At 40.0% G+C, this 243,793-nt stretch overlaps 4 protein-coding genes across 12 annotated transcripts; 3 read left to right on the top strand and 1 right to left on the bottom strand.

The window, feature by feature from the left end:
- The first annotated feature begins 9,132 nt into the window (after nt 1-9,132).
- Nucleotides 9,133-21,887, top strand: DSCC1 (DNA replication and sister chromatid cohesion 1). The gene is made up of 9 exons (XM_033066185.1): nt 9,133-9,373; nt 10,334-10,502; nt 12,874-13,008; nt 15,342-15,432; nt 16,423-16,561; nt 17,497-17,549; nt 18,604-18,758; nt 19,348-19,496; nt 20,185-21,887. The coding sequence occupies exons 1-9, from the start codon at nt 9,156-9,158 to the stop codon at nt 20,291-20,293; spliced, it is 1,218 nt and encodes a 405-aa protein (XP_032922076.1). The 5' UTR covers nt 9,133-9,155; the 3' UTR covers nt 20,294-21,887.
- Nucleotides 21,888-22,607: 720 nt separating this feature from the next.
- Nucleotides 22,608-83,805, top strand: TAF2 (TATA-box binding protein associated factor 2). Of its 3 annotated transcripts, none has more exons than XM_033063079.2 (26): nt 22,608-22,997; nt 24,442-24,496; nt 25,218-25,378; nt 33,947-34,062; nt 35,329-35,470; nt 36,877-37,108; nt 37,428-37,612; nt 38,167-38,280; nt 39,570-39,669; nt 41,251-41,336; nt 44,838-44,973; nt 46,005-46,159; nt 48,319-48,433; nt 48,529-48,638; nt 49,295-49,360; nt 51,293-51,545; nt 54,898-55,038; nt 56,380-56,490; nt 57,829-58,022; nt 58,569-58,708; nt 65,053-65,122; nt 66,495-66,604; nt 68,824-69,053; nt 71,640-71,792; nt 72,206-72,311; nt 82,171-83,805. In XM_033063079.2, exons 1-26 carry the CDS (start codon nt 22,945-22,947, stop codon nt 82,434-82,436), a joined length of 3,600 nt encoding a protein of 1,199 aa, XP_032918970.1. In that variant the 5' UTR covers nt 22,608-22,944; the 3' UTR covers nt 82,437-83,805. The 3 variants fall into 3 exon arrangements, with proteins under 3 accessions (XP_032918970.1, XP_032918961.1, XP_032918978.1); XM_033063070.2 differs by having other exon boundaries at nt 22,609-22,997; nt 33,944-34,062; XM_033063087.2 differs by lacking the exon at nt 71,640-71,792 and having other exon boundaries at nt 22,609-22,997; nt 33,944-34,062.
- Nucleotides 83,806-108,159: 24,354 nt separating this feature from the next.
- Nucleotides 108,160-179,566, top strand: ENPP2 (ectonucleotide pyrophosphatase/phosphodiesterase 2). 7 transcript variants are annotated; one of them, XM_033082226.2, is made up of 27 exons: nt 123,241-123,486; nt 123,784-123,886; nt 129,627-129,782; nt 131,803-131,928; nt 133,931-133,991; nt 135,242-135,339; nt 136,354-136,433; nt 137,644-137,763; nt 146,107-146,162; nt 148,337-148,402; nt 149,166-149,238; nt 152,171-152,180; nt 153,919-154,076; nt 157,238-157,349; nt 158,683-158,808; nt 162,265-162,296; nt 163,106-163,233; nt 165,179-165,266; nt 165,371-165,458; nt 166,394-166,566; nt 166,846-166,897; nt 169,269-169,405; nt 169,845-169,980; nt 170,762-170,839; nt 173,407-173,539; nt 174,100-174,256; nt 178,955-179,566. In XM_033082226.2, exons 1-27 carry the CDS (start codon nt 123,295-123,297, stop codon nt 179,123-179,125), a joined length of 2,910 nt encoding a protein of 969 aa, XP_032938117.1. In that variant the 5' UTR covers nt 123,241-123,294; the 3' UTR covers nt 179,126-179,566. The 7 variants fall into 7 exon arrangements, with proteins under 7 accessions (XP_032938107.1, XP_032938089.1, XP_032938117.1 ...); XM_033082236.2 differs by lacking the exon at nt 152,171-152,180 and having other exon boundaries at nt 123,242-123,486; nt 153,924-154,076; nt 166,849-166,897; XM_033082216.2 differs by lacking the exons at nt 123,241-123,486; nt 152,171-152,180; nt 153,919-154,076 and adding an exon at nt 108,160-108,278.
- A 36,303-nt stretch (nt 179,567-215,869) lies between these two features.
- On the bottom strand, nt 215,870-221,900 carry CCN3 (cellular communication network factor 3). The gene is made up of 5 exons (XM_033081755.1): nt 221,826-221,900; nt 221,501-221,729; nt 221,007-221,258; nt 218,972-219,180; nt 215,870-217,037 (listed from the first exon to the last, which is right to left on the bottom strand). Exons 1-5 carry the CDS (start codon nt 221,898-221,900, stop codon nt 216,741-216,743), a joined length of 1,062 nt encoding a protein of 353 aa, XP_032937646.1. The 3' UTR covers nt 215,870-216,740.
- Nucleotides 221,901-243,793: the final 21,893 nt, after the last annotated feature.

Here is a 243,793-nt window from a genome sequence, read left to right as displayed (position 1 = left end):
CACACCGTGCCTTAGGACACCTGTTTGCTTCCCAGGGCGAGCACCACAGCCAGGGCTCGGGCAGTGGTGGGTGCGAGCGGGCAGTGTGCCTTTCTCTGGGGATTCTCTGTGCTCCTGGTGGCAGGAACGGAGGCAAACAGTTTGGCAGAGTGCAAACAGCCGTGTCTATGAGGCACAGAGTCACAGACCCCCCGGCAGGCTGATGAGGCTGCAGCATTGTCTCTGTCCTCCACCACATCCCACCCGGTAATTCCTTAGCTGAGGCTGTGAGGCACCCAGAGACATCCCGAGCCTTTGGAAGCCGCTCCTCTGGCTCACAGAGCTCGCTGGGGCACAGGCAGCAGCACGGGACAATGACAATGACACGGGCAGCGCTACAGACCCACGGCACCGCTCATCCCCTGGGACAATCCCTCACCACGGCACTGCGCTGGCTCGCCCACTCGCGTCCATGGCCGCAGAAAGAGCTGCTGCCAGTGTTACATCACTCTGCCACCCCGTGGCCCTTGCAAGAAATTAAATATGAGAACGCCAATTAGAAAATTGTAGTGAATCGATGCTCCACAAAAGAAAAAGACTGTTAAATTAAGCTAATTTTATAAAGGAATAATCTTTAGACAATACAATCTTTGCACACAATTTAAAACACAAACATATTTGACTCCATCATTAATTTCCCTCCTCAATGAACACCAAAAATAACTGCCCAATCTAGTAAAAATGAAAAGGTCAGTAAAACATTGGATAATTCAATATTCTCTTTCAGGAATGCACTTTGCAAGCATTTGTCTGGGACTTCCTGGGTTCTCAAAGTATTTCTGTATGTCCTACATTGCTGAAGCAATGAGATTAACTCAGTAGAACATGATTCTAAAATAAATCAGAATCTACACTGTGATGAGATATGGCAAAATGACTGGCTATGACCAGTCCCTCTATTGAACAAAAGAGAAGGTATCTTCGGTGCTATTGAGAATCAGAATTCTTTATGGAGAAAGAGTTCTTCTTGCAGCTCTGCATCAGGGTAACTGGATGCCAAAAAAGTGTTGGAAGGAGCTACCAAAGACAGAACTAGGATGAAACAGACTATATCAAGGTTCTCCCATAAGACCAAATTCAGGTTTCTTGAAAATAGGTGAACAATACTGCCAAGGACTGAACTTTTGTGGGAATTCTGGTCTGCTCTCAAGAGCTCAGCAGAAAAAAAAAAAAGTAAAAATCAGTCTGTAGTTGTTGAGTCCAAGAAGAAAATTTCAGCGAAGTGCACTCCCACAGGGAAGAGGGGTAAAATGTGGATAAGAAGGTTCAGGAAGCATCAGCGAAGAAAAAAGGATTGGTGAAAAAAGCATCACAATAAGAACACAAGTAAGACTTGAGCTGGAGAAAACAGAGGGAAAGAATCTGGAACAGCAGCAATGTAGCCATCGGGAGGAAGGAGATGGAAGGAATAAATTTTATTTGTGAAGTCCCTCAGAGTTTTCTCCCTGTATTACACTGGCTTCACAGCAACTGACAGAGAGACAAGACCTTCCCTCCCTATCTGCACTGACTTCTCTCTCTGGAGAGGAGCCCTCAAATTGCCACTCTTAACGATGTCAATATAGAAAACTCACCCAGAAGCATCTCAGAAAACCCACTTACTGAACAGGATCAGCTGAACCTGTATTTTTTCTGTAACACAATTTGGAAGACCCCATTGTGCACTCCCTCAGGAATGGAACCTGCATAGAATTTTTAATTAAAGCTTTTGAAGTTTTTTAATTGCCTTTGATGTTTCTCTCATTCAAATCATTACATTACATACATTTTGGAGGAAAAATCATTTAGCTCTCTGAAGATGGGCTTAAAGGGTAGTATTTTGCCTCATGCCTCACACAGGATCTCTTCTGAAGCAGTTCATGATGAGAGCAGCCTCTTCATCCACTTACCGAGCAATTTCCCAGAGAGAGGCAATTATGTTAGGTAAGGTCTGTGTCAAAACTGATAACTCAGTCTCCAACACTAAGACAGGAACAGGTGAGAGGACAAGAATTTCTCCTAAGAGTACAGGCAGTGAACTTTTCTGAGTCAACAGTGATTGGGGATCTGAGAGGCCAAAAACACCCAGTGAATGGAAAATTACTTGTGTTATCCTGGTTATAGCCTACTACATTATGTCAAATTGTTCAACATCTCAAGACACTGATAGCTCTTTTGATATACTCACTACTATTTACTACTCACAGAGTTGTAAGAAAAAATTGAGCTACTCATTTACACAGTGATTGCAATGGAAAAATTTTTGTCCTCATGACAAACTCCAGTATTCAGCAATAGGAGAAAAAATAAAGATGGTCAGTATCTTCACAGAAAAATATAAAAAATATAATAGATATGAGATGATTTAGGCATAGGCCATAATACCTGATAAGGGGGATAGATGGAAATCTTCAGAACGAAATGTTTCCTGCAGAGATTTTCCATTTTCATGTCAGGTGGATAATTGGGGTGAAAAAGGGCATGGGACTAGAAGGGCTTCTAGGTATATTGGGGAGCAGAATGGGAAAGGTATAGCCTGCTCATTTAACATTTTAGTATGGGGAAGAAAGTTGAGAATGACAAAATCAAGTGAACTGGTAATTGTTGGACAGTCACAGCCTGAGATTGCATTATTCATCACGACTGAGAGTGAAACTAGAAGGACCTACAAGCAGAAACATGAGAATGTAACAGAATCAGATATTTGTTCTGCAGCTCATTGCAGCATTAGGTTTGTTGGACAGAATTTTTATGATGTGTTCATTTGTATTGCATTTTATTCTTTCCCATGTAAGGCTTTTTGCTCCTTTTGTCACATAAGCTTTTCCTATATTGGCTTCTTCTCATTTAAGTTTTCATCCTGTCATTTTTCACTGTCATTTTCCTGTGCCACTCTACTCCTCCATTGTATTCTCTTTACAATTAAAATACTTGATGCATTTTCCTGTTTGGGTTTTAAAAATATTTTGCATAAAATGGCTAAGGTTTTCACATTAATTTGATTAATCTATTAATTTATTTTAGATTCATACAGAAAGCGTAAGTATGTATTTTGCTGGAATATATTTATGGTGAATATCCCCAGCAATGCCTTAAAAATTAATTACAAACTAAAACCCACACTCTCTGAGGTTACTGCTATGCAAATAGCATCTAGTCAAGAAGTGAGATGATGGGAGAACTTGCCAGATGACATATACTGATATTTAGGTTGTCAGTATTAATAAGGTCTGCAGACTGAGCCTTGAAATTAGCCACAAAATTCTCTACACAGAATCAAAAAAACTACATCTATTTGCATTTATCTCATGTAACTCCTAGATATCAATGATAACAACATTTTAAATATCTCTAGCAGCAGGTGTTTTATGTGATTAAATTTTAGGGCCTGCAGTAAAGTATTGCTGTTAATTTTCCCAACTAGCAAAATCATCTGGGTCTGAACTACAGGCTTTGCTGTGTGAAGCACTCTGGAGATCTAGTCAGAAAATTATGTACGGGGAGCAAAAGATTTTAATGATGTACTCATGCATGAACTAACATGGTAGGCTGACATATATTCTAAATTTAAAAGGGTCCTGTAATTATTACGTTCTTGAAAAAAAACAGATAGCTCTTTCCTGCAAATGTGAACAGACATCACAGCACCTTCTCCCACCCACTGTCCCACCAGTGTTTACACTGGGAGGACATGCTGTGCAGCAATTAATGTCCTGGCTGACTGGTGGAAACTGGGAGAAGCTCTAACATAGACTGGATATCAGCTTGCTCAGGTTTACCCCACCTTATCCTGAAATCAGTGTTGCATGACTGATCCTCTGCCTTTGTTTGCAATTACACATGCAGTCCCTGCAGAGAAATAACATAGCAATGAAACATGGCTCTAATTGCCAGTTGTCTCATAAGCTTTGGGTATCTGGGTTCTTGCTTGTCACAACAATGTGTGGTGAAATTCTCAAAATCATTTCCAAATTGTCTAAATCATGTTTGCGCTCCAGCTTTTTGGTGCATGTTTTTCAGCTTTGTGGTTAAGTGTCCTTCTCCAGTATTTACAGGCCAGAACTAATTTTACATCACCAAGATACTGCAAGCTATTGTATGGTTTACACGAATATTTAGGTTTGGTTACAGCTGTTTATTTTGTCCTAATTTAAATGTATGTGTTTTTCATCTCCGTGGCTGCCTGTTAAGACTGACAAGACAGCTCATTGCTACCTCAGACAAGGCTATCTGGTTATTCTACTAATTGGCTGAAATTTTCCCTCTTTGAGTCTTGGACTCATTATCTCCTGCTTTGTGGTGCTTTTCTGGCTGACATCATCAGTTATAATGGTTTTACTGGGGTGCAGTAATATAAATGAATCAAGGTCTGCAACACAGAATATGCAAGTCACCATTTTGCTATTTTACCTTCCACTACAAAAAAAAAATTAAAAAATTAAAGTATGTCTCAATAACCAACTCCAATGGAGAACAGTAGAGTGCGTGCTCTAGTGATTTAGAGGGTCTGAATTTATTTTGGATCGTGAGTTACGACTAAAACCTGAATATTGTGATTAACAGAGACAAGCACATCTCTATGAACTTGTTTTACTCTTTTGTGGATCACAGTCATTTTGACTTTCACCACATCTCCCAAGTTTCTCAATGCAAAGAAATTTATTCTCTTATCCATTACTTTCTGTTCTTTCCATCAGCAATCTGTAATTCTTACATTTAAGAGAGACTAGACAATCATTATTCAGGATAGGTGTGCACCATGGATTTATACAATGGCATAATGATATTTTCTCTTTGGTCTCTCTTTTCTCTTTCTTGTTTTCCTAGAAAGGAAAAGTTGTATTACACTGTGTACATTCATTGTAGAAAGTCATTCTCACAGTGTCTCACAGGAGCCTACTGAAACAGCAATCAGAGCTCTAACCCCAGTCACACCCAGAGTTCCATGGTCACCTTCTGTACTGAAACACAGTGAACACACCCTATGGCAGGTATTTCTAGACAAAAAGAAATTGTCATTTAATGAGTAAAAATGTAATACACATGCTAATTTTAAATATTGCAGATGGCATTCCAGCTGAAAAAAGAAATCCTTGAAGTAGGGTTTATGAGGCTTTAATCAAAAGGAGTCTCTCTTGTGGAATAATTTCCAAGAACTGTAACTGTGAATTGTGTAATTATCACCAAGCTGATAATGTGTTGCTATATTCAGCTTTGGCACTGTGCCAGTTTTTCCAGAGCTGGCATTATCTCTTTTTATTCTATTTTATTTTCTCAGCTATTTCTTTTGTACTTTGAAGGACATCTGTAAATTTCTAGTGTGTACATCTTTGTCATTTGAACTCCTCATGTCATGTAGCCCTATTTTCTCACTATATTTTACTGTGGAGCTCCCAAGCACTTGAACTGCACTCCCCCTAACATGCTAACTAATGACTAGAGCCTGATAGTGCTAGTGTGCACTGTTATCTCCTGCTTCACCATTCTGGGTTTCAGCTGTGGAGCGTTGGAGCTATTTCTTTTATTTGATTTGTCCCAGATGTCCTTCATTTATTTAACAGTTCACATCCCTGATGTTTGAGTCCTGGGAAAGATATTACAGGGCCAAAGACTTCAAAGGCAAGACTATATGTAATAATCTTCAATAATCCTTTTTTTGTTTGCTAACTTCACTCAACGATCATCAACCACATTCCATTAATACTAATTTCTATTTACAGTAATTTCACGATTATAAGCCGCACCATTTTGACTAAAATTTTTGTCTGAACCCAGAAGTGCGGCTTATAATCAGGTGCGGCTTATATATGGACGAAGAACAAAAAGTTGCTGTTTTAGTTTGGAGGACAGGTGTCTGCTGAGAAAGGCAGGGATTTCTCTTTGAAATGGAGAATGTAAACCCTCATCCCTCCACATCATTATAATTTTGAAATCAAGGGGCTCTCAGGTAAAGATATGGGAATTAGGAATAACAGTTCTTTTCTAGGGAAATTAAAGTAGAAATACAGTACTACAAAGAAACAAACTCCAAACCCTGACAAAGTCAGGGTACAACCTGACACCCCGTTGTTTCCTGAGAAATGAGACATCTCTATAGATTTATGTCCATGTTTTTGGTGATAGGCCCATTGGCTTCTGCCCCTTAGAATGGATCAGAGCAGCATTCCCCCAAGTAGGGGCTTCAATATATCATCCAGCCACTGATTTCTACCAAAATTCCAGGAAATTTACCTGCCAAATTTGCTTGACCTTGAACAGCAACTTCCAGAGGAGTAAAAAAGGGACATGCAGAGAAAGATGGCAGGCAGCACAAGCATATACATTCCAGTTTCAAAATACATATGTAAAATATATAAAAAGCATCTTCAACCAGAACAACCAGGATAAACAAAACTGATTAGAAAAATTAATAACTACCACAAATGTTCCTGACCACAGATCAATGCCAACTCCTGAATAACATCCAGTGATTTAATTCCTATTGAGTTTCTGTTACATAGCAGATCCCTTAAGATAGAAACTCCATGAACCCATGCCTTGGATTCAGTTTCTTGGCTATACCAGAGCCTTTTTTAATTTCACAGGATGAAAAGTAGAAAGAAGAAAAAGCAGCTATGCAAGGTCATTGGAAAATTGCACAAATTAAGATATAAATAAAAGCCAGCACAAATAAGCTGCTATTCAGTTAGAAAATATTTCAGCATTTACGTGGTAAAAAGTGATTTTTTGGTTTACCTGAGAGGTGTGCATGAAGAGATTTACATTAAAGCAAAATGTGAGTCTCAAATAAGGCTATACACATATCAGTTTGCACCTAGGCATTAGTAGAAACTAGCCAAAGTTGGAGTGTCTCTGGTTTCCTGTGTACAAATGATGGTATTTCCACCTTCCAATAACTGAAATAAAACATGAAAACATGTCTGAGTGTTTGAACAAGCCACTGTACATGTGTTGTGACAGAGGTAACAGCCTGATAACTTCAGCCAAAGCTTTCTCCAAGGCCAACTGCATCACTGGCACTACTCAGGCACCACCTTCTGCAGGCAGAATATGCCTGACTCAGTCACATACAACAAGCTGGTCTCTGAACCAAGCCAGCTCCATCCCACCAGCTCCTGCTTCTGGTTCTCACATAAAAGGGGTTATGACCTCATTATCTGGGTCATTTGATGCAGATTTTACCAAGCACAGAGGTACTCTGCAAGTGGATAGACATAGTTTAAGAGCACTGAATAACTATTTGCTAGCTGATGCACACAGCAGGCAGCTAGGGCGAGCACACTGCCAGGCTGAGTGTTACCATGCCCTGCAGCAAAAATCAGTGAGTGTCTGAGGAGCCAGTTGTCCTGGACAAGGCAGGGAAGAGGCATCCTGTGCTGCTCCTTGCAGAAGTCTTGATTCCCACTGCTGTTTAGCTGCTATGTTCTGAGCCTCCACTTCTGTTTTCTTCTTATGGTTTAAGGAAGTCAATAGACTTCCCCTTGAATCTCTGAGCTGCAGACTATTTCCACTGCAATAATCATGCATGCCTGTGGTTTCCACTCATTTGTGTCATGGCTTTAGCTCAAGCACTTCTTCACAGCTTCTTCTGTCAGACATAGCCCCATCAGGCCACAGCAAGAGCCTGAGGTGAGCCCTGAGTCACGGGGAGATGAACCTCCCTGCAGAGGCTGTGCAAGCTTTTCCTAAGGGGTCATGCATGGATGAGGACCTGCAGGTAGCTGACCTCAGTCACACTGTCCCCAGAAGGACCTGGGGTGAGTGATGCCAGTGGGTGCCAGCTGCCTCAGCAGTGCTTTCCCACCCAGAGTCATGCCCTGCTGTGGTAGATGGGACACTCAATCTCCCTCTCTCCACACTTGCTGTCATGCTCTGGTATCGAGTAAAAACTTTGAGAGTGGCACAGCAATGCTCCAGGCTTGGGGCAGCATGGCTGGAAAGCTGTCAGGTGGAAAAGGGGTGCTGGTCAACAGTGACTGAACATGAGCCAGCTGTGCCCAGGTGGCCAAGAAGGCCAATGGCATCCTGGCCTGGATCAGAGTGTGGCCAGCAGGACCAGGCCAGGGATTGTCCCCTGTACTCAGCACTGGTGAGGCCACACCTGGAGTGCTGTGTCCAGGTCTGGGCCCTCAGTACCAGAAGGACATTGAGGGGCTGGAGCACATCCAGAGAAGGGCAACAGAGCTGGGGAAGGGTCTGGAGCACAGCTCAGTTGAGGAACAGCTGAAGGAGCTGGGGCTGTTTAGCCTGAGAAAAAGGAGGTTCAGGGGAGGCCTTGTTGCTCACCACCACTCCTGAAAGGAGGCTGGAGCCAGGCAGCAATTCTGAAGTAACAGGATGAGAGGAAGGGGGCTCAGGTTGCATCAGCAGAGGTTCAAATTTCATAGTGGGAACAATGTCTTCACAGATAGGGTTGTCAGACACTGAACAGGCTGCCCAGGTAAGTAGTGGAGTCACCATCCCTGGAGGTGTTTAAAAGACTCGTACGTGTGGCACTTGGGGACGTGAATTAGTGCTGGATTTGCCAGTACTGGAGAAAGGGTTGGACTTGATGATCTTGGAAGCCTTTTCCGTCCTAAACACGTCTATAATTTTATGTTGCCTCAAAGCTGGGCAGTGACTTCCATATTGGGCCTGTTTTGCAACGTTTTGTTATTTTATTTAGTTTTGCGCGTTTTGTCTCTCTTTATTGCATTTTGGCATAACGAGAGATTTTACTGCAGCACAGCGCGGCTCCTGTGCAGCCGGCCAAAAATAGGGAGGTTTGTCCCAATTAGACCCGGCGGAGGAACAGAGGGAAGCGATTCCCCTCGGTACCACCCTGAGCCGTTCCCGCCTGGCTCCCTGATCCTGTCTGTCTGTCCGTCCGTCCGTCAGTCCGCCACCCGCGGAACCCAGGCAGGGCTGCAAGAGCCGCCGCCTCCCCCTGGCCCGGGCCCCGCCGGGCCGGGGCGGGGATGGAGATGGAGGGCGTGGCGCGGAGCTCGGGGCGGAACGGGGCGGGGATGGAGGCTGTGGAGCGGAGCTCAGGGCGGAACGGGGCGGGGATGGAGGCCGTGGCGCGGAGTTCGGAGCGGAACGGGGCGGGGACGGAGATGGAGGCCGTGGCGCGGAGTTCGGAGCAGAACGGGGCGGGGATGGAGATGGAGGCCGAGACGCGGAGTTCGGAGCGGGCCGGGGCCGCCCTGCGGAGCCGCGCCGAGGTGGACGCCACGCTGCAGACGGCCAAGCTGAGCCCGGCGGAGCTGCTGCCGGCCGTGCACTGCCTCAGCTTCGGGCCGCAGGCCGGCGGCGGCGAGTGCTGCCTGCTGCAGCTGGAGCCGGGGCTGTGCGCCGAGCTGGAGGCGGGCCGCAGGTACGGCGGGCCCGGGGGAGGCCGCGGGGGAACGGGGCTGAGTCCGCGCTTGGGTTCGTGTGATGCTGTCTTATAATTGCCCCTTAAATCCCTTACACCTGTCTCAGCTACACTGGAAACAAAAAACGATTTACACTTACAAGATGCGTGGTTTGTGGGTTTTTTAAATTATTATTATTTTGTCGTGGTTTTGTTTTTGTCTTTTTTTTTGGTTAATGGAAAACTTGCTGTGGGGACTTCTAAACAAAACTCGGAAGGTGCTGGAATAGGCTCCCCAAAAAGTGGTCAGAGCAATTGGGCAGCGCTGTCGGGCACAGGGTGTGATTATTTGGGCAGTGTGCCGGGCCAGGAGCTGGACTCAGTGATCCTTGTGGGTCCTAACCAACTCGGGATATTCTATGGTCAGAAACAGAGGTTTAGAAAGAGATTACGTGTCTAAAAGAGTCCTGTTGACTTTGAGATTTTCCTGTTAGAACTCTTGCGGTCTGATGGATGGCAGAGTGCCTACAAGATCGACAAATTGGCAGGGAAGGATGTGTAGTATTAGCATGGACATAGGGTAGGGTGGTGATGTGACACCAGACTCTGGACCCAAGAGCAAGTTCTAGATAAAGTTTTGATACTTTTTAAAATTTCTTCCTTTACTGCAATGCCAGTGACATAAGGAACATCTTCAAAGTGATACGAAATGAGAAGTCCCTCTAAAGAAGATAGTTCTGTGAGATCTATGTCAGTAAGCCCATTCCTATTTAGTGCAATACTGATAAAGTATTATGTGTTAGAGGCTTGAATCGTGTTGATCCCCTGGGGCACAGCTGAGCTTTGTTCATGCATGCAGGCTTTGGGAAACAGTTTAATTCAATTGAATATGAGCACCTAGGTTAGTGTATGTAGCCTGGGAGGAACTAAATGTTCCCCTGTCATCATCATTATTTATGTGCTGTTTGTTTTTTTTTCCAGCCTAGTAATCCGTGGTGAAAAGGATGAACACGCAGTGTTGTGCAGCAAAGATAAAACCTATGACATGAAAATAGCAGATACCTCAAATATGCTGCTGTTTGTTCCTGGTTGCAAAATGCCAGAGGAACTGAATGCAGATCCAGCATCTTGTAATATTATTCATTCCCAGGTATGTCTTTCAGGGGTTTTGTTTGCTTTCTTATTCTCTGTAGTTTCTTGTACTTTGTCCAAGGTGCATATGTGAAACCCAGCTGGGATTCAGTTGCCTAAACACAGGCTTCTAATGCCATTTTAGATGCCCTGTAGTATTGCTTAGCCACTATTGCAGGCTGCCACTGGAGAAGGGACAAGTCTCCTGTAGCTTCTTTGTGTATTGACCAGTTCCAGGAAGATGTTTTTATAAATGTGCTTTTTACACAGGGCCATGCTATGCCTTAGGGTGGCCAAAATGGCCTTAGAGCCCTTCTTCAGGCAGCTGAACTTTCTCCATAATGTATGATTATTATTGTTTCCAAGAAGTTAAAACTGTGGTTTCTTTTCAGTGCATAGTAATTACTTGTGGTAGGTATTTAAAGCTTGCAAAGAGAATATAATTGCTTAGTATTAGGAACTATTTTTAAAGTAAGGTTGATTTTTGGGAATGCTTTCCCCAAAAAGGGAGATTTTACCATGTTGTGTCTGAACACTATTTTTTAAATATAGAAATGTGTTCAAAGGTGGCTCTTTCAATTAGCATATCAAAACATTTATCAAAGTGAATGATTTTAGTGTTCTTGGTTTAAGAATTCATTGTTCTCTGCCCTCCTGAAGCATAGTTAATAAAATCCTATTAAAAAATAGCTAGGCAAACATTATTAGTTAATTATTTGCTGTAATAGACATAATGGCGTCATTGAGGAATAATCCTGCTTCAGCATCAGTTTTTCCATGAAGTCTAATGAGCTAATGTAAAAAGTTAATTCAAGCTGAAGTAGATTAATGAGAAAGTAATATTCTTCCATGTACTTTTTTTCCCAATATTTACTAATTTCAATATTCCTGTGAAGTTACACACTACAGAAATGTAATTTGCTTAGGAGCTATTAAAGAAGTTTTATATCTAAGAGCTCTCAAAATTATTTCAAAAATGTTGGATGGTTCAGTGACACTGCAAATTGTGAAACATAGCAAAAGATACTATGTGTACTCAGTACTTTGGGGCTTCACCCTTCACTTGCAGTTTTGGTGCTGATGTTTTTATGAATTGCACAGCTGATACTCACAGCCAAAGCATCTGCCATTTTATTCACCTCACACAGCTCAGCTCAGGTTATGAGCTCTGGAATATTAATTAGATTTTTTTTTCTTTTCTATGAAGAGTATCTACTTATTACCAAATTCATCAGGAGGCAGCTTGGCTAGAAAAAAGCCTAGGACTTAAGTAAACGTTAACTGACATGAAACCTGGAAGTTTATCAGGAAATTGGTGTTTAGCTGAATTTTTTTGCCAAGCCAGTTATGTAATAGATTAACATTGAGAGATTTCTGTGTATTAGAATTTGTATATGATTTATTCTATGTATAGGTGGTTTTGCTTATAGTTGATTTAAACGGAATAGTCTTCTAAAGTTTTAGTTTTGTTTTTTTATGGAGGACTTCTAAAATACACCAAGTACTCTAGTAAAGCACTTAGGGTATTTTAAAGTACTGTCTAGAGGCTTTTTTGTGGAAGCTGTTTCAACATGGGACTAGTGATTGGGTCAGGAGCTGAAGCCTGTTCTGCCTCTGCAGTTCTGTTCCCATTTCTGTCAGTTTGGTAAGCAGCAGAAATGATGCTGAAAGGCCTCCAGTAGTCCATCCTCTTCAAAGACTCTTGTAGGAAGTCAAAGCTGTACCCCATGAAACATTTCATGATTACTCTTGAAAGTAAAGCTTTGGTAAGTCAGTGTTGTTGAATCAAGAACAGCTGACCTTCCTGTTGCACACTCCTCATTTGTGTGTTGACTCACAGCAAGGAAGAGAGATGTCATGTCACTTGTGTGCAAGTGTAGCTTTCTGTCCTTGTTCATGTCTGCTTGAGCTTGGACTCAAACTTGAGCTTAGGGCTATGTTGATTCATTAAGGTATAAAAAGACCATGAATTAGATCCCAAGCATGGGAAGAAGTGGGTAAGATAGACACAGGTTGATACAGGAGGGCCCTTATGGCAGTAATATAATTTACTGTTAGGACAAAAAGCAGTTTTGGGGGGAATTGTGCAGAAATATATCCCATGGTGATTTCCTGTCACTTGCAGGCAGAATTGAGTTGTTACCTTTATTTTATGCACTACAAACAGGTTTTTTTTAGCAATCAACAGTGGATTTTTATTCTTCTGTCTGTAGTAATTTTTTTAAATTGAAAATATTAAAATGATTGTTTTGTCTTTAAAGTAATTACCCTATTAATAGTTTCTTGTTTTCAGTGACTACATTAGCACTGCTTCTGATAATTTTTGGTAAGCAGCTTTGAATCCAGATGCTACATTAAAATGTTTAAAGAGTCACTGTTTTCTTTGGTAGATTGCTGGTTTCTCCAAGAACTATTGGGAATTAAGGAGATGTCGACCAAAACTGAAGAAACTGAGGAAGCTTTTAATGGAAGATCCATATGAAGGGCCTGACAGTCAGAAAGATCAGACTTCAACATCGTCAAAGGTAAATCAGCTGTGTAAATTGCTTCCTTGTAATTGGAGACGGGCAAATTAAAGTGAAGATACATCCTTAAGTAGAAAAATCCCTTTCCTCACATGGTTCACAGTTCTTCTTTGAGTTAATTCTTAGACCTTCTATTCTAAACAAGTTGGTTGTTGTTAGCACTTCCAGTGGGTACAGATAAGCAACCTTTTTATTAGTTAAAAGAGGAAAACTAAGGACATAGAAGCAAGCTGGGCATTTCCTTTTTCCTATGGGAAGTTTCGTGGAGGACAACCTTCAGAATCTTTTCTAAATTCCCTGAGAGTTACGTGACTGCTAAGGTATAACGCAGCCTTTCCTTCTTCTTTGGGTCTGTCGTGTATGAGGTCAGAGCACACCCACGTACAAGTTACTTTCTAGTCAGTAATGGGTGATGACAAGGAGAAGAAGGGAGTTGAAGAGAGTAACAGGGATTATATAAGGTATGGAATAAGGTGCATTAAAAGAAGGGAAAGCATAAATGAAATCCTGTCCTGCTCTCTTATCATGTTTCCAGGAAATTCAATTTGGGATCTAAAGATTAATGGGGAGACCTGGAATGTGCAGCATATGATCTCAGATAAAAGGCTGATAAAAATTCTGGGATTTTGTTGGTTTGGTTGGTTTTCCTTTTGAGTTTAAAACCAAAAAGTAGTTGCTCCCAAGTGTTTTATGCTGAGGCTTGATTGAAGCTGACACCAACAAACTATCTGCATGTGCTTGGATGAGCAAACACAGATGTTACTTTTCTCTGGAGAGACATGATGCCTCTCTCTTCTTGATTAACAGGCTGATTTCTGGTTAGTTACAGAATCTTGCCCCCAGAATCGCCTACCTGTGCTGATCTAGAAGAGCATACAGGAAAATAAGGGACGGCAAAGGTTAAAGGGCTTAAATGGTCTGAAAATTATGAGCATTGTCAAAGGCTAGCAACATGAAAAAAGACATATGAAATAATATTTATTCATAATATTGAGTATTATTAAAAAGATGTCAGTGTCTCCCAAATGTTAATGCCCAGTTTGAGGATTGATCACCATTTATTTTTGAAGGAGAATATATTTCCTCTATGAGCTTACTGGATAACAACTAGATATGTCTGATACACGTAGACAAGTCTTAACCTTGCCTCTGGTGGAACTCCTAAATGAATCTGAAAGCTGTCCAGGGGAAAACTCTTTCCTATGGGACTAATTCTCACTGAAATCCCGAACAATGTATGCTTAGGAAACAATGATTCCACTGTTTTGTTTGCTTACACTTAACATTTATTGTGTGCTAATAAGCCACCTTTAATCTGTTTGAAAACAAATGGCTTTCTTTTGGTTGCTTACTGTAAGCTAAGTCTCATGATTTTCAGGACTGATGGGAACTTGGCCTGATGATATTCATATCAGAGTATATTGAAATAGCATAGCAGGAAATGCATGCCTTTCTGCATTTATTAAATGGTCTTTTAACATGTGGATGTTCCAAACTTAGAGTTGGTATGTTCCATTTGTGTTCCCATAGTCTGGTAGATCTCAACCCAATACTTAATCTAATGTTTTTCTTTCTGATAGGAAATATTCTTGAGCTATAATCAACAGAACAGAATATTAGAGTTGATTAAAAAGGCTCTAATGTGAATAAAGGAATTGATGTTCTATTTCCTGTGCATTGAATTCTGATATTTCTTCCATTTACTTCATTTCTCATGATAACTTCTGTTCCAGCCACGTCTTCACCACAGTATCCCACAGCACCCTCCCATCACACCACATAACTGCTCTGCAGGGAGGTGTTTGTGTTATGGCTGGGTCTGTGCTGTGTATGTGCCAATTGATTAGCAGACACCAAAACACAACATGTAACTGCTGAGGTCATGGTGGAGGAGGTTTTCCCCTCAGTGGAGGTACTAAGTGCAGGTTTCAACTTCTATCCAAAAGTGATAAGTGATTTTTGCTTTGCTTTTTTTTGGATCTCACAGATTAGAATATGTGATTTCAAGAAAGCCAGAACACATTCACTTTTCATTCTTGCTGGGATACTTCAATTACAAGGTCTACTTGTGCTCGTTTGATGTTCTGAGAATACAAATACATTATTACTTATGCCTGGTACAAAGACTTTCCTGTACTTAGACTGCCTTTTATATTGAATAACCCTTTGAGAATACATTTTAAATTACAGGAAAAGTTTCAGAGAGTGTGGCAAACCTTAGAAAATTCAGTGTTTCCTTCATTATGGCTTATAATGCATTTAGTGTGGTCACTGAAGCAAAGGAGGAGTAAGAATAACCTCTTTTATTTCCTTCTTTTTTTTGCTTTTTGCAGTATACAACAGAAGATTTGTTAAATGTGATTCAAGCAAGTGAAGAAGAAATACTCCACCAATTGGAGGTTATAGATGCCTGCAAAATTGAAGGTATTCATATCTAAATATTATTACCTATGAGGAAATAACCCTGCTATGTGTCTCCTTTTCCTAAGGCCCATTCCATATCCTCATCTTTCAAGGTGCAAGTTACTTCAAAGTTCTAAGACTTGTTTCCATAGATCATGTCCTCTGCTGCTGTGAATCTGATCAGAAGGATAAAGCTGAGCGGGCACTGCAGTCTCTCTCTTTCCAGCATAACTCCTTCCTTGCTGCTACAAACACTGGCATCCGACTATCCCACCCACAGCATGAATATTTTTTGGCTGGTCATCCTCTTTATGAAGGAGTGGGTACTGCTTTCTGTAGTTCTAGAGGCAAAAATAGCTAATTCTTAGGTAACCCCATCCTTTTCATAGTCCTTTCTTCCTCCCAGACCAGGTTTATCTCAGTGTCTTCCTACAATGTGAGGAAAAGCTTGAGCAAGTACCTCACCTTGGAACAGGTCCTATTCTTCCTTTCCTTGGCTATGCCCAAACCCTCACTGGGACACAAGGTGATGGCAGTCCTAGAGTTATTGGATTTCTGGATTTTTGTGAACTTCTCTGGACCTGAGCTGTTGCTTTACAGGGCCAATGTATCTGGATTTCTGGATTTTTGTGAACTTCTCTGGACTTGAGCTGTTGCTTTACAGGGCCAATGCAGACAGTTCTGTTCATGCAGTTCTGTTCGTGAACTACTTATTAGTTTTCCACATCTGATTTATCTTGGAATAATACTTGTAGTGTCTTCATAGCAGTTAAAGAATTACTAAAGAATTACAAACTATTGAAATAATTAAGTTTCATTCTCCTTTACATTTGCTCTTATTATTTAGTTCCTTTTCTCAGCTTTTAATCCTGAAAAAGACACAATGCTGCTTCTGTATGTTGTGAAGGTGTGACCTGAATATCCAGACTCCAGTAATGTATCTTAATGGCAATAGAATTAAGGTGTCAATGTTTTCCTTCTAATAGTGCTTTGTGGTGCTCTGTTTGGCAGGATATTGGAGAATTCTTGACTTTGACTATGAGATGAAACTCTTGAGTCATGTGACTCAGCTAATAGACTCAGAGTCCTGGCCTTTGAGTAAGGTTCCTCTATGTGCCTGCCTTGAAGAACTTGGATCTCTAGAACCCAGGTAAACAATTATTTTTAGTACTTAAAATTGCCCACATTCATTATTAACTACTAGTAATTACAGTACTTGTGAGCTGTCTATTAGAATTATTGTCTTGCAAATCTAGATTCTGGTTATGGTGATGTAAATGATACGTTTTCTTTGTTTCTAAAAATACTCAAGGGAATTTTTAGTCAGAGAGGTTAGTAAATTGATTTTAGTGTTTATTGGTAGTATTTCCATTGATTCACAGTAGAAGCATTGCTCCTGACTTGTAAATGATGGAAGTACCATGTGCTTAAGTTATAAATTACTGAGCATCTTAAAATATGTGTTCTGAAGCTACAGCTAACCAAAAATGTTTGGTTTACTTATTGCATACTAGCTGAGAGGGGGGTATGTTTTCTGGTGTAATTCAGAATTACCATTCAAAGAAAGACTTAAGTTTACAATATGTAGCATTTTCCATTTAATTGGCTTTTGGCTCAAGAAAATATCTGCAGTTAGGATATAATTTTATGACACAGCTTCAGGAAAGTGCCTCTTATTCAAATAGGGAAAATTAATTGCCAAATTTTTGACTTGCATCGTAGGATCATTCAGACTGGTAAAAAACATTAAGATCATTGAGTCCAACCATTAACCCACCACTGTTAAGTCCAGTACTGAACTATGTCTCTAAGTTATAGGGACATATTATTTGCTAGTTATAACTAGAAAGTGGAAGAGACCTTTGGAGTTGACAGGCTAAATCAGCTCCTGTCTGTTATTTGTCCCCTTTTGTTCTCTTTTACTTCTATTTTTTACCAGTTTCTTCATGCTCCCACAAAAATCTCATCATCTATTCTCTTCTTTTTTTTCCTTCATATCTGTTTCTTAATATTTGTGGTAATGGTTTTGGTAGTGTACTATTAAATAGTATTATAACTTGTTTTCTGATTTTTTTTTTTTCCCAGAGAGATGATAGAACACATTCTCTTAAGCTATGGCAGGAAATATGTTGATGGTGGTAAGTCTGGGAAAGCTTACATGGTTTAACTAGTTATTAGGAAATACAGCTTTTGCAAAGAATGGCCCAAATGAGTTTGCTACAGTGCCAGTGCAAGGAGGGAGCAAACTGGGCTTAAAATCAATACAATTTTTAAAGGAAGTTTCATAGGAAAAAAAGACTATTAAACTGTACAAGACAATTGTGACCAGAGGTACTGGAAGTGATTTATTAGGTGTCTACAGGCCATAAAGAGAGGTCACTAGTAAAATTTAGATGACATCTCTTTAGATACCCTAGAAAATCTCAGTTATTTAAGCAATTAACTGTACTATCAGGAGTAGTCAATGGCAAATTCAGCTTGCCAGAAGTAGCTACCTACCTTTGATCTCTTGAACTGCACCCCAAGATCCGTTGGTTGTATTAATTAAATTTCCATTGTCCATCTCACACACAGATATAATACTGCACTGTTCTAATCTCAAGCTGAGTTCTTCCCCACAGTGGCTTTCATCTTACCTTCTGCTGAAATGGAGTTGCACTCAACCTTCTAGAACATAGGAAAGTCATTGGAGTGACAACTGACTCTTGTCTTAATATATTTAGGGAGTTTGCACAAGGAACAAGTCTGAATTACAGACAGATGGCTGAAACAATAGAAGGAAGTGTTTATATGTGATTTGATTCAGAGAATTTTAGCCAAGTCAATGTGAGAGAAAATGAAGTCTCATCCCTTCATAATCTCATAGGGGTGATTAAAGAAGTGAAAATTTTGTTAATTGTTTAAGCAAATGCTGTGATACAAGCCATTCAGGAATAGGAATGAGAGTTGGAGAAACTGTACACTGTGAAAGGGGAAAACATGGAGGGCAAATACATTTATGGTTACAAATTAATACTGTAGTTTGGACACTTGCTGCTGTGCTACAAGTCACATTACTTGCCAAGGAAAAGAAAAAAGAGGATGCCTGGTGTGTAGAAGACTGTAGAATAGAATGGAAATACAAGGCTGCTCTTTTATCAACAGGCGAGAGCCCAAGATAACCTAGTTTTTGCTTTTTTTGCTTCTCGGCAGGGGAGGTTTTCTTTGAAATGCGTGAAGATAAAATATGCAGAGCTATAGCACAAATGCTTTTACAAAATGCAATAAAATTCAATCTATCAGAGTTTGAAGAAGTCTGGCAACAGAGTGTCCCTGAGGGGATGACAACAAGGCTTGATCAGCTTCAGGTAAACACATAAAGAAGCATGGATTTTTTTGTGAGTAGGCTGACTGTGTCATATAGTAGTAGTAACTGACTTGTGTCATATATAGATTTTATCCATTATTGGGTATTGTGTTGTTTATGTCAGCTTTTGAGTTCAAGGACACTTTATGATGTCTTCTGTGAGCACCAGTAGTCTGTAATTGTAATAATTCAGGTTTCTGTAACTCAGGCCCATTGCAATGTTTGAAGAAAAGGTTGCAGCTGTACTGTTACTACTTGTAAATGTGACTGGAACAGAAGCTGAAGCTGTTGTTGAACAGATGGTAGTGACAGCCAGTAGAGTAGCAAACACTGTGGGAGTCCTTTCTCTCAGAGCAGGCAGAGAGATATTGAAACCCAATGGATTCTCCCTTCCTTCTTGTCATAAAGGAAATTATAAATACTGCCTGTAAAACAGTGCCTTTATGATATTTCTTCACTTTGCCTCTGGTAGTGCACTTCTGGAAGGCTTTGGATCTGCAAAGAGCAACTTGTATGGAATATTGTCAGAAAGAAGGAAGTTTAATTGTTTTATTGGTACTTAATATTTCCTTTCTGATGCTGATCTACAGGGCTTGGCTCTTGTGGATAAAAGTTCAAGACCAGAGACCATTTTTCTGCTAAAAGTAGAAGATTTACCTGAAGACAATCAGGAAAGATTCAACAGCTTATTTGGCATACGGGAAAAGTGGACAGAAGTGGATATTACCCCTTACATACAGTAAGGATGTATTTCTTTTTATTAAAATAGGATAATATATATATATTTTTTTTTGCCTAGCTGGCTTCTGATGAGCTATCACTGCCTCAGTGATACTACTATACTTTGCATTTTTAATTAATATGGATTCTATATGAATAGAATACCCACCTCTGGGATCTGTAACTCTCTTTTTTTGGATTTAAATATGTGTAAAAAGCTGATCCTACTGGGTTTAAATGAGTGATAACACTCATTTGATTAAGGCAGACAACTCAAAGGCTAAGCTTCCTAACATTTACAAGTGTCTATATTTACCACACTAGAACTATAGAGCAATTGTGCTTCCTGTACTGCATCCTTTGTTCCTTTGGTATAAGATTTACACTATTGCACTATCTGGAACGTCCAGCTGTGATATATGTGAGCAGATATTGATGCTAACCCAGAAGAACAGTAATAATAAAAACTCTGCCTAAATCCAAAAATTCTTTTTTCTGAAGTATGTAATATAATTTTGCCTAGTGCTTAAATGTCTAGGTAAGTTCTGAACTTTAGGTAATTAAAGCATTATGTGACAGTTACAGTAGTTCAGGGTTTTTTCCCCTAATAACTCAATCCAGTTTATTGCTGTAGTTATAAATATTTTACAGATTCATTTTGTGTGTATCTCTTAATGCCAATGTCATGTGCTTTATTTCCTCTTCAGAGATTTGTGTGCAAAGAAGCAGACCGTTGGTGCTCTTCTGACAAAATATGCTCGCTCCTCAATGCTGAATGGTGTTAAAGTTTTTAATTCTAGAAGACCCATCTCGTAACAAGTATTGTTTGAAGAACTGAGGATACTGATTGTAGTAACAGTGAATGTTACTTGCTGCTGCCTTCTGGGGAAGAGAGTTGCCAACCATCATTATACAATTGAGTTTAAGCAGCTAGGCTACTTGAACAAATTGTGTTTTCTGCTCAGCTAAGGAGTGTGAGGGCACTTGTGGCCTCTCAGGAAGGATATTCAGCTCACCTTCCTTTGCCAGCCTTCTTTGCCAGCCTTCCTTTGCCCAACTTCTTTTTCCTTTGTGTCTAGTTAAGCCAGGAGCTAAGCTACTTCTTGAATATGCCTTATTTATCTGTAAGCCTGAAATGAAAATTTAAAACCTCTTTGATAATAGTTCAATCAATTAAATTGATTTGAATAGCAAAATGGAAATTTTAGTCTTCTGCCCATTAGTGGCCATTCTTAATGACTAAAGTTTCAATGCAGTGTTCACATTTTGAATAGCACAGAGCTCATCAAGCTCATGAACAAATCATTCCCCACTGAGATGACACCAGTCTTGATTTTGAAAAGTGGTTCTTCTTAAGGTCATGTCTATGAACACCATCAGCACAAGCACCTGACACTTTAATACTTGGAATGGCCTTATATATATGTTACATAAAAACCTAATTGCAGTGAAGTGTGGATATAAGAGAGTAGTTGGACATTGTGTTACGAATTTCCTATAAAACTGTCATTAAAATGTAGCTGAGGTAAAACGAAAGATTTACAGAAGACTACTTGAGCTTTTTTAAAAAGAACCAACAAAACTTCATACTACACAATTATTTTTTTAAAAACTTTTTTATGGCAAATAACTACACATAGAAATTGTGCCTTGAAACCTTACAGTATAATATTGTTCTGTGTAGAGCAATGAAACAGGATGTTTTTATGATACTGCCATGAAGTGGTGTGCCTGAGATGGTGATTTTGTAATTATTAAAAAGGATTGTTTGCTTGTTAGTAAACCAGAGTTTAATATTAGATAGCTTTATAGTTTTCAGACTTATATTTTAAACTTAACAATTGTAGGTTATTGATACAAAAAGCATTTTTTCTATCAGACTAAGATGTGAGGTATAAATTCCTTGGAACTGCCAGCATTCCAGCTGTAGAGTGAATGAGGAGAGGAGAGAAAATCCTTCAAAATGAAATGTAACTCTTAAGACAACATGGTGTGTGTACTTGGGGTTTACAGATAAAAAGCTGAATAAAAGCTGTTTCCTGAGCTGTGTTTATTGCTGCAAGGTCAGTGCCTTGTGCTCTGCATTGCTGGTGTGGGGGCTGTGGTGTTTGACCAGGTGTGTGGACATGTGGAATGAATGGCTCTCTGCTGGGAAGAGCTGCCTTGTTTGCTGTCTGGTTCCCACAGCTGCGGTCCCCCAGTAGCACCAGCAGATTCACTGCCAGAGATCAGTGGGAATATGAATGGAAAAGCCTTGGAAATTCCTTCCATTGATTCATAGAAGACTCAGTTAAAATACACAATTGATACTTTCGTATTTGTGGTCCAAGTTTGTATTTACATAGGGATTTATTTGTAAAACAAATAAGAAATAAAGTGTTTCATTAATAAAACGTTATCACAGCCGTGAGTACAGTTTGTTTAAATTAATTTTGTGTGTGTTGTCATCCATGTGTTCAGTCCTCCTGATTAGCTTTGTTAGGCATTCAAGACGAAATTACGCTTTCAGACTCACAGAATAAAATAAATGCAGGCATTTATTTTAACCTAAACTAGATGACTGAAGCTACTCAGAACAGTCTCGGTTCTGCAGGAACTCCAGGTCGTGTCCCCGGGGGTGGCAGCCGGGGGTCGCTGCGGTCCCGGTTCGCCTTCGGTTCCGGGCGCGCGCTGCTCCCGCCGCCCGTTCCCGCCTTCCCCAGCCCGCGCCTGCGCGAGCCGCCGCGCCTGCGCACGGGAACACGGCGCGGCCCGTCTCCTTTTGGATTATCTTCTTCCTTTTGGTTTTTTTCTTTATTTTTTCCTCCGGCTGCTGCCGCCGCTGAGCCGCCCTTGTGTAAAAACCAAAACTCCAAAAGCCTTTCCCGCTGCAGTGTGACAGAGCTCAGTGAATCGGCCGTGACCTCTCACCCGCGGGGTCGGAGGTGACCGGCAAGATGGCGGCGGCTGCGGAAGAGCCGCGGCGGGCGCGCTGCTGAGGGAGACCCGCGGGGCCGACCCTGCCCCGGGCTCGGCCACCGCCGGCCCGCTCGACCCTCCGCACCTTTCCCGGCTCTCAGCGGACTGCGCTGCCCCGGCCGGCGCTCCCAGGAGCGCGGAGCCCGGTGCCCGCCCGGCCGTCCTGGCCGCGGCCCTGCTGATTCCGTCGCTGCCGCTGCCCGCTGAGCCGCTTGTTTGCCGTCGTTCCCGCGGAGAGGAAGCGCCTCTGGACCGGTTCCGTAACCCCAGCGGACAGGGAGGCTGCGTGGGCACCCACAGAAGGTTATGAACAAACACTCCTTGGTGCTGCTGTAACGATGGTGCTCACTCGGGCTGAGGATTCCTGACTGCTGGGGTCACGCATCCGCTGAGGAGATGAGAGCTCAAATACGGCGTGGCCCGGGGAAAATTCGAAGGACCCGCTGAGCGAGGATGGTGCTGATGCCAGTCTGACGGTCAGCAGTGTGTGTTTAGTGCTGCGGTTCAGGATGAATAGGAAGAAAGGAGACAAAGGATTTGAAAGCCCAAGACCCTATAAATTATAAGTATCCATTTTTTAAAAATTGCTATGCTTGAAAGCTCACTGAATCAGACCACAGGCTGATTAATAATAATTTGCTTGAGAAGGTTGGAGCTGTTGCTTGTGTAGCTTGCATTCAGAAAATATGTGTTGCAGATGTATGTTTTAATGTGTAAATGGACTTACTCGTGGGCAGCAAGTCTGTCAACCATGCAGTCTCACGAAGATCTTTACATTATGCTCTTCAAACCTTGGACATTTCTTCACACAGTATCAGCACTAAAGCCCGTACTATGATGTTCCATATGTACTGTCAAGAAGCCCTTTTGACTTAAGGGCTCTTTTATGTATAAAAAAATGCTTGCCTTTGCAGCAAACCTCTTTGTTAAGCAAATTGTCGTTTTCACGCATTCACTATTTGGGTTGTAACCAAGCTACAAAGCAGTTGGTGATGAATTTTAGTGCATTTAAATAGATTTCTTGTTATACCTCCTTGATTCCTTTATAAATCTGTGACACAAATGTATTTCTAAGTAGTATCGGTCTTCTCATGTAAGTAACGTCTGAATCCATTTTTGGATGTAGTTCTCTTGTAGGGATTTTTTTCCAACTTTATCTCATCTGAAGCAATGTCACTTCTTAATGCACAGGATATGTGCAGATAAGGTATGATGTGCCATGGAGGTTTAATTATTTCAAGGTGTTATCTTGAGGCATGAAATGCACTGCTGTGAAGATGACACCTACTACAGGAAAATACATAGAAATAACTTACAGGATATTTAGAAAGTTGGACTTATTTTTTTCTCCCACCTTTTCAGTCAGAGTTTTATTTACCAGGAATTCTAATACATCACTCAAAAATTAAACAAATGCATTTGGCTATGGTAAAATGCTTGTGTTGATTAGTGTATTTGCATTATTTTAAGTTATAAATTCTTACAGCATACTAATTGTAAAAGCACATACTGTATATTTTAATATGTAATACCTGCTTATATAAATTATGTACGAGTGTGAACTCCCCAGGGAAACTTTCCACAGTTCTCTGATTGCAAGAGTTATGGCTTCTGCCATTACTGATACTGCTCATCATTACAGTGTTAGACCTTGACATTGCTATTTGTAATTATTCTTACATAGAGATAAGTGTTCAAAAATTATGTTATCTTTCTGGGTTTTTTTTTATTACTGGTAATATTCATACTGGTATGATACTATGTTTGATTTTCTGTGGGACTTTCCTGACATTGTGGGTAGCTTCTATTCATTATTTGATTTAGACCCCATAAAAGATTGAGACAATCATTAATGATTTTTATAGAAGTATATTCTATTGGCAGTATTTATCTATATGTACATGTATCGTGTATGGCTCTCTGTTAAACTGGTTTAAAGTATGATTTTAAATGCTGGCATTTGTGCAAAACTTTACTTTCTTTTTTTTTTTTCTTTCTTTCAGCACAACTCATCAGGTAGTTTGTATCAACAACATAAATTTTCAGAGAAAGTCTGTTGTAGTAAGTATTTCTTAATAAAGTGTGAAGTAGAAATTAAGTGTCTGGGTTTTCTTCATGCTCTTAGAGGAAAAAACTGCACTCATAAGCTAATGCTGTTCGGCTACTTCATATGTTATACGTTATAATCTGATGCTTCTCATAAGTATATCATTGCTTGAGATGTATCAAATAAAATGCCTTCTAATTGTGAGCATTTTTAGAAAGAGATTTCTGATGAAGACTGCTGCATTGTAAATATTACAGAGCAATTTACAGCTCAAAATTCTTGCTCTCACAGTGTTAGCTGATGTTAGGGATAGGCTTACTGAGTATTCTACCTTGTATGTGAGTTCACTTGGGCTTTGAAGAGGCTTTCATCATTTAAGACCTAAAGTCTTCAAGGGTCTTTGTCAATTCACATATATGTTTAAAAGGATTCTGCTTAGCTCATAACTTGAAATCTAGTCAATAGAGGCAGATTTTTTACAGTAAAACAGGCATGGTTGTCAGTCACGTTGAATTTTTTGTTTTGTTGTGTTTCATTTACAGCTTCGAAAATCCACCTGTTAAATGGCATTAAAAATGTAGAAAATCTAAAGGGCAAATAAGTTTCCTTTTTAAATGTGAAAAGAGCATGTTTATACCAGTAATTTTTAAAAATTGTATTAGTAATAATGGTTTATATCTCTAGGTTTTGAGTTGATAAAGATTTAACAGAAGATTTTGATTTGTGTTTTCATAGGGTTATGTGGAACTGACAATATTTCCCACAGTTGCAAACCTGAACAGAATCAAGCTGAACAGTAAACAGTGCAGGATCTACAGAGTGAGAGTCAATGATTTAGAAGCAGCTTTCATCTACAACGATCCAACGCTGGAGGTCTGTCACCATGAGTCAAAACAGTAAGTGGTGTATTTAAGATTCTGCAGATGTAGTGTTTTCTGTTGCTGTTAAGTATAAACTATTCTATTTTACTGTCAAGTTTTATCTGGTAATTTCCCTAATGGTAACTTTTGGTATGGTGCCTTAATTTTGGAGAAGTATTTTGGTGATAATTTTGACTCTTAATTTGGCTTTATAATTTATTGTGCTAGTATATCTTTTTATTATTTTGTGGAAGTATAAAAAAAATTTCTATAAAGTACTTCTTTACAGGGAAAAAGGGCCTTGGATTTGATCTGTGTGTTCGAGAAACACTGTGTATTTCTTTATTCATGAGTTATGCAAGGGCTTCAATAATTGAGTTTGCAAATACAGTGTTCATTTATATAGGACACAGAATTTATTATCGGAGTTATGCAGTTTTCTTTGGGACTTGATACTGAACCACTTGAGTAGTTTGTAATTCTGTTTGCTTTGTGACTTGATGTTTTTGTTATTGACACTATTGCTCATTATGTCAAAAATTCAGAATCCTTATTGCAGGGATTCTAGATTGTTGAGAACTAGTAAGTAAAGCTTTTGACCTTTCCTAAGGAATCAGATTTTCATTATTTATTGTTGCAGATACAGTGTAAGTCCTAGAACCTGAACTCACTTCAAAATTTTAAAGGAACAGTTTCAGATTTCTTCACCATCTCATATTGAAGAGTATGTTTAAAATCATGTGGCATTCTGCATGTTCTAGGGAACTGATATACAAAGGAGCTTTAGCAAAAAATGTTGTAGCCTTTTCATTTTTGGTAAGAGCATGATGTGCAAATGTTTTCGCTAGGTATTCTCTTTTGATTTGCTGGAGTATTCATATTCTCACTCCTTCTTTTAGCTGGCTTGACTGAATTTACAATTTGCTGAATTGTTAAAAAACTTCTAGGGAAAGTGTTGTTTAACAGCAGCTGATAAAAAAATCACAGAGTCCTTTAGGCTGCAAAAGACTGTCTGAAATCATCTAGTCCAACTCCCCTGCTTATGCGGGGTCAGGTAGGACAGGTTGCACGGGGCTATGTCCATTTGGGTTTTGAGCATCTTCAGGATGGAATCTCTGCAGTCTCTCCAGATAACCTTCTCCACTGTTGATGACCCTCACAGTAAAAAGCATTTTCACGTATTCTGATAGAATTTCATGTAATTTAATTTACATCCACTGACAGGAGTAGACACAGTGGGCACAAACTGAGACACAGGAGGTTCTCTTTGAACATCAATAAATAATTTTTATTGTGAGGGTGACTGAACACTGATACAATTTACTTGAGAGACTGTGGAGTCTCTATCCTTGGAAATATTCCAGTCATCTGGACATGCAGGAGCAAGCCCAGTGTCCTGGGCAAGTGATTGTAGGTGACCCTGTCAGAGCTGAGGGGTTGGACCAGAACACCTTCAGAAATCACTTCCACCATTCTGTGATTCTGTAGTAACTGGAATCCTGTGTAATTCCTGGAAGATGGGAGAAAGAAACAGCATCTAAAGTTATCAGAGTGAGCACTCCATTATGTTAAATAAGGAATTAGGAGAGAGAATTCTATCATTTGTGGTGAAGGTGAGGGGTGTTTTATTCAAACTATTCAAACTTAATAGAAAATCTCTGTATTCCATAACTCCTGTGTTATTCATAGTTATGAAAGACAGAGGTCACCAAATATTCATCACAAAAACTGGTATGCCTCTTTCTGTATCTCAGAAGTTAAAGCAACATGAGTTACAAAATATTAGATGAAGTTAGATGTATTCTTCCATTGAAATATCTGGTCACAATTGGGTAGTTAAATATAGCATCTCTGTTCTTTAGGAAGGATTGCAAGCAGAAATACTAGAAATATAAAATCTCCAGAATTAGTACCTCAAAAAAAAAATCATCAGTGTGTTTTCTCTGCCCTTCTTTACAAAGAACTGTTTCTAGAAACAGTGCTTTGTAGTAGTCTTTATATCTAATCATCTGGTCATCTCTTCCAAGTTCTCATTTGTTATGGCAAGTTTAGTGATGATATCCTTTGTATCCTTGCAGCTGAACTAGCTGCAGCAATTATTTTGAAGGGGACACAGATAAGACATGATAGTTTGTTTCTGATCTTACAGGGATCATTACCTTTTGCACAGTTTTCTTTAGTCTGTGGAACTAGTAAATGGGAAATGAAGATGTTTCTTGGCAACCTGTTTATTTAAAGTATTTTGTTTTCTGTCTTTACTTTCCCCTGTGGTGTGTTACAAGTATAAGTTCAATTAATAAGGTTGTATATAAAAACTTTTTCATAATGCTTTTAGTTTCTTAGATATTTTCTAAAAGAACATGTAAAATCATAGAAGTGTTGAAATTGGAAAAGACTGATAAGATCATGATCATAAGTCCAGCTGTCAACCGAGCACCACTATGACCATTAAATGATGTCTTCAGGTGCCATGTCCACATGGCACATGTTTTTTGAACACTTTCAGGAGTGGTGACTCCACTACTTCCCTGGGCAGTCTGTTCCAATTTTTACAGTCTTCTCTGTGAGGAAATTTTTTCCAAATAGCTTATCTTGGGCATAAGTATTTAGAAAAGTTGTTACTATAATGGACACTTTCCTATCTTTTTATGAAAGTTAAAATAATCTGAAGACTTCTTACTCCCTTAGTTAGCAACAGAATTCTATTTAAAATGGAAAACTCTGGATGAAGTAAAAATTAGGAAACTTGCTACAGCATCTCTGACTTAAAAGGTTATGCTTGCTGATAGGAGATTAAGAGAAATGGTTCATTGTTATGTTGTGCAAATTTTGGCATGCAAGAAAATAGTTAAAAGAGGTTGAGAAATTCGACTTTATGTATGACACAATTCTGTCTGCTTCACTGTGATGTTCTTTGCTATTTCTTGGTGAGAACTGTGAGGTCACCTCTTTGTCTTCTGAATTGAAATATTCAACTTGTTTTCAGTTCAAATAGTACTTTTGGTTTTTAGCATCTTTGAGGAAAAACATTGACACATGATCTCTATCATTTCACATTTTCAGCATTGCAGAAGGTGAAACAATTTTTTCAAGTCATGTATATTTTCAGTTCCTCTGACTATCAGAAAAACCGTTATTGAAAAGGTGATTAAAAATCAGCGAAATTTGTAGGAAAGGTTAGAAACCATTCATTAGCACATTAAATGCATTTTTGGCTTTGATGCCATTGCAAATTTATCCATTAGTCCTGAACCATAACTTCAGGTAACAAGTGAGAGAGTGTTTAAAGGTTTATCTAGAAATAAAGTTGGACTTCTGTCTTGTAATTTCCTCTGGAGGCTTCAGGACAACATGGCTTTTTCATGTAAGAATAGATGGATGAATTTAGATAACACAGTTACTTCCTTCCTGACTGAGCAAACACCTGAACAGTGGTGTAAGGTTTGAAATAATTCACTTTGCTTTCCTGTGTGTACACAAGCTGGCAGAGAATCCCATTTTGCTCATGCTTTTGAGAAGAGTTTCAAATCTTGTGTAGACTGCATATAGTGTTGGGGAATGTCTGTTTTGGTCATGTTGTAGGGCTGTTAAAGTTTTTGAGTGTTACAGCTGTCTGTCCTCTTCATCTTTCTTGTAAATGCTTTCTCAATTCTGTCAGTAAGCTGACAGAATTCTGTCAGAATTCTGAATTCTGTCTCAGTTTTGTCTGTATGCTTTTTCTGGGCTATCCTTCTACATTCTATATAGAAATCCCAGTTCATGTTCTGAATACTGAGGCAACTGCTTGTATTTCAGCTCTATTTAAAATCGGCAAAGGAGATTTTTTTTTCTTAGTTGTGTGGTTGAGATTGTAAACTGTTAAATAGGTGCAGCAGAAGCTTGAAGTTTGGGTGCAGTAGTTTGATCTCTGATAAGTGAAGTTTGTGATGATCCCGTTGTGCCTTTTACATGCTTCATGTTTGTGGGATAATTAGGATGCCAGCTGAGAGGCTGTTGCATTTTACTATTATTTCTGTATAAAGGAAACTGGAGTTTTGTATAGCTAACTAATGTGCACATCATGCTGTCCTGTGCAGTGCTGGTTCATTTGTCCTTTTTTTTAACTTGAAGCCTGTAGCATTTAAGCATTACAAATATGAAGATGTTTTGATATCCTCTGGTTTCACTGTTGCTTTATTTACAAGCAACAGTGAGCTGTGAGAGAGAGCAATGTGGGAGCCTTCAGGGCATGTGTGTCTTGCAGTATTTTTTTCTTCTGAGAAGTCAATGATCAAGCCCTTTGCCTTTGTACAAAATAGAAAAAATTCTGATGGACTGAGCATGTTTTGCCTTGCTGCAATAAATAGCCTTTTTTTTTTTTTTTCCACACTGATATGATGCTTGTCTAATTGAAAATTCATGATAGACTTCATTAGAAATAACCAGAGTGGCCTGGCCAGGGTCGGGTTCATTTTTTTGCAGTAGTCAGGAGTGGAGAAGAGGAGGCTAAGACCTGGAGATTATTCTATACCACCTCACCTCATTTTCCAGAGATGGGCAAAAGGCTCGCTTCCAGGTCCCACAGCATGGCAGAGGGGCCAGGTATTTTCAGGAGTTTACCCAGGATGAGCAATACCAGGTGACTCATTCACCTCCTTTCTCATACATGTTGTTGGTATTGTTGCTGTTACTGTCTATTTCATTGCTGTCTCTGGCAAATTGTTCTTATCTCAATCCATAATTTTTACCTTTTGTGGCTCCAGTTCTCCTCTGCAGCCCACCACAGGGCAGGGTGGAGAGATAGAGTGGCACGTAGTGAAGTAGTTTCAGTGGATACACTGAATGACACAAAGGTGCAGAGCACTTTTGAAAAGAGATGACACAGTCCTTAAACGTAACCAGGAATGAAAATTAGGTTTTTCAGCATGACAAAAATTCAAATCCTTACCCTATTAATAAATTACCTATATGTATTATATATTTTCAATGGTATATCTTGTATGTACTGATATATCAAATATTTATTCTATATGGGAAGCAAAGTAAAATGTAAATGAATTACAGGTAATGAAGAGTAATGAATTACAGGTAGAGCAAAGAACTTACTTTGCCAAGTTGAAGCTAAATACTGTAAGAAAACTGGTTTATAGACTATATGTTTGGAACATACATTTGTAGCACTGGTGTAGCTGCTGATGATAAACGCTATGGAAAGTTTGAAATCAATTAGTAATTTTAAGAAATAAGTCTCTGCAGAATTGCTTTTTTACAGTCACTCAAACTGCATACACTTGGGCTGTAATTAAGTATTTGGAGTGAATTCTGATAACAGAATGTATCTCTACTGGGAAAAAAATAATGAATACACATTTGTTTTTCATTGTCAATCTACACTTAGCATTAGGAAAATTTATCATTGTCCCTTGGGCTGTAACTTTTGGCATGTGCTCTGTTTTTCTTAAAATGGCCATATTGAGTTTATTGAGAATAGTTCAACCTATGAAAAGATTAATCTGTGGTACTACTCCACCTTTAATGGATTCCTTTTACAATGAATCACCCATTTGAACTGGAACACTTCATAAAAATAGAAATACAAGAATAGGCTTATTTTCCATAAAATGTTAAGCGCTGGAGTCTACCTTCTTTGATGTAAAATCATAACCTTTTCCTGTCTGTGAACCCAGTGACGTTTAGAGTGTAGCCACAAGCTCATCACAATCCTCAAAGTTTGAACAAATTCTCACTGATGTGTAGGAAAGGGATCCCTATCAATAATAGCCATTTTTCAAAAACAGTTTGGAGTAAAAATTAAACACTTTGGACTTTACAGTCTAACAATGTTACTGTGGTTTTCTGTTGCTAGCTTTTTTGATTACTAGTAGTTCTTTGTCATGGAGTCTCTTTTTAAGTAGAGATTTTCCACTGGTGCTGGTTTGCCTTTCTAGGTGCTGTTTGAAGGACAGCTTAAAGCAACTTTGTTTGGGAGGTTCTTTTACCCTCAGTATGACAGATCAAGGAAGTAAATCAACTAAAAGCTGTCTGATTAGAAAAAAAGGACTTACTTTCCCATTTGACACTTTCAGCTGCATCCCTACAGGATCAGATGAACAGTAATCTCCTTAGTGAGTGAGGTAGTAGTGGCACGTGAATGAGAGTAGGAGATAGCACATCAGCTGCAGTTTAAGTGGGTTGGAATTGTTCTGGAGCCATACCTGAAGTCATACTGTATTCCAGGGTACAAACTCAACCTTTTCCTTTTAAAACTTGTTGGCATTGTATCCTACCTAACGGTAGACAGTTAACTGTGAAAAAGGAAAAGAACAATATGTTAAAACTTGAGATTTGTGTGTTTCTCTACTGAAATGGTCCCATTTACTGTTCATGTCTGATTTTCAGAAGCTTCCAAGCAAAGTAGACAAGTTTACTGCTCCTGATACTCTCAGTCTTGGTAGTAGTGCCAGGGAATTTGTGCACTATTATTGCCAAAGATGAAGAACTACATGGAAATATGTTCTCAATATATTTCTGTTTTTTAGTGAAGTTTTTTATGTGTGGAAGACTCAGAATGTTAAGCATGGTGTTTGACATACCTAGATTTACAGAATGGTGCTGGTGTCATGGTTAATTACACTTCATTCTTCCAAGTAAGGTGCTATAATTTGGGTTGTTTTCTCTGTGGGTGGTGAATAGAGAATGGTTAGATGAGAGCAAAATCCTGAAATGAGATCATGTCTGCTTTGTGTGGACTTCAGATTCCATGGAGGGTGGAGTCCCCAGCCAAAAATTATTCCACTGTGGTGCAGTAATCATGCACCTGGGTCAGGACAGCCCCTAGTGTCAGTACAGGCTGGGGCATGAAGGGATTGCAGGCAGCCCTGCAGACAAAGATTTCAAGATGCTGATGGATGCAGCCCAAAAAGCCAGCGGTGTCCTGGGCTGCATCACCAGCAGTGTGGGCAGCAGGGTGAGGGAGGGGACTCCACCTTTGTGAGACCCCACCTGCAGCACTGCCTCCAGCTCTGAGGTCCTCAGCACAGAAGGTCTTGGACCTCGTGGGGCAGATCCAGGATGGTGAGAGGGATGGAGCATCTGTCTGTGGGGAAAGGCTGAGAGACTTGGGGTTGTTCAGCCTGGGGAAGATACTGCTCTAGGAAGATCTTATTGCAACCTTTCAATACTTAGGGGGGGCTTTATAAGAAGGATGGGGCAGACTTGTCAGTAGAGCTTGATACAGTAGGACAAAGGGTAATGGTTTTAAACTCTTAGAGGGTAGATTTAGACTAGGTGCAAGGAAGAACTCTTTCACTGTGAGTGAAACGCTGAAACTGGTTTCCCAGGGAGGTAGTAAGTGCCCCATCCCTGGAAACACTGAAGGTCTGGTTGGACAGGGCTCTGAGCCACCTCATCTAGTGCGAGATGTCCCTGTCCTCCCCCAGGAGAGTTGGACTAGAGAACTTTGGAAGGTCCCTTCAAACCCAGAGTGTTCTGTGACTGCTTTATGCGTGATTGTGTCCTGCTTCCACAGTGCTTGGATTCATCAGCAGTACCTAAATTCTGTGGGAAAGGTGATAAATTAGTCAAACAGTTTCTCTTCAGGTATAGAGTTGTGCAAGCTTTCAAAAAACTGCTTGTACTGGAGAATTAGAATTAAGAAAGATTTTGCTCCCATGCTTTAAGCAGTTTAGAAATCCTTTTTGGAAAAGTATAAAAGCTATCACATAAAGCTGTAAAACAGGGTTGTTTTTGAACTTGCCTGGTTGTTCTCCAGTAGCTAAATACAATCACATTAAATAATAAGGTACCATCCTGCTCTTAAGTACTTTAACAGAAGACATATGCTTGTTCCTGCTCATTTCAGTAGAAAACAATTAATCTGATTAAGTCATAACTGAAGTAATGATAGGACTTTGTGATGAAGTGAGCAGTTAATGAGCAACTGATACACAGTTGCTCAAACCTGATTACAAAAAACTGTGTTTGCATCTTAAATAAGTAACAGTACAGTTTAAAAAAGAATTTTTAAAATATAACTATAAACTAAAAAGTATAGCACATATTTCTGTGTTTGTGCATTGACCAAAACTCTTAACTCTTAATATTTTATGTGTTAATTAGAAGTGCATTAAAAAAAACTCCTGTTCCTATCCTTCAAGCTGAAGGGATTAAGCTAAAATGCCATTGCCAAGCTAAAATCTAACAGGAAAGCACGAGCAAAACTGCAATATATGAGGAAGGAGATCTTCAACACAGAGCTTTTAAATAAAGATATAAACTTCTTCCAAAATAAAAAACAGAATTTTAAATTTTTATTCCAATAAATGTAGATATCACTCTTATTGACAAGAAAAGAACACTGAGCATTTCTCAGTTTATTGGGAATTATTACTGCTTAAGTGTTTTTGATCACAGATCACTTCTGCAAGAGCCATATTTTAAGTTCTGGTTGTAGAAATCTAATCTTTACTCCTTTTCTCTTTCATTCCTTTAGAAACAAAACAAATGCTTGATTGTCCATGCGCCTTGAAATTCAGTATAGAAATTGTCTTAACTTCCAAAGTTGTTTTTTTTTTGTGGCTCAGCACAACTGTACTTTAAGAATTAACTGGGCATTTCTGACAGGAGGAATCTCAACTATTTCTCCAATGCCTATGCTGCCGCTGTCAGTGCTGTGGACCCAGATGCTGGAAATGGAGAACTCTGCATTAAGGTTCCCTCGGAGCTGTGGAAACACGTTGATGGTAAAGAGACCTTACTGAAAAATTCATTTAGGATGTCAGAGTTGTCAGCTACAAGTTTGCTTAGGAAGATACTAGTTTTGAAGAAATAAAAGTAGTGTTACATTATTTTATGGATTTATGACTACCGTTTCCTTTTTCCTCTCCACTTGAACTCTGAAAAATAGTTTCACATTTTGGTAATATGAAATGTTGCAAGGTTTCTTGACACTTCATACAAACAAACATACTCTTGGGTGTTCATGACCCCAGGAGAATACTTGAGGAAAAGTGGGAATAATGGAGTGTAATTTTGAAACTGCTTACAATAGATATGATCCAACAAAGAAAGTAATTTACAAGGATGCAGTTATATACTTCTTTTTACAAAACTCTACTAATTTTATGCCATCTGACTTTGAGGAATGGTCATTTTAAAATTGGTTTGGTAGTGAAAGTAGACTCCTTTATAAACTAGCATACTAAATCCTGGAATAAGTAACTGTTTTAGTAAATTACTCTCCAGTGTTGATTATTTTCTTACAGGGATCTTACTAGTTTTTTGTATTACTTTTTTGCATGGTTTTATTGTTTTTTCCCATGGATTTATGAGACCTCTGAGAGAACACAATTGTATCATGAGGCTGATTCATGCAGTATTGTCAGATGCACCTTGAGGGGAAAGACACTTTATTTTAATTTTTGTGTAAGTTCCTGTTGCCTTGCCTGCAAGCCTAGAAGGGAAAATATTCAGACATGTACAGTTTCACTTCAAAGTTTGAGATCCAAAATATGGTGATACTTGTGGGATAAATTTCAGCATATGCTTGAATTTCTTTTCTTGCCTATCTATTCATAGGTGAGATTTCTGTGAAACTAAACCAAAGCAAAGACACTTAAGTTACGGGAAAAGCATTAACTATAATAAGAGGTTTTAAGGAACTGCAAGTTACAATAATATGTCTTTTCAGCAGGGTGCCAAGGAGATCATGGTTAGGGTATAGTCTGTATAAATATGCTTTACTATTGGGGAATTGGAAGATGAAATGTGACTCCAATTGCAGTTTTTATTAATAAAGGTTCTTATAAATAAATATCCTGTAAGTTGTGTTAGGGAGGTCTCAGTTTTGTAAGGTTTGAGCTGTACTGTGTAAGTGGACTGGGAAGTCCATGAAAATGAAGTTATCACATAATCTTCAAAGACCTAGAGTCCAAAACTGAGTTACTATTCTGAAATTACTTTCATGTAAGGTGTTTGTACTTAGTCCAGTTTTGGTCTTTGTGCTGCAGAGCTGAAAGTCCTGAAGGTGCATATAAACTTTTCTCTGGACCAGCCAAAAGGAGGCCTTCATTTTGTGGTACCCAACATGGAGGGCAACATGGCAGAAAGAGGGGCTCATGTCTTTTCATGTGGTTATCAAAATTCTACAAGGTAAGAAAACTGTTTTTGAGTGTCAAGATTTGTATTTCCTGTTTATTCTCAAAGTGTAGGAAATACAAATAATTTATTCAAATTCTTTTATGTTTAAAAAATTCTAGAACATAATTTGTGCTTGAAAGGAGCTTACCAGTGTGAGGGAACATCTGTTGACTAGTACAGTAATTTCACGAATACAAGCCGCACCAATTTGACCAAAATTTTGGTGGAAACCCGGAAGTGCGGCTAATATTCCGGGGCGGCTAATCTATTAACAAAATTCTAAAAGCTGCCAACATGGAAGTGAGAGCCCGCGGCAGCCCCAAGCCAAGCTGGAGCCCGGCCGGCCCCGGCAGAGGTGGGAAAGCCTGGCAGAGGCGGGGCCAGCAGTGTCGGGGGCGGGCGGCAGAGCCTGAGCCAGCAGGGCGGGGGAGCCCGGGAGAACTGGGGCTAGCAGCGCAGGGGAGCATGGCAGAAGCAGGAAGGCCGGCGGGTGGGGCTGCCTGGCAGCGGGGGAAGCCCAGCATAATTGGGGCCAGCAGCGTGGGGGAGCCCAGCGGTGCGGGGGCCTGCAGTGCCGGCCAGGGCGAGGAAACGCGGCGGCGGTGCAGACGGGAGGGGGCAGCCGGCGAGCCTGGTGGCGGCGGCGGCAGCCCTGCCGGCGGGGCGAGCGAAAGCGGCGCTCGCGAAAGCGCCGCCGCGAGCCGCGAAAGCGCCGCCGCGAACCGCGAGCCGCGAACCGCGAACCGCGAGCCGCGAACCGCGAGCCGCGAAAGCGCCGCCGCGAGCCGCGAAAGCGCCGCGGGGCGGGCGCGGCGCTCGCGAGGCGCGGCGCGGGGCGAGCGAAAGCGGCAGCGGGGCGGACGGCGAGCCCGGCGGCGGCAGCCCTGCCAGCCGGGCGAGCGAACGCGGCAGCGGGGCGGTGCTGACGGGAGAGGGGGGCCAGCGAGCCCGGCGGCGGCGGCAGCACCACCCGGCCACCCCGCCGAGCCGTGGCGCTGAGCTGGGCCGCCTGGCCCCGCCCCGAGCCAGTAAAGCCCGCTATGCCGCGATCCTGTTACTAATTGGCCAATTTGTGAAAGCTGCGCACGGATTCTCGCGACGAACGAAAGTGCGGCTAATATTCGGGGTGCGGCTTATCTATTGACAAAGACAGCAACATTGTCGAGGCACCGGGGGTGCGGCTTATAATCCGTGCGGCTTGTATTCGTGAAACTACTGTAATTAGAATGTTTAGTCTTTAGAGCTTGGCAGGAGGTAAAGACAAAAAAACCTTGTAAAGCTTTAAAATGTTAATGTATTCATATATCCTTAAAGTATTTAGGGATATAGTTTGGAACTTGAAAGAAAAATCACCTGTGAAAAAGATAATTGTTAAGTATAATTGTTAACCATTTTCCCCCCAATCCTAACTTTCCTAGATTTTGGTTTCCTTGTGTGGATTCATATTCTGAGTTGTGTACCTGGAAACTTGAGTATACTGTAGATGCTGCAATGGTGGCTGTTTCAAATGGAGATTTGGTGGAAACTGTATACACCCATGATATGAGAAAGAAGACTTTTCATTACATGTTGACTATTCCAACTGCAGCTTCTAATATCTCCTTGGCAATTGGACCTTTTGAAATCCTTGTTGATCCATACATGCATGAGGTAATAATCTTCACCATGGAAGCCTCCTTTTGTTTTTGAAAGAATTACTGAGATTTTATGTGGCAGTCAGTATATATTAGTCCAAGTATTTCTAGATCAGCCTTCATCAGTACAGTTATATGATAAAACTTGTCTGGTAATGCCTGTACTTAAATTTACCTCCAAAAAAACCTTTAAATAAGCAGCAATTCCATTTATTTCTGAATTTATGGGGCAAATTTAGTTCAAATTGGTTTCTTCCCTGATATATAATATACTTGATATTTATGTATTTAAATATCTTTGTAGGTCTTGTAACAAAATTTTGCTTTGTTTGTAGGTGACTCACTTTTGCTTACCACAACTTCTGCCATTGCTCAAACACACCACATCCTACCTTCATGAGGTGTTTGAATTTTATGAGGAGATTCTTACCTGCCGCTATCCTTACTCTTGTTTCAAGACGGTTTTTATAGATGAGGCTTATGTTGAAGTAGCTGCTTATGCATCCATGAGTATTTTCAGGTTAGTATTTGAGAAAATTACACCTAAATCCATGGGTCTAGAAGCTTTAGATCCAAGACTTGGGAAATATGTGAAACTCTGGTTATTTTTGTAGCCTGAGTTTTGGGCTTTCTAGTTTGAAAAGGCTTGTTTTGATTGACATTACAGGCTTTTATCACCCATTTCCATTTTTATCTGTTATAAAGATACTGGATTTACTTTAAGAAAAAACTGGCAGTGATTTTCCTTCTGAATTAGAACTGCCATGCATGAAGTATTTAATCTCAAATTAAGTGCAGAAGTTTGATTGTGTTTTATTTTTCTCCAGCTGGAATAAGGTATCAGGAATCCAAGAGAGTTTCATCAGTTAAACTACTTAGATTTTACACAGAGAGTTACGTATATAGCAAGAGATCTGCCTGCATTAAGATCATTCAAAAATCAAAAGTTTTAAAAGATGTTACTATCTCACTGAAAAAGCAGTGAAGAAATTATTTTATTTGTTTTGGTTTGAAAGCTCTTGTGCTTCATTGGAGCCAGTGCTCATGTTGTATTATTTTTTTATGGGGGTCCAGCACAAATCTCTTGCACAGCGCAATGATTATAGATGAAACTCCACTGACAAGGAGATGCTTGGCACAGGCCCTGGCCCAACAGTTCTTTGGATGTTTCATATCCAGAATGTCCTGGTAAGTATTTTACCATAGTATTCTCCAGAAAATGGGGAGGGTCTGGGAACCTCAAATTTTAATTTGCAAATTGCATTTTATCAGAAAAAGAAGTAAAATAGTAATTGTAGAAGAAAGCAAAAATGGGAAAAAAAAGTAAGAGTAATAAACCCAGCTCAATAAATGAAAATCCATTAGCATTTTTCATTGTTTGAAAGGACAATGTAAGAGATAAAAGTTCCAGAGATTGTATGGATTCTGAATGTTGTAGTGTGCTTTGGCATCTGAAAATTTTACAAAGGTAACTGTTTTGCATTATCAGACAATTTCTGTTAGATATTTTGGATGATGAAGTATAGCCTGCATACAAGGTATTTGTAGAGCACAGAACTAATAAATTAAGAACTAAATAGTTAAGGAGAATGCAGAAATTAGTGTCAAGTAGGAAAATTCCTGCTAAGGTAGCTATAACTCCATGTCTCAGAAAACCTCCCCAAAAGGGTTTTGCAGTTCTGATCAGTATTTATATTAAATCCTTTTCATACACTTTATTTATTGGGGACCCAATAAATAAAGTAACCCATTACTTTTTTTATGGCAAAAGTCTATGTCCCAGAGCAACCTTGTCTTGACAACAAAGGAAATAAACATATTCTTAAATTGATGTTTGTATTGTTGTAATTTCTCTGTCTCTCTTCTTTATTTTGAGCCTATTTGTGTAATGAAGGCAATTTTTTGCATCCTTCGTAATGTCTCCATTTTCGTATGTTCTTGTTCTGTTTACTTCATCATACCCTTTGTACAATGTCATTTTTCTGTTTAAGGTTCTAGTTCATGATCACGTTGTAGTTTTTGTCTATTTTTTCTCTGTTAGAGCATAACTTACAGGATGTGTTTAAAAGGGTTTCCACCAAATTGTGAGATCGTTATTTTGTCTACTTGCTATCAAATCTTCTGCACTGCATTGAGTTGTTTATCAAGAAATTAAGATCATATAGATTAGCAGTTGCTTTCACTTTAGTGTCCATTTCCACCTGTTTATTATTATTGTTTCAGCCAAAATTTTTTGGTTTCATATTTAAATCTGGATTTCTGTGGTAAAAGTTCAGTTTTCACTGACTTTTCAGTTTCATTGGTCCCGTCCAGGTGCCAAGTTCCATAAATTGGTTCACAGCTCATCAGACTTCTGTTGACTTAGAGATGTTATACAACCTCTTGAAATTTGTGGCTATTTTTAAGCTGGTCAAAAATACCATCCCTTACAAAACATCCTCTGAAGTGATACAATTCATGTTTCTTTCTTATAATAGGTCAGATGAATGGGTGCTGAAGGGAATCTCTGGTTACATTTATGGCCTTTGGATGAAAAAAACCTTTGGTGTTAATGAGTATCGTCACTGGATTAAACAGGTAACATCACAGCATTTTCTCTTCCTTTCAGACATTTTGCATCAAAGAAATATAAAACCAGAATATAATATAGCTTTGCATTGCAATCTGAAGATCTTTTTAGTAGTTACAAACTTCAGAGCTAAAATATTTTTACCACTTGCTGCAAGAAAGACTACCAAACATACAAACCTAAATAAATTTTTGTGACTGCCATATGAATAATGAACAATAATTGTTGTTGTCTCTCCGTGCAATTAATTTTGCTCTTTTTTGTTTGGACTTCTGACCCAAAAAAAAGAATCAAAAAAGGATATTACTTTTGGAATACTTAGACTAGAATATAGGATTCATAAGGGTTTGTATTTGGTGAATTTATGCTTTGATGGCTATCCATATGTATCAGAAAGACTCCAATATTAGCTTGATCAGTGATGGTTCAGGTATCTTTTAGTGTTACTGAAGTACTACATGAAATAATTAAACAGTAAAAAAATAAAGGGATTTCTTTTCTTGGAAAGTAAATATCTGTCTATAGCTTATGTTTCCAAATGTAATCTTTGAGTCAGGTACTTTTTAGTGATAGCAGCAGTGACTCCTCATTCTTTGCCAGTAACATTTATTCACAAAAAGATACGTATCTTCTTTCTCTCATCACATTTTCTTACTCTCCCTATTCCAAAAAGTAAATCCTAACCCCACTTGCTCTGTTTACATCCTTTACTCACCTGGGAACCCAGTACCAGGTCCTTCACTGCCTAATACTCATTCACTTCACCAGTCTCATGTTTGTGCTAAAGGTGTGGGTGCTGCAGAGAACAGCAGAACTGGATGGAGGTCTGGTGGAAGAGTTCACTGCTGTCTGCAGCACAAGTTGCTCATGTTGTTCCCCATCTGTCCACACTAAATTAAAGGTGTCCATGTAGAATTGAGAGGTGCTACTGTTACAGCCTCCAGTTCTGCCCTTTTTCTAATGTATTACCAATATATGAAAGTTGATACATATGAATAAACCTCAATACGTAAAAACATTTGGAAGATCTTTAACACTGGGTTGCAGACAGGCATTAGTTTCTATTTCCTGTGCTTAAGCTTACACAATTTGATTCATGTTGACTTTTGGGTGACAGTGAGCCCATACCAACATCCTGTCTTAAAATATGCTTGTTAACCTGAGCATCAGGCAAGTGCAGAGCTTGGGCCTGACATAGGTATTTATTTATTTATATCGATATTTAGTACATTATATTTATTTGTGTGTGTGTCTGTAGCTGTTTTCTGTTGCACGAAATGCTGATCACATTTATTTCTTTTGGTCAAAGACAACTTATTTATTGAATAATGATACTCTGGTTATAATGCAGTTCAGCACTGTTGAGGATTAATCTCCCTGTTCAGCCCTTGAACAAATATGAACTACTAATTTTTACTATTTTATTATTGTTTGTCTTTTGAAGAGCATCTCTGATTTTAAAATGTTTCTTCCTTTGTAAACAAGCTTATTGGGAAGTATGACTTGAGCAATACTCAAAGCTTTCCTGTCTTCTTTAAATAACTTCTCTGCTCTTCAACATTATGCTAACTTCTGTATGTTGTTCTTAGGAGTTAGATCAAATCGTGGCATACGAACTGAAGACTGGAGGAGTTTTACTGCATCCAATATTCGGAGGAGGAAAAGAGAAAGACAAGTATGTTTATTTAAGCTGCAAGTCATTGCAGAGTATGTTTTTATGGGGCCATTAATATATGCCTTGGGTGTGTTGTGTAGCACAAGCCCAAAGGCTGAAGATCTCGAGCTGCCCAAGGCATGTATTACCAGTCTCATAAAGTTCATCTTGAGTATATTGTAATACCTGTTGTTCTATTTTTCTTTCAATTTGGATCTCAAAGGAAATGAAGTATAGTGAATGTTTTTAATGCTGTTTTTAGTAAGAGGGTAAGAGAGAACATGGAGCCAGAATTTTGACATGAGCTATTTTTGGAGCGGTTAGTAATTTTCAGGCTTTTTTATGCTATCATCATCTTTCTGTTTCTTTGCCCTTTTTTCTTTCTACTCTCAGATATCACCTTGTAGTCATAGACTGAGATTTCTTAGTATATTGGGGGTAGAAAAGTATTAGATCAGTAATCTGTGAAGTACTATTAGTTACCAATGTGAACTGGCTGGGTTTTTATTTTGCCTAGCTTCAGTATGTTTAGCTTAGAATGATTCCCCTTCTCTCTCTTGTAATACTCTGATGCTACCCACTGAGTAGTACTAAACACTGGAGGTAGAAAAACATTGCTACATGTCAGATCAGTAAGTTGATATGGGTTTCAGTGACAAGCTTTTGCTGGGTTTTTCTTTTCTTGCATAAATTGATCTCCTTATAACACAGCCTCACAATGAGTTGCTTTCTGCAAACACACAAGCAACATGTGCACAGTTGCAAGGTTGAGCCTGTGTGGTTAGACTACTATGTCAACTTCTGTTCTTTACTGCAGCAGAAGTCCCTGTATTATGAAAATACATCCAAAATTGCCTATAACAGTGGTTCTTTTGCAATTGATTGTGTGCAAATCCACATTTCATTCATTTAAAGTTAAAGCTCTGGATTTAGAACTGAATGGATTATGAAAACCACTGAATTCACAGGAGTAAGATCAGATGAAACTAGACATAAGGGACACATTTTAAAAGAAGGAAATTCACTAAAATCAAAATCTCTAACTGTTAATTTTATTCGTTTCACTATGTTTAGTCTAGATTTGGACACAAATAATTGACAAAATCTTGTCCTAATGGTCTTAAAGTTGTGTTTTGTTGCTGTGATATATTGTTGGAAACTGGTTCTACAGTTATTTTACTACTGAATTGTATAACAGCTTGTTAGTAATAACCACAGCATCACTTAAATATGAATTATAACTTGTTGTTCTTTGTAGATTGCAGAGTTCTCTTGTGTGTAAATTATGGATATGTTCCTGACTCTGGGAGATAATTTGTATTTAAGGAAAGTATTTTCATAATGGGGCCTAGAACATTTCTCTACAGTATATTGTATGCATTTCATTTCTTTCTTCTGCTTGTTATGATACAGTTTCCTGACAAATATATTTGCAGCATAGCAGTTCCAATTAATAATAATATAAAGAAAATTTGTGTTAAGTAATTACCTCATTTTTCAGCTAAACTAGAAGTAAAACACCATAATGAATCAAGGGAAAAAAAGCAAAACCCCAACTTCTTTCAGACACATTAATTAATTTGTGTGCAAAACAAAGGTCTCAGATTCTTCCTGTTTATGTCTGGTGTAGCACAAGCACTGCACTCCAGAGTGCTTGTTCTAAAAGACAAAATCCCAGAGCCTGGGACAATGAAGGGAAGAAACTGCAGATTAACTCCTGTGTAGGTGAAAGCTTCAGAACAAAGCTTTGTGTATAACCTTTTCATTTTGTGTCCACCTCTCTGACTGTGGTTCTCTTCAAGCTTTGATTGTGCTGCTACCATCCTACTGTAAAAATTAAAAACTTCTTGAAATTCAGATAGATATATTTCGTATGGAAGAAGCTTACTGACCAGGTTTCCATTGAATGGCTGGACTGTGTTCAAGAGCATGAGTATTACAAAATTCTGTGGAAAAGCTGTTTCTATTTCAACAAAGGTTCTAAGTCCATATTGGTAGTTTTAACACTGTTTTGGTGCCAATTTAATAAAGGCTGTGGAATTATAATGATTGAAGGAAAATATAATCTGAAGAAATGTATTAATATTGAATGAGCTACAAGATGTAACTGTCAAATGCAAACTTTTCTCAGCCTGTTTTCCAGTTAAATAATGGATCCAGTACCAAAATCAATCAACACATTGTAAATTTAAAAAGGGATCTTGGGATTGTGGGTCCTGGCTCAGTTGTAATTTGCAAGTGAAGAATTTTACAAAAGTCAATCAACTGTATAATTTGAAGTCAGATAAATAATATTTATTCTGAGACCAAATTATTATATAATGTCTGAACCGCAATCTCAGTTTCCTCCTTGAATTTCAATTCTTTCATGGTTACTAATCCTTCCCTACCTCAGAATAGAGAGGTGTCCAGAATAACAGGAGAATTGTGATAAGGGGAACTTCAGCAACTGCTTATCAACTACAAACAAAGAGTTAAACTCTGTACTTCTTTTTCACAAAATTGCTGTACCTAAGAAGGATAATACTTGCTTAAATTCAGAAATACTTCTCTTTTTGTATCTTCTTAAGATGTTTAAACAGATACTCATGAGCAAAGTCAAGGGATTTTCCCAGTAAATAGAAGGATGAAAAAGTTATTAAGGTGCTGCAGTTACCCTGGTTCTTGCCATCTGAAATATTAAGGGCTGCAGATAGGGAACTAAGTGCTGGTACTGTATTGCTGGAACATCTGCTAGTGAACCTCAGCAAACCTGGTTTTTTCAGATGTTTGTTACTCATTCATGGAAAACTCAAATGTCCTGTGAAAAATATTAAAAGAAAGAACATAGTGAAGCAACATGCCCCAGACACGGTTCATCAATAAAATTAAGTCAGACTATTAATAATTTCTACTTCTCTAATATGAGTCTCCTTAAAAGGAGGCAAAAAAGTCTTCTTTTTCTCAAGGATTAAATATTACCTGCCTAGTCTTCTTTGACATGTTACCTAATTTAGAAGATACCAAGTTTGCCAAAATAATGAAAGATAAAATAGCTAACTAAAATAAAAGGAAAAGAATTCCTTAGTCTCATCACATGAAAGCATTCTGTGAGTGGTAAAACTCCTACTTTTCTTGAATTGCAACAAGTATTTATTTATTTAAATGGAAAATATTTACTGTATACTTTCTTAAATGGAAGAGGAGCAGGAAGGTTGCTGATTCCTAAGTAATTTCCAGACTCAGTGGCAGGTTCCTTGCTCAGTTTGTTGGTGCTTCCACTGTCTCTACAGCACTACACAGCAGCTGTCATGTGCCATTGGTCTCTGTACAGTACTTGCAGGATCCCAGGTACATACAGCCTTGTTATCTTTCTGGACAAGTGAGTGGTCTTTTTAAGTGTGGCGTAATTTATAACTACAACAGTACAGGAGATCCTGAGTAATTGTTGGTGCAGCTCTAAGCTTGGTTGCTGGGGAACATTTTAAGTTTCATTCAATAAAACACAACATATATGTTGTTTTTTGTTTGTTTGTTTTCCAGCCCTGCTTCACATTTACATTTTTCAATCAAACACCCTCATACACTGTCCTGGGAATATTACACTATGTTCCAGTGTAAAGCACATCTTGTTATGAGACTGATTGAGAACAGAATTAGCATGGAGTTCATGTTACAGGTAGGTATTTAGATGATTATGTGGAGTATAAAAAACTCTTTTTCTTCAATTTAATTTCATTAAATAGAGTTCAGAGAGGAAGAGAGCAGGTCATCATAGGATTCCATTTGTAGTTTCAGTTTTGGCAGTACTGAGCAAACTTTTTTCATCTGGGTTAGGATAAGGTTAGCTGTTATTCTTATGGCATAGCTTACAGTACATTTTATATGCTGCATGCTCTCTTTAATCTTAAAGGTGTTTCATTGGTTTGGGTTATTTTGATTTGTTGTTAACACTGAGAGCCTGTTTTACTGTCCCTGACTGGTGTTGCTGTCAGCTAATCTGATGAAATTATAAATAATGACAATAATGAGAATCCAGCTTCAGCTCTCTCATTATATAAAGTATTCAGTGCTAGATGAAACTTAGATGCTTATATTAGAAGAAGCATTTGAATAGAAGATTGTAATTTTATTCTGAAATACTGAACTTCTGCAGAACTGTAGTTTCTCTTCTTCACTGATAATCTTTTGTGACATACCTTAGAAAGAATAGGGTGGTACAAATAAACAGTTAAAAATGAGTGATATTTTCATATCAGCTTCAGGTTTTTGGGGGATTGGGGTTTTTTTTCCTTGGTTTGGAGTTATTTTTAAGGAACACATGTATGTTGTTGTGCTAGAGCTATTTGTAGGTATTTTTCAGGTTGAAAATACTGCAGAGAATCTGATGAATGTTTAATTTCTGAAAAAGGAGATATTGTCAGTGATTTCTTTTACTGTAGATAATTCTTCTAAGTTGATGATCTTTTAATGGATCTTGTATATGCATATGTATGTGTAACTTGGAGGAAGATACATTTGGACTGAAAATTGCTGATATGGTCAAGCAAAGAATTATCCATAATGTCTTTATTTTGAAAACCTTTTTTTAAAGGCAGTTATCATAAAGTGAGTTTATAGGCCTTTAGTTGCAATTCAACTGAAACTAAACATAAAAGCTTATTTTATATATAAGTATTTAGGGAAAGTAATAACTTTTTCTCATTTTAGGTTTTCAACAAGTTGTTGAGTCTGGCCAGTACTGCTTCATCTCAGAAATTCCAGTCACACATGTGGAGTCAGATGTTGGTTTCCACATCTGGGTTTTTGAAATCTATCTCAAATGTCTCAGGCAAAGACATCCAACCTTTAATAAAGCAATGGGTGTATCCTTTTTATTCTTGGTCTGGATTGTTAATATGGAGAATGAATTTGGTTTTTTAATTGGCACTATCAAAGGAATGTGAAGAAGGTATGAAATGTCTTTGCATAAAACAGTAAAGTACATTATTCTGTGAATTACATATGTATGTGAGCCACAAGTTCACAATCTTTTCATAGTCCTTTGAACTATGCTGGCTTCTTTGCATGTTCTTTACTAGAAGGGATTTCATTATTTTAAGTTTTCCTTTGAAAGAAGCACAGGAACTCTGCTGGAATTTAAGGCCAAATTATACTAAAAGGATTCCAGAGGACACTGCCCATAGAAATATGCTGAAGTTGGACATGGAAAATGCTATAGTCTGGTGCATTTTAATATGTGATTTCCAGTAAATCACCATGAAATAAGTAACCTAAAGCACAGACTATTAGTTTACAATATACTTTAATAGTGGCTTGGTGGCTTGTGTTAATAGCACAGTTTCAGGTAAAATAAACCTCTGTGTGTTGATTCTTCAAATTTAAGTGATATTAGTTAAGAAGCAGGGTTTCTTATTTTGAATTGCTGTGAGGGGAAATTTGAAGTGGCTCCATTTAACAGGTTTAATTGTTAGTTTTATTTAATGTGACTCCAGGCTAGAATTGTACATGACTGCAACAAAAACATAACTTACTGTTGTAACAGACAACAAAAGTAGGTATTTAATTTGAGCTGATTTAATAACTAAAAATTAGTTATTAGTACAATTAGTATTTATAGAGTAATTTGAGAGGTTAGTATTTTATTTGCATCAGAAGTGTTCATAAAGTATTATTCTAATTTCCTTGCTTTGCTGTGCCAAGCACTTAAGAAAAATAGGAGCTCTGTATTCACACTGCAGCTACAACTAAATGTCAGCATTACTGTCTGAGCTGGGTGAATCTTAACTACATCTGTTCTGAAAGGAAGAAAGAATTGTACCTCACACATTTGGGGATTTTTTTTTTCACCTTCTCCATACTTTGGCCCCAAGGTTGATCCTGTTAACTGTAACTTGTATTTAATCCTATGATTGCCACCTCCCTACCATGCTTCAAACACTGCTATTCCTGTGAAAATGGATTTTCCACCTTGTAAGATCACAGCAGGTCTTTATGTTGTTTGGGAGGAGATCTTACTGCTATTAACTAATGCTGTCTTATGCCATTAGCAAGGGCTATGTTCATGCTGAGTGCAAACCTTGTCCTAAAGAAACCACTAAAAATGTCTTAAACTGTAACTGATGACAAAATGCCAGAGCTTCATGAAGGCAGCCTCCATGTACAGTACCAGTCTGAGGTATTTAGCAAAATGGCCAGGTGTTGGGAGGAAAGTTAATAACCCCTGTACAATAAGAAGTGCCTTTGAATGTGGAAACTCTTCCCTTAAATGCTGGGACCCAGAAGAACAGATTTTCCTCCCTTGCTTTTGTCTCATGTTGTCAGAGACTTGTGAGAGTGTACATTAGATTAAAATGCTTCAGTTTAGTGTTTTTGTTTGCTGTAAGTAAAGTGTAGTAATGGCTGTCATACAGAAATGAATGATGAAATTATTCACAGGAAAAATTGTCTTGAAGAACTCATTGCCTGGGCAAGAATTTAGAGTGAGGTTGTTACTTTTGTCATTCATATTGTATACTCTCATGTATATGTGAACTCATATACACACTCATGTGAATGCTCACATTACCCAGTTTGAAAAACTGCAGTAAAATAATGGAGTTAGATGTAGTGTGAGTGCATTTTCCCCTTAGTTTTATTTAACTAAAATACATAGTAAAACCATATTGAAATTGCTGAAGTCATATACAATTACTTTTTCTGAGAGCATGCCAGGGACATTGGATGTGGTGGAGTCCAGAATAGTTTCTCATAATTAGTTTCTTCATACTAGGTAGTTTTCTTTGCACTTCGGTTTTTCTCCACAAGAGACACAATTAGACATAAAAGAACTGTGTAAAGAAAAAAAATACAATGAACCTAAACCCCCAGAATTTCATGAATGAACACGAGTAATTTCATTTCCAGATTTTCTTGGAATGGGAAATTCTAGGAATAAAGAAGCATAAAGCAAGTGTTAAGAATTGAGATGATGGCTTTTTGTAATTACTGCATTTTGCACTAGAATTCCTATACTGCTTATTAGGGATCAGAGTGGAGTAGTAAAATTCTATGGTAGCTTCGCATTTAATAGAAAACGGAATGTATTGGAATTGGAAATAAAACAAGATTACACATCTCCTGGGACTCAGAAATATGTGGTAAGGTCCATTTTCCATATTTTACCTACATGTACGACTTTGATGTACACATTAATAATGTTTAATGTTAATAACAAAATCTTGTGAACTTGAAGGGTCCTCTTAAAGTGACAGTGCAAGAACTTGATGGCTCATTCAACCACACATTGCAGATTGAAGAAAATAGTCTTAAGCATGATATACCTTGCCATTCTAAAAGCAGAAGGTAAGAGCTAAAATACTAACTGTAGATATTTTTACTGTGGGTTTATGAAAACATGCAGGGTATTTGATGATAAATATATGCTTCTTTTACTAAGGTTTAACTGTGATGTAAGTGGAAAATTTCTTACTGTGTAAGGACAGCAAGAGACCATACAGAGTTCTTAATTAAAAGTTGTTTTAGTGTAAAAGTTTTATGAAGACTTAATTTAGGTAGAATGAGTTGAATGAGGACTCTAATTAATCAAATTATTCAGAATATCTTTGAATGGAAATCACAAATTAAAGAGAAGACAAATATAGGCCAGAGGAGTGCCTGAAGTGAAGAGAGTGCCGGGAAGTGCTGTTAGGTTAAACCTGAGGAACAAGTGTCATACCTCCCTCATAAAGTCTCTTCATCTTCTAATGCATTTTAATAATTACTTTGAATTCTACTTCTCAAACTTCTATGTTTATGTGTAGTTATAAAATGGTAAGAGTAAAAATTGTAGAACTGAATGCATAGCTCAAATTTGTGTATATTTTTTGCTGGAGACAGCATTATGTTTTTGTGTGGTGAAATACACAGAGTACTTTTGCAGTCTTAAACTCCATTTATAAACATATATTCACCAGTCTGGTAAATAATACTTCTTTTTTTTTCTCTCACTTTTTTAATAGAAATAAGAAGAAAAAGATTCCACTGATGAATGGAGAAGAGGTGGACATGGACCTTTCTGCTATGGAGTAAGTTGTCTTGTTGGAGATTCTCAGTGTGAGTCTGAGCCATCTTCCCCTTGTCTAAAGCATGCTGTTTTGAAGGATTGGATGATAAAGTTGTACTTTATTATATGACTGACAACTTTGAAGACTATCCCACATTTCATTGTCTTTACTGACACTTTTTTACTGTAGCTGGGGAAATGCTGGGGAAGTGTAAAATGTATGGTTTAACCAATATAATCAGATTTTTTTAACTATCTTGTGCCTGGTATGGTGATAATGAATTACTTGACTCTAACACATTTCCAGTGATACCTTTCAGCTGACTTTATATGTAAAATGTAAACAAGAATTTGTTTGAAACAAAGAGAGAGCAATTCTTGTTGGATCTTGATGAAAACCATTTAACTGCCACTAATATACACAAGTTCCTGAAATCTGTAATTACAAAAGAATTCCTCTAGATTAAAAATAATGATAAAGTGCTTCACACTGAAATCTACACAGATATGAATTTCAGCTGGAACTGTTAAGCTCTTTGAAAGCAAATTGTTGCTCAATGTAAATACCTGCCTTATCCTCCTTGACTTGGAGCCAGTAATGCCCTCAGAAACTGTGGAGGTGTTGGCACCTTGTTTTCTGGCTGAGGGAAGTAAATAATCTGCTCTTGAAAGTAAAGGATCTCTTTGAAGAAGGATAGATTGCTTGTCACCTTAAAAGTGTTGCAGACTCTCATAAATTTAACCTCATTTAATACATGATGAGAAAAATCTTTGTAAGACATATTTACATTGAGCAAGTCATTGCTATCATTTCCATATGACAGTTGACATATGAATAGTTGAATTGTATTGAAGGATAATTGCCCTAAATATTTGTGAGTTTTTTCAATCAGTTATGCTCAGGTCCCTGCTGCACTACTCTGAGCTGAGACTTCAGTGATCTTAGAATGAACTTTGAACTGGGATAGGAGTTTATACAAGACACTTGCACTTGATATGATAACCTGATCTGTGGTGTAGTCATTCTCTTGTCCAGTTTGGACTCCTCTGCTCCAAGCATGTATGATAATACACATTCTATTTCCTAAATCTTGTGTATACACTCTTTCACTGTTGTTCCTTCTCTAGCTACTAACTTAATGGTAATTCTGGTTTTTCTACAAAAATACACAGAAATACACATCATATTTATAATGACGCTCTTTTCATCAGTCCAAACTCTCCTAATGCCATGTCAGTATTTTGGTTTTGTGATTTTTATGTGGAAAAATGAGTAAGAGAATGTATTGCATCGTTTATGCTTGTTGCTCCCATCAATTACTTCTGCAGTCATGGTATTGGGTGACTACTGAAGTGTAAAATGTTTTTTTGGGTGGAATACAGCTGAGTCATTTTATCTGCAGGATAATTTTAATCCTGATTTTTATCATCCTTTTCATGATTACTTTTATCAGTTTTCAGTATCATAGCATGTGAGTTGTAAAGGAGTAAAGCATGTAAGGTTGTAAAGGAGTTCCACATTTATTGATTTTAAAAAAAGTGATTTTCTTTCTTGGATTTTTTTTTTTGTAGTCTTAACCTTTAAAAAGTGATAAAAAGCTTATCAGGAAAACTGTAGCATCCAAGCAAATAGAATTAAATGTACTGAGATCATACAGTAGTTTACTGTAAAAAAAGATCTGTAGGTTAAAAATGCTGTAACACTGTATTCAGTTTGATATATTAGAGGTTTGGACAGATTGCCCTGAGAGACTGTTGTAGAATTGTCATTCTAGAAGCAGGAGATTGGAGCAGGAGACTTTCAAAAGTCTAGGTTCTCTCTCTGACCTGTATTTTGTTATGGTTCTTTGAATTTAAATACTTTGCAAATAACTCATAACAAGTTAGAAGATCTCTAGAATTTCTATAACCTTTAAATTTTGTAAGTTATTTATGTTTTTTCTGTCTGTCTTAGTGCTGATTCCCCCTTGCTTTGGATAAGAATAGATCCGGATATGTCGGTGCTGAGGAAGGTGGAATTTGAGCAGTCTGATTTCATGTGGCAGTACCAGCTGCGCTATGAGAGAGATGTGGTGGCACAAGAAGAAGCCATTCTGGCACTGGAAAAGTTCCCTACTCCCGCATCCCGGCTCGCCCTGACTGACATCCTGGAGCAGGAACAATGTTTCTACCGGGTCAGAATGCTGGCCTGCTTCTGCCTTGCCAAGGTGAGGCTGTGTGGATGGATGGGAGGAAGGGAGGAAATCCATTAGACTTTGTGAATGGCTGAAAATGGGTCAAAACTCATCACAGTGCCTAAATTGGCTTGATATTTAGCTTCTGAAATGTATTTGCCAAGTATTTTTAACATGACTGATCTGAAAGGAAAGTTGTATTATTTTAGTCTGTAAATGGAGACTGCAGAAGGCTTTCGTAATTGTCAAAATTGAGATGTCAGACATGAAAACCACAAGGGATTTTTCCAGATTTCATTAAGTGGCAGAAATAAAAGACTTTTGTTTAATTTTTTTTTCATAAAAGTATATTTTTTATTATTTTAGAGGGCAGTTCCTTGGCCGGTCTGTTGAGAACTCTGAAGTACTGAAATTCATCTTTTTCTAATTGGGCTTCAGATTGCTACTCTATATCATGTCAGATTGAATAGGGTCACAAAATAAACATCAAATTGGGCTACAATTAAATATTAAAAAGCCAAATAATTGCCTTGAAAAGGAAAGATCTTTTTCTTCTTAGACATAAAATTAGCATTAAGAATGAAAATTAGTAAACCCCTAATTTGTGGGTAGAAACACAGAAGAAGAATTTCTAAAATGGCATAGTGGTGACTTTTATGGACAAGAAGATAATACTGATTGACAATTTGTAGAGTTTAGATTATTGACATGTAACTTGCTTTTTGCTGTGTACCTGTTGGGAACAATTTAGTTCCCATACAGAAATAAAGCCTTCAAACCATATTTTGAAAATCAAATCCCAGTGTTTTTGACAAACTATTTTAATATTACAAAACACTGATGTGAAACTGCCAGTGTATGTTCTAGTATTGGTGCTGCCAGTATCTGACTTAAAATATGTGCTTTTCATATCAAATTCACTTGGAATATCTAATATTATATATTCCACAGGTAGATACTAAAAGAGCAGTTGTTGCAACATTTAAATGCTATAGTTTTTTCTGTCTTAACTTCTCAGGCCATTGGGCTGTAGATAATCATTGCCAGTTTTGTTCAGTTGTAATTATATGGAAAATCTTGGGTCTGTGGAATAGGGTGGTTGACTTGCACAAAAGAATATAATAAGGCAAGCAAAAAGTATGGCTGTGACATTAAATCAAGGTGAAGGAGCATGGCAGGATAAAGTTGTAGATATGTTTATGTAATTTACCTGGGAGGAAAGTGTAATACATTTTATTACTGATTCCACAATCAGGACATTAATAAGAATAATTTCCTATTGTCATTGAATTTAATTTTCTCAGGTTGTAAATATTCAGGATTTGTATTCTTTATTGAAAAAAGTCAGGTCCCTTGTAATTTTTCAGGAGGAGGGTTCTTTTTTGTTGATTTGCAGTTTCTTGCTGGGTTGCAGTTACTGTTGTCAGATATTCTCAGTGTATTCATGTTGATGCAGAGAAATAATATGTGATAATGCAATTATAAAACTGAATTTGCTACAATTTTTTGGTATATTTCATTGTAAAACAGGACTTCAGTGTCTCAGCAGTGAAGTATCCAGGTGACATATTAAATTCTCATTGATAAACTAAGAGGTATGTGTGAACATGTGTGCACACTCACTGTGCTGAGTCTTTCAGGACAAGTAACATGTACAGACAAAGGAGAAAATAATGTCACAGTCTTAATTCCTGGGGGTACACAGGCTGATTTCCCAGTTCAGATCCATTGCAGTGTAGGTGATGTGTTATAAACTTTGCAATAGGAACACTACTATCACCAACTCCTCCCTCCCAAACCTTGAGGAGTTTCTCATAGATGTGCATGATTCACACCTTAGTCTGCCTTTTTATGCTGTACTGAACTGAATGATGCAGAACTGGAGTGTACTTCCTGCCTTTTTAAGTAGGAATAATGCAAGACAGGTTCATTTGTGCTACTGTATGGGGAATGTGCAGTTACATTTAGTTCAGAAGGTGTAATGTCTTGGTAGAATAAGCAGAAAAATGAGATTGTCAGTAAAGAGAAATTCAAATGAGTCACAACACATAAGACCAAAAAACTACTAAAAAGATAGTGGCTTAACTACTGTTGAATTTTGAAAATAGTTGTTTATCTACAGACTTTGTGAATTTAAATGCTTACAATAAGATGTTAATGTTTTAAAATGTACACCCTGATATTAATGGAATAGTTAATATATTGTAAACATAGTACATTGATAAACATTGATATTTTGGGGATTGAGTTTTATTGGACACTGCTACATAAATTTCATATTTGTAGTTTTAAGTCCTTTATCATGGTTTCTAAGCAGTCTTTGGGATTAATCTTCCTCTGCAGGAAGTTACTGTAGCTTTCAGAAAAAACTACCTGCATCTTTAGTTCAAACACTTTAGTTATTGCAAGGGGAAGAGCAATTGCAGTATTTCCCCTGTCTGACTTTCCTTTGAAGCCTGGCTTAGTGGAAAAATGATTTTTAGTTATAAAGCACCACTCTTCCACAAAAGCAGTGGTGGATTGCTATGCTTGTTCAGATAATCTCTTGCTCTTCCTTCACTTACTGTGTATGTTATAGCCTTTGAAAGAAGCGACATAATTTAGAAGGAAATAATCAAATTCAGGTTTTCCTTTGTAAGAACAGATTTTTCCTTAGTTTGTGGTGGGTGTGTAAAGATGGGAATTCCTGGTACATTGTAGGGTGCATTGGTGCAATTTGTTTGTGCACACACACACACACCAGGGAGATGATCCATTAGCAGACACAGGTGATTTTGTCTGCAGGCACAAAAAGCAATTTTGTCTTTGTGGAACCTTATCTGCCTTACACCAAAGCAGACTATAGCAATAAGTTGTTCTCAGTGCACAGTGTTTTAGTAAATGACAATTAAAGGGAGCTGCTGTGTCTTTAACTGTAGGGGTGGTCTTTTATTCTTAGGGTGGCTGAGGTCTGTTTTAAAGTCTAGGCTGAGGTTACTGGCAGGGTGAATTTGGGAAGTCAGTATTGCAAAATCCCCTTCCATCACTGGCTTCCGTAGAGTCAGAGAACTTGGCTTAGTAAACACAGAATTTTCATCTAAAATATATAACAGAGAAAATAATGAGGAACAGAAGTTTATCGTGGAAGGATAGTTAGTTGCAGATGTCTTCCAAATGGAACCATTTCATAAAATTTACCTTTAATGTAGATAAGATATATTGAGAATGACAGTGAAAACTTAGCTAATAGAAGATAATACACTCATGAAAGTAAGTAACTGTTTAAAGGAGAGAATGTTCTTGGCAATTACCCTTTTTGATTATGGGAAATGTGTATTTTTCTACAGCCAAACTAAACTTCCAGTGGTCATGTTAATACGATTTCCCTTCCCCCCTACTTATTCAGATTGCAAATTCCATGGTAAGTACATGGACAGGACCACCAGCCATGAAGTCCCTCTTCACCCGAATGTTTTGTTGTAAGACTTGTCCAAACATTGTGAAGACCAACAACTTCATGAATTTTCAGAGCTACTTTCTTCAGAAGGTAAAATTTATTTTTCTCAATGAATTTTTTGAAAGAATTGTCAAAAATACAAAAAATGTTCCTACAATTGACTTTTACAAGAATGTGGATAGAACAAACCTTATTTACTCTTTAATAAAAATCAAAGAAACTAATTCTTTCTCATATGGCTTCAGTTTGTTCCATCTTATTAAAAAATCAATTAACAATTCTTAGCTACTTTTTCTGAGTAGCTGAAGTTAAATTAGCAGTTTCTTCAGGAGAATGGAGAATTATATATTATTATTATATAATTACTTGCAATTATTTGCAGGCTCATTCTTAAATAGGACTGTAAGGAAAACACTGATTTTATATTTTAGGTGAATTCAGCAACTGCCTTTATTCTTTATTAGCAGTTATGTCATATTGCAAATAAAATCTTATAACTCTTAAATTGGTGGGCTTTTTTATTCAAGACATTATCTTGAACCATAATCCTTCTTGCCCTCTTCTTTCTGTTGTCAACATCACATATTGCCACTGTTTATTTTGGTGTTAGCACAGGGTTTTTTTGCCCTAACCTATAGTTTTTGGTTGTTCATTGGATAACAAAATTAATTACAATCCTTTTCTCTCAAGAATCACTTGACTAGGTGATTGAGTTCTTATTTCATATTGCTGATTTTATAGAAGACTCAAGTTTTGGGTTTTTTTACTCTGTCCAAAATTGTTTCATCCTTCATGTCATTTTTGGACCTTATTGTATTTTTCTGCTTTTTTGTCATTGTTTGTTCTTTAACACTAAATCTTGCATTTTTCTCCCTTTTTAATCCTGTGTGACAAATTTGTAGATCTAGAGTAAAATTCTTTCATCTATGTTGAGTGAAGCCTAGAGATCTGCTTAGCTCATGCTATAATAAATACCTAATCAGAGTAACAACTGTTTGGCTAATAATTCTTCAGGATTCACTGATCCTGTTTGATCTATATTTCTCAGTGAAAGTGGAAGCTTAGACTTTGTGTTCACATGAAAACACTCAAATTCAGTGTCTATCTCAAAATAAATTCCATCATCGTTTTCTATGTCTCACTGGTTTTCATTTGTCACCTTTTTAATAGTGTCTTGATTTGAGAGTCTGTTTTTGGATATACTTTGTTTTGAAAATGTCTGTACTGTGACTAATTACTGAGCCATAACTACATTGTTTATTTGATCTGAAAATTATACAGTACTGATCTGACTTTCAAAAAGTATGTAAATACAGCTTTTCAGACACCTGCTATGGTAAAGTTGTTAATTGCTGATTTTCAGGATGTACCTCTTTTCAGGGTGTAACTATCATTTCAGTAAAGTAAAGAATAATTAATTTTATTACACAGACTATGCCAGTTGCCATGGCCCTTCTGAGAGATGTTCACAACCTTTGTCCTAAGGAGGTTTTAATGTTTATTTTGGATTTGATCAAATATAATGATAACAGGAAGAATAAGGTAAAGACTGTATTTATTTTAATCTCTTACTGATTTTTTTTGTGAAAAAAGTTTTAGTAGATTGCATGATGTTTGATGCCACTGCTGCAAATACCTAGCTCAGAGTGGATGCAAAAGTTATGTGATAAATGTTAAGAGAATGTTGTGTAGCTGACATTTCTATGGCAGCACTTCTTGGATGTTTCAAAGCTCTGCGTGCTCGTTGTTACTAAGGACCTGCTTGTCTTCCTTTGCACACATGCTTTTCTTGCTTTACTCTTTTATTCAAAAGACCCAAGTATTTAGAGAAAATGTAGCATGAAAAGTTCAGCACTGTTTTTTTCAATGTTTATTTCACCTTGAGAGGATTATTTGAATGAGCAAAGAAAGGAAATAATCTTTTTTAACACTATGCAAGACTCTGGAATTCTGTGTTCTGAGTATCAGTTCTAGCTCACAGAACTGGATTGTCTTCATCTGGTTAAGTAACAGGTGAACCACAGGTTTATGTTGTCCATCACTAAACTGAACCATCTAAGTTGGAAAGGTTGTCACCCCAAGTTCCTTCCCACAAAGACCACTTCTGAAGGATGATTAAATGACCTTTAAGATCCTGAGATGATACAGAATTCCATCTCTATAGCTAGAAGCCTAGCATAAGCTTCCCGTTTAGGTATCCAGAGTGAAGTGGAACCAGTCTGATGTGTCTTAACCTTCATTTTTTCTTGTGTGTAGAACACATACTGTAACAAGGCTTGTACTGCTTGTTACTGAAATAGCGATGATGGATGGGGAGAGGTAGAGAGTTGGACAAGAATGTAAGCATCAGTAGTCACAGAAAAGGGTGACATGTGCTGACACCTTATCACTGAGGGAGAGGTTCAACCTCACCTTTCCATGTGTCCCTTCTGCACGTTTGACATCATCTGCTGGATCTGACAGATGTTGGGTTTGTTTACATAAAAAGTAACTAATACTCAAATCCAGGACTTCTTTCTGCTTTTTCTAAATTTTATTTTTATATGTTTTGTTGCCTACTAACACAACCAACAGATGCAAAAGACAGCATAATGGAAGGGGTGAAACTATGAGCCCCAGGTAAGAGGGGTGGATGAAGAAGTAAGATTTTCTTCACTAAGCAGCAGTGAGCTTTTTAGTTTGCTTCAGAAGCTCATGAAGTTGCTGACTGGATTAATGGTATGATTTTCATAACCATTTTTTTCCTGTTTTCCTTTCTCATGCAGTTTCTCCTGTGGTCTTGGTTTTAAAATCTGTTCTGTAACAGGGCTTAAGCATTTCTTAGCTTTGAAAGGATATATCTCGTTATATTTTGTTGCGTTAAATATTGGTTTTATCTAGTTTTCAGACAACTACTATCGTGCTGAGCTGATTGATGCCCTAGCCAACTCTGTGACTCCTGCAGTCAGTGTGAACAATGAAGTTCGAACATTGGATAACTTAAATCCTGATGTACGACTTATTCTGGAGGAAATTACCCGTTTTCTGAATATGGAGAAGCTTCTTCCCAGTTACAGACATACTATCACAGTCAGGTGTGGTTTAATGACACTGCTTTTCTCAGGTTTGATGTACCTTTTTGTAGTTAGCCTTTGATGAGATTTTAGCTTGTATGTCTTGATCTTAAATATCAAATTCCTTTCAAGTTTCAAAAGCTGATAATGCAAGTTTCCTTGATTGCTTTACTTTCCAGCATTAATTTTTGTCAATGTAGACCTTTAATAACAGTAATAATTTGATCATCCCAAGCCTCTTTAAGAAGAGCATTTATGAAAGTTTTGCCTTGTAACAATAACTGTAGAGCATGCAATATCATCTGAGCTATGTTTCTCTAAGTTATCATGTCTCTGTTGAAACCAAGCAGTGGATTTGACAGGGTGGAAAATTTTGTGTTCCTGCCTAATTCAGAGATAATAAAAGCTGTCTGTTAATGCTGTGAAAGTAATTGTAACATATTAATCATGTTAATGTGGATAACATAATTCAGAAAATTTACAGTACTTGATTTGGAATAAAGTCAGTTTATTTTTCTTAGCTGGTATTCCATAGAGCTGATGTAAATTTTCTTCTACCATTTCTAGCTGTTTAAAAGCTATTCGAGTGCTTCAGAAGAATGGTCATGTCCCAAGCGATCCTGCTCTCTTCAAGTCGTACGCAGAATACGGGCACTTCGTCGATGTGCGAATAGCTGCACTGGAAGCTGTTGTGGATTATACAAAAGGTACTTTTTTTCCAAGTATTTTGACATTTTCTAACAATTCTCATACAAATGTAATGCTTACCTCATTAATATTAGGTTAAAATAATATCCACCAGAAAAGCTTGTATGGTGACAGGTGTATTAATAAGAAACTGAGATTTCTATTAGTGTTTTGTCTCAGCAAGTACAAGTGTTATTAAGATGTGTTGAGCATTGTTTCTTAGTGCTTTGCAAGTTGAATCAGATATCAATGTTTTGAAATAATGAGTGGCAGTCATGGGATTTGGTAATTTGTCTGTAGTACTTTAGTGACTTTGATTTAGTTGATTTCAGCCATAATTGTAAGTCAAAGTCATCGATTTTGCTTTACCTTCTTCCTGATATCTTAACTGTGCTTTTGGCATGCATCTTGTGGTTATGAATTTTGGAAACTTAGATTATTATAGAGATATTTTGGCTAATTCTGTTTTGCCATTCCTTATGCATAACTTACGTTTGTGAGATGTTTACATTCTTTTAATACTGCTTTTATCCTACTTGACTATTGCAGGTCCATGAAAAAAAAACCCTGGACAGTTTCTTAAATGCTCTGTAGTTGATACTCAATCCTGAAAGATTTCTAAATTACAGCTTCAGTGATTTGCATTACACAAAGTTAATTTAGCATTATATTATCCTGTTCATTTATTTGGGTTAGTCTTTGTTTTTTCACCAGATTTGTAATACTTTTGTGTTTGGAGGTTTATACCTTTCAAAGTGGCCAAATTCTTCAATTCTTTCTCTGTAGCAGACTGTTTTGTAGCAGTTTTCTAATTATTCTGTCTCAGATTTAGTGGGCTTGTTTTGTTTTCAGGGTAAAGGAGAGTTTCCTTTGCTTGTTACATGAATAATTGTTTTCTCCTTTTTTTAAAGGGCTGTATTACTTTGACATTACTCCTGTTGTTCTATCCAGAGATTTCTCAAACTAGATAAGCAGTCGGAGATTTTAAGGCAATTGGAATCTTTGAGTGAATGCATTTGGTCAAACTCAGGCATCTAGTCACAGACTGAAACCAGGCTGTCACTCTGAACAGCTGATAACTGTTAGAGAGGCTGTACGCTGCTCACAGCCCACTTGGTGATGCTGTGACTGATACACATCTAGAATTCAGAGCTGTGCTAGTGCTATGCATATCTCTCTCCAGTGGGCTAATTGCTTTTTTCCATCCTTTGTAGAATGTCAGTGGAAATATTTGCTAGAGAATAGAAAGCTTACTCATCAGCTCTTTTCCTCTAGAACAGTCTCCTCACTAATTCATCCCACCCTATGGAAAGACAAACTGATAGAAATAATGTTTTCTCATGAAATTCTTGACCTTTTATGGATGGTATTTATAGTTAATAACTGGCTCCAGTAAGGAAGTGCTACAAAGTAATAGAGTACATTTTTAAAAACAGCTGATCTAATGGGGTGTTGTATAAGCAAGATGATAGTGTAAGTTGCTTGAAACCTACAGGAGGCTAAAACTTGAATGGTGAAAAGCAGTAGGTTACTTCAAATCAGTGGTTAAGCTGAACAGAGGTTTTGGGCTCTCTGTGAGATCTGATAATGACAGACTAGAATAGTGCTGTACCCAACTGCCTTGCCCCGTGCCAATAGCTTTTTCTCTGATGCAGAGGTAGCAGATGCAAATATCTGTCTTCTGTAAAGTCACTACAATTCACCACACAGCCTACTATCTGGCTGGTCATCAGCTTCCAAGCACTGAACACAGGATCTTCTGCTGTAAGACTGGTGGTTTTTGGTGGAGGGATGGTCCAGAAACTCAGTGTGCTAGCTGACTTCTTCCTCTACCCATAGAGGAGCTAGCAGTGCTTGTCTTGCAGAGCCCTAAATCTGGCTATGGAAGGAGAAATGACTGGCCATCTATTGCCAAGAGATCTGATTCTCATTGTTCTCAGTTACCTGATTTCCAGTTCACACTGGATGCAAACCAGCAGCTATCAAGTGCCTGTTGCTTGTGCCAAAGCTTTTAACAGTTCTTGCAAAGGAAGCTGACAGATTTTGTAATTTCCATAAAAAGGAAAGTCTGTATTTTCTGGGTGGAACTTTCAGAGTAGGAATAACACTACCTTTTTTTGAGTTACTTGAAAAGAAATAATTTCTCCATGGAACTGAATAAGTTGTTTTCTTTGCCATTAATAGCAAGGGGTTTTTTGAGAAGTAGTAACTTTTTAAAATACTTGAGGCAGCATATGAGGGCTTGGACAGATTATCTAAAGTGGCTTGAAGTCAACTTTTTAAAGTTTGCTTGTGAGAGCTATATAACTATTACTTGTATAGAACAAGGCAGTTACATACTTAGAAGAGATAGCAACAAACTATTCTAAATAAATAAAGATTATCAAATTTGATGAATGTTAAAGTTCAGTGTCAAAGATACTCTACTGCAATTGAGAACTGCTTGTAATTTGAAAAAAAATCGCAAGGGGATTTTTGTTTCAGAAAGGAATCACTTGTGTTTATATCTACCAGAAGTATGAAAATCTACACATGTTGCTTTTCCCACAGCCTTCTCCTAGACATACTGGCAAGCTACAGACAGGATGGGTGGTCAGTGCAGTGGTAAGAATTCAGGTCATGGGCCATGCTCAGAGGGTAGTGATCACTGTTTTTTACTCATGCTATCAGTCTCTCACAAATGGGTCCCCCAGTGTGGAGAACAGCATTGAAAGCAGCCTCACCAGGTTTATTGATGAAAAAGCTGATGGCAAGGGGGACACGTCAGAAGGGAGAGACAGAGAGACCTGGGCAGGCTGGGAGAGCGGGAGAGCAAGAACTGGATGAAGTTTGACAAGTGCAAGGTCTTGCACCTGGGACAACATAGCCAAAGACCCAGAACAGGCCAGGATCAGTGCTTGGGGAGCAGCATCACTGAAAGGGACCTGGGGATGTTGGTGGATGACAAACTGGCCATGAGTCAGCAGTGTGTGGCTGCAGCAGATCAGATCAATGGCTGCATCTACAGCGGTGATACAGAGACCGAGATGTGATCATCCCGCTCTACTTTGTGCTCAGTTTGCATTTCAAGCAGTATGTATAGTTACAGCCCTCACAATTCAAGGAAGTTGTGGGCAGACTGCAGAGGGTCCAAAGAGGGGCCGTGAGCATTATCAGAGGGGTGCAGAACCTGCTCTGTGAGGGAGGAGTGACAGAGTTAGCTCTTTTCTCCCTGGGGAAGAGAAGGCTTAGGGCTCTTCATCACAGTTTTCCAGTACTTAGAGAGCAGCTGCAAAATGGATGAAGTGTCTCTCTCCTCCACATGGAAAGGAGAAGGATACAAGTTGCACCAAGAGACATTTCATCTTGATACAAGAAAATAATTTTTTTTTACAGTGAGAACAATCAATCAGTGGCACAGCCGCCCCAGAGATGTAGCAGAGTCCCCATTGCTGGAGGTTTTCAAGATGCAGTTGGGTAGGGTACTGGATAATCTCACCTAGGCTCCCTTTCCCATTGAAAGTTGGAGCAGATGATTTTGCGAGGTCTCCAACCCAGCACTTGTTCTTCTTGGCCAGTAAGATTTGTTCTGCCTGAGTTCAGGTTTAATTTGTCATTGCTCTCCAAATTGTTTCATAGTTCCTATATAAATTTGAAGAGTACAGTAAATTCACGAATACAAGCCGCACTGAGTATAAGCCGCATCTCTGGGTGTTGGTAAATATTTCGGTTTTTGTCCATAGATAAGCCGCACACGAATATAAGCCGCTCTGTCGTTCGCAGCGAGGACCCGCGTGCAATTAGTAACAGAACCGCGGGAGGGCAGGGTTTACTGGCTGAGCTAAGGCTGTGCAGGCTCGGCCCGCTAGGGGCCGCTGACGGGGCCAGGTGGCCCAGCCCGGTGCTGCTGCTCGGGGCCGGCCGCCGCTGCCCCTGGGCTCGGTCACCCCGGGTCGGCGCTGCCCCGCGGTGGCAGGCAGGGACGGAGCTTCCCCCGCTCCTACGGCAGCGGCGGCGGGCGGGGACGGAGCTTTCCCGCGCCCGTGGCGCCGGCGGCGGGTGCGGACAAAGCACCCCGCCTCCTCCCCGAGCCGCGGCAATGGCGGCGCGCACTTCCCGCCCCCCCCCGGGCCGCGGCAATGGCGGCGCGGGGCTCCCGCCGGCTCCCCGAGACGCGGCAATGGCGGCGCCCCCCCGCGTCCTCCCCGAGCCGCGGCAATGGCGGCGCCCCCCCCCCGTCTCTCCCCTGGGCTGCAGCAGAGGAGGAAAGAGAGCTCTCCCGCCTCTCTCCCCGCCCCCCGTGCTGCCTGCAGGGAGCCAGGGCAACACGGTAACACTGTAACAATTGCGAAATGCCGGCTTTTACTGGCCGGTGCTTGGCTCGGCACTCTGGCTGGCACGTCTGGGGTTGTAAATGTCAGAAAATTATTAATATATTAGCCGCACCCGACTATTAGCCGCACTTCCGGGTTTCCACCAAAATTTTTGTCAAATTGCTGCGGCTTGTATTCGTGAAATTACTGTAGGTTAAATGCATTAGTAGCAAAGCTTTGGAAGCCTGGAAGGCATAATTTGCACTATAACGCAAATAGCAGGGAAGACTGAAGACTTACTTAATTTCTAGGAGAAATAACTTTAAAACTCTTTTTTTTTTTTTAATCACAGAAGTATGGTGTTACCTGGTTTTGTTATTCATTATCATCAGCTTAAAGGATTAATCGTCCAGACTTACAATTTTCTAATTAAAAACCATTTAAAAATCCCTTTTCTTAGTCAAAATAATTACAATTTGCTAAGGATTGTGACTTCATGTTTGCAGTGTTGCAATTCTTTGCTGTGTGGTAATAAAATATTATTTTTGTTACATGCAAAACAACTTTTGTTTGCAGTGTTCTTGCTGCCTTGTATCGCAAGCCAGGAAGAGCAGCTGTGCATTGAGCTGAGCACAGGAAGTCACTAATCCCTTAAAAGTGTTTTCTCTGCATAGTTTTTCAAAGGTTTCTGGGTTTTAAGGCAAATCTGAGATTGTAGTTCTGATCTGTATGGATACAAATTTGCTCTGGCATCATCTAGAACTGTAACCATGCTCTGAACAGTGCATTATGTGAGTTAATACATTCTACCTCTAAACAGGGCTTACTGGAGCCCCACTAGTGTAACCAGTTTTGTTTTGACTGGATTGTGGGAAGAACAGGGCTCACTTGCAAGTAGCCTGCAAAAGACTCTTTAAAATATTATGTAAGCAATATTTTAATGTAGTTGCCTTCTCCAAGCCCATAAAGGGGTCTTATGTTCTAGTTGTCCTAAGCATTTTAAAAGCTTGTAATAGAATGAAGTGCTGGTTCTTATATTATAAAAAAATATGTATTCTGTTAAAAGCAACTTAGTCTAGTGAAATAACAAGAAAATAATAGGTATTAGAATTAGTTGGACTAAAGTTATATTTTAAAATTGTTGACTGAAAACAAATGAAGATAAGGAAGAAAAGTTGAACTGAGGTATTTAGAACTAGAAATAGAATTGTCTAGGTGAAGAAAGAAATACATTGCTAGGACCACAAGATGGAAAGCAATAGAAATGGTTTTGGTCTTGTCTATCCAGTAATGATTAATACAGTCTCTTCATTGTTTCATAGAAATGAGAATACTGCTGTAAAAATCTTACAGTTATGTACCTGACAGAAAGATCACATAAAAATTCTTTCTTTTCTTGTGTAATGAGTGATGATGCTATCCCATATAGTTCCCTATTTTGCAGTATGATTCTGATAATCAAAGGAGTTTTGTGATGTAAGTTACATTTTAAACTAACAAGTTGACTTTGTTTTCAGCAGTGTCAAACAGCAATTTTCTGGAAGCATGTGCTGATAGGTTTCAAAATCCATTTTAGTTGCAAAGTGTAGTGATTTATAAAACTAATGAAGGCTACTGAGGGGAGTATGATTGCAGTTTTATATAAGCCCTGTTGTAGTCCTTGTTCTGACATATGTAAATATAATAGTCTTCCACAGATTCCTGTGTATGAGAATTGTATCTTCTCTACAGAAGATGTTGTGCTTCTGATTCTTGAATGGATATTTGAATGTGTTCATTTTGGGAAGCACACAACATCCAGATGAGCCTTTACTCTGATTTTCCCAATCAGTGCTCATACAAATAGTCAAATTGGTTATTATTGAACAATTGAGGCATGTAAGAGTTTTGTCTATTTCCATGTAAAGTAACACACTTTTTACTTTGAATTTGCTCCATAGTTAGTGGAATTCCTCTTTAGTAGCAATGATTCATGCTCTTCATGTGCTAATTCAGGAACTCATGATTGTCTTCACCAAAATCCTTCCAGTTTGTATCTATTAATAGCCATTTTGTTTAATTTTGCTTTGTAGTTGATAGGAGCTATGAAGAATTACAGTGGCTACTCACTATGGTTCAGAATGATCCTGTACCCTACATAAGGTGAGTTAATAAAAATACAGGTTTTTTACTAATGCTGGGGCTATTAAGTAAATTCTTCACCTGGAATCTAACTGCTTCTTCACAAAACTGTTTTTCCTTCTTGTTATTTTACATTAATTGAAACACATTTAGATGTTTCAACAGTTCATATCTCAAGAACTAATATATTCTGTTCTTATTCTGCATTATGGTATTTTTGTGATACTTAGAAAAGACAGAGGCTGAGACATAGTGCACACAATATTTGGACACTAAGGGGTGTAAAGCAATTGTCAGACTGTAGGTGGGGTGAAAGGATCATGTAAACATGTGGTGAAATTTTAGTGTTGCTTGTTTCAACTTCATTTTCACACAAGTGGTGGGGTATTTTAGCGCATTCATTACAAACCTGTGGGCACCAAGCTTTGTAATAATTAGGTTTTTTCCAACAATTTATTCTTATGACCACCATTAAAATACAGAGTTTCAAAGTTAAATGGTTCTACTTTTACTCTCTCTGTATAGGTGATTTCTTACAAATATCACAGCTGCAAGGTTGTTCTGTTTCATTTCTGTCATTTTTGTTAATGGAAATAAATGCAGGTTTAGCTTCAGTTTAAGAAGGAGATTTAATTTTATTTGTATCCTTTTAAAGAAGAGTTTAAGTTTTGAATTGAGTGCAATACTAAAAGAAAATGCAAAAAAAAAAAGTACCTGCAGGAGTCTTCTTGTTCCAAATGTGTAAGACATCAAGGTGAAAGCTGGCTATACAGGGGAAAATTGTTAAAATAATAAGTAAAGAAACAAAGAATTCATTACATGTTTTCAAGAACAAGTTTGAAGAAACAGAAATGTATCTGCTTTCAGCTCAGTGTATAAATACTGTAAGAAGCATTGTAAGTGCAGGATCTTCAGAAACCAATGTAACTGAAGAGGTGGCAGTATTTGTTTCCAGGAGAATGTGCAAGTCACTGTTTTTGGGCCTGCCATTTTGTATTACTAATAAACATTTACAGTTATTTGGAAACTCTTTGTTATCACTATGTAAGGAGTTTCTTTGCCAGCATTGCTTCTTCTTGCTAAACTTCCAAGTCAGTGTGCAAAAAAAAGATAATCACTACACAAAAGAGCGTAACGTAGCCTACAACTGTCCAAAAACATCCTGCTGTTTTGCACCTTACTTTTTATCTCTAAGTTATATTGCTGACAGTAAATCTGTGTTTAAGCATATTGTGGACAGAAGGGAGAACTAGAGGCATAAAGCATTGTTTAAAAATTTGAAAGTAATCCTGTAAGTTTAATGAGTTTGTGAGAATATTGCAAATTCAACAGACTTTGTATCCTTAGGATTTTTCTTTGGATTTAATAAAGACTGTTTTTCTGTTTCTTTCAGGCACAAGATTTTGGATATGCTGACTAAGAATCCACCTTTCACCAAGAATATGGAGTCCCCCTTATGTAATGAAGCTTTGGTAGATCAGCTTTGGAAACTGATGAATTCAGGTTAAGTTTTTTGATTTTTTTTTTTTGTTTTGTTGTGTTGGAGTTTTATTGTGAGGTTTTTTGAAATAAGTATTAAAATCTTGCTTCAGAATATGCCAAGAGCTGTCTTAGTTTCAGTAGTTAGATATTAAAAATACAGTCTCAGAAGCTGAATATCATCAATGCACTTCCAGAGCACTCTTAGTGACATGGACTACCAAACCTTGTTTTTAATTCTTTTGTCTACTGATGTAGTGTGCTTTGATGTCCTTCTGCACAGAATCGTACTTTTAATGTTCAAAGTTGTTCAAAGGAAGTGTTTCCTCAAATAAGTGTCTGTGTTACACTTAGAGTTTGCTTTACATTAGATGGTCTCTTTTTGTCCTCTTTTTCTAAACTCTCACAGAATATGAGAGGACAGCATTGGTACAGATAATTTAAATGAGATTTTTGCCTTGTGAGATTAGGAAAGATCCTAGTGAGAGAAGGGCTTGCATCTTTATCATTGACCTGTTTTTCATTACTGAAGCAGTTTTATCCAGTCCTGACAAACTGCCCTTTAACATCTGGCACATTACTACACAGATTACATATAAACATTTATATAGCTTTTTTAGGTCATTGCAGGCTTTCTGTTCTCTGTGTGGCATTATATTCAGTGTTTAAAAGTTTACAGCTACACTCCAGGGGTTGAAGTGGGGAGACTACTAGTAGTTCAGTTTCATAGGATTTGCCAAGTGTCAGACACAGAAAATAAACAATTTTGATGTTCCCATCAGAGAATTTGTTTTTGCTTTTTCATGAGAGAAGAGCATATGCAGTGTTACAAGCATTATCTCTTTTTGCAAGTAACAAATAAGGTACACATTCTTATTAAGGTTCATAGGGCTTTAAGCACCTACATTTCTATACCTGAAGCTGATGTTCAGTTCATTTTCTGTAAGGGATAACTGTAGCATTCCAGGATGCCTTGAAAAAAATTGTTGATGTGAGACATGCTAGTAGCTCAGTTTAAAGGTGCATGAATCATGAGTTGCTTTCATTTGACATAAGCAGATGTAATGGAGAGCAGACTCTGATTTATATATGTAATTCTTTTTCTGTGTTTATCTGAATTAAATTTATAATATCATCATAGTTCTAAAATTAATATTTTGGAATGTGTCATTCTCTGGGGAGTATTTTAATGTTAGAAATATCCAGATTAATATTCATATTGCTTTCATTTGTACCTGGTTAAGTGTAACTGGTAATTTGTAACAGGTAAGGGTAAGCTAAGCTTACTCCAAACACTGTTTTGGCCTCATAAAACTACTATTTACAGGGATAGATCTTGTAATTTTATTTTGTGCTAAGTCTTGCACAGTCACATTAACATGGCAGTTGGGCACATCTGTGTCTTGTTTACCAGATATAGTTCAATTCCTGCTGGGGAACAATATGTTCAATAAACTTGAAATCAGTCAAGAGCTGGGCTGAGTTAACACCAGAATCGCTGCATTTGCAGCATTGCACCAGATGTTAAATGTCTTTCTGCTGTGATTGGTGCCAAATGTGCTTAGACCATTTGTGTATGAAGATATTAAAGCAGTACGCAGTTTGCAGTGAAAAATAGCTTTAAAATAAAGCACTGCTTTATGCAGTAAGAATACATATTTTGAGTATGAATACAAATTAAAGTATTGAGTATTCAGTGAAGTACGTGACGTAGTAATGATGTTAAAAAACATGGTTGTGCTTTTCTCTATCAATGCAGTTTCCAGAGAGTGAAGATCTTAGTTGTGCTTAAAGCTCCTACTGTATTTTGTGGAATACATAGGCAAGTGTAACCAAATCTATTAATACAGGAAGCCAGTTTGGTAACAAAGTCTTCTATTTAGTTTTCCAGTATAAAAACTTACTAGTGCAACTTGAAAAATAGAGGCTTATGGGTGTGGTTATTTTTCTTTTTTCATAACGTTATTATAGCACTTATTTTTCCAGTCTTGTTCTACTAAATTTGTCTAACTTACAACACAGGAAACTTAAAGCCTTTCTTTTAAACAGGAAAGTTTAAAAAGAAAAAAAGTTTAAAAAGAAAGCAAGTGAATAGGAGCTAGTAAGTGGCAGGAATAATGAAGTAAGTGTATCTTAAGCACAGAAAATGTCATACTCTGGTGGGCCTAGATTACTTAAGCTGTTATATTTGTGGGAGAGGAGGAGATTTTATCTCTGTATTAACAATCCCTTTTGTATTTTAGGAACTTCACATGACTGGAGATTACGATGTGGTGCTGTGGACCTCTATTTCACACTCTTTGGCCTCAGCAGACCTTCCTGTTTACCATTACCAGAGCTTGGACTTGTTCTTAACCTGAAAGAAAAGAAGGCTGTACTCAATCCAACAATTATCCCTGAATCAGTTGCAAATAATCAGGAGCCTGTGAACAGTACTAACAATCATGGACAGTCAGTAGGATTTCAGAACACTGTAAGCACAAACCATCTGCATCCGTCCTATTCCACTGGCTCCGAGTTCTTGCATGGGTTGCTGATTTAATTTTGTATTGTGTTCAAACCTCTCATGCTTTACCTAAGCTACCTTCTTTCCTCATTGCTCTTGATTCTGTCCACTTGAAAAGCTGGCGTGTACCATGACTTTTTGGACATTTTTTAACTGTTTTACATCGCATATGCAAGCTTTATACTTGGGTTTTTTCCTAGTCTCATCATTTCTGTTCTTTATCAAACTTTATGTATTGCTTATGAGATATGAAGTGATTCACAGAAATGTTTGATGCTGTGGTGAAAACTTTTTTCATGAGACTGTTTCTTATAGGCAAGTTATCCAATTTTCCAAAACAAAACCTTTTATCAGTGAATCTATTGCATCTTAAAACACATAGATACACCTCATTTTAAACAACTTTAAGTGATGTGAAGGTTGGAATTTTTACACATTTGCATTGAACATTTGAATCTGATATTTTAGTACTGTGCTTTGAAGGATTTGTAACAAATTCTGAAGAATGGCCTACATTCAGTCTGGTATCTTTCTGGATTCAGAGGCTTCAGCCCTAACACATATTCCATTACATAGATAGAAAATAAATTTTTATAAACTATTTAGGTCATACTTTCCTCAAGAATAACTGCCACTGCTGCAAAACTAAGTATTTTTGTTGGACAAATTTAATTATGAGGGGGGGAAAAAACATCAACAAATATGGAAATATTAAGTGATTTTTCTTAACAGTTTCAAAACCAGCATGTGATTAGCATGTTTGAAACTCTTTCCACCCTTTTGAATGGGATGGTTTACTGTTACTTTATCAGTCCCATAGTTAATGTCTAAATAGTTTTCATTGAAAAGTATGCTGAGAGTACTAATTAACTCTGTAGGCCCTTTCCAGCAGGGGGAGAAAATGTTGGTAGAGTCAGATATTGTTAGACCTGTCCTGCTTATTTACAGAGCATGTAGTAGGTCCTAATTTGCTGCACCTAATCATTAGAATTGAATAGCAGGAGGCATTTTGTTGGCAGACTTTTCGGCTGCAGTTCAGTGAACACCCAAACTTTTTTTGCAACCTGACTATCAAGAAATTTCCTCTTAACTCTTCTTTTCCTAAACTTTCCTCTCCCTTGTGCTAGCATCGTTGTTGCTGCAGTAGTGAGCTGGATCAGGGAGGATCTGGTGAACAGCACCTTTTTATGAACAGATATTTCAGTTTCCTGAGCCAGTTTGTCATGTAGTTGTAAAAATGCTTGTGGCACCCCAGGACAGAGCCGTGTGTGGATGAGGCTGCTTCATTTAGCAGTGTACTACTTTGCACTGTGTGGAAATACAGCACTGCTGTAAGCCTCAATTTGTACTTCATCCCTTGTATCTTCTCCTGTTCCTCATCTTCATTCTCCTAGTCTTTAACTTAAGGTTACCATTTTCACTGTAACTCCCCAAAATTCAGGGAACTGATTTTCCAGTAGCATAAAACAAAGACTGCCTCTTGTATCAGACAAAGTTGATGCAGAAGTGTTTCACAATAGCAGTGCCCGGGACAAAACAATAAGGATGAAAAAAGGGAAATGAGTATTTGAGGGGAAAAAAGAATAAACAGGTGATAGAATTTATCAGATTAACTAGGGTCTTTAAAGTAGACATACACTGAGAGCATAAACATTAAAATCAGTACTGAGAGTAGAGCCACTGAAGCTGATGAGGGTGGTCATAGTTGCCCACTTCATAAAATGCAACTTGAATTGTTTAGGGCAAGAGTTTGTGGGCTAGAGTCCCCTTTGTAGGATAGAAGAAAAAGAGTTCAGGAGAGCAGTATATTCCCTTGAGGGCTATGGTGTATGACTTTTATAGTTTTTAGTGAGCTTTTAATTATGTTTGCTTCTGTGGATGCTTTATTTTCCCTTCTAAATTTTGTCTATTGGACTTGTTGAAACACCTGTCTCCTGTTTTCATTACTATATGTGTAACTTAGGAGACTCTCTTATTTTTCTTTTTCTTTGTACTTGTTCTTTTTACAATCTAAGCAGTAATTAACAGAATTATTTTATTCTTTTTAATAAATTCTGTTGTAAATTTTGTAAATTAACAAAAAAGAAATTATAAGTACTCATTATGATTTGTACTAAGTAAAGTAAGTGTTAGCTTTTAAAACAAAGTAAAAGAAGATTTAGCTAAATCCCATGTGTAGATCAGAGGCTATCACAGTTTTTCAACTGAGATTTGTCCTGAGGAGTCTGCAAGGCACAGATTTATAGATAGGCTATTCAGAGGCAGCAAATGTTGTTGCACACCAACAGTACCATGATTGTGAGAAGCAACAGAAAAGATGCCAATGCTAGATATGCAGAGGGAGCAGGGATGGAAGTAAAGAGAAACTTATGTTTGTAGGAGTGGTTGGCACAAATCCATACAGGGTTTTAGAAAATACTTCTTGCCAGAACTACAGAGAAAACTTTGTTCAAATCACCCACTTTACTCAGAAGATTTTTCAGGTATCAGGTCGCTTTCTCTGAAACATGGATCTTGCTATCTTCTAATTTTGGTCTTTTAATGCTGCTTCAGGAGGATGATCATCTTATTAAGGAAACAGCATCCAGCATTTCTGGTCATCAGCAGGGGGTGAAGAGGAAGGCTGATATGCCACTCGGGTCTCCATTGGAGCCAGGGCAAATACTAGAGAAGAATGAAGACAGTAAAGTCAAACTCAAAATCAGAGTAAGAAATGGAAATTCAACTTGCACAATGTGTAGGGTGTTCAGAATAACAGCAGTGGCGTCTGCTGGCTTCCCTTGAAGCTGTGTTCAAACAAAAGGCATGCTGTGTATATATGGACAGCAGTTGTTATGCTTACTTTGGCAAAATCATTTCCTATCTGATTCTTAATTGGCTGGCAAGAACTGAAGTTGACAGATAATGCTCTTGTTCGCACAGCTTCACAGTAAATTAGAAAGAAGGAAAGACGCTGACCCTTTTTAATTTTATTGAACTTTTATTCCTTTGCAGTGGTAGATATCACTTCCTTTCCCTCTCACCCCCAGTTTACCTCAAAAATAAAATATTTAAAATTCTGTTCACTAATGTTTTTATGAGTAATTAGCATCTGCTTATTTTTTTTCCTGATATCTTAGTTCTCAAACTCTCAAGAGGAAGAGGAAATTGATATGGACACAGTTCATGACAGCCAAGCCTTCATTTACCATCATTTGAATATGCTGGAGAGACCATCCACACCAGGTACGAGTAACTTTTTAGGAAAAGTAATTGTAATTTTTGGCTACTTCAGTTGTGATGTGTTTTTGCTACTGCTTATTTCCATACATGCAGTGTTAATTAGTGCTTAATGTTACTGGAATTTCAGAAAGTGTGCAAAGGGGGCGTAAAGAACATTTCTTTAGGTTTCAGTAGATGCATAGATAAGTGTATACAATTTCACGCATATCTAAGTAAGACAAATATAAATTATGCTTATGCAGGTGAAAAGCTAAGGAATTAATGAAAGCACAAAGTTTGAGTAGAATCCCATAAGCAATTAGGTAAAACTTACTTTTGCCATAGTATCATTTAGTAAATAGTAATTTTGAAGATTTAAAAAAATAGCAAGACTCCTTAAGTAAAAAAACCACTCAAATATTAATGATTTATAACTTAACATCAGCAGTTAAAAAATATAAAAGCCTCAAAAGTATTTAGAAGGGCTTTCCAAAGTTGAAAAGATTGCATCTGTGAGTAAAATTGTTTCATTTCAAGCACTTCCTTTCCTTTACTACTTCTCTTGGTATCTTTTTTAATACAATACTTGACAAAATTATTCTCTAGGCATAGTGTTTCTTAGAAACCTTAAAACATGTTGAACTTCATTGTTGAACTTCCACTTCTTTGTGTCTCTGTCACTAGCAAAGAAATTCAAGGGTTCATCTCAAAATGTTTTAAAAATGTTTCTAAAGTTCAGTTCCAGAATGTGCCAGTGGAGCAAAGCTGAGTTCATGTGACAATGTACCAAGCATTTTGAGGGATTTTCCATTCAGATTCAGAACAAGATTTTAAGGTTGCAATACTGTATTGTGTCAAAGTGAAGTTTTTAGAAGCTTTAGAATTCAGAGTAATTACCCTCTTGCTTGTTTTTCTGTTTTCATCCAGTGACTGCCTAGTGTAAAAGAGAAATAGACCTTAGCAGCAGGATCTGGAATGTTGGTTGCATCTTGAGTTACCCTAGGTCCTGAGCTGTGCTGCCAGGTGACCTTATCTGCTTTCTCTGTGACCAGGCAGTTTAGTGGCCCCATTTAAGAGAAGAGCTGGTGGATGCTGCTGCCCTGAGAATCCTGCTGAGGCTGGTGCCTTGGTGCCAGTGCTGCAAAAGCTGGAGGCTCATACACCATTATGAGCCTTGGACATAGTATTTTTCCTTCCTTGGCAGATGCTCTAGCCACAAAGGGAGTTTATTTCTTTCTTTTGATTTTTGTTTTGGGTTTTTTTGGCTTTTTTTAATAAAAGGTAACTGTTGTCACTTCTCAGTAAAGAAACTAAGTTAATACAGGGACATTAAAACACAGGGAGGTTTAGTTTCTGGATTCCAGATGGCCTTCATTTAATGATGTGCCTGCAGCCAACTCCAGCAGGACAGCTTTGCTGTTAGTAGCAATACCCACAGCTTGTTGACTTAAATCAATGGGGAAAAGGGAGCAGGCTGCATGTAGGTTACTCTCATGAGCTTAGGAGCCTGTATCTTTAGTTTAAGCTTCTCAGAGCTGCTTTGAATTTTGTTCTCAGTTTTACGGTCAAGCATCACATTTTCTGCTATGGCAAAGAATGACGCACCCAGGGCATGCAAGTGCAAAGCTGATCTGCTGAGGATTAGTATTTATAACTCTTACATGATATTTTGCAACAACTTTTTCACTAGATTTAGACACTCTATGGAATATAAAGTCATAAACAAAACTCTGCCAAATACGTCACAAATAGGACTTAGGGGACCCTCCATGTGCCAGCTCTGTGCTCCGGGACTGTTGCGGATTAAGTTTGTGCTGGAGGTCAGAAAGGGTAAAGTCTGAGCAGGAGTGGAGCAGTGACCACTACTAGACTGGTGCTTTTATAGACCCACAGCAGAGACAAGCTACTTCAAGTCTCACTTGTGTCCTAAATGACCTTCTCACCTCTGTTGTTTAGACATTCAGCACACTAACACATTTTCTTTCCTAGCTAATAAATAAGACAAATGCCACATTTTGCACCAGAATTCATTTTAAATAGTAAGCCTTTGAAAAGCATTATTTTGAAACACTTCAGATTATTTTGTTCTTTTTTTTTTGTTTGTTTGTGCAGTTAGAAACAGTTCAACTTCACATATTTTTTGCTTCTAAAATTTTACCTTTTTCTTAATCATGGTATTAATCTTAGAAGCTGAGATGAATGAATTACAGACTGAGTAAATATAGTTCAATCTTTAGGAAATGGTGTATTGCTGAAAAGAAACAGATGGGGAAAATAAAAGCATACATAAATAAAATTGTTCACACTTAAGAGTGTTCTGTTTTACAAAGGAATCACAGGGCCTGTGAGGTTTTACAGCAATGATGGAGGATGGGTGCATTTCAGGGAGTGATTATTGTGAAATACGTTGACAGCAGGTTCTGAAATGGTCTCAGTGTCTTGTTAGTAAATTTGCCTCAGTTCTGACTCCTGCTTGGAAGGAGTGAGCTCTCAGTCCACCCCCAGTTTTCCTCCCCCAGCTGTGGGCTACATCCCCACATGTCACATGAAGTGTTAGGTCATCAGCCCAACACAGCATGTGAAAAGCAGCTGCCAGGAGGAAGTTCACATTGGGTCCTGTTGTATCTGTGGTTTTTTACTGGATTGTTGGGTTGGGTTTTTTTTCCATTTCCCAGACCACCCCAAAATATTATTTTCCTTTAAAAGTTGAGGGGGATGGGGACAGTGTTTGTGTATGATTCTACCCATGGATATGAAAGGTTAAGAGGTTTCTAGTACGCCTCTTGCTGGGTTACAAGTTTCAGTGTTGTAAGTATAGCACCTGTCCTACTTCATACAGAAAATAAATGGCTTAAATTAATGGTCCTACTAAAGCATCCTGACTATGATAGTAGAACTGTGCACTCTGGCAGTAAGGGAATCTAACATATTTATCAAGAAATTATTAAGACAAACAAAACATTAGTTGAGAACTGTCTAAAGAATGCTGTTGTGATGATTACTCATCTGCCCTTAGGGCTAGAAACTTGGTAGCCTCCTTTGAACCTCCAAGGCTGTGCAAGGTTACATTTCTTATGTGAGAGCAGATTTTATTTGCTAATAATCATCAAGAATATTAGGAACACTCCCTTCACTTAAATCTTAAGATAAAAGACTGTCAAGATGAGATTTTGTGTAAGCAACGGATTTGATCTCTCAGGCTGTAAGGTGGCTTGTCTTGCTTTGTTGACTCCAGTGAAATCAGATAAAGGTACCCTTCTTTAATATTTCACTCATCTGAAAGTACAGTATGTCAGAAGTAACCTTTGTAAGGTTCTGCTGTATCTGTCAGTGGTTATTGATTGGCCTGGTCTTTTCTGCTTCCAAAATAAATGCCTGGCTGTAGGCTGCATGAAGTGCTATTAAAGTTGCATGTCATTATGGCTCATCACTGATAAACACTTAATTGAACTTTTTCCAACTAATTGTGATGGTTTGAAAGTTGATAAAAAGCAGCATCCCATTTTTTCTTTATTTCTGCAAAGGAAGGAAAAATAAAATACAGTGATGGTCTCTTTGTGCACTGGCAGTTCTTTTTCTGATGACATTCAGAGTCACTTTGGGGTGACATCCTGAGCATTCAGACTCAGATCAAACAGATTCCTTGGCCATTCTGCATTTTTCCAGGATAATCAAACTGGAAATGGCCGCTGCTGACTTTGTGGTTGCTCTGTTTACTGTGTAGGTGTGCATGAAACTTTGGAGGTCTAGACCACAGTCATAATGTTGATTGGATTGTGGTCTTGTTTATCACAGTTACTGCACTTTCAGGAAATTATGGTTTATCTGGATTGACATTTTTCTGAAACAGTTTGAAACTGGACATACTGCATATGCTGCAGTAAAGTGTAGAGCTAAACTACTTTAGTTATTATGTTTAAACAGTTGATTTACAGCAGCAGATCCAAGCCTGAGGTGCAAATCACTGCCCCTGGAGTTTGGATGCAGGAGTAAAATAGGAATTCAGTCCTACTGTGAGAAGCTCAGTCCTCTGCAGTTCCCCAAGTTAGCTGTAAGTGCACTAGTTCCTCAACGTCTAGCCATTAGTGGCTCTCTGCCAAAAAGTGCTGTGGAAACCAGCACACAGACAGATATATAAATGAACACTTGTTGGATTTGAGGACAGCACTGACAATGATGACCTTTTGCTTTACTTTCTAAGGAGGTAAAAGTTGTTACAACTGTTCTGTTGGAATGTCTTTTAATAATATATAATATTAATACTGTATCTGTTGCACTTTATTACTCAGGATTTAACTGTTTCCAAAGTGGTAACTCATGGGCTTTGAGGTTTGTAGATGAATTTGCCTCACTGAAATTGGTTAGTAGTACATTTCATTTTCCAGTGCTTTGCTCTAAAGTAAAGAAAGCAGCTTTAATAGAAACACAAGCCCTGTAGATAGTGACAACAGAAATGAGAATTGCATCAGTGTGTGGCTGCAGTGTGTCAACTACTTGATTTAATAAAATCAGCATAATACTGTAGCTATGACTGAAAATACAACTGATCACTCTCAAACCTAGAGGATCAATAAGGATAGCAAGTTTTCAAGTCAACTACCTGAAACTGGTAGAGGCACAAAGTATTCTGAATTGGCTTCCTGATTTAGATGTTCTTTCTTTCAAAAACAGGGATTTCACTAGAATGTTCTAGAATATTAAAATAAATGTAGTAAAAATAACACCACCGTTAAGCTATTATTTTAATATAAGTGTAAGGCAATGTAGTTGTTAAATGAAAGTCAGATGATGAAATCAAAATTTTTACTGGTTAAAACTGTATTTTAGTTAAAACAACAGCTTATCTATACAATACTTACATTTTACCTTTGGTATTGGTATAAGGAATTGTCTGGTTTTAAATGCCACTAAAAAATGGGAGTCAAATGAATCTGTGAATTGAACTAGTTAAAATGTTCATGTTGGTGCCAAATTAACTGATTTGCTTAGCATATCTTCAGAAAACCTTTGGCTGGTTTTAATTTTTTTTAACTAGACCTTTGCTTTTCACTCTCAAACTTTAATTTTTGTCCCACGGACCTTAAAAGAGCACTCTCCTAGAGAGAAAATTGATAACCTTTTTCAGAGATGTATAATTTGAAAATTCTGGTTGTTTAGACTAATTACAGGACATTGCATTCTGGAAACTTGAAATCATTTATGCTTGGTAATTTTTTCTATGTACTTTGTTGGTGGTTCAACAGATGCATAAACACAGCATTAAATTTAAAAAATTGTGTGTCTTAGATGTTTCCAGAGTAACGCTAAAAAGAAAAGAAGCAATAAGGAAAAACGGGATAATTTTGAAAATATTTTTATGGTATTTTCCTTTGTTTGAATGTTTTCTCTGTAGAGAAAATGCTAGCCAGAGATTCAGTTCAACTGCCAGGCATAGAGTGTGCATTGCCTTTCTCATTGGTGAGCTTTCTTTGGTTCTGGGAGAGACACATTAAGTGGTTCTGTGCTTGTATTGATGTCCCCCTCTTCAGAGCCTGTCCATGTCAGGTGCTGCTGCAGCACCAGCCTGTCCTCAGGACCCATGAGCTTCAGCTTTTGCTATGAATTGTGAAATTGTCTTCTCCCGCCCTGATGTTTTCAGTAATTTAGGGTGCAAGTGAGGAAATTTCAAACAAGTGTCAATTTGTAAAAATCTTGTATCAGCCAGCTGTTTTATATTCACTGGCTGTGCAAAGAAACAGAGGTTGTAAGTTTATGGCATCCCACTCTCTTCACACAAGATCAGAAACTTAGGAGGGACCTCATGAAAGCCTGTCAGCATGTTAAAGTCTCAAGTTACAGCTTTTCAAACTGTCAAAGTTCAAAACCAAAATAAGAGAAAAATAGGTGAAACACTCTCTACCCAACAATATAGTTCAATGTTAATGCACCAATGAGTATTAAAACTTAAGTGAACAGTATGTTATCATTATCTGACAGCAATTTATATTATGACAGAAAATGTTAAAGTTTACCAGGATCCAAATCCCTTTAATTTTAAACCTAAGCTACAAGACGTATGTTTTCATATTTTATTCTCTCTCACGACATCTTCAGCATTTGTAGTTGTCCCTGGGGCAAACAGTACACAAATATTCTGATGCTTTCTCCCATGAGATCATAATCCTGTCTCATTTTAAGCACCTACCAAGCTAGCTGGAACACCACAAAGCCAACAATTACACTGGAATCTCCACATCCTAAGCAGGAGGAGATCCATGTGGATAGACACATGTATGTGCATTTTTTCCCAAGGAATGCTACTAACCACTTCAGAAGTGAGCTGCTGGACTCACCCTCCACTTATTGTGTGTTTCTGTGTTTTGTGAAACCTGGGGTTCAGTCCTTCTCTCTGTGCCAGGAAGAAGTAGGTTCCCTGCAGGAAGAAGGGAGTGCTCTATGCCTCTTTGCAGTCCTGCTACCCCTGTTGATAAAAGGATGATTATACTGCCCTGTGAGGCAATCTCTGTTTAGCCTTGCTTTCCTTAACTACACTTGTCATGTTCCTGGCATAGGCTTTAAGTAGGTACTAATTAAAAGGAAGAGAAAAAAAAAAGGTTCTGTATATTCAACACTGAATTTTATGCATGGAGATCTGTAACATTTTTGATGGAGCTTTTATAGGTCTGTTATTTAGGCACATAACTGAGTCCAGTAGTTGTGATCAATCTTTTGGAGCTGTCATCCAGGATCAATATATTTATTTGATTCTTGATTTCAAAGCACTCTTTAACAGTAGGAGGAAATTTTCTAGATAGCTGTTATTTTTGCATTTAAAAACCCAAGAGACTAGAGTCACTATTGAGCTCTATGAAGAAATTGTGTGTGCACTCCTATTGCTGGCTCAGTAGAAGCAGATTTTTGTAATGACATTCTTTCATTTTTTACTGACATCTTTTCCATATTACCATCAATGTTGACTGTTTCCTTAAGTGTCAGTAGCCCTTGAGTTGCAGTTGGATCCCATTTCTCCCTTTCTTGAAGATCTTCCCACCTCTCTAGGTGGTCACCACCATCCCTTTGGCCCTGTTGGCTTAAACTGCTGTTGTATTTGCTCCACTTCAGTCAGTTGTGTTTAACTGCTTTAACAAACAGATGTTTTTTTTTAGTAACACACCTGAAATAAGTTATGAGGTGATAATACAGACTGTTGCCTTGGCAGAGCTGGTGGTTCTGTAAACTGCAGGAAATTAGCACAAGTGGCAGGTCCTGTAACGGAGTCAGGAGAGTCTGGTTGGTGGCATCCTCCATCTTCACTTGACACTACTGCTACATCATCTCTGCAGACTTTAACCAGTGGTTTTATACCATTAGATAATTTTTTTTAAGTTCAGAGGCTTAGCTTTGGCTTGGGGTTGTTACAAATGTAGTGTCTAGACTTACAGGTTTAGTTTTCAAATAAAAATAACTGCACAATTTGGAATTAATGGAGCTGAGGAGTTTTAACAATTTGTGTCGTGTTGTGTGGGGTTTTTTTTCTATTTGAAGTTGACTTGAATTTGCCATGTGTATTTAATGTATCATGTGGCTGTAGCTTGAGAACACATGAGAATGTCTTCTGTATTTCAGATAATCTTTTGTACATTTTCTGTACAACCAACCAGTGGCCTTCAGGCTTTTTGCCAAGACCTTTATTTCTGTGTTTCTAGGAGCTCTGTTTGTGTCACTGCCACAGTTCACCTGTAACTACTGCAGCCTGTTTTAAGAGTATCTAATACTGCCTACTTTGATTTTCTGAGATACAGCCTCCACCCTTTCTTTTTCTGATGGCCTGAGCCAGATATATTCCTTTTTTCACCATTGTGTCATCTGTTTAATGGCTGTTTTTGAATCTTTGCAGCTGCTATATAAAGTTGCCTAAACACTGAATGCTTTAGAGGAAGGAGCTCAGGTTGAGGATAGGTCTAGATACACGAGGAATTCCTTTAAGAGTATTATTGGAAATAGTTACATAGTAAAGCAGTTTTGTACCTTTCTGCACCAATGCAGTATACTTGCACACTGTCTTCATTGTTGAGAATGGCTCCAGACAACAATGTAAAAATATGGTAGTAGGTATGCATTGAAGTCAGCAAGTGGAATTGGTGTGCATCGTCTCTACCTGCTATAAGATACATAAAAAAGTAAAGTTGTGAGTTCTAACAATAAATTTTTGCATTGATAACATGAACTTACTGGTGCTTAGTTCTGATTAAATGAAAACTAAAGATTTTTAAAGTACTTTTATATTAGAGATTCCAAGTTTATAGGAAACTATTGTGCTCCAGACTAGTCTCCTTCATAACCTCAACAGAATTTTATATTGCACCATATTCCTGTCTTGTGGTTAAGACCAAACATATTTCTAGAAAGACATCATTTTGCTGTTTAAGACTCCAAGCAGTAGAGATTCCACCATGTCCTGTAGTAAGTTATGGATTATCCTCACTATAAAAATGTTTTGTGCTTCTGTTCTGATATCTAAACACTTCATATAGATCTAGATTTTGTTTTTTACAGACATATTTATAAACAAACAAAACCCAGAACCATCTAGAAATTTTCCTATATATATACATGATTAAATCAGTTCTCAGTCTTTTGGGTGAGGCTAGAAAGATCACATGGAAATTGTTCTCAATACTTGTTCGTCATAGTACAGGGAGCTGTCTCTTCAGACTTTCAGGAATCATTACCATAGGCAAATCATTCTTATCTTTAGAGTTAAACAACCAACCAGCCAAACAAAAAGATGTACTGGAAAATAAATGTGTTTTCAAACATACAGCAAAAGATCATTGCGTAGTAACATCAAATAACATCATTTCTTTTTATTTAATTGGGATATTTTTACCAAAAACTGGGTGGGAAAAACCCCCATATTTAAAGTAGCAATGAAGAAAATCCATTTTAAGTAATACTTAGAGGATTAGTTGCCTTCAAAAATTTACTGGTGCTTTTCTACATTTATCTAATTGTTAAAGCATTCTTGCAGTGGAAGTGATCTGACTCAATTTCTGCATAAAGGAATCTCAGTATTCCTACCTTCGAAACATTTCTACTCTTTAACAAAGGCATCCTTTGAATAATCTTTACTTATTGGAGCTATTGCAGACTGTATGAAATAATGAAATACTAAATTAGACAAAGAGAGAATGAGAAAGTCATTCTTGCATTGAGATGTCATGGACCATATTTCCTTCCTCAGGTTCAGATGCCAGGCTTGTTCAATATATAACTCGTTCTAGTATACTTGTGAAATACATGCTGGTAAAGATGGTATAGTTGTCTTTACTGGGCTTTGGTTTGTTTAGGAAAAAGAGCTTTGTATAATCTTTCAAACAGGATAAATTGGTTGCAAGAGGCAATTTTTAGAAAAATCAGTTTAACTTTCCACTCTCAGAAGGTCTGTATGTTGTTGCAGGGAGCTTTACCTCCTGACTACAAAGAGTTCACATCCCAAAAATGCACTTTGTTGTGCCAGTCTCGCACTTTATATCAGAATTTTCACAAGCAATTATATTGGCATTATTCAGGGTATAGTGGCCTTCCTACTCTATTTAAAAATGAATTTCAGGAAGCTAGTATGACTGGAAGTGTCCTAGGGTTCTTTACAGTTCCTAATTGTCTGGGATACTTTTATGCTGTTGAGGAAGGTAGGACCATCTCTAAAAATTGTCAGTAGTGTGGGAACTTCAGTGGCATGTTCAGAGCCTTCTCTGAAGCTAAATGGTACAAGCATCATAACAGAATCCATGTTTTTATGTTTAAATGATAATGTAGGTTTTATATAATATTTCAGAATTCCTTATGTTTGGAAACAATGCAAGTTAGAAATTTGCTAACCCCACTGTATCCATTCTTTTAGGTAAGGAGCAATCTTCAGGAGAGATAAACATGCACCCTGTCTCAGCAGCTCCACTCTCTGTGTTTAGTAAAGAATCAAACTCCTCAAAACACAGCGACCACCATCACCATCACCACCATGAGCACAAGAAAAAGAAGAAGAAACACAAGCATAAACATAAACATAAACATAAACATGATACTAAAGAAAAGGAAAAGGATCCCTTTGTTTTCTCTAACAGTCCAGCCAGTGCACGATCGATCCGTTCCCCATCACTTTCAGACTGATACCAATGGCTTCTCTGGAGTTCAACCTGCAATACTCTTGGAGTGCTTAGAAGGATGTACATAACTGTAGCTTCTATCTTTTTTTTATGGAACTAAGAATATGTGAATTGCCTGAGCAATTCAGAAGCTCTGCCACCTTTGAAGCCTTCTTTTTGCATGTGTGGTTGTTGAAATCTGATTCAAAAAATATGGTTTATGATTCTGACTCATTTTGTATTTCACTGTTCTCCACACCTCCCACTCTTTTTTCCATTTTAAACAAAGAAAACAGCTCTTTGTGTAAGGGCCCCATGTCCACTGGCAGCCCCCTGCACATCACGCTTACCATGTGTATTGCCAGAATCAATTATGGTTTAATCCTTTGAAGAATGTTAGAGGCAGAGTATGTTTTAAGCAGAAGCCAATTGCCAGGCCTTTGGTGACAGACTGTTTCCAGAGCAGTATTGTATGACTAAGTGCAGATCTCCTCAGAAGACAGGGACTTTCTTTAGTCTTCAGCTGACCTGTTTCTTGCTTTAACCATTGCAACGTAATGTCAGACTTCTAAAAGAACAGTATGTAGAACATTTTCAGTTTTCAGATACTAAAACTCTTGAAAAATTCCAGGCTGCTTTTAAGCTGGTGGTATTTATTATGGACATGAGCCTTTTAATATGATTAAATTCTGCAGTTGTTTTTGGAATTTTAGCAAAATGCATAATGCATGTTTTGTCCTGTAATCAGGCTTTTAAAAATCCAATAAAGTTTGCGAATTATTTTGACAGAGGCAGATTTTTTTTCTTCAAGCTTACATTGGAATATGCTTTTGAAATATGTTTGCTAAAATTTAAAAAATAATTCTGAACAGTTTAAAAATTAAAATATTGAAATATTGAAAACATGTATTTCTTTCTCCTGAGGGGTGATTTGTTTGAAAGCAGGATCAGCTCATGAATCCACAAGAGAAATATCAGTAGATTAAACTAGGTCTGGGACTTTAAATGATGGATACATTTAAATTTCTTTAGCTGTGTTTTATGCAGTGTACTACACTGGGAAGTGTTTTATTGAAAAACTTAATTTTTTAAAAGTTTTAATAATAGAGATAAATAATCTCTGCCACTTTTTATCTATTTTCTTTGTCTGTGTGTAGAAGGCAGTGTTTTATTTCCATGTACTGGTTAGCTTCTGTTGCCCAGAGTTCACATAGTGTTCTACAAGATGGTTGTATTTGGCTTAAACATTTTTTTTATCAGTTTTCACAAATTTTCATGAGAGACTGATTCTCCATCTTAGAGCAAAGAGAGAAAGTTCAAGAGGGACCCAAGAAGACTTTTTTTAAAGCCATATTCTGTTTCATGAAAGTTAATAAATGCTTTTATATTCTATACCTGCTGGTGAATCCTGTAGTTCTTGGAATAAAAAGTTATTTGTAGACTAGAAAGATGATAGGCTCAGGTATTTTGTTTTTCAAACACCATATCCTTTTAATACTGCATGGATAGTTGTGCTAATCGTTTCACTTGGAACATATTTGGACAGCCCTGCAGCCTCTCCTGATCTGCTTTGCTGTGTCAGGGGAAGCCCCCCTGGGTTTTCTTTTAGTGATAACTGCAAGCTCTTGGAGCTTAGGTGAGCTAAAGGTGCAAGAGGAACACCTAAGCACGGGTTGAATGAGGTACTGAGTGTGTTTTGGGTACTAACCATGTGTGCGGCTCAGCTCAGCACTCCTTGTAGACAGCAAGTAATAGCTCAATGGAAATACTTTGAGGTGTTTTTCCCTTGGCTAAGCAGTGATGTAACAGTGCCAAGGGTGTTTGTGGGAGACCTGGGCTAATAAGCAATGAAAGCTGGCATTGTTTGGGAGATTGAAGGCAGATGCATTTATGTTTTAAAAATGAGGTCATGGATAATTTAGACTGGTGTAGTTTCTACTTTCAGAGATGTGGATTTGCACTCTCTAGGCTGAGGGAAAACTTATTGTTCAGTGATACAGGCACAGAACTGAGGCAGAGCTGTAGCACAGGAATTCTGCCATCAGAGGTTTTGCTGTATGACTTTAAATGAACTACTAAATACATGCTGAGAAAATATGGTGAAGGTACTGCCAATAGAAAATTGGAAGACAGGAGAGGGAGGGGGAGAATCTAAAATTCTTTTTCTAATGCAGTTTCTGAGGTTGCATCATGTTCCTGGTTCAGAAAATCCATCAGTGTATTTGATGGAATACAAAGTTTAAGGTCTGTAGGTGGTGGAACATGGACAAGCAATGTTCACAGACTGCTAAGTGTGCTCAGAAATCAGAATAATTTGGCAGATGGCAGAGGTGATTCAAAAAAAAGAAAACTGAAGTTCAGAAGGAATGAATGTGAAATACTGAACTCCAGGGAAAAAGAAGTGCATGAAAGCAAGTAATTCTCCCTGTCTTGTATGGTGCAGTGAAAAAAAGCATCTGGTTGCACAGAGGTGAGTAGTTTGATACGATAGCAAAAGTAAAATCACTTAAAGATTAGCAGGAATTTTTTAATATAAGATGTGAAAGTAGTTGTTCTATTGAGTGCCAGTGATTTCGGGCACCATATTTTAAGAAGTAAATGGACAGATGGAAACAAGAGGTGACATTGCATATAAGGAAATACATAAACAGAACTGAGTATTCCTGGTCTAGAATAAAAGAAGTCTGAGGGAGGAACTCACCCTTCACATACCTAAAATATTGCTACAACAAAAAATGTTTGTCAGTTCTTGACATTTCCTTTGGGAAGGGAGGGATTAGCTTTATTCACAAGAAAAAATATTTTTGTTGAATATTAAGATGAAAAGCATTCTAACAGGCAACTAATGATGATGTGAAAACTCATTTCTTGTAGGCTTGTAAGCAGCAGATTGGCAAATGTCTGGAGAGGATCTTCATGGGATGCTTCACCCCACCACAGTGCAGGGACCTCACTGCTATGGTTGTTTTTGTGATTTCTTTAATCTTCATTTTAGTCAGTGAAGTTCTTGTGGTGCCTCCCTGGATGTGACCAGCACCTGCAGAAAGTTTAGGAAACTGAGATCTTTGCCTGCCAAAGATGTCACCAACTGAGGTTTAGGTTGAGTCTTTCTTCTGTGGAAAAACTGATGCCTATTTCAAAGTTGTAACCTGACATTGATTCAAGTTAAAATTTGATATTTGGATGGTGGATTAATCTCTGTCTTCTCTCCAGGATGGTGGATTAATCTCTCTCTTCTCTCCACCTTCAAACCTCATAGGTTGCCTGTAACTTATGCACTTGCTTTTGATATGGGTTCTGATTTTTGGTTAAAACTTCTGCTTTATAGCTCTTCTTAAACAAAAGGAAAATATTTTATTTAGGTGGGGTATTATCCAAATGCAAGAATGCACATTACACATATAAATAGAAATTAATCTGTTGTAGAAAATATGCAAAGCAGTCAAAGTCTGGAGTATTTCTTTTGGTGTATCAGCTTTTAGCATTAATTCCTTTATTTTGTTCAATATAAATATTAGAACATACATAAGTCTAGGGCAAATATATAATACTAAAATATATGCATTTCTAATGCACACTTTTCATTGGGTTTTTTCTTTATTTCTCAGTATAATTATAGAATAAAATGTCCACAAAGTAAGTACTGCGTCTCTTAAATTTGTAGGCATGTAATGAGGACATAACTCCTGTCCTTAGGTGTTCAAGTAAGCAGGAATTTCAGCTTTGGTGAGTCACTGCCAGGCCCTGTCAGAGTGTGCCAGTGCTGAGGAAGGAGGGACAGCAGGATGCACTTTCATGGAGTCCTTGGGTGAGCTCGTAACATCTTTGAATCAGCAAGCTCTGCTGTCCATAAAGCACTCAAGCTGACACAAGAGCTCCTATCGATGAAAATTAGTGTCTTACACTGTTTAGCTTTTGGGAATATAAGAGTTTCTTACTTTTATTTGATTTCATATTCATAGAAATAGATCTTTTTTTAAATTTTGATACAAGAAATTTTGAATCATGTCATTATTTTTAGTTCTTCATGGATATTCATTTTCAGAACTTAAGAACCCAGTTTTTAATGGAGCATCTGTATTAATTAATTAATTAATTAAACAGCCCTTAAAATACACATGGTAAGTAAAAATGTTTTAGATTATATTACTTTTGCATGTTTCAATTTTTATATATTAATTAAAATATATATTCTTAATTTTATATATACATAATTAATAATATATATTCTGATTTTATAATTTTAAATGACAGTAATATATGAGTGTTTGCATATGAATATGTCACAGCAGCCAATATCTAAAGTCTGCATTGTTCCATAGTCCTCTGATACCATAAATATATTCTAAACACATTTCTAAGGCTTTCTTTTACTATTATTTTTGTCCTAATAAATCTACAATGTTAACAATTTTTGTTGATGTAGAAGAGTCAGGATTTCATTTGAACAGCTTTGCATTTTATTGAAAAATCCTTCTGTTAATATGGTGCTTAGGTTGTGGTAACCACCATAAAGTGACAGAACAAATGAAAGCATATTTAGCTGGATTTTCTTAATCTCTGAATGAAAGTGGATCTGCACGGTTATGCTTTGTACTGGTTTAACAGCTTGTCCCTCCTGCAGCAAGAAGCTCTTTTTCCCCCACAGCTCCTGACCCCACAGCAGCATGTAGGATTTTTTTTTGCTAATTGGGCTCTTCTGTGGCCTAATACAACTCTCTAACTGTGAATAAAGTCGGGGTTATTCTTGCTCTGTTAGTGAGCTGAAACTTTTGGGCAGAGGCTGAGTAGGCAGCAAGGCTCATGCCTGGCTTGTGGAGTCTAGGGTGGAGTGGGAAGAGGGAGGGAGGGAGGCGTGAGCAGGAACAAAACCCTCTTTGGCAGCAGCGGCCAACTCATTTGGCTCCACTGCTTCGTGTGACTTTGCGCCGAGAAAATCATACAATAGGGAGAATTCAAGTTTTCACATCTGCGCCTCTTTGGGAGTCTTAATTTTGTTGTGAATTGGTTGAGTGATTGTTTTGAATCAGATTCATTTTGGACATTTGGGTAGGTTGGAGTGAGATGAGCTGATGTGACTAGCAGTTATTTTTTCTTTGCTGTGTTAAAAAAAATTACTCTCAATGATAAGAGTGGAAAAGAAACTCACTTCAAAAATTTCTCCGAAAGTAATTTCAGGTCAAATAGAGTTTTATTAATTACTTTTTTCTTCTATTGCTATTGTTATTATTATTCTAATCTGTTATATTGTGGTTTTCTTTTATCCACAGAACTGAATTTCACAAGAGTTAATCTGAAGCAATTCATTTTGAAAATACACTCTTCATTTTCTCAATATTCTTATATTTTGTAAATAAAGCACACTGTGAAGTGTAAGTAACCAGTAAAACTTCTAAATTAAAATATTCCCTTTAAAAAAAGGCAGAGTTTGAAAGCAAGTACAAATGAAAGCATATTGTAAGACCTGATTGATTCTTCCCCTTTTCAAAACCATATTTCTGGGGGGAAAAAACTCTCTTTCAAAACTTACCTATTTTATAGCTCATTTCCCACCCAGGAGCTGAATCAAAGCATAAGGGGGAGGAAGATTTGAAGTTTTGAAACTATTTTACTACAACTTTTCAAGTTGATATGGAGGTCATGGAAATTTTTGACAATGCATTATTGTCCTGCTAATGTTAGTCAATTGCTAGTTTTTCTGTACAGTGAAAATCTTGAGATAGGGAGGAAGAGAAAGGTCTGGGATGGTTTGTTACCTCAGAGAAGAGAGACTTGGAGAGATTAAAGGTCTCCCATCAGCTCTGTCACTCACCCTCCTAAGGCAGCTTCTGCTGCTTTTAGGTAGTACAGAGCTGCTGCTGTCATCACTTACTTTCCTCTACAATTTCTTTACCTTCAAGTCATCTTCCAATTTATAGATATAATAGATGTCAGAGGGATGTCCAAGCTTCAAGAAAGACAAATCACTCAAAGACATCCACTAGAGCAGAGGGTTTAAGCTGCTTAGGAGCAGGTTGATATTCTACATTTGGGGATTTGAGTCTTGTCATGGCTATTCATGTTCTGTTCCCAGCTCTGTGGCCAGCAGGCTGCATTTCTCTCTGAGAACCAAACATAGACATTCCTTGTCCCTTGTGGACTCTACAGTTCCAGAGCCTGTGCAAGCATCTTTCTTGTGTTTGGAGCAGTATGTTTAAAAAATGCTTCTCCATCTCAAATTTCATTTTATAAAGTTGGAATTTTTATGTTTGTTTTTGAGTAACTGACTAATTTCAAAATACTGAACATTTTCTGTTGCTTTTATTTTGAGAGTCAGAATTTTACAAAGAGGCATTTCTTTTTATAGCACTGAAAATCTTCCAGGTGCTCTATGAAACACTCAGCCCTTACTAAGTAGGATAAGACACAAAGGAGGAGAGAGAACAAAAGCTTTTTGTACATCTCTTCATGGAAGAGAAATACAATTACACTGTAGGAGAACTGATAAAGGACTTTAAGGAATTGGTTGTTGACTACTGCTATGATGAAGAGATATGAAAACTTCAGAGTAAAATAGTGTGGAGAGGGCAGCTGAAAACAGTACTCTTTTTGCAAAAAAAGTTTTAAAATTTAATTGGCTATAAAATAATTTGTGAAATGAAAACAAGAATGTGGTAATGTATATAATGTACAGCAACTGCTTAATTTTTGACCATCATCCTTGAGTGCTGTATTCCTTAATTGAGAACCTAGCAAGAGCTCAGTTTCTTTTTCAGAGTCAAGCAGCGTATCGTGGTTGAGTATCTGTCATCCAATAGAAACTAACAGCTTGGTGGTTCACTTTTTATTTTCCTTCAGTGATTTGTGCTATCAGGAATAGAGAAAGCTTCTAAATATGTGATTTACAGCTGTTTTACAACAATACTTTGTACCTGATTTACCTGTTTTGTGATAACATATGTAATGTATACTTGGGCTGCACAGAAACACAGTTGGGAGTTTGCCTTTGAGCTGTATTTTTAGCAGTAGATATTTCTGATTATGGCTGTGAGTTGAGGCAAGGACTTGTACCTTTCCCTAGAGTCTGAGATGATTTTGAGTAATAAGTGCCACCATTTGAAGCAGATGTTATACCACCTTTAAGAACTCCTTCCAGCTTCCTCAGGTTAAGTGCCAGCTTTTCTAATTCATCCACCTTTCTTGTACTTCACTATGACAGAGATTTCACCCAGGATGATGGGAGGATTTGGTCTGGGCAGATTTTCAGGCTGAGGTGATCCTGCTCTACGTGCTGGGCTCCTGAAGCAACTCCTGGCAGTTTCTTGTCTGCTGCAGAAAAGAGGGAGGTTGTAAATCCTGGAGTGTTTTTTGGTAACTGGTATTTAATGTAAAGATGAATTAGTATAAGGCATCCACAATGTTATTACTGTTAAAAGAAGGTGAGTTGTTGCATGTGTAATACTTCGTATTCCTTGGCCTTTGACATTCATTGGAGGGACATGACTATCCAAGATTTTTAGATCCTGGTATAATTCATAAATTTTTGTTTGTTTTTGTATCTGCAGAGTTCGTCTCTGTGAAGGCAGCATCTCCCTTTTCCTTCAGGTCCTCTATTTACATACTAATTACTTCTCTGCCCTTTCCAGAGGGCAGAAAAGCACTTGCAGGCAGCTGAGCTGTAGTCATAAGTGCCAGGAGTTTTCTCCAGCACACCTTTGCATTGTGACTGGTACGTACATCAACCACACAAATGAGCTGTTTTGAACATTTCATGTGCCAGCACATGCTGTACCAGCACCTTGCCAGGCAGAGGAGGGGATGGACTGGAAGGTGAACCCTGTGTACCTCCCAAGAGCTGAACACACTGCACAGACAAGGCCAACTCAAGCTCCTCTTCTCTCTGGCCCCTTCCCCTGCTCTCCCCTCTTCCTCCATTCAATTTTCTTTACCTCTAGTGTTGTTTAACAATTCTCCAGCTCAGACACAATTTCAAACCTCATTAAGATAAAGAGCTGAACCAAAAGATGGAAGTAGATTTATTCACAGGGCATCAGTACATGCCACCAAATAATCTCTCCTGGCCTTGAGACACTTGCAGAGATGGAAAACACTGCATTGCATGTGCGCAGGTGAAGCACTCTGGTCATTTGCCACTGTCTACTCCCAAAACTACTTGTTTTGCTTTTTCAGAGTTTTTGACTGTCTCTAGTGTTTTCTGCAGCCCAGATGGATGCAGTGTTCTGCTCCTGGCACAGCTCTGGGGTGTTGGAGTGACTGGGGCCAGGGAGCAACACCAGTGCCTGGCATGACTCTGCTTTCTGGACAGGGGGCCATGCTGGTTCTCCAGCAGCAATCAGAGATCTGTTTGATCAAAATACAGGCAGCAATTCACCTCTGCACACTGCTCATGTCCAGCACTGTTTACAGGCTGGCCTGAGAACAGGTGACTGAGCAGCATTTTCAGCCTAGAGGAAAATAGGTAGTTTTGTTTAGGATTGGGTGCATTTTCCTTTTTGGAAGGCTACTCTTTTAAACATCTTAAGCATCTGAAATTAACCTAATCATGTACTGTGTCCTTTCCATTCAGAGATTGTAGATTTCCATTTATATGTATATAAATAAATAAAATTTGTTGTTAATGATTGCAGGATTTCTGTATAAATTGACTTTATATGGCACTGATCATGCCCCCCAAGTTAATAATGCTCATATTAAGGTTTGGTTCTGAAATACAGCAAAACTTTAGAAAGGCATAGGGAAATGAGAGGCCCCGTTGTGAGCTAATGACCTCTGTGAAGGAACCAACATGTCAGCACTGTAAAATGAGATGCACTTAATAGCTTTTCACAATGGATGCTTGTGTACGATACACATCAGCATACTGTGAAGTGGCTTGTTATGATAAGACCATAATATAGAACTTTTCTGTTGAAATGGTTCTCTCTCCCTACTTCTTGGGAAATATTTGTTCAAATAAATATGTGGGTTAGTGAGGCAACAGATAGTTATTTGTCTCTCAAGTGTGAGTAATGTAATATGAACAAGCATTAATGACCTAACTCCTTAATTCAACAGGAGATCCTTATTTTTCTTACACGCTAGCTTATTTCTTAATATTTTGGAATCCATTGCTCAGTGTGTGTTGTGTGTTCCCAGGGGAGCTGAGAGCAAGTTACAAGCTTTGGATTAACTCTCAGTTTTGCTCAACTTTATCATCTCTTGGACTCTCTCTGGGGCTTCTTCAACTCAATGGCTGGCAACCATGAGTATCTTCTCCCTGAATCATCTGCTAACATCTGCCTGAAATACTGAAAGACTCACATTTTTCAGTGGATGTGAGAGGTAGAACTGGCCAAACTATTCACGTGATTTAGAAGTCCTTGCCTGATTTCCAGAAGAGACTCCAGCATGGTGAAACCAAAGCCCTGTGAATTTCTGTGAATTAGCACCTTGATACAAGGCTGAAGCAGTTCACAAAATCACTGCCACCAGGGCAGAGGCAGCAGAAGGGAACTTTGAGCCCAGCCATTCCAGAGGGAAGTCTGTTGGCATGGACAGTCCTCTGATCAAAGTGAATCAAACATGAAATAAAAAGCTAAGCTAGCACAGGGAGTGAGGGAGCTAAACAAATGGATCAAGAACTGTGAGAGGGAACCAGTGACAGGCCATAAAGTCACAGGAAGATCTGAGAGGCAGTAGCAACAAGGAAGAAAAGCTGAGCATCAAAGAACAATGGGCAAAGATGGCTAGACAGAATAATTTAGAACCATGATCCACTGGGTTGTAACCAGAGGTTCAAGAGTCTCACTGCTTCTGGACAGCAGGTATCATATCCATTTGCTTAAAATATGTGTTTTATTCCTCTGTAAGTATGAGTTACCAAAGGAATGACAGCCTACAACAGCTGTGATTGCCAATCTCTTACCTCATGTGAGCCAGACAAGGTCCAGTACTGCTGCTGAGCCATGAAGGAGGCAGACATCATCAGCACATTAGGAATTGCTCTTCTTCGAATTCAGTCTTTCAAAATAATTTTAAAATAAAACAAACCACAAAACACTCTCTTTGGAGATTATGAATAAGGTCAATTTGAATGGGCATAAGACCATCTGGGCAACTTCATGCAGTACCTTGGCATTCACGTATGATGAGACAGTCTCAACACAGTGTCTGGAGTGGGGAATGCAGCTGCAGGAGAAATCCAGTCATGCTCAGATTAGCTCCATGTTTTTCTGGAGAGCTGGATCCTGTTTCTCTGTCTCCATAGACAGAATTATTATGAGATGCTGCCAGGTCTTTCCAGCTGTAAGTTTTAGAAAAGGTAATTTTGTTAACCTCTCTGTTCAGCACTCAGCTTTAAATGCCCGGCTCAGATTAGGAGAAGTGCTGAGTCTTGATGGGTTCATCTGAAGGTAGCAGGTCTGTGCTGCACACATCCAGTACAGCCAGTCTCTGGTAGTGCCTGTTACAGACTGTGGTAGCAGTGCTTTATAATGCTGTGTATTCTCGAAACTGGCATTCTTCAAGTCTTTAGGTAGGCTCTTAAATGAAGTAGAAATAGTTTGTAAATGTGCCTGTGTCTCATCTGCAAGTGGTGCTGCCTTTACCTCAAAGGAGTGCTGTCGAGATATTTTGGAAGCTGCTTGGACACCACTGCAAGGATATTTCTTGATCATCTTGTCCACAGAGAAGCTTTGAATGGTGCTCCACAATAAAGCCAGGAATTTGTATGCAGTGATTGTGCTGAGCCACTGTGCTGCTGTCAGTGTCACTGGCAGCACCTGGAAGATTCAGCCGGCCCTGCAGCCCTGATGTGCAGTTCTGCTGCATTTGAACAGCAGGGGTGTGTTCTGTGCCCCTTTCTTCTCAGCAGCATTTAGCATTGTAAAATGGATGTGTCTGACAGCAAGTTGGCTCAACATTTGCTGTGTGGTGTTGATGTGGGAAGCAGATGAAGCAAGGGTGTAAGAACATCTGTTTGTTGCTGTGGTTGATATTGCTTGAAGCAAGGGTCTAGAGCACCAAGACCTGTGCAGAAAGTACCTGAACAGGACATATACGAGCCAGAGCAACAAACACGAATCAGCATCTGACCAGAGGACAGACTGAGTGCAGTGGGAGTCCATCCTAGTCTGGGTGACCTGGAGTATATTTTGAATGATGTATTTGCATTTAGGTGATAATGCTGGTACCCTAAAACCATGCTAAAGCTGGTTGTTGCAGAGATATGAATATTCTAAAAAGTGCAGGAGAATTGTTGGCCTACATTGGATGTCTTCTACAACACAGAACTGGTTGCTGTCTTGATCAGGTCCTTGGTAGCAGAGAAGCACAAAACCAGCTGAGAACTCCTTCTGCATTAGACAGGAGATTGTCCCTCAGCCATACTTCAAACTCCCTTCAGCCTTGTGCTGCTTGTTGAACACCATGTGGCTTCTCAGTACTTGATCACTTTTTGTATTTGGCTGGTGGCCTTCGAGTCAAGTCAGTGGCTACTTGCCACACCCTGTTAAATCTGTCTGTTTTACGGTCATTATAAAACATTAGATGGACTTTTGGTGAATGTAATTGGTTTTCTCTTTGGACAATATTCCAAATTTAGCACATCTTCATCGAAGCTTAGCATAGCACTTTCCTGGAGCTGCATCAAACCCCAGCACTCAGTGTTTAAAACTCAGCATTAATGCCTGTTGGAGATGATGTTGTAACAGCCTCTGTCATGCTTTGAGTGATGGTCTTGTTTTCTTAAAATTTCTCTTACCATCTTGGAAATATCAAATTTTGGAATCAAGCACTGACTTTAGTGCAGGAATGTTCCCTGTGGGCCCTGATGTTTTATCCAAGAGTCCCAACCTTTGTATACAATTGCTGCTGTTGATTTCCAGTCTAGGGGACTGACTCAAATTGCCCCCCAAGTTTGGTGTCACCAATAAAATTCACATCTCTTTGCAGATAATCAGAAAGAAGAGCTGGGCATTAGGAGATCATCTGAGTTTGTAGACATTGAAAGAACCCTTAATTAGTAGCTCTTGAGCTGAAGATTTATTAAGTGATTTTATGTATTATAGTCCCTTTTGAGGGACTGAATGCATCTCTTGACAAAATGAAACATCCTTTCTCTGCTTCTCTCCATTCTGCACAATTCATGCTCCCCAGAGATGGGAGGAGTTCCTTCAGTGACATGCAAACAAAAAACTCAAGATTCTGTTGCTACATGGGAATAGCAATTCATATTGGCAATTTTTTGAACCTTTAGTATGTTTTAACCCTCTTATTCTTGTTTTCTAGGTGAGGAATTTGTTTTGGCTTAAAATTCTCCAGAAAGGCCTGGGTAATCCTGTTGCTGAAATATAGAATTTCTCTGTGTAATGGAAAGTGCATGAGCTGGAGACACAGAAAGTGCCAGCTCCTGGATTGTTTCCTCAAACATTTGCAATGGATATGGAATAATTCAGGGAATCTCTTGGTTTTGTCATGAAGGGTGAACTTGGCAATCACCTTGTTGCACCTTCAGCTCATAAGTATTTGGATGGAAGTGAACTTTTTATATAAATTTCATATCCAAGCTGCTTTGTGGCTCCATATGGAGGGTAAGATTTAGTATCAGGTAAGGGAAGGAATCCCTGCTCTGAACAAACAGCCCAGCTGTGTGTTACTGTTGGGCCTGCTGCTAATGTTATTTCTGATGAGGCATGTTTACTTACTTTCACCATGACTGTCCGGAAATCCCATGGCAAGAAATGTCAGAACATTTGCCAAATCACTACTTCACCCATCAAGCTGATTGTTGTGTGTTTTCGGTCTGGTTCACATTAAGGGTTTGCTCCATCACTGCCTTTGCTCTTTTGGGGTATATTGATTACTTGTGGTGGGTTTTATAACAAACAGCCCTTTTTGAGGGATTACTCCCTCCTTTTCTCCCTGAGCCTGTGGCATGTTAGTAAATACAGGACTAATCTTTTCTACTTCAGACACAGTTTGTCTAAGGCAGTTCATCCAAAGCAATCAAAAGCAAACTCTTTCCAGTTGATTATTATATTATAATGTCTTTTGCAAAGCAAACAAAAAAGAAAAAGCATACCTATAAAACAGAAGGAATGTAATAAAACTGAAAGAGGCTTAGTTTCTCCTCCTGACAAGCATTTTATTTTTCTGTATATCAAAACTTTTTCAAGAATCAGAAGTCCTGCAAGCAGAGGTAGGCTGGTGCTGCCTGAGAGCTGGTCTGTGTAAAGGGAAGGTTTGGCAGCCTGGGTCTGGCTGGCAGGGAGTGCACACAGCCAAGCCCCCTCACATCAGCACAACTGGGGGGCTGAAGTCTCTCCAGGGGTTCCTCCAGAGCACAAGAGGAGATTTGACTGATAAAGACAGGCCTGAAAGGCTGTCTCAGATCTGCTGTCTGCAGTCCCTGTGAAACTCTGCAATGGACAGAGGGGGCCTTTCACAGCCTGGGTTTGGAAGTCTGGCATCCTCCCCAGCCTCTGATTTAACAATTTCATCTTACGTCCAACCTGAGATGAATGGCAAAAGCATAAGGGATCAGAGAGAGTAGGCTGCTGCTTTGCAAGAGAGAGGCAGCACTCTTGGAACCCTCTTGATATTGTATTATTTATTTGCATATTTCCACATTGATCCTGCTGACTCACTAATTGGTAAAGTATGAGCTGAATTAATAGATGGGTGAAACTCAGCTGGAGAGTACATGCTCCAATAATTATTTAAAAAATATTCCTTGTTTTATTTCTACTATGCATGTATTTCATTTATGCCTAAATTGTCTTTTTGTTGTGCATCAAGAATTCCTGAATGTCTTGCAGGTAACTTGAAAGGAAGCAAGAAACTTGGGATTGTGTTCTACAAATCCTTTAGAATGGAGGAAGACACCTAAAAATAATCTCTTAAAGTATATTTAGGCCTAATTTTACTTTTGAAATTCGTATTGGTCCCCTGGAAGATGAGGACTGACAGTTCAAACAGCAAAATTCTACTTTAGTAGTAATTATGTCTTCTGAAGGTGATACCTTGTAAAAGGTAAAATGTGCTTTTTGCAGAAAGACATTTATATGCTAAAATTTATGTGGAAATTACTGTCAGTGAGGCAAGAAGAGCAAGTGGAAGAAGGATGGGTGCTGTCACTTGCTAATTTGTGCCAGTCTTCTCTAGGTTTGTTCTATTAAATGTTTTTCTCTGAGGTAATGAATTTAGGGGTGGGATGACAGAGGCACAGCAGGCTGAATCTGGAAGTGTTTTCATCTTTTGAGCCAAAAGTGGTGATAAGAATCAGCATGGTACTGAGAATAATGGATCTGGAACTTTGAAATGAACCAAAAAAAATCTGAAACCTGAAATTAGGCTGTGTTAAAGAGCTTTTTGCAGTTTTCTGAGCTCAACAGCTCTTCATTAATGCAGTCTGGCATATATTTATTTCAATACTGTGATCCATAACAGTTAACTCCAAATGGAAGCAAGAAACTCAGCTGAACACAACTTGGCAGGTTGCTGTGGTGTCTGAGTTTTATATGCTCTTCTGACTACATCAAAGACCTTGCAACAACTTAAACTGGAAATGCTCAAAGCCCTAATGAAAGGTTTCATATTTAAACTGTGGAGCAAGATTATGCTCTAGGCATGAGGCAGAAAGTGAGAAGGAGGAGCTGACATCACCTTAGCTGGATTTGAGCTTTTGTTGGCTGAAAAAAGGTCTGAGTAAAAAAGCACATTTCTGTAACGGCAAACTATGTTGCTTAGGCCACCTACAGGGACTCCTTGCTGTGCTGTTCATTCCCTGGAATCCATGTAATGAAAGCAGCTGAGAGCCGTCAAGAAATGTAGTGCTAGGAGATGTAAAGAAAATAGAGGTGTTCAGCTCTCACCTGCCCCAGGCCTCTTCCTTGGCATCCCCTCACAAGTGCATTACTGCCAAAATCAAAACAAAACCAATCAACCCTGGACAAATGGCTTTTAAATTCTTTGTTTAGTGAAAGGTGGCTAAGCAAGTGATCACCTCAAATTTACTGTATGGGTCCTTGTCTCTGCTGGGATGTTTGGGAGTCCAGTTGAAAACGAATTGACAGAAGTAGCATTGATGGTAAGAGATTCTGTAAGAACTAAAGCAAAACCTCAGGCCATGCAAATAAACTTCCATTTCCTGGTATTCCTATACACCTACTTCCTGCTGCTTGTGAGCAGCATGGTGCAGCTAAAAAATCTGATCTCATTACTCAAGTCCTGCTTACCCTTTGCAGGGATGGGAAGGGATACAGTGCCATTGACTTGCTTCCTTCATCTAGGCCACTTTTCTCTCGTATTTAATCTCATCATACAGCTAATTAAATATGCAAACACTTACTATAAATTATAATAGGTGTTGGTGGGAAAATTCAGCTGCAGATAAGTCTCCAAATTTTCTGCTGTAAATCTTGATGCACTGGCTCGCTGACACGCGGTTAAAACACAGCCGTAAATCTCTTTGTGAGTCATGTCGTGAGGAAGGAAACACACAGGAGTTTTTCAGCACAGCAGTTATAAGTCAAAAGCTCAGAGCTCCTTGCTGCTGCCAATCCAACCCCACTGGTGTCTGAAGTAATTAATGAATTCCTGGTTTTGTATCAAGGCTGGAACATGATAAAAGGAAACAATCAAGTTGCTTTTACCTTGATTCCTGTCACTGAGAAGTTCAAACACCCACAAAAACCTTCAGATGTTTCCACTTGAGTTCAAGTCAAGCATTGCAAAGTTTGCAGCTCCCACCCCCCACTTTTTGACCTGGAGTATGATATAATCAAACTGTTCATATCTTTACCTTTAAAGTACAGTAATTTCACAACTATAAGGCGCACCTTTTTGACTAAATTTTTTCCCTGAACCCGGAAGTGCGCCTTATAGTCCGGTGCGCCTTATCTGAGGGACAAAGTTGCGAAATTTGCCAAACCGGAAGTGCAAGCCGCAATGGGGGGGCGGTGCCGCGGGAGCACCGTGTCGCAAGCGGGGGCGGGAGCAGGCGGCCACAGCCGGCAGGAGCCAAGAGGGGAGGGAGGCAGCCAACGCCAGTCCTGGCCTGGGCGGAACAAGGAGCTGGGTGGCGCCACCACGGGCGCTGGGGGAACGAGAAGCTGGGCGGCGCCGGCCCTGGCCCGGGCGAGGGGGAAACGAGAACCCGGGTGGCCCTGCCCCGGACGCGGAGGGAACAAGAAGTGCGAGCCCGCAACAGCCCTGAGCAGAGCCCGCCCGGCGGCGGCATCGGAGCAGCGGCAGTGAAGCCCCTGCGGCCGCCAAAAGGCGACGCCGGCCGAGCCGCTGCGGCCGCCATAAAGCGGCGGCGGCGAAGCCCCAGCGGCCGGTGGATCGCGGCATCGGGGAAACCCCCGCGGTCGCCAAATCGCGGCGCCTCCGGAGCCCCCGCGGCTGCCGAATCGCGGCGCCGCCGGAGCCCCCGCGGCCGCCGAGAAGCGGCGGCGGGGAAGCCCCTTGCGGCCGCCGAATCGCGGCGCCGCCGGAGCCCCCGCGGCCACTGAGAAGCGGCCACGGCCGAGCCCCCGCGGCCGCCGAGAAGCGGCGGCGGGGAAATCCCTTGCGGCCGCCGAGAAGCGGCGCCGCCGGAGCCCCCGCGGCTGCCGAGAAGCGGCGCTGCCGGAGCCCCCGCGGCCGCCGAGAAGCGGCGGCGGGGAAGCCCCTTGCGGCCGCCGAATCGCGGTGCCGCCGGAGCCCCTGCGGCCGCCGAGAAGCGGCGCCGCCGGAGCCCCTGCGGCCACCGAGAAGCGGCGCCGCCGGAGCCCCCGCGGCCGCCGAGAAGCGGCGGCGGCCGAGCCCCCGCGGCCGCCGAGAAGACAGACGCCATGGCGCCCACGCCACCGTGCCCCGAGAGGACGGGCTCCAGGGAGGCTGTGCGGCCGAGCCGAGCGGGGACGGGCACTGGGGCGGCTGTGATGCCTTGCTGAACGGGGACAGGCGCCGGGGTGGTCGCGCAGCTGTGCCGAACGGGGACAGGCACCGAGACAGCTGCGCCGCCTTGCCGAGCAGGGACAGGCGGCCGGGCGGCTGCACCGCCGTGCTGAGCAGGGGACAGGCGCTGGGGCGGCCGCACTGCCGTGCCCGGAGAGTACAGACGCCATGGCGCCCACGCCACCGTGCCCCGAGAGGACGGGCGCTGGGGCGGCTGCACCACCGAGCCGAGCGGGGACGGGCGCTGGGGCGGTTGCACCGCCGAGCCGAGCGGGGAAGGGCGAAAGGGTGGAAGCGCCGCCTTGCCGAGTGGGGACAGGCGCCGGCGCAGCTGCACCGCCGTGCTGAGCAGGGGACAGGCGCTGGGGCGGCCGCACTGCCGTGCCCGGAGAGGACAGACGCCATGGCGCCCACGCCACCGTGCCCCGAGAGGACGGGCGCCAGGGAGGCTGTGCCGCCGAGCCAAGCGGGGACAGGCGCTGGGGCGGCTGCGCTGCCTTGCCGAGCGGGGACGGGCGCGGGGGTGGCTCCGCGGAGCCTCGAGGGGGAACAGCACGGCAGGAGCGTCAAGCCGAGCGAAGGAACGGCACGGCAGGAGCACCGAGCCGAGCGAGGGAACGGCACAGTGGCTCCGCAGAGCCGCGAGGGGAAACAGAATCGCGGCAGCACGGAGCCGTGAGGAAGAGGCGGCCCCGCGGCTGCGCCAAGCCACGCCTGCCGGCACCAGGGGCAGGTGGGAGTGCCAGGGCCCACTGCACGAGGAGGGCGCCTGGGGCTGCCTTTGAAAGCCTACACTCTGTGAAACATGTTTCTAAATTGTGCTCCTTCCAGTAAACTCCACGATCTCGGGTTTCCGTTACTAATTTGTTACTTTGTTGCGCATGGCTCGTATCTTTGCGGCAAAAAAAAAAGTGCGCCTTATAGTCCGGTGCGCCTTATCTGATCTACAAAGTTGCAAATTTTGCCGACTCCCGGGGGGTGCGCCTTATAGTCCGGTGCGCCTTATGGTCGTGAAATTACTGTAGGTGTATAGCTAACATGCCAGCTTTGAAATACATTTAGGTACTGCTAAAAATCTGTCCACATCCAAAAACTGCCATTGTTTTCAGGAAATCTGCACCAAAATATTTTCTTACATTTTTTGTGTTGTAAAATGCAGACAAAAAGGAGAAGGTGTATGGAGATATGCAGCCAGAAGGATAGATAGAGCCATGTCTCTGTCTTCCCTAATTCATGTATAATTCTACAGTTAGTTAATACAGGGCTTCTGAATGTGGTGGTCCTGTCCTCCTCCCACTCCATTTCTGGGGATTCCTGAGAATCAGCCCAGAGGCTCAGCTGGATCTGGTGAGTCAGTTTGCTAAAAGCCAGAAACAAGATCCAACCAATATCAGGGGGAGAAAAGTATTTTGTGCCTTTTGAAGAACTAAATTGAGCCAAATGGGAGCTGTAGCTGGTACAAGAAAGGGGCAGTGGTGCCAGCTGGGGCTGCCAGCTTCCAGATCTGCAGGGCTGCAGGTGAGATCCTGCTCTTGGGCACAGGAGGGAACAAACCCCATGGGACACCGGCACAGAGCTGCAAGCTGGAGGCAGCCATGACGCAGTGGATTTTGTGAGCAGATTTGGAAGAGAAAGCCAGCATGTTTGGCCGCTACAAGTGGGAGGCTGTTCCCTGTGTGCAGTGCGGGGACACAGCTCTATGAATGGAGGCATTAATTGGGAGCACGGCTGCAGCTCCAGCTCAGAAAAGCTGCTTGGTGCTTGCTTGTGTCCCTTCCATTCCATCAAAGCTCGAGCACTTCATGGAATAAAAGCATATGGGACCAATAAAGCAGATTTAAGGAGATGGAGTCCAGGTGGCAAAAGCGTATAATGGGAAGTGACTTATGGGAAAATGTTGCATTCAAAACTCCTCTGTTGGTTTAGGTGACCCTGTAAATCCAGGCCCTGCTTTTAGTCAATGGGACTACTCATGAGAGCTAAATTACTTAAGTTGCAGGATTGAACCTACTGAAAGGAAGACTTTTCAAGGAGGTCCAAATAAATGTTCTAACTCATGCTTACAGTGTTCTTAGTTTTTAGCATGAGCCTAGTTGTGCACACAGGCAACCAATTTGCCGTAATTTGTATATTTGGTTGGCATGTGTTTACAGACGGGAGATCTGGATTTATTTAAAGAATTACTTTGCCCCTGGTTTCCGTATCCTTCCCTTAATCTCTCTCCACAAAAGAAGCTAAAACAAAACCCCCATACCCTCCTTCCCCCCACTTAATGGAAAACTTGAAAGCAAACCCTGCACAGTGTACCTTTCATATGCACATAGGTACCTTGCAGTGAAATGAGAAACAGCAGAAGAGCTCTGCAATAACCATGACTGAGTGTGCAAGGAAAAAAACAAGCCTTCAGTAGAATACTGCTTCGTTAGATCTTAACAGCAGAAAAAAATCCCCTAGAAATAAATCCTCAACATGATTCTCATATGAAAGAGAATCTTTCCACGTTGAAACCAAATGTTCAAAAGCTCTGCGCTTTGTTGTATTAATGCCCATAATTTATTCTTCTTAGAAACTATCCCTCACAGGCTGTTATAGCACTCAGTGTGGTACATCATAAAAAAAACAACTTAGAAGGCAAAAACGTTAGAACAAAAACAAAACTCTGAAAGCTTTAGTGAATAAAGACTTGCAGGGGGGTCTGGAAAAAGGACACAAACGTTGGGAGAAATCAAAAACAGAAGTATAAATTGTAAGCAGAAATATAAACTAAGCTTTGTGAACAAACAAGTTCTTTTAGAATTCTCAAGTAGTTGTATGTAAAATTGATTTGTGCAGCCTAAAAACCTTCCCTGCGCAGTTATTCCTCTCTGCAGCATCCAAAGCTAAACAAGCCAGTTCACTCCTGGGGTTTTTTCCCCAGAACTGAGTAAATTTCAATGCAGGAGCACCTGTCACTGTGATTGATACCTGCTCAATCTAGCGCTTGTAAGGCCCTAGTCCATGTTGCAGTTGGGCTTGTAGCTTCCTCTCACAATGGATCTTCACACAAAGACTAGTTTTTCAATCACCTGAAATTGCTATTACACCCCAACTGGAGGTGGTAAGAAATAGGAAATTATTATTATTATTGTTGTTGTTGTTGTTGTTGATTTTACTTCTAAAAAATGTATCCGATTTCCCCTGCCCCAGAAAGACTGAGATGTTTATGTTCTCTGGAGACTCAATTTTCTTTTCAGGAAGATGAAATTCCAAGCTCTGTAGTAATGGTGGCCAACTCACTGATCTTAAATTACAAACACCACATCAACAACGCAGGTCATGTCACAGCTTGGACCAGCAGCTTCTTGCTGGCACAGTTGATGGTGGGTGGTCAGAATTCCTGACTGTGCTCCAAAGGCTGGTCTTGGTGTATCAACTGCAAATCCATGTGTATTTTCAACCCTGCCCTGTAGCGGGACCCTTGGAAATCACCATTCGTTCCTCTGTAAGCCTTACCTGGAGTTGCTTTACTTCTCTGTTCTCTAGGATATGTTGGCTGTATTTGTGGCTATTTTTGTTGGCTACTGTCACCTATGGGTTGGTGTTAGCATCTGGGTGCGTGTAATCAAAAAGTTGGGGTTTTTTTATTTAACTTTCACAACCCTCATTCCTAGTGCAGCATCTCTTGTCAAGCCTTCGTAGTCAGAGTTCAACACTGAATTTTCTGTAGTAGGCAAAAGCAGCCTTGAAATTTATTGTGTTCCCTTCTTTAGGGATTTTATTAATTTGGTCCCTAGCTACAATTTGTGAGTTACTATTTAATTTGAGAAATTTGTGCATCTTGTTCAGGATGTAAAACTTGACTTCACTCATACATATTGTATAAGACCAGGAACTTCAAAATTAGGTGGAGCTGTAATTGTGTTAAAGAGATATTATTTGGGATAGGGCATAAGGGATTTAGCTTGGGACAAGAAAAGTGGTAGAAGAGAAGGATTGAAGGTGTAGAGAGCAATGTCTTAGTGATAAGGCAGGTAGATAAGGAGCCATGGTCAGCCCTCAACCCATGGAGCAGGATCTTGGCTGATGCTGGTAATGTTCTGTTCTTCCCTGTGGCTCTTTGCTGGCCTTATCCAGGGCTTGGAGTGCCCTGCATGACGGCCAAGGTGATAAAGCTGTGAGCTATCTCAGCCAGTTCTAGCTCTCTCAGAGGAAAACTGCAGCCCATGCAGAGTCTTTTCATGCTGGTTAGGGAGAACTAAGCCTTATTTTATGATCTTTATGATTCTTCACATATCCGAACTTCATCTCCCCACACACATGTACCCCTGGCTACAGTTTATGGCCATTTGTTTTCCATCCCAAACTCCCCATGGCAGACATCCTCACAGAGGTGGATCCTGCTGGTGCAGGTTTGTAAAGGTGTGATATTTTATAACTTCTCGTACACTGGTGTACTGTGGTTAACAGAGCCCAGGAAAAGAGGATTGACAGATGATTTTTAGAAGCTCTAGGTCTGATGACTTTTCAGAGGGAGGATATGTTTTTGCTTTAACTAAAGATAAAGGACACTGTAACATCCCTACTGGCGGGAGCAGTCTAATGGAAATAAAAAACATTATTTAACAGGAGTGGTAAACCTTTGGAGTTTGAACATAGCTATTATGTAGCTGTAATACTGTCAATGAAGGGTTAAGAACAAGAAAATATGCCAAGGCAAAGTCAGAGATACAAGACCACATAATCCATTCAGATTGCAGATGGAGTAACTCCAGCCATGCCTAGAAGGTAACTGGACAAAGTATGTTTTTTCCATTAGTTCAGCTCGTGCAATTATGCTGGTACAGAATTACATATTTCTGCTCAGTTCTGGCCACAGAAGCTATTTCTTCATGCTCAGACCTGTTTGCTGGAGGTGAAACTGAGCTGGGTCATTGGAGCTGCAGAGGAACTCCTAATGAAACAAAACCACATGAGGTTGTACTTTGCAGGGGGTGGATGGCTGGATTAGGCTGTACACTAAGTAGTCCCCCAGGATATTTTTCAACTGCAATGCAAGCTCAGTGATCAAATATGGAACAGATTAACAGGAGGAGGGGCTGTATATTTCTTGTAAGTCACAATCTTATTTTATTCATGACTATCTGCAGTGCAATTTTCGTGAAGCACTGGTTTTTATGGTTGATTTTAGTGCTGTAATTCCCATGGCATATCAAGCTGCCAGTATACTTTTCTGATGAATTTATTTGCATCAATACTTTCTAAATGAGTGCAGTAAGTGCAGGGATTAAAAGGAGTTATGTTTAAAAGGTCTTTATTTCTAGCACACTGGGATATCTGTAAACACAGCTTTTAAAAATAGGATCTTAATGTTAGCTCCAGAAATCCATATATAGTTGCTCAATGTGTGGCCTGATTTAATTATATGGCTACTCCCTCTGATTGCACAAGATCAAGAGATGTTCAGATTTCTGATTCTGATGAGGAGAACAGCTGTTTTAAAGCTGAGCTTGTAAAATCTTTACTCCTATGTGTTCTGAATATTGAAAAAGAAATAATATTTTTTATTGTTTTCATTAACCTTAGCTACACATGAAAGTATGGGCCTATGCCCCTTACAGTGAGTACTCTCCTCAGTGCATTTGTTGTAAAATCAAATTCCTGAATACTAATTTCCAAATCTAGCATATCTTTAAAGTTATCACTTTTGTTTTCATTAGTTTGGATGATTTGGATGGTCAAAATAAGACCTTGGTGTCTGAAATTTCTTACATCCATCTGTACCTGTGCAGGTGCAGCCCTGCTTTGAACTGAGCAACTTGTGCCTTGCTGCTGCCTAAAGCCATGTCCAGAAAGCAGATCCAACACAGCTCACTGAGGGTATGCTGCAGGGAGAGGCTGTTTGGTATTTTCACAAGGGTGAGTAGTGATAGGGCAAGGAGAAATGGCTTCGAACTGAGAGAGAGCAGGTGCAGATTGGATATTAAAGTCTTTTCTAACCTAAACCATTCTATGATTCTGTGGAAATGCAGTGATGGCCACAACCTGTAAAAGAGTGGTGGTGGCATTGCACAGATTGCCTTTTAGGGATCTTAAATAACTCTTTATGCATACACATTTAAAAATTATGTGGGTTTGGGTAGAAATCAATTCCCAAAGCCTTTCAGGACAGGCACTGGCTTCCATTTCTATCACTGTGTACCCCTGTGCCCCAGGTCACTGCCCCTGCTTGAACTGTGGTAGTTAATTCTGAGGAAGCATTAGCTAAAGCAATACCCACTGCTCCCCATGACACCTAGGGACAGCAGCATCTGTTTTGCTAAATAGCCTGAATGTGTTTATACAGAGTGAGAGTTGCCTAAGATTTATTTAATAGAGTATGACTCAAAAGTGAGTAGCTGTATGTCCGAGAATGCTGTGGTGTTAAACTGATGTCAAGATTGACCAAAATATTTTTAGAGTGCAATGAATATATTGGGAAATGATAAATCTTGCCAGTTCCTGCAAACCATGCTGAAGTGAGACTAAGTAGGAAAGCTTGAGCTTGTCTCCAAATACAGGTATATATATTAACTCTGTAAATGTGGAGAAATAATTTCGTTTATAATGTAGACATGTCTTTGTTCAGCAGACCACTTGTGACAATAAGTTTAAGCCCCTCTGCTGTAGTATAGATTCTTTTTCATGGTGCAACAAATAATTAAAAGTGATAAGCTAAAATCAAAGAAAAAAACCCAAAAATTATATTCAAGTGAGATGAGAGCAAAAGGATGTCAATGGCATGGCAGGCTGCACACGAGCTTCTAAGCCAAGTGAGATGCATCTTCTTTTACCTGGGGGCACAGTGTTGGGAACAGCCTGCTATGAGTTGGGGATCTGTGTGTTTGCTAATTTGTTTCTTCTTCTCTGGTAATTTTTTGCTCCCTTTGCTTAGATATTTTGTGTTTAGATATTATTAGCAGAATATATGTCTATTTTAATTTGCTTGCATTCATTACTTGTAGTACTCTAACTGGATTGGTATCTGAAATTCTTTGTACTTTCAATACTCCTCAAGCACTTGAAATCTGTCTGCTTCTGTGTTCTCTGTGCACTATCAGGTGCTCTGTGCTGTCTTTCCACAGCAGCCCTGTTCCATTTATCATACAGGACCTGCTACCTGTGCAACAGTTCCTCAGAGCTTTGTTTTTGTCTTCCTTTTCAATCTTTCCTCTCCTGAAAGACTGATGTTGAAGGAAGGCACTTTAGGGAGCAGGGAGGATGGTTGGTGAGATTTCACAGTGGGGTTTGGAGTTTTTTGGGGGGTGGGCTAGGATTTATTTCAGCACAAGAAATTTGCTTTCCCGGCATGCTCAATACTATACTTTTAATGGGAGAGACGTGGGCAGTGTGTGCAGCTGTGCTGAGGAAGTGGTGTATGACAGACAGCCATGACCACTCTCCTGGATCTGGCTTGGGCTGTGAGAGCCTTTTAAAACTCCTTTCCTTTGAAATAAACCTGCAGCGTGACCCATGGTCAGTAAGGGCCTCAAAGACACCCAGAGAAGATGATCTCCAGAGCTCAGCCATTGTGTGAGCGAGTTGCACGCAGTGCTCAGCATACACAAAGATCTTGTAAAGATTTATAACTTGACAAAATTTGTATGGAATTTGGTAGCAATGAATGAATGTATTCATTTGACAAAGGCCATTCTTCCCTGGTCCCCAAAATCTGGTCTGTTGCTCCAGGGTATTTCAGCCTGAGATCTGTTTATGGAAAGGACAGATAATTTTGGTTAACATTTGTATAGAAAAGAACATATTCTTTGTTTTAATCTCAAAAATGTTTGGTGTATTTTGCTCTAAACTAAAAATAGATTAAAAACTCTCAACTCTTTTCAGCACAAAAATATCAGTGCAAATACAATTTTGCAGAGCAATAAACAGCAAAAATCAAGGTCTTATAAAGGAAAATTTGGCTAACCTGAGACTCACACTGCTGTTTTCTTTCCCTAGTAAATAATCACTGTTAGGGCCCATCACTTCACCTGTAGCATTCACTGCTGTATCCCAAGGTAAAGGTGATAAATTATGTCTTCATTCCTCCACCTCCAGCCCAGCTAGCAAGATATTTGGATTTCATGCATGTTGCGTATTGACACCCACTATTTTACAGCCATTCAAGTAAGAAGCCTTCAAAACACTTTAAAATCACAGTTAAAATTAACTAGTTTATAATAAATTTATTTATAATAAGTAAGTTGCTCCAATACATTAAAAATCCAAGGGCCCTGCTCTTGTAATCTGGATGCATAAATTTAAAATTATATGGACTCTAGCAAAGGTGGCCTGAGCTTGGACATGTCTGGAAGCACCAGCCAGTGGAGGCTGGCTCAAGGCATGGGGTTGGAAATTGGGGTGCTCTGGTTTTGTAGTTAAACTAACAGCAGAAAAAGCACTCCAGATAGCAAATCCTGGTGAAGGACTTTGCAGAGTGAAGAAAGTAATCTTGTCCTTTACTGAATAGCTCTATTAAATGATGATGAAAAGCTCAGCACCACCTTGTTATCTGCACATGACCTCTCCTGAGGCATCTATGGCACAAAATAAAAAGCGGGGGGCGGGAAAGGACAGATTAAGCAAGCGCCCGAGAGTTCTGCATTTGAAAGCAGAGCTTCAGGACAGGGACACTTTCCAAAGAGCCATTTCAGGCAAAGGTCACATGTATGCATATAAAATCATTCCTGAAAGCAGCGCCTTTGTCCCGCAGCCATCTCCCAATGGAGCCATTGTCCTGCCGGGGCAGCTGGCACCCTGACTTCAGCCGCTGTGCACCGGGGCCGGGCCCGGGGCAGCCCCGGGACACTCGCGGGCCGGGGCAGCCCCGATCTCCCGGGACACTCCCGGCCCCGCGCATCTGCCCAGCCGCTCCTGCCGGGGCCAGGCGCAGTTTCCACACTGAGCTTCAGGCATGGAGAAAAAAGACTCGCTGGTACGGTAGGAGCATCTGCACTCCCCTTCTGCCCTGCGTGTTTTCCTGGCTTGCCAAAGTAGCCTTAAATAAATATCATTACAAGCAAAGTCAGCATGAATGCGGTTTTGCAAAATGCAATTCAGATTGGGATTTGGCAAGTAGGAGGTCCTTCCAAAATGCATTCGGGCTTGATGTTGGAAGCCCCCTGATTCATAATAAAAGAGAAAATATTATTTAATGCACAGAGAAGAAAATGTATTCTAGAAACCATAGTGGTTCTTGTATAGCTTGTTTTGCCTCCTGAAGTGATCTCTTCTCTTAACCTTTTTAATATAAACTGCTTCTCATATATATTCTTACCTTATAGCAATATCAAAATTGGCATCCAGCACAGACATGAGCATATCTTGTGTTTTGTTTATATTTACCTCCTACAGTATTAATATTATGCAAGTACATGAATATGAGTTTAGAACTCCTACTTGGCTTTTGATTTATATTAAAATTTCCAGTGTCTGGAGCTTCACGGGTAAAGTCCTGGGCTTCAAGGCAATCTATCTCAATAAGCTTCCTGTTCCAGGTACCTCTCCCTAAGCCTTTTTCTCCAGGGGAAATATAGGGAATTCTTTAATCAGGGTGGTAACACTTCAAGTATCTGTATTTTTTTCCATAACTCCCTATGCCACAACTGTAAAGTGCTGATTAGAGAGGCAAGGAGCAATGAAATGCTGCATTGCCTTGTAGTTTCCCTACTCATAATGAACTCATAATGATTTTGATTATTCTAATTTTCAAGTATTAGTCTTGGGTCCTTCTTTCAAGTTTCTTTTGCTTTTGATTTGCTTAGACTTTGACTATGATTTACTTCTAATTTCTGCTGATCTATGCAAACTTTCTGTCAGCATGTGTCAGTGCTGTGCACACTGTTCTTTATTGCCACCACATCTGTGATGGAAACTTGGAGCTCTGTAAGTGGGATCAGGACACTGACTTGTCCAATGAAAAACAGAAAAGGGGAATAGGGCATATCAGGAGTGTTGAGGTTCTGCCTAAAGTGTGCTTCTGCCTTCAAGAGCGCTCCAGCCCTCCCCACTGGAGGTGTGGTGGGGTGCTGGGGAGGTGGGCTGGGGCTGGCAGAGAGCACTGGCTGTGCCTGGTGGAGAGGGACAGATACTGGGGGGTTGCCTGTACCTAAAAGAAAGCAAAGGAGACTGTGACCCTAAGATTGGCTGCCCACGAAGAACCCACTGTACCTGTTCAGGGACAGATCGAGACATTTTTAGATTAACAGCTCCTCATGAAGCTGCAAGGCTGGAGAAATGTTTCCTCCTAGAAGGCTGGCCTGTATAAGATGTTAAGAAAATGAAATAGCACTCCATTTGTGTAGTAATATTTATTCTACAAAATCTTAGCTTATTTCAGAGGTTGTAATATGAAGGTTGACCTGTGAATTTAATGTCACTGCAGAAAGGAGGTTTCCAATTATTTATCAAGGATGCCAGCTGAGTTTGAATGCCAGACAGCTGAAGATATGTCAGCATCATTCTTGAAAACTGGAGCTGTTCATAGCAGTGCCTGCACTGCAGCCTTTACCAAAGGGTGCCAAATGAATCCTTTGACATTAGCTGAACTGAAAGTGGAGATAGTGAATATTTGTGAGAACTGAATGAAGGACGGTGCACTAGACTGCCCCTGGCAGTGCTGAATTGCCATGTGCTGTTGGAAGTGCTCATTTATGGCACTTCCCCAGACCACTCATGGAAACACATCAGAACCTGATATTGCTGACACACCAGTAACACAAATTGGTTTTCAAGTGCTTACAAATCTGGCAGATCCTTGACCTGTGCCACACCTTGCTGGATGAGAGGTTTTGAGCCTCCCAGCACAGGTGTCCCCATGCCACCCACACCAGCCCAGCTGGGATGCACCCTCCCCTGTGCTCATCACCGAGTGAGATGACAACTGTGTTTGTAGGGAGCCAGACCAAATGATCTCACAGGCTCTCTTTGTTTCAAAACCCGTGAAATTGTGTGTCCTCCACACAATTAGAATAAAAAGAACAGGGTCACTGTCACTTCGGTACACAAAAAATACATAAATGTAAAAATAAATACGTATTGGCTCTATCACCATTGGAGAACTATTTTCTTATTGTGTGCAGTTATTTAAATTCCATGAGAAAAATTCATGGTGAATGGTCTTTTGTCCTAGAAGGCTTCATGTTTCAAAACATTGAAGTGACTAATCACTTAGAAGTTCTAGTTGATAGTGTCGTATGTGAAAAATTGGATAAAAAGAGCTTAAAAATACAAGATAATAGCAGGTGTGCTCAGCTCCTGTCCTCTCAGCCCTAAGCCAGAGAGAACTTTCCTCCTATTGCAGATAGATTGTGTCCATGGCTGGGAGATTGTGTCCCCAGATACCTGCTCTTCAACACAGTTCCAGCCAGCTGCTTTCTTCTCATTTCTTTGCAGGGCTTCATGCCCTCCTTCCATACTGTTTTTCTTGTGAAGTCTCAGAAGTCTTGTCTTGTCCTTTGTTTACCCAACTTCATAGTTTCTTGTACAGATTTTCACTAGGAAGCTGTGTTGGGCTGGCCTTGTCTGGCTGCCAGATGCTCACTCTCTCATTCCCCCTCCTCAACAGGTCAGGAGGAGAAAATAAGATGGAAAAGCTTATGGATTGAGATAAAGACAAGGAGGTCACGTACCCAATTAGTGTTACGGGCAAAACAGACTCAACCTGGTAAAAATGAATTCAATTTGTTGCTATTTAAAACAGACTTAGATAGTGAGAAGCAAATTAAACACTTGAACCAGCACCTTTCTTTCCCCTTTTCCCAGTTCTTCATTCCTGGTTCCTCCACCTGTCCCCACCATCCCAGGCAGCACTGGGGGGATGACAAGTCCATAGGAGCCCCTCTCTGCTGCTCCCTCCTGCTCCACATCGCCCTGCCCCACTGCGGGACTTCCACAGGCCAGGGTCTTCAGGACAAACCTGCCTCACTAAGGTATCTTCTGGGGGTTGCAGGGGAATCCCTGCCTGGAGCACCTCCTCCCCTCCCTCCTCAGTGATCTTGGTGTCCACAGAGCTGCTCTCTTACTTTCCCCTCACTCATCACTACCTGCACGGTGCTTTTCACCCTGCTCTTGTCCTACCCGAGGCGCCGCCATCTCGGCCTCGTGAGGGGCTCGTGAGGGCCGCGGCCGTTCTGTGGCGGGACAGCTGTGCCTGGGCCCTGGCAGCCCCAGCCTCTCCAAATTGTGCACTACTGCACGTGTTTCTGGATTCTCATGCTCTGTTATTCTGTTTCCAGGTATTTTTTTGGCTAGTTAAAAATTTTAATCTGAAAGCCTTCATGTTTTGAAGAGCTCTGTGGCTTTTCTGTCACTTAGCTCTTCACCAATTTTATCTTCCTTTTTTATTTTGACGAAGTTCTTGGAAACCCATCCTTGTCCATAACTTAATTTTTTCCTCCCATGTCATCTGAAGTAGAAACCTGCAGAAACACCACTGGTGAGACACAGCCAGAGTTGCTCCTGCCATTCTCCTGAAGCCCTCCCTCCTGCAGCACGCCTTCCATCCCCCTCACTGGAATGTCACATTTTATTTCACATTTTATTCCCTTCACAGATTTCTGTTCCCTGCTGCTTGCTTTAATGGCATGTTCAGCTGAGGTCCTGCCTCTTATACCTGTGGTGCTCAAAGAAGTTGGGATGTATGGATTGTCCTGGGTAATAATGCTTTGCTCATGCAGGCTTCTTGATCTATACCAAATTTCAAACTTCTGGCTCTGTATTGACACATGTGGGAGTGGAGGTGGCTGCCAGGACATGGCAGGATGAGCTGCTGAGGCTGCCAGGCTACACATGCCAGCACTAGCCTGTTCCCAGACACATCCATACCCTTGTGTTTATGCACAAACCATCCCACCGTCACTCTTTTGCCAAAAGTGGATAATTTGCAAGGGGAAAATGTGTTAACCTGAAGGACAGATGATTGTACTGCTCTGTTCCTGCAATAAAAGGTTCTCAGAGGCAGCAAAGTCAGGACTTCTGAAATGGAGGGAATCACTCCAGGTTTTACAGAGAGCCCAGTGCAAACCTGGGACAGGATTGGAACACTTCCCTCAGCTGTTTTGTAAACATCATAACAAAGCAGAGGGGAGAACACAGCCCCGGGACACCTCATCCCACACCCTGAATTTTCAATTAGTTGACTACAGCAACTGGGCTCTGCATAATTGCCTAACTTAAGTGCTAGTCCTTGAGGCAGGAGATTTTGGTGCAGCAGGATGCACCAGCACTCATGACAAATGGCAGTGAAAAGGGCAAAGATGCTGAAGTGAATTCCAAGGTAGGAGTTACTATCCACAGGACATTTGTGGATCTGAACCTGTTGCTGTATATTTTGCCCTGCTGAAAAATATTTAAAGTAGCATTAGTTGTATGTCCCTGCTGCTGTTGATGAATATGACAACTTAAAAACCTCTTCTGGCCTGTGACAGGAGAATGGGGAAATGGAACAAGGGTTATTGGAGCTGGGGCAGGTTGGTGGTGAGGAACTTGTGTTGTGGTAGCGGAAAAGGGGGACCAGCCCTGCACCAAATTCACTGTTGGAGCTACCAACAAAGGGGACAGGGAAACTCTGACTGCAATTGCAAAGACTGCAACAAATTTGTGCCCCTCCAGCAGCACCAGCCCACGGCTTGGTGTGTCAGCATTGGCCTCAGGTGTGAATGGGATGGTGGGAACTGGCACTCATCTGTATCAGGACCAGTGAAGGACGGTCAGAGCAATATTTAAAGACTTCACAGCTTGGTTCAGCCATCTTTGGAGAAAGAGGAGTGTGAGTTTGTTGCTACAATCTGGTACCTGCACCAGGTGACACTAGAAGAGAGGTATGGCTTCCTCAGTCATTTCAGGCATTCCTCAATGGCTCTTTGAATTTTGGCTGGGACAATCATAAACATCCAGTGGATGAAAATGCAGTCATTATGAGGGTAAGAGAAAATGTCCTGATGAAACAATATTTTGTAAATAATTAAGTTGCCATCACCTTTTTATTTCTTTCCATGCTGAGGCTAAGCAGCTAAAGCGGCAGTGAAGACAATAGGTAAACCCAAGCAAGGGTCACCCCTCCAGCTTGAATAGAGGCAATGCTGTAAGACAGGCTGAAATTCCCTTGGAGCTGATGTCCCTTCATCTGGGAGAAATGTAAGAAGCCCTTAAGTGCCTTTTGGATATCCGGAATAATAGGATTCTTTTCCCTGCTCAGGGGAACAGTATTTCTTTGTATATTCCTTGTAAATGACAGGATTGTACCAGCGTATCTAAGTCCTTGCTTACAGGAAACAACCTGAAGGGTCTTAGTCCCAGCTGGCTGCCAAGTCCAAACGCACTGACTCAGGTCATTTGTGCTTGACTGCCTACATTCAGTGCCTAAAGATGCTCTACTTTTTTTTATATTCCCTAACATATAATGGACTTGTGCAGTAGAGTACAAAGAGCATTATCAATAGGGCAGAGATCACAAGGATGTTTTCCTCCTTCCAAACCCCACAACAGCAGGAACAAGGATCAGATTCCCCTTTGGAGTCTCTGAATATATATATTTTCCTAATATATTTTTTCTCTTTTCACCCTCAACACTAACATGTCTTTTTCTGCCCTCCCATTTGTCTGTCAAGCCAGCCCAGCATTCCCCACAGATGCAGGAGGTGGCTGTGACAGTAATGGGACACTGGATACCCTTCATCTACTGTGCTGTCCTGACAGCGTCGAGCCTGGTTTGTGTGCTGAATCTGTCACTTCTCCAGAAGTTTCCTGTGCCTCTCCCCTGTGCCTTCTGTCCTGCAGTCTGACTGTACTTCCACCTTCCCTCATACAATGGGGTTTGGAGTTTGACTTTTTTATTTTATTTATAATGCATCAGAGTAGGAAGTTACAAAAGTTTTCCTAGTGTTTGGGGTTTTTCTTGTTTTTTGTTTTTTGTTTTTTGTTTTTTTTTTTTTTTTTTTAATTTAGTACCCTCAAAAACCATGCTTGAATTATTTGCAGGATCAAGCAGATGCTTCAGCAGATTTAGGCTCCCAGCAAGCAGGGATATGAACATGAGGTTATAGTCCCACACCCATTTTCACACCAGCTTTCACAGCTTAAGCTACCACAGAGGAAGTTTGTGCTCCTGCTCTGTCTTGGTGCAGATGGCACTCAATTCACATAGTGGTAGGGGTGCTCCTCTTCAAATGACTTCAGCTGTCACCTGAACATGCTGCTGCTCCTTGCCTCTTTCCATCATCCATCCTGGTTTCTTTGCCCAAAATGTGTTGGGTGTTTTTTTTTGTTTTAGAGGTGATTTAATTATAGTGTTCCTCCTCTCACAAAAGACTGAAATGTTGAGCTTGCACACCACATCTCCTTTGCCAGCTGAAGGGACAGCCTCCAGCACCTGCTGTCCCTGCTCTCTTCACCAAAGCAGCAGTTTGCTCAAGTCTTTTTTACATGGGTTGGATCAGATGTTGCCATCAAAGTTGTTTGGTTTCAGTGTTTTGGAGAAGGGCTAGCCATGGACAGTGAAAAGATAATAAATTAAATAGTTTTGCAGGCTCTCTGTGGATGCCCAGGAACATCTGTCTCTGCCATGGAATATTCAACAAGTATAATTTTAAGCTGGTTTTAGTCTTGTCTGCTGTGAAAAGGGCATTTACCAGGGTGGGGAGCCTTCTCTGAAGGCTGAGCAAAGCAGAGCTGGTCTATAGCAGTCAGCAATCACTAAACCAATGAACTGTTCCTTTCTCTAAGTGTTGTTTTGCTAAATAAAAAAACAACATATGAGTTAAACAAAACGTAACTCAGTAAGATTATTTGCTTTAAAATAATGAAGAAATCTATTAATATTTAAGTGACCTGACTTTCCCTGCAGTTTACTTGCTTAATCTATTAGAAAAAATACTTTATTCCTTTCCAAAGTTTTATGCTGAGAAAGTGAAAAAAGTATTTGCCTAAAACCCCCTGATAATCCTTATGCAAACCCATGCAGAGTTGCATATTTTTGATTACTAGCATTTTTCTTCATTATTTTTATATTGCATTCCTGCAGACTTTGAAATTTATTCAGTTACACATTATAATATGGGTTTTAAAAATAGTCATTCAGCAATGGATCACATTGTTTTGTTGCTGAAATGTTGTGTATACTTTTCTCACTTGTCAAAAACAGGGAGTACTGTTCCAACAGGATGTTTTTCCCTTTGTACTTACATTTGTCATCTTTGCACTCAGCTGAAATCAGAAAAAAAAAAGTGACCTTCAACTGAACTTGTGGTGACATGTTTCAACTTAGGAAAATTTGTGATGCTTGGAAAGTGGCCCATCTGTCTGAAATGACCCAAAAAGCAAGATGTGATTGTGTTAGGCTTTTGTGCTGTGCCACTACAGCAGGCAGCAGCAGATGCCTGTTGAGAAGCGCAGGGTGCTCAGTGAAAGCTGCAGTGACACCGCTCCCCTGGGAGCAGAGGGAGTGGGGGGAGAGCAGAGCTTGTCCCTGCCCCCTCCCCGCTCCCCTGCCCACGGATGCTCCTCAGTTACAGTGCCCGGCTTGGAAGCAGCAGCAGTTTGCAGCTCCCTGTGTCTCACTGCTGCCAGGGCTGAGGACGAGGGCAGGAAACTCATCCAACTGTCAAACCTGCCAAAGGAAGGGAAGTTTTTAACCTGTTTTGATTTGCAGTGTATCTCTAGAAATGGATGGGTTGAGAGTATGGAATAAATACCAAGGATTTGCCAGTCTGCCAGTACTCGTGGTAGACATTAGGTATCTGGATTCTCCTTGCTGGGCTTATTTCTGTTCTGAAGGAAAAGGGCAGAAAAGCCAGCATTTCCAAGGTATTGGAATACCTCACTCCTCTCAACAGCTAAGGATAGCTTAAAAAGATGTGTCTTTCAACTATGAGATAAATCAGTACACCCAAAAAGAGGCTGCAGATGGGATTAAGCTTGTTAACATGTTAGCTGTGTCCCCATTACATCTGTTTGTCTATGAATAAAAGCCTGGACAGTTCCTATTGTACCCTCTGCCACATAAATGTTCCTGTGGCCTGTGAATTAGATCAGGCAGTTTAGGCAGTGTTTAATAATTGTGGGTTTTTTCTCTTTAAGAGTACATCTCTTCTTCATCAGCTGTCCTAATTTCTTCAGGATTTCCTTCTCTTTGTGCTGGACTGATTGCATTTAGTGGTGTAGATCTGCAGTCCTTATGCAAATAAAATAGATCTGCTTGAGTCAGGCTCATGCTCATGTGCAGTAAATTCAAGCCCCAGAAGGCCCTCAGATTTTTATTTTTTTTTTGTCTTAACTGCAATACTGCCAAGATCTGTTCTATGTTCATGCATTCATTTACCATGCCAAAAAAATAAAGCTTTCATAGGTGAAAACACACATAACACCAGCCAATACTTCAGCATTAGATGCCTCTTATATGTAGAACCAGGAGGAAAATGTGCCTACCTGAAGGCATGTACCTGCTTGTTTTGTGGGAATCCTCTGTTTCCAGCCTGAACCCACTTTGATCTTTCTGCAGAAGTATTGATGCTGCAGAGCACGTCCAAAGCCTCAGCTGCAGGCAAGTTGAGAACAATATTCCTAGTGACATATCTCTTTAAACTGAAATCAAATAGGATTTTGCTGTTTTGAAAATATCAGTGGGGTTTTTTTAGATTAACTTGGAGAAAGATATTAATTAAAATATTTCTTTCTTGATCCAAGTGCTGAAAACATGAAAAGAAGTATTTCAAACAAACAGAAACTTTTGTTTGCAAAGAAAATAAAGTAAACAGTATTAATTATATCCACATTTTACTTGTAGGGGAGAGACTAGCACTTGGAAATTTTTTAATCATATCCAAGCCTTGACCTTGAAAATGTGCCAAAATAGAGTTTGAGCTGAGGGTAAATGCAATCAAGTCAGAGAGATATGTTACAGGGTTATTGTAGAAGTCCCCAGAAGAAGTTTTATACACACAGGAGATTCAAAGCTAGTATTCTACTGAGAAAGGTTTGGACATGGTAAAGGATCTACATAGAAATTACAAAAAGAAACTAGAAATATGATTTGAAGTTCTAGAAAATCTGCTTTTTTCATGCTTAAGTTGCTTTCCCATCCTAGTGGGTTTTTTGTTTGTTTTTGTTCTTTGTTTTTGCTGTTGTTTGTTTGTTAGTTTTGTTTTGGTTGGGTTTTTTTTTTCTCATATAGCTTTTTTTCATTATTTTATAGGGGTTATGGCTTTTGTGGGATGTAATAGGTTGTATCACTGGTAAAGTTCAAATAAATTAACAGTGACCATGTGTGGCACATGTAAGGTATCATGCAAGGCCCTTGAAACCTCCAGACTGCTGTCTGGGGAGTAGGTGGTGGATGTCACACCACTGAAATCTACAGCTCTTCGAGAAAGGCCCATGTAAAGCTGATAATGGGCACCTGCAACACCCATATCAAGCTGTGGAAAACAAGAGCGAGAACCTGAATACACAGCCTTTTATGGGCTGTGCTAAAACCATATATGAGCCCTGTGGCTCCATGTTTCACTCCTTCCTATTCTCCCTGAAGATTTTTCATCACAAAACAGTTTTTATTCTGTAGTTGCTAGAATTTTTATCTATTACTATCTTAAGAAATATAATTCTCGGTGCATTTTAGTGAAGCACTTGGTCTACTTCATGGTAGTAATGTTGTCCAGAAGCTGAATTGGGTATTGGTTAATTGGTTAATTTCGTTGAAGATGAGGAAGGCATAGATACGGGACTGGCGTTAATGCTGCTGCTGTGTGTGTGGTTCAGTGACAGTGAACTCCCTGTGCTGGACTGGGTGGTGTATTAGCTGTGGTACTGCTGAGACAAACAGCCAGGTACCCAAAGCTTTCTCCAGGTCACTGAAAACTCCTCTCCTCTTTTCAGCTGTCCTGCTAAGACATAACTTTGCCTATAAACCTTGTTCTGCTTGTATGCCACCACAAAGAGTGATTGTGTGTGGAGGGTGCACGTGGGCTAAGACCCTTCCACAGGCATCATAGACAGCTTCTGGAGCTGCAGGGCTGTCACCAAATCCACAGTCCTCACTGAACTACTGAAGCTGTTGTATCTGATGTGGGGTGTGCGAAAATTTATTTCTTTACTGCGTTATGTTCTTTTTCTCACCACTCTGCTCACCAGTGTTTCAGTCGTTATCCCAGTAAGTATACAAAAGTTTCACACAAGTAAAGCAGAGACAGGGACTCAGGTCCTCCCTTGACTGGTGGTTCTTCTGTCTCTGGGTAGGCAGAACTCAGTTTCAGACAGGCGTGAACCCACTCTCCCTGTATTTTGAGCAGGACACGTACATGAGGGTGAGATGAGGTGAGGTGCAACATGCTTTGCTGGCCGACGTGCTTTGCTTTGCGGTACTTAGTGAGTTTGAGCTGTATTTGGGTGCTCTCTCCCCAGCCCTGTGAACCCTCCAGGCGTTATACAGGGTGCTCAGAAATGTTGATGGGCCTATATGTTCCTAAGGCATTTGGTGCTACAGGGGCTGGGCTGCAGCAAACTGCAATTTTGAGGACTTTAATTTGTCCATGATTGTCCCCGAGGGTCTGGCACTGCTTTATGGATCCTTCTGGCCAAGAGAGGCATCCTCAGCACAGCCCTCCAGGGCACCAGGCACTATGATTTGCATACCATTCCCCTCGGGGCAGTGATGAGCAGACAGATAATTGAAGACTGGTGGTGTTTTGAGAAGCTGCGGTGAGGAGGGTGTGCTTTCATGTGAGCACAGCCTGGTTTGTGGGTCTCCCCACGCTCATGGGGTAGCAGAGGGCATAGTGGTGCAGCTCCTCAGCAGTCAGGCCTGCTGAAGTTCCACCTGAATGTGAGGAAGAACTTACTGTTAGAGTGACTGAGCACTGGAACAAGCCCAGAGAAGCTGTGGAGTCTCCTTCTCTGGATATATTCACCATCCTTACAAATGTGCTCTAGGGAATCCTGTTTGATCAGGGAGGTTGGACTAGATGGCCTCCAGTGGTCTATTCCAATTTAACCATTCTCTGAGTCTGTAATAAAAACATGGTTTAAAGTCCTTTTATACACAGGAATCAGCTCTACTTAATATGTTGTGCCTCTGATTCGTTAAGACTCAGAGTGTCATCAGTAAAGTACTCAACTCTTCCTCTGCTCATTCTGCCTGCTGGAAGTTCATTTGGTTTCCCAGTGCTTGTACCTGAGTGGATACTACCTGAATTTCTAGGGTTTGTCAAAAGGTTTTGTTCCTTGAAATTGCAATTCTGTGCACTCAACTGTTTTTCTTGGCCACAACTATACATGGATTTTGTGTTTGGGAGGATGAGAACTCTGAGACACTATATGGAAGTCCTTCACCTTTCTGTCTTTCATGTTGCTATCAACCCTACTGGAGGCTTTCACCCTGGTCCCCCAGTCACCAAGTCATCCAGTGCAAAGTTGTCAAAAGTAGCAAAAGAGGCTCATTTTATTAGAGTCTGCTCCATCCCCAGCGTCTGATTCAGCCAGTATAATTGATTTCTCTGCACTCCTTTTCTCATTAGAAAAACTGCTCAAGAAAAATGTGTTTTATATAAGACTGTAAGAACCTTGCTTATATTAACTCTATGGAATAGCCTTTGATATCATTTTCAGTAGCATACTTCTGCATAAATTGGTTAGTCATTAGCTAGATGGGTGCCCTCTTCACTGCATTAAAAAACTGGCTGGATGGCTGGGCCCAGAGAGTGGTGATAGCATTAAATCCAGCTGGTGTCCAATCTCCAAGGCTCGTTATTGGTGTCAGTTCTGTTTAATATCTTTAATGATGAGCTGGACAAGGGGATTGAGGGCACCCTCAGTCAGTTTGTTGCCCAGCAAAGAAGGACCTGGGAGTGCTGATCAGCTGGCACTGAACATGAGCCAGAGTGTGCTCAGGTAGCCAAGGTGACCAGTGGCATCCTGGCCTGGATCAGAAGCTGTGGCCAGCAGGACAGTGACCTGGCACTGGGGAGACTGCACCTTGAATCCTGGGTTAAGTTCTGGGCCCCTCACTTCAAAAAGGACATTGAGGGGCTGGAGCATGCCCAGAGGAGGGAAACAGAGCTGGAGAAGGGTCTGGAGCACGTCTGATGAGGAGAAACTGAGGGAGCTGGGGCTGTTTAGCCTGGAGAAAAGGAGGCTCAGGGAAAGCCTTACCAGCCTGAAAAGGAGGCTGTAGCCAGGTGGAGTTTGTTCTCTGCTTCCAAGTAACGCATAACAGGATGAGACAACATGGCCTCAGGTTGGAACAAGGGAGGCTTAAACTGAAAATTAGGAAAAATTTCTTCACAGAAAGTGTTGTCAAACTGCCCAGGAAGCTGGTGGAGTCACTATCCCTGAAGGTATTTGAAAGACGTTTAGGTGTGGCACTTAGGGACGTGGTTTAGTGGTGGACATGGGGTTGGATTCAGTGATCTTAATGTTTTTTTCCAACCCAAACGATTCTGTGATGCTGTGAATGTTTGTAACTGGAAATGTCACAGCACGAACGTCTCCTGTGAGGCGCCACCTGGTGCCTCGTTGTAAGCTTTGCATCCCGTGTTAAATAATCAGTGAAATCATACAAGTCTGAAAAGCCAAAGGCCAATTTTTATGCACAAAAACTGAGGAAGAGGCATTTCATATTCTGATGATCTTGTTAAAATTCCTTTATAATGTGTTTCATTTAAGCCTTAAAACTTCCACTGAATTGCTGAATTCTTGGGCCAGAAATACATTATTTCAGCTTTAGTCTTGTCTCTTTTGATTAGTAAAATTGCAATTAGTTGCTGAAAAAATTAGTTGCCACTGATCCCAACAGTGAATTTTTTTTCTGAACAAAATCATTAGACCTTATTTAAGCTAATAAGTTCCTTTTGAATCTGTGGGATAGCTTCAGGCACAATCCTAGTCACAAGCACAACATTGTGCATCTGTGTTCAGTTCAGAGCTACTGGAAAATGTGTCTTACATAACACAGATGAAAAAGATTAGCAGTTTCAGAGTCATCATCTATAGTTCTAAAGGACATTACAAAGAAGGTTAATTAAGTTAATACACTTGTAACATGGACTATGAAACATAAAAGAAGCTCTTCCATTTATGCAAAATTGTGATGTTTACAAGCTCCAGAGGTGTTACATGAATGGAAGAATGAAATATGTATGTTTAAATCGGTAGAAGTCATTCATAATGCTGTATCTTTTTGGTTTTATTTGTTAAGAGTTTTTTCCTGAATGGTCATTTTTAACATATTTAGGAACTTTCTTTCAAAAAAAACCCTGAGCACCTGTGTGTTAGGAAGATATGCAGGAAGAGCAAAGGCTCTGAAATTGAAAGCATCTCAGAGACTTCATGTATTGGTCTGGGCACACAAAATTGGCCACCCAGTTTGAAAAGTCCATTGTGTTTTGCCGGAGTCCCTTGGGATCCGAAGGTCCTAGCTTGGGGGAAAGCTTGGGGCTGCTGATTCCCATATTTTGCCTCTGAAATCATGAACTTCATTAGTTAAGATACATAGGCAACACCGTTGAGCAACTTTATTTGTGACACTTTAGGTTTCCCTTCTGCTGCGGTCAAACACTGCTGTACTTACCGAGTGTTTGGGGATGAAATTGTATAACCATAAGACATACCAGAGGATAAGGAAGAAGAATTTTATAGGAACAACTAGTAAAACCTTTGATGATTACTTTTCTTTAGACCTCTATGCACAGCTTTTTGCTAGAAAAATAGTGCCTATTGCTCCCTATTTTTTTTTTCAGCCCAAATAGAGATAAAGTGAACATTAGAAGATGAGTCTTGAATTCATAGTCTGAGTTTGTGTAGGAAAAGGAATACAATGTCCTTGTGTAGGAATTTTCAAGCTAATTACATTGCCTTGAGCCTTGCAATGCAAAGTTGCAGCTGCACAATGGAGCCATTTTCGGCTAAGAAACTGCATAAAAAAGGATCAGGTCCTAGCAAAGGCTGGCAGGCTGACACTTGGGCAGCAAAGAGAAGGGAATTTTAGACTCTGTCCTGTAAAGGAACACGGTGGAGGAGTTATTTCAGCAGGCAAAAGTTACCTCTAAACAAAGTTCAAAATTGTATGTGTTTAATATTGCAAAATATTTTAAAGAAAACTGTGTCTTTCAATGCCAGTATAGAATTTGGGACAGGTCCCAAGGGAAGCTCAGTCCATCTGAGGGCTTACAAACCTTGACTCTCTCTCTTTAAATGTAATTGTTAGTAAACACTTTCATGAAAGAAGCTTTCATCAGAGAAAAAAAAAAGTGGCAAACTACAGTGGTAAATAATTTGCCTTGGCAAATAATATTTGAGCCACTGATTTGAACCGTAATTCTGTTCAGCATTATCATTTGCTTTGTAAATAAAAGTGCTTATCCAAACAGCCAAGCTTTCTGTTGTTGATGAAAATGGGGAAATGTGGGGCAGAGGGAACGTGTCACTTCCCTTCCTTTCTGGAAATCTGGGGTTTCCAGCTATTCAGATGGAATCGCTTGTGTTTCCATCGATACGAGCCTTGCCCTGCCGCAGCAGCCCTGGAGAACACGGTTCAGAACTGCCCCCTGCCCCCGGTCCGAAGGTGTCTCCAGAGGCAGCCCGGTGCCGAAGGCGGGGAGCGGAGCCGGGCGCTCCCAAAGCCGCCCGGCCGGGAGGGCAGCGCCCGGGGCAGCCACACCTGACACGGCCCGGCGCTTTCGGGGCTGCCAGCGGGAGAGCTGCCCTCCGCAGCCCGCAGCGAGCTTCCCCCCGCTTCTTCTCGGAGCCAGATGGAGACGCATTTGGTTTCTCTTTTAAGCATGTTACTTTTGTGAGGAGAATAAAACGAGCAGGAACAGCTCTTGGCCGCAGCGGCACAAGGCAGCCCGGCTCTGCCAGAGGAAACCACATAAAAGCGCGCGGGTGCGCGTCTGGGGGGAGGGCGCAGCGAGCGATGATGCCTGGAGCTTCTTGCACTCGGAGCTGCGATTTGTGAGTGAAACATGATGAAATCACCCCCTGGACAAATCACACGAGCCTGTCAACCTCACCAGGTGGGATTACTCGTAGCTAATAGCCTGAACTCCCCGAGCAAACAGAGCTCTGCGCTCGCTATAAAAAAAGGCGACGGTGCGGCGCAGGCTTTTCAAGAATTCCCTGGTATGGCTAAGCAGGGCTGCGTCCACTCGCACCAGGTAGGGGAGGAGAGGAGCGTGTTTGCTTTTAGAGGAGGAGTAGCCCGTCTCTCCTGAATAAGTTCCTACAAAAAGGAGCGTTTCAACTTCAGAAAGAGATGTTTTATTCATAAACCCCTTCTGGTTTGTGTTACTCTCCAACGGTGACGCTGTCAGCTGCTGCTCCAGTGATGGGAACTGCAGTGCTGGGGAGCTCCAATGTACTGAGGACCATCTCTGTCCTTTATGCATAATGCTCTTAGTGCGAAAGTCCTGCTTCTTGCACAGTTTGCTTACTTTGCTGCTTTACTTTTGCAGGTTATATCCTTATTTGCTTTTGCCTTTGGAGTAAATGTCTGCATGGGATTTACAGCAAATCGGTTCAGAAGATCTGAAGAATGGGATGAGGGCCCGGTCTCAGGTACAGTAACAGACATAAATTGTACAACACTATATACCCTTATGTTACAGACTGTGGTTAGAAACCATTCCTCCTCTGTAACAGTAGTTTGCTTGTTCCTTTTCCCTCTAGGATATAGAGAAGAATAAATAACTTGCTGAGCCTGAGTCAGTTGACCTTTGGGACTCACCTATAGGTCTCCTATTTACTTAAACTTTTGCTCTGTGTGCATGTGACTATGGAAAATTTAGCTTATTTTAGGACTGAGCACTGTCAGTCTTATAGAGACTGGTCTCATCAGCTTCTGAAGTGTTTGCAGTGTTTTGTACTCTGCACAACTTCCTTCTAGCGCTAAGAGAAACTCCCTGGTGGCTTTAAGGGTGGTGGGTTTATTTTGGTAGCTATTGAAGCGGTTTCTAGAAACTTGATTAATGCTTTCAAGAGGCACTGGTGAGAAAAGCTTTTGGGATTTCTGTGGCTCCTGAGGTCATGCTGGTTTGTGAACAGTAGACGGCAGACATCTGACGGCAGAGGGCTGGGAGAGGAGAGCAGGTGTTCGTGCAGATGTGCTGTCACCGAGTCCTCTGCTTTTCTTACGCCTTCTACTTTTTTTCTTTGGAAGACAGCAAGAACATACCACAGGAGGAACTGTTATTTATGTTGTGGACAGTATAGGGTTCTGTGAGCTCAAGCATAGTCCAAATGGAAAAATGTATAAACCAGACAGCTAGTCTTTTTTTATTCAAGAAAAAGCAGGCTTGAGTTGTGTCTCTGTTCCTTTGGCAGGAGAAAGGAAACTTGTGGTCATTGACTTAGAGCTGGTTAACGTAACTGAAGTAAAAGGGTTTCATTTGCAATGCCCATCTGTAATGATAGCCTGTGAATTTTAATTATAAAATTGCTTGCCATGGACAGAGTTTGTTGTGTTCCTGGTAATGTATCTGTATCCTCCTGTCTTCCCTCTTTGAGGAATTGATGTCTGATCACAGCCACTATCAGGGCTGCTGGTCACTGAGTAGAGGCATTTTAGGTAATCAAGAAGATAGTGGTTGTTGCTTTAGATCTTTATAGAAGTAAAAGAAAAATTACTTGAAAAATATTTTTTTAAAAGTGTTCTAGGATGTTAGCTGTAGAACAGATGTGTAGTGTGTGTAATAGGAATGGGAAGGATTTGCATTTCAAGTGTTCAACACCGGAGTGCTAGCTGCTTTGCTTTCACTGGTGACTCAGGCAGGGCTCAGCTGGTTTTTACTGAAGACCCAGAAGTCTGATATTGGGGTCTCATTGCAGCTGATCAGTGCCAACTCTGCTGAGCCAGCCAGCACTGTTCAACACCTCCAGGGCTGGGAACAGTAACTGTGTGCTCCTTCCAATAGTAGGAGGATTAGCTCAGCACTCCAGAAAAGTAGGAAGAAACACAGAATCTCTTGAAAAGGGCAGGGGGTGGGGTACTTTTGGAAATCTATTGAAAACTGGCTTACAGGTGGGATTGACCCAGCACCTGACATTGAAGTAGTCCAGTTAAGGGTGCAACAATGAGAGACAAAAGTAATGGAGGATTTTGTCCATTCTGTGTTTATGTAGCTTGGTTACTTTTATTGCAGGATAAAAAAAATATCATAGCAAAGCATAAAGGAGTATAGCTGCAGTAAAGCATAGACAGTAAAAAGTTACACTGGATGTGTGGGGCTTTTAGCAAGCTGAAAGCACTGTGATCAAAGAACCTTAGTCACTCTTAATTGCATGACTTCCAATTATACTTCATTAAAAGAGCAGTCCAACAAAATATCCAGAAAAAAATTGGTATAAATTATTTTTCAACTTCTCTATTCTTCAGCTTATCTACCCCAAGTGTCTTGATCTTGAGAATTAATTATTTTATATTGACAAAACACTTTCTTTATCAAGCCTAATTGTAGAAACCAATTTGTTATTTCTCCATGATTGTAAGCAAACTTTTGTTTTCAACTAGCACAGAACTCTTCTGTGAGCCAAAAACATAATTTTTTCCCTAGTGCCCTGCAAATGCATGCCAAAGTCTCACCACAGTGGCTAAAACACCCCTTCTTGTTCTTTTTACAGTGTACAGACATAGAGTTGTATGTCTTTATACCCTTGAGATATTGAATATTTGTACCAAACAAATTATTTAACTGAAGTACTTTTTTTACTCAAAATTATAAGAGACAGTAGAGAACCAAAGTTCACATTATTCCATAACTTTGCCTTTGTAAGTTACTTGCTTTATGAATTTCCTAGCCATCTTTTTAAGCATTTTCAGGGAAAATAGCCTTAGCAATCTCTTGAAGCATGGTTCTTGATCACAGTAGGACAACTTAATGCTTTGGGTGGAGAAACACTGTAGTTTTTCTATCTCTTCTCACTGTAGTTTTAAGCATGCCATTAAAAATGGAGTCATGCTTTTCTTCTGTTGGAACACTTGTATTTTTTCCCTTATCTGACTGTTCATTTGGATTTAACTCATTGCAAAAATGAAAAACAAGTTCATAATAGGAGTGTCATATAGCAGAAAAAGCACTCCAGATGTTTTGTTTAAGTATTTTGTTGTTTCATATAGCTTCCATATGGTATCCAAAATGGCAAATTTTTACTAGGTAGTCTTCTTATGACTCATTAAGCATGTCTATATTGTGTAGTCCTGTATTAAACATTACTACAAATAAATGGATTTTATTATTTTTAAACCTTGTAATCAGGCAGAATCAAAAGAAATAGTTAAATATGGCACTTTCTGAGATAAATATAACATCTTTAAAATGGAAATGTATCAACTTCCTTCAACTGAATCACAAAGGCGCTATTGCCCTACGTAGCTTCGCTCTCTAATCTATGACAAAGACAATTAAATGTCTGTTTTGAACTTAGTGGCAATAAAAGGTCTGTATGAACAGCAATGTGAAAAGCTTTATGTATGATATAAGGAAAGAAGGATCTTCAGGCTGAGGTCCCCGTACCAACTGCACCATCTGACTGTAGAAGCTGCGGAGGGATGCAGGAATTTTGAAAAGGATTTTAAACTGTCTAAGTTTGTTCTGTGCAGGGGTTTCTGTTAATTTGAAAGTGCTCACCAGGGAGAGAGCTCCTGATGATATATTTTCAAACTATTTTGCATGTGCTAGTACCTGTGCTATGGCATTGTGCACGACCTGAAAATCATGGTCTGGCTGCAAAGGCAAGGTCAAGCAAGAGAAACAAAGAAATGATCTGAATGTACTTGAAGAAATTCAGCAAGTTCTTTTTTTGTGCTGTGATATGGAAAGTGTCCTACATTGACTCAGGACATGTGACTTGAATTTGCTAAGTCATTTGGGATAATTTGCTCATCACTAATGAGGTGGTTGTCAAGAGATGTGAAAAAATTGGACAAGGTAGGTGGGCTAAAACTTTCTTACTTGAAAAGGAAACCCTACTTGCTGCTATAGAAGATGGAGCTAGAAGGGATGTTCAAACAGCTGTGTAGACCTCCATATCCCAAGAACTGGTCAGTTGTTACAGAAGTGCTTCTGATAGATCTTGGCCTAGCCCTTCTTCAAAATCTTCAAGCTCTGAGATTGCACCTCTTCTGTGGGCAGTTTGCTCGGGTGGTTTCCTGGTATTAATGAGCTGCTCTTTACAGCAGGTAGACATTCCTTTAGCTGCAGTTAACTGTCTCTTACATAATCTGCAGTCAGATTTACACCTTCTCTTTCCTAAACACATGTTGATGTGTTGGTTTGGGGTTTTTTTTGGCCTTCTGAAAACATCTCCCTCTCAGCCCCTTGAAATGGAAAGGGTAATGCCCAGGGTGAGGTTTATATGCTGGTATGTAATACTTTCAAGTTTCTAGCACCTTTGATTTGCAGTTTACTGGATCTGTGATTGCATATTACCTAGCTTCCGAAAGAGAAAGAAGTGGAAGAGATTAAATAGCATGAAAATAGTTTCTGATAATAGATTTTCAGAAGCATTTGATAGGAAGCAGCTACCACCAAAAAAAAGGACCACAGCTTCATAGCTCAGAAAATTTTAGTGTTGACGTGATTTGAAACAATTCTCATGTGATTAATTTCTAGTGTATCTTTGTGAGCTACTTATGCAAGCAAAAAAAACACTGATCTGTGTATTGCCAGCATAGATGCACAATCTTTATCTCCTTGGAGTTTCAGATGGCCAAAATACTAATGGCTCACTAAGAGCATGCTTGAGGATATATGTACCTGTACAGTGAAACTTCACTTTGTATGATGTTACTCATCCTGAGCGCTGCTGACCCCACAAAACCAGAAAGATGGAGTCATCTGCTACCTTTTCCAGCAGTTATGTGTGTGTGCCTTGACACTGCCATGAGCCATGACTGCAAACGTTGTACATTTGGGTTTCTTACCTAGGATCTTGCTGTAGCACTGATTTTCTGACAGGTTTACTCACTGAAATGGTTGGTGCTAGTGTTCACCAGTCACTCCAAGGTGGAGCAGTGGTGCTTGGGATGAGAGCTGGTGAGACATCAGCTGCTACAATGTCACTCCAAACTCCCCCTGCATCACCTTTTCCGTCCATTCTCACAGTGTTCAGTTAATGCCATCTCATTTGGGAAGAGATCTCCCTTCAGTTTATGTGGAAACTAAATTCTCAGCTATGTGAAAGTGTAGGGGGAAAATACATAAGAAATTATCAGAGCAACTATTTCCCAAAAGTGCCATTGCGTCAGTCCTCTAAAAGTCATACCGCTAATCATGGTGAGGTTTGCCAAACCCAAAACCAAACCATGACTTAAAAGAAAACAAAACATAACACAATTTCAAATACTTAATTTTAATAAGTCTCTCAAGGAACAAAAGGCGTTGTGAAATTTTCCTTGGAACACCTCTATATTTAAAGGATAACATACATTCCTTACTTTTTAATAAAATACAATTGACCTTAGAGAACAGCACACACTTTTCCTGCTTCATATAGGCCACTATGTAGGATTCTCCTACAAGAAATACTTGTAAAATGTATCAAGTGGGTAAAATAGTAATTTTTGAGAAAAGAGCAGACATCTATCAGCTTTAACATTAAGGGCCCTTACTAATAAATAGATTATTGAAGTCTAATACATTATTCATGGTTTGCAGACTGGCAGTCCTCCATTTACTTGTACACATACTAATTATTGATTTCTTAAATACTTTTGTATTTTTAAAGATTTTATAATTTGATGCCCAGCAGAAGCCCATCAAAAAGCCCTGCTTTATTTCTCCATTAATTTATAGAGCGTTATAAAGTTTTCTTTCACGCTTCACATTGATTTGACACCTTCCAGTGTAGCAAACCAAGTCCTGCTGTCTGCACTTAGATTAATTGGAGTCCTTTCCTATGTAAACTGCCCAGCCAGCCATGAAAATGTCACTTGGTTTCTGAAAACAAAGGCCTGCTTCTGTGGAATAGCTGCAGCTCCTGGAATGGGGCCTTGGAGACTTCAATACATTTCTGCTAATGATCTCTTGATTGTTACAGAGGTAAAGCCAGGGCTGTTTCTTTGCAGGATGTTATCACAGCATGCTGCTTCCTTTTTTTTTTTTTTTCCCCTCCAAAAGAACAACTTTTTTTGAATTTGTTCTTGTTTTGTTTCTTCAGTCAATTCTCCTGCTCTCCCTGCTCCCTTTCCTTTCCCAGAGCAAGCATCCAAGGTCTTGCTCATTCGAGTGGCTCAGGGCTGAGCTGCCTGTCCCATTGCTGCCAGCCTGACGGATGTTGCCCTGTTTCTTGTTCCACACAGTCCTGTCAGATTCCCCCTGGATCAATACCTCTGGCTCCTGCAAAAACAGATGCTTTGAGCTTCAAGAGGCAGAGCCTCCTGGCTGCCGCTGTGACAACCTGTGCAAGAGCTACAACAGCTGCTGCTTCGACTTTGATGAGCTGTGCTTAAAGACAGGTATGAGGGGTCTCCTGTCCTGCACTGCCAGGCACTTCTGACACCTGGGTTCTGCCAGTGGTCAGGACCTGCTTGATAAACCAGCACTCCTTGGCATAACCTGCATCTCCTCCTCACCTTGCCCTGGCCAGGCAGGCTCAGCCCAGCCGAAAATGCAGCCCATGTTCCCTTGCAAGGAGCAGTAGGCATGAGCACCTATCACTCCTGACGGCAGGGGCAAAAAAAGCAGAGTACTCTTCATACCACAAAGAAAAGCAGATCTTCTGACACTGGATTAAAAGCAATAATCAGTGGTCAGGCACCAGTCTGACCTCTAGTTTACAATCAAAAGCCATGGTAAAAACTGGACACTGGTAATTTTGTGTCAGCTATCCCTTTTCATCCCAATTGATAACTTAATATTGGAGCAATTCAGTCTCACTTGAGAGGGTGCCTTGGAAGTTGGGATCATTGAAGGGGTGTGGGTACTTTTGGAGCAGGGGATAGCCAGAACTTGCTACCTGTGTCCCAGACCCTGATTTCCAGGTGTTATGATACATATTACTACACTGGTAGAAACATTTGACTTCAATTCATTGGACCCTGGGGGATGGAAATATAGCAATCAGTTCACTTTCTTTTTTTGGCTTTTTTTCCCCATGAGTCATAGGTAAGGAGAACTTCAAAGAGAGACATGAGTTATGTTTTACTTCTTAGCATAGTGCATTTAAATAATTAGTTGTACCCATCTTCTTCAGTGTTTGCACTGTGGTCAGAGTTGACACAGGTGCCTTTTATTTTTGCCGCTGAACTTTTTATTGCTTTATTGAAGTATTACGCTTACTAAGCAGCCAGAAGAAAAGTGCAATGATTAAAAGTATCATTGCCCTTGAATGTGCCATGATTTAAAGTCCTGACTTCCTCAGTTCTGTTTAAGATTATATAATTTTCATAGATTGATACAAAAAAAGAGTGAGCTAATCTAGTGTGAAAAACAAGTTTGGTTCCAGGCCAAAAAATTCTGAATATTAGGCTGACACTGTTCCAGCCCTGCTGTAAATGGCTGCAGAATGAGAAGCTCTTTTTGAAGACTTTCAGAACAATGTCTGCTATCAAAGGGCAGAATTTCAGTTCCTTACCCTCCTGTCCACAGTAGACATGTAGGTTCACATATGCATACTTGTGTAGCCCCTGGGGCTGTTGCGCTGATGGTCATATACTCCCACAGGCATTTATTCAAGCAGTTATCATATGTGTGATCTGTAAATATTACATACTTACAGAAATAAGCCCCAAATGAAGCAGAAAAGGGGATAAAAGACATTGCTCTGATGTTTGTTTTTTTACTCGGTGCATGTTGTCTAAAGTAATTTTCATAGTTTCTCAGGTGGGCCTTATTGTGGAAAACCATGTTTAAAACCATAGGCCCTGCTCCAAAGGAATGTACCACCCTTGAGAGAGCACCAAACTTAGGCCAGATCTTAAATTCATTTCCAAGATGAGAAAAGATGAAGTTTTCACAGCAGCCATGCTATAATTTTCCTTGAAGAACAGCTCTTGTTTTTTCGTATCTTTGAGGTTGCTACTGGATCTGCACTATGGGTGAGGAACTGATGGTGGGAGCAAGGCATCACTTTGCTTTTCCTCATAACTGCTACAGTCCCCTGTTCAATCCTTAGAAAATAAGAAAGCAGAAAAAAAGACTGCGTTGATGCAAAGATTACCCAAGAAACACCAGAATTCTTAGTTTGTGTGTTAGGTTCCACCATCTATTTATGAAGATTCTTTTTCGTCTTTTCCTTTCCATGCTTTTTGTGGCACTCAGGTTGTACCAAGCCTGGAATACGGTACCTGAGGGTAGCAGAAATACTCACCCAGGTGTTTGTGGAGGAGCCCTCCTGGACTTGCAAGTGACAAGGGTCCTTTTTCTTTCTGGTTTACATACCTACTTTGACGACTAGAGTGTTTTCATTGTAGGTAAATGAATACTTTTTGTTTTCATTACAATCTCTCATTCTTGCTTACATTGTGAATATTTTAGCTCGGGGCTGGGAGTGTACCAAAGATCGCTGTGGAGAAACCAGGAATGATGACAATGCTTGTCACTGCTCTGAAGACTGCTTAAGTAGAGGAGATTGCTGTACTAATTACCAAGTCGTTTGCAAAGGTACGTCTTTGGTCTTTCTACCTCTTATCTCTTCAAACCCAATAGAATGCAGGGTAAGGTTTTCATCCGAAAGAGGAACTCTCCTTGTTTTGCTTTGGTTTTTTTTTGTTTTGTTTTAGTTTTTTTTTTTTTAGGAGGTGGGGAAAGTGGGGGATCGCATTTGTAATTTTCTGTGCACTAGCAGAGGTAATTAGTATGTTGAAGGACGTTATCTTTGCCTGTAGAAATAGTGGTAGAAAGAGAAGTGGTGGAGGGGGACGAAGAAGAGTTTAAAGCAAAGCTCTAAAGTGTTCAGGTACATCACAGGGAGTGCAGGGATATCTAATGATCTCAGAGCATTCCTAGATATGTTATCTCTGTCCCAGAGACCTTTCTCCACCCCCACCACAAAAGCTCCTGCTCCAGCTACTTGGCCTAATATCTGTAGGCTTTGTTTCTTGTGGAAGAGGAGTTGCAAGAATCTAATCGCTATTAGACACAGGTGGGAGGCCTGGGTTTCAGATGGTCGTGACACACCATGGCTGCAGAACAGCCAGAGCTGCTTGGTGGATGGATGGGCTGGGAGCACTTGATTTTCATCCACTGCTCTGCTCTTTTAGAGCGTATCCTGCCTGTCTAGTGTGTCTGCCATTCACAGGTCTTCTCATCCTTGGTAATGAGCTGTACAGGTTTTTGCTTTTGTTTCTCACCTAGTTCTTAGTTTTTTTCATTCATTAACTTTACTGGTTACAGGTTAAAATTGTTTCACCATTTTGGACAAATGCGTATGTTCACAAAACTATAATAGTCCAGCTCCATCCATACACTGAAAATGGGTCTTTTTGTTTACTTAGGTTTTACTGTTAGGAATCCAAATGAAACATGTGTTTTTCAACAAATCCCTGTAGACTGTCCTTCCTCTTCCCAAAGAAACCAGAAGCTGAGACCACTTAAATAGTGGTATAGTTTCCAGTTTCTGTCTTTTTTTTTTGTGAGCTTCCTCTCACAAGGGTCAAGACAGAGGAATTTGTGTGTCTCCAGGTTTAATGTACATAATTTTCATTTAATTGGGTAATAACAAGCTATCTCAATGACCCTGGAACTCTGGCAGGACTAAGCTTTATGTGAGAACAGTGTTTCCTCTTTATTCATGCCTTTGCCTAACTGATGATAGTGTGTTGTTTGGGTTTTTTTTCCCCTTGGAAATTGTCCCTCCACCTCTTGTCATGGTCAGTTGGAATTGTTGCAGCACACATTTCCTGCAGGTCTTTTTGATGATGTTTTCTGCTTTGTTCTTTTAATTGAATTTCATTTCCTTTAATAATGCTAGATTCAGCAAGTAGGCTTGTTAGCTAATAATTTGTTTTTTTCAATTGACCTGTAAAAGTGCAAGTCATGAGCCACTCTATAGACAGCATTCAGCAGTGAAAACCTTAAGAAAATAGGTGATTACATGAAGTAATTTTAACTAATCTTCCTCTGAAAGAGTATTTAATGCTTTTTTTAGCATGAGTATCACCTGATCCATGAGCTGATCACCTCTCTAAACCAGCTGGAAACTATTTAGAGTTGTTTTTCTTCCCCAGAATGAATTTTGTTTGGGGCCTTTAGCCAGCTGAATCAGCTCTAGGAGGCATCAGAACTGATGGGAGAAAGGTGGGAATTCACAACCAGAAGCAGCACTGCCTGTTTTTGACAGATCAAAAATAAAAAAAATTAAAATAGATGACCACTCTGTCTAAAACATCACCACTGTCTCCTGCGGTCAAAAGGACACTTTTAACTCCAGTTTTAAGAACTACTTGTAGAAGTGCTAGTTTGGATATTTTTGCTGAATAGAATGTAACCAGATCACTTTTTCAACTTTGTGAAAAGGCATTCTCATTTTTCCTGGGAAGTATGACAAGTCAGTCCATTAACTGGAGCTAGACTTTATTTTTTTAAATAAATGTTTTCTGTAAAACCTGTAGCTGTATCCACAGATTTTGTCTTTTTTGTAACTCCAATGTGACTTTTCTGGTAGGAGAAACACACTGGGTGGATGATGACTGTGAAGAGATAAAGGCTCCTGAATGTCCAGCAGGGTAAGTGTTTTGCTTGCACCTGGAAATGCAAATGCAGCAAGCCAGTGGTCGCCAGCTCTGGCCTTGGACCTCTGCCTACCACATTTCTGCACTGACTCTGTCATGCAGGCTGAATGACTGTGGGTTGGATGCTTTCCTGGGCTTCACCATTTGTACAGTTAGGCTCATAATATTGTCTGGCACTTGCCTTTATTTAGGCTCATAATATTGTCATGCATTTGCCTTTGAGCTGCTGGTGAGTAGTGGTGGATATTTGGGTTTGAACTCTTGATCTTCAATGATGTGCTGCTGGGTTTGCCTGCTTCTCTTACATTGCATAGGCATGGTAGCCAGACTCCTTTGAAGTCAATGGAAAGGCCTAGGTTGTTCTGCTTTCAGTAAAATTCACGTTAAGCCATACATGAACACAGTTCAGGCAATTTTTTTAGATAAAATTTTGTACTTTTAGCATTATATTCTTAAATGAAAGGATTTCTAAACTGCAATGGGGTACAGGCTTGACTTAGTGAGGAATCTGAGTACATGAGTTACATGGAGAAAGTAAGTAACTTTTGAAACCATTGTCTCACTATTATCCCTAAAGGTTGGGTACTGTGGGTACTGTGTTGAGCTGCGGCTCAGCCTGTGCTGTTAGGAGGATAGTTGGGACGTGCTTCTCCTGGTGACAGTGACAGCTGCTCACCCCTGCAGCAGGTGACGTTAAAAGCCTAGGTGTGTCCATCCATGACGTGTATCTGCCTGCTTGGACTTGACTTTCAGTAGCAAATTGAAAAAGTAATCAAGTGACATGAAGGACTGTCATCTTCAGTATCTTAGAATGAGCTGTGCCTCACAGAGCGTGCTCCAAATGCCCTATGGACTTCTGCTTGAGAAAGAAGACCAACTGTCATGAGACATGTGGTTTTTAACTAGAGATTGTGTCCTGGGCTGGGTACTTGTGCATGGTAAATTTGCTTCTCCATCTCCTTGTATAAGCACTTGCCTTTATGGGTTATATGTTTTTAGCTGCTCAGGGAAGATATCTTTTATGTTGGATATCAACCCTTTCACTGACTGAGGGAACACTGGCTGTTACTAAGTATGAGGATGATCAGTTTCTCTTTGTCTGTTAAGTATGTAAAACACTATAGGTACATAGTTTATACAGTAACTGAACTTCTGGATTTCCTGGAGGGTCAGTGATCAAATGGAAATTTAAAAAACTAAAAATTTTAAATACTGCTTTATATTCCTGCTGCTTTTACCTTTAGCTTTGTTCGTCCTCCTTTGATCATCTTTTCTGTTGATGGTTTCCGTGCATCGTACATGAAGAAAGGGAACAAGGTCATGCCCAATATTGAAAAACTGAGTGAGTACATCTATTTTCTGTCAATAAATGAAAGACAGTCTCTTGCAGCCCAATTGCTTTCATTGTTCATTGAGTAACAGAATGGTCAATATGGAGATGAAATGGCAGAAGTCCCCTTGAAATTAGGTGATATCAAACCGGTGGCTTGAAAGCACCCTGAAAAATGCAGCACACAGCTGCTGCTTTGGGAAATGCTGCTCAGAATCAGTGACCTTCATGTGGTTTTGTCGGGAAAGAAATTCATCTTTAGTACATGATATGTATCATGCATGCTTACTGGCTAGTTGGGAGGTGCCCAGGAAATTTTCCACTTGATTCAAAAAAGTCAGAGATATGGGTAAGTGGCTGCAGAAGCTGTACTTGGATGCCTGCTAATTGGCTGAAAATATGCCCTGCACTCACTTTCCTGAGAATGGGCCCCCCTTGGTTTTGTGGAGAACTGGGTGCACTGCACATTTGAGCCTCTCTGTATTGCAGGGTAGTTTGTGTGTGCCTATACCCTTGAAATATGTTGGGTTTTTTCCCCTTGTGTGTACTGGCCTTCATATTTGTTTAGCCAGCTATGGTTGTGTTTAATGATCTTGAAAGTCTTTTCCAGCCTAAATGATTCTATGATTGCGAGGGGGCTGAGGCCACAAAGCCCAGTATGAAACTGCAGCTTTGGTGTATTTATTACTTACACTAAACCTGTGTTTTCTCATGTTGTTTTACTTAACAAGAGACTTCCAATGATTCCAGATGGAGACTAGCTCAGGAAAAAAAACCCCAGTCTATGGGAGTATAGCTGGTTCTGTAGTCATCTGGATGCATTATTTCAGTTGTGAAGTACAAAGAGTGCATGAGTAGATTTACTACTGCCCTCACTGCTGGCTGCTGTTAAGCAACAGAAAGTTCACTCACATTAGTTAAAATTTAACTAGCTTCTGCATCATTTTGAGTCACAGAAATTACTTTCTCTGGTTTGGTTTTCCATGTCTAAGAGCTTTGCTTCCTCACATTTCATTTGCTTTTCAGGATCTTGTGGAACACATTCTCCTTACATGCGACCTGTTTACCCTACAAAAACATTTCCCAACTTGTACACCCTTGCTACTGTAAGTCCCTGGGAAGGATTTTTTCACAATAAAATGTTGCACTGAAGTAGAAATGTGTGTTATAGGAAGCAAAGCTTTAAAAAAGAAAGGATATATATATGTTATATATATAACTGCTTCATTATTCATTCTTTTTGGTATTTATTCATGTTCAGTATTTTCTTAATTTTGAAGAAAAAGTATTTAAGTATTTTCTTTTATTTTGAAGTGGTGAAATGGATTGTATCTCACCATTATACACTGCCACAGCTTTCCTATGCTTTCTTATGCCTGCTTTTTCAGTTATTTGTACTGCTGCATAATTACAGGTCAAAGTTTTCCCAAGCGAAAAAACCACCCCTGAAATGCTGCCCTGAATACAACCAGCAGTTGTTTCTGTGCTGGAGCAGCCCAAGTGAGTGGGGCAGTGTGCAGCTGCTGAGAGTGTCTGCATTGGCCCTGCAGTGAGAGGAGCCATCACTGGGCTGCGGTGGCAGGGCTGGCAACCAGGCTGTCCCCACACCTGTGTGACACTGAGAGTGCTCCTAAAGCTACCATAAGTGACTCTCCACCTGCAGCTGCAAATTTTTCCTCTTCATTTTTTCATTTTTTGTTCAGCAACTGCACAAATGTTTAAATGGATCAGACGGGAGCATATGGAGAAAGAATAGATTGGGAGGGGAGAGGGCCCAGAGAATGGAATTTTCTGTTCTCCCTGAATTGCTTTTACTGCAGCATAAATTGTGATAATAAAGCCATGGCTTTGGGTGACCTGCCTCCATTTTTTTTCTTGGAAATAACTTATCTAGCAGAAGCACTCATGAAGGTAAAATAGTATAAAATGGAAATGCTAAGTGTTGCTCTTGCAACCAGAGAATGAATTACTGTGTCCAAAAAGGGCATTCATTAAGAGGAACTGGAAGCACAAATCGATCTTCTTTTCATACATTTAGGCTTTTTCTTTGACTTCAAACTAACTTTTAAACTGTGAAAAACTTGAAAGTATTGAGTAGCAGGAGTTTTTATGCTTTTTAGCACAATTCAATCACCTCTTACTGCTTTCATTACTACAGCCAGATTTAAATGTTCTTATCTGAAAGTAAAAATCTTTTCTGTTATGTAGTTACAAAGATACTTATTTTAAAATAATTTAGTGGTATTTGCAGATAGCTATGAAGCACTGCATTTGTGTGCATTAGGGTTTTACTAATTAATCTACTTCTGCACAAAGGGACTCTATCCTGAATCACATGGGATTGTTGGCAATTCGATGTATGACCCAGTGTTTGATGCCAGCTTCAGTCTTCGAGGGCGAGAGAAATTCAATCACAGATGGTGGGGAGGTCAACCAGTAAGTTTCAAATTCCCTCCTACTTCTTTCTTCCTCCCTCTTCTCCCCTCCCCCTGTGCTGTGGAACATAGCCAATAATAATAATTAAAAAAACCCATATGTGAACAATTTGTACCTAATCCCTATCCCCTGCACCCCAGCTGGCCCTCCATCTATCAGTTTAATGTAATGTTTTGAGTTGGCTTTTGCTTTTCAGAATAATAAATCCATTGACTATGGAAAGGTGCTTGCATTGATAAGTATAAATTAGATGCAGCTAGGATAAAACCCTCACTTGAGGGAGCAATATAACACTGTAATTTTGTTACTATGGCATAATGTTTCCTTTTCATTATGGGTGTCTCAGGTTTTTGTCCTAGTAACGTTTTTGAGCAGTTTTAGTATAAATATTTCATCAGCATAGCATGGCATAATTTTGTAATTATTAGTTAAGTCCACAAGTAATCACTGTCTTAATACCTGATTTACTGCAGAGGCTGTGGAAACTTGAGAATTAATTTCTGCCTTGAACTCAGCAGCAGAGGCTGAACTATGTCCAGTCTCTTAGATTAGTGTTGGACTTGGTTTGTCTAGTTCTGAGCCCTAATTCTGGGCAAGGAAATGGAGCCTTTCCAAGTATTCTGTGTTACTACAGCTAAGACAGTCTCCGTGCTTCTGCTGCACTTTCCCCAATTAGTGCATGCTGTGGTAGCTTACTTTGACAGCAAAAGTAAAACTAGTAAATTTTAAGTCCAGCAAGCCAAGGTGCATGCAAATTTCATTGCAGTGATTGCTTAGGGAGCTATGGTTTAAATGCTCTCTGGTGAATTAACCTCACTCTTTTGTGAGGTTAATTCAGTGATTAAAAGTGAGGACCTCAGAAAGGGTTTGGGAGCACCATAATCTGTCATTTCTGTTTGCTAAATTGATCCATGTCATCCCCCAAATCTCTTAAGACACAAATATCCCAAGAGGCTAAAGGGAGTTACTCATCCAGTTGTAGGCTTAGCAAGTGTGTGTTGTCTGCATGTCGTTTAGTCTGCAACAAATGTGAGACAAGGCATCTTAGAGCTGCAGGCAGATGTGTGACAGGCAGATGTGTCAGGCTGTAGTGGAGCCAGAATGAAGTATTTGTGCTGTTGTAAAATCTGTCCGCGAGTGTAGGCTCTCCCTTGGCTAGCTATGACCTGGGTTAGGTTTTGGCATGGGTGGTGAGGAGAAGAGAAGGTGAGGAATGTATCTATTGTCTTTCCACATAGAAGCAAATAATCAGGATCAAAACTAGGAGCAGTGAAAGAGCAGCTGTGTGTAACCTCTTTATCTCAGTTACAGCCAGAGCCACACAGTTTAAACCTTCTCCAGTTTGCTGGAGTTCAGTTTATAGATAATCCTGTGGCTCAACTGCTCTGTGACAACTCATTAAGCAGCTGAAATTTAATTATGCATTGCAAATTTTATTCTGCATCTTACCTTAATCGTAGTTAGGTAGGAGGTAGTGGAAAACTAATTGTTGGGGCTTGTACTTTTAAACCATGATATTTTAGAGGTGTGATGAATATTTCATCACTTGCTGTGTTGTGTCGGGAACATTGTTAATTCCCACACCTATGCTATTCCAGGGAATAAAAGATTTTTCTGGATGAAAAATGTCATTTGAGAAGAGTTCAAGAAAGTTATGCAATAATGGGTGACCTTAGGCTGGGTGAAATCCTCAGAGGATGGGGCGTGTGTGTGTGGGGGTGTTGCATACCCAAGTAGGGATGATAAAATAAACCAGTTGTTCTGAAGAATTGTTAAAAAGGAAACACACAAATCATGTAATAAACTGGATATGTCTTTGGAAAATTGGAAGCAAATGCACAGAGGAGGGACTGTAATTCAATCCCCATACACACATTATGAGGGAAACCCATAAGTTGGGCAAACTTGATGGAGTGGCTAGAGTAACTGGATAAGGAGGAGCTAAATCTCTTGCAGAAATATGATATCAATTATACTCTCTCTGCATGTGCAAGAATTGCACATTTTATAAGAGAACTCCAGATTTTTATAAGAGGAAGTTATCTCTGTCTTTGTATTGATTAGATATAGTCAGTTTCTAACTGCTTTTTATAATTTTCTTTAAATATATCATTGGCATAGACTGCACAAAATAGCTGGGTGTTGAAAGATAAGACAGGACAATTAAGGGGATAGGAAGAGATATCTGGTCTGCATATTCCAGGAATCCTGAAATCTGTCATATCACATACTCAGCTGGCTCTTTTTAGGTCCTGAGTCTCAAACTGAAGTACTCAAAACATGCAAAAGTGGAAAATGGTTTGCACAGGTTTGGAAATTACTATTTTTTTGTGCAAGGCATAAAAAGTGTCTGAGCATCACTCCCAGCCTTGTATTATGGTTTAAACTGCCTAGAAGAGAATGTAATTTAATGTTGATAATCTCTCAAATACTTTCTTGCTCCTGGAAACTGGTCTACTGTACATGGCTCTATGAAAATGTGGGGGAGTTTAAGTGGTCTTTCCTTCTGTCTTAAGTCGTTCTAATACTCAGTCTTTTGCTGGGAAACAGCCAGATTACCATGGACATCAGTGGGATTTGGCAGATGAGTAGCTGAATGCTTTTACTCCAGGAATTATGAGAAATTAATAGCATTACGAAAGGGAGAAAAGGGGAGAAAGTAGCTTGGAAGTGTTTCAGGGTGCTGTCGTTGGTTATGTGACTTCCTGATTTAGTATACAATGTTGATTTATTATATAAGCTTAAAACAGCCTTGTTTTCAAAACAACAGTGTTTCATAGGAAACAGCCATAAAACCACTCCTCATACTGCAATAGCATCTCACAGAAATGATGAGCATCAGGGCCCATGGGGGAAACTAAGCTTACTGCCCATTTTTCATTACACTGACATTCTTGTTTTCATCCCAAATAATTTTAGGCACTAAATTTAGGCCCCAGCTGTCTTTGGCTTCTGTTAAGCAGTAGTTTTCCATGTCTTGGTTTGATGCAACGCATTTAAACTCACACTACAGACAATACATGGGGTTTTTCATAAATGATATTTCGTGATCTTTAGAAATAAGCCATTAGCCACTCCAAGGTCCGAAGACACAAAGTATAAAAGTTCTGGTCTCTGGTATATGGGGACAGAGAGGCTCCTTCACAAAGTGACCTGGCTTGGATCTGAGTTTGGGTCCGAAAGAACTTCAGAAATATCATAATTGTAGAAGTATTGATGGATGTTTAGGGTGCCTTTTATGTAACTTTAAATCCACTATCAACCTTTTAAAGACTACAGCCCTCAAAGACGGACTATTTTGAGATGTTAATCCTTAAACAGGCCATGACATTCCTAGGTATCAGACAGCATGTTGTGAAGCTGTCTTTGTAGTCTTCAAGGTATGCCTGTGGACATTAGCTATTACCACCCTGCATCTTAGCTTGATATCCCTGATTAATCCAGATTTATATATCAGTATTTAGAATAAAACCATTATTGCAATTGTATTGATTTTTGTCTGTCTAATAATTACAGAGGGAGCTACAAAAGCTGCCATCTGCCTTTCCATCCTGAAACAGGTCTTGCAATCACTTTTTTGATTGGTAAGGGAAGCAGGAGAGATGTCTGTAATTCTATTTTATAAGTATTTTTCATTCAGCTTGAGCCATGATCAAGCAACAGGACTCTGTCTATTTATTTAATAGACTTCTTGTATCAAAAATCTTCTGTCTGGGCAAGAAGGCGATGCTTAGTTGCCAAGTCTAGGAGAACATTTGTCGAGTTAGAAGTGTGGAAGGAGCTACTCCACATTTTATCTTGTTGGCAGAAAAAATTGCAAATTGTTCAGGAGTGGTATTAATTCTACATGCATACACCAGTCTTGTACGCATTTCTCTGCTACAAAATGCTGTGATTTCCTCCTTCCCACCTTTGCCTGGATGTAGAAGGGATTTCTCATTGCTATGTCAGCCTTTGATCCATCTGACTCATCAAATACGTGTCAGCCTTTGTGAAGTTGTGGGCTCTTGTTTATTCATAGAACTTTGAAACCAGGGAGGTGTCCCACTTTCTGTGCAGGTTTTCAAAGAAAATTCCACAGCTGTCTTGAATAACTCCGGATGAAGCACTTGCACACCTGCAAATCTGTCTAGCAGTCAGAAGAAGGGAGAACCACATTCCATAACAGCATTGGCTCCTAATCTATTGCTTAGCCTTGTCTACTTTGATCTGTAAGTAAAGGAGGAGAATTGTAGTCATTCAACACAGAGAATATAAAAGTAGAACTAATTCAACTTACAGGATATGTTTCATGTATATCTAGGAAAGCATGTGTACTATGTCCTGTGACACATGCAGGTGTACTAGGTTTGAACATGTGAGTGCATAATTTAACAGGTCTTTCTGTATTGGGAATGACAGAAGGGGAATAAATATTTGAAAAATAGTAAGAGATCAACCAATCTGTTTTCATGTCATCCTCTGTGTTGAATGACTACAATTCTCCTCCTTTACTTACAGATCATGTAATGATGTATCACAAAAAAATTGCATAAAGTCAAAATGGTACTGACCTTGCAGAACAAAAACCCTTATTTGCTTCTTAATTCCAACTAGTTTGTACGGACAAGGTTGAGAGGGCATCTGGTAACATTTTTCCATGCCACCCTCCTGCACAACTTGTAGTCTGCCTTGAAAGATAATTAATTTAGCTTAATGACAGTGAAAGGTGTTTGCTGGTGATAAGACTGCAGTAAGAGTTTGATCCCAACATTTCTACTGGAGTTATTATCCTATAGCCAAAGAATGAAATAAACTTGTACGCTCCCATCAGTTGCTCCAGTCTGTTGTCTAATTTTGCCTATCCACTAGGTAACAAAGGGTACTTCTAGAAGAAACAGCTACCGCTAGATTCAGCAGTACTGTCTCAACTGTAAAACACAGAGTATTTTATTTACAGCTTGATCAATGCAGATAGAAATTCTTCCACCTCGATATGGCTGCTTCATGTATTGCTTAGTAGCAGTTTCAGGTATCATGGTGGATAGTGTTGAATTTTCTTAGTTTGGATTTAAATAAATCAAAGGGCTGGCTGGTTTTTTTGTTTTTTTTTTTTTTTTTCTCCTCTTCCCCTTAAAAAACAAAGGAGAGCAGAGGTTCAGTAGTAGTTTTTTGTAAGCTTGAGTTGAATCAGGCTCTGCCTGCCAAAGTCAGGATGGAGTCATTCAGACTCACTCAGATGTTGTAGACAGATAGGGTCCTTTTGATTTGCTGATTTTTGCCTTCAACAGATCCTTGTCTTAGCTATTCATCTTATTTCAAGTGCAGCAGACAGAGGTACTCATCTAAACAGCTAATGCCAATGTAAATGGCTACATTCCTGAGGTGAAATACTGGCAGGTGCAGCTTTTCCCTCTCTGAAGCTAGCGTGGGTGCCTTTAGGCTGCACTTACTGCACTTACTGCTCTTAGGACTGCACAGCTGGGAGTGATCTCTACTAATGTGCATTACCCCAGTGCAGAAAGATGCTCATGCTCTTTTCAGGTGACGATCATGAAGCACACTCTATGCTCAACGAGAATAGAAATATAGCGACCACTTTCTCACAAATGTGCTGGCTACCTTGGCAATGATCCCGTTATTCATCTGTCAGGATGCCAAGTGTTTTACCTGCCTGCCTGGAGGGAGTGTCTTTTGGCACATGTTTAAAATAATCACCTAAAATATACAAGGTCAAAGGTGAATTCAGCTGTGCTAGGACAGAAGCAGCATGGGACATCTTCAGCTGCTGAGGGTAGGAATTGGCTGGTCTCATTTAGACAACCAGGCAGACTGGACAGCGTGGGCCTGTGTGGGCCAAAACACTAGGGAGTCAAACTAGAGTTTGCAGATAGTAAAATCCAAACACAGAATTCCCTGGACTTAGTTTGTTGCTACCTTCCTAAAGATATCTGCAAAATTATTTAGAATTTGCAGGAACACAAACGTTTTCAAAGAAAAATAGATCTGCTATAGGGACAATGGTTTTCCAAGCAGAGCACAACAGAGGGAGCTGACACAGATTTCATGCTGAATGTGTCTTTTACCTCCTTTCTCTGCCATTATTGGGTTTTTCTTTATGCATAAATCTGCAATGCAAAGGAAAAGGAAATTGCTTCAAGTGTGGGCCCTTTTTCACCTGAGAATACCATGATGCACTAATGAATATGTAATGAATAAAGGCCTTAATTAGACAGTATCAAGGCTGGTTATGTACCCTGCCTGTGCTGATTTATGTGGCACCAACAAGCATCCTTACATTGCAGTTGTACTTCTGACTGCAGTGTGAGGGCTCAGTGACATGATCACTGGGCTGTAGGCATGCTTTCTCATCTTTCCTGTTCACTCGTGTCCTCCTGTCCCATCCTATCTATCAGAGATGGTATCCTGTGATATTCAAGTTTCTGTATCCTGAGATATTGAAAACAATATTGCTGTTATTCAACTACAACCCCTAAATTCCTATATAAGTTCAAAGCAATTTTCTTTTTTTCTTTTTTTCTTTTTTTCTTTTTTTCTTTTTTTTTTTTTGGCAGTTACTGTGCAGCTACATCACGTTGTGATCATTTGATTTTTGCCACCATGCAAACTATGGTGCTAGTGGAATGCTGTGAATGCAGAGGCTGGGGGAGATGTTTGAGGCATTTGCTGGTTGGTGGCAACTTGAGTGTGTGTAGTTATGAGCCAAGGCCAAAATCAGATTAATGAGGAGAAGCACCTGAAAACAAAGAGTGGGCTCCAAACCTGTGGCAATTCTGCTCCTGATCTTGCTGCATGTATTTAGTAAAACAGCGTTTCTATAGTGTTACTCTGCCTGTAGTTTTTACTGGAAAAGAGGATACATTATCAAAAAGTTAAAATGAAAAAATGGGCCTTTTATAGCTGTGATTTTATTTTAATTGGACTGAGTCAGTCAGATTTGGTGGAATAGAAGATGAGAGGTAAGGATTGTGTCCAGGGCAACAGAAAGGCAAAGATGACCAATTTTCCCACAAATAACATTACAATATCCAAATCTAATTGCTGTTAACTATAGCCTCATTGTGCAAATGATCTTTCATTACCGTGCCAAATCAATTTCAATTAAGGCTGATGTATGAATAATTCAGGCATGACATTTGAATGATGCACGTACAGATGACAGTTTCTGGCTGTTTGAGCAAGGTACAGGGACTTTGAATGTGTTTTCAAAGAGTCAATTTAAAGTAAACAAAAAACTGCAATTACATGAGCCACATTTTGTCTTAACTCCTCATGAAGTGTATACATTGTAGTACACATAAATAATGGGAGGAGATAACCTAGCTGTATACACAGTGCTGGCCTTTAAGCCATTGCTGCTTTTGAAATTAGTTTTGAGATATTTTGGATAGTTCGTTGCAAGAGAAATTTGGTTCTGTTGAGCTACAAACTTATTGTTTGCTTTCCTTGATTGCGAACCTTTCTGATGTTCTAACATTCTCATTTCCCTGCCTTGTATAGAGTCATAGGATAGAAAACAGAAAGAGGATGATGAGGATAGCCAGGAGTATGGTATAACTTTCATTAGAGGAAGATCAAACAAACTCATGTTTGAAAAGGAGTAAATAGAGGGGACTATCATGAATGTTGTATAGAAGAAGGAAGAGAAAGGATTAATATGCTGTTTTGAAGTGTGAGAACGGTACCCTACTGCATTGTGGAACTTTCTGCTGCAAACTGATTTATAGCTAAAAAAATACAAGGGACTTAAAGGATTGAAAAAAGGGTTTGAAAATTTCATGGAGATTTTTCCATAATTTCTATCAATCACGGTGAGCCCAAGAAGTTCTTAAACATCTGTGTAGGAATGTGTCCCTCCCTTGCAGACTTAACACCTCATCACTCTCTGTGGCCTTTTTTGTGTGCTCTCTTCTAACACATTTTCATTTGATGGCTTACTGATTGTGGGATACTGGGAAGAGGGACATTTATGCAGATACTGATTAATGTTAAGGTATGTGCCTTTCTAACTGAGTATCCTCCAAAACCTGAATGGAAAAGGGTCAGATGAGTAGTGGCTGGGTTTTGAAAATGAAATTAAATACCGGAGAAATTCCATGAAACTTATTGCTTTTAATTAAAAGCAACATAGAGATTTAGGGATGCACAGCAGCTGACTCAGTGCTATAGAGTTTGCATAGATTTGTCACTCCTCGTTTTCAAATTAGGGCCAAGGTTGAAAACTGTAATTTTCACTTCTAGGCTCTAGGGTAGAAGAATGTGTCTTGAAAAAATTTTCTTTTGATTTCAGAGAGTCATTAGAGATCTGAACACATTCTAATCCTCTTATATTTTCCTCATTAGATTTGGATTACTGCAGCCAAGCAAGGGGTGAAAGCTGGCACGTTCTTCTGGTCTATGTAAGTACCTTCTGTTTTCTGGAGATTTTTAACTAATAGTTCAGAATTAATTCAATCTAAGTGTTTATCAAGTTGTTTTCCTTGCTCTAAGCATTCAGTAGGTGGGAGACTCTACCTACAGACCTGTTTATTGTTTCATTTGTGCAACGTTTCGGATAACTACAGCTGATGCTACAGTTTGCTGCTTTAGATTCATGTACTGACTTTTAACAGTTGTCTAAAGAAAAGATGCGTGACTATGTGAAAAATTACTGTCTTTCATTCCAAAGTGTGGGGATTTTTGCTAGCAATGTTTCTTCGTCTTCTGTGTATGGAAGACTCTTATTGTCCTCTTATGTTAATTGACATCACCAGTCTAATTGACTTAAAGGTCTGATTCATTCATTTTAAATACAGTTTGTCCTTTGAGCAAGATATCCAATTTCGCTTTAAGACAGCCTTGAGGATCTTTGCTGTTTGTTCTCTTGTTTAATGATTCCAACTTATTTTCTCTTGTCCCCACCAAAATGTATCTTTACAACGAAAAATGAATGAATTTTGACAATTTTTGAGGAATTAATGTAGATCAGTGTTTCTATTACAGCTTCTGGCAGGATTGCAGGAGCAAAGAAAACATTCAAGCTACAAGACTAAAGTAATAAAGGAATTTGACTATTTTAAAAATTCCTTTAGAAATACTACATTTTATTGTTCTAAACATCATAAAGCACATATAGGGAATAATAAAACAAACTACAAGCTGATGATAGGTTTAGGCTTGCAAGATGAAATCTGACAGAGCTCCACTCTGGTGCTCTATAAACCAAAGAAATGAATGTGATTCCTGAGTTCTATAGCTACATAGTCTACATAAACATCCTGGCCAATGCATGCTTGTGGATATAGAATGTAGAAAAGGTAGCCAAGGACAGATTGTATGAATGGCATTAGTAAGGGAGTGAGACAACCAATTTATGTGTGATTGAAATATAAATGCCTTAAAACTGCCTTATTTCGTTTGGCACACAGAATATTTCTGGGAGAATTTTCAGGCAGACTCAGGAAAACAGCATTTTCAAAATACTTTAGTTAGAAATGAGTTAATTGAAATAATGGATTTTCTTTTTTACATACTGCACAAGTAATAGAAATATAAGAATTGTACAGTACCCAAAATTATTATTCCAGTTTAAAATATTGCCTTAGTTGCAATTTTTAGTATAAATTATCATTTTTGTGGTTTTTTTACAACCCAAAGTTCTCCATGTAGTTGGAGATTGAGAACTACTGTTTGTCTACAAGGCATTAAAAACTAAGGTTTTTCCAAATGGCTGCTGCCATCTCTACTTTTTTGTCCGAGGTTTCCAAAGAGTGCTGAATTCAGTTCATTACGGTGACTGATGGTAGTGTCTGATTCCTGCCTTGGGATTCTGCTGTTGATCTAATGGATTCTGGACTGACTGGGCTATTGTATTTAAATGACTGTGTGGTCACTGACCTGCAGAGCTTTCCTAAGATGAGACATTTGGAACTTTAAGAGCTGTTTCTAAGCTTAGTCATTCTCATAGCATGAACTTGACCTCAGCAGCCAAGTGAGAATGGCAACCACTGTACAAACAGTGAAGTAAGATGGGTCTGTTCTGCAGAGTGAGAAACTCTCAGCATTCAAGTCCCTGTGCTGCTGGCCTGGTGTTTCAGATGGCTCTCTTCTGGTTCACACCAGCCTAGCCCTCAGTGACTACTGTTAAAGTAACGGAAATTTTCCCAGTGTCTGGAAACAGACAAAAGGAATGCTACCAGAGCAGGGTGTACTGATGTGAGCAATATGTGGATTTTACCCATGCCAGCTATCCAACAGCAGCATACAAAAGCATTCATCTGGGTTAAAGCCACCAGAATGGATCTTTTATTCACTCCTGCTTAGAAGAGGTAGATTTACTGCTTTGAGTTCTGACTACATTTGCAAACTTTTAATCATCTTTCTTTTGGAGTATGTAGACATTCAGAAGGTCTGATGTGATTCTGTTTGCAAATTAAGAATCAGTATTAACCAACAAAGACGATACAGCATGCTAAAAGCAAATTATGCTATTATGATACATTATATTAATATTAAATTCAGTTCATAGCAAGCATTTGTTGATGCTTTTTGTATTCTATGGTAACAAGGTATATCTTTGTATTTTGTGGTCCAGTGTCATCCCCCATGAGCGCAGGATATTAACAATACTTCAGTGGTTAACCCTTCCAGACAACGAAAGGTAAGTCACTTGTGTCATCTGCTGTTGGATAACTGCTAGTTTGTCTTTTCTTTGTAAGTAGCTGGAGGAGCAAGAAAAAATTTAATTCTGAAATTAATTTTTGTCTGTTCCAAACCATCACTGATTTAAGGATTTGTTTGGGTTTTGCATTTAGTGTGAGTTCTTTGGGATTTGTGGTGTTTTTGTTTGGTTAGTTTGGGGTTTTTGCAATTTTTTTTCATAACAACTTTTAACCATCAGCAGTTTGATTCTTCCAAATAAATGTATGATATTATTTCTTATCAAAAAATACGTAGTTACATGGATTAACTTGGATTTGTCTTATCCTACTGAGCCTAATATGGTAACAACCTTACAGGCAATGGCAGCTGTAGAACTGGGCACAGAGCTCTAGGAAAATGTTAAGATTTTAATTATGAGTGGTTTTTACTACACAAGTTCCCACATGCTGCTGGAAGGCTCAGATGAGCTGCTGTTGTGATTTTTCCTACAAGATTTAGAATGAGCATGTGTCCTCAGAAGGTGCCCCTGTATGGGTACTTGCGTGGGTTCTTGGGTTTAATAAAGCTGCTAAACAACTGATGATACCATGGAAACGAAGAACTGCTAAGTAATTGCAGGATTCTATGACTGGGAAAGTTCTTTTTCCATAGAGCTAAGTCTCATTGGAAAGCTGGGTGGATTTGACTTGACCTGGCTAACCTGTGTTTTTGTGGTGTTGTCAAAGGGAAGCTAACCTGAACAAGACCTTTCTTTCTTTCAGGCCTTATGTTTATGCCTTCTACTCTGAGCAACCAGATGCTGCTGGCCACAGATATGGTCCTTTCAACTCCGAGGTTAGCACAATTTCTTTTTTTTTACAGGAAAAGCAGGTGTCTTTAGTATTTTTTTTCCCCCCGAAACATTGATGTTGCTCAGGAGTAACATTTTTAGCAACTTCGTTTTCAGCTGTTTCTGCAGTTTGCTTCGCTTCTGCCAGAGAAAACAAAGTTATCTTCTAAAGGATTTATCAGGTAAAATTCACTTCTGTGAGAAGGAGCTGCCCTTGCCTTTCAGAAGGCTATTTCTCTGTGTGATATGACAATGCAAATGGAAAGATTTATTTGGCAAAGACAGGGGTATGTTTGTGTGCAACAGCATAATTTAACTTTCCTGTAACAGTTGATCCTTCTGAAAAGTAATTAAAATATAATACAGAAAATATTGAGATTAAATACAGAGGACAAAAAAAAAAGCTTTCTTTAACGATGACAGCCAGCAGTAGCCAAATAATTCCAGTCTGCCAGGAAATGTAAAAAGCTGCTAGTTCCAGTTTCATATAGGCCCTGCAGGGGTTCAGAAAGCTTTTCCAATACGGGTCCCTCAGGACCATACCGTTGAGTTCGGAAAAAGTTTTAAAGCACCATAAGGCATTTTAATGAAAAATTATGTGTAATATGCTGCAAGCAATTTAACCCCCTGTTTGACTTTGTGTAGCTGGCTGGGACAATGGGTATTGTTTCCCCTGACAACACTGTCCAGGTGACAAGAACTTGTCACTTGTGGGGAGGGAAATGCTGTTCCCAAATATCCTCTTTTGAGTGGCTGGGATCTGACATTTCCAATGATGTCTGACATCTTGCAAAGGTCCTCTAGTTTCAGTGCAAATGCATGCCTGCAGATTCCCATCACAAGACTTCATGAGATTTTATGTAAGATTTTCAAAGGGTGAACCAATGTTTCAAATCTTCAAAAAGTGGGGAGTATATCAGATGCCTGCCCTCTGGAAGGCAATGCCAATCTCCTAGAACAGCCAGGTACCCAGTAGTAGTTTCTTATCTGTTTGCTTAACATCTGGTGGTTGTTCTTGATGGGAGAAGAGAACAAAGAGAAGCAGCATTAGTATTTTTTAGTATGGTTACTTGGCCTGTTTAAAAGTTTGCAGCAGTTATGAAGTTGCTGTGAGTAGCAGCCCTGTTGGAACAGTTTGAGCCATGGTCCTAGAGCAGTGATTGTGAGGAATTCTTCCAAATCAGCATTGAAGCAGCCTGTTGGATGGAGAGAAGCAGTTCTTTTTCTGGATAAGCAGGAGTTAAGATCTGCCAATGCTTGCTAAATTGACAACCATGGATATGTGTCCATGTTGTCATTTGGTGTCATTTGTCTCAGAACACGAGTTGTGTCTGATTCAGCCAGGCAATGTATTGATTATGAGAGCTCTCTGGTTTAATGATTTATTTCTTAATAATGCTTTATAGTTCCTCTTAGTGAAATGTTACAACTACTATATGTGCCTTATGATTGAAAACTCTGATTTTGTTTATCTGAATACAGCCACTTCCTTCTGAACAGAATTGTGGAGCTTTTTCCATGGACTTAAAAGGGCAATATTAAGATGATGACATTGAAAATGTTCTTTAAATGGTGGTGTTTAACAAATCTGCTTAGCATCCAATGTGGCACTCTAGTTTCAGTTTAATTATAAGAATCTAAAAAGTGAAGTGTAGCAGAGTGTTCATAATAGGAAAAGTCATTATAAAAGCAAAAAGCCCCCAAAGGCTCTTCTACTATGGGGGTTCTTGTGGATAGTTATCTGAAGTTGATCTCTAATTGCAAGACAAAGCTTTAGCTCTTAATAAGTGTGAATTAATAGCTTATGAGAGTTTTGGAAATAGATAGTTTTGTGTCATTTGTATTACACACAAGACGACCATGAAACTGATTTTTAGTAAATTGAGAACGGATGCTTCACAGAAGAGCATCTGTGGGTTTGCAGTTCAAACAGTGGACCAAACTTTGTGAATGGAAATTTAGGTAAATGAATACAGCTGTGTAAGTACACAGATGTTGAGGTTTGCTAGGGGCCAGGTTTTGGGATAGAAAAGCTAGAGGAAGTATTTTATATAGTTTCTCTTGACACTGGTTTCAATATAATTTTTAGGAGCTATGAAATTTACCTCATCTGGAAGAAAGCCCTTAAAAGGATCCCTTTTAGCTAATTCCTTGATACCAAGAGCATGAATTCCCTGTGAAATCAATTTTTTCTTGTGTACAGCTGGCAGCAGTTAGACATTTGGAGTATTACTGACCATTTTCCTTCATGCAAAAGCAGATCAGCCACACAATGAAGTTTGAAAACAGGCTTGTAACAACTCTGTGTTATATTTACAATGGGCTTCTTACTTCTTTAGAAGAGTGAATATTTATGCTGATTTTTCTTACTGCAGTTAGTGGTTTGAGGAATAGTTTTTTACCTTGAAATCCTCAAAGTCTTTATTAGAATAGAGTGAATTTTTATTTGAGCTTATGATACCAAATAATGTCCTAAATTTATTTTAAATATGTAATCTTAGAGGTCTAATGGCATCCAGACGGCTCTGAGATCTTCCCAGGACATGCACAGCAGCCTGGGTGCAGAGTGTCTTAAAGCAAGAAGCAAAGGGACTTAGAAACACTTAGAATTTATTGGTGAATTGTCAGTGTTTTCCATACAAATGGACTTTATATTATAGCTAGTCTCCACAAGTGTAACTTTGCATATCCACTAACATGCATTTCAGTGTAAACAAGTTGGTTGTCTAGGTTTTGGTGTTTGGTGGGGGTTTTTTTTTGTTTTGGAGTGGGGGTGTTTTGTGGGTTTTTTTGTTTTTTTTTTTTCTTTAAAAACATTTTAGGAGGTATTTCAGTGGGTTCTGTTATGTTTCCTGGAGCAGTTATGGGAGTTATAAAATATATGCTTGCTTTTGATTTACTCCTGCCTTTTTTTTCTTTCCCTCTGTGCTTCTGCAGTTGAACTCTGGTAGGTTGGTCCATCCGGGTCAAGAAGCAAAGCTTTGGCTGGCTAGTTACCCTTATGATGTTACAGTTTCCTTCTGTAAGTGGGGAGGGATTCGGTTCCCTCCTCCATAACTCTGTTCTGACTCTCCTCAAGCAAGACTAAGAACTGGCTGGTTAATGAGAACTTGGCTTTTTTTTTATTTTCCTAGCTAACGTTTTTTAAAATAGAAAATATTCTAGAAATATACTACCATAGAAGCTGTAAAACACATCGAAATCTGGCAGTGCTAAGCCATTTCTGCTGCTCCTCTAACATGCTGTCTTGAGACAGTCACTTCAGTGTTCAGACCTAGGTCTGCCGTGCTCGCGTGTTTCTGGCATTGTGGAGCTCTGTCTGAGCCAATTCAGAGACAGTAAAATGAGAATCCTTCCTTTCCCTGCCGCTCCTCTCATCAGGACTGCACAAAGCTTGAAGCGTTTTAAAACAGAAAACTCTGGTGCTGCTTTATTAAAATGCCTTTCTGGAGAAAGACGAATGAGACTGGACTAGAATCTCCTTTCCAGCTGCTTGCGTTGGAAGCAATGAAACAGCATGGCAGATGGTAACATCCCCTTCTTCCCCTTCCCTGTTTATGGAGCTCTGTAACTCAACAACTGGGAGAAGCTGCCTAAGTACATAGAACTTAAATAGCATCATAAATCTCCAACTCTCCCCCAGCCCACTCAGCATGCTCCATTGCAGATTGTGGTTTATCTCCTGGCAGGTGTTACCTGTCAACTCTTCTCACACCATCTCAAGCAGTGCCAAGAGCCTGCAAGTTGTGTTAAAGTCAGTGAGAGTGGGACAGTTCAAAATTATGAGCAATAGGATACTAGTTTAGCTAGATCTTGGGTTTTTTTTCCTTCTATGCTTTTTTTTTTTCCTTCCTTCCATAAGTCTATCCTAGGCAATTGTGTATTTAGGAACAATGACATTACTGAATGAGATGCCACACTGAAACTGCTAGGAAATTAAATTCTCAAAATGCCCATAAAGCTGGTAATAAGGCAGGTAGCAGGACAGATTTCTCATGCACTGCCACCAATGTGCCCCACCCAGACAATTTGAAGGATATGAGCTCTGTGTTAACTGAGTCTCACCTGCATAGCTCTGATCTGCAGACCCCAAATGGCAAATGGGGTTCTGGTGATTTCAGTGAGGTACAGGGTCTGGCACACAATAGTGGTACCTGCTACTGCTATGGGTGAGGGTACTTAATGTCACTAATTCAGCTAAAACATTGGTGTGGGAAACCTTGCAGAAGTCATTGAGACTGGACAGCCTCTAATACTCATACCTGAACTGTTATTCAAGTGAAATGTTCCATTTCCACCAGTACTCTACCCTGGACACTCATTAAGTTGTGTGCAATGAATTTTGCTGTAATTAAAATTAACTCAATAATTTTAATGGATTATTATTTCATAACAAATACCCCCTTTATAACTATGTATTTTCATACACAAAAGCCCCACTTGTCTTTCAAAACATCAATTTAATTTGCTTTTATGCTGTCTGCTCTTGTAACTGCTATTCTGCTTTCAGTACAATTTGGTGCATTCCTCCTTAAAAAGGGGTAGATCCTAAATTGTCCAAAAGCCTAAATATTTGATAAGGCCATAGCATTTATGCTTCAGAATTATCTGGCACAGATAGCTTTACTATCTGATGTGAGTTGAGACAGGCTTTTTTTCTGAGTGCAGACATCTCTCCCTGCCAGTACAGGAGAGTAGTTATGGCTCCCCTCTTACTCCGCCTAAGAGACCTAAGAGAAAGCTTCCTCCTAAAAGGAGACAGGAAAGACCAGTTGCAGCTCCAAAGAAAAGAAGAAAAGTACATAGAGTGGATCAATATTCTACGGAAACTCGTCGGAAGAAAGTAAGTTCCAAAAATTTATGATGGAAGTGCCACATTTTAGGCACTACGCTGTCTTTATTTTTTTCAATTTGGGAGTTCATTCCATGCTTCAGGTTGGGATTTTGCAGCCAAAATATAAATGTACTGAAGGACCCAAAGGAGAGCAGCCAAACCCAGACTAAGCCTTCTGGGAGCTGTGTTTTTCTTGTTTCAGGCTGTTTGCATTAGTGAAAGTTATCTTTATAATCTCTTTACTTTTAAAAATCCAACCATCAGCTGAAGGCTATGTCAGAAAAATCTACCGCTGCTGCTAACCCTTCTGGACTATTACAAGTTCTGCAATATGCTGTAGCCTCTGTAGCTCCCAGCTCATGGGAGCATGGTGATTATTTGAGGTTTTGTGTCTAGTCACCATGGTTGTAGAAATGTCCTGAAAATGTGACTAATAAAATCTAAAAGAGAAAGAACATTTGTTTTAAAAATACACATTTTCAAGTAACTTTGTGACTTTGGAGGGTAAGGAATTTTATTGCAGGATTTCTGAATGGTGTGTTTGCAAGAGGTGGTGCATAAGTCTGTTTTCACAAGAAAAGCATCAAATACAAATTGCTTTATTAGGAAAAAGTGCAAGTGGATGAAAGAAGTATTCCTTAGGGTACTGTCTTATCCACCTGGCACTAACAATCTATGTATTTCTCCTTTAAACTAGAAATAATAGCCTTTATACTCCACAGTATCCTATAAGAGGCTATAAACATTCTTTTCAAGAGATTTTTTGTGGGGATATTTTTTGATTTGTTGCACAATTCAACTTTAAAGAGTTATTTTGAGGCACATTATGTATGTGTAAAAACATGGCAGACAGGGACATGCAAAAAAAAAAAATCACATATAGAATCCTAGGAATTTTCCAGAGAACTTTTAACATTTTAAGATTTACCTGAGAGGAGAACTAATAACTACTATGGATGATATTGCTATTACTCACTAATTGCCATTCCAAGCTATACCCTTCTGACATGAAATATAGTAGAAACAACATTCCTACTGATGTGAACATATGTTGCTCTTTTTTCTGCCTTTCTCTGAATGAAAAGGTCTTCCAACCTTACCCCTAAAGAACTTTTTCTAATAAGTTAACTGTGAAAATCTGACACGGGAAACAAACCCTACTATTACATAATAGTTGCCATCATATCTGCAAGTTAATCTCTTATTGCTGTTTGACAGCAATTAAATGCAGTGCAGCATGGATCCTACCAATTTTTTTAAAAAAAATTTAAAAGTAAGATTCTTTTTTCTTCGTTCCTTCCTTCCTTCTAATCAGACTTCTGTGGGAAAACCTGTGAGAGAATCCAACTGGTTTTTGTGTATTTCAGATCCCACACTCAGCACTTTCAAAATGCTACAAAACTCTTTATTGTAGCACCATCCAAGAGATCCACGTATCTTGAAAGATATGGTTCTGTACAGTCTTCCAACGTCTTGACATTAGGTGAAGAAAGGTTTATGCAACAGCTTTACTTGTTTGCCAATAAATCTTTGAAAGTTACATCTGGGAGGAGCTGTAAGAGGAGGTCAGATTGCTGAAAAGGGTAGCTAAACAGAACTATCACTTGAAATCCTTGAATTATTGTTTCTCTACCTTTTTATCATCATTATTATTTTTTAAAAGAAGACTCAACCTTGCTGACAAAAGTAAACATTACAGGCAAATCTGTCGGATTTCCAGCTTCCTTGAATATTCTTTGGATTCTGAGTAAAAGTTGTATTTCCTTATGATTGACACAATATAAATAGACTTCCATAAAAATGGAATTCCCATTTGTAGAAGAAATTCATTCTTCTTGGATAGTGAAAGAATGCTGAAACAGAAAATTTTCTTTTTTCTTAACTTGAAGGTTTCCAAGTTTTAACTTGACTACTTAGGCTTTCCTGAATTAAAAGATTTCAAAAATTCACCCTTTGTCTGAATCACTTCCATATGCTGCAGAAATTGTTCATCCTGTTCTCCACTGTGATTCCTTCTCCTGTAAGTCCCTTCTCTGTGTATTTATAGTGCCACATGGGAGCTGACATTTCCTGTCTTGTAACCTAGCACACTCATTTAATATCTATCCCTTAATGACTCAGGCAGAGGGAGAATTTCTGAACATCTCTTTCTCGGTCACACTAGCATCGTGTTTGTTTTAGAAAATTCTGCTGAAATCTAGTTTTTTCTCATCCAAAATTTGTTATCATTCTGTTTGTCATTGGAAGGATTTTTTGTTGTTGATACTTGAACCAGCCAAATTAAACAGACTAGTGAGGAAAAAGTTGCCGTATAATGACAACAAATGTTTTCTTCTCAAAATCAAAACAAAATGAGTCCTCTGCCTAGAATCTTACTTTTCCCCTCTGTGCCATCTGGTAAAAAATACTTCATTTTCTTAAGGCTGAAAACGTAGTCCTGTGTCTTGCTTTCTTCTGGTTTTTGGGGGAGTTTTGTGGTTCATATTGTTTTGTTTTGTTTTGTTTGAATTTTTGTTTTGTTTTGTTATGAAAAAGAAACTTAAATGAAGAAATCACAGTACAGTATCTGTGTCCTCTGGGGCCTGCTGGCAATTTTGCCAGAACTGTCATTTGAGCTGTTGGAAGCTCTTGGCTCTGAGCTCACTCTGAGCCCCCTGTGCTACTCAAGTGACGTGCATGTTGTCATCCTGGTATCAGATGTCCTTTGAAGTGAATTTCATTAAGTGGCTTGGCATGTGAATCCCAAGTCTAAAGCTTAATTTCATGCTCATTGTTTCACTAAACCATTCACATAAAATACTGTTTTCTTTTAAAGGCACTGCTTTTTATCTGTAAGAAACAAACTGAACCCCCAAGTCACATGTGTTTTTTTATCTACACATTGTTATACCAACTGTACACATGTTCATGGGAGGCCTAGGATCAGCCATAAAGACCTTTTGCTGTCTTGTGTCAACATCTCAGCAGGGCTTTCTCACAATGAAGTCATGGTGTGGATATACAAAAAAAAATGGTACAATAATTTTAGGAGTAACAGCTCAGCCAAGGCTTTGCCTCTTGACCTGGATGATTTTCCATTAGAGTTTTGCCAAAGGACCTCCATTTGTAGAAGCAGGAACATTGCAATGATAGAATTAACTTTTTTTTCCCCCTTCTGAATATTTATACAGATGATGGTGAATCCTCTGAGAGAGATTGACAAGACAGTAGGACAACTAATGGATGGACTGAAACAGTTGAAACTACATCGATGTGTCAATGTTATATTTGTTGGTGATCATGGTAAATTTTAAACCATACTATTTATTAGGAGATAAGTGTTCAAGCAATGTAGCTGCAAATATAATAGGTAACCTAAATCAAAGTTCCATTTAAGATATTTTTGGGCTGATCTTTTTTTCTTGTAGTTTAACTCACAAAATAAACCAGTTGGTGTGGACTCGCCATTCAGCTCACCTGTTAATTTTCATGGAGGGACACCTTCATAATAGTGATCTGGATATTTACTTCTTTACTCAGAGTTTTTCAAATCTTGGTGTTTCTGATATCACATCCAAGTGTAGCTCTTCTTGCATGTATTGGAGGGCAATAATTTACCTAGAATAATCATCTTGTCTGTTTTTATGGAATGAAAAATTTAATAAACTTGTTCTCCTGTACATAAGAAGAATAGGACTTTAGATTGAGGCATTTCCATGGCAATTAGTGGGTCAAGTTATCCTACCAGAAGAAAGACTGGAGTATCTTCCTTATATCTACGGAATATAAGACTGTCCCTCACTTAGATGGAAAAATCATCAAAATAATGGAAGAAGGATGTAAAAAGATATTTCATGGTCAGATGTAGTCACCTAAAAGCACAGATGTTATTTGGTTCATCTTATTCCTTCAAACATTAGAATAAACTTTGCAATATAGGAAATAGTAAATATTAGCAAAGATAAAAAGGGAAGGAAAGTTTTATTACAGGAAAACCTGGGTTTGCATAACTTTTTTAGTGGTACCACCAAAGGCCCTCTTCTTTTTAGATCTTTATTTCTGACAGTCTCCCATGAGCTGTAACATCAGCAATAAAATGGCATATGCCTCGTTTCTGGCTGAGGGTAGAGAAGGGTAACGCTCAGGAAGGATTTCCAGGGGTGGCAGTTTTGTGCTGAGAATCTCCTGTGGCTGGCAGTACATTCCTCCCCACCACAAATATCTGCAAGAGAAAATTGTTTATCTGCGGCTTCCTTAGGACAGACCACCAAGAGACAATACCTTGTGTGTGCTATTCTTCTTAAAATCATTTGTTTAAAAAGAAATAATCCCCAATGTTGTACATTAAACTAGAAACAGACTTTGATTTTTCCATGAGTTTAATCTGGAGTTGAGTCAGTGGACACATGGTGTATGTAGTGACTGTTCTATGATGCTGAGACTGGTATTTCTCTCACATAGGCACTCCTACTTTGAATCCTACCAGTGTATTATGTTGTAATTAGATAGCTGTAAAGAACAAGATTAGTCATTCAAAAGGAAATAATACATAGGCTGATTGGGGTCTCCTTTTTTTACTGTTCTGGAAAATGTGTTTATTTTCAGGGTGGATTAGTTTTGCATTTTCTTTCTGCAGGGATGGAAGACACGACTTGTGAAAGGACTGAATTTTTAAGCAACTATCTGACTAATGTGGATGATATAATTTTGCTTCCTGGATCTTTAGGGCGAATTCGCCCTAGGTCTAGCAATAACCTGAAGTGTAAGTAAATTTAACTGTACCCTTTATATACTGATAACTAAACTCTATTCCTTCCTTGAAATGATGCTGTCCAAAGAGTGTAAACTTGCAGGGTTCTGGCAGGAATTTCATAGGGAATGCCACTGAAGACATCTGCTTGCTCCCTTTCCAGTCTGGACTTGACAGATCCCACAGTGGTAGAACTGTCAAGGGGGGGGCTTCAATGTTCTGGGTTAAATGCCACTCTTTTATCTCAAGAAGGAATGGAAACTCCAAGCCAGTTTCACATGCCAGCTTATGTGTCAGTGTGAGTTTATTCATGCACTTTTCTCCTCTGTCAACAAAAACTGTATTTGGGCGATCTCAGCACTGCACAGCTTGGATGTGAAAAAAAAAAAAGAAAGCATCTGGTACATTTTATGAGCTAATAGGAAACAAGTGACTTGTTAATTTTGAATTCAGTAGTTTTATCATACTTTTGGCATAGATGAGAAGTCATGTGGGCTGTTAAACAGCAACAGACTGGAGATGTTGAAGGATATAAGGAAGATTAGAACATGCATTCAGGGCCAATGTTGCCAGTAAAACTTGCTATTTTGAACCACACTATTAGAAGTTTACCCTCATATAGTGTTTGAGATTATGTAACTGATCTTTGACAATCACTCTCAGGGCTCAAGCAAGAGTCCTTTGGTGAAACTAACTCTGTAATGTCAAGCATTTCAGACCAGCTACCCTTCTTTTGCCTCCAGGGCAGCAGTACCAGAACAAGGCTTGTGCCAGCCACCCTGACTGCTCTGGCTCACCATACGAGGCTTTGCCAGCATTTAAGCTACTATGCAAACTGTGTAACTCATAAATAAACCATAAGTACCCGTGTTTTTTGCACCATATGCTTACAAGAGTGATGACTTTTAATAGAAGTGAAGACCAGATAGCTGGGATAGCCAAGTGTTCCCTCACAACACTTCAGATACACTCTGGGTGAGGACAAATTTCATGGAAGATCCATCTTTGAAGATTAGATACTTGCAGAATAATAGCAAAAATCATAAAACTATGGTAAAACATCCTTAATACTGATTTGTGTATGCATTATTTTACTTTAAACTTTTGTATCTGGGTATTTATGCTCAAGGAATATATGATGAGAGTGTAAAGATTTGTTGAAAATAGTGCATGTTGTTCAAATTTTGTAGACTAGCATGAGACTAAATTCCTACAGTCTACTGTGAACAGATTTCAGTTCTGAGAAGTCTTTATTTTTAAAGATCTTTCAATCCTTATTTTCCCAAATTGCTGAGAAAAATAAGTTTTCCTTGGAGAATGAATGGTGATATGTTTCAAAAAGATCAGCCTGTCTCACCTCTGAGTCATACCACTGGTTTTCCACAATAACATTTTCCTCTTATGTGCTCTGTCTGCAGCTCCCTAGTTTGAATATTTGCAATTGCTTATAAATCAGCAGTTTGAACACAGAACAAAGAAGCATGTTTCTTACATGTAGAACTGGGGTTTACCTCTTTAAATGGCAAATTACCAAATTCTTTATTCTTTATTGTTCCATAATACTGTCTTAATACTGCAAACACACTTTTGCAATGCAAAAACCTGCAGCTTGTGTTTTGAAATGCAATAGAGCCCATTTCAAGCAACCAAAACAATAGTATTTGAACAGGAGATTTTCACTTCCCAAAAAATGTTCTTGTAGCTTATTTTTCCTCTCGTGACTGAAAAATGTTTCCCCCCACCTCCCTATAAGAACATAGTTGTATGGATGTTACAGAGTTTGGGCTTTCTACATCTTGCATGCCCTTTTAATTGCCTGAAGACAAATCTGGAATATTTTACTGTGGCTTTTCTTTTACTCAGTAGTAGCCTATGAAATCGGTCAAATGTTAAAAGAGATCAAAAAATGCTACATATTTATCTTGCTCCTTCTAGAAGACTGTATTGTTGCATTCAAGTGTGCTTTCAAAGTTTTTCAAGGAAAGTCATTGTGTTTGGGGATAAATTTTTATTTGAAAGTAAAACAGCCAAAAGTCTTGAAAGTATGTGTTCGCAGAAAACAAAATAAGTATTATACTAAGGCCCAAATTATAAAACAGTGAGAACACTACCTAAGCAGCCACATGTCACCAAGCTATCACAGGCATATGCAGGACAGCTGGAGGTCAGCCCACCCAGAATAGATTTAGGAAAGTCAGGTCCTGCTTGATCAACATGATCACCTACGACAAGGTGACCTGCTTCTGTGAATAACATTTACCTGGACTTTTGTAAAAGGAGATATTGTCTCCTACACCATTCTCTTGGAGAAACTGGAAGTCTGCAGCTTGGACAGGTGCACCCTTCAGTGGGTAAAATATTGTCTGAATGGCTGAGGCCAGAGTGTTCCCCCAGGGTTCAGTATCGGGGCCAGTCCTGTTTAATGTCTTTATTGATGATCCGAACAAGAGGATCAAGAGCACCCAGGATCAGTTCGCAGACAACATCGAGCTGGGCTTGAGTGTTGATCTGCTGGAGGGTAGGAGAGCTCTGGTGAGAGATCTGGACAGGCTGGATCAGTGGCCCAAGGCCGGCGGTGTGAGGTTCAGCAAGGCCAAGTGCTGGGTCCTACAGCTGGGTCTGAGCTGTGACTTGGGTCACAACAACCCCAGGCAGTGCTACAGGATGAGGAACAGTGGCTGGAAAGCTGCCCTTGGGGAGTGCTGGTGACAGTGATGATCATGAGTCAGTTTGTGCCCAGGTGGATGAGAAGGCCAATGACATCCTGGCCTGGATCAGAAACTGTGGCCAGCAGGACCAGGGCAGGGATTGTCTCTCTGTATTTGGCACTGGTGAGGCTGCACCTCAAATCTTGGGTTCATGTTTGGGCCCCTCACTCAAAAAAGGACATTAGGGGGATGGGGTTTGTCCAGAGAAGGGCAACAGATCTGGGGAAGGGTCTGGAGCACAAGTCTGATGAGGAGCAGCTGAGGGAGTTGGGAATGTTTATCCTGGAGAAAAGGAGGCTCAGGGGAGACCTTGTCACTCTCTACAGCTCCCTGGAAGGAGGCTGGAGCCAGATGGGAGTCAGGCTCTTCTGCCAGGTAACAAGGGACAAGGCAAGAAAAAAAGTCCTCAAGTTGCACCGGGGGAGATTCAGACCGGATATTAGGAAAATTTTCTTTATGAAAAGGATGGTCAAGCACCAGAGCAGGCCACCCAGGGAAGTGATGAAGTCACCACCCCTGGAGGTATTTAAAAGATGGGGCACTTGTGGACATGTTTAGTGATAGACTTGGCAGTGCTGGATTAAGGATTGAACTTGATCTTAAAAGTCTTTCCAACCCAAACAATTCTGAGATTCTATGATATATACAAAGCACTTTTAGTAAAGGTCAGTGAAGTATTAGGAAGTATGCTTATCCAAACCTTGTGTTTTCTTTTGCAAATTTTTAATCTTTTCAATTTTTTTTTACCTTTGCTTAACAGATGACCCTAAAGCGATTGTTGCCAACCTTACAGTAAGTATTTAGGACTGGGAGGTATCTGTCTATGCTTCACTGTTCACTTCTTGATTTGTGACATTATTCAGCTTTCTTTTCTGACTCTTTAGACAGGAAAATCCACCAACCATTATTATAGACAAAGAATGTTAAATGGTGCCCTTCATGAGCACAAATTAATGTTTGTCATGTTTTCTGCTGTTTGCTGGTCTAGTAGCTTTTATAACCTTTTTGGGCAGTGCAGAGAGAGAATCCCTGGACTCTCTTTACTTCCTGAATTGAGTCTATTTATTCATTGCTTCAGAACTGGAAAGTAATCTTTTAAGGTAAACATTTTGCTAGCAATTTGAAGACTCTGAAAAAGTGCATTTGATAGTCTTCAACTCTACCCTTGCCATTAATGGAATAAAAGCATTTAAAATTAAAATAACAAAATAAACCCCCCCAAGTTTTGTAACCAGATGGCTTTAAATATTTCTGCAGATGACATGTACTTTTGAGCATTCACGTTTCTGCTGGAACTTAAGCTTTGGTCCAGTTAGAATAAATTCTTCATCTGTGAGTTAAGTATGTGTGATATTTTGTCTGATGGTTTCATGAAGACTGTCATGAGAACGAAACTTTCCAAATATATCTTTGAATGGTTCCCTGGCCTTGGCTGCATTTAAATACTGCACAGAAATGACTGGACTACATACTCTAGGTGTGCACTTTGTTTTCCAGACACCATCAATGATGACCTTAACAGCTTGATTTCTGTAGTCAAAGGTATTATGTGCATCTTAAGCTAACTGACAGCATGCTATTTATAACCATTTATTTTTCAGTGTAGAAAGCCTGACCAGCACTTCAAACCTTACCTGAAACAGCACCTACCTAAACGCTTGCACTATGCTAACAACCGAAGAATTGAGGATGTCCATTTACTGGTGGATCGCAAATGGCACGTGGCAAGGTAAACCCTTGCTTTTGCTTCCATCCTGATTTTCAGTCTTCTGAGGAAATGGGATGCTTAGGATTCCCGTCTGTTAGCATCCTGTGAGCAAGAGGAGTTTTGAGAACACAAAATATTTTCAGGTGTGGGAAAATCAGTAGCTGCAAAACAGGTAGAAATCCAGACTGATTTGCTCAAGCAGCTTAATGGTTTTGACTGATTAGCTCAAATGTAGAATCTGATAAATCTTTCTAATGACATGCAAGCTTAGCCCAACAGGGGAGCAGGGAATATGGGTGGAAAAGGCAGGCTTATGTGGTAAGGAGATGTTTGGGAACAAGAGTTTGATAGGTGAACGGAAAGAAAATGGAGATATTGGCAGAGTGGGTGAATGTCTGAGAATTTGTGGAAGGATGTGACAGGGTGGCCATCAAAGAGCTGTTCTGGCAGTGTATTGTATTTCAAAACAAATCTACAGAAAGACAGGGCACTTTAGCTCAGGCAAAAACTGGTTTGGGTTGCTCTTAGCCATATGACTCTGAATTTTTGGTTATGGAATATGGGCAGTGTTTACTAGTCAGCTAAAAATTGAATGAGGAAAAACCAGTTGGCACATACACGTACAGTGTGAGCGGGAGAGGAGTAGCCTTTGTTTATGGATGGTGCACAGCTTTCTATTTGAGCATGCTTTGACACAGTATATGTACAGCACATAATGCACAACAGTAATGTTGTGTATTACAGTATGAGAATGGTGGGGTCTTTCTGCATGAATCTGACTCTGCTTCTTGGAAGATGACACAGCTTTTGGCTCATGGTAGACTGTTATGAGCTTTAGATTATGGCAGGATTTTTTGCCCATATAGCTGCCAGGCAAACACACAGTGTGTTGTAAGTGCCTTTTGACATCTGTGCTTATCTTTCCGTGAATTATGCAAGGATCACTGCAGAAGCAATGAATGAGAAATTCCATTTGCTTTCTTGCATAACTCCACTGGCTGCTGGCAGGCTGCCCCATTGGGGTTATGTATATTTCAAAGAATCACACTCTGAATTTTAGGTCTATATAAGCTCTAGTTTTAAGAGTTTTACTGGAACAGATGAGATTGCCCAGGTTGATTTACATTTAGTAATTTCTTGTTAATTACATCAGTCTTTCTTTTCCTTGTTTCTTAATTTTCAGAGATCTCATTCACCAGTAATTCATTCATTAGTGTAATTGTAATTGGTAGTTAGAGGAAAATGGTCATTACAGCCCTAATTTCTGTAACTCCAGTAATTTATAAGGCCAAAATCAAACTTTGACTGAACATTATTTTATTGCACATGAAGACATTAATTTGTAGGATAATGTGGTCCCTTGTATGTATTCCCTGCACATGGCCCTATAAAAATGCATAGAACTACTCTGAAATAAACTGGTGATTATAATTCCTATCACACAATACTTATTTTTCCACATATTTTGAAAAAAACCCAATAACAAGCTGATAATTAGCATTCCTATGGTACAGCACTTATTATCCCAGCTATTTGTCTTAATGAAAATCTTTTTCCAGCTTTCTTTCTGCTACCCATTCTTGTTTATTGGGCTGAAGGTAAACAGGTGAAAGCACTTTATAGAATTGTATGACATTTGCAGCATTGTAACATCACAAAATGCTTTCTGAGCTGCCTCTGTTGGCCTTTTGAGGATTGGAAGAGTGTGGTACAACACCTCCAGTCTGCAGGAGATTATGTGATCTGAGAAAACCTGAGACAATAATAGATACTGAGGTTTTTATCAATAATTTGAGTTGTTTCTTAGAGTGGGAGTAGAGGGAGAAACTCTGAGGATGCCTGTGAGTCCCCACTACTGCTACTCATGAAAGATAAACAATGCATAGCCCTATAAACTTATCCTTCCTGCCCCAAAGGATATTGTCAGGTCAATTTGAGGAAAATTTCTAATACTTTTTTAATTTAGGAAAGCCATGGATGTTTACAAGAAACCAACAGGAAAATGTTTCTTTCATGGAGACCATGGCTATGACAACAAGATAAACAGCATGCAGGTATGAGCAGTGTCTGTGAGGGTCATTGAAAGTCTCTGGAATGTAAATATTCAATGAAAACTCCCTAAATTTTAATGCTCTTCTTCGTATTCTTTTTTTTTAAGACTGTCTTTATAGGCTATGGCCCTACCTTCAAGTACAAGACCAAAGTGCCTCCTTTTGAAAACATTGAACTTTACAACGTCATGTGTGGTAAGCTGCCTGCTTGAGAAACTGCAAAAGCAGCAACTTGTTTTAACAGGGCTTCGTTAAGGTACCCATAAGCTTATGCCCTGACTTCCTCTCTATGTTTTTTCCCTAGTCCCCCTTTCCCAAGCACTTGCTAGGAGGGCTGAAGGCACTTCTCAGGGGTCTCAATTTGCTCTGGATCTGGCCAATAAAGGGGGTTACTATAGTTTTGATGTTTGCATCTTGATGGAGATCAAATGGACACCTCTACAATGTGTGGTGTTCACATCTCAGCTGTCTAGGAAGGAAATTTATCTTCAGAGACTGCTTCTGTATCTGCATGTCTCATGCAGCAGTTCAGGTTGATCACTTAGTTTTCTGTGGCATTTCCTGGTATGATTATGTTTCCTAAATTTCTACTGAAGCCATGAAAAAGAATCTGATGATGTATACAGACATTTGTTAGTGTCTTTTCTTTAGTACTGACTTTCTAGAACAGTGAAACTTTCAAGGTGTAATTCACAATAAAATTTTGAGGTGTTTCAGAGATGCAATTCACTTCCCCCTGCCCCACCCAAAACATGTAATATGTAAGGGGTAGTTAGTCCTTATTTAGAAATCACTGTGTTGCAGATGTTTAGTGTGAGGTCAGCACCTTAACCATAGGTTTTTACTGGGAGCTGAAGGAGTAGTTAAAAAAAAAACTTCGTAAAACTTTTAAACTTTTCCAGTGTCTTGATGAAAATTAATATTTTGTCATAAAGGCAAAGATACTATTTATGTGGCATTTACAATTTTATTATTTGGAGAAAAAATCAGTGTTTTTATTACATTAAAAGCTTTCACTAACTTGCTGTGGGCGTAAAGAGTATTACTAATAATGTTGGCTGGATAGAGTTACTGCTTGAATACATGTTTGGAGTCTAACCACCATTTATTTTCCCTTGGTGGTTTCATAGATCTGCTTGGATTAAAGCCTGCTCCTAATAATGGTACCCACGGAAGTTTAAATCACCTGCTGAGAGCCAATGTTTATAAACCAACTGTGCCAGATGAAGTTGCTAAACCACTGTATCCTGTAGCTCTACCATCTGCATCAGATTTTGATATAGGATGTACATGTGATGATAAGGTAGGTGTTTAGGATCTGTGGAAGCCTCCACTGTTAGCAGTAGTTTTGGTGTAGTTGTAGCCATTTTATTTGTTTTGAGAGGGTTCGATCTGTAAGAAATCCCCAGGTCCCTCCTTGGAAGTCTTTGTGTCCCCTTGGAAAAAATTTTTTTTTTTTTTGTAAAAGAAGAGAGAAGAAAATCCTCACTGTCTTATAGCACCCCAGTTTTGTTTTGTTAGTAAAATGAGATATCAATGCTCTAGTGGTCCTAATCTCATTCCTTTTTTTTCTGTTCTTGAGAAGAACAAGTTGGATGAACTCAACAAGCGCTTTCATGTCAAGGGAACAGAAGGTAAGAGCCTAGTGCTTCAGTTAATGAAAGCTGATTTCTTTTTCTTTTGTAAATCACTTTGCATCATTAAAACCAGAGAAACTCCTGGTGTGGTTTAGTTAATGTGTAGTAAACTGTCTTTGAGTAGCTGTCAAAGTAGCCTACAGACACACATGAGATCTGTGGGCAAGATGAAGTGCTGCTCACTTGAGAAAGTAACACATTATCTTTTGCTGAAACAAGACTAAAGTATTGTTCAAAGCGATGCAAGTTTTAACTCTTCCATTTTATCACCTCTAGGAGTTTTAAGCTCAGATGTGAAGGCAGAGACAAGAGGAAAGGAGAGGGTGCATGAGGCAGTCCTCTGTTCAACTACAGGCTGTAAATGGGGAAGAAACCAGTCTATTTGTGGGCTGGGTTTTACCATGGTTATCCATCCCAGCTTAGGTTTCACCTAGAAAGGATGTTATAGCTGCTTTGACATCCCTAAGTCTTAATACTTGGTTTTCAAGGTGCAGATTACACAGTGAAACAAATGCTCTGCTAGTTCAGGCTGCTCAGTGACATTCTGCTCCTCTTCAGTGCTCAAGTCAATGTTATTCCCAGGAGAAAGCATTCCTAACTCTCCTGGACACTAGTTCCTGCTGTGTGCCAGCGCTGACTTCTGTGTGGCTGCACTTTCAGCTGCATCGGGGCTGTGGTCCGGGATAAAGTGGAGCAATAGGAGCAGAGGAGAGGGGATGGGAACTGCTTTTCTGAGCAGCATTACTGACTGAAAGGCTCACCAAAGCAGAGTTTTCTCACAGTGGTGATAGAGTTCAGCATAACAATTCACAGCATTTCCCTTACCATAACAAGTGTCCAAATTGGCAAATTCTGAAGCTTTCAGTTTAGACTGAATTAGACTGGATTTTTGAGGTACCTCGAATTGCATTGTTCAGATGATTAAAGAGATTTGTTTTAATTCCCTTATGAAGGTATTTTCAGTTTCTCTGTTGTGAATGGGCAATGCATCCTATCCTTTAGAAACTAAAGGTGACCTTATTCCTCTTCTTTGTGAATGAAATTCCCTTTCTGCAGCTTTCACCTTGTTAAACTAATTTTCTCAATTAATGAGGAGCTACTCCTCACTCTGGCAATTCATGGCATCAAGAAAAAACACCCTTACTGTTGTAGTTCAAATCTCAACATCTTTATTTTGCTTTCTGGTTTTCATTCTTCTTCACTGTAGTAACATAAAAATAGTATTTTTGGTGTATTTTAAGATGTAAGCATTTAAACCGATTGCATTTGCTCATTTGTCAATCTTCTGTTAAATGGCATGATGTGTCCTTATTTGAACAAGCAGTTCTGCTTCATGCAAGTTTTGTTTTACTTCATGGTGCACTTTACCACATGGTGAACCATGTTGTTATTCACAGAAGAAAAAGATTACTTCAGCTTCTCTTGAATAAAACAAGTTTATCATCTTTGTCCGTAGACTAGGCCTTTCCTATTTTTTTCCTTGTGCCCTATAAAAACATCCTCTGTTTGTACTCAAGCACTAATAAAACATGCCCTTTTCTTTCAGGTTAAATGCTTATCTGGGAACTGTGTTAGGCCACTTTCCTTGTTTCTATGTTTTAATTTCCAAAAGCAAGCCAAGTGCGTTTGCCAAAAGGTTATCAAATTCAATGGCCTGTACAGGACAATGCAAGATTATCCAGGAAATTTATTTTTCTTTTATCTCTTTCAATGTTTTATGTCTTTTTATAAGCAAACTTGTCAGAGTTATCTAAGGACATTTAACCATATCACCAAGACAGAAGGGCTGTTTTTACAGAGCTGGAGGCGTCATTTTATAGCCGAAGTTAGGAAAAGTTTTTTTCTTAGTTTGTATCTTTGGTGTTACTGACAAAAAAATAACTCATCAGTCTTCAAAACAAATCTGTATCAGCCAAGTGGGAAAAAACTACTCTGAGTGACCACTTTTGCTTCCCTTTTGGGATAGTCTTTACAGAAAACATAGGAAGGAGAGAAAGCCCACTGAATAGTGGAAGGACTGATAGACTGGGGACTCATTTAAAGCTATGAAAAGAAAGTGCTTATCACCTCACCGTGAGAGATGTGGACACAAAGATCACGATTTTGGAAAAACACCCTCTCTCCACCCTGTGACACAAACAAGCTTTCAAGTGTAGAAGGGACTTTTAAAACCAAAGGGTGTTTGTGAGCCTGGAAAGGGGATTGCAGCCAGAACAGTTATTTTTCTCTCTCTGTCAAAAGATTTCCTTAGTAGTTATTTGGGGTCAGTATCCCATTAATGAAATCTGATGAAAAGCCAACCTCCCCTTTTTATTCATCCTTAAGATTTTCAGTAATAAATGTAAATGTAATTTCTTTTGATCTTTAGAGAAGCATCTTTTATATGGACGCCCTGCAGTACTGTATCGCACAAAATACAACATCTTGCATCACCATGACTTTGAAAGTGGCTACAGTGAAACATTCCTGATGCCTCTCTGGACATCCTACACTATTTCCAAACAGGTTAGTGTTCTCTCTACTCTTGAAATGTGCTTTAAAAATCTTGGGGAAATTTCTTTGATATCTGTGTTCTTGAAGCCCTAAAATTTCCATTCGCCACCAGAAATTATGTCAAGTACCATTGTAAACAATGCCCAAATTCTTTTATTTCCTTTATGACAGAAGAATTTTAAGGTGGAAAGGTTGTGTAATTCTTCTCTGGTTTTAATTTTAATTATAAGTTTTGTTCAGCGGGGGTTTGTTTTATTATGAGCAACTTCATTTGAATTATCTCCCATGGGGATTTCTGCTCCCTAAAGAAGGGGCTATGCAGCAATGCAGGAGCAGATTTGGTTTTACAGCCAAACACCAGGCCTTCTGTGTAGTCTGTATGACCTAGTTTCCTTTTATCTGTAAAAGCTGAAATTGCATTTTTTTTATGTCTCCATGTTCCTCAATGCAGGCAGAGGTATCAGGTGTCCCGGAGCACCTGGCCAACTGTGTGAGGCCTGACCTCCGCATTTCTCCAGGAAACAGCCAGAGCTGCGCTGCCTACAGAGGAGACAAACAGCTCTCCTATGGATTCCTTTTCCCTCCTCGTAAGTTTAGACAGCTTTTAGTTCCTAGGGATTTTGTAATTTTCTTGTTTTGTTAGGAGAAAACCTTTGGTGTGAACATACTCCAGGCAAATCCCATCAGATAGAAACAGAATAATTTTGACTTCAAACACTAGTAAGATAAACATATTTTAAATTTATAAATCCAAATTAGACTCTTGCATACTGTAAAAGTTTCTACCATCCTATAGAAACAGTGATAGTAGAAAACCTGTGTAAAACAAACATCCTTGATTCTCCTGATGCGCTTGCTTTGCTTCAGTATTGGATCAATGATCTTCTGGGATTAGTAAATGTTGAAGGGGCACAACTGTCTCACAATTGTGAACTTCATTGTTCTGCCTTCCTCACTCAGTGGCTGAAATATTTTATGGTAGATTTCTCAAATGGAATTACTGGTGCAGAGACTTGCTCAGAAGTAGAAGAGAATCCCACACTCCTCTCCCAAGAAAATGTTGACTCTTTTATTAAAGCCTGTAGAGCTCTCTGCCTTTTAAGCAGCAAAAATAGATAAGCTATATGAAAACATTTTGAACTGACTGACAGTTGAAGCAAAGATAAAATTTTTCCTTTCCATGTTCAGCTGTCACATTAAAGACAAATTTTGTGTATCGAGTGTGCACTTCTGAATATAGCATTCAGATTGCTGTTTAGATTATGGTATCCCCTTTGGTTAATGTCAGGCCATTTTCAAAACATTTTTGTATTCTCTGAAATTCTTATCTTTCATCTTGTTAATATTTTTCTGTTTCCCTGTTTTCAGAATTAAGTTCCTCTGCAGAAGCAAAATATGATGCTTTTCTAATAACAAATATCATTCCAATGTATCCTGCCTTCAAAAGTAAGTGCTCTTTCCATGACTATACTTCTCTTTACCAGCAAGTTTGGTTTTTTTCTAGTTTGTGTTGGATTATGGAATTAATTGATAGAAGATGTTTAGAACATAAAAATTCAGTTATCTGTAGCCAGCAGCTGATACCTGTGGGCACCTGTATAGTGCTAGGTATGGGCAAGCCAAATACCACAAGAAAGTCTCAAGTTTTAATAAAGGTTTATTTTCCTAGGTACTGGTAAGGGCACAGCCATGCTGTTTGTCTGCAGTTGTGCTTTATGCCATTGTAATTCACTTTCTATAAGACCATTCAGATTCCCTTGTCTGTAGCCCAAGTTAGTGCAGAACATACTTAGGCAACAACTGTAACCTGAGAGTGTGCACAAGCCTGGGAGTGTGCCCTCAGTATTTTGCAGTTCAGGCACAAGTGATTGCATTTCTTTTTCTCTCCATACCCTTAGAGGGAGACTGAACATATTTATTAATTATAAAGAAAAAAGAAGAGAAAACCAATTTATGGAAAACGAGGGATGATTTAAACCTGTCTGAAACTTTCAGTGCTGCAGGGTTATATTACTAACATTTCTTTTGTCTGCATATCCCTTTTCTCTCTAGTCTTGCCAAGAGGTAGGAAAACTGTCAGGCTGTTCTGGTGGCATTTTTGGCTTGGCAGAGATTGACGAACCTTGGAAGAATCTCAAAAGCCTGTTGTGAGATTTCCAATTCAGATTTTAGGCCAGAGAGGTTTGGATAAACATCAAAGCCTGTGGAAGCCTTTTTCTTTTAAACCAGAAAAGAGTGTTTTTAATTGGAAAACCTCTGTGTAGGCCCAAGTGGTGATGTTTGCTGGAAATTTGAGCAAAAGCACTTGACTGATTAAAGAGTGAAAAATTATTGGGAATTTCCCACTCCTGAATCACCTCATAAAAATGCTCTTAATGCTAATATTAATCTAAGTATTTGGCTGAAATGCTAATCACAGGAGAACAACCCACCTCTAGCAGCTCATTTTTTCTAGTGGCCTTCTCTATCACATGTGGGTGAAGGATTCCTTGCAAAAAAATTCTGGTACTAATGTCGTTCCTGGGGAATTTCAAACCACTCCGTGTGTGCAGGTTGCAGTGCTGAGAGCCAAGTATAAGCTTATTATATGGATCCTTTTCTAGAACAGGTTAAATAGGAGGTGGCAGTGTTACACCGTGCTGACTTTGGTGGTAGTGCTGGCTGCAGAGGCCTCTTCCTCTGTTTGTGTTTACAACTCTCTGTCCCATCCCCACTGGCAATAATTCTTTGTCCACCTTTTCTATTGTGAGACTGGCTCAAGCAGCTCCTGCTCTGCTGGAGTTCCAAAAAGGATACCCCTGAGCTGGCCCCTCATTGCCCTGGCGCTGCTCTGTATGTGGTTGTGGTGGGAAGCTGAGATCTGATTTAGACACAAAACTTGAGGCAATGGGGCAAGAAGGAATCTTTCCTATTTGGGCTGTTTTTATTATTAAGGCATATGCACTGGAGGAGTGAGCAGATGGAGGAGTGCTATTGCCAAGTGATTAGGCTGAGGTTCTTGTTAGACCACTGCTGGTAAAGGAGCCCTGGCTATCAGCCCCAGCTGGGACTGCATGTGAACTGAGCAGTCTTAGAACAAGGTGTGTACAAGGGGGCTTTCTAAATCTGTCTTTGCCACCAGCTTGAGAGAACCATGGACTTAATGGTCTGAGCTGGCAAGACAAGTGTTAAACTCTTGTAAGTCTGAGAAGTTTTGTTTACCCACACTCCTGTTAGTTAAAATAAAAAGGAAAAATAACTAAAAGAGTGATATCACTAGAAGTTCCAATGTGTTCCATCTCTGTGAGAATCTTAACCTGTTGAGGAGGACATGGTGGGAGAAAGTGTATCATGATCTTCCCAAAGGTTGCTGTAATGACATGACTTTGGTCATCCTTGATAGCACCTAGTTTAAAAGTTAAACATTTTGTATCAAAGGAGAATTAACAGAATTAATACAACCTTTGTATTTATCTTTCTTTTAAAATATTCGGTTTTAGCTTTTAATTACAGTACTGTATCCTTTATAAGATTAATAAAAATCCCCAAAACACACCACCTCAGCACAGTTCCCTGTAAGCAGATAACAAAGAAAAAAGAAGTGTTTAAAGAGATATCAAAAACCTGTGAACAGCTGTTTCTACAACTTGGTGAAGGAACAGCAGAATCTCTGTGCAAGGCCTATGGCAATGCCAGCCTGGGAGTGGTACCATGTATTTCCTTTATCACTGGTTGGGGAAAAAAATCAACAGAGAACAAAGAAGTCTGAATAGCCTTTACTGAAAAAAAATGAATGAAGCTGCAGTAACTCTGTAATGCTCAGTCTTTGCTTTCCCCTACTGTTATATTAATAATATCTCCTGGATTTTTATCTTCAGGAAGAAAAAATTTTGTAATCTTGACATGCTTTGACTTATCCAAATGTTGGGATGTTGTGGGGTTTTGGTTTGGTTGGGTTTTTCTGTTTGTTTTGGGGTTTTTTAAATTACTTTTGGTTGATTGGTTGGTTTGGTTTGTATTTTTTTTCCCCATAGAGGTATGGAATTATTTCCAAAGAGTTTTGGTGAAGAGATATGCCACTGAACGAAATGGAGTCAATGTTATAAGTGGACCAATCTTCGACTATGACTATGATGGTTTACATGACACACCCGACAAAATAAAACAGTAAGAGTTGGTCTTTAAACTGGTTTGTTGTTGCTTCTCTTAATGATGACTTTATCTTAAACAACTAATTACCTGCATAATATTTAATTTTTTTTGTGAGGAGACATAATTTTCTAGCTCTTTCTAAAGTTACTGGGACTGAATGCCCATGTAGGTAGGACAGTGGTAAAAATAAGGAAATGACAATTCAGCACTTAACTGTTCACCTTGACTTTGAAATTGTTTTCATCCTTGAGACAAAGTTGAATCTATTGTCTTTAAAATTCTCCAGAACTTAACAGCTATGCTATTGAGTTACACACTCAAGTCTTTTGTTAATTCACTAATGCATTCTCTCTGTGTCTCTGAACTGAAGAAGCCTTTCAGCACTGCATGATGTATTTCTGTAGCACAGTGTGAGCTAATTGGATGCTCACTTTCAACAGTTCTCAGGAATCAAATACATCTCAACAACAATATGTGTGTCCTCACACGTAGGAGAGGAAAGACCATGTTGTTTGTGTAACCTTCTTCCAAACAAGTTCATCCTTTGTGGACAAATATTTGCTTTATTCCCCCAGGTTTGTGGAAGGCAGTGCAATCCCTGTTCCAACACATTACTATGCCATCATAACCAGCTGCTTAGACTTCACTCAGCCAGCCGACAAGTGTGATGGACCCCTCTCTGTTCTCTCATACATCCTTCCCCACCGGCCTGACAACGACGAGACCTGCAATGTAAGTTGGGTTGCACTACTGCAGCCCCATGGTAAACATGGCCCTGGCATATGTGACAACCCATTGCCATTACTCCTCCATGACAGCAGCAAAAATATGGCACTATTACTGCATCTAAAATTGTCTGCAAGGACTGACATACAGTAGGTTGGCAGTATTGTTTTTTGCCTGTAGGATTCTACATTTTGTCAGTGTAACTTCAGAGCAGATTGAGGGGAGGCTGTATGCATAAACATACTGTGCTGGCAGCCAGCCTGATGTTTTCATGGAGGTTAGTTTCCATTTGCAGGTACAATGCAATCTGTCTGCTATGGCAGTCTGGGTTCATCAGTCAGCATGATTGCATCCAACCCACACAGTATTAAAAGTATATGTTGTAAGCTGCCAGGGGCAAAATGCCAGTTCTTGCTGTTTCCAGAACACCTTGATTCAAGGGAAAAGTTTGGCTTGTTGTTACAGATGGCCAAACACCCTACTGGTTTCTTTTCTGTCTTCCATTAGGATGCAAGATCCTCTACTCTAAGAATCTTGATGAAGGCTTTGGTCTGGTCAGCTCTGCAGAAAGTGCACACTTGGCAGCTGACTGGGTGGCAGGAGGGCACTGGGTCCCCCGTGGGCTCTGGCACTCCGTGAGGACAGCAGAGCTCCCAGGCAGCTGTATTTAGACTTGTCCTTCCGCCTGAACTTCTTCTCCCATTACACAGCTGTGTGGATTCCTGCACACAGACACTTCACTATAGGCTGCCAGGAGACTGTTTCCTGAATGAAAGCATTAATGTTATGAATTTTGTATTGGCAGAAAAGTTGAGACTCCTATTCCAGCTACAGGCAGAAATAGTCATTCCAACTCAGTACACAATTTACCTAGAACACTGTTTCTTTCTCACTCATCAAACAACCGTTTCCTGAATGAACGCATTAATGTCATAAATTTTGTATTGGCAAAAAAAGTTAACACTCCTATTCCAGCTACAGGCAGAAATAGTCATTCCAACTCAGAGCACAATTGACCTTTAACACTGTTTCTTTTTCATTCATCAAATGTTGCTTGCTTTCAGAGCCTGCTTTTTAAACCCATTCTTTTGGAGCAGTAATCCTCTCTCTTGAGCAGGTCTGGCATTCCCATGTTTGGATCTCAACTGTTTTGGGCAGAGATGTCTTCCACAGAAGTCTCAGAAAGTCCTACATATATTGCATTGTGGCTTTTCCCTGGACTGCTTTTCTCTGAATCAAGATCCAGTTAGTGATCTGGAAATTACTATTTTGGCAGTTATTAGTGTCTCTGCCCTTGTAACTCTGCCCATATGTAATTTTATGACAAAATAATTTATTTTTTCCCCTTTATATTGTGTGTCACAGTTCTCTTAAACTGCTGAAATCTTTTTTATGAGCTCTTTATGGCCATTTTTAGTCTTTGATTTCTTATATTTCAAACCAGGCTTCTTTTCTCTGTAGGCTGTGCTATTTGTAAATACATACAGTGTATGTATTTACAGTTTGAGAGAAACTTCAGTGCTTCTGCAAGGTCATTAGAGATATTGTTCCATGCCTTTTATGTAGCAAATAACCACTCCAAAGTATTTAAATGTTGCCCTTGAATGAAAACACAGGCAAATTTTTGCCATTGAAATCCATCATCAGCCTTACTTTCACACATGGTGTTCCACATTATTTGTTCCAAGAAGTGATTGTGTAAAACCTCACCATACTTCATGGATTAAATGTATGGGATAATACAGGAATTTTACCTTAACCTCTCCACTATTTTCTTTCAAGATTTGAAGAAATACTGGCTTTCCCTCTGCTCTGCTCTAGCTGTACACACATTCTCTTCACACAGCTGTTGAAGAACACCACTACTCTTCTCATCTGAATTTGTTCCTTTTCTGAACTGTGTTTATTCATGGTGAGGTTATGCCCATTTATTCTTGTGTCAACATTTTTCTATGTCTTAAATAGCCCTTCTCTGGGATTTACTCTAAAGATGATTTATGATGATTCTCAAGGCAAATAACTTCTCTCTATTCATGGAAGACCCAGGATCTTTTTTGCTCTTGTTAAAAGAAGATGAGACTGTTGGTAGACTTTCTATGCATCTCATCCAGTTCAATCTTTTTTTTCACCTGGATCATGAATGAGATTAAGTACTGTAGATTAGATATCAAAAAGAAAATTGTTTTCTTTCCACTAGACACAACTCTTCTGATACTGCCTATAATTTGCTTTTTCCATAGCTGTGTTATAATGGTGGCTCACATTCATGCACAACCGGTACACTCAGGTCCTCTTCTGTCAGTCTATTTGGATAACCCAATTTCATGCTGTCCTGGGAACTCCTGCATCTGCATCCTCCTCTGTGCTATTCCAGTCTTCCACTGCACCCACTGCTGGGGGTTTTGCTGGCAACTAATGACCGTGGCACAAGAAGCGAGTGTGGAAAACATTACCAAAAAATCCTTTCTAAGACCAAAATTGAAAGAACCCTAGAAAATACTAGAAAATTCCTCCAGGCCACTGTTTTCTCTTTCAGCAAAACATTAAAATTTCTTTTCATGAGTTCCTCACCCACCTGTCCACATGCATAATGTTCAGCTTTCCAGTTGATACTCAGAGAGATTCTTGTGCAGAATATCTGGTATTTTTACCCCGGATTTTGGGTTTGCCTCCGAACTGATCACCTATTCCTGTTTATCTCCATGTTTTCAATTGTTACTTTTACCTTCTAAAACTCTCTTTATACTTGAGGTGAGACTTGGCACTAAAGCTGGAGAAAATGGTCATTTTAAATGTATACACTTCATTTGTTGTTTTGTGGTAATATGATACCGTGTTAGTTGATCTCTGTGTTTAAAATCCTTGCTGCTGGGCCTGAGGCTTCGTGGGCCAGTTGTGGACTGGAGGAAAAAAAAAAAAAAAGTAGGTCAGTTGATTGATTTTCTGGAGTCATGCAAATGCTGTCTTGCCGATCTAGGTTAAACAAGCCTTCCCATCCTGTAATTTATTCATATTGCAGATCTTTTGCAAACTGCTCATATTAAAAAAAAAGTGAGCTTTGAAGCTCACTCATTACTTCATTTTGAGCTCTGCACTCTGCAGATTTCTGCTCAGAAGAAAGGCTTGAAGAAAGCAAAAATGTCACAGTGGCTGCATTTGCACTAACAACCCTGTTGAGGCATGTTTGCAGACTCCTGATTGCCAGATTGAAGGCTGAGCAGGGGCTTCCCATGGCCACATGCTGCCAGGTGGCATCCCTGGAGCATGGCACTGCAGGCAATGGGGAGTGAGCAGGACACACTCCCTCCTCTTCACTTAATCTGCATCTTTCTTTTCTTGTTCCAGACCTGGTTTTGGTCCTCAAGTTGTTAGAGATATGGACAGGAAAGCTGGTTTGGGGCTGAGAGCTTTGAACCAAACAGGTGCTGACTGGGTCATGGATGTTTGCTTTAGAGCAGCCAGCTGTGATCTGTCTGGGACTTTGTGTCCTCTCTGTGCAAACGATCACACTCACCCTCCTGCCTTTTGTTGGGTGACCCACTGCCCGGTCTGTGGCTCAACTACTGCACTGGATAGGCTCTGGCATTGCTGGAGTTTAATCTTGATCCATAAGAGGATCATTTGGTAGGAGGACGTTGCTGAGACAGTCAGGAAAGGGTTCATTTCCAGGAATAGGCCCAGAAAGAGATTTTTATCAGCAAAATTTCCAAGTCACACAGATGAAGTCGAAATACCCGAGATACAATCCACTGTTCCTTTCTTCCCTACCAATGGTGTAGAGGCACCAGCCAGAGGGGCCACAGGGGGAAAAGTCCTGTTTGCTTTGTTCTTTTCCCACGTCTGCTCCCCATCGTGCCACCCCCAGGCCTGGGTGCAATGCTTGTGCCACAGGTGCTGGGCTGTTTGAGGCACACAAACAACCACTCACTGCATGTTTTGCAGGGCTGACTTTCTGATGTGTTCGCGAGTTACCTTAGTTTGCGGATGACTCCAACATGTGCTGGTGCTGGCACAAGGCATGAGGCAGCAGCTATCCCCTAAAGGAATACAACCTGACCCAAATCACTCTGGCAGCATAACCTTCCTGATTATTTTATTTTCTTTGTATCAGGAAATGCTTGGTGAAATTCCTTTTTCTATCACAAGAGTGATAGAAGCAAAAGTTGTATGTTCCAATCACAAGAGTTTTTAGATACCTACATAAACCATTGTCCCAACTGTGTAACGAATTGCAAAGGTCCCCTAAAAGTAAAATGTAAAGATTAGAATAGTGCTGTGTTAGATGATGTGATGGTCAATTGAGAATAATGTGTAGGTGTAGAATTCAAAGTCAGACAGCCTAGAGTTTTGGCTTTGGTAATTCAAAAGTGATTAATATGGAGTTCTTTCTCTGAGGTAAAAAAAAACATGGAGTGACCAGTGGATCTAAAAACTTCTGAAACACCTGCAACTAAAGGCTAACTTTTTCTGGATGATTATGGTCTTTTTGTCAACCTCATCATAAAATGGGTACTGAAATAAAACTGTAGGATTTATCTTGCATGTTAAATGTCAAATTTATTTTCTCAGAACTCATTTATCTTATTCATTTTTGAATAAGGCACAGAGATTCTTCAAATCTGGAACAAATTTGTAGACAAGTTGCATTTGCTTTTGGAGACGATTTTTGACAAGACTTGTTATAAAACTTTTTTTTCCCCCCAGAGCTCAGAGGATGAATCAAAGTGGGTTGAAGATCTTCTTAAGATGCACACTGCGCGTGTCCGTGACATCGAGCAGCTCACTAGCTTGGACTTCTTCCGAAAGACCAGTCGCAGCTACACAGAAATCCTCTCCCTAAAGACATACCTGCATACGTTTGAAAGTGAAATTTAGCTTTCTAACCTTACTCAGTGCATTCTTTTATCAACTGGTGTATATTTTTATATTGTTTTTATATTTATTAATTTGAAGCCAGGACATTAAAAATATTAGTATTTTAATCCTGTATCAAATCTTAAACATTAAACATTTGTGTCATTTGTTTTGTTTCTCTAATGTTTAATATAGGTATGTCTCTTGGTTGATTTAGTAGTGCTTGTAATACTGCATTTTGAGTCCTTACTCTGAGCTTTTAAGTGGTGCTGCAAGGTTTGATGCGTGCATCAAGGAAATATTAATTTCTCATGCTCCTTTACCACACTTGTAGTCCTGTACTGTGTATCAAAATACTGAACATGTAAAATTACACTCATTTACTGATAACTGTGTGACAGACATATTTAAACACTATAGACAAATAGCATCTTAAATATAATAAACCACACATTCAGTTTTTTTAATGTGTTTTGATTTCCTTTCACAGGGATTTTCATAGGGGCTTGCAGGCAGCTGAGTGCTGACAGTTCTCTTAATGGGTACAGCCCTTCTCAAGAGCTTAGATTTGCTGGTAAGAGGACTGCGAGGGCTCAGGTGCCCTGCCCTGATACTCAGCAGTGAGACTGAAAAATGGACACCCACAGCAGTCGTTACTGGTTAGGTTTTGCTACAGGGAGAGAGCTGGGAGGGGAGGATGCTTGCTTGTGAGCTAGCAGGGATACCCTCATCCCTGAGGCCACTTGGCCCTGCTCCAGAGCTGTGGAAAGGATTGAAGGTGATAAGATCTGTTGTCACTGGTAGGGCTGTGTCACACCCCTTTTCTACCACAGCTGCTCTGGGCTGGTTCCTGGGAATACCTGCTCCATGATCCTTTGCTTTTACTTTGGGGGAAATTGAAATAAGACAGATGTTGAAGGAGGTGACATTGCTAAACATGCAGCAGTGGGCTTTTAGCTGGGAGGAGAAAATTTTATTTTTATCATCTTGTTCTAATGGACAGAGCCTGAGATGTGTTCCCCAAGTCTGAGGCTTAATGCTAGCCCTTGTTCTCAAAGGAAACCCCTAGGTCGGATTACACACATATAACTTGTGGCACAGTGCATGTCATTTAGAGCCATCACCTACATGGTCAAGTGAGTCAAGTCTCTGCTACTGCAGTGCAGTAACAGTCTCATAATCCTGGCAAGCTCCTTCAAGTGTCACTGAGGACAGAGTCCTGAGACAGTAGAATCGATACTGTTATGTGCTGGTATCTGGATAATGGCCTGATTTGGCTTGGACAGCTTTAATAGAAGACATACGTTATGGAGCATTTGTGTTAGTGTACCTAGATGATATAAAAGAGAAATTATTGTTTAGAATGCCTTTGAGGCTGAACCCACTAATGACAGTATTGACAAGCTTTCATCTGGGCTCACAGGTTTCCCTCTCTCTACGAAAGTTGTTTGTGTCTATTTTCTCCTCAAGGATTGCAACTGCTGAAGGGAAGAGGGAAGAGTTGGAAAGCATCTCAGCCAAGTAGCCAGGACCTCCTAAATAAAATTAATCTAGTGCAACAGCAACTTACATCCCTGTAGCATCCATCTAAGAGAAAGTAGTAAACTGGAATTAATCATGTTAACATAGATAATAAAAGTTCTTGTGACCAAACAAAAATTTATTATTCTAAGTGCCAAATTCTGTTTAATTTAGAAAAGCACAAAGCTTGAATAGCTTATAGTATCTCTAAAATTTTAGGATGGAAATTCTAATAACTGCACGAAGCTATGGGAAACATCCTATTCTTGCAACTTAACAATTGTCTCTTGTGGTTGTCTGGTAGCACAGAAATATTTTCCTGTAAGCTTTCAGCAGGGCTTCTTGCCATGATAAACTTTATGTTCTTACATGTACTACAAAGGGTATTTCCTTTGGATATAAAAGAGCTTTCTCTTAAGACCTAATTCCTTCAACATTAAATTTAGCAATGATTTAATGTGGTGGTTCATAAACTAAACTAAAGACCACCACTGCTGTTTTGCTTTGACATTAATCTCTTGCTCTATTTGTTTGGGTTTTTAATCAAATTGAACAAATTATGTAATTCTTTTATTTTCTCCCAAAATAACATGAAATTTATACCAAAGGAACATTTAAGCTCTGAAAAATAATCTTGTGTTCAGAGAAGTTTGCTTCTGAAATGTAATTAGTGATTGAAAATGGTTGGGAGAGACAGTTTAACTCTTGGTTGCACTAAAGAGCAGTGATTAGTGTGTACGGAACCATTTTTTCACTGAGTTTCTTACTGTGACAGTAAATACTAGTAATTTACTTCTGTCCTACCTACTTCTCTTCAGCCTTTGGTTCCATGGTCTTGAATGGTATTGGTGTTTTGTTTTACTGCATAAACAGAAATAACTGTGATGAGAAATATTTGTGGTGACTTCTGTGCATGGCATGGGGTACTTTACCCATTGAAAGACACCTTATCAACACAAAAGCTCTAATGCAAAGCTAAAGCCTTGTAAATCCCTCTGAGCAGCACGAGCTCTGCAGGAACAACAGGTATTTCAAAGGAAACTTGTAATTTACTTTTGGTAATCTTCAGGATGAATTTTAGTTTAGCATAGAGGGAAGGAACCCTTCTGCCTTTCAGTCCTGTTGGACCATTTTGAAAAGGTGACTTTTGAAAAGAAAACTTGTTTCTGTTACATGTTGCCTTTTCTTGATATTTCTCTGGATTCAGCAAGTGATCCATTGAGGAGAAGAAGCATTGTATTTTTCTGTCAAGCAAACTATTTTTGAGGATTTGGGTAATTACTGTTTGCACTTGGTGATATAAATTTGAGGCATGTTCAATGGGTTAGAGGCAGCTCAGCTGAGCAACTGCCACAACAAAAACTGGTGTCCTGCACACCTAGCAAAGTCCTTTTGCTGTGGGAAAAATCCTTCAGATGTAGTTATGCAACTAGAATAACCCTGCTACTGGAAACTTACTTTTAAAACCCCTTTTCCACAGTCACATATCCTTAACAGATAAGCACAATAAGCTGATCAAGTAACCTGACCAACAGAATTGGTACAATGGTGAAATTATAGCAAAAGTTCCCATCCTGTTCTGACAGTACCAGAGTATTTAACTTCTTATGATTATGTTCTGTCCTGGTCAGCTCACAGCTTAATTAGAGACTTTCTACTTGCTGTTTCCCTCTTCTCCATGTCCAATCTTTAGCCTCTTTATGGGGTTAGGTACAATATTCAACAGTTTCTTTACTTTTTTTGAACATTGGTTCTGTTTTAGTAACAGCAGATCAGTTTGCATTGTGTTATAAAGTAATTTCATCTCCAGATGGACAAGAAAATGAAAAGATTTGTCAGGTCTGTGCCATCTTGTCAAGGTTTTTCCAAAGTTCACATGGATTTAGTGTGAGTAAAAACCATGTGTAATTCCTATGCTCCATAGCAGTCCCACCATGATCCCTTGCTTCTCAGTGCTTCATATGCAAACAGTTGGGCAGCTGAATGTGTGGAGATTTTAACACTCTACAAGTGAAAATACACACACATGGTGGGTTTATGAAATCCCTGTTTCCCTTGCATGTGGTTGCTACCTACACATCAATCTGTCAACGACAACAGGTGAAATAGCTTTCTAATTCCTGCATACAGCTAGGAAGCAAAAACATTTTCAGGAAAGCTGAATGACGTTCCCTCTGAAGGTGTTGCCAGTTGCAGGAGAGAACAGGAGCTTGTGCAGTGTCTGTCTTGGACAATGAGGACAGAGTGCAGAACCTGACCTGAAAGAAAAAAAATTTTAGCAGCAGGAACTGATGCTCCAGCAATCTTTCCCTTCAGTCTCACATCCACATCAAACATCTTTTATTACCTTTAAATTTATATTACACTTCTGTGCAGATAACCTTGGTTCCTTTCTGCAGGAGACAGAGGAGATACCGCTTGCAGTGCAATTGAGAAAATTCCCCCTTTATAGATTTAAAAAAACAAAACAAACCTGCAAGCCCCTACCACCAGAGGGGCAAATTCACTTGTTCTGCCTTGTGAGAGGAGGATAAAACTGGGCTTTCCCAGAGCAGGGGAGGGTCTGGGTGCTGCAGAGCTGCCACCTCCTCCCTGCTCCAGTACCGTGCACTTCCAATGGGTTTGGCACTTACGGCAGCCAGGTTTATTCTGCTGGCTTGGCACAGAGAGACAAATGAAACTTCACAACACATCTGGGAGGCTGCTGTTACCACAGGCATGGATGAAACTGTGGCATGGAGAGGTTGGATAGTCTGTTTAAGGGCATGCACATAGTACGGCCTCTTAAGCTGGCCGCAGAGCTCCTGTGCGGGGCTTGATATGTGGAATTTTGAAATAATTTCAAATTATTTCCAGTAGTGCTATCACTGACAGGACAGTACAAGGTAAGTTTTGGAAAGCAAAAGCTTCAGAATAATGTAGCTAAAATGAAATTTAAATACAGGGCAAGAGAAGCAAAACTCCCTTTCTTTGGGGTCAATAAATAATGCTGAATTAGTTTTCTATCAATCCCATGCATCAAAATGCTTTTGGTAGGCTTGGTTCCTTACCAGAGTCCTTTTGTATCCCAGAGGGATGCCACAGTACTTGTCTGTCCATCCTGTCTGGGGTCCTAGTCCAGGTCAGTTTTTGCTTAGCTTCAATTTCCCTTAGTGCAGTCTCAGACCACGGTTGCACTTGACCTAAGAGACATGGTATAGTCAGGAAAATATAAGTATAACCTGACCAGGATAGACCTGCCAGTACATGATTAATACCACATTAACTGTGCGTCTTCCAAATGAGAGAAATGTGTTTGAAATGTTTAAAGTTCAGCCCTTGTTCAAGAGAGGAGAAAAAAGGTTTTTAAACATTGTGGAAAAATACCTAATCTCGTTTCTTTGCACTTGTTGTGTAAATACAAGATAAGAGCAGTATTCCCAAGGTTACTGCAAACAGCCCGTCACTACAGAGTACAAACTAACATTTACTAAAAATGTATGTTGACATAAAAAGCAGCATTGCTGCAGTCAGCTGTGGTAAAAAAACCCACCAGTTTCTTTCCCTTTACAAATCAAAAGTTTGGGACATAACTTATCCAGACCTGCCCTCACACAGGAAAATCCCTGCCCTGCTTACAGCATCCATGGTATGTGCACAGTTGTTGTGGAGCCTTACCTTTCTGCGTTACCTTATCTGCTGTTTTCTAAACACGGTAGGGAAAAACAGATGGAGGTCACCCAGGTTTCGTCTGCGGGTTTCACCATGGAGACATCAGCAGGCAAAGAAGTTAGTGACTGTGGATTAGCACAGCTGTAACTGATTGACCCTAAAACTGGAATTTACTAGAAAAGAGGTGGGATTATTTGACATCGTAAACTGTCAACAGAAAAGGATTAAATAATTTTCAGGGGATATTTTCCTTAGTTTTTTTTTTTTTTTTTCCCTCGCTGTGTGCAATAAGTAGGGAATTATTTCTTCTATGTGGAGGACTGATATATCAGAAGAGGCTGGATGAAGAGGGAACAGGAACTTTGTACACCCACCAAATAAACCTCCAGCCCCAGTCCCCTTCTGGCAGCATCTCTTGGACCTTCAACCTGTTCAAGCTCTTCTGTTTCCTGAAGTGAGAAACTTACACAGCATTTTTTTTTTTTGCTGACCTTCCTGTTTTGTTTCAGCTTTGATCTGTTAATCATCTGCAAATAGCCTTAGCGTTAGCCCACCAACTCTTAGCTCTGTCAGGTCTTACACACTTCTGGAGAGGAGAGGATGTGGAAGATCCTGATATATCCCCATTTTCTTTTCCAGTGCAGTTAAAACCCAAGGCCAGTTTTGCAAAAACCCTCTTCAGAGTATTTAGTCTGGTGGCCTTTACCCAGGTACGTGACTTTGTCTGAAGGCATTTAATGTCACTCTGATGAATCAACCAGAACCTCTCCACACAGGCCATGATTGAATAGACCATTACTAACGACAGAGAAAATTAGCTATTCATAATGTCAGTATTTTCTTTCCTGGGACTAGAAAGTTCAGACCCAATCCAGATGAGCCAGAGTTCAGGTTCTATCGCAGCACTGACTGTGACAGATCACCTCTGCTCATTGGCCCATTTTCACCTAACAGCATCTCTAGGACATTGCTGATGGCTCTAGTTTCACCTGCTCTCTGCTGGATGCACACTGTCATTCATACTTGTAGTCTTTTCCATGTTTCTGGTTGGCTTTTGGGATGTGTTTTGGATGCATGGACATGGTGTTCTGGATTGACAGTAACTACATCCTCCTCTTCCTCCATTGTAGTGCCACATGAACAGTTGTCCCTGCTTCTCCACGGCCACAGGCCCCTTGCTGGACTCAGGATTGTAGTACACTTACTGTATACCTGCAGAGTCTAGAGAAAAAGACAGTAGGAAGCAGGTCACAGATGATGTGTTAGCTACTCCTGGGCTGTATCTAATCTGTGTGGGCTGCAGCTGGGGCAGTCTTTTCCCATAAAAAAAAAATAAATTCTAAGATTCTCCTTACTGGCAACACCAGAAGAAATACTGCTGTTTGAACATCTAACAACCAACGTTTTTATGATAATCTTTTTTAAGGCAGAAGAGAAAAAATAAGTTTGCAGAAAAATAGTTTGTTTCCCTTCTTTGTTTAAGAAAAAAACCCATTACATACAGCATGCTTAGCTGGGATTGTAGACCTCCACTAAACGTTGAACTGAAAGTGCACTTCTGTGGCTTTCACCTTCTGTGCCTCATTATCTAATTCTAACCTTTCTTAAACGGTTTCCATATGCATTCATGAAACCTTGGAGCCCTCCTGTGGTCAAAATCATGAGCTATTCTTCTGGTTGTAACCTGAAATCTGATGCAGTAAATTCCATTTTAAACTCTATCCTTGGAGCATTCATTGAGAAAAGTTCAATCAGTTAAGGAAGAAGAAGAAATTAGTTTCCTGAGCTTTTGCATGGGTCAATGTCATTACATCTCACTGTCCTTGGCCATTGTCTGATGCTGTCCACATCTCTTTTCCAAGGCTGGAGTACTGCCTGACAATCTGCCCATTACTTTATCTTTCTTCCCTCCATATCCCTCCTCCCTGTTTGCTGTCCTTTGTGGGCTTCTCCCTTTCTGCTCTGATCTAGTCAGGCTCTCATCATCAGTCTGTCTCAGAACCCTCCAGTTGTGCATTAAATAATGTCATCATCACAAATTCCAAGAGTACTGTCTTCCTTGCTGGAGATGTGATTCTGAGGGCTTTGGTGTGCTCATTTTTAATGCTGTGCTGAAGCTGTAGAAAAGATTTTACATTTCTTTTACTTTGTGACCTTTGTAGAGGCCCTCAGGAAAATTCTGTTCATGAGCAATTGCTTCCTTTTCAACAGTCTTTCATCGTACATGAGAAGCAAAAGTGTCAGCAATTTTGGGCAGATTTATGAGGGAGTAGGAAAGGGTGAGGTAAAAATGAGGAAGGGCAAGAGGAGAAACAGCAGTGGGGCTAACACTGAGTATTTTTTTCCTGCTGTATAACTAAAGACAAGAGCACCCTCCCAGCTGTGCTACTTCACCATGGCTGCTTGTGGCTGCATCAAAGATCCCAGTGTGCTCCATTGGAGATGCTGGATTTGCTACACAGAGAGACTGAGACAGACAGAGAAGGTCTGAGAGCCTCAGATCTTCCCTCTGCCCTGGAATTTGTAAAGGTATTGAGTATTCATGAGGTAAATACTTCAAGGCTTATCATTTGTAAGCTAATACAGCACATACCACAAGGGCTTGAAAAGGATTTGAAGCTTCTAGGCTGCACTACTGTTACAACATTTGAGGATACAGAAGTTTATGGAAAATCCCACACAAAATTTCAGCATCAAATCTGCACTGTGTCATTCTCACAAAAGATGGAGCTTTTTGAGGTTTGTTTTCATTGTAAGCATTATCTGACAGAATAAAAACTATCCCCAACTCCACAGTCTTAGCGGGTGCATTTCTGAATTTCACTCAGAAGAGTGTACAAATACTTTCAGTACTGAGTTTTTGAGATCACTGCATCCCAACTGGATGCTGAAGGCAGCTAGTCTAGGAAACCTCTAGTAAAAACTGCAACAAGCAGTTGGGGTGAAGCTGTTGGCCTTGCTGCTCTAAGTGAAAGCTAAATCCAGAACTGTAATGATAAAAAAAGTTTTCATGTTCAGATTATATCTCCTTATGCTTCTTATCACTTTTGTGTCAACATCATTCTTATCCTAACAAGCTTGCCTTCCACACTGGTATTTAAATAATCTTTCCACTCCTTTCCAAAATATTTTTCAGTTGGTTGGTTTTTTGGTTTGGGTTTTTTTGTTGGGGGGGGGGGGGGGGATTTTTTTTTGGGGGGTTGTTTTCATTTGTTGTTTAATCTGAAAGCACATCTCTTCTGAATAAGAAAAGAATCTTGCAACTGATTCATGAAGAAGAGGTCATTTATTATTTGTATTTATCTTACAGATGTAGATTTATGTGAACACATGCCTACATTTATGGCCTAGGTACCCTTGCTTAATTCTAGTTTCATAATATGGATGCTATAGAGAGGACTGTATTTTCCATTCTCATAATTAAATGTACACTAGCAAATAAAGCTTGCACAAAGATAATAATTCTTCAGCAGCCATTCAGTCCATCCCCACATAATTTAGTGTTAGTTTTTGCCTAAGGATATAGTCTTGTGAGACTTCCTAGAGTGTTTTAACAAGCCACCACCTCCAGCCCATTGTTAAATTTTTTGGTGTGGCACAGGTAGATAATGTGATATTCCTGGGCTTTGGACTCAGACTCTCAGCTGCATGGAACTGGCTGAAGAAGTTATTGCCTCCTCTCTTGGTAAGGGTTATTGTTTCCTCAGTGCCTGAAGAACTGCTTCCCTCTCCAGGGAATCCACTCCAGGAAGAGGAAGATCAGTTTATTTCACTAAAAGGTTTAAAAACTAAAGTTCTACAGTTCTACTTATGTGGCTCATTTTACATGGAAACGGGTTAGGAAGCAACACAGAATATGCCTAGTTAGAGAGCAAAAAAAGAAAAAAAAAAAAAGGAGAGGTAATTAATGATAGAGTCACTGAGATGATCTGGTGGGGACTAAAGAGATTTTCATTTGAGACAGATGGAATTAGGTGAGATGATCCTTCACAGCCCTTATCTACTTAGGCCACTAAGAAGCCTGATGGTTTTAGATCACATTTACTAATGCTTCAGAGTAATCCAGTTCCCCATATGGGTGCAGGCTTGCCCTGTAGTGCTGTGAGGCAGCTGAGTCTGTTAGACAACGCATTGCCACCCAAAAGTACATCTTTACCAGTTAGGCACGTGTGTCTTCTCAGCTCAGCCCATCCCCTGGCATGTCACCCTGGGGCTGCTCCCAAAAGCCGTGACTGGGGGCTCAGCTGAGGGGCTGCCAGGAGTTAACAAAGTGAACCTCTACTGATTCTCATGAGAAGTACAAATGAGGGTGTCTGTAGAGGATTCCTCTACAGATATACAGTTACCAGTTGCAGTGGGCCAGAGCTAAGACACTTCCTGTTCTGCTGTACTTTCCTCTAACAAACTCTGTCCCTGGTCATTGCATTTTATGATTCCATGATTCTATGTTTCTAACTCTCTCTTGCTTAAGTGAGCTTCAGTCCAAAGCATGAGGACTTTGCATGTGTTGAAATAATCATTTTAAGGCAATGGCCTGAATGCTTAATTGCTCAATTAGCCATGACCTGATTTTTAATGGTACTGACTGTTTCTCTGGACTTCAGTACGATTCCTTACTTGCTCATAGACCCAAAAATAACATCCTGACACTGTACACCTCTATCCAGCAAAGCATTTCAGCAGCACCCTAAGTCCAGGTATTTGTTTTATGCAACTGCTGGGAATGCTCTGTGTGTGAAAAATACACTCTTCTCAGGAGTGACATATATTTCATTTGTGTAATCTACCTTCAACAACCTTCATCTCCATCACCTTATTTCAACTCATATAATCATTGGGTAAAAGTCTGAGCCAACAGGTGCAATAAATAGGAGTGATGGTCTGCCCAGTGTATTCTTTTGGAGGGAACCTTCACAGATGCATCAATAGACCTGCTAGTCAGGAAAAAGCAGAAGCCCTGTGTATGCCATTTTTGTGAAAGGAAACAACCAGCCTTGAGGAGATGTGGACCTGATAGAAATGCAGTTTCTGCATCTTCCATCACACCAGACACTATTAATGGAAAATCCTTATTAGATGATCTTATTCTTGCCTTTGCAAATGCCTCCTGTTCTCACTTCACTATAAGTGAGCCAAGAGCTGGTTTAACTACTTCACAGGCAGTTTGCTCCCCTTTCCCAAAGGCCCCCTTCTTGGAACTTTTTTCATGCATCAAACATTTTCTTTGTTGCTTCACACCTCGCTTCCTGCTGAAGAGCCTCTCACTGAATCCTCACAAGCCCATTTTAAGGAAATGCTATTTTTTCTGTTCACTTTTTTTTCCTTTTTCAGTGGGTATATTTTCAAGGCTGAAAGAACAGAATAAGCCATTTTTGCAGCACTTCACTGCAAGTGTCAGTGTATGCAGGATCTCTTCTTCAAAATGTTTTTAACATTTGAATGAAAAAGCTCGTCTATTATCCGATTCATCTGTGTTTTCTTTGATGCCCTCCATTTGCAATGTAAAGTGCAGTATTTCCCTTTGAAAGGTGCTTAATCTCTTCCTGCCTTTTATCCTGGGCTTATGCTGAATCATGTCTAGATCGTGACTTTCCACTGTGAATAATTTTTTGTTCTTCCTATCTAGTTTGAACATTGTCAAGTCATTTACGATCAAATTTATTAAGGGGGAAAGATTAGTTTTACACTGGGTCCTACTTGTGGTTTAAACCTGGCATTGTTCTGGTTACCCAAGCTGTACAAATTAATACATTTATAAGTGTAAAACAGTCCCAAGAAGTTCCTTTCAAACCAAAAGGAATTTCAGTGCTCCAGACCTTTCTAGGAAAGATGAGTATTTAATGTCACACAGTATAATTTTTTTGCAAGGATAGATGGTCTCTGACCAGGACAGCAAAACAGATTGAATAATATTAAATAACAGTTTGTTCTTTCTGGCCTGGCCAGTTATTCAGAACTCTGGAGTCTCAAAGGCTGGTTGAATCAAGAGGAAGAACCAGTAATGTTATTCATCTGATAGAGTTATTTCCAGGAAAGTCTCCTGGAATTAGCCTGGCATTTGGGAAGACGAGTGCAATGAGAGACAGACTGGCTGTGGCACACCCAGTGACCCTTGGATGCTCTGAACATGCCAAAACCCTTCATGCAGCACCCCAGCACATCCCAGGTCACAGGATGAGCGCGGCACATCTGCCATCTGCTGGGACCTGAGCTGCCCCCAGAGCTCTGAAAGCCAGAACTGAGGGACAGTAGGGAACAGGTCTGTAGTATGGCAGCTGCCTGGACAAATTTCTCAGCTGAAAATACAGGAGGAAATATGACCTTAAGTAGCTCTAATTATAGTGGAATTAAAAAGTGTTTTACAAGATAATGCCGGACGCTAGAAAAGGAGAAAACCCTTCTCATCACCTCTACTCTTCCCTAAATCTTTTTTATAGACACATAACCCTTTACAGAACTACTCCTTGGCAAAATACTGGGGTATTGTACAATGGAAATGTTGTACCAACAGCCTTGGCTTTAAACATATTCCAGTAATTGGAATGTGAGTTCAATCAGTCATATCAAATTTGTGTGTGTGTGTGTGTAATCTAATAGGATAATTAAATATGTGTTCAGCTCACATCTCTATACTTAAACCCTTTTGATTTTTGAGGGCACTTGATCATGTGTTTAAAGCCGCAAAGTATTTTTCAACATTGGGTTTGCCTTCGGGAGAGAAGTACATTGGGGTGTAGGAAACAGTATTTACAAACTGTGAATCCTTTCATATATTTTGGGTTGCCTGCTGTGTCCTACCACAGCCTCAGAGTAGGTCCCAGACCTGACTGAAGTCTAGGACTGTTCCTGTTACTCTGGTAATAGGAGGCTTTGTATTAAAATCTGTTTGATCTCTTACACCATGGATTATAAAACTGAACTCTGCTACATAGCGATACCAGCTGTGACTATAAACTACGTGTTCCCTTTGGAAAGAAATCACAGTTTCCCATTTTCCAAGTCTGTCTAACCATGTCCTTGGCAAATCACTTAATCATTACTCCAGCTCCTAACGTGTGCTAAAAATAATGTAGATTGATTTTCCAGGAATGGTAATGTATAATTGAAAACAACCTGGATCTTCGTATGTAGGTATTATGTCTGTCATATATGAATAATATGTACCTGCTCTTTGCATTTCTGTATAACTTCTGCTTGCTGGAATAGTAATTATTTGCTCCATTAGCTTAAGTTTATTTCAGAATGCATGAGTTTAGTGGATTTCTTGTTTGTCTGTTTTGTTCTTTAAGTAGGCTCACCTGCAATAAATTCTTATATTCACTGATTATCCAAAATAGCATATAAAAGGAAATGAAAAAACAAAGATGATCTCCAAGAGTGCCTGCACAGTAGTGATGATTAATGTTCAGAGAGCTTGGTAGTTCATGACCTACCAGGTAGTGAGCTTTCAGCAAGAAACTAGCGAAACAAGCAATCTTTGTCTCTTCGATAGGATGTTTGGTATTGCAAATTATTAAACAATACAAAAATCGACTTTTATTTTGGTTAGATAAAGTGCCTCCGTCTGAGGTCTCAGAGTTTGGGGAAAATGTTTCTGCAAAGCAAGGAGAGAAGGGGGGAAAAGGACAAAATAGATTTTGACGTTTTAATTCCTATCTTCATACGGGTTATTGACCGCCCTGCAGTGTTTTTGCTGGTGCTGGTTTAAGTCACAAGTTTCAAAGCTTGTTAAAGAACTTCTTTATCTCTTCTAAACCCACACACTTAACTGGCAAGTGCTTCACAAAATGTGGTTTCACCCTGTATTTTAAGTGGTACCTTCATCTCAACTGATTTCTTAGTGTAAGTGAAACTTAACATGTTGAACCTTGGAAGATTTTTAAGCACTTCACACTTAAAACACTTAAATAATCTTTAAATGTTGAATTAAAATCTCTCTTTTCAATGAGGTAAAAGTTAAAATACATGTGTAAGAGGTATTAAAGTTGTAAAATGTTAAGTAGCATCTAGGCCAAAGATATAAGTATTAAGCTGACATCTTTTCACATACCTGTTAATCTATTTTACATGTACAGCTCAGTCTATTTTTGACCTGTTGTGTTCAAATGTACCAGTAAACATAATGTGTTGGGAAAACAAGATGACCTCAGAATATGAAAAATCAGGCAGCAGCTCATGGGTTTTTTTATTTTGTGCAGAGGCTCAAATCAAGTCCCTTTTGTTTCCCACCTTAGAAGATTAATTGACAGTAAAATCCTTATTTTTTTCTAAACTTTTTAGTAGAGAAAGTCTCACAGGTAAAATGTTATTAAGCAATGCAAGGTATATTTTAAAATAATCAGTTTTCATTAGTAATGTTCCTTGAAATAACTCTTAGAATAAGAAATAACTGTATGCCTAGATCAAACTTAAACCTGGAAGTGTGGCTGAACAGTTTCCAAAGAGATTCCCAACTGCTTTGCTCCCACACATCTTTGTCTGTCTCTGGGAAATGTTGTTGCAGCCACCTTGGCAGACTGCAAAGATGAGAGAGAGCTCACAGAAGAGACCAGTCATAAGAAGGGAAGAAAATCCCAAGAGCCAGGGAAGTCCCTGCTGTGGACTCCACCAGAAGCATCGCTCCTCAAGCAACACAGAGGCTGCAAACAAAAGCTCAGTGAGCTTGTTCTCCAGTCTCCCTTTCTGTGTAGAGATTTATAAAATAGGGCTATGTACCCAGATCCTCTTCTTTGCAGGGCTTTCATGCCCCTCTGAGAAGTTTGCCTGGCTGCCTTCCAAGGGTCCCCCTGGGAGCTGGGGTGGAGCAGCAGGAGCAGCTGCTGGACCAGTGGAGCAGTGAGGCAGGGAGCAGCTGGATCCAGCCAAGCTTGGGTATGTGTTTGCCAATTATCTCTACAGATGCTTTACCAAAATTTGGAAATCACATCTTGTACACAAAAGGAAAAAAGGACCTCATATCCAGCCTGTTTGAAATCCACAGTTCCAGGCCACTCTTGGCCAAGGGCAGTGAAGAACCAGGGCAAGGGCTTCAGCAGATACAGCCTCAGCTATAGCCTCAGCTTTGCTTTGTGGGGTCATACAATCATAGAATTATTTAGGTTGGAAAAGACCTTTAAGATCATTGTGTCCAAGATAATGCTCATTTCCCTCTGGCCATGTCCTTTAAGTGTGGCAGAAACAGGCAGCAAAACTCTGTTTTGCAGAAATGCTTCTGTGGTTGCATTTCTTCCTTTTCTAGTCAGCATCTTAATAACCTTTGGTTGTTCTCTTTTTTGTTGTTGTTTGTTTTTAAAGGCTTCTCATAGGTGGCATTTCTTTTTTTCTTTATCTATAAGTCATATTCTATGCAAAAAAACTTGTCTGGAGAGGGTGGAATTGTGGCAGTGGGAGAAAAGGCCTTGGTCTGCTTTTGAGCCTTGTCTTGAGGGGATGTTTGCTGTCAGAAGAGTGGGTGATATGCAGTGCTCTTGGAAGATCTGTGCTTTTTTTCTGAAAATGAGTGCATCCAGATGCCAGAGGAGCTTGTGAACTCCATGGCCATGCTTTACTGGAAGATAAATCATTACAAGAAAGCTTCAAGGAAATTTGGGATTAAATTAAAAAAATATGCAGACAATCTGCTTCCTGTGTCCTTATGGATAGCTCCTTTCCATCAAGCCTAGGCTTAGTCCTGTCACATTGTACCAGCTTCTTCAGGTGCATCCAGCCTTGCCAGTCCCCTCTAGGCATGTGAGAGAAGCACCTTGCTGCATGTACCATCTTCTGCTCTGCTGAAGGGCTCCTGCTTTGCCAAAGGAGGATGTTCCCTTGGCTCACCACATACTCCTGCCTCCAGTTTTCTCCCTTTCCCAGGATTTTCAGAGAAAATGTCACCTGCCATCTGCCTTCCCCACAAATGACTCTGCCTGACCCTCAGCACAGGACGAGGCAAAAAAAAAAAAAAAAAGGTAGCATTTCTCTCTGATGTTCAGCCAAATCCTTTCTAAAGGATGTAACATATTCATGTTCAACCAGCTATGAGCCAAGCACGTAGCATCTGTCACAGCAATTGAAAACCACTGTTCTCATGGCCTGACTTCTTGGAAATCATCATAAATGCCATGCATCAAGTTACCATAGGAGCCTGGACTTTGCAGTCACTTTAATGATTTCTCTTGTAGGGCATCAGCACTGATGGCAATAGTCTTTCAAGGGTGGGGTATCAGGCTGCATTGGAGGCTAAATGAACTGGCAGAAAGCCTATAAAACTCAAGGGAGTCTGTGTAAGGTCCCAGGTCCTGCCAAGTTGGGGAGGTAGACATCAAGGGTGAAAGCCACTTTGTGCTAGCCCCATGAATGCTACCCATCTCTGTCTGATCCACTGCCACCCAGGCACTGGACTGCAGTCCAGAGGCCTGTGTTCAGTGTTCAACACATATGGCCTTGGTTAGGTCACACTTGTGTTGATTTTTGGGCTCGTGAGGTGCCCAGAGGTGCTTTGTAACTAAGGCTGTGCTGCTGTGGGTATGGTGCATAGAGGGTGGCAAATCTGTGACATGAGAGAGGGATCTCCTACAGAGCATCTCCACCGCCTTGCACAGCTGACAATGCGGCCTTTTCCTCCCCACATGCATGCTCTGAGACCCTGGGAGCACTGTTTGCCTGGTTTGGGGTCTGTGGTTTGGACAGGGCTGTGATGCAGCCAGGAAAGGTCCAGTTTAACACCTTCCCTGACCTGCACTGTCCCCTGGACCCTGCTGCCTGCCTCAGAGCACTGCACTGTTCCTTTGGGTCAGCATTTCTAAACATGTTCAACATGCAATAAATTGAATTTCTACTGTTGCATTACTGTCCCCCAATTCTCCAGCTCTAAATCAACCCTCCTTATGGAGATTTAAGAACACAGTGAAAATATTACGATTTTTATCAAAACAAAAAATTCCTAGAACTATGATTCTATGATTCTTTCACTTTTGCCATCTAACAGTGAATAATTGTAACTCTTAGGAGCCTTTTTTCCTCTGATATGCTTAGGGGAAAAAAGATCCTCCCTGCTATCATTTCAATGGCTAACCCCCTCCTCCCCCTTTTGTATTCCATTGTTTCCTTTCATCTGCTTTTACTGGTATCTGATACACAGTTGTTATCAGCAGGTCCTTCCTTATTAATGATGATATATGTGGGGGTTTGTTTGTTTAATATTTTGTTGCTGGGTGAATTGTGAAGGGGTATTGTTTATGCAGTTTTTTGCAAAAGCTGATTTAATTTCCTCTCTAAGCCAGCTTTTGTTTTGTTTTGCTTTGCTTTTGCTTTTAACTCCACTTGACCTCTTCGGTGCAATGTGAGAATTTGCCTTTTGGGGCACTTAGTAAATTATGTTTAAATAGTTCCCAATTATCACTCACATTTTTCCTGTTTAAATTCTTTCTCTGCAATAATTTGGCTCATAATTGTTTTCAGCTTTGTGTAATTAGACCTCTTGAAAGCACTAAGCACATAGAATTGCTGTCGTGGATTTCATTCTGTCTGCCTGCAATTAAAGTAAACCAGCTTCTCCAATTCCTTCCTTGGTAAGTGTCAGGATAACCCCAGTGCTGGTACTGCCTCCAGTTGGGTCTGTATTTCTTATGTAAGATATTCTGCAGCTGTTGTTACATGTCTGTTCCTGTAAGAACTGTGTGCTCTCCAGCCCTCCATGTTGTATTTTCCTTCTTGTCTATGGGGATGCCCTTTCTTGCTTCTCAAGCTGAAAATGTTTCTTGATGCTCTCTACCATAATCAAGTGACCTGACTTTTTTCCATTACTAGTAAGAGGTACTGAGAAAAAAGCAGAAGATCTGTGTTAAAAGACAAATTAATGTTTCTCCTTTCTTAATTGTGGACAAAGTAGATGAAAAATTGTGAAACTGTGACTTGTTGCTTTTCATAAGAGAGCTCCAGCTTCGCACAGCCTTTGGTGCAGGAGAGCAGGGCCTGTCATGAGACTCAGCAAAGTGATTATCATTGTGCTTTAATGCATTAACCTGGTTTGATCTTCTTCCTACCCCTTCTTCATCATCTCTCACAAAGAAGAGCCATAGGAAGTGTGGTCTGGAAGGACAGACCCAACAGGAGGCAGGAAAGTGGTCAGTATGGGAGCCTGTCCTTGTGAACTGGTGGTCAAGACAACTGTAGATGTTGAGAAGACCCACACTCAGCTCACCTGTCCATTTGAAGAGGTCTGTGCCTCTCTCCAGTCACACACAACAGCTCTCATGGGCAGACCAGTCTGGGATGTCTCCTGTGCTGCCTCTGATGCTGGTACCCTCAGCAGGAATCCTACAGGATTCCTTCAGTGAGAGGAAGCGATAAGCATTCCACAGCTCAGTAATTGTGGCTATGTGTCTTGGGTTCCAGATGTAGTGAATGTTTCAGCAAAATAAATTGACATGTTTTGAAAGAAAATATGAGACCCCAACCTAGTGCTCCATGTGGTTACCTCTGTGTTAGAAGAGAATTTAATTTTGCTGTCTTGTGTCTGTTGTGAGCTTATGCCCCTGATGTTCCTGCAAGCTAGCACAACATAGCATTTATTCAGCTACCAAGTATTTATTTGCTTATTTTTTCAGTCAAGGGACTTGATTGTTTCTTGTGTGCTTTCCTCAGCCATATTTCATTGCCAAGCATTCAGGATTTTAATTAAATAATCTTAATTTGGTCCATAAAATCTGCGTGTTTCATGGGAGAAAAATTTTATGCCAAAAGAGTCACTAATGAAAGTTGATAACAGCCTTGAACAGTGAAAGGAAGCATGGCACAGGGAGAGCAAAAAGGCCCTTCACAGCCTTATGAGGTTGTTTCCTTCTGTTTAGCTTAAGGCTCTATAAATTTTAAACTGTATGGTGCCTCTAGTTCTACACTCTCTAATTTCTCCTCCTCTGGGAAGGCACTGATCAGTGTCATTACCTGGGTCACAATGCTGGATCTCAAGTACTGCTGCTGTATACTCCATCCCCGGAATGCTCAGTTTGGTTTATTTACACATCATTAGTAATCCCTGTGGTTTCTCTATTTTTTCCAAACAGTATGATGAAAGTAATTTTCAGTCTTCTTGCAGCAAGAAGTCTACAATAACTTCAAAAGCACAGCTGCTGAAGCAATGCATCCTGCATTTGCAAAGATTCTTTTGTATAGTTTAAACATCATTGCACAGCAAGGGCAATTGTTATAGTTGCATGTTGATCTGTCTCGGAGTTTGTTCTTGGTTCCAAATTTCTGGATATAGCTACCTATGAGAAATTTTTAAAAAATAATTTGTGCATATAATAGAGAAAACCTCAGCGCCTGCTAAACACAGGTATCAGTGGTAGTAGCTTCTTAGAGAGTGGGGTAAAAAAACAACTAATACGAGCCACAACAAACCATGAAAAAATCTGTGTTGTTTAAGAAATGTTCTAGTCATGGCTCTCTCTGTTTCAGGAAAAACCTTTGGTTCCCAGTCTCCAAATGTCCCCATGTCCTGATAAGGCTGGTGCAGATAGGCAAAATTGACTCTGAACTATGATTTTCTTTTGCTCAGTTTACTCTGGTTTCAGCAGAGTGAACTGAACCAATGAAACTCATGACTTCAAGCACATTTTCCTGTGTAATTAAGAAGATGGTTTAACCACAGCAGCTGCAGGGGTTGAACTGTGGCTCTTGAGTCCCTTACTGCTGACCAAGCCACCTTGGCAGCATCAGGGGCTGCTGAACTTTTCTGCCTAGCATGGAGAGGCAGACCATCAGTGCTATTTCTGGGAAAGACCTGGAATGCTGGGTCAACGTCCTCCCTGCTGCCATGGGCTGCCACAAACTCGAGGTGAGGCCAAGCACGAGGGGACTGGGGCAGTGCCCTGGGGCTGCTGCCCACAGCTTTGTTTGGTGGGCTCAGTCCAAGAGATGCTGGCTCCCTGAGGTGGTCCTTCAGCTGCAGCACCTCTTGGACACGTGGGTTCAAGGATATTTATGCAATTTAAGACACAGGAATAGCTCAGTGTAAGCATGGCAGTACATCAGCAAAGTGTTTTAACCTCCTGGTGTTAGGGACAGGAGCTGTATCTGAAGATCCTGTCTACACTGATACGGACAGTAAGTCCCACAGAGGGACTTGAAAATAAGAGCTCCTTTTAAGATCTCTGGTGGAGTGAAAACTAAATGGAGCTTGGGAGTTCATTCCATTGCTTCGACTGTGAAAATTTGTGGCAGGCCTCAGAGGAACTGTTTGGGCAGGAGAAAGTGTGGGGAGATCCCACCACACACCAAATCAGCTGCTCAGACAAGCTGGAAGAAAGAAACATGCACCCAAAACCTACCTTGAAACAGCAAAAAAGCTAGTTTGTAAGTCACGATGGACATAGTCAGAGATGGAAGGAAATTGGGAAGAGTAAATAAGGAGAAGAATGCAAGGGGGATAAAGGTGAACAAAATATGGGCCACTCAGGGTCCTAGAGACTGGCAAACAATTTATGTAGCTCAGTGAGTTATGAGATACCTGAGGAAATATCATCACTGAGCAGCGCTGTGCAGTTGACAAATGTGTTCAGGGGAATCCAAATAAAGCTGGATTTCTTTGTTTGCAGGTTTTTCTCTTTTCTTTCTCTGTTTGTTTTTGGATTTTCACAGGCTTTCTGAATTCCTCAAGGAGCTTCCAAGATGAAATAAAATGAGATTAGATCCGGTCTCCTTCCTCCAAGCAGGACCTGAGGTGTCATGAGTAAAACAGACTGTGCTATTTCAAACCCATAAACTCCAAAAACAATCTGTGCAAAATATTTTTTAAAAACGTATATATGTTTGTTCACACACATAGCCCTTTCAAAAACACAAGAGCTGGCTCTCTCCTCTCAGAGAGCTTCAAGGCTGCAGGAGGACACAGAGCCATTGTGTCCCTGGAAGCTGAGCTGCCTTGCTTTCAGCACCCCAGTGGAGATGTGCCAGCCCAGCTGTGGGGTCTGGGGCGTGGGGAAGAACACACTCCCATGCCATGCCCTGTGTGTAACAGCTCAGTCTGCACCAGCACCTCCTGCAGGCTGGCCCCGAGCATGGCAGAGGGCCGGGAATGCCTCCGAGCATCACTGGGCTCACACATGCTTTGAAGCACTGGAAGCAAAAGAAGAGAATTTTTTTCTTTTCCCCTGGAGGGACTTAGAATTGTGTAATTAGATGTCACATTCATTTCTCAGACACGGAGACTGAGCAGTGGTGGAATAGCACATTGTTTGGAGTGCCATGGGCAGGCATTAGCATCAGCTTAGTGTTTGTGTAAACCAAGTATATCTACATGGTCTTCCTTGAGTAAAACACATCCATGGCTCCTCTGTTTCATGAAGCCACATGCTACTGATATATTTTTCTTACCAGAGTACAGCTTTACCCAGCCCTTCTTTTTCCCAATAAAAGGTCAAAGATAAAGAAGAATAAGAAAAATTTCTGCTACAACACAGCAAATTTGCCTTGGTTTATTGGCTCAAATCTATTCTTGAAATAACTTGGTCTTTTTCCTTCACTAATGTTGCACAAGAGATAAATTTGTCTCCACAGGCTTGGCCTGGGATTACTGCTGCTCTTTCCATGTGTTAGTTTTTTAGGGGTGGTGTGCAACATCTTCTCTGCAATCTCTTTTCCAGAGTTTTTAATCTTACTCTTCCTTGCTCCCTCCCTCTCTGCATTTGCCAGAGTGAGCTGCCTTCTGCAGCACTGGGGTGGAGGCGTAGGGTCAAGAGAACAGAACATGTAATCATCACTCCTTGCCTGGGTTTTTGGCCCTGCCAGTGATTTTCTGCACAATTTAGAGCAACTGACCCAACCTTTCTGCATCCAAATGATAATGTGCCGTTTGCTTCTCAAGCAGCTAAAAATGCTGTCCAAGGAACCTTACCTAGTCCAAACTGGAAAAAGCCAAAGATTAATTTCACATACAATTTCTTCTGAGCTTTTAAATGCATTTGCAAGGGTTTACCTTAGGCACGGTCAAGAAGCCCCAAAGATGCCCTTCTGGCAGCTAGAATCTTGCTTCCTTGTCTCTTTGGTCTTTGCATGATCTAAGCCTGTTGCTGCCTTGGGGACTTTACTGGCATTTATTTACCTGTCCATGAGAGAGTAAGGATAGAATGAGAATTTTCCTTTGCAAAGGCACCACGGAAGCCTCAAGTATGTTAGTATTAAAGAATATGTCCCTTACAATATGCCTACACTGCTTCATGGGGTCATGGCTACACTATTTGTACTGAGTAAACTTGTTTAGAGACAACTTGGATTTCTCTACCTTGTGGTATCCACCTACACCCTGAATGAAAATTTTGGTTTTTAAGGTGCACAGGGCTTCTGAACATGGCTCTGTGCAGTGCTGTATAGTCCTCTGCAAGGTCATCTATAGATAGTTAAGGCATTTCTGCACAGCACCTCACTGTGTCCTGTAGATAAACCCTCTGTGTATGGGAATACGTGTGTTTACATGTATTACAGCAGGTTAAACAAGTATCTGCTATTCAGTGTGTAATTAGAGTTTGGATGAACCTAAAAACATAAACCAAGAATTCAAGGATGCCCAAAACATATAAGAAAACTGTATTTGGGCAAGACTGGGAGTAGTCATTTGTGGCTAGAGATCTCTGGTTTGCACTGCTCCACCTCCTGTAAGTGAGGAGGAGAACCAGGACTTTAAATACAGACTCACAAGACTCAGAGACTTTAAAAAACTAGCCTGGCCCAAAACTAGTTAAACAATGAAGCAAACAAGAAGGGGAGCAATTAAACTTTTTTATGAGTAGCAGGAGAACCATTGATTGCGAAATTTACTGGTAGCCAGGTTCTCCTCCCTTCCCTACCACTTATAATTATGCCTTAATTGTAGCTACTGGCTGTGGCACAAAGCTCATACATATAAACAAGTCCCAGGATATGCTGCAAAAAGTACACTGTATGGCAGACATTAGCAAGAAGACAATTAGGAACAGGAATAGTGCTCCCACACGGAAAGCTGCGGGTGGTATAAAGAGCTCTCTATCCATATGGTTAGTTATACCTAATATCTTGGTAATGGCATTAGTACCCCTCCATTGCTTTTTCTGGCACACGCCTGGTCTTGAGTCAGTTGGACTGATAATTACAAAATTGTGGTTTGCAGACCACTGGTGGTCCACAATCTTACAGTAAGTGGTCCACAGATGGGCTGCAGAACTGAGCTGAACAGCTTTCAGTTGTGTTTTCAATTACAAGTTTGATGATACAGGGTGCATGGTGGTCCACAAGAGGGTCTGAGCATTAATGGTGGTCCCATTACTCTAAAAGTTTGAAAACACTGGCTTAAAAAATTATGCAGATCAACAATCTATTTGTGTTATGTTGTTTGAAGTTAAATGTTAAAGCACGTCCCCTCCTTTCATGTGTTGGGAGCTGTGTTGTTTGCTCTGCTTGTCAGTTTTAAAAACACGAGTATTATGAAGTATTACAAATGTTTCTTCATGTTTTTGTCTTCCCAGTTCATGATTTATTTAGTTCCTCATTTCATAGGCCCGTATCACAAGTATTTGTCAAAAAAATCTGTAGTATTTGGGGAGGAAAAGAAGAGGGATGTTTTTCATGTTTTTTTCAGTTAAGTGGGAGTTGGGCAGATGCAGGATACAGGGCTGGTTCTCCTCCCATACCTTGGTGATTGCAACTGCGTAACATTCAAAACCATGGCTCCCCTCAAACAGCAGCTTTTAAGGGACCAGCTCTAGACCGTTCTGGACTGTGCAAACTGCATTGTTCTCAGGAAAACTGCAGGAAAAAAAATCAGCAGTCCATGCAGGAGAGGAAGAACACAAACATGACCTTTTAGTTCAGGGTAGAGGGCATCTAACTGGGAAGGAAGTGGCCTGCACTCTCCTCTCTACTTCCAGAGCTGCTCTCATATTTTATCCAATGCCTGGTAACATCACAGAGCAGGAACAGGAGCAGCAACAGCAGAGACAGTTCCATCTGTCCAGAGACTTCTGACTTCTTGCTTTACTTACTCCTCACTGAACATGGAACAGGGGGAGTTCCCAACAGGTGCTGATATTGTACTCCCCAGAGAAATGTTTTTGTTGCTGAGAGAGCACATGAGCAAGCAGCATCCCTGCCCTTGTCACCTGAAGGAAAGCAGAATTGTTACTGTGTGTGTAGAGGTGGCAGAATCTGTTGTCTGGTGGCCCCCCACCAAAATTGGCACCTCTGAAATAGTTTAGGAGGTGCAAATCCAAATTTTGGCATCCCAGTTAATTTCAGATGTCAGTGAAGTCTCCAGCTGCTTCCTTTGATAAGACTGTGCGCAGCCAGGACTCTCAAATGCCTAGGTCTATAAAGTAACTCAACTTTAAATTCAAGTCCTTTGCCACTGCAGTAAAACAGAAGGCTCAGAGGTCTTCAACAAGCACTGTCCTAGAAATAAGTTTGGTTTGGTGTTTTTTCCCCTTCCTACTGGAATATACAGCTTTCTCCATTAGGAACCCTTTTGTAAACTTCCAGCCTAAACTTCATTGCCAGCCTGTGCCCACGTGCTCTTGAATGAGCTTTTCTATTTCTTTGTGTTTACAAAGAGTAATCATAGTTTTTTTCCTCCATGAGTGTTTGCTCCAGGCTAAGACAGATGCTTCTAATATTGTCTTGTAAGGCAGGCATTCCTGTTGCCTGTTTCCTTCATAGCAACTCTAACTGTAAAATCAGCCTTAATGAAAATGCATATGCAGGAAAAAATGCATGTAAAATCTGTTCCTCCAAACAAAAATCCTTTATCTCTACTGATTAAAACCTGGAATATCAGTTTTATTTTGTGCCCACAGAAATGTTTATCCTTCTGTATGCCATGTGTATGCCTGGCTGGCTCACTGTAGCAGCTGTAATACATGTCAGCCATTCTCCTCTTTTGTTGTTCTCAAATCACAGTATCATGCTTCTGTCAAATCCTCTTAATCCCCAAGATGTATAGCTTTGCATCATATACCATACTATATACCTGTTTCTGCTCCTCCAGTCCCCAGGCAATCCAAGTCTCCCTTGGTACCTCTTTGCTCTCTCTGTAGGCTGATCAGGACTGGTATATCTGAGGCTCTCCCACTGCTATGCAAGCCAGGACCAGGCTCACTGAGCATCTGCACCTTCCTGCAAGAAAAACAGTGGCATGTCCTAGCACTTAGGGACAGTAAAGCAAGGCTGTATGAAAACCACTTTGTATGGACTTTGCATGGAGACCAATATCTTGTTTTAATTTACCCCAAAACAGAATGCTCTTTGGTTGGCCCAAACAGTGCTTTTCTTGCAGGATCTGACTGGCTTTGCAATTTTCAAACTCCCAGATGCTGGACAGTCTCAGCTGCTGTTTGTTAGGCACAAGTGCTATCCCAGGTACAAGAGAGCTAGGTGTTTGTGTGGAGGTTAATTCCACATTGGATCTATTATTATTGTATTTCATCATGATCTACTTTGCACCAGAGCTATAAGTACAAGCACCATCATGCTAGGCACATGTAATTAGGTTGCTTTCCAAGTGGTGATACAAATATTTTATAAACACCTGGAGAAAGTTTATGCTGAGATTTTAATCTTTCTCTTAGTTAGAACTATTTGCTCTAAGTCTTACAATTTCTGTTTCAGGTAAGCACCTGCTTTGTGTGTGTCATCTGATGCGTCTCGACTCTCTATCTGAAACAGTAAAATTCAAAACTGAAACAGAAGAACTCAGAGCCAAAATTGCTCTTCAGAGGTGTCTGCAACATGGTTGTGTTAGGGGCAATTTTCTTCTGGTGGCAATGTCATTGCAGCCTGTGAGATGCTCTGGAACTTTCAATGGTTATGTATTACAGGTATAATTTAAAAGTACACAGCTTTTCTTTTTCACACTGTTGTGTTTATCTTTACCACAATTAAAATACTGAGCTTTGTAAATGAAAAAAAAATTAATTTTGGTAAAACTGGCTTTTATTCAGAACCCTCAAGACCTACAGGATCAGATCAAAAGCAGTACCACTCGGCAGAGAGATTGTATGATGCAGTGACAGGGTTGTGCTCAGACTGGCTCACTGCCACAGCACAGTGAGGGCATCAGGAATCAGGTTTTACATTTCCTTCTGATGTAGGTCAGGCTGAACAACACAGTCTTTTGAGCCTTGGCCTGGGCTGCATCACACTGGAGGTGATTTCACAACCCTGTTTCTTATTTATGTATTCAGTACAATTCTGGGACTTGGGAGGTGGATAGAAGGTCTGCCTGGAAAAATAAAGTCTATTAAAACACATCTTGATACAATTGACTCTTGTAATGATTTTCTGGATGAAAATTTCAAACAAATTTCCAAAACATCAAACAGTGGAAAAGAGACCTGCAAGGGCACACAACAGAGAAAGCCCTGGAGGCTGAAGGACTGGTCCTCACTGCCTTTGTCTCTGTGAATTACAGTTCATCTAACCATTCCTATTTTAATGATTATTAATAATTGAAAGTAATTTTGGCTATGTAAATGCAAGAAAACTGCCTGAAGTTACTTCATTCATTCATTTTTTTTCCCAAAGGGTCAAATTCAAACCTTAATTTAGACTCCCACAAGAGAACACAAGTCTCAAAGCTGTAGAAACTAGAAGTTCTTCGAACCAGGCAAAGTCTGTGCACAAGAATGTTGTATTGAGGATGATGAGGAGAACTTTGTAAATTAGTTACTCACTGACTTCCTTTAACCCTTCCTCTAAGGGTTAGTAGGAAGTCAAGATGTTGGAGGTACAATCTGTGGATCTGGCAGAGAGAAATGCCTAGAGGAATCAGGTTGGTGTTCCTTTGATGCTCCAAGCTGGCTGTAGCATCCACTGACCTTTCCAGTTTTGGTCTGAATTCAAGAAGCACATCTCCACTACAGCCATCCCACTCCTGCCTGGCTGATTTCACCTTATTTTAGAGTAAGCATAGATTGTTTGGCTCATGGATTTTAGTTCCCTGGCTGTCTGCAAGGGGAAATCAGCTCCTACTGCCTTGGTCCCTGTTATTTTGGATTGCCATCATGGAGCCTCTTCCAGCTGCTACAACCAGTGCACCCAGCCTCTTCAGAGATGGGGTCTTGGGTTACACATTACTTGTTTTGACCACAGATCCCAGGTAAAATGTGTTGTCCTGGTTACTTTCTTCTGTGGGGATTGTAACAAGACTAATAATATAATTTATAATTCATGACATCAAGATACCTTCTAATGGAAGGTTGTTGGAACCAGGTGATCTTTAAGGCCTCTTCTAACACAAATTTTTTCATGATGATAATGATTCTCTTAAAGCAGATAAAGAGTGAGTGGTATAAGGGAACCTTTTTGAATCACACCTCACACAGGCAGCTTTATTAGTGACATTTCTAGGCTGGGAACGATTGAATTTGCAATAATGTTAATTATTCTCTTCTAAATCGATTTAGTTTTTAATTCAGGTATTTCCTTTTGTGACAGTCATTTTTGCAGGCTGTTTGCCTGATCTCCTGGAATTGGAGAGGCTCTGTTGACTTTCTTCCATGTGTAGTGAAAATGCATTGGGCTAAATCCCAGTGTTGTGCCAGGACCTATCTCACTGTTAGCCCATGTTCCCACATGCCAAGTTCATTCCCATTCCCTTTGGTTGCAGCCCTCATTTTCCACAGGCTTCCTGCAAATTCCTCTCTTTTTGGGTAGGTACACCTCCATCAGAAACCGGGCAGGATGCAGAATTCTTGTTTCATAGTAATATGGGAAATGACTGCGCATGATGGGATGAGACCTTGCCAAGCGGAACTGTAGATCTGCACCAGGGTCTCAGAATTTCTTCCAGGGTTTCTTTTCTGTGAAACTGAGTTTGCCCCAGGCCATGAGACACGATCAGCAAACTGCAGGGATCACAGGAGGCCAGAAATGTGCATTGTCTGGGGTTGGCTCTGTTGCAGATGGGGTGTAACTGTGAGGATGAGGACACCTTTTCAGTGTTGACATTTTACAAAGGTTGCACAGTTGTTCCCTTTTATCACTGCCATATTATATGGTCCCAGTTCTCTGTGGCTCGGCAGACTACTTCTTCAACTGCAGCTTGAGCAACTCATGGCCATTAATATCTGGAAAAACAGAGTCCAGCAGTTCAGCAGGGTTCAGAGGGACCACAGCCCCTCTCCAGCCTTGTTAGTGCTGTGCTGTGCAATGTGGCCTCGGGCTCCTGGGACATGACACTGCTGTGTGGTCTCCCTTCACCACACTGCTCGACATCTGGGCACACTAGCCTCCTGCAATTAGGAAATGCCACATCTTCCAGCCATCACTTAATCCACAGTCCATAGTGTAAGGCTGGTCTGAAAGGCATCCTTCCTTGCCAGGAATCTTAGCAACTCAAAAATATGTGATGCTGAACATCTAGAAACTGGCATTTTGACAGTGGTTACCCCCCTTGATGTGATGGTATGCTAGCAGCCCTGCTCTGGGCTTTGCAGCATTGCCCTGTGCAGCAGCACTGTTGCAATCCCTGGCTCCTTATGCCATGGAAACTGAGGCAAACAAAGGCTGAGTAAGTAGAGCAGTGCTACACAGCAAGCCTGTGGCAGAGCTGGGAACCAAACACAGACTTTCTGACTCCCAGTCCTGGACTTCAGCTACCCACTGAACTGTGACGTGCGACGAAGTGAATCTCACTAGAGACATTAGATAACCACAGTTTAATTTGGTTTCTCTGTGCTCTGTACCCTGGGGAGATAGCAGACCTCTGGCCACAAAAGGCAAGTTATTGAGAGATTTGCTGTTAATTCCTCCCTATGAGGTCCATCTTGTTATGTTTGGAGTTGCCATAGCTTTCTGTTTGTTTTGCCTGTTTTTTTGCATATGGGGCTTGTGTATTTTATTAAGCCCTTGGCTAGTATCTTGTGCATGTTTAAGATTTTATAAGGGCTTCTTTCGAGGTTATTCATTATAGCTTTCAAAGGTGGCCTATTCTGAAGGCTTGCTGTTGAATACCAATCTTTGATAGATTCCTGTCTTACACAGGGGAAAAGACCCATTTCTCATGGGCTCATAATTAGTGCTCCCAAAGGGTTCCCCAACTGCTTTTCATAGCTCTTTGACCTTGGACTTCAAATTCTTCATGACTGTTGAAGTATAGTCATCAGAGAAACTGAGAGAGAAACTTCCTTTTATTTTCATCACTTCAACAAGAAAAGTCATCTAAGAGACACATTACTAGTCCCTTGTGTTTTGGATCTTCCACTTATCTGCTGGAGACCTGACCTTTCTCTCCTCATCTGGCTTTCTTTGCCTTGTCTGGTCATGCTGTGGGCAGTGGAAGGCTTTTGATCACCTTAGCTATCACTTTAAGACTTCTCATGTTCTTAGATTTTGATAGATACGTCCTTAAAAATCCTGTTTAAGACACACAGGAAATCAATTAGTTTAAGGAAAGGATTTGGAGTGTGTAGAATATTCTATTAGAAAGAGAAGACAGCTGCTTTTTCAGCACAAGTGTGAATTGTGTAACTCAATGTGAAGTGTAAGATGTGAAATTTAGAAAGATTTTTTTATCTGCTTCTTATGAATCATGCAGCGTGTGTTTGTGGGCTCATTTAAGTTCTGGAGAAGCAATTTCTATTATTTCACTTTCTACATAAAAGCAAAAGCATAATTTCCATTAGCACATATCCTTCCTCTGGGAAATGCTGAATTTTAGCCTAACTGCAGTTAATAAGGTTTAAAAAAACCAATTTTACTTAAAAACATATGAATTGATAATAGACATTAAAAGGTTAATCTTTTCCTTAAGGCTGAAAACAGATTTACTTGCACTATTTTTATGGATGTCCAAGTGTTTTTTCATAAAAAAACGAGTTCTAAGAACAGATGTCTCATAATTTTTCAGTTGCCTCCCCCTTGTGGTAAACCTGGAAAACCTCTGGAAAACCTCTTTTCATGGAAATGGTGAAAAGTTGGGTAAAGTTCAGCACTTGCATTTCATGAGATTTTTTTTCTTTTTTAGCTGGGGAGAAGATTTAAAATGCTCAAAAAATGTTCATTAAAGCAAGCACATATCAGTTCTTTCCAGGAACCAAAAGCCCAAATAAGCTTAAATAGAAGAACATAGATAACCTCAAAGAACTTAGTGTAACAGCTGCAGCTGCCTTGAGGCTTTTCCTATTTCTCAAAACAATTCCCTTGCCCTTCCCTCTTCCTTCCCACTTCTGACAGGCCTGAAGGTTGCAGCAAGAACTTCTCCTCTCTTCTTTTATTTTTTTTTTTTTTGTGTGTCAATTGCTTGGGAGGCAGGGCATGGACTCACTGCCAAACCCTGGGGGTCCTGCTCTTCCTTGTCTCCTGATGGAGGTGGAGTTCTGTCACTTTGCACGGGCTGCAGATACCAATCCCTTTGTGGTTTTTTTACATTCTGATATGGAAACTAAAATGTTCACTACAGCTTGGTAGAGGAAAGATTTGGCAGCCACATATAATGGTTAGTGAAGGTGAGGGATGGCTATTTCCTGCACAAGCATCCCAAGGAAGAGATGCAAACCCATATTCCACCAGGCACTCTGTAACCCAAAACAAGGCGGTTTGTAATCAGATGAAGTAGGACTGTCTTAAGTACATCTGCATCATCCACAGAGAGCAACTTCTCTGTGGAGCAAATAATCACAATTCCTGAGACCATAATTTTTCCTGGGCTTGTTGTCCTGTTCTCTAAAGGCCTCTCTTTTGTGGACCCCTCCCGTGCTCTGAAAAGAAAATATATTGCTTCATTTCCTCTGCAACATGATCCTCTGAAGTGCAGAGTAGACTTGAAAGGGTAAAGCTGAGAGGAGCAGGAGGAGGAGCAGGAGGAGAGGCTTTGTGGTTAAGGTTGTAGATGGTGACTTAAGAGAAATGGCTCATTTCCTGGGTTTACCACAAATTGTGTGTGGTGGGGAGGAAGCTGCTCATATATTCTGAGCTTTTAGTGTCTTGTGTGCTAACTAGAGAAAAGGGCCTCCCCTTCATCCTTTGTGTCTTTCCCACTTAACTGGAAAGTCTGGGATGAGAAACTTTCTTCTGCATTGCATATCCACAAAAAGCAAACAAGGTCCTGGAAGAGACTGGGCCCTGACATAATGCTAATAAAAAATTAGATACATTTAAAATTTGAGCTTTGTACTGGTTTAGGGCAAATTTTGGAGGAAGTCTCTGAATGGGGTCCCTCTAGGAAACAGATTCAACAGATTCCCCAACTGGTTTGGGGAAATACTTCCTCAGAGAGAAGTGGAAAAAAACTGTTTATTTACCAGGTAAAGCACTTCCCAGCACAAAAATGAACAATACTAAACTGCAAAACCTCTCAGTGCTCCGAAGAGATGACAAATTCAGAGGAGTCCCTTCTATGGGTCTCAGCCTGGCTCACTCAGTCCCTCCGGCCTGGGAAACGCCGCGGCCCAGGCCGGGCCTGCTGGGCCACAGCTGTGAGCTCCCAGTGCTCCGCTGGGTTCAAACAATTCCAAGAAAAAGGAAAAAAAACCACAGTCCAGGGAGCTTCTCTGCCTCAGCTAGCCAGAAACTAACCAAGAGCAAAGGAGAGCTGTCTCCTGTTGTCCACTGCAGACAGCACTGTAGTCTGTGTGAAGGATGTTGGGGAGCAAGCGCAGTCTCCGATAGCAAACTGTGCACCTCTTCTCTCCCCCTTCACTCCTGGAACCAGTCTTAAAGCTGCAGAACTCAATATTCGACACCAGCAGAACAGGCCACTGGGGATACAAGCATCATAAAGTCACCCCAAGACAGCTCTGGCTTCCCCCGCTGTTGTTGGCTCCCTAACTAGACACACTTTTCATTGGCAGCATCCGCTGGCCTCATCCTTCCCGAACGCATCCCAGCTTCCAGCAGGCCCGAAGGGTCTCCCTGAGCCACCAGGTGTCCCCCTTGGCCATGGATTGAGCCAGGCCGCTCTAACACATCTTTCATTGTCAGTGTGAAGTGAAATACAGCTTGTAACTCCAGCACCAAGTGATGGGCTCATCTATCTTTCCTCTAAGCAATGCAGCGGTGGCAAAGGCAGCCCTTAGCATGCTCAATGTTATGAGAATGACAGAGTTTCGTGTACAATTGCAAACTCACAGCCCACAGAGTGAGAACATAAGCTGCAGAGTGCTAAATACTTTATGCAGAATACTTTAATTATATTAAAATTTGGATTATCTTCCCCAAAGAGGTGCATTTTATTTCTGAGGTAGACAGCCTAACATTTCACAGTCTGAAAAATACAGTTTTTGCAAAGTGGTGAGGGTCCAACTTTTCAAGCATTTCAATGATCATACTTGTGTACAAAGGCAGTTCAAAGAATTTAATTCTGCCTCAATCTATGTAAGGATTTCTGGGTTTTGCCTCTTTGCACAAACTCCCAACTTGATATTAAAGTGCAATTCTTTAATTAAAAACAGAGAGGGGAAAAAAGCCAAAAGGACCCAAACTAGCAACCCTCCCACAGGGTCTAACATACTTATTCTTCTGTCGTGATGATCAGAGCACAATCCTGGGTATGTGTTGCCTCAAGCCTCTATTTGGCCTAATGGATAGATTCTTTCTGAACTTCTATGAATTAAGCAACATGAAGTGCTGAGCCTGGGTCTTAATTAATCCAGACCCGGAGGCGTAGGAGGGCAAATCTCCATCACATAATAAGAATAAACACACTTTATTCTCTTTAGAAAATAATTTATTATATCCTTTTAAATATCCTTTATCTTTTACCAGCAGAAAAAGTAAATTTGACATGCTTAAAAATAAAGCTCTAATTAGCTCCTAGCAAATGGAATGGACACAGCATGTATCCTGAAGGCTGCAAGTCTCATGGAGAAAAGGAGAAGGCAGGATGCATGAGTGCATGGGTGCATAGGGAAGGCCTCTGGCAATGGGATATGCATGTACATGCTTAGTTTACCACTTGAGGGCACAGTGGAAGTGAATAATAAGGAATGGGATAAGGAAAGCATAGGAAAAACATGGAAGAGGATGGAAAACAGTCTTGGCACATGGTGATAGCATAAGAGGCTAGAGAAGAGGAAAGACAATATGAAACCAGAGATCCAGGTGTCCCTGTATGAACTGAACTGCAGAACCCTGGGGGAAATACTTTATTCTGATATTGAGAATAACAACAGCCAAAAAAACATCCATGAACACTGAGGAGTTTTAGGTCAGTGGGGTACTTTTCTTCATTATTTCAGTGTGACCATTTGTATGTCCAAGGCAGAATAAATCTATGTCTTGGGATATAAATAGGGCTTTTTTTGCCCTTTTGCTAACCTACAAATTATTAAATTAATTCAATTGACCAGCAATGGCTACTCAGTACTGTTTCTCTGAGTGGAGAAGCTTAGTATGAGGTTAAATTCGATTCTCCAGCAAGATCACTGGCAGGCAATCTGCTGGGCTCCCTCTACAGTCCATGGAGAACATGCAATTTTAAACACATGTTTAATGATAAAGAAATAGACTTAGTTCTAACTTTACACATTTATAGAAATAATAATAAAAAATTAACATCAGAGATTAAAATTAATATTAAAAGTATTTAATAGAGATTTGTAACTAAATTCTTCCTTTTGTAGCTGCATGGTAAGTCTCTTGACTGACATCAGTGTAGTATCTCTGGTCATGGAACAGGTGCAATGCACAAACTGGGACTGATAAAGGGAAAATCAGAGCACAGTTTTCCCCCTGGTCACACTAAATCTTGTTCCATCAATAGACAGCTCATATTACAAAATCTACCATGGTGGACATAACTAGAATGATTTTTGAAAGATTTGGTACAAAATAAGTATCTTATTATTTAAAAAAAAAGGAAAAAAGGAAAACAAATTCCAGTGTAGTAGGTTCTCAGAGGAGAGACATAAAATGTTATTTCATGAAGTTCACATTTGTCACAATACGTAAACATTAGGACTAGAAACAGGAAATAAATATTTTTCCATCCATCTTCCCATACACTGAGAAATTGTTGAAAATAGGGTGATTAAAAAGTATAGCTTAGACTAGAAAGGAAAAAAAACCAATATTCTATTTTTCCTGAAGATTTTATTATACATTATCCTTCTCCTGGAATTATATTGGAAAACAGAAAGGGTGAGGCCATGATTGTAGTGAAATCAATTGTAGAATTCGACTCATTCTGAGGTTTTCACTCCAGTGTCAGGCATCAGTGAGCAGGCTGTCAGCTGGTCTCCTTACACAGTCAGTGAAGGCAAAAAAAAAAGACATATTTTCAATGGCTTAGAGAAATTCAAAGCAGATTAAATGCAAGAAGTATGCTGCTTTGATGAAGTTCTAGACACAAGAGTCCTAGAAGTGGCTATAAACATCTCAGGCTGCATGTGCTGTGGGGTGCAACCCTATCATCAACATTCCAACATTTCATCAACATTTGTTATTGAAGGTGTACTTAGCCTACCGGTTGTTAACACCAAAAACAGTTAAGTGACTTATTTTTGGGGCAGTCCTTCACTGGTAGTAGCAGAGGAAAGGTACATTTGTTCAAAAAACATGGGATGAACAAGTTGACCAGCACATTTTGTGCTTGTTTCATCAACACACACTCAGTACACACTGCTGTATGACTCCATCCTTAGAACATTGAGTCATGTTCCCTGACATACTCAGATATGAATCCTTGGAGATATGAAAATAAATTGCTGATGTTTGAATAATTTCATTTTTCTCAACCTGAGTAATTTACATTTGCTTCTCTAAGAAAATCACAGTTCTACACCAGAAATATTCAAGATTTTATCACTGGAGTTTCCTTATATCAGTTTCACAGGCTTGACACACCGTTGTTATGTTTTAATTAAATCAGTGTTAAGCTTTTTCAGGAACAGGCTGAAATTAGCCCAAAGATTAAAGTAGTAACTGTTCACATTAAAGTAAAACAAATCTAAGTGCATATAACCAAACTGAGAGCAGATGAAAAGCTGAATCAATTGAGCTGAGATAAAAATAACCACTGAATTAGTATTTGTATATAGTCTAAAAGACAGTAAAAGTGGATCAGATCTTTGGCTCCTTTTGTCCAAAGGAAACATTTGTGGTTCCTTCAAAAGAAATTTTTTCCTACTGAAGTGCTGTAGTAACATAAGAAGACATTGAGACTACAACAGTAGTTCTATAAAGATGGCCAACAAGGATTTGAACACCATAGTACTTCTCTTTTGTGGAGGTTGTAATGCTCATAACAATGCAATTGCCTTTTCACAGAATGGGTTAAAGACACAGAAATCGGGTACAGCAGCACTAAGAAAGGTTATGGGGGGCATTTTGGCACTGGTTTACTGAAGTGCAGAACTGTAGTTTAAAGTGCTGGGAAAATGGGATAGGCAAAAGGAGTTACTCAAGTTGCTCTTGAACTCATAGTGCACATAGTCCTTTTTCCAAAGGAAATGATGGACAATCCACAAGAAGAGTCCCAGCAGGAAGCTGCATTTATGTCTCTTCAAAAATACCAGAAATAAAACTCCTGCCTTTGTAGGGGGAGAAAACCTACAAACTTAAGTGTAGTGGATGACCTTAATGTACAAAGGGTGATGGGCTCATATACCAGACGAGCTTTTAACTTGCCTACAAAGTGGAAGCTGCTTATTGAACTGCTTCTCCCTAGTGCCTGTGCTTTGTTTGTATGATCCAATAAAAGTAAAACTTAGGAAAAAAATCTGGATAATATTAAGAGAAAACAGAAGGATAGTGGAGAAGCAATGCAGCGAAGATAAGCTGATGCACAGGTATAAATTACTTTGGGTATGGATGGAATAGAGGAGCTGTCAAAATAAAGTGAGTGAACAATTTTACTTCATAGGAAGTCACTAGTTGGCTGCACTCCTCTCTAATTACATCTGGTTCAGGATTAGCTGGGTTTTATTAATCCAAAACTGTTTAAATTTGTCCAGACAATATTGCTGCATTGCTCAGTAGTTGATCCATCTCTTGCAAACCAAATTGTCTATCATTTGCAAAATGACCCCAAGAAATACTTGGTAGCTTGCATTATATTAGAGAAGCATTGCACAAACCAGCCTGATTTTTGGGGTGGAGGGGGGAAGCAGAAGGAGATGTGGGGTAAAAGTGGTTTATAAAAAAACCCAACATTTTCAATCTATCCTGGATTCTGATCTACTCCTTAATAACTTCTCAGCTGCTTTGAGGAGTCCTGGCCATGTCCTGTCTAAGTCTTGACATTTCCTAGCACAGAAGGCGTTACATTAGAAGATATGGACCTTTTGGACTAGGTCCAGAGGAGAGCCACAAAAACTGGACAGAAGGATGGAGTACTCCTCTGAGGAAAGGCTGAGAGGAGATTTAAACTAAAAGAGACAGAGTCAAACTAAATATAAGGAATGAATTTTGTTTAATGAGGGTAGTGAGACACTGGAACAGGTTTGCCCAGGGAGGTGGTAGATCCCCACCTCTGGAAACATTCAGTGTCAGTTTACAGACTCCGAGCAACCTGAAGCAGTGGACGAATTCCACTGCTCATTTTGAGAGGGGTTGGACCAGATGACCCTTAAAGGTCCTCTCCAACCCAAACTATTCCATGATTCTATGATTAGAAATTTAACTGTGCAAGGGCAGAGAGTGTTGCATGTATGCACAAACATAGTCTTGTTCCAGCTATTTGAAAAGCATAAGGCCGGCAGGAATGTGTTGACAACAATAGCAATGACTACAGAGAAATTCATCATTAGTGCAGTTATTGGAGAAAGACATGCAAAAGCCCAGGTGAGGACCTGATGTATCTAAACCTTAACTGAATCAGCACCAGGACCTCTTAATTTCAAGGATAGCCTAAAAGTTACTTAAAACCTATCAGCAGTTGATGCTTGCTCATAGTTACCTTTACCTTAGGCTTCATCAGCTAAAATGCAGATTCTTAACCTTCAGCTGAATTCCACTTTGTATCTCAGGAACTGCCAAACCAGAGCTGATAGCTCCTTCAGAGGAGTAGAACAGTAGGCCAAATTTGGCTTTCTGCCTTTTTTTCCTCAAGACAGAGATGTTTCCTACCACATGGTTATAGAACAGTTGTGGCATAGGAACAACTCTGCTGGTGCTAACAGACACACACTGGGTAAACTTGATCTCACAGTCAAAGCAGCTGAATGTCTCCACAACTGTACTTATGAACTCTTGGCACAATCCTGCTACATACACAAAACTGCCACCCTCAGGCTCTTATTTCTTGAGCATATTGCCATAGAGTATCTAACGCAAATCACAGGCTGGTTTTGTGAGGCTGAAGTGTTGCATGAGCCAATGAAATACTTCGTTAGTTGTTCAGACCCAAATGTGAACTCTGAGTCCTGTAGTTATTCTTCACCACCGCCACTGTATTTCAGGGCACACTAACCTTAGTTACATTATCCTATCTCCCAGGCTAAGTTTATTCTGACAAAGACCACCTTTTTATTATGTGCCTCACAAATTATTAATCTTTCCCTGTAGCAAGGCACTGCATGACTTCTAAGGCACAATTTGGATGAGGTAAGAATAATACAAGAAATCGTCTTTCATTTTTAGGAGTCTGCAGACCCTTTTTCTTCCCTTTGCTGTTAGAGCTGGTAGTTTAAGAAAAACAACTTTAGGAAAAAATATTTTGAATCACATAAAGTTTATTTACTTAGTAAAGTTATATTACAATATGTACAGTTTCTATTTACATATACACCTTTCTAAGAAATGAAGCACCATATAATACAGTTAGTATTTTAGAGGAATTTACAGATCTGGTTTTTTTTGCATCCAAATAGTTATATCTACAGACATACATGGATTAGAACCAAATTCTTATACAACACTGACTTTAGTTGGCTTTGGATTAGACTGCTAGTGAAAGAGAAATTTAATTGCAGTCAGCTATCAACTGGCTGTGCTTCAGGATAAGAGATCTTACCTATGCCACTTCAGGGGCTATGTGCAATCTTAATCCTCAGAGTCAGAGATATTGACAGAAGGTACTTTATAACCAACAAGAATGTAACACTTCCATCAGTAAGATTTTTACTGTCATCAAAAACAGAGTTTCCTTAAAAAGAAATAAGAACACTGGAGTGTTTATATGCAGTATGGAAAGTGAAGTTAAGAGCCTGGAAGCTTATGTGATGCAGTATCATGTATTCCTCAAGGAATACATTTACTCTAAAGAAGCCCAGTCTTTCAGCTACTGAAACTTGCTGCATGATCCCCTTAACTCAAGGGGAAAGTCTAGCTGTTGGCTTTGTAAGCTTTATGCCACCATCAAGATAAAAAGAAGGCTCTGTCCAAGGTACAAAATTTCCTTAGAGTGAATAAAAGACATTCAGAGGGGACAAATGCAAAATGAGGTATTTAATAAACTATGGGGGAAAAAAAGCACCTAGTTTGAAAGACCATTCTGAAAATATAGCAATTGTTACATTCACCTGATTGTGGGACACGTTTTGTACAAACTGCTTATACTTTTAGTGCTGTCTAATTCACGCTTTCATATTTTTGCTTCACTAGACGTGGGATCTAACGGCTCGAAGAAAACAACGTTACTCTGAGGACAGTTGTTATGGCAGACACAGGTGTTGATCAACATCATTGGCTTTTTCAGGAGCTTGCCCTGGGGGCAGCGGAACTCCACCTGGATGGTTTTGGTGCTGTGTGGGGTGCAGCAGCGCCCGTCGCTGCAGAGGCCGCAGTAACGGGGTCTGTACGTCTGCACACTCGTGCAGTTCTTGTACTCGTAGCGAACGGCTCTCACCGACTTCTTCGTTCGGATACATTTCTTCCCTTTCTAAGAGAGACAGGAAGAGACAGTCGATGTACCATTGCATAAGACAGCATTTAACAACTGACATGCAAAGATACAGGTCTATTCTGAAAATTTAAATTTGTTGTCTTTATTCATTCAACAGCAAGAAGACTTTGAAACTCCTTCAGTAGTTTCTTACAGGTGACATCTGCATGATCTGCTCTTTGACACAGCATGTTACTGGACCAATAATGAAAGACAAATAATTAAAATCTACCCTTGCCATCCAAGACAAGCCCAGACTACATTCATTAAGAAACTGTACTCTACTGAAAAACTTCCCAGTCTGGTGTAGTTCCATCAGAGAATCAGCAAGTCAAATGAGCAAGTTACAGGAGCAGATTCAGGGGAAAAAGGGGGGTAAAATGAACTGCAAAAGTCATCACCCATTCCTGTGTCTCAAGACCCAACCAGTTCTAGCCATGCTGTTTTTAACAAACTATTGACTAATTTGTCCTTGGAAGTCTTCAATGACAGAGACTCCACATTTGCCCCAGACAACCCCCAGAGTTCACTATTCTTACTGCCTGGAACATTTTCACTCATGTCTTAATTTTCATGCAGTCTAAACTCACCATTTCTTGTTATCTCCTCCATGGACTCAAAATAGGCTGCAATATCTGAATACAGTTGTGAGAACACATCTCTCTTCCCTTGCATTTAGCAGTTCAGTTCCATCTGGTTTTCCCTAGATGAACATGTTTTCTAAACCTCTGATCATTCTTGTTAATCTCCTCAACTCCTCCCACATGTTTAATCTCCTTTACAAAACATGGTATTTAAAACTGCAGAGACTGTTGAGCAAGCCTTAGAAATGCTTTCCAACACTCAGGATGGGCCTTTTACATAGCTACGTGTTATTCTCCCTGATAGCAACACTTGCATGTGTTGAAGTAAGAAAGTCTTCTCCCTTAGATATATATTTTTTTTAACATCAGAAATGTCAATGTTGGTTTAATTTATCAAGCAGACATTTCACACATTTCTCTGATGTTCCAGATGCTCAACAGACTAGAAATCTGATATATCCCTTCTGTATCACTGAAACTCTGATGTACAGGGTACAGGTAGTACAGTTGCATGTGTGGGAGAATAATGTTAGACTGTGTGAACTGTCAACCTGCACATGCAATACATGTGATCTGTTTGGGATTACTTAAATTATCACTTAAAGAATCATAGACCAGTTTGGGTTGAAAAGGACCTTTAAAGGTTATCCAGTCCAACTCGCTGCAATGAGCAGGGACATCTTCCACTAGATCAGATTGTTGAGAGCACTGTCCAGTCTGACCTTGAACATTTTTGGGAATGTGGCATCGACCACCTCCTTGGGCAACCTGTTCCAGTGATCGCTACCCTCATGGTACAAAATTTCTTCCTTACATCCAGTCTGAATCTACCTCTTTTAGCTTAAAACCATTAGCCCTCGTCCTACTATAACAGGCCCTACTAAAAGTCTGTTCCCACCTTTCTTGTAGGCCTCCTTTAAGTACTGGAAGGGGCTATTGGGTCTCCCCAAAGCCTCCTCTCCTCCAAATTGAACAACTCCAACTGTCTCAGCTTTACTTCATAGGGGAGGTGCTCCAGTCCTTGGTGGCCCTACTCTGGATTAACTCCAGTAAGTCCATGTCTTTCCTTAGGGCCCCAGAGTTGGATACAGTGCTCTGGGGGGTGGTGTCTTATTGGAGTGGAGCAGAGCACAGACTCACCTCCCTTGACTTGCTGGAGGTGCAGCACAAAGCTACAGAGCAAACACAGCAAGTCTAATATTTTACCAAACCACTCAGCCTGCTGCACTTGTGCTAAGAGGTGTATTCATCCACAGCTGCATGTGAACCATTGTAGACTGTAATATTGCAACCTTGGAATTAGAGCTGAAGAGATTTCACTGCCTTGCCTCACTCTCTGCAGCATACCTTATCAGATGACTCTTCATTTTCACAAGGTCTTATCATGCAAAGCCGTGTCTGCTTCACCATTTCACACTGTTGATTCCTGTTGGTAACACGGGTGGAAAAGCCCATTCCACAGCTCTTGGAACAAGCACTCCATTCTGTTGTCTGCTCAATACAATTGGCACTTGAATCTGACACATCAATCCCAAGTGTGGCATCTTGCCTGTAGGCTGGAGACAAAACCCCACAGAACTTTATTACCAGAAAAACTCACATGAAACCTCAATATCTAACTGAGCTCTATCATATCTGGGAAGGAACAAGTGAGACAAAAAAAGGTTCAAAATCCATGCTTTTGACAGGATTTAGAAATTTTCAAAGCTGTCTTTTTAGGAATCCTGAGTAGCAACTTCCTACATCTAAAAAAAAGCCCCAAACCAAAAAGGTGCATATCAGTGGAATCAGCAAAGCATTTAGATTCTGTTCACTCAAGTCCACAGCTGGAAGAACTACTGCCAACTTTTAAACCACTTTAGAACCCTAACAGATTTTTATTCTTCACTCTTTCTAATGGAAATATGTCACAAATCTGTTCTAAAGCTATGTCATAAAAATATTTTTATTAGGTATGACTTCAGAGAGGCTGAATTTTTATCTAAACTAATGATAGCATGGAATGAAAGTCCTTTTACTCCTGAGAGTCATAAAGTTACCCCATCTTGTCAATTATTGACAGACCACAGCCCAGCTGATGGTGGGGAGGCAGGAGGGAAGCCATGGCCAGGGGCTATCACAGGTTCTTAAAGCCATGGTCAAGGCTGACCACTGTCCTGCCCCCATGACTGCACTGCAAATATTGCTAAGGCACAGTTTGGTTCACTGATTAGCACAGCAGCAAACAGAAGGAGAAAATACAACTGAGCCTCAGTCACAGCTCTCTGTTAAGCTCCTCTACAACAGCCTCCCTGCCTTTTGAATGGCAAAGATCCAAAAAAGGTGACCTCCCAAAAGGGATGGCCATTGCTAAAAGAATGCAGACAGTTCATCTGTAGGCATCTTATGGATTAGCCTGTCACCGTCAGACAAATCAAAGAAAAGGAAAGGTAATAGAAAAGTGTCAAACTGTTTGTTTATAGCTTACGTGCTTTACAACTAACACTTCATAGCACACAAAAGCTACTCAAGCTTTTCTTCCTCAATCCTTTCTCACTTGTTTTTTAAAAGGATTAGCTGGGTTTTGGCATAACTAACTGCCCAAGATCACAAAGAGCAGTGACTGGAAGAGAATGCAGTGCCCTCCACTTTCAGTAGAAAGTTATGCAATTTCATGTTGATCTAATAGTATAATTTATAGGGGATGGCAACGTAATTCAGTAGAAAAAATGAAAATAGGGAAAACCTGAAAAAGGGGAAAATATTACCTAGTTTTTTTAAAAGCCTGAGTTCTGCACTTTGGAATGGGTTGGGTTTTCTTACAAAGTGTTTATAACCACTGCCTCTACAACTACTCTAATGTTTTTAACGCCATCAATAAACATGAGGACTCTAACACAGACAGGATGGAATTCATTGGCATTTTACCTACCATGATGAATCACTTGTAAAACCTGCAGAATTCAAGGGGGTAAAAGTCTCTTGTAGACTAAGCTGTTAAAATAGCAGCATATTGTAACATATTGCAGAGCAACTAGCAAGGCTGCAGCTTTTTAAATTTTTTTTTTCCCTTGGTGTGGGAATGATTGGAGGATTAGGATCTTGCCCTTGTTTTCTTTTGGTCACAGAACTAATGTGCACCAGATAGACATAAATTTTAAAACTGGGAACTAACTTTATTAACTTTTAAAACTGCTATGCATATTCATCCTCTGAATATTTCTTTTACCTGTTGAGCTCTGTCCTTATTCATAACCACTGGTATACCTACTAATCACTCTAGTCAGAAAAAACCCCAACCATACAAGCAATGTGCCTTAGATCTGGCAATCCTGCGGATATTTTCATGATGATACCATCTCCTGCTCACAATGACTATGATAACTAATTTTAGTTTTCTCACCAGCCATAGCAAAACCTCCCAAAATCACTTCATCGTCAGGGTCGCAGACCCACTTCTCACAGCACTCTCCAGGGACTTCGACTTTTCTGGGGAAGGGGCAGTCGGGGCCGGGGAGCAGCAGGTCCAGGTTGCAGCGGGGCAGGCAGCCGATCTGGCCGTCGCGGCAGGTGCACTGGTACTTGCAGCTGGGCTGGAAGGTCTCCCCGTTGCGATAAATCATCCCATCAAACACGCAGTTATCTCCCTCCAGCACTAGTGGGAAAGGGGGAGGCATTTTGCAGAGGCAGAGGGCATCGGGCACTCCCCGGCCCTCCCAGCCCCGCGCACTGGCACCTCCCGCAGCATCAGGGGCAGCCCCGGGGGTGCTGAGGATCGGCCGGGAGCGGGCGGAGAGCGGCGGGCAGCGACAGCCGCAGCGGACCCGGCCCGGGGCGCTCTCCCCGCGGCTCCAGGGCCGCCGCACGCGGGATCCCCTCCCGCTCCTCACCACCTACCCATGCAGATGCCGGCGGCCGCGCCGTCCTCGGGGCCGCGGTCGCAGTAGAGGCCGCTGCTCTCGTCGCAGGGCAGCAGCGCGGAGCAGCGCTCGCCGCGCTGCCGGGCGCACACCAGGCAGCAGGAGCAGCCGTCCAGCACGGCGGGCACGCCCGGGGCGCAGCGCGGCGGCTCGGCCGGGCAGCGCCCGCCGCACGGACGGGGACACGCCGGCTCCCGGCCGCTCACCTGCGGGGACACAGCGGCCCCGGGGGCCGGGTCACGGGAACGGACCGGCCGCCGGCTCCCCCCGGCCGCCGGCCCCGCCGGGCGCCCCGCACTTGCCTCGCACGGCCGGAGCAGCAGCAGCAGCAGCAGCAGCAGCAGGGCGGGCAGGTCCTGCCCGCCGCCCGTCGCCATGGTCCCCGCTACCGCCTGCCCGCCGCCCGCTCGGCTGTGCCGGCAGAGCCATTGCAGCCGCTTTTATAGAGGCTCGGGGACCCCCCTTCGCCACCACCCCCGCACGGCGGGCAGCGCGGGCCGGAGGCGGGGAGCTGGAGCGGGGCAGCGTGAGCCCGGCCGGGCCCTGCGCTCCCCCCGCTGCCTCCGCCACCTGCCCCGGCGGCGCCGAGCCGCTGTCCTGCCCAGCCCTGCCCTGCCCTGCCCGGCCTCTCTGCCGGGGCTGTGCATGGAGCGGGGACCCCTGCCCCCGAGGGGGCTGCCGCCCTCAGCCGGTCCCTACGGGCCCTTCCCCTGTGCCCGCAGTGTCCGTCTCCACAGGGCCGCACGGACGGGCACGGCGCTCCTCGCAGCTCCGCGCCGCTGCCCCGCGGTCTCCGGCAGTGCCAGCGTGGCCAGGCAGTGCTTGGCGCTGGAGACCACACAAAGCCGAGCGCCTCTGGGGGCTGTACTGCCCTGGGCCCGGCGTTCAGGCGTTTTGGGCTTGGTGGGCACTGAATTCAGTTTCAAGTCGCGGGCCCTGTTCTTCACTGGAGAGGTGCAGGTGTATCAGCTGATGGGAAACAGATGTTACACGGGGAGCCCTCCCTGCTCTGTGCTACACGGTGCGTGTGAGTGGTCACAGACCATGCCGTGCCTATAATGGTGTGTGCAACCGCAGGGGATGCACAGCCAACAGGCCTGGCCTCAGCAGTGCTTTGTTGAAGTAACTCCAGTGCTCTGTGCTGTTATTTTAGCATGTGCAGGACAGATTTAAGGCCAAGTCCAAGGGAGACTGAATCTGTTAATGGGTTTTACTCATCAGGAGTTGCCTTCTGCCTGGGGCAGGGCTTCTTGGGTCTTGCTAGGATACAGATATTCTTTATCCTTAGTTGTCTGAGGCAGATAATACACAGTGGATTCTGTTATGGCTTGTTAAAGAGAAAATATTTGAAAAGTAAACAAAACTTGTCGACAGACTAGTGAAAACAAGATGTCTTTTAAGTTTAAGACATGACACAAGTGGTACTCATGAATTTACAAGGCTACTGTAGATCTAAACCAAAGCAAAACACATCAGAAATGGCAAGACAGAAGTTTTGGTTTGGATGAAAGTGGCCATTCCTTTCTTGATGCTGAGTGGCAAGAGCAGGGTTTCTGGGAAAGCCTGGCATTCTGGGGAAAGCAGACTTCACTGGTGTAGGAACATGTAATCTCTGGATGTTTATTGGCCATACATTTTCTCAGTCACAAATTGCATGACCAGCCGACACAGGATTGTTCAAATATTATTAGCAGCTTGGGTATGAGTTTGAGGTTATTTAAGTCATCCACTGCCTAACAGGTAATTTCACCTTCCTTATCTCCTTTTTTTTTACCCCCTTGCTTCTTTTTTCATCTCTGACTCAGGCAGTCAGTGCAGCCACTTTTTACAGCACCTTGCTTGTGAATAACCAGTGCTCTTGGGCAGGCATGAAGATTTCCTGAAAACAAGCAAAGCTGTTTCTGTAGTTTTCCCAGAAGCAAGCCTGTAAGCCAGAGGGCACATACAAGACTTGTTTTTGCCCATCTCTCTGTTTGTGAACCTGCAGAGGTTTTCAGTGCCAATAATCATTCACAACCACTGAAAGTTTCCTTACCTTTCAATGAAGTTACTTCACACAACTCTTTAATATCTTATGGTGTCTAAAAAAAGGTTTCACCACATAAAACTGCAGAAAAGTCAAAGAAATGAAAAATTATTTGCCAGCATACTTAATTTGGGAAAAAACCCAACCCCTATTACTTGTGTTTTATAGATTTATTAAAGCTCTATTTTTTAAATGAACACTTTATTTGTTTATGAAATACTATTTATGAAAATGAGATTATGCATAATTTTGGTATAATTGGATCAAATATCCTTTCCTGGATATTTCAGTTCCTCCATGCATAATTTTGAATCCATGGAACTACCAGTTCTCGGATGCTGCTTTATTTTCCTAATTCAACTTTTTGTTTGTCTTGTCTTACAACTTTTTAAAGTGTGCCATACAGTTCTTATCATATGAAAGTAGCCTTTGTTACTTCTCATAGAGTAAAATAATGATCAGTGGAGGGGTTTCGTGCTGGCTCAGCTGGCAATGAATAGCATTTATTCATGATACAAAATTAGTAAGTACAAATAAATATTTTAGTTTCTCTGTGTTTGCTTTTTTAAAAGAACTGTACTTAAGTGAGTTAATATTTGGATTGTCACCTTGGCTGTAGCTGTTGCAAAGAGTAAGCCCTCCTAAGATGTAAGGAAATTAACCTCTGTTCTTCACTCTGCAGTTGGATTCAGGAGCAGAGCCCAGCAGCAGAATCTCAGGATTAAGAATATATTTAAAGATTTTTCTGCACCACCAAAGTGCTGGGAAAAACTGTATCTGAAAGACTGAAAACAGAGTTACAAATAAAATTGGCTCAACTATTGAAGGCTTTCTGGTGGTTGACCTGTAGCTATCCATATGTGTCAGGGTATATATCAAGCATGGCAAAAATTCAAGCATTCATAATGCTGTCCCTCTTTTTAAAGCCAGCTTCCTGTGAAAATCATTGCTTCACAACATGTAGCTCCACAAAATTATCTTCTTTTCTTTGTGTATGGCAAGCAATGCTATTTTTAGAGTAAAATTGCCATAAACATCATATCCTCCTGATTCTCCTTCTGCTCTTTTATCCTATCATGTTTTACTGATACAAATACCAGGTGGATAATTCCACACTTATCTTGCACTGTCTCATAAATAATGCCCTCTCTGGTAGTCAACTCATAATTTTTCTAGAAAGTATTGCGGGTTTTGATTTTTAGCTATCCCTTTCCAGCCTAGTTGACAGCTGCAAATTCCTAACATCTGTTGACATTATTAATATTGCACATGAGCTGTCCTTGTTACAGAGAGAGTTTCATCACTGTGTGGGTGTGACTGCTCATTGCACACCATCCCCGATTGTGTGGGTGTGTTTTTGGCAGGAAAAGCCAAGGATAAGAAGGGGAAATGCTCACATGGGATGCTTATCCAACAGGAAGATCTGGGGATCACACAGCCCCTCTGCCCCCACCATCCCCAGTCCTTCCTGTGCTCCCTGAGCTCCTGGTGCTGAAGGACAGCAGAGATGGGCCAGGGACACAGGTCCTATGTGCTGTCACAGGGAGTCACTGCTGCCACTGGGGATCAACAGGGCCATGGATCTTCCTGCTGAAAAACCAGGCCGGTGGATTTTCCCCATAGTGCTGAACCCAGTGTCTTTCCTCTTCAGACATCCTGCTTCAACTGACACATATTCCAGGAAAGCAACTGTTTATTCACTGATTACCTCTGCTAACCCTGCCATTATTTTCAGTAGGATTTAAGTTCTAATTATTTTTAATGTCATTATCAGAATTAATCCCACAGACTTAATCATGCTTATGAGATGAGATTACAAATGTATTACCCTCTTGCCAATGGAAGAATTCTACTAGTTTTTATTTTCTACAGTATTTTGTGTGGTGGTCTACAATTCCACTGAAGTTATGCTATGATACTATGAGTTTTGCAATAGTAAGAGTTATTCAATTGACAATGATTTGTATTTTAATTTTTTGAGATATGCCTTCTGTGTCACCCATAAAAGAAGGAATGACAAGCAAATAAGAAATTTGCGGAAAAAATGTTAAAAGTAAAATACTTTAGAGCATTATTTTAAAATATTTTACATACAATTGAAGAAAATTTTGGAATGAAATAACATTGCATTTAAAATCAAAACATTATTTTGAAAATGCCAGAGTTACTTATGTGGGGATGGGGAGTTGCATCACTGAGTCAGACAATTCTATGTGCTCAAAAGAAATTCACTAGTTCCAGTTTCTTCTAAAATGCATGTTCCACCAAAGTAGTTTCTTTCCCCCACACCTATTTCAGTTATAAAGCCTGCTGGGAATACTTATAGCACTGTCAGCAGCTGAAATTATTACATATGGTTTTGTTATGGCTTTTTTATTTTGGGGAATGTATGAGGAGATGTAGATGTTTTTAAAAAGCTATTATTATTTGCTCATTTATAATAGGTCCTAATGTCAAAATGCTATGGTGTGTGGTAATAAATTTTCCCCTTTTTAGTCAGAAGGTGGCAGGTGCTGTGATTTTGTGCAGGCTGAGATTTTTAGAAGAAAGACAAAAAGGAGAAACATGATATCTGTCCTGTTAGAGATAGTACAGATAGTGTGAGCAGTAGAGTAGGAATGGCTCATGTCCTTAATGGTTAGATCTGTCTTTCTTTAGACCAAAACTCTGTACACACTAACTAGGTTTTGATTTTTATGCCCCTGGAATTCCCTGTCCCCTTATGGCCATAAACCATTATTGTTTGGGTAGGAGTGGGATGACTGAACAAAGTGCTTGAAGTCACATAAGGGCTATGCTACAGCCCTCAAAATGGTGTTTTTACACAAGGAACCTGAGGGTAGGTGCTGGTTTGCTATGAATGCCTGCTCCTGTTCATCATGGCTGGAGGTGTTTATAATCAGGAACAGGTTAGTGACAATTTCTACTCTGTTGGGAACCAGAGGGATGACATTTGTGCCAGAAAAAGGTCATCACTACTTGCTCACAAAATAAATGAAATAGTATTTATTGGTTTATTTATTTTGATTTAAAAATTTATTAGACTTAAATTGATAATTACATTTCTATCTGAAATTACCAGATTAACATTACTGAGAATGTAAGATGGGCTCATTTTACTGCATGAGGTCATAATGGATAAACAGAATTGGGGAAGTTTTCCTTTCTTTATTCACTGAGTAAAACTAATTTCAGAGGGCGAACAAGGTCCTTGAGGAATGGGTCACCTAATTTCTCCTTCAAGAGCTTCAGTAAGAGATACTTGTGGAACATGTGGGTTTCCTGGATGAAATAGCTGTTAAAGAATTCCCTCACAGATTACTTTTGAGAATAAGACTTATCTGTGTGAGCACAGGCAGGAAAAGAATGCTGACAAACTGAAGAACCTAATGGTACTAAAATGGGTGTTCTGCAATCAGAAAATTAGTTCAGCCGAGTAGGATTCCCCTATCTTTGTTTCCTTCACTAAAGCATAGCCATTTTTCAGAGCATGTGTGACTTAAATGTGGCTAATGAGATCTTAATTCAGCTAATTGAGAGTTCCAAATATTTTCAAGTAAGTATTGTTACCAAATTTAGGGCTGTTCTTTGTGCCTATTTCCCATGTCCTCATTGGTCTCTGCCAAGTGCTGAATAATCTGGCCATAAGTACTGAGAACATATTTTATAGTTTTCATTTCATTTTCCAGTATGCTTTAGTCATATTTTTTTTTGGTCATAACTGAATAAGAAAGAACTTGTCCTGGAAATGAGCTGCTCCAGAGGCTTTTGAACTAGGAGAGCTCTGAATTAGAAACTCTAAACTTCTGAGAATGCAAGGGTGATGGAAATAAATGAAATACAAATATACCGGGCCCTCTTAGATTGAGCAGTTTTTATAATCTCTGTTGTTTCTTTGCACTGCGGGTATAGAGGTAGTCTCAGAAGTAATTCCTATGATTGAAGTTTTTAAGGTTAAAACTAACTTCTGTTCATAGAGCAAGCAGCCAGAAAAGACAGAGAAGTGTAAGAGCAATACAGTAATTTCACGACTATAAGGTGCACCCTTTTGATAAAATTTTCCCCCGAACCCAGAAGTGCGCCTTATAGTCCGGTGCACCTTATATATGGGCAAAAGTTCAGAAATTTGCCAACCTGGAAGTGTGAGCCACGAGCCGTGGGGTGAGCTGGCAGGGCCACGGCTCCCGGGGGCCCATGGAGCCCCTCCTGCTGGGTACAGGTGGGCCCAGGGGCCCGTGGCGCCCCGGCAGGCATGCCCCGGTCCCAGGGAGGCAGGGTCAAGCAGCAGCGAGCATAGCCCGGCCCCGTGGAGGCGGCACAGAGCGGCGGCGGGCATAGCCCAGCCCCGGGGAGGCAGGGCTGAGCAGCGGCAGGCATGCCCCGGCCCCGCCGGGTACAGGCGGGCCCAGGGGCCCATGGCTGCCGGGTTGAGGCGGGGCCTCGTCCAGCAACCGCGCAGGGGGAGCTGGGGGTGGATCCTTGCTGCAAAAAAAAAGTGCGCCTTATAGTCCAGTGCGCCTTATATAATGTACAAAGTTGTGAAATTTGCCGACTCCCAGAGGTGCACCTTATAGTCCGGTGCGCCTTATGGTCGTGAAATTACTGTACATTCCTACAGAGGCAGCTGCACACTGTGAGGGGAAATACAAGGAAACCAATGCCTGGCAGAAGATGTTTCTCCTTTTAGCTGGAATAATTTTGAAGACCATACATTTCAGTTCAGATATATAATTTTGAGGATCTGTCATTTTCTCAGTCGGTAACACATTTGCATATTGTCCATCATCTGTTCTGAGTTCCTGCATGGCTATGAGTTACTCTTTTGGGGCTGGCAAGCTTGATGCTCTTCCAGGGAATTGTTCTCTTCCATTGTTCCTGGACCAGTTGTCTGATCTTCCCAAAACCTCCTTGATGTTTCTGCAAGTTAGGGCTTAATAATACTCATAGGGAAATACTGCAATTCTGGCCCTGTGATAGCCAAGCCTTTATTGCTGGCACTCCAAAGAGGTTTTTTCTCCTTCAGACAGCCATGTGATACCAGCACAGCATAACATCTAACTGCACACACAGAGTGTTGCCAAAGGAAACACTGCATTGGGCTTCACCCACAGGAGTCACAGAGTCCGAGCACTTTATCAGCCGTCCAGCAAAGAAATCGAAGACATGAGAGATGGAAGGAATGATTGGTCATTTAATCTCTTTTTCTGTTTTTGCTGGTCTGGTTGCCAGGGAGATACTGTATTAAAAGGAGTGGTCCTCATATTAGCTTCACTTCATCATGAAAACAGCATTTAAAAATAAAGTTTAAAAATACTTGTGAACTGAAAATATTATTGTGTCGTTGTTTAGCCAAGCTCAAATAATTTAATACTTTCAATATTTCTTGTAAATTATCTTCAGGTCCTTTTCTGTGTTTCTCTAAATTCCATCCAGGTTTTCCTACTGATATCCCTATAGGAGAAAAAGTCTATTTAGATCAGCATACCATTTTTTCTAAATCAAATTCAGGGTCTTGTTTAATGAGAGTGCTTTAACACAGTTCATGGCCTCTTCCCATGTTCTTGTTTTGGTCCTTCTAAAAGGCTTCCAGGGCAGACTCCCTCTGTTTTCTCTTTTGTGGAAATGGAAGATGAATATCAATTCTACTAACTTATTTTTCCCCCTCTCATACTTTTTCCTTGATAATACATGATACATGTACTTCTAAGTTGAAACTAAACTCAGTGCAACTATTCACCGGAGTTAGCATGGCAGTTGCTTGCTCTGTGAAAGTTACCAGGAATGGAAAGAAGGTAGAGAAATCTGTGGATAAAATTTGAGTTTTTAGTCTTTTCTTCCAAATAAGAGATTTAGGAGGGATGCAGGATGTTCCAGATTAAAAGTGGTCCTGCCCCATTGGGAAGGGAAGCTATTCCTGGGCAGGGCTCAACCTGACAATGTGTACCACACACCACTGCAGCTTGTTCAGCTGGGGAGCAGATGCAAAGAGGATGGTGTGGCTACCAGGGAAAAATTCAACCCAGCTGCTTGTTTTATTAGTTCAATTGTAGAGGTGGTGTTGACAAGAAGCTCCAGGGCAATGTTTCAAACCTCAAATTGCTGTGTCTGACAAAGCACTGGAGGGAGTTTACCAAGGTGAAAGCACTGGAGAGGTGGTAGCCCCCTGATCTGGTGCATAATGCTGGATCTGTGAAATTATACTCCTTCTTCTAGCCTTGAAAGAAACTGATATCTCTACAGACTAACAATCTTATTTGGAGCAATACAACCTCAATATTTTTGCAGAAGAACATGCAGTAAGATTCCTCTGAATTTAGGCATCATCCCATTTGTTTAATGAGTTAGCACAAAGCTATAAATTAAAGCAAATACTAAGCAAAATGAATGTTAAATTTTCTAGATTATTAGTGGATATAGAGTAAAGTGCTGAAGTGTGATCAGCCATTATCTTCTGGGAGTCCACACAGCTGAGGAAGTAGATTGAAGAGCATTCCTGATTGTGTAGTAAATGACTTCATTGCTGACATCAACCTTACCTCCTGCATCTGGAGCACCCTGCATTAGTATTCATATATGTCTTTACTCATGGGCATTTGCAATATAATTGTACCTTTTGCCGCATTGTAGAGGTGTCTTGACTAGTCCTGCAAAATATAAAAATCTAAAACTTGTGTGGTGATGTGCAAACAATGCTTCAAAACCTGCAGGACAGGAATCTCACTGTGAATTTCAGTGACTGGCTGTTTAGTGCCTAGATTGTAATGAAATCTGATATGAAAGCCAAAGAAAGGAGGAAATCTCCAAATAAATATTAGCAATTCGATGTCTTCATACATCTCTAATAGGCAGGATTGTGTTGAAAATCTTAGATCCATGACAAGTACTGTACTGGACATCCTGTGGCAGTTTTGTTGGAAGAAATTAGGAATTCTAAAGTGTAGATGGGGGTCATAAAATCTAATGGTGGAGAATCATACCCTATATATCAAATCAGATTGTCAGGGACTGCTTTCCTTACCACTGCACTGCCACAATGAAATAGAAATTCATTACTTGATCCATAGGGATGTGGCCATCCACCTGAATGTAGATTTCTTTTAGAGAAGTGTGGACCTTCAGATCCACTAAAGGATGATGTGGAGCAACTGCAGCTCCTGCTGCTGGGTGCTCCTGGTGTGTAGCACCAGCATGCTGTGGAGGCTGCTGACCAGGAGTGAAGGAAGCTGTGCTGGTGAGGAGGGCTGAAACTTGGTCAGCAAATGACCATTCCCTGTTTTGTTTAATGAAATGGAAAGCACTTTCTTTCTGGCTGCTTTCCCTCTGTTTGACAGTCATATAAAAAAAGGTGGATGGTAAAGCAAAGCAGAGCTGTGCTCTGATCTGTTTCTGTCTGATTGCTCTGCTCTTGAGTCTCTGCAGTGGCTCATCCAGGTGTTAACAGGGCTGGCAAGGGCTTGTTGGTGTGTCCTGCCTACTGACACCCATTCATCCTTCAGTACCAGTGCCAGGCAATTAGAAGTGGCTGTAAAGTTCTTTTAGTTCATAAAAATTTCCAGAAATATTTCCTTCAGTGTAGTTTTTCAGTTGAAAAGTGGTGCAGACAGAGGCTAGGTATGTGAAATCCATGGCTACAGAGTATGTTTTAAAGTCTCCAGGCCACAAGTTTGTTCCTCTTGCCAAGAAGAGAGGAAAAATTTATAAACTGGAAAAAGAAATGAAAGGAGGTCAGAAGCAAACCAGAAAAAAGGAAAAGAGAAGCTAGAGAAATACAAGCAGAAAAAAAGACATGTATTATATTAATAATGCAAATTTTAATCAGTTGCTGTGGAATTCTAACCTTATCTCCAAAACCAGCAATATTAAAACTGGAGGTTAATGCAGTCTTAGTAAGTTCAATAAAACTGATTTTAAACCTTAGTCCTTGGCAGAAGTCATTCAGTGATAAGGTATATATTATAATTATTAACTAATAATTATATTATATTTTTTGTAATAGATAATATTGTAGATTCCTATAATACTGTGTGGTAGACACAATACAGATACAGAAAAAAGATACAATCCCTGATCCTGATAGTTTTGACCTAAATAAAATCAAGAAGCTTATTTCATCATACTAGTTGAACATGAAACCAGAAGTTGATCATGCTAAATAGTTTTGGCAAGGCATTCTTAAACTGTTCTGTTCCTCACTCTGGTTTCACAGCATAAGATTAAAAAAGGTGTTTAGTTCATCACCCAAATACTGCTCATCCAAACATTGTCTCAGCAATATCACCTTCTTATAAATGAATGTGAATTCTTTGTTGAAGAGATGATCTATTTTCTTTTCCTCTTTTTGACAAAATATGCCCTCTTCCCTGCATAACATATTTTCCTTCTTTTCTGCTCTGATTCAGTTTCTATGAATTAAAATGTTTTCATTGAAGTAATTTAATTACATCACCTTTAAGCATAATTCGGGACATTTAACATACAGGTAAGAGTCAGTTTTAAATGCAAAATCTAATTAAACCTACAAAACCTTTCTTGTGAACAAAAGAAACTGGTAGCATTATAAGACAATTCTTTACCTTAAAAACATCCAAATTGGTACAAAATGGTCAACTAAGCTCTAAAACATTTACTGCAGAGATAGCACTAGTTCCAGTAAGTAAGTGGAAAGGTGCTAGGTTGTATAAAAATTGGTAGCCTATATTATGTAAATTTTACATTTAAAAACTAACAAGCAAATTAATAACTAAAATGTCTTCTTTAGTAAATGAGGAGTCTGTTGGTAATTAAATGAATAACTTGTAAAAAGGCTTAATGGAGCAACGATTTGTAAGGAAAATGTGTGGTCATATATATATTCTTAATGCTTGAGACAAAAATATAGGCATTACCTTTTTTATTTGTGATTAGCAGATGTAAATCAAAACTAAAATTGGTTATTTGGTGGTCTATCTTAGTTGATAATAATAATTACAAGGAGATACATTATTTTATGAAATAGAAAAATCTTTGGTTCATCATCCATGGTTCACCATCTGATATCCCAGCTACTGTTACAATAAATGGTGTGACCAGCAGTGGCAGAACTGGGATCAAAGGAGGCAGCTGGCAGAGCTGAGTGCACAGGCTGAGCAGCACTGAAAGTTCTGTGCTCCTTTGATACAGGGATTTTTCAGGAACATTCCAATTATGATTTATAATTAAGAAAGATGGAGAAGATCATCTCATGGGTTCTCTGTGTACTCTTTTTATTAAACTCTTTGGAAACAAGGTATCAAAACATTTATGAACATGTTAAATATGAATGGAGAAAAACACCATCAATCAGTAAGGAGTGGAAAACAGCTTCCCTGAGAGGTTAAGAAGGTATGTGAGTGTTCAGCTGTGTGTTTTCATAGTGAGTAAGCTCAGTGCCATTTCATCCAGATGTTTCTGTACTGTGGTCTGAGTGAAAAGCTGACAAGATTCACAAGCTTCAAAGATCCACAGCTTAGCAGAGCAACCCACTAGCAGGAGTGTTAATCTGCTGTTACACTTCTTGATCAACTTGGGGAGATTTTTCTTACTGTCAGATTTTGCCAATTATAGCCCTTCTTGGTTCATCTTGGTCTGTAGTACCTAGACATGAAGCTTTGAATATGTCAAAGAAATAATTAGAGGAGACAAAACTGTCAGGGAAGAAAGCAGTGCAGGCAAAGCTTGAAATACCTGTCTAGATTTCAACAGCTCAACTGGAAAGATGCCTTTTGTTTAGTAAACACACCATGTTTCATCACTGGAACAAGACACTTGCCCTTCGAGACAAAGAGAAGACACTGGAGAACATACATTTCTAGTCCTAGAACATACACTCAATGTAATACCAGGTTTGTGTGGAAGGTTCATTTAATTTATTGAATAAAAGCCCTCCCTACACTGAGATAGGTGTCACAATTCTACTTCTAAGTGTACTAATATCTCTTGTATTTTAGATAATTTCTCTCCATTTAAATGTCATATAAAAAGCCCATTTCTTATTTTGCTTGTCTTTGTTATAAGATGAAAGATGAGGCCCAGAGTCGTAAATCTGGGCTTTAGGTTTAAGGGCAGAAACATTGGTAACCTGTCTGTGTCTCCCCAAATCTATAAGAATGGGTTTAAACCTACACAATTAAACAAATATTGCTTAAACCTACACAATGATCTAGAACAAGATCTACCTGAGCATTTTCATTGCCCCAGAGGGGAGATTGCCCTGACTGCCCAGCTGCCTAGGAATCCCAGGAGCAAGAGAAATTATTTCCCATAAATATTCTTTATTGAAGGAATTTTTTTATTATAATGTTGTGTACTTATATGATCAGTGTCTTGTTCTATTCTCTCAGCTCAGTTTTGATTCTTCATTGAGCAGAGCCCAAAACCATTGTGGTTTGTGCTTTTTTTTTTCTCCAAGTGAAAATATGCTTTTTTCTCACACAAAGTATGTGATGTCTTGAATATTTGGTAGCTTTTTAAAATGCTGAGGCTTGATTTTGTACAAGAGAAAATCTTTCTGTGAAATTAAAGAACCTGCATTTCAAATACCATGACCTTGATAAAGCTGTTGCAGTAGCATTGGAAATAGATGATCTTTAAGACCCCTTCCAACCCAACCATTCTGTGATTCTACAATATTATTCTATGACTTGAAATTGAATTAGCTTTAAAGTATCCCATTTTATAACAGCTGCTAGTTTTTAACAGTTCCAAGAGCAAAAATATAAACAACCATGATTGACATTGTTTCAGTAATATGCAGTGATTGGGGAAAATATTTTATTTTTAATAATATTAATTTCTAATTTTTTCCCATATGATTTCCAAACCCCAGAACAGTCTGCTTTAAAGACCAATGGTTTTAAGGTGCTCAGGTTGCAAGGCTCTTCAGCAAAATTTTTCACAACCTAATTTGTTCTTTGTTCTTTTCAGATTTCAACTTTACCCAAGCTGACATTTTTCTCAGAGTACTTTTACTCAAATAATTTTGAGGGGGCAGGGTGGAATGGATAAAGTATTATCGTATCTTACTGTGAATGTTTTGGTTATCCAAACCTCATTTTAAGTTTCAAAGTCACCGGAAAATTTTAGATATGGAAATGCTCTATAGCTGTCCCCAGGATTTAATGCTTCTCCCAGTGAAGTCAGTACTGGTCCTGTTCCCAGCTTCAGTGTGAGTGTCAGCCAACACATCCAGAATTACCCTGACCTGTGGAACTTAACATCTTGGTCACCCACATGAACAAGGAGATCTCTGCGCTCCGGGGAGACAAAAGTGTTTTTGAAAACAAAATAATGAAGTACTTGAGCCTAGAGGAAGGTGAAGGAGGAAAGTAAGGAGATTGAAAATAAAAAAGGACAAAAAGAAGGGCAGTGAGGGGAATTAACCTAGTTCATCACTTTTTACTTGTGGGTGCAGTTGGGAAATCCTTTCTTAGAGTCAGCATGAAAACTAACTCCAGCTCAGGGCTCCATCGAGCATATCCTTGGCTGACTTGCTTCGATGTGAGCCAAACCACTGAAGTGTAGATGAGGGAAAGAGATGGAGATGCCAAATATTGGGATGCAGCTGTCTGAGTTTTCCATATAAAAGTCAGCAAAATAGAGATCTACATATTTTGCAAAACTCAATCCATTTTCCGAAGGAAGAGCATAGAATTAAAGCAAAAACATCCCAAAACATTTATAAATAATGACTGGATTGGGCTTTGATGTTCATTCTTACCTGACAGATGGCAAGCCCTGTTCATCTATTCATCTGGGGAAAATCAGCCTCTCCTCCCAGCAACCATGGAGTGTATGGTTCATAGCCTGTAGCCCTATTTCTTAATTAAATAATTTAAGGCAATTAGGAATATAAATCTCTTCATTAGTTTTTTTACTTTTTAGAATGCAGTAATTTTGTAATGCTTTGATTAACTCCAGGACATCTCTTCATTTTTCCTTCTCTCTTTTCTTTTCTTCTCTCTTTTTCAACTGACATTTCATCCATTTCATATGTCATTCAAAAATAATGCATTCTCAAATCCTTTAACTTTCTGCTTTTCCTGCTTCATAGCAGTCCTGTCTCCACACCCATTCTTAGTCTTATCCAATACCCAGTGATGCTAATAGAGAAAAATTCCATCAAAATCAGCAGATTTGGGGCAGGCTTGTTCTCTAGGGTATTAAATAACAGCAGGTAGGAGGCATGTGTATGAAGCACAACTATTAGACCAGACTTTTCCAGACTTCTTTTTAAGCAAATCACTTGAAAAGTTGGCATCCTGAGGTCCTACAGTTCTCATACTAATGATGGCATTCACCAAAATAAAGCAATTATGATCTTACAGAGTAAAAGGAATAAAACTTGTGGACAATTTTATTCCTCCTCAGGACAGTCCCATAACATAGCATGAGAAACTGGAAGTTGCTGTTCCCTATTGCTTTTCAGATTAATCATTGTACAATTCTCAGTTCAAGCTGGTGGCCTTCCAAAGGTGTCTGGTGTCAACGAGGGAAAAGGAGTGAGGGGTAATGCTGGCAAATGTCCCAGGATAACAGGAAATAGAAGATTAAGCAAAACATTAAAACAATGGTTGCTCGTGGAGAAGTTTCATGGTAACTTCAGGTAAGAAATCAAGGAGTTACTCTTTTCCCTGTGGAGGGGATGGTGGTACAGAGGTGTGTGACACCACAGGTATTAGGGCTGCACAGACCTGTGCCTCTCCAGGGCAGCTCTGGAACTTCAAGGGTTTGAGCTCTGGATCATTCTACATTTCAATCTGCTGGGACTTCCATGTTAACCTAGCACCAGTTCCATGTTTTCCCTCACAGAATGAGGTCGATTAAATGAGAAAGCCCTTCACAGACCTTTGTGTATCCAACTGTTCTGAACAAGTGATCTTTCTATCGTGATATTGTCAGGTGACAAAATAAAAAAAGCAAGACTTTGACAAGAAATGCCAAAATACATTTTCTGCTGGAGATGACCTTGAAGTCCAGGTGTCTATTGCAATGCTCTTCCAATAAGAGGCCTGGTCAGGAGAAAAATAGGTAAAGTGACTCTCAGCAGGGCAGTAAAGTTCCTTTTTTCTTTTCCTTTTTTTCCCTCCAAATGATTTCTTTCTGTAAGAATGCAAAGTAAAGCCAAAAGTCTCTAAGGTATCTTTTCAACAGACTTCCAATCTGTAATGGTGGTTCCAATTGCCAAAATGTTTAAAAGCCCTCTGAAAGTCAAACACTGCAGAAATAAAACCCTTTCTCATGCCTGAAGAACTAGATTATACAATTTTTATGGAAATGTTCAAAATAGGACCATAACAAAGGTCTGACATTTTAGTACATAATATAGAGTGCATAGAAAACCAGACTAGGCATTCCCTCTAACAGTCCTTTAGAAAAGAGTTAAAAGGAATTTTATGATATTCAGAGTTAACAACTGTTTCAAAAAGTAGGTTCTCATGGCAGAAAGGATTTAAGATTTTGCTTAAATAATTAAATAATTAAATAAATTAATAGGAGATGCTGTTCTGGTTCTGATTCTAATCAAAAGGGGAGGAGCTGGTTATGAATGTGAAGGAAAAAGGTAACAAGCATGGCAAGGTGACTTCCCTGTGCTTAGGAAAAGGAGAGGCTCCCTCAGAGCAGCAACCGATAAACTCAGGATTTGTAGGTAAGATTTCATAAATATGTAGTCCAAAGTAAAGGGACTTAAGGACATAAAGGAAGTCTTGAAAGAAAATACTCCAAAGGAACAAGCATAATCAGTCCAAGAATGGAGAAAGGGTAAGAAGTTTAAAGGAGTTCTGGTCACATGTTTGGCTTTACACTGGCGCTTAACTCTAAAAGGAAACGCATAGAAAATCAGATAGAAATTGGATTGGCTGTAAATTAATTGCAAATCAGTAGCACTAGCACTTGGCTAGGGACAGCAGAGTAACTAGCTGATGCACTATTTCTTCTAAGTTAAATTTTTAAATGTTTTATTATTCTTTTATTATTAATTATTAATGTTTTTATTAACTTATTAATATTAATTTACATATGTATACACTAACAGGAAACACAATGTCATTTCCAGTTGTTCCTTGGGGAGGAGAACCAGCAAAAGATGTTACCCAGAAGGTACAAGTGTTTTCTGCATTCATAATAATTTAAAAGAAACTAATTGGTAACTAATCCAATACTGGGTAGGGACTCAGTCTAGAACAAAAGTAAAATAAACTAGAGAGCCCTTAAGTGAGCTGGGTGTTTTGAATCATTTGAACTTGACAAAAGTCCTCCATAAGTGCCTAAAGAAGCTGATGAAGAAAGATCAGAAAAAAATTAAGTACTCTCTGAGAATTTGTAGAGATCCAGTTTATCACTGGGTGTATAAAAACAGCAAATACAGCACTTACCTTGGAAAGTAAAGAGTTGGAAAATTCTAGTTAAGCTAAAGTGTTCTAGACCAGAGCAATAATTAAAGAAACCATCTGCAGACATTTGGAAGATAACATGAGTATGAGCAATGTGTTTTTTCAAGGAAGGTTCATATCAAGCTCATCAAATTTCCTTGTAAAATGAAAAGCTCATTCTAGATGAGTGAAGCAAAAGATAACATAGGTTCACTCTGAGACAATTTGAATTGTATTAATGACAAGCAATCTAGGAAGATGTAATCTTGCTGAAACTGTTATGCCCACATACAGGACAACATTGGAAGCCAAAGAGAAGGTATCAATATGTTGAGTTGAGTGAAATCTTCAATACCAGAATGAATTACAGCGATAAAGCAGAGAATTGTGGCATTAAGCTTGCCATAGATAAGCAGCTGGAAAGGATTTCAGGAAAAGAGGCCTCAGGTAAAGATTCAAAGAAATTGTGAAAGACTGGAGAAATCATCACAAAAGATTGTTCGAAATTCACTGGAAACAGTACAGATTAGCACCAGGAACAACTAATTGTCTGAATCTAGGATAGGAACAATTGGATAGGTGGCTTTTTTAAAAAAGAAAAAAAGAATAGACATTCAAAACGAACGTGACCCAAAAGTGCCACAATGTTGGGAGAAGGCAACCTTAACTGAGATGGACACACAGGAATGTGGTCCCCAAGATACAATAATCCAGGTGCTCTGCTCACAAAGGTGTTGGGCTCTGCCTTTGAACCAATGTTTAGGTAACTGAAGAAGTTTACAGGAGCAAGGATTTATCAGAGGGCTACAAACAAAGATGTATGTTACTGGACAACTTATTTGGGATTTGTTAACTGGAGACAGACAAGCTGAGCATGGAGGCAGGTTAACAGCCTTCCAAGTATGTAAGAGTTAGTTCCAAAGTGTAAGGTAGAATCTGCAGTGAATAAGGCAAGAAATGATCAGCCTAAATCAGCATGAAAGGTTCTTGCTTAACATTGATATAAACTTTTTAACAGGAATTACTGTGAAGTATTTGGGCAGATTGCCTGAGTAAACTGTGAAACTGCAGTCAGTGGTGGTGTTTAGAAACAAGTCATAACAGGTATTTTTCTCCTCAGCCTTTTCATTCTTGTGCCCAGACAGACCCTGCCTTACAGCTTGATCATAGTTTTTAAGTTGTAACCACAGAAGAAAATTCTCTGCTATAAATTCTTAACAGTTGTGGCCAGTTAGGTGCAGAAATACGATAGAAAACAAAGTGGGGAAATACAAGGAAACCAATAGAAGATAAATATTAGATTGTGGCACATTTTTCCTAACACTTTTAACACCCAAAGACTAAAGTAAGAGGATCTGTAACATTGCTGCAGTGAGAGTCCAAGAAAAGTAAAAAGAAATTGAGAGAGATTTCTTTTTTTTCCTTGGGACTGAGGTGCAAGCAACTGATATTTGTCCTCAAATATGCTCTGTGGCAGAGAGACTTGAAAACATAAGATGAAATTTTAAATATTGTACTTTCTGATTTTTCTCAAGAGGACATGACACTATCTCCTAGCACTAAGCCTCCAGCTGTCACACCTGCATTTGCATGGCTGCCTCTCCCTCAGGACTCAAATCCACGCTCTCAGCTTTTGCAGTCTCTGCTTCTCTCCCCAGTTTTGGCCAAAGTTGAATAACTTTGTTGTTGTCTGTTGAATAACTTCCTCCTCAATGCTGTAAATGCTGTAGATCTTACACAGTATTGGATGAAAGCAAAGATCAAAACCCAAATTCTTTTGAAGAATTTCATGCTAGGCTTGTCTGTACTCTGTATTGTGACAGATGACAGAGCCAATGCCCATCTGAGGGCTTATTTATGAGAATTCTCACCACAGCAACAGGCTAATTGAATTCAAAGGATGTTTCTGCTCACTGCTTCCTATGATCCATCCACAATCAGGAATGGTCAGGATAGGGACTATTTTGTCTGTGTTTGTACAACTCCAAGAGGGCATAGATTATATATTATACATTACTAAGAACTTGAAAAGAATACCTCAACTCGATCTCTAAGCTAGGATTTTCCCACTTGTTTTATATATAATGTATAAAAACCTGTCTTGTGATATAACTAACTGATAAATCTTGCACCCATTTCTGTCCTGTCTGTCAGACACCTCTCTGGTAACAGCTGTAACTATAGGTGTGCATGAATATTATGAGTAGCAGATGATGTTTTCCTGAAAATCCTGTTTCTGGAAAGGTGCTGCCTTCAGTGCACAGTAACTTCTGCATAAGTGTTTCATTCCACTTTGGTTATAGGACGATGACAAAAAAATCATGGCAGTGAAATTAACATCTTAGTGTTGTAGATAAGTCAAATCAAAGATGCTAAGGATACATATTGTAGCTGCTTCCATATCCCTAATTAAATATCAGACATACTCTTGTTCTTGGGATCAGCTTTTAATGTATTACAATTTATCATTTTTAGCCAGTTCTAATGAAAAACCCAATGCTAGACAAAATTACATCAGTAATTTAATAAAAATCACTCCCTGCTATATATTTATATTTTAGTTCTGGTATTTAATATCTAGATATACTTAATCTGCAAAGAGAGTAGGACACAAGGTGCATGCAATTTAAGGCCAGTGCATGTGAGGTGCTTCTGGTGGGGCCTAGAAACAGCAGGTAATACACAGGATGCCAACTCAGTTTCAAACTTTGCTTTACCAACTTTCTCTTGACAAACTATACAAAGCATAGAAATAACAACTACAGATATTTTCTTTTGTCTGTGTGACTATTCGTGGTCGGTTTAGACTTTCCATCCCTGCTTTTTATTTCAAAGAAGGATCAGAAGATTGAAAGAAAAAAGGAGCAAGTCTTGAATGAATATAAAGCAATAGTGATTTATACTGTCCTGTGAATCTTTTTTTTCCCTGCTCTGATTTTAACATTTTTCCTGATGTTCTGACTAGCAAAATGCCACTTCCAGTTTGAAGAGAGACAAACTCATTCCGTTATGACACAGCAGCTATGACAACCTCTTTTATTGTTGCTTAATGGTATGTTCAAGAATGTCAAAACAGCTTCCAAATATTTCTGGTTTTGCTGTCTCAGGGACAGGAAAACAGCAGCTTCACTTGTACTGAAATATTATTCAGAACAGCTTAATACTTTGAGAGCATTTCTTGGCATCAGTGTGCTTGCCCATATTTCTAGTCATAAATTGTCCACTAGTCTTTAAAAAGTTAGACTCTTTAAGACAGACAAGTAAGCTATACTCAAAAAAACAGAAAAACAGAAGTGCTGATTAATTGCATGTGGAGACTAAGTTCTTGGTGGTGACTATTTAAATCTTCATTTCTCATTCACAAAAATCAGAGAATTGTCCAGTTCATCATGACCTGTGGTTTCCATTTGAAACGACTAGTATGATTGCATGCTTTGATATAAATTACTTTTGAATGGTTTTTGGGAAAGTGGTGCCAAATCATAAAAAACATCATAATAAATGACATGCTTATCAGCAAACTTCAGCAGTCAGAGGAAGGAATTTGGACACATTAGATGAAATAGAATTTTAAAAGATTAGGCAAAATTATTATATACTTTCTTATAGGTACTAGTTGGGAAAAATATAATAAATCATTGGATCATAGAAAAGCTCATGTTGGAAGGGAATTTAGGATATTTCTATGCCAACCTCCTGCTCCAAGCAGGAGGGTCAGACCAGATTGCTGAAGGCTTTGAGCAAACCCAGTTGGGGTTGACTCCCCCACCCCAGGATGGACTCACACAACTTCAGGGTCATCTGCTCCATGCCTGACTGCCTTCAAGGGGGAAAATGCAGAGCTCTGAACCTCTCCTCCTTCAGCTTCTGCCCAGAGAATCTGAGCTACCCACGAGGCAGAGCAGTGAAGAGCCTGGTTCCCTGTGTCTGACAGCCTCCTCATGGGCCCTGCCTGGGGGCTGCTGTGATCTCCCCACAAATCCTTCCCTTCTCCAGGCTGAACCAGCCCAGCCCCTCTGCAAGGACATGCTCCTGCATTTGCCATCTCTGCCTCTCAACTGCACTCACTCCAGTGCGCCAAAACTTGTGTGGAGCTGCCAAAATATGCCATACATCTCAAACTCATAACATTATTTCTGTCTCCATCTTTCCCACTGTAGAGCAGCTCATGAGGTGACAATCTGAAACTTTCAAAAGGCAAATCTGGTCCAGGGTGGAATACCACAGGTCTTGATTCTTGGTCTAATGATTTTCTCTCATTGCCATACTGATGCTTCTTTTCCAGTTCTTAGACTCACACTGTTTCCCATTCCCAGTCTTGTATGACAAATCAGTTCAGATTGCTGTCTACAAGAGGTACAAATGTGTATTTTCATTTTTCTTTTCTTTAACCTGCACCTGTGTTTGCTGATCCAAATAGAAGTCTTGCTCTGCATCAACTAAGCTTGAGAATGGCAAATACAGCAATGGCCAAACCACACTGCTTTGCTTCCAGATGATCTGAGGGCTAATGGGACCTTTATCCTGCTGCCAGAACTCACTGTTCAGTATCCTAATGCTGGCCTGACTTTTGCTGCTTCATAGGTGGAGGGTGGAAGGAAAGAAAATTAATTAGATCAAAATTTATTTAATCAGAACCACTTGAGGATGTTAAGAAAAAAATCAGTAGAAGTAACTCTGTCATGACAGTTTCAACATAAGACCAATTCAAGTTTTTGCACTTTTTAGATGCAGTGCCTCCAAAACGTGCTTACTTCAGAGCACATTCTTTACTTCTTGGTATTTCAAAGTTAAAAAACAATCTCCCAACCAAGGGTAAAGCTGCTAATTGCATTGGCTGCTCTATGCAATGAAGAGTACACTGAGTTTCTGTAGCTGTCCAGGCCAGCCCTGAGCCTGACCTGCTGAAGCTGCTGGGCTGGACTTGCATTCCACAGCCCATGGAAAGGAGGACATGGCTTCAATATCCCAGCCTCTCATCTAAAGGGTGAGCAGATTGCAATGTGCAATGGGAAAGGGAGCCAAGAAAGTCTCTGAAATCAATGGGACTTGAGGGAACCCAAAATCTCACCTGTGGGGGAAGGGGCTGGGTACACCACAAGGCTCTGTAACACACTGACTCCTCCAGGCCATCTCTAGCCATCTTAATTTGGCCCTCTAAATCACAAAGACCCTCAAGAAAGGTTGACTTTGGTAAGTGGAGATAAAGGCAGTACAGTCTAGTCCACTGATGTAATTGTTGTATTTTTAAGCTGCAGAGGACCATTATTTTCTACTGACCTTATTTCCTGAATAGCCATGAGGGAGGAAAGCTGGCTGAGAGCAGTGTGGTGCTGCTCTGAGGGGTGAGAGGTGACCACTCTTTGGCAAGCTGAACCTGAACCTTCTCATATTCCTCTATGGCCACCATCATTACTAATCTGTAACTTGCTTTTTTTTTTTGAAGCACACCAAAAATAGAAAGCTGCATGGAAAGCTCAGACCACACGCCACAGCTGACTGAGGAAGCTGCAAGCCCACTGTCCATAGCTATATGGTAAACAAGGGTTTTTTTCTTGGCCCCCACAAAGAGTAGCTTAATCTACAAGATTTTCCTGATTTGGATGCATTCATAGTCATAGAAGTGGAAAATAAATTATTTTAAAAGGGAAAGGAGAGCATTATTTCATACTGAGGTGCAAATCATAAAAAGCCTTTTATCCCTGCTAAAATTTAGTGATGGTAATTGTGTCATGAGCCACAAGGGAAGTGGCTCTTTTAAAGAGGTCTGGAAGAACAACTTTCTGCATATGCCAGCAGTTTACAGCTGATATATTTTTATTAGCATACTGGTATAAGTGCGTTTCCTCCCCACCCC

The sequence above is a fragment of the Catharus ustulatus genome, chromosome 1 (assembly GCF_009819885.2).
Source record: "Catharus ustulatus isolate bCatUst1 chromosome 1, bCatUst1.pri.v2, whole genome shotgun sequence".
Taxonomy (NCBI): domain Eukaryota; kingdom Metazoa; phylum Chordata; class Aves; order Passeriformes; family Turdidae; genus Catharus; species Catharus ustulatus.
Note: the sequence above shows the minus strand (reverse complement) of the source record. Positions and strands in the feature narration are given on the sequence as shown.

Bases quoted from the DNA above. Each gene is read 5' to 3' on its own strand.
- DSCC1 (XM_033066185.1), top strand. From the start codon at position 9,156: ATGGAGATGGAGGCCGAGACGCGGAGTTCGGAGCGGGCCGGGGCCGCC. The intron at 13,009-15,341 runs GTAAATCAGCTG...TGCTTTTTGCAG, and splicing joins AGACTTCAACATCGTCAAAG to TATACAACAGAAGATTTGTT. The intron at 17,550-18,603 runs GTAAGTCTGGGA...GCTTCTCGGCAG, and splicing joins CAGGAAATATGTTGATGGTG to GGGAGGTTTTCTTTGAAATG.
- TAF2 (XM_033063070.2), top strand. From the start codon at position 22,945: ATGAATAGGAAGAAAGGAGACAAAGGATTTGAAAGCCCAAGACCCTAT. The intron at 37,613-38,166 runs GTTAGTATTTGA...ATGGGGGTCCAG, and splicing joins GCATCCATGAGTATTTTCAG to CACAAATCTCTTGCACAGCG. The intron at 41,337-44,837 runs GTATGTTTATTT...TTTGTTTTCCAG, and splicing joins GGAGGAAAAGAGAAAGACAA to CCCTGCTTCACATTTACATT.
- ENPP2 (XM_033082226.2), top strand. From the start codon at position 123,295: ATGATGAAATCACCCCCTGGACAAATCACACGAGCCTGTCAACCTCAC. The intron at 129,783-131,802 runs GTATGAGGGGTC...TGAATATTTTAG, and splicing joins TGAGCTGTGCTTAAAGACAG to CTCGGGGCTGGGAGTGTACC. The intron at 158,809-162,264 runs GTAAGTAAATTT...TTTGCTTAACAG, and splicing joins GTCTAGCAATAACCTGAAGT to ATGACCCTAAAGCGATTGTT.
- CCN3 (XM_033081755.1), bottom strand. From the start codon at position 221,900: ATGGCGACGGGCGGCGGGCAGGACCTGCCCGCCCTGCTGCTGCTGCTG. The intron at 221,259-221,500 runs GTAGGTGGTGAG...CTTTCCCACTAG, and splicing joins GGCCGCCGGCATCTGCATGG to TGCTGGAGGGAGATAACTGC. The intron at 217,038-218,971 runs GTATGCTGCAGA...TGTCTCTCTTAG, and splicing joins ATGAAGAGTCATCTGATAAG to AAAGGGAAGAAATGTATCCG.